This window comes from Protopterus annectens, chromosome 9.part0, assembly GCF_019279795.1.
Source record: "Protopterus annectens isolate FY-2018-M chromosome 9.part0, PAN1.0, whole genome shotgun sequence".
Classification (NCBI taxonomy): Eukaryota; Metazoa; Chordata; order Ceratodontiformes; family Protopteridae; genus Protopterus; species Protopterus annectens.
In genome coordinates, this window is record NC_056743.1 from 1,499,044,125 (window position 1) to 1,499,308,072 (window position 263,948).

Here is a 263,948-nt window from a genome sequence, read left to right on the forward strand (position 1 = left end):
TTAGCGCTTTCGTTCAGAAAATACATGAACTTCTTCAGACAAAGAAACCTCAAGAGTCCTCATTCAAAATAAAACTATCAAGTAAGATGAGCTAATTAATTATAAAACCAATTAACATAACTTAAGAAATTTAAAGAGCCAGGGTTATACAAGGTAAAACCAAAACAAAACTGGAAAGCAGAACCAAGCTGGATAAAAACGGCACGGACTGTTTTATTCAAGGTAAGCACTTTCAGCTAAGCAAATGCCCAGCCTTCATCAGACAAAAGTCACTCCACACAACTCTATTTTTATATAAAAAAGTAGTTCATATTCATTAAACGTTAATAAACCAATCACTGTCATGAATCAATTTAAAATGGTTACACCTATAATCATCATATTATAAAACCTTCCTTTCTTAATTTTTTTAGTCAGTGTCAAACAAATGTTTACTCAAGAAGCACCTATTCATACAAAAAAACAAATATAAAGTGTATATAATACAACAAAGTTACAAGCTACATTAAAAAAACACTCAATAGCATAAAAAACAATGCTTAAGGATAGTAAAATAATTAACTATATTATTCAAAGAGAAGCTGTCTCACATTAAAGTTGCTATAAAATGCTATACAAATTGCCAAATAGCATTTACCTAAGAAGAGCTTTAAGTTTAAGCACACACTTTATGGATGCAAAATCATTTAACCCTGGGGGGAGATGAGCACATGTTCTAATTTGCCAGAATAACTCTTGCTCTTCCAGATACAACTGCCAGGGTCCTCCTCTTATATAATTTCTAACCTGGTACAACACACAAAATGCAAAACAATGATCAGGGAAATCTAGAATGTGCCTAGCAAGTGCATTTGTGAGGTCCTTCCTACCATAGAGGTGTTCATAAATTATTTTCTTTATTTTTCTCTCTGTTTTGCCTATATAGAAGGAAGGACATTTCTCACATAAAGCTACATATATTACTCCCTGTGTATCACAGTTGTAATTACCCTTGATAAAATAATTTTTCCTGTTAATGTACACTTTCTTATCATTGTGAATAAATGTACATTGTGGGCACATACCACATTTTCACATACCCTTTATTTTATCTTTTGGTTTATCTACGACCATTTCAACAAGGTTTTTGAGGTTAATACCCCTTTGATATGTGTATTTTGGAAATGTACCCAAAACCTTAACTAGAGCTCTATCTTCTAGTATGATGCTCCAATTCTTAGCCACTACTTCCCTTATAAATTTAAAGTCCACACTGTAGGTGAACAAAAAGTTAATTCTAGGGTGAACAAAGGAATCTGAGTTTATTGACAATATTTCTGGAATGACTGACTTTCTAGAATTTACGTATTCCATAGGAGTTGATGAAATGAACTTTTTGGATGTTAAAATCTGTAAGGACAAAACTAATAATAAATTTAAGTCTTTAATTTACAGAAAGCCAACCCATTCAAATAGTTATCTCCATTTTTCTAGTTGTCACCCCTTCCATCAAAAAAGGAGTGTAGTGAAGGGGTAATTTGTCAGGGCTGCCAGAATGATCTCAGATGATACTGATTTCATTGAGGAATGTGACAATATCAGTAGAATGTTTCTGAGTAGAAGGTATCCTGACAGTCTTATTGTGGGGACATTGCAGGAAGTTCAGGGCAAAAGGACCACTGGGCATTTTATGCCTTTGTTGGGTGGAGGTTTGATGGGTAGAGCTAATAATGACATCATGAATACGGATTTATGAACACCTGTATGTCATAGGTAGGAAGGACCTCACAAATGCACTTGCTAGGCACATTCTAGATTTCCCTGATCATTGTTTTGCATTTTGTGTGTTGTACCAGGTTAGAAATGATATAAGAGGAGGACCCTGGCAGTTGTATCTGGAAGAGCAAGAGTTATTCTGGCAAATTAGAACATGTGCTCATCTCCCCCCAGGGTTAAATGATTTTGCATCCATAAAGTGTGTGCTTAAACTTAAAGCTCTTCTTCGGTAAATGCTATTTGGCAATTTGTATAGCATTTTATAGCAACTTTAATGTGAGAAAGCTTCTCTTTGAATAATATAGTTAATTATTTTACTATCCTTAAGCATTCAGTTTTTTATGCTATTGAGTGTTTTTAATGTAGCTTGTAACTTTGTTGTATTATATACACTTTATATTTGTTTTTTTGTATGAATAGGTGCTTCTTGAGTAAACATTTGTCTGACACTGACTAAAAAGATTAAGAAAGGAAGGTTTTATAATATGATGATTATAGGTGTAACCATTTTAAATTGATTCATGACAGTGATTGGTTTATTAACATTTAATGAATGTGAACTACTTTTTTATATAATAGAGCTGTGTGGAGTGACTTTTGTCTGATGAAGGCTGGGCATTTACTTAGCTGAAAGCGCTTACCTTGAATAAAACAGTCCGTGCCGTTTTTATCCAGCTTGGTTCTGCTTTCCAGTTTTGTTTTGGTTTTGTTTTAAACAGTTTGATTGTATATTATACAAGGTAAAATGTATATGTGAATAAATATAAATGCTTTTTTTAAAAATCAGCAACAGTTTTAAAACCACAACACATCAGTCTTATTACTTAATTTTCTTATGTGCATAAGTTAATCTAAATACTGACAATCTCACCAAGGATTGTGAAGAAGAATCTGTAAGGCAAATAAGCATATTTTCAGTGAGCAGACAGTTAATTGGGCTACCTTTTCCTCTGCTTGGTACTGGACACATGTTATGTGTCACATGGTGTTCTATACTAGACTAAATCTGAAATACATTTATGATGCTGAAATCACAAAGGCTGTTTTCGACATTGCTAGATAATCGCCAAATGCTTGTAATCAAAAACATACACAATATGACATAGTGTTGAAAGCACAGATAAATGCAGTTATGTCATGACATCTTAGTAGACTACTATGAAATCATGGCTATGTACAGTGAACATGATTTGTGCCCCGCAGTAATTGATGGGATGTAACAATCAATATTATCACAGAAAGAGAATCCTGTTCTTATCTTGGATGCATACATCTATTTTTGTAAAAAGGGATATACAAGGACAAAAGGTAGAAAACTAAATGAGGAATGTAAGGTAAAGGCAGTAAGTAAGTCTGGGGTTGAAGGAGAAATACTATTAAAGAGTACAACTCATAATCACCTCCCAGATGCAGCCATGGTAGAACATTGCATACATTCAGCCAATTTGAAGCTGCCATTAGCAGAGACATGCCTTGTCTTCTTGTTGATGATGTTATGGCCTCCACATCTCATGAAGCAGATGTGCATATGCCATCATGTAGGGTGATGATACAATCCGTCAACAGGGTCAGGAAAAGTGCTGTGTCAGGTGTCTATGCCGAGATTACTGCTTTCATGGGTATTCAGGCTGAAGATGACTGATTAAGAGTGGGTGTGTTTAAGAAGAAGACCACTGTGGGTAGTACTTGTAGATCTATAGCAGCACGTTTTACCACCAGTGATAATTTGTATGATCTTGGTTGGGCTACCATTTGTCTGATGTGTGGCACCTTTCTAAGCAAGGGTCAAGTGTGTTGGCCGCTATATACTATACATGCATTTGTTAAGTTTTATGATTGTAATAGATGTTTGCCATCAGTGTACTGCCTGAGGATTAGAAATCATTATAGGCTCACATTATGGTATTGCAGACTGTTTATGAGTTACTTCCACACTCTCAGTTTGTCAACATCTGTTAATTGTATAGCATGTGACTTTGAAGTGGCAGCTCTAAAAAGCATTCAGAGGACTATACCAGGTGCGAAGAGTAAAGGAAGTCTCTTCCACTTTGGGGAAAATGTGTGGTGCAAGGTTAAGGATTTATGTTTGACAATGATACATGGTCAGAATGTTTTCTTCCAAATCAATGTGGAGAAACTTGTTCTTGCATTCCTGCCCAAGGAAAGTGTACTGTTTGCTTTCCATGATTTGACATTGTTTTCTTCTTGAAGCAGATAAATTATCGCATTATTTTAGAGAGTGCTACCTGACAGGGAAGCCTGGGAAATTAACCAAAAGGTTTGCAGTCACAGTTTGCTTTCCTCCTGTTTTTCCCATAACATCCTGAGATGTCAGCAAATTCAATGTTCTCTGCTTTCCATGAACTCAAAATAGCATAGAAGCATGGCATTGCTATGTCCACTGCCTTTTGGGGAGATAGGCTGTGGACTTGAGGGATGTAGTGACAGTGAGTGTATCTGAGCAAAATAAAATGTAGGAAATGTATCTTAGACTAAATGTAGGTACACATTTGTCACCACAAAGACCTCAATTAAAATGCAGGCATAGTCAGTTTAGTAAGGTGATTGCAAATAAGCATGCATTCAGTGTTGCCAAATTCCTGAAGGCGATTGCTCTCCTGCTTAAGATGCAGTCAGAATGAATGACTTATGGTCTACCATGCAGAAACATTCACAATGTCAGAGGGTTGTATGGGTTTAACATTCTTTAATGTCAGGCACTTCTTTCCTCTGTTATTGTTAATCAATATTGTCCCTATTGGGAATTGAGTATGTTGCATTGTTATATTCCAATATTTAACTTTGCATATTGTTTCTTAAGATTTTGCACTCTTATGATTTTAGTTTCACCTTAGTTGTACATTCAGCAATATATCCTCATCATACATGCTTGGGAACAATGTTCTTTGTGATTGGGTTTGCAATCACACTGCTGTTTTGTTTTTTAAAGGACAGGAGCATTTCTAACTTCACTTCTGAGCAGCCAAACTTGACTTTTGACATTTTGTGCACCAGTGTTGTGACTGATTGTTATTTATAAGCATTTGATATTTGTTTTCCAATGTCCTGTGAGTCAAGATTAAGGTGTTTTGACATTATGAATGCATGCTACATCTCCTGAGGTATACACCATGATTGACCAGAACTGGGTGTCCTTCTGGGGTTCCACACTGCTCCGGGTAGTGATTCAGTGGTATAGCTGGTAGAACAGAAACAATCAAGTGATCACAGGCTTGACCATTTCAGAACAGAATTCCTGCTGCAAATTCAGATCATGAGGTGGTGCAAATAAGGCAATGCAAACATGGCAGCTGTTTCTTTCCCATCAGATGTGGGCAGTATGTTATTATGCAGAGTATAAATGGAAACTTTATCTACTCTCTTCTTGAGTCATATGTTTACACTGAAGTTATCAGAAATTGGTATGGCCTATGAGCATGATGTGTAAGGGTCAATTGTGACCAAGGCGCTAGGTGTAATTAAATATGTTTCCTGCTACTCATTATTTTTATCATGGTGTCTCTTCAGTTGACTCTAAATACCTGCATGCATAGCTGCAGATAAGAACAAGCATGAATTTGTTCCATATTCTGTTCATCACCCTATGAAGGAGGAGTTCCTTATACACCGAGCAGCAACACTGGGTTAGGCACATAATACAGAGTTGATATGATTGCATTACTACATTGAAGAAGATTCCATGTTGTATCAGATTGCATCATGGCATATTAATAAGTAAATACAAAACTACAAAGGATGCTATAATGACTAGAAAGAATTAAATGTCTTATGTTGTTTACAATGATACAGAAAATAGACAACAACCCAGTCATAACACCTTCTAATGGGCTAACGTAGCCATCACAAATTGCTGCAGATATCAAACAATACTAACCGAGACTGGACTGAGTAAAGTCTTATGAGCAGAAGCCATATGATAGAAACTAGTTAAAGATTATCCATAATAGTAAGAGACCCACATTTCTAAGCATAAAGCTAAGTCTAGTGTTTTTGCAGATTACTTCTATCTGCTGCAGTATGACATTGGAGATTGGTTAACATGGGAATTTTTACTTAGGTTGGGGAAAGGGAGGAAGCTAGATTAAAACTGAGGGGAAGTAGAATGTCTGTTAGCTTCTTAGTCTTTGAGAGTGGGTGCGCCCCATTCTCAAGAGCTGTAACCCTTTTCTCTTTTCATTTTTTTCCTTCTTCCTATATATTAAGGAGAATGAGATATATTTGGAGACCCCAGTTTTCATGCAAGGAAGAAGATGAGCATTTCTGATTTGTGATACATTCATTAAAAGAGAAAAATAAAGATTATTGCAATGTAAAACTATAAAGTCCCATATTTACAGCTCAAATATTTATTCCTGTTAAATTTCTTGCATTTTAATAGTTTGCTGTTTCAGATGTAAGAACCTAGAGTGAACCATTGAAGAACAAAGACCAGTGGAAGGCATAGTACATGCAGTCATATATTGGTACAGAAGTTATGACATATGCATTGAGTGTGATAACAAATATCCACACCCAAATAAAGGGCAATCAGCACAGAAGTTGCCCCTAGGCCCAGATTATGACTATTTAGCTAATGCCTTGAGATTGTTTGTCTGGCCGAGGATCTCACCCTGAAATTCAACCCTTCTATTGTTTTACAGAACTGATAGTTTTCTGCTAGTTAATAAAGCTAAACTGATCTCATTGCATGTTTTTTACTTACTTGTGTCATAAAAGGGTGAAGGTTCTTAAAAGTGAATTCAGACAAATTTTTCAAGTGCAGATTTACAATAGTTTTAATCATCATCATCTTCTTTCGGCTGCTCCCGTTAGGGGTCATAATTCTGCTAATAGAAGCCATACAGAATAATAGATGCAGTGTAATTGTATATTGCATGCAAACAAGGAAAATCAACCCAGGCTGGGTATGTGTGCTTATATAATGTTTTGTAATATGTACATGTGTGTGTGTGTGTGAGCATGTGCACATGTGCATATGTGTGTTACTTACTGTGTGTGTGTGTGTGTGTGTGTGTGTGTGTGTGTGTGTGTGTGTGTGTGTGTGTGTGTGTGTGTGTGTGTGTGTGTGTGTGCACGCACACATATGTATATGTGTATGTGTGTTGGTGGGGGGCTTTACTATGCATTATGCAAGCTGATCTCTATTGAGACCTTTTACATGCTACAATAGCACTCTACCAGTGAGAGTTTGCTACCTATGAGGTCACAGAGGACAGATGGTGATTCAAGAGATCAAGACACCAGTAACCTATAGCATGACCAATTACCTTCATTTTTTTAATTTGCATCTAAATGAGAAGTTCATTGTAAAGGCAATGTTATCATTTGAAAGGAGATTTTGGCATCTGTTGTGACACAGGTGGATCAGTCATTCTAACATACTGCCTTACATTGCAGACATGGAACAAATATCAAAGATCTCCAGTAACAGATTCAAAGAAGTAGTAGTGGGACAGTAAAGGTGCACTCCTGGTCAACTTCCATAGTAGGCTGTAGCTGGGAAGTTATAGAAGAATGCAAAGCAGAACTTCTACAGAATTACAATGATATCTGACTCTTTGAACTTGACATATTTGGAGGTGTTGAGATCATTAAGTGTATCTACAAAACAGTTGTTCAACAGTCATAGAAATGTGATGTACGCAGAAGTAGGTCTTTCATTTTACCATGTTTCACAGGAAAGTTTCATCTCTGTATTGTATACCAGCTACTAAGTGCTGGATGCAGACATAACTTGAACTATCTATGTTTACATTTCTGTACATTTGAAAATGTGCAGTTCACTTAACTATAGTACACAAGTAAAATTCCTAAAACATTGTTATGCAATGAAATATAGTCACATCTATATTTCTTAAAGTGATCTTTACAAGTAGTTTTACTGTTCAATGTTGATTTATTTGATATTTGTTTACTGAGAAAGTCAGACTGGGCCAGAGAGTGCCCATTTTCAGTGGAGGCCTGGGGAGAAACGCTCCACAATCACAATCGTTCAAAAATCAAGTACACACATTTTAAATCACAAAGTATCATGTTATAATACAAAACATCAAGTACAGATATTTTAAAAATCACAAAGTATCATGTTACACTACAAAACCAATTCCAAAGACATGCATTTGGATAATTTCTCCTCCGACCTCCGCTGAAAATGGGCCCTGTCCCAGTCGGACTTTCCCTGTAAACAAATGTTAAATAAATAAATAAAATAAAATTCTAAGAGTGAAAAAATGTAATGAGAATAAAACATTGAACGTATGTTTCATAGTAAAGTTCAATGAGAAGCAATATGATTTGGAGAAAATATGTCATTATTTGTTATATAGAGTAGTATGTGATAAATGAGATGAGAGAAAATTAAAATAAGCTATTTTAAAGAGATATAAGAGATTGTATGATTAGAAACAGTGAGGGGAAATTGAGAGATGCCTTAGTGTGAGAGATGGTGTTCATATTATAGTTACAGAAGGAAGAAGAGGATTATAAAAAGAGCATAGCTTAGGTGAGTATGGAAGAGAGAGAGAAAGAGGTAGAGGAAAGGTCTGCAGAGATGAAGTGGATAAGATAAGTTAGTGGGAAAACAAGACAAACGAGTGGACTAGGAGACTGAAGAGAGTTGTGAAGTGTGATTTAGGCTGAAGGGGGTGAGAGAAGTATAGTGAATAAGTGCAGCCAGGATTGGCACATCAACAGATCCAAGATTTTGTAAAATATTATTTTAGGGAACATTTAAAGGTGAGTAAATTAGAAATAGTTCTGGTGGTTAGAGGTAAGGAGTTCCATTTTTTGGTACTGAGTATAAGTATAGGCTTTGCCCAGGGGATTTATTTAGTTTATGTATGTTGAGAAATTGTTTGTCTTCTGATATAAGAGTTCTTCTAGGGAAGTGCATGTCGATTAAAGGGGTAAGAGCTGGGCAGGCTAATGGTTTGTATACAATTTTATGTATTCTTATAACTTGAATGTAGGAGAGGTGGCGGGGGAGTTCCATCCAGCTTAAGGCTGGCAGAGCTTTACGGTGATGGGAGAAGGAGGATGAATTAGTAGTAAACTTGGCAATTTTGTTGTAGCAGCTTTCAGTTTGTTTTTATGGAAGATTGTAAATTGGTCAGGATTGGTGCTCCATAGAGTAGGGAGGGCAGAAGTTAAGTTTTGTCTAGAGTCATTTTTGTGGGTGTGCTCAGAAAATGTTTGTTTCTATAAAGCATGCCTAGTTTTTGATGGGTTTTCTTGATATTGCTTTAGATGTGGAGGTCAAATTTAAGATGATCTAGTATCACTTCTAATAGTTTGGTATGGTGGACTACTTCACTTTCAGTGCCACTTGCTGAGAAGATTTTGAAAGATGCTCTGTTAGGAGTGTGAGATTTTGGGGTAAAGAGGAGGAGTTTGTTTTTTGGGGGAGTTAAGTAGGAGTTGTGCTCTTGTAAGCCAGGTTTCAATTGAGATGACAGCTTATTGAGTATTTCTTGGAGGTGAATTAAAGTATTTGAATAGCAGATGATGGTAGAGCCATCTGCATATTGAATCAAGGTGCCTTCACAAACAGAAAAATGTAGGTTATTGATAAAAATATTAAACAGTAGAGGGCTATGGATGGATCCTTGTGGGACTCCTGTGGAAGTGCAAAGATATGTAGAGATGGATCCTTGCCATTTTACAGCTTTTTGCCTGTTGGCAAGGTAGGTACAGAACCAGTGAATAGATAGAGATGATAGACACAGGGTGGATAGATGATAGAGGAGTTTACTGTGAGACACCATGTCAAAGACTTTTGATAGATCTAGAAGTACTGCAGATACAAGTTTATTAGAGTTGCAGTGGAGGTGCTGTAGTCTGGCCGAAATCCATGTTGGGTATTGGTGATTAGCTTATTTTGTAAAAGATAGTGGATACGTTATTGATGTATCGTTCAAGGATTTTAGAAAGTGGAGACAGGAAAGTTATGGGAAGGAAATTTGTAATGTCAGTGGAATTACATCCTTTATGTAAGGGGATACTATGGGCAATTTTCCACAAGTTAGGGACATAGGATTCTGTTATTGATCTAGTAATAAGAATGCTGATTGGGTAGGCTATTGCATCTGCAGCTAGATTTGGGTATTCCAGGCGAAAGTTGTCAGTTGAGGAGGAACATGGTTTTAGTTTATGTAAAAGATTTTTTATGAGAGTTATAGAAACTGGTTGAAAGATAAAGTGGGTGGAGTTGTCTGCATATGTATTGGGAGGCTGCAGATAGATGAAGTATATGAAGGAAATGTGGTAGGGTCGAAGGTAGGGGAAATTGGCTGTATGGAAGGGGGTGTGTTAGGTGAGTATGAGGTTAAGTTGGATATGCAATCTATGAAGTATGTATTGAAATAGGTAGCTGTTTGAAGAGGGGGAATGTCTAGGTATGGGCTGGGATCTTTTCTTGCACCTGTGCTGATGAGAGATGATATGGAGGACCAGCATTTTTTTATGATTGTCTTTATGGCTGTCTTGTAGGTGAGTATAATAAGACTTTTTATCTTTATTAACTTGTTTCTTGACTTGGTTTTGTTGCTGTCTGAATAGTTGCCAATTTCTGCCATTTTTATTCATTTGCCAATTAATCCATGCTTTGTTTCTATCTTTCCTAAGTAGCTGTCATTGGTTAGTGCATGGGATATGGCTGCTTTAAATTCTTTTTGTACTCTATGGGTCTAAGGTGTTAAGAATATTTACAAATGCTGCACTGGAGTATTCAACTGCATCATTTAAGGGGAGTCATCTTAGAATGGACCATTTAACTGTTTTTGGAGCTTTCAATGAAAGACTCCTTGGAGAAATTGGAGAGATTATGGGCAGTTTGTCGTTTATGTTCCTTTGTTAGTTGTGTAATTCTCCTGTGGGTATAAGCTGGCAGGTGATCACTTAGTGTATCAGGGAGGATACCTGAGGAGGTAAAATTAGATGGGTCAGTAACCAGGATCCAGTCAAGGATAAAATGTGGAAAGTTATTTTTGCTATATCTTGTTGGTGTATTAATAAGCTGAGTAAATCCAAAGCGGTTCATGCGGTTGACTGCTGAATTTGTGGATAAGGACTGCCAGTCAATGTTTATATCACCCAGGAGGATAATTTCATTTGTGATTGTATCTGCTATCCAGGATATGTTTTCAAGTATTGGAATGTACTGTCCTGGGGGGATATATATATATATATATATATATATATATATATATATATATATATATATATATATATATATATATATATATATATATATAGCACAGCAATGCATATGCTCTTGACTATTAAGTTTTGAAATGAGTTTAAAATTTCCCCTTTTCCAAAATTTGACATTGCGCTTGTATAGGGAGTTACTGTGACCGTATTAGGGAAGAATATATCTATTCCACCTGCTTTTTTATTTGTTCTATCAAGCTTTATAATATCATAACCAGGGATTAGTATTTCAGCATTTTTTATTTTAAGCTTTAGCCTTGTCATAGAATCACAGGATCATAGGAGGATACTAGGCTATCGAACTGGAGGTAATTTCAAACCCAGTCATTTCATCCCAATGTAATACCATAGATACTCTAGTCAGTACCCAGGATTGTATTTATTGACTCCCCATGTCCAGGAGGGTTATGGATACTATCCCTGGTAAGAATTTATGGTTCCCCTTCCACTCATCCAGGTTCCTTTTGAACAGTGTCATAGAGGTGCTCTGCTTCATATGAATTGGCAGCCTATTCCAAAGATGAAGCCGTCAGTGGGAGACATATCTTTCCCTCCAGCACATCTTATTCAGGTTGCAGGCCATATTTAGCTCCATGTAATTGGTAGCTCTAGTCCAGTTTGATTAACAGATGTGCAGTAAATTCATTAGGTTTGGGTTGGAGATTGCTCTGTAAGCCAGGCATAAGTCTTCCCTAAGAAGTCTATACCATACTGAGTATAGTGGCAAGTACTTTAGTCGGTCTGTTGAAGGCACATGCTGGATTCCCTTGATCTTTTTAGTTAGAAACCTCTGAGGTCTCTTCAATTGCTGCAGGTGCTTTGTACAGTACATGCTGAAAGGGGAGTTATACTCAATTATGGACCTGATTACAGATGAGTATAGAGGGGTTATAACCTCCTTTGCTCTAGAAGTGATGCCTTTGATAATCAAGTGTGCTATGTAGAAAGCCTTCCTTACTACAGTGGATATATGGTGGTGAAAGTTAAGGTCACAGTCTACTTGTGATCCCAGATCTCTTATCACTTCTTCTTAGGTTCATAGGTTCATAGGTTGGTACTAGGCTATCAGCCCTAGGGCCTATACAAACCTAGCCATAACACTTTCTTGGTTATTTCTTCCCACAGTATTTACTTCCCTGGACCCCTGTCTAGCAGGGTGACTGACATGATCCCCGGGATGAATTTCCTATCTCCCATCCAGACATCAAGGTTCCTTTTAAAAAGGCCCAAAGAGGCACTCTGCTTGACATGTATGGGCAATCTACTCCAGAGTCTGGGGAGTCTCTGGGTCAGGAACCTATCCCTCCAGCATGTTTTGTTCATTGTGATGACAAGGTTTAGATCCCTGGAGCATGCATCTCTGAAGGATTGGGATTTCTTTATGTGTAGCATGTCCAACAGCTTTGGGTTTGACATGGCCTTGTATGTTAAGCAGAGATCACCTCTGAGGAAACAATATGTGACAGAGTATAGGTGGAATTTTTTTAGACGGTCAGCACAGGGCATCTGCTTTAGGCCTGTGATTCTTTTAGTGAGGTATTTCTGTGACCTTTGTTGTTACAGATGTCTTGAGAGGTACATACCAAACAGGGCATTGTATTCTATAATGGGTCTAATGAGGGATGAGTACAATGGGACAATGACCTCCTTTTTTCTGGATGAAAGCCCTTAGTTATGAGGTGTGCCACATAGAAGAATTTCCTGACTGTTGTGGCGATGTGGTTATCAAAGGTGAGACCACTGTCTACCCGTGTCCCTTAGTCTCTTATCACACTTTTGGTGTTTAGTGTACTTCCACCTATGTGGTAATTCATGGGTACATGTTTTTTTTCCAAAGGGAATAACTATAAATTTATTGGCATTGAGCTTGAGCCCATGGCTCTGAAGGTACATAAGGTATCATTGTTAATTTGATAGTGTGAAGGGACATTGCTTTTACCAATGGGATTTGCAACACTGCCAGCCCAGCTATCTGGAATTTTGTAAATAATTCTGTCATTTGTGAATATTAATATGATTCATATGCTTGTCTTACAAATGTAAGACAGCTTTATGTTAGGTGTATATTAAACTACTGGTGAAGAAGTATGTGTTGAACAGGGTTTGTACAGTACTGAACTTCAAGGATGTGTCCACAGTGTAATCTACTGGAAATGAACAGAAATGTATATAAACTGTATACCTGTGCAAATGTATGTTTTAATAGTAGAAGCTGAAACACACAGAGTTAACTTACAAAACTTCAAGAAAATATGTTGAAATTGTTTTACAATTGTGTTATAGCTCCGTTTCTGTGAAACAGACACAATGTCTAGAGCTAGAGGTTTTTCCATTGCCCAAAAAGAAAAGTAATTACTAGGTTTCAAATGTAAAAAGTGTTTTATTGTTTTACAACTTCCAAGTTCTGCAAACTTCTGAGAGATATGTACTTCTCACACAGAGATGTACAAATTCTGTTAGCATCTGTTAGCCTCGGAACTGAAGGCAGGTGAAAAATAGTGATGGCATCCAAGTTGACCAGCAGTAATGTATGATATTAATTTAAGGACTCTTTCAGAGAGAGACTGGGGGCATTTTGTATATGGCTTTGGATCTCTCAACATCCAGTCATCATCATCATCATCATCTGCACTTTCCTTGCTAATAGTAAGCAACTCGATTACAGTAATTTCTTTCAAGTATAGATAAGAATATAGTAGAGATTAGTTTAGATGTTTTCTGTATTTATTTGCGACTGTCCTGCAATGTTTTTTAAAATATTTCCTGTGATTCTGAACTCTGCAGTTACTGTGTTGATTGAGTATTGTCTTATTATTTTATTATTTATTAGTAAATATATTGAAACCTAACTTTCTGGCTATTTGTGAGACATATTTAAGCTCTTAGAGTACTTCCATATGAATTTGGTGACACTGCACAGACCACTCCTAAATAGCCTTGCTCTTGGTCACACTTACCATTTGGATAATAGTAACATTACACAGTAGGATTGGTCACCCTTTGGGAAAGGCCTTAAAGTAGCTGATAAGAGATTCTGGTGGCAGTGATAACTACCTTATGCTCTGGACAGAAGGGGGGCATAGCTAGTAAACCTGTGCCAGACTTTCTCAGGTGCGTGTTTGTGTATAAATCAAATCTCAAAGTATGTGTGCATGTCAGCTACTTGGTCAGGGACACAAAGCACTGATTGGACAGAGAGAGTGTTGGGAGGCCTTGGTTTGGAACACTGGCTAAGGATTCAACTCTATAGGTGTGCCAGTTGGGAGTCTTATTGGGGATCTGGAGAAAGAGGGAGAAACCAGCCCCAAACTGGCTAAGATCTCTGTGTGCTCAAAAGGAAAATTGTACTTTACTGTGTGTATACTTGTCAACCTCCCATTGTATACGTTCCTCACTGTTGCCAGTGGTGAGGATTGACGATCCTTGATTACTGGGCTAGTGCAGGGATATTACATATTAATTGTTTAGCAGTGGTGGGATATCCATATCACATATTAATTGGCTGACAGTGGTGAGTTAGCCACATCACATATTAATTGGCTTGTAGTTGTGTGGATACTGAATTCCTGTAGCCTGTGTACAGTGGTCACTGAAGGTGTTTGTACTCTTAGTCAGCCATGCAGTGAACATTCAGAGTTCATATCACAATTGTTTTATTTTTATGTTAGCTTAGTTAGTCAGGGAGAACAGGCAAGCATGTCAGCAGAAGGGTATGGCAAGCTGACAAGGAGCCAGTTGACTGAGATGTGCCGGGCTAAAGGACTGGTGCATACCAGCTTGACTAAAGCAGACATGATTGCAGCTTTAGTCACAGCTGCATCACAGAATAGCAACCAGGAGAATAATCAGACTGGTTGTGGATATGTACAATTCTCAGTAAATGGACAGCTCAACCTTTCCACAGAGAACTTATAAATCTGTCTGGAGTTAAAGAGACTTAAGCTGGAGGGCAAGTGTTTGGAAATAGTGGCAGCAGAGAGACTGAGATGTCGAGAGACTGAGGAAAATGAGAAACTGCAACATCTGTAGGCTGAGGAAAATGAGAAACTGCCATGCCTGGAAGCTGAGGAGAAGGAAAGGCAGAGTCAACATGAAAAGGAGATGCTGACTCTTTGCCAGAGTCATGGAGGTAATGAGGAAGGGAGCAACTGAATCCCAGAAGCAACAAAGGTCAGTAAATTCCTTCCATAATTTACAGAGGGTGATAATTGTGATGGTTTCATTAATATGTTTGAAAGAGTATGTAAACAGTATAATGTTGAACAAGGGCTCTATGTACAGTTCCTGTCCCTCTTATTCCATGATGAAGCTATAACTGTAATTTCTAAACTGTCTGATACTGATTGTATAAATTGTAATGTTGTAAAAAAACTGTTTGTTGGAATGTTTTAAGTTAACACCTGAAGCTTACAGGACAAAGTTTTGTGAGCGTAGATGCAAGGCAGATGAAAGTGTGTGTGTATATGTTGCTGAACTAAGCACTTATTTTCATAGTGGGTGAGTGGATGTCAGATCACCACTTTTGAAGGGCTGGCAGACATTTGGTGAGGGAGCCCTTTAGCACTTTGCCTGAGGACATGAGAATCTGGTTTGCTGATAGATGATGCACTACTGCAGATGAGTTGGGGAAGAAGGGAGACCTATACATAGCAAGCAGGGCATCCCTGCACAGGAAAGGTACATTCAGTGCTGCTCATGGCTCTAAGGCAACCCATGGTAGGCAGCCCAGACTGCCCCAACAGTCCAACAGTAGCAGGGGAAGCCACTGATCCAGGCACACATCCAGGACCAAGGATTAAATGTTTTAAATGCAACCAGTGGGGTCATGTAGCATATAGATGTCCACAGAGGCAAAGTGGGGAACAAAAGGTGGAAAGCCAGTAAGTGTGAATGACAAAATACCAGCAGTAGGTTGTCTCAAGACAACAAGGATACCAAACGACTACAAGAGATCATATCCTATCTTAATGAATGGGAAAGAGGCCATGGCTAAGAGAGACACAGCCTCTGACCTAACCATTGTGAAGCAAGCAATGATACAGAGGAGCACTACTTGCTTGGACAGTCTACTCCAGTCAGAGTTTTAGGAGGGACCCCATTCCAAATACCTTTGGCTAGGGTTCACCTTGACTGGGAAGGTGGAAAAGGAAGCAAGCAAGTAGGTGTTTTTGAGGATATCCTTGCAGATGTCCTGATAGGGAATGATTTTGATAATGCAGTACTATGAGTGCATGCAGTTACATGAATCAGACTTAGAGACAAGCATGTGGGTCTGGTAGCCTAGGGGAGACCCAGACAGATCACACAATTGCAGCCAGGACTAGTGAGGTGGTTACTTCAGGGAGAGAGCTACCCTGTAGCAGTGAGACTGAAGGTGAGCCACAGCTGCTTGTGCTTACTGATGTTCCTTGGACAGAGTGACTGCAAGGGCAGAGGTGAGTAGTAGTAGTACCCAGGCTGACAGTGAGGCACAGCTGTCTCATGGATACCAGACTTCCTGTGGAAGGGAAACTGTGAAGGGTTACAAAGAGAGAGCTGAGACAGGCTCAGCTCTCAGACCCTACATTAAAAGGCCTGAGGAAGGTAGCTAGTGAGGCACCTGATCCCCAAGGAAAACAGCTAAAAGGTCACCCTGCACCAAATTCCCTCTGACAGTAACCAACTGTAAATCCAAAGAAATGTAGCAAGCAAGAGACACCAAGCTAAAACTATAAAAAAAGTTTATTAAAACAATAAAATGCCAATAAAAGTGCACTGTTGAGTGCTTTCAACCTAACAAGCCCTTCATCAGATGAAGGGCTTTTTAGCTTGAAAGCACTCAACAGTGCACTTTTATTGTGTTAATAAACTTTTTTATAGCTTCAGCTTGGTGTCTCCTGCTTGCTGCATTTCTTTGGATCCCCAAGGAAAGAGGGAATCTGTATACTGGGACAAAGGGTTACTGTATAGAGAGTGGACCCCTGAGAGAAGGCTGGAGAATGAGGGAATACAGCAGTTGGTAGTGCCTAGAACCTAATGCCTGGCAGCCATAGTCCATGATATTCCCTTTACAGGTCATATGGGTATAAAACATACAAAGAGACATACTATGCAGAACGTCTATTGGCCTGGGATTTCCAGAGATGTAACAGGGTACTGCAGAACCTGTGAGCAATGCCAAAAGGTAGGCAAGGCATGAGACAAGCTCCTTTGATGCCTTTGCCTGTGATTGAGGAGTCATTTCAGAGGGTAGCTATGTATATTGTGGGGCCTCTGAGTACCACAAGTTTCATAGGGAAAAATATATCTTAGTGCTAGTAGAATACGCTAACAGATATCCTGAGGCAGTGGCTCTGTCCTCCATTGAGGCAGAAAATGTGGCAAATGCTTTATTACCACAGAGCCAAAATGAAGCCAGCAACCAAGATGGATCCAATAAAAAATATTTAATGTTGAATAAACATCAAAAAAGCTCAGACCGGGTTCGGCTGGCAAAAAAGAACAGCCTTCTTCAGTGACAAAAAACACAGAGTCAATTAATTCAACTTAAATAGTGTTTAAACATATCCCATTGGTTCAATTAAAAATGTTCATTTAATCCAGGTGAAAAAAGAGCACCTAGTTTAATAATCCATTTCTTTTCCTTTGTATCTAACATTGAGTGCCATCCTGTTTTATTAAATTTGATACCCTTAACCAAATCAATCACCATAAAAGAAAAATTAGCAGTGTGATGTTTTAAAGTGTGTTTGTACAATGCATTATTTATTTTCTTATTTTTAATATTGCTCATATGTTCAGATATCCGTAGTCTTAAAGGACGAGATGTTTGACCAACATAGAAAGAGCCACAAATACATGTTGCCAAATAAATGAGCCATTCACTGCTACAATTTGCAAAAAATGAAATATAGACCTTGCAGCAATTCCTGCTAGTAAATTCCTTAGATTTGACAATTTTGCCACAATTACTACAATGACCACAGGGAAAACACCCCACCAAAGGTTCCCCAGTAATAGTTGTTTGTGAAAATTGTGCAATACTAGCATGATGTGTACGTTTATAATGATTAAAACATGAGGCTAAATTCTTACCCTTGCGAAATGAGAATAAACATCTGTCCGGTAATACATCTGATAATTCCGGTAAACTTAACAAAATGTTCCAATTTCTCTGTGCACTATTCATGAGTACATCTGAGTTCCTAGCATATGTTGTTAAAAACCTGATTGGCTGTGTGGTCCTCTGATCCCTAAGTTTATAAGTTAACAGTTCCTGCCTGGATAAAGTATTGGCCCAATTGCTGGCCCGCAAAACATGTCCCATAGAATATCCCCTAACGTGAAATCTGTTGATTAAATCACATCTATCTTCTTGGAAAGTATCCTCCTGAGAACATGTACGCCTCAAACGTATAAACTGTGATTTCGGTATGTTTTTGGCAATATGTGGAAGATGAAAGCAATTGGGCCAATACTTTATCCAGGCAGGAACTGTTAACTTATAAACTTAGGGATCAGAGGACCACACAGCCAATCAGGTTTTTAACAACATATGCTAGGAATTCAGATGTACTCATGAATAGTGTACAGAGAAATTGGAACATTTTGTTAAGTTTACCGGAATTATCAGATGTATTACCGGACAAATGTTTATTCTCATTTCGCAAGGGTAAGAATTTAGCCTCATGTTTTAATCATTATAAACATACACATCATGCTAGTATTGCACAATTTTCACAAACAACTATTACTGGGGAACCTTTGTTGGGGTGTTTTCCCTGTGGTCATTGTAGTAATTGTGGCAAAATTGTCAAATCTAAGGAATTTACTAGCAGGAATTGCTCCAAGGTCTATGATATTTCATTTTTTGCAAATTGTAGCAGTGAATGGCTCATTTATTTGGCAACATGTATTTGTGGCTGCTTCTATGTTGGTCAAACATCTCGTCCTTTAAGACTACAGATATCTGAACATATGAGCAATATTAAAAATAAGAAAATAAATAATGCATTGTACAAACACACTTTAAAACATCACACTGCTAATTTTTCTTTTATGGTGATTGATTTGGTTATGGGTATCAAATTTAATAAAACAGGATGGCACTCAATGTTAGATACAAAGGAAAAGAAATGGATTATTAAACTAGGTGCTCTTTTTTCACCTGGATTAAATGAACATTTTTAATTGAACCAATGGGGTATGTTTAAATAGTATTTAAGTTGAATTAATTGACTCTGTGTTTTTTGTCACTGAAGAAGGCTGTGCTTTTTTGCCAGCCGAAGCCGGTCTGAGCTTTTTTGATGTTTATTCAACATTAAATATTTTTTATTGGATCCATCTTGGTTGCTGGCTTCATTTTGGCTGTGTGGATGCTTTTGCTTCAGTTGCCGTGCAACTTTTCTTCATGCAGGAGGATTTTTTGACTGGTACAAATGCTTTATTAGACACTTTCAGCAGGGTAGGTTTCCCAAAAGAAATAGTGACCGACAGAGGTGCCAATTTCATGTCAGACCTGCTGGCTTGTCTGGAAGTACTGTGGGGTGAAGCACTTAAAGACCATCCCCTACCATCCCCAGACTAGTGGTCTTATTGAGAGGTTAAATTCTACACTCAAGTCCATGCTATGGGCATTTGTAGACCAGTTTAAGACGGAGTGGGACAAATATTTGCCCCATCTGTTGTTTGGTTAAAGAGAGGTGCCCCAGGAATCCACATGTTTTTCACCCTTTGAATTGCTGTATGGGCATAGGGTGAGGGGACCTCTAGATTTGATTCAAGATGAGGGAGAGGGGGAGTGTGAATCCCTCAAGGAGTCTGTCGTGGCATATGTCATAAACCTCAGGATAAAGCTCAGGGAACTCATAGGCTTGACCCAGGAGAACCTGGCAGAAGCTCAACAGCAGGAAAAGGTCTGGTATAACAGGAATGCTCGAGCTAGAGAGCATTCTGTAGGGCTGTGAGATACAACAAGCTGCAGGCAGCTTGGGAGGGAACCTACAAGGTGGTAAGGAAGGTCAGTGGTGTTAAGTACATGGGAGAACTGCTAGGCAGAAGGCAGACCACAAATTCTACCATAATAACATGACAAAAGGTTACCGTGGTAGGGAGCTCTTCTGCTGAGTATTTGAAGTGGAATGCAGAAAGAGTCTGAGGGGGATCTGGTAAGTAATCTCCTTAATGATGCTCGGACTGACACCTCAGTGGCAGGGGTAACAATGTCCCAGCAGCTATCCACTACCCAGGTTTGAGAAATCTGAGTAGTGTTACAGGAGTCTGGGAACATTTTCACTGGGAAACCAGGGTGCACTAACCTGGTGCAGCACTGTGTGGATACAGGACCCCGAAGGCCTATTATGCAGGCCACTTATAGGGTACCTGAGAGTGTCAAACAGACTCTGAGGGAGGAGGTACTGGAAATGTTGGAACTAGGGGTAATTCAGGAGTCCAACAGTCCCTGGGCCTCCCAGTGGTGCTGGTACCAAAGAAGGATGGCAGCACTGGGCTCTGTGTAGAATACAGGAAATTAAATAGTCACACAGAGTCAGATGCTTACCCCAATGCCTAGGACAGATGAAGCCCTAGAGCAGCTGGGTGAGGCTAAGTATCTTACCACTATTGATCTTACCAAGGATTACTGGCAGGTGCCCTTTTGGCTTGTATGAATTCACGAAGATGCCCTTTGGGATGAAAAATGCACTGGCGACTTTTCAGGGGCTGGTAGGTCATATCCTAGCAGGAGCAGGAGGGTTTGCCCTTGCTGACCTAGATGATATTCCATCTACAGCCATTCCTGGCAAGAGCACTTTCAGCATGTCAAAGAGGTGCTGGCCAAACTGCAGAGGGCAGGGTTGACAATTAAGCCCAGCAAATGTCAGGTCGGTATGGCAGAAGCCTTCCACCTGGGACATAGAGTGGGGAGTGCTAAGATCAGGCCACAATCTGCCAGAGTGGAAGCCCAGGCATGGCCTGCACCAGATACCAAAAAGCAGGTGAGGGAATTCTTAAGGACAGCAGGGTACTACAGAACATTTGTGCCCAATTATTGTACCAGAGCTGCTCCTTTCACAAACCTAACAAGGAGAAACAAGCCAGATAAGGTAGTGTGGATCACCGCATGACAGCAGACATTTCTGAAGCTTAAAGGTGCTTTGGGAGGACCCTCTGTGTTAGCCAGTTCAGATTACAGCAAATAATTTGTTGTGCAGGTGGATGCTTCAAACCATGGGGTGGGGGCTGTACCTAGCTAAGTTGATTATCTGAGACCCCTTTGGTGTTAATTTCAGAATCAATAATTCTGTCATGATATTTATCCAAAGCTTCAACAAATGACATAGTAGCATGCTGTTGTATATTGGACCATTGGTTATTGAGCTCCTCATCTGGATGCCCCACATGTGGTTGAATTCGAATTCTGAGACCCCTTGGTGTAATTCCTTTTGCAATATAAGCTTTGAAAAGTTTGGAATGCCAAACACTAGATCTTAACAATTTTAAATGCTTATAAAGATTATCAAAGGCCAAACTACATGATGGCTCAGATCCCAATGGGTCATTAGAAGAGTTGCTAATAGAACCTGCACAAAGACCAAATGCACTCAAATCTGCCCTATCAGCAGAAAGCCCTGAAACCAAATTGAAAAGGTCCATTTTGTCCGTTAATAGAGATGACAATAATGGCTTCACATAAAATAGCCACGTCAATATGAAGGGAACAATAATAGCTCTGAAGGATAGGCCAATATCACCTGTCTTGTATTGCTACGTTCCCAGAAACAAATATAGCCAAATACCAATGGTCAAAAACAATATATGCTAATGACATGTAAAATAAGAAATAACAAGTATATAATAACACTGCAAAAAGACTTGGGCAATATTGCAAAAAATATATTTGTATATATATATATATATATATATATATATATATATATATATTTTGGTTGCAAATGATTTCACCAAAAATAATAGTGAAAATTCAATTAGATCATACTCAGAAAATCAGGGGGCCAACCCTGACCACTCACTACAAATTGCAAAGCTTTAATCTTCACAAATATTGAAACCAAACATGTTAATAAAATTTAAAAGATGATATATACTACCATCCACTGATTGGAATATTATCATAAATAAATAAAATATAACCCATATGTTGGTAAATAGAAACATACACCAAAAATATGTTATATTAAGAAACACTTATCCCACCCAAATGTAAAATACAAGGGGGCGCTGTGCAAAATACTAAATTCAGGTATAAACCTGTTCTAAATAGACTGATACTATAGAAAAGGACAACAATTGTGAGAAACATTTAACATCCCCAATTAACATGCATTGATCAAGCTGACAGTAATAGTTCTCAAAATAATTTGAAAGATGAAACAATCAAATGATTGAAATACATAGCCTAAGCAAAGGCAGCCAAAACCAATACCTGTGTATTATGAATAAAAAAGGCGACAAGGCCTCTATATTGGATATATGACCCAAAAAGGAAACTGTCTGGCATATAAAAAATGTGCAACAATCAAATTCTTGCTATAATACTAAAAAAGAGAGGTTGCAGGACATTCAGTATGTATTTAAGAAAAAGAATGTTACTAAACTCAAAAGTCACTCAATACTGAAAAACCGAAGCCTGCAACTCGAAATGGTCTGATAAGCTAAAAAGAATCACAATGAGGCTAGACCAATCCAGTATACATAGGGTTAAAAAAATAACAATACTGAAAATCATGTTATACTTATTGTTCGATAGTTTCCTCACAAGTGTCCACAAAAGTCCACAATAGTCCCTGATGTTTCGAAACTTCACATAAAGCGTTGATGTAGTCCATAAGCGTTTCTATACATAAGTTCTTGGTCCAAAAGAGAACGACAATTCAGCAAGGCAACAGTTCTAATCGCAAACTGCACTCCGTAATATAATGTGGATTAAACTCCAAAACAGAAAGAATAGTCCCAAAAAATAATCATCCAAAATGGTTATGTGAAATGAATATGTAGAAAAAAACACACACACAGTACCTGGTCCAATAAATGATAAAAACTGGTATTTAAATAAATTGACCCACAGGCCTCGTAACAATGTCACAAGATGATAGAAAGATCTTATGAACAACCACCACGACTCCAACGAATAATCAAGTTGTCCATAAATCACATAACTGTAGACATTGATAGCCAAGCACCAGGCCCATATATAATGTATTGTAAGCCCCAATTAGTAAAGTTGCTAATAACAAATGAAACGCCCAAAAAACAGAAACAAGCTTTAAACAAAAAGCTTCAAAAACATCTAAACCCCTGCCATCTTCAAAGCTTCATATGAAAAAATGAAGAAAAGTTGATAACCTTAACCAAATCAATCACCATAAAAGAAAAATTAGCAGTGTGATGTTTTAAAGTGTGTTTGTACAATGCATTATTTATTTACATCACACTGCTAATTTTTCTTTTATGGGGATTGATTTGGTTAAGGGTATCAAATTTAATAAAACAGGATGGCACTCAATGTTAGATACAAAGGAAAAGAAATGGATTATTAAACTAGGTGCTCTTTTTTCACCTGGATTAAATGAACATTTTTAATTGAACCAATGGTATATGTTTAAACACTATTTAAGTTGAATTAATTGACTCTGTGTTTTTTGTCACTGAAGAAGGCTGTGCTTTTTTGCCAGCCGAAACCGGTCTGAGCTTTTTTGATGTTTATTCAACATTAAATATTTTTTATTGGATCCATCTTGGTTGCTGGCTTCATTTTGGCTGTGTGGATGCTTTTGCTTCAGTTGCCGTGCAACTTTTCTTCATGCAGGAGGATTTTTTGATTGGTACACTTCGTTCTACTTCCTGCTGGGTGCCATGGATCCGATGCTGGCTGTTTGATTTATCTGCAGCCGTTTCTTTTTTTCTTTTTTCATCTCTATTTGGTTCATTTTTTGCTTTCAAGTGCCATCTGGATTATATTTGTATCCTTACTACAACGTAAGACTCGTTGGGATGTGTGATTTGTTTTGTACAAGTATTTACAAGGTTTTGTTCCTGTCGACATATTTTCAGGCTAATTTGGCATCTCTTCTTAAATAACTCACTGGACTACTAACCCGATGTATATATAATCATTTATATTGGGTTATAGTTTATAGTGTAATTTTCATATGAAGCTTTGAAGATGGCAAGGGTTTAGATGTTTTTGAAGCTTTTCGTTTAAAGCTTGATTCTGTTTTTTGGGGGTTTCATTTGTTATTAGCAACTTTACTAATTGGGGCTTACAATACATTATATATGGGCCTGGCGCTTGGCAATCAATGTCTACAGTTATGTGATTTATGGACAACTTGATTATTCGTTGGAGTCGTGGTGGTTGTTCATAAGATCTTTCTATCATCTTGTGACATTGTTACGAGGCCTGTGGGTCAGTTTATTTAAATACCAGTTTTTATCATTTATTGGACCAGGTACTGTGTGTGTGTTTTTTTCTACATATTCATTTCACATAACCATTTTGGATGATTATTTTTTGGGACTATTCTTTCTGTTTTGGAGTTTCTTCCACATTATATTACGGAGTGCAGTTTGCGATTAGAACTGTTGCCTTGCTGAATTGCCGTTCTCTTTTGGACCAAGAACTTATGTATAGAAACGCTTATGGACTACATCAACGCTTTATGTGAAGTTTCGAAACATCAGGGACTATTGTGGACTATTGTGGACACTTGTGAGGAAACTATTGAACAATAAGTATAACATGATTTTCAGTATTGTTATTTTTTTGTATCCTATGTATACTGGATTGGTCTAGCCTCATTGTGATTCGTTTTGGCTTATCAGGCCATTTCGAGTTACAGGCTTCGGTTTTTCAGTATTGAGTGACTTTTGAGTTTAGTAACATTCTTTTTCTTAAATGCATACTGAATGTCCTGCAACCTCTCTTTTTTAGTATTATAGCAAGATTTTGATTGTTGCACTTTTTTTATATGCCAGACAGTTTCCTTTTTGGGTCATATATCCAATATAGAGGCCTTGTCACCTTTTTTATTCATAATACACAGGTATTGGTTTTGGCTGCCTTTGCTTAGGCTATGTATTTCAATCATTTGATTGTTTCATCTTTCAAATTATTTTGAGAACTATTACTGTCAGCTTGATCAATGCATGTCAATTGGGGATGTTAAATGTTTCTCACAATTGTTGTCCTTTTCTATAGTATCAGTCTATTTAGAACAGGTTTATACCTGAATTTAGTATTTTGCACAGCCTTTGTATTTTACATTTGGGTGGGATAGGTGTTTCTTAATATAACATAATTTTTGGTGTATGTTTCTATTTACCAACATATGGGTTATATTTTATTTATTTATGATAATATTCCAATCAGTGGATGGTAGTATATATCATCTTTTAAATGTTATTAACATGTTTGGTTTCAATATTTGTGAAGATTAAAGCTTTGCAATTTGTAGTGAGTGGTCAGGGTTGGCCCCCTGATTTTCTGAGTATGATCTAATTGAATTTTCACTATTATTTTTGGTGAAATCATTTGCAACCAAAATATATATATATATATATATATATATATATACACAAATATATTTTTTGCAATATTGCCCAAGTCTTTTTGCAGTGTTATTATATACTTGTTTTTTCTTATTTTACATGTCATTAGCATATATTGTTTTTGACCATTGGTATTTGGCTATATTTGTTTCTGGGAACCTAGCAATACAAGACAGGTGATATTGGCCTGTCCTTCAGAGCTATTATTGTTCCCTTTATATTGACGTGGCTATTTTATGTGAAGCCATTATTGTCATCTCTATTAACGGACAAAATGGACCTTTTCAATTTGGTTTCAGGGCTTTCTGCTGATAGGGCAGATTTGAGTGCATTTGGTCTTTGTGCAGGTTCTATTAGCAACTCTTCTAATGACCCATTGGGATCTGAGCCATCATGTAGTTTGGCCTTTGATAATCTTTATAAGCATTTAAAATTGTTAAGATCTAGTGTTTGGCATTCCAAACTTTTCAAAGCTTATATTGCAAAAGGAATTACACCAAGGGGTCTCAGAAGTCGAATTCAACCACATGTGGGGCATGCAGATGAGGAGCTCAATAACCAATGGTCCAATATACAACAGCATGCTACTATGTCATTTGTTGAAGCTTTGGATAAATATCATGACAGAATTATTGATTCTGAAATTAACACTGTAACAGACTTGTGCAATGATGTACAAAAATTTGAGGGTGAAACATTCTTTAAGAAATATCTTAATAAGGTGGCCAATGATCTCACCAACCTTGAAGAACAGTTAAAATCTAGAAAAATTTAAAAATTTAAGTGGGATCTAAATGATTATCAGGGAGCTAACCCTTTCAGTTTCCCTTCCAAACATGTTTGGTTTAACCCTCATCCAGTTAAAACACCAAGAAGAAAGAGACCTAGAACCATATTACGTAAGAAATCTATAACAAATGGATTATCTACTGATGATCCTTCATCATATACAGATAGTGATATACAGCCGGCATCGGATTCACCAAACCCCAAAAGAGCCCAAGGCTTTGTCCCTTTAGGGGGAAATACAAACGTGGAGGTACAAAACACAAAAAGAATCGAGAATATTCAGAGTCTGTTAGAAATGGTAATACAGAAATAAGCAATGTGAATTCAAATGTTCTAAATCTGTCTGATTGTGTTTTGTCTTCATCACAAGTGGCTATTTTGAATAAAGGCTTAACTTTTATCCCTGGGTTTGTCATTTCTGAGGACCAATTGGTCCAGGATGTCTTGTCATTTTGTAGAATTCTTAATTTGAAATTACAGTTTGGAGATGTTGATGCATCTTATGATCATAATAAATTTATTTATCATAAATCTAAATATCTTCCGCCGATGCACCCCATTGTACATTTGTTTCAGAATATGATTCTCAAAGATTTACATTTTGACAGTTCTGACATTCGTTTTAAACCCAATAATTTGTCATCTAGTGAAAAAACAGGCTATTGATGAATTGCAACAAAACAAGGATTTGGTTATTATTTCAGCAGATAAAGGTGTGGCAGTCATGGTTATGAACTGGTCGGATTATGACAAGAAGACCAGGAGACAACTTTCTGACAAACGGTACTATGCTGAAATGTGTTTACGCATAGGTTTAAGAAACAGATTGATGAGTTTCTTATTAGTGCTAGAGATACTGGCCTCATAACCACTTCTACATTACAACAACTTACTATTCAGGATCCTATTAATCAATACATTTATTTTCTTCCCAAGATTCATAAAGATCCTGTTCATCCCCCAGGTAGGCCCATTATTTCTGGTCGAGGTTATCTTACAGAACCATTATCCTTGTTTTTGACTAGACATCTTAAGCCTTTGTTGTCATTTGTCCGTTCTCGCTTGCAAGACACGACTGAATTTTTACACATTATATCTGATGCACAATTGGAACCTGGTTGGCTGATGTGTACACTTGATGTTAGTTCCCTGTATACGAATATTCCGCATCAGGTTGGGCTTAAAGCGTTAACTCACTGGCTTAATATTGCCCATCTATATGAACAAGATTTCAATTCCTTTCTTGTTGGTCTCACAGAGCATGTCCTTACCAATAATGTTTTTTTCTATCAGGACATTTGTTTTTGGCAAATCAAAGGAATAGCTATGGGAGCATCATTTGCTCCTATTTATGCCGACCTGTTTATGGCTTATATAGAAGAACATATTATCTATAATAGTAGCCATAATATTTACCTTCCAGAAATTGATATCTGGAGGCGGTATTTGGATGATTGCTGGATGGTGTGGAGGGCTGATGTTGATTATTTAACTGAATTTGTCTCATATTTAAATGATAATATATGGGGCTTACAGTTTACTGTCAATTATCATGTTGACACAATAACTTTTCTGGATGTGTTAATAACAAGACAACCAGATGATACTCTCAGTACATAGGTTTTCAGGCAATATCCTGAATACAACACAGTCCTTCACGCATCCAGCTTTCATCCTCCACATATTGCCAAAAACATACCGAAATCACAGTTTATACGTTTGAGGCGTATATGTTCTCGGGAGGATACTTTCCAAGAAGATAGATATGATTTAATCAACAGATTTCGCGTTAGGGGATATTCTATGGGACATGTTTTGCGGGCCAGCAATTGGGCCAATACTTTATCCAGGCAGGAACTGTTAACTTATAAACTTAGGGATCAGAGGACCACACAGCCAATCAGGTTTTTAACAACATATGCTAGGAATTCAGATGTACTCATGAATAGTGTACAGAGAAATTGGAACATTTTGTTAAGTTTACCGGAATTATCAGATGTATTACCGGACAAATGTTTATTCTCATTTCGCAAGGGTAAGAATTTAGCCTCATGTTTTAATCATTATAAACATACACATCATGCTAGTATTGCACAATTTTCACAAACAACTATTACTGGGGAACCTTTGGTGGGGTGTTTTCCCTGTGGTCATTGTAGTAATTGTGGCAAAATTGTCAAATCTAAGGAATTTACTAGCAGGAATTGCTCCAAGGTCTATGATATTTCATTTTTTGCAAATTGTAGCAGTGAATGGCTCATTTATTTGGCAACATATATTTGTGGCTGCTTCTATGTTGGTCAAACATCTCGTCCTTTAAGACTACAGATATCTGAACATATGAGCAATATTAAAAATAAGAAAATAAATAAGGCATTGTACAAACACACTTTAAAACATCACACTGCTAATTTTTCTTTTATGGTGATTGATTTGGTTAAGGGTATCAAATTTAATAAAACAGGATGGCACTCAATGTTAGATACAAAGGAAAAGAAATGGATTATTAAACTAGGTGCTCTTTTTTCACCTGGATTAAATGAACATTTTTAATTGAACCAATGGGGTATGTTTAAATAGTATTTAAGTTGAATTAATTGACTCTGTGTTTTTTGTCACTGAAGAAGGCTGTGCTTTTTTGCCAGCCGAAGCCGGTCTGAGCTTTTTTGATGTTTATTCAACATTAAATATTTTTTATTGGATCCATCTTGGTTGCTGGCTTCATTTTGGCTGTGTGGATGCTTTTGCTTCAGTTGCCGTGCAACTTTTCTTCATGCAGGAGGATTTTTTGACTGGTACAAATGCTTTATTAGACACTTTCAGCAGGGTAGGTTTCCCAAAAGAAATAGTGACCGACAGAGGTGCCAATTTCATGTCAGACCTGCTGGCTTGTCTGCGGAAGTACTGTGGGGTGAAGCACTTAAAGACCATCCCCTACCATCCCCAGACTAGTGGTCTTATTGAGAGGTTAAATTCTACACTCAAGTCCATGCTATGGGCATTTGTAGACCAGTTTAAGACGGAGTGGGACAAATATTTGCCCCATCTGTTGTTTGGTTATAGAGAGGTGCCCCAGGAATCCACATGTTTTTCACCCTTTGAATTGCTGTATGGGCATAGGGTGAGGGGACCTCTAGATTTGATTCAAGATGAGGGAGAGGGGGAGTGTGAATCCCTCAAGGAGTCTGTCGTGGCATATGTCATAAACCTCAGGATAAAGCTCAGGGAACTCATAGGCTTGACCCAGGAGAACCTGGCAGAAGCTCAACAGCAGGAAAAGGTCTGGTATAACAGGAATGCTCGAGCTAGAGAGCATTCTGTAGGGCTGTGAGATACAACAAGCTGCAGGCAGCTTGGGAGGGAACCTACAAGGTGGTAAGGAAGGTCAGTGATGTTAAGTACATGGGAGAACTGCTAGGCAGAAGGCAGACCACAAATTCTACCATAATAACATGACAAAAGGTTACCATGGTAGGGAGCTCTTCTGCTGAGTATTTGAAGTGGAATGCAGAAAGAGTCTGAGGGGGATCTGGTAAGTAATCTCCTTAATGATGCTCGGACTGACACCTCAGTGGCAGGGGTAGCAATGTCCCAGCAGCTATCCACTACCCAGGTTTGAGAAATCTGAGTAGTGTTACAGGAGTCTGGGAACATTTTCACTGGGAAACCAGGGTGCACTAACCTGGTGCAGCACTGTGTGGATACAGGACCCCGAAGGCCTATTATGCAGGCCACTTATAGGGTACCTGAGAGTGTCAAACAGACTCTGAGGGAGGAGGTACTGGAAATGTTGGAACTAGGGGTAATTCAGGAGTCCAACAGTCCCTGGGCCTCCCCAGTGGTGCTGGTACCAAAGAAGGATGGCAGCACTGGGCTCTGTGTAGAATACAGGAAATTAAATAGTCACACAGAGTCAGATGCTTACCCCAATGCCTAGGACAGATGAAGCCCTAGAGCAGCTGGGTGAGGCTAAGTATCTTACCACTATTGATCTTACCAAGGATTACTGGCAGGTGCCCTTTTGGCTTGTATGAATTCACGAAGATGCCCTTTGGGATGAAAAATGCACTGGCGACTTTTCAGGGGCTGGTAGGTCATATCCTAGCAGGAGCAGGAGGGTTTGCCCTTGCTGACCTAGATGATATTCCATCTACAGCCATTCCTGGCAAGAGCACTTTCAGCATGTCAAAGAGGTGCTGGCCAAACTGCAGAGGGCAGGGTTGACAATTAAGCCCAGCAAATGTCAGGTCGGTATGGCAGAAGCCTTCCACCTGGGACATAGAGTGGGAGTGCTAAGATCAGGCCACAATCTGCCAGAGTGGAAGCCCAGGCATGGCCTGCACCAGATACCAAAAAGCAGGTGAGGGAATTCTTAAGGACAGCAGGGTACTACAGAACATTTGTGCCCAATTATTGTACCAGAGCTGCTCCTTTCACAAACCTAACAAGGAGAAACAAGCCAGATAAGGTAGTGTGGATCACCGCATGACAGCAGGCATTTCTGAAGCTTAAAGGTGCTTTGGGAGGACCCTCTGTGTTAGCCAGTTCAGATTACAGCAAATAATTTGTTGTGCAGGTGGATGCTTCAAACCATGGGGTGGGGGCTGTACCTAGCCAGGTTTCCTCAGAGGGAGAAGAGCATCCAGTGTTATATCTCAGTCATAGGCTTCAACCCAGGGAGGAATGCTATGCAGCTGTAGAAAAGGAATGCCTAGCCATAGTGTGGGCACTGCAGAAACTTCATCCTTATCTGTATGGAAGAAAATTAACTGTAGTTACAGACCACAATCCCTTAACATGGCTACATTGAGCCAGTCAGCAAAATGCCAAGTTACTAAGGTGGAGCCTAGGGTTGCAAGCATGTGATATGACAGTGCAGCACAGCAGTTGGGTTAGCAATGCCAATGCAGATGGGCTCTCAAGTCAGGGAATGGGATAAGGTATTCCCAGATAGGTGCACTCTCGCAAGCAAAGTTTCTCAAGGGTCACTTGAAAAACTAGTTTGAGTTTTTTTTTTTTTTGGGGGGGGGCATTGTGAGACTGCCAGCCCAGCTATCTGGAACTTTGTAAATAATTCTATGTCATTTGTGAATATTAATATGATACATATGTTTGCCTTGCAAATGTAAGATAACTATATGTTATGTGTATATTAAACTGCTGGTGCAGAAGGGTGTGTTGAACACGGTTTGTGCAGTACTGGGCTTCAAGGATGTGTCCACAGTGTACACTACTGGAAAAGAACAGAAATGTATTTAAACTATATACCTATGCAAATGTATGTTTTAATAGTAGAAGTTAGAACACACAAAGTTAACTTACAAAACTTCAAGAAAATAAGTTGAAATTGTTTTAAGATTGTGTTATCTCTCAGTTTCAGTGAAACAGACACAATGTTTAGAGCTAGAGGTTTTTCTGTTGTCTGAAAAGAAAAGTAATTACTAGGTTTCAAATGTAAAAGTGTTTTATTGTTTTACGACTTCCAAGTTCTGCAAATGCCTGAGAGATATGTACGTCTCACACATAGATGTTAAAATTCTGTTAGTATCTGTTAGCCAGGGAACTGAAAGCAAGTGACAAAGAGTGATGTTATCCAAGCTGACCCAGCAGTAATGTCTGATATTAATATAAGAACTTTCTCAGAGAGGGACTGGGGGGCATTTTGTATTTGTCTTTGGATCTGACAGCATCCACTCATCATCATCAGCAGCTGTACTTGCCTTGCTAATAATAGGTAACTAGATTACAGTGATTTCATTTAGATACAGATAGGCATATAGCAAACATTAGTTTATATGTTTTCTGTATTTATTTGAGACTGTCCTGCAATGTTGTTTTAAAATATTTTCTGTGATTCTGAACTCTGCAGTTACTGTTTTGATTTCATATTGTCTTGTTCTTTTATTATTTATTATTAAATATATTAAACCTATTTTTATGGCTGATATTTGTGAGACGTATTTAAGCTCTCAGAGTACTTGCATATATATTTGGTGACACTGCACAGGCCACTCCTAAATAGCCTTGTTCTTGATCACACTTACCATTTGGATAATAGTAACATTACAAAGTAGGATTGGTCACCCTTTGAGAAGGGTCTTAAAGTAACTGATAAGGGGTTCTGGTGGCAGTGATAACTACCTTATGGTCTGGGTAGAAGGGGGCATAGCTAGTAAACCTGTGCCAGCCTTTCACAGGTGTGTTTGTGTATCAATCAAATCTCAAAGTGTGTGTGTTTGTGTGTGTGTGTGTGTGTGTGTGTGTGTGTGTGTGTGTGTGTGTGTGTGTGTGTGTGTGTGTGTGTGTGTGTGTGTGTGTGTGTGTGTGTGTGTGTGTGTGTGTGTGTGCGTGTGTGTGTGAGCTACTTGGGCAGGGACCTGAAGCACTGGTTGGACAGAGAGAGTGTTAGGAGGTCTTGGCTTGGAACCTTGGCTAAGGACTCAACTATATAGCTGTGCCAGTGGGGAGTCTTATTGGGGATCTGGAGATGAGGGAGAGACAAGCCCCAAACTGACTGTGATCTCTGTGTGCTCTTAAGGGAATTGTACTTTACTGTGTGCGTGTACTTGTCATCCTCCCATTGTGTATGTCCCTCACTGTTGCCAGTGGTGAGGATTGAGGATCCTTGATTACTGGGCCAGTGCAGGGGCATCACAGGAATGATGATGCATTTCTTTCTATTCAGTTTGAAATCATTACTAAGACACCAGTCATTGGTCTGCATAGGATCCTGCTGAAGTATACCAACATAATTTGGGAATTCAATAATTGCACCCAGTTTGTAGTTGTCCCCAAACTTAGTCAGCCACAGCCCCATAGTTTCAGCCTGAAATTCTGAGAAGTATATACCAAACAGCAGGGGCCCAGCACTGACTATTGTGGCACCCTGCTGGTGACAAGTCCGCTGGTAGATGTGAAGTCACCCACTTTGATAACAACAAAGGGGTTTACATTCAGTTTGCTAAGTTTATCAGTAATGCCCAAGTGTGGGATTGTGTCAAAGGCCTTTGCCAAGTTGAGGTATGCTGTGTGCACAGATTTGCCCTCATCAATGGCCCTGGTCCATTTTCAAAGAAATCCAGTAGGTTTAACAAGCAGGATCTGCCCTTGATGAAGTTGAATTGGGTGGGATCCAGGGTTTGGAGGTTGCCTATGTCTTTATGAGGTCTATGATGATACATTTCATGGCTTTACAGGTGAGGCTGGTCAGACTTATGGGTCTATAATTCCCTGGCTCTGTTGCTAAGCCACCTTTCTGGAGGGGAATAACTTCTGCTGTTTTCCATTCTACAGGAACAAAGTCAGTAGTCAGGCTGTGATTGAATTGTGTACTTAATGGTGATGGTAGTTCAAGTTTTAGTTTGTTTAGAAGACAGCCTGGAATGCCATCTGGTCCCAGAGAGGCTGTGTTTTTTTGCCTTAGACAAGGCTTTAATGACCTACTCTTTGGATATATAGGGTAGGGGGAAGTTGGGGATAAGGTTTGTGATAAGTTTGGAGGGGATAAGGAAATTAATTTTTTGCCAAATCTGTCTGCTAGCAGGTTTACTATCTCTGCAGGATCAGTGTGTGTAATACCATTAGTCAGTAGTTTGTCACATGCTTGGGTCCTACCTTTTAAGCTATGTACATAGCTGTAAAAGGCCTTATGATTATCCTAAGTTATTCTCAAAGTTACCCTTAGATGATTTTATATGTTGTCTTATTTGCCTGTTGAGGCTGAGGAGGATACTTTTCCATTGTAGCCACCTCGCCTTAGTTTTCTTAGACAGCAACTTTTTGTGTTTGTTGTTATATTTGTTGATACTGGATGTCCACCAGGGCAGCTTTTTTTTTACTTGGGGCTCAGGCTTTGATTCTCTCTGGAAAAGCTGAGTATATACACGTACAAGTGATTGTACATGGCTTTAGTGTAAGCTTTGGTGTATTTACCACTTCCAGCTGGGTGTGGGGCTTGGAATAAATTTATAACGTCCCTTAGGAGGGTATAGTTTGCTTTGGTGAAGGTTTTAAGTCTCACATAACCCTTTGTGAGTTCTGGTGTTAGTGCCAGTTCAAAGGTGACTGATTTGTGGTCAGATTTAACTAGTGAGGGCTCGACAGTTGTAGTGATTCATCTGTTTGTCATGTTAGTGAGGACCAGATCTGGTATGTTTCTTCCACTTGTTGGGGATTGAAAAATTTGTTCCAGAGCATTTGACTTAACAAAGTGAAGGAACTTTTGTACTAGTGAGTTAGGGCTAGAGTAAGTTTCCCATTTGATGGTGCGATAATTGAAATCCCCCATGACCTCAGTGTTTAGCAATATTTGGATTGACTCCAGTTTGGTCAAGTAGGCCTCATGCATATCATGATCCATGGAGGGGGATCTATAACTAGCTCTGACTTGAATGGGGGTCTTGCCCACAGAATGTGAACATGGAGTAACTCTATGGAGTTGTCCAGTCTAACTATTTGGGAGGTGAGTTTATCTGCAATATAGATAGAAACACTGCTTCCTTTGTTTCTCACACATTCATTTTGTGGTCTGAAGGTGTGGAAAACATTGTAGCCTTGCAAGGTCAGGGTAAGCTCTGAGGCCTTGAACCATGTTTCTGTAACTGCACAGACCAGTAATTGTGCTTCCAGGGTGTGCAGTTTGTGGTCAAACCTCCTAGTGTTTAGCAGCATAACTACTATATTGTTATGGTTGGCAATTTTCACATCAGCAATTTTGTTTTTGAGACCTTGCCTAAAAAGGCACTATAGGGGAGGCAAGACCCTTTGCCAGCAGCCAAAAGCCTAGTGATACCAATTGCAAACCATCTCTGGAAAAGCAGTGAGGTTTGTTGACCATGTAATCCCAGGCTGACAGTGACTGTATCCCCCTTTGAATGACACCAAAAACTAAGCCAATTATTGACATTGATCATTTTTTATACTATGGCATCATTCTAGGTGAGGGTAATATGCTGCTCAAAGCTAGGGACATACCTGCTTGAGACATATACTCAGAGAGCTCAATCGTGTCTCGCTTCATATAGTCCAGTGAGGTACATCTCAGGTCATTTACTCCATCATGAGCTATGACAAAGTCATAATGATACTTGTTGCCAGGAGACTTGAGTGCATACATGATCTGATGAATCCTGGCACCAGACAGGCAGCTGACTGTGACTTTTCCTTTATCTAACCTGGTGAGTGGGACAATCATGTGTCTCACTATGGAGTCTCCAGTGACAAGAAAATGTGTTTTTTGAGTGTTAAGCCTTAAGGCCTTGGTAGGTGAGACACTGGTGTTTGTATGTGTCTTAGGTGCTGTGGGAATTGTGTTTGTTGTAGCAGTCTTTTGTCTTGGAGGTGTCCTGTGTTTTGGTAAGCTTTTTAAGAAAACCTCCACATATGTTGATTTATGTGTTAGATGCATACTATGTGTATGAGTAGTGGTATTATGTGCATGAGTAGTGGTGGGTGAGTTGACAACCTCTTCAATGTTGTGGCTAGGATGTCTGGGTTGTATTGGGTCATCCAGGTATGAAAATCTGTGATTTTTTTGCATATGTCTCTAATGTTTAGAGTGACTATTTTTAAACTTTTAGCATGTATTACTTGGTTTGGTGTTAGATTAGGACCTAGGTTGTGTTGGATGTCACCACATTGATGTATGGTGGAAAAATATGGTTTGTTTATTATGGAATTTTTAGCAGAGATGGGTATAAGTATTACCTTGACATTGTGACTGGCATTTTTCTAGTATTTTGGAGTTATAACAGTGGAATGGTGTTAAGGGAAATAAGCTTGAAGAGATTTTTGAGTACTTGTGGAAATATGTTAATAGGTGAGGGTGAAGTAATGGCTGAGGTGTGCTTATTTATTATTACTACTGGTGGGAAGTTAGAAATTAGAGCAGGCAGATGAATAAAGTGATACAGAAGAAAACAGCATGGTTAGTGTTGAAAAAGTTTACAGTATGAGCAGTGATAATAGTGTGGAGTACAGGTAGGATTTGATGGGGATGGGCCAGTGTTAGATTTGAGAAGAAATTTAGAAAAGAAGTGGGTAGAGATGGTATAATGAGAACAGATTGTGATTGGATAGTGCAGTTAGGTACAGGATAGGAGGATGAGTAGAGGAGGTGGAGTAAGTGAATTATAAGTGCAGATGTAGCATGGGTGGGTGGGAATTTGGGGTAGGGTAGAGGAGCAGAGGGAAGCGAGGGCTAAACAGAGTGGGTTGGCCTTCAGTGGAGTAAGTGCCAGGAAAACATTCTATTAAACTGCAGTAAGACAAGATAAGTCCTGATACTTTTAAAGACAGTATGACACATTGCTAGATTGCTGATAACATACACTTAAGTTAATTGCAACAGACAGTATTGCAGTGGCTTTGGCATAAAATGAGGCTAGTGTAGTTGGAGAACAACCGAGATGGGAGGGGGACAATCAGGTACTTCAATGGACTGCAGTTAATCCTCCAATTGATGGTTTACCACCAAATACAATTAGTGAGGTAGAATGTTTATGGATACAAAGGCAAGATCTTTGAACTCTAAATACCTGATGTGAGTCACAACATTTAATTTTATTGTTAATGGTTTTTATTGCCTTTCCAGGAAAATTGTACACTGCTATTATGTGCTAATTTAGCTTCACCTTCAGCAGCATAAGGCCTGTGAGTGGGGGTGGGGGAGTCCCTCCAGCAGATTCAATGCTACAGTACAGAACACACTGATGCAGAAGTGAGGAAAAACAATTAAGTTTAATTTGATTCTTGGAAACTGCCTTACATAGATTTCAACAATGGTATTGCTTCTTTTGTACTTAGGCAACTGAAAGTGGAATTCAGCTGCAGAAGTTCCTTTGGTAGTGTGTGATAATGTTAACTTTTGCAGCAGCGGTTGTCAGACAAATTATGTGCTCAGTACACTGAGGGAGAGAGAGAGATTAAAAAAAGAGGATTGTTTGATGGTTGAACGTGTCAGATAATGTACTATTTGATGACTTTTTAATTGGTATTTTTAATTTCACTGAACAAGAGAATCCAATGGAAAGAAATATTTTAATTAAAAGCACACAAAAGATACAATTCAAAAGTTTTTGGTTTTTGGTTAAGCAACACTCTGTAATGACAAGTGAAATATCAGAAGAAAAGTTTTTTTTTGCTTTTGTTTTTTTTTTTTTATTACATGTCTTTGACAGTGTGAGCTTGTAATTTACAATAGAGACCACACAAGTGAAAACCATTATATTACAACTGAAGTCTGATGTCTTAAAAACATGCACATTGCTACTGGCTACAATTAACATGAAAACAAAATTGCTATGCAATATATTTGAATAATGACTCACAGATGCAAGATATTGTTCATCAGATAATATTGAGCTATCCATATGTTACTTTTCCTGGCAAACATATAATGTAAATGCTACTACATGGATACTTTAACATGTGATTACATGTGGGATTGTCATAATGCATCTAACAGGTCTACTGCAAATGCTTGCATGATACTACCTCACAAATCACTTGCTCTCTGCCAGTCACTCTAAATGGCAAGTGCCCTAACTCCCGCAAGCCCAGTCCTAGTTAATTGCCTAGCTTTCCCACCACTTGGCCCTACTGAACTGCATAGCTCAACCAGACTGCTAACTTTAGCTCTAAAATTGTGAACCAATCACTAACTAGAACAGTAGAACTCTCCTCCTCCTCCTGCTTAAGACTAAAGTCCTCAGTTACTCCCTGTACATAAAACTTCTCTTCCACTTCATAAACATAAAGCCCCTTTTCATTTCCCAAACCTAAAATATCTGAACTCTCCATAACCTTAAACTCTTATCCTACTCCCTAACCTCAAACCTTCTCCAAACCTAAATCCCATTGTCAATTGCTGCTTGAAACCTTAAACTATTCTCCTTCTCGTGTAGTTCGTGAAGTGGCAACCTGTGTGACGTACATGATATCTGAATCCCTGGGTGCAAGATTGTGGTCTTTGAGTGTGTTTGGGAATCAAGCACTTTTAGTAGATGAAATTGTAACATATCCTTGATGACTATTTGATTTAAAACTGTTCTCACTGAAATTGTGTGTGCCACTTGCAATATTTTTTAAAATGATGGACCAGTTACTATCAGTGTTAGTCATAACTGAATGACTTTGAAGTCAGACTTGTATAATCACATTGCTCACTGCTGAGATGTATGGGTTTAGCATAATTGTTAATTATTTGCCTCATAGATAAAAGGTAAATGGTTTGATTGTGACCTTGTGTTTTTGGCTGGGCTTAAAATGGCCCTTCAGGGCAGTTCTCTTAGTATTCACCAACAAGACTATAAATATTTACAGATATATATATATATCTGTATACACACACACACACACACACACATATATATATATATATATATATATATATATATATATATATATATATATATATATACTTATTTCTAATACTCAAATGACTATATCATTGAATTTCATTTTGCTAGACAACAAAATACCCAAATGGCAAATTTTGCCCAAACTTCAATGAAACATACACTGGAGTAAATAAAACCCACCTAGGTGGGGGGGGGGGTTATGTCCTACACAACCCCCCTAACTATATATACCAACTCTGGGATTGAACCACAGGGTAGAAAAGGGCATGTTGGGCAAGTGTTTACTTGCTCTGGGAAAAAAATTGCCATTCAGGTATTTCATTTTCATGATTTTTGTCTTGCAAAAATGAAATTCGATGATATAGCCATTCGATTATTAGAAGGGAATCCATATATATATATATATATATATATATATATATATATATATATATATATATATATATATATATGTCTTCTGTGAAACCCTTGCTTTCATTTTGGAGTTGGGGGTTTGGCATAATGATGAAGGTATTTGCTTGATAGACAGGAAGTACAGCATTTTATTTACACTAAGAGAAATTGTCTAGGCTTAAAATGGTCCACAAAGGCAGCTAGCCAAATACTTACCTGTGAACCTATAAATAGCTGGACCTGTAAGTCAATGCAAACAGAGTGTTAATACTAAGAGCTATGACTTACTTTGCCACAATTTCTATAATTATTGAACCAATATAAACAAGTTAAGTTAAATTGGCAGTAAACAATTGCACAGTATATGCAAGTTAACTTTGATCTGATTGATTCCTTTTTTTAACACAGTATGAACAGGTGTCATTATATTGAAAATAATTGACACATACTGTTTGAAAATGTTCAAAACTTTATAGAAAGTCTATATTTAATTACTCTTTGTTGCGTTATGTCTGACACCGCACATATGATTGAAATGGTTTACATTGTAAAGGTCATTGCTGTTTTGGTTGATGATGACAACTGCTTGTTTAGATCTCCAAAATTATAACATGTCGAGTGCTACAATATTGATATTGAAAATGTCAAGTACTGATGTAGTAGGTAATTCAGAAATAGATGTTTGTGGCTGCTGGTAATTTTATTTTTAGAAATGTATGCAGAAAGATAACATGCAAATGCATGCTACAGTACAACTGTAAGAAGTTAGTTAATATGGTGTTATCAGGTAGCAGTAGAGATTTTCCAGTGTTTTGCTGTATTACATTGTTTCACTGAAATAATGTCAGTAATAATTTATGCCACGGGTGACATATGAAGCTGAAATTAAATGCAGGATACTTTGCAACAGGAATAGTCTGAGTGTATTCTTTTAATACACTCCTTAAGTTGTAATACTCAGAATGTTGATGGTGTATTTGGATGAGACTGTCAATATAGTGTTTGCTATATGTACCTAAATCTCTTGCTGTTTATGAGGGGACTTTACAGTGTGCCCCTTGATTGTTCCACAAGTAAATTAAGCAGTACAGGGTCTTAGTGAGAGATTTGTTTTCTAAAGTGTTTTTTTTCCTCTTCATAACTGACCACAGGCTTGTTCCTGTGATCGTCTTGTTCACCGGGTTTACTGGTCAGTCCAAAACTCCCCTGTTTGGGGACAGTGAAGACGTCAAGGTTCGCTATATAGCTTCATATTGCTGCCAAGAAGTGTTTTCATCTATCCATTTTTCTCTCCCCCTTTTCTGTTGCATATGCCTGTACTTCCTGAGGGCAGTTGTGCAATGGGAGGAAGCAGACATATTGTCCTCCTTCTGTGGCAACTCAGCAAAGGTTCCCTGTGAATCATGCCTTAGGGCAATGCCTCCCTTGCACATTCCATGCCATTAATATGCATCAAGTGCAGGAAGCATTGTCCCTCTCAGTATAGGCACACCCACCCTTCCCCAGTGAATGCCACAGATGTCTGAGACACTAATCAGGTTGCCTGGGACATAGTTAGTGTTTTATCCCTGTATGACATGGCACTAGCTAGTGAGAGTTACTAAATGCAATGCATTCCTTAACACTCACCATGCATAGAAAAAGTGTCAGTTATTTGCATATACAGTCTCATACAGGTACATTGCAGAGGTTCATAACTGTCAATGACTGCTTCTTCTTTTTTCAGCTGCTCCCATTAGGGGTCGCCACAGCAGATCAACTGTTTCCATTTCTTCCTGTCCTCTGCATCTTACTCTGTCACACCAACAACCTGCATGTCCTCTCTCACCACATCCATAAACCTTATCTTAGGCCTTCCTCTTTTCCTGTTACCTGGCAGCTTCATCCTTAGCATCTTTTTCCCAATGTACTCTGCATCCCTCCTCATCACATGTCCAAACCAATGTAATTTTGCCTCTCTGGCTTTGTCTCCAAACCTTCCAACCTGGGCTGACCCTCAAATATACTTATTCCTAATCCTGTCCATCCTTGTCACACCCAGTGCAAATCTTAACATCTTTAACTCTGCCACATCAAGCTCTGACTCCTGCCTTTTTGTCAATGCCACTGTCTCCAACCCATATAACATAGCTGGTCTCACTACCCTCTTGTAGTCCTTCCCTTTCACTCTTACTGGTACTCGTCTGTCACAAATCACTCCTGACACTCTTCTCCACCCACTCCATCCTGCCTGTACTCTCTTCTTCACCTCTCTTCCACACTCACCATAACTCTGAACTATTGATCCCAAGTACTTAAACTCATCCACCTTCGCCACCTCTTCTCCTTGCATCTTCACCATTCCTCTATCCTTCCTCTCATTCACACACATATATTCTTAGTCCTGCTGACCTTCATTCCTCTTCTCTCTAGAGCATATCTCTACCTCTCCAGGGTCTCCTCCACCTTTTCCCTACTCTCACTACAGATCATAATGTCATCTGCAAACATCATAGTCCACGGGGACTCCTGTCTGATCTCGTCTGTCAACCTGTCTATCACCATTGCAAATAAGAAAGGGCTCAGAGCTGATCCCTGATGTAATCCCACCTCCACCTTAAACGCATCTGTCACTCCCACCGCAGACCTCACCGCTATCACACTACCCTCGTACATATCCTGTACCACTCTTACATACTTCTCTGACACTCCAGACTTCCTCATACAATACCACAACTCCTCTCTAGGCACCCTGTCATATGCTTTCTCTAAATCCACAAAGACACATTGAAACTCCTTCTGACCTTCTCTATACTTCTCCATCAACACTCTCAGAGCAAACATCACATCTGTAGTGCTCTTTCCTGGCATGAAACCATACTGCTGATCACTAATCATCACCTCCCTTCTTAACCTAGCTTCCACTACTCTTTCCCATAACTTCATGCTGTGACTGTTCAGTTTAATCCCTCTGTAGTTACTACAGCTCTGCACATCACCCTTATTCTTAAAAATCGGTACCAAAACACTTTTTCTCCATTCCTCAGGCATCCTCTCACTTTCCAAGATTTCATTAAACAATCTAGTTAAAAACTCCACTGCCATTTCACCAAAACACCTCCATGCTTCAACAGGTATGTCATCTGGACCAACAGCCTTTCCATTCTTCATCCTCTTCATAGCTATCCTTACTTCCTCCTTGCTAATCCACTGCACTTCATGATTCACTATCCGCACATCATCCATCCTTCTCTCCCTGTAATTCTGTTCATTCATCAGCCCCTCAAAGTACTCTTTCCATCTGCTCAACACACTCTCCTCACTTGTGAGTATGTTTTCCTCATTATCCTTTATCACCCTTACCTGCTGCACATCTTTACTAGCTCGGTCCCTCTGTCTAGTCAATTGGTACAGGTCCTTTACTCCCTCCTTAATGTCCATCCTTTTATACAACTCTTCATACGCCTTATCCTTAGCCTTTGCCACCTCTCTCTTTGCCATGCACCTCATCTCCTTATACTCTTGTCTACTTTCTTCATCTCTTTGACAATCCCACTTCTTCTTCGCCAACCTCTTTCTCTGTATACTCTCCTGTACTTCTTCATTCCACCACCAGGTCTCCTTGTCCTCCTTCCTCTTTCCAGATGACACACCAAGCACCTTTCTAGCCATCTCTCTTACTAGCTCCGCTGTAGTTACCCAGCTATTCGGTAACTCTTCACTGCCACCCAGTGCCTGTCTTAACTCTTCCCTGAACATCACCTCACAATTACCCTTTTTCAATTTTCACCATTTGATCCTTGGTGTTGCCCTCACACTCATCCTCCTCTTCTTGTGCTGCGGGCTTCCCATTTATCTCTGCTTCTTCTGTTGTACTCAGTTCCAAGAAGAATTGAGTTTCTCACAAGCTATAGTTCATGCAAACTTTCTATATAGTGGGTACAGGAATTTGTGTTAAATGCACGTATTACACGTGTGGGCATTAGTCAGCAGTGGCCAAACTTTATTTTAGATTAGTGGCTTGCCACTCCACAGTGTATGTTTTTGAAATCAGTAAGACAGTAGTTTTTCAGATATTGGCTTAAAAAATTCTCAGCAGGGCATACCAACAACAGCATCATGAGTAACTGATCAGATTAATGCAACTGTTCATTCTCAAAAAGGCAAAACAAACTTTGCCTGTGGAATGATATCTGTGTCACACTGAAAGAAGATAGATGAATGAATGTGTTGATGTAGTATTAGGAAGTAAGCAGAATGTTGCAAAATCATATGTGTGAAAAGGTCAATTTCTGATGGGGAAATACTGAACAGGTCATCTGGTCATCACCATCATCCCAATGTTGCTACAAAGGAGGTATTGGATGTTCACTGCACAATAAAAAAAAAACAACACAACTAAAACCAAAGAGAACTCAGGCAAAACCGTTACTGACATCCTTGTCAGTACATCTTTGGATGCTATGCCATCAAAACAGCACATTAGGTGAACTAAAAACACAGTATGTGACAGCTGCCTTAATGACATTACTGCATTAGGACCTGCCATGCTCATGATTAAAAATGTGAACTTTATTATAAAGCACTTGGATGGCAGAAGGTCAGATATACATGCTGCTCTGTTAACAACAAAGGATAGCATGTACGCTCTACATGCAACACCATATGATTTGGTATAAATGACAGATTTATATTCTGCATACTCCTATAGGTAGTGCTGATACAAGTAAAACCATTCCAGTTTTGCAAGCTGTGCTGTCCTCAAAAACAGAACTTGCATATGATATACAGTGTTTATATAGCCAGGTTATGGAACTCCAATCCTCAAATTTTTAGACATGAACTAGATCTACATATCCTTTTTTCATAAATTAAAGACTTATGTAATGTCCAGCAGGACTTGTCCATGCACTTAATAACTATAATTTTCCTTAATATTTAATATCCTTTCATATGTATACCAACAAGCAGTCACTCACAAATGATGCTTCTCCAACATACCCTTGCTTTACTATATGTTGTTCATATTTCCCCTGATTCTAACAAACATTATACCTCTTACTTATCTTCCCCTAACCTCTGCCTTCTCTGTCACTTTTGCCCTTCCTCTCTCGCCTCTTATTATATCTATATATATATATATATATATATATATATATATATATATATATATATATATATACATTATACTGTAACTCAATTTTTATTTAACAAGCATGCTAATTTTTAAAGTATATACCATTGATATTTGTACCTAGTATCTTTAATGCTTTACCAGTACTTTATAATAATATCACTGCATTATAAGTTATAAACTGTACTGTATTTTTGTTGAGCTTTTATCCCCAGACTTTCGCTGAAATAGGTTTCAGCCTGATCAGACAATCCCTGGGTAGACATATATGAAATAACTGAATCTCTTTCATTAATTCTGACACCCCATATGATTCTGTCTGAATATGAGTGGTGGTATGAACAGCAATAAAAATAACTTACCTGGCTCTTTGGTGAAATTATGCCATACAGTTTGGCAGCTAGATCTGAAAGTGGGATTAGCAATTTTTTTTTTTTTTTTTGGTAAAAGCAATTCTTTTGCATTACTAGTAAAACAAATAACCTGCCTTAGCCTTAGATAACATTCAATGACATTTGCAGTAATGTATTAAGAGGTGGAAGTATTCTACGATTTCTTTGCCAACAACTACTTCTGTGGTATACCTTGAAGGTATGGCACTAGAAATGCAGATTCATCATAACTGCCAATCCTATCTCCATTTGACTTCTGGAATCATTCTGACATCTGTCATTTGAGGTAACTCTGAAATCAGAATGTTGTAGAGGGGATGGCATTGCTGTCTGTGGTCAATTTTGGCCTGCAGGTTTCTGGCAGTGGCAAATGTATTGAGAACAATTACGACTGATCAATGACATCTTGATTTTGTGTGTGTGTATATATATATATATATATATATATATATATATATATATATATATATAAATGCTACAGGCTATTGGTTAGAATAATTCCATTACCTAAATGTGGAAGGCTCATTAAGAAGGAGCACAGAATTTCAGACTTACATTAGAGATGATCCAGATTCACTGCTAGAGGTGTTGTGCAAGCAGTTATCCAGCACTGTTCTTATTATTGAAACTCATGTTTTACAAACTGCTGCCTGAAGACTGATATTTTACTTCAATATACTATGTATCACTTCATGTTGATAATTTTTATTTTTTATTGTGTTTATTTATTTTATTTTGTATCTTTTTTTGCATGCATTACAAGCATGTTTAATGGCAATTTTCACAATAAGCCACTTTCATTCCACTGATCATTCTTATCTCTTGATTCAACCTCAGCATCTTCACATTATTTTTCTACTCTTCAGCATAATGTTGTTTTTTTTTCAACATCTGGGATCACATTTGAATGGTTTTCACTTATGACCTTTTGACATTTAAAGTTTCAGCATGCAAAAGTTTAAGTAAGGTCATTACCCTATTTACTTAATCATAATAATAATAATAATAGTAATAATAATAATAATAATAACAACAACAATAATAATGTAAACAGACTGAAACGTGCAGTGAAGTGTGTGCACTTTCACTATGAGCAAATATTGCCTGCACTAACATCATTGAAATATGTAATATAACACTTAGAAATATAAACATAATCAATAACACCTCCCTCGATGTACATCATTGAAGTTAATCATGAATTTCTGTGCTACTTCACTGTTTCCCATGGCATGTAAGCTGTTTACCCAGTATTACACAGAATAGACTCAGTAAATGTACAGAAGGAGAAATCACAGTGCTTCATGCAGTGAAGGTTAGGAAGTTTGTTGATCAGTGCAGAGTATTGACAGTATCAATTTTCCTGCTTTGTTAACAGCATGGCACAATTAGCACCATGATACCTATAAAAAGAGAGGATAACAATGATTCTCTATGGTTATCCACAAAAATCTTAGCATTAAATTTGTGACAGCTATTTGTAAAACATATTACATATGTAAACATCATACTTTTGGCAAAGGCTCTTGCCGCCCCCGTAGTGCCTTTTTTATGAAAAGTCCTGAGGTCAATAAAACCAACACAAAAATTTCAACAAAATACAAATTAAACGTCATGCTGCTAAATGCTAAGACTCTAGACATGAAACTGCACTCATTGCAAGCATTCTTAACCCTGGAAAATGCTGACATCTGTGCAGTCACAGAAATCTTCCAGGAGTCTAAAAAGCTTGTAGGCTGTATGGAGTCAACACAACATATGAGATTTGCCCAAGCAGGAAATTGAGAGCTCAAGGTGGGATATCTATATTCTTAAGAAGAAAGAAATTGCTTGAACAAAGAATGAGAAAACAATGGTGGTCATAGTGAAGTAGAAATTAATGCAGCATGAAACTTAATAAGAGAGAAAGGAACCTTACTTTGTCCAGTAACTCAGTAAGGATATTGAACTCAAGAAATTAGGCTCAGGCCTTAAATTCATCAAATTCATAACTAAACTAAAATCTCTTTCCATTTATCTCAATCTACACTTTCCGTGGTGCTTAGGCCTTCTATTTCCAAAATAACATTCAAAACTTGCTGTAGTTGAGACCCTCTTCTGTTCAAAACAGAATAAACCAGGCTATTGTTTGGCATGAGTGTGACTGTTTGACATTGAGTAAATGTGACCTGAAACCTCAGAAGAGGGAGCAGGAATGCAAGGCAAAGGCCATGGAGCCGTACCAGACCAGACTTAATGGGTATGGGTATAAAATCTGCCTGAGGGCCATCTGTCTGACCTAAAACTCTACCTTTGGGAGACCTCCATCTGACCTTTGGGAGACACAGAGGGAGGAGAGCATACACAAAGAAAGAGCATCACTTGAAGATTGCTCCAATTGAAAGAGAGCATCCAGGATCCTTTTTGTTGAAAACCTTGTGCAAAACTTTGGAAGCTGTGAAGCTGGCGAGTAGTTTAACAGATCTATGGGGTCTGAGAATCCCCACTCACTGTCAATTTCAGTAATACATGACCATCCACATCTGTGGCACATCTGCTAAACAATTCTGGCGCTCGTTCTGCTGCAAGCTGCAAAACCTTAGCTGAAAACCTTGGGCTCGACTGAGAGCCTGTAAACTGAGATTGCCTTCCATGCAAATCATTGCTTGCCTGCATAGATGATACAGTTGTGTTCCCCTGTTTGAACATGTACCACATGACCTTTGTGTTGTCTGTTAGAATCAAAGAAGTAAACTTGAAATGTACACTGAAGCTACTAATGCAAATTGATGTAGATGTGATAGTTCCATGTTGATATGTGGCATGTCGTCTTGTATCAGGCCACCATCCATATCCACTTTCCCCTGCTTTGTCTTCGAGGCATCTGTCGTTAGCTCTCGTCGCGCTCTGGCGAGTCACAGAGAGTGGTCAGCTCAGGTTCCCCTGGAGAATACCACTTTTGAATGCAAGGAATTAACTTGTATTATCTGAATGAGTGTGTCCATATCATCAGTATCCTGGCAGTGCTGTGTCCATACATTTTGTAGCTTCATTGTTATGCAGTTTGGCATTGAAAGCACCAGAGCACAAGACATGATGAACAGGCTTGAAGAGGAGGACTGTCCTTGCAGTCAGCCTGGACTGATGAGACAACTGATGGAAGTAAAGAGAACTTAAGATACCCCATACTTGTTGGTATAAACTCCTAAATTCCTTGAAAAGTGCCAACCTTCCTCCCAAAGGTGCCTGTTTCAAAGCTGTGGAGAGCACTCAAGCCTTACCTGGTTACTCATCCTGTCATACATTCAGACCCCAAACTGTAGGCAGTTTCAATATACATTAAAGACATACACACCAACCGGCTGGTCAAACAGTATGACACACAGAAGACACTCCAGGTGTAGCTAACCATTGACAAGACCCATACACAAATCATAGCAAGCTACTGGCCCCCAAATCCACCTATTTGTATCTCCTCGAATCTATCAAGATTCAACCCTTTACCCTGAACCTGGGTGACTTTAACTTCCAAAACATAGATTGGAAGAACTATTAATGAAAAAACACAAATGCCCAGAGATTCCTCGATTTTGTCAATGGAAATGCATTTTAACAGCTAGTTGATACCCCACAAGAGGTGATAATATCTTGGACTTGATATTAACTAACATGAGTAACAACTACAGCATCCCTATACTATCATCCTCCCTGCTAAGATCTGACCATAAAGCAGTCACTTTCAATGACATCATCTCCCCCAACCTGTCTCTAGCTAGGATCAGACATAAAATCTTCTCCAAAGCTGATTACAGTCTCCTGAGGGATGGTATAAACAGCTTCACAGCCTCCTCCCCCTCTGTAGGAACTGACACCGATATCCAGAACTACACCAAAGCACTATACGAGCATTTATATAGATGCATGGATTCAGGAATACCCAATGGGACTAAATCATCCTCCGCAAGGAAGAGTAAACCTGTCTGGTGCACATCTGCAATAAATACGCTCTATAACAAAAGGTAACAATTGCTGTCTAAGACAAAGAAAGAGCAGGTGCCCAATTGGAAGCAATGTCTCCTTAGCCTGAACAAGCAAATAAGAGCACTAGTGAAATCCTCCAAAGCAAACTTCAAGTCCAAATTGGCCACATCTACTAGGGAAAATCATAGAAAAGCTATACTTGCTTTGTGCAATATATCCTGTCTGTATTCACTGCAGGATTGTACAGCTTTTATCAGTCAGAGGCTGCATGTTAATGCTGATAATGTATGCAATTTAATCAATTTACTTTTTATCTGTATACCTTGCATGCTTTGCACTTCACATTCTGTAACCTTTGCACTAATTCTGCCTTATTTAATTTTATTTTTCAGTTGCATGGGTTTCTTTAATGCGTGACCGCCACCCCCACCCCCTCACTTGGGATTAACTACAATACACATTTTCCACATCATCCACTGAAGCTGACTATCTTAACTAAATAAAACTCCAGGAAGCAAGAACCTGACACCCTACAGCTTTTCTGTTGTAACAGGTGAATTGCAACTTAGTTTTTGTTAGGTTTTAAGGCTTAAAAGGTATATGCACATCAGTGAAGGGCTCCAGCCAAATGACACTAGATTGGGCCAATACCTTGAATCAGCCTTACACACACACACACACACACACACACACACACACACACACACACACACACACACACACACACACACACACACACACATACACGCAGTCCCAAGCCTTTACTGTTCACTGTTTACATTAGTAAATTTTGCTTTTACTTTCAGCATAGTCTCTAGACTAATCACAACTCTCTCTAAAACTGCCAAACAGCCCTGTTTATGTGCCTGCAGTGTAAATTAAAGTATTCCAGAGCTATTTCAGTTAAGCTTTTGTTAGATACTGATATTTTAAGCTCAGCACTCACCTTTAAACTGATAATTTTTTCAGGTCTTCTCCCTGTGGGGCTGAACCTGCTCCGTAAGCTACGCTCACTCCACTCCTCTCCCTGCCCCCATCCCCTCCCTCCCCCCATAACATCAACCTTATACCTAGCCTGACCCCTCCCATACTTCTCTTCTACTTATCCCATAACCCCCTTAATTATTCCCCTATCATACCTCCTCATTATTGTACTCTACCTCCCCACCCATTTCTAAATAAGCCCATATAGTACTCCATCCTCTAAACTACTTCTATCCTGCTCATATTCTTTGTTATCACACTGCACTCAACCACCATGTCCATCACAACTATTACTTTGATCTTGCTTCTCTCACTTACACTTTCTCTCCTAACAATAATCACAACTTTCCAGACACCCAACATACCTCTTGCACCTACCTGTATGACCAGCACACATAACCCACAATTATCAAGTTACTCAGACATCCACCCTAGCTTTTTCACAGCTAATACCTCTGTACTATACAAAGTGAAAATTCTACCTCTCCAAACACACTCCCTTTATCATACCACAAGCAGCAACTACACAATTTTAAAGAAAAAACTGAGAAATATAACCTACACAATTTGCCAAAGCACTGTTTCCCAGTGTGGTGATTTACAGACCAAATCAGGCCCAGCCCCCCTCAGCTCCAGCAAACTTAGCAAATCTCTTATGCTATCAACCATAAATCTCCAAAGCCTTAGGAACAAGATACCTGAACTCCATACCTGGATTTCTAAGTACAACCCAGATATTATAGCAGCTACTGAAACCTGGTTGAAATCATATATAAAAGACACTGAATTTCTACCCCAAGATACTCATGCCTGAGAGTCGATCGACCCAACAAGAGAGGAGAAGGAGTAGCAATACTTTTCCCTAGCAATTACACATTAATCCCTTACTCAAAACCAACCCCCAACTTCTCCCAAACTGAAGTACTAATCTCTATATTAAAACTTAACAACCATAAAAACATTTACATAATTGCTCTTTATATTCCCCGAGGAAACAACATACCAATATTAGAAAACATACTTGCCTGGACTTCCCAAAATATAGATAATGAAACCATCATTCTAGGTGATGTAAATATCAATTGGTTAGATATAGGCCACAACAACTCCCCAAAAAACATAAATCTTTACAACTTCTCCCAACTAATTAAAGACATCACTAGACCTCACAAAAATTACAACTGGGACTCCACAATAGACTGGATGTTAGTATCCCACCTTTTCAATCTCATCAGTGTAGGCATACTACCTAATACCATTAGTGACGGCCACCCAGCATATATCATACGCAAAACTACACCAACCACAGGCCAACACTAATACAAATCTACCAGAAATTTTATTAAGTTCCAATCATCTATATTTAATGAAACCTTAGCTAAAGTAAACTGGAACCCCCTCAAATACCTACCACTTAATGAGGCTGTTTAATTCTTTAACTCAACATTTCTACACATCCTATATAGGCAAGCACCCACCTGCCAAAAACGAATAAAACATAACCATGCATGCTGGCTTTCAAAATCCACCAAAGAAGTAATGTCTACAAGGGATAAAATCTGGAAATCATGGCAGAAAAACAAAGACTCCCTCAACTCTGCTACATTACAAGTAATTCCGTAACCAGACAAAACGTCTAATAACCACTGATAAAAAAGACCACTACTTCCACCTACAAAGCCAATATAAAAATAATCCCCAAAAATTCTGGTCCTCCATCAGCCAACTATTACACCCAGGCTCTCAAAGCAATCCATCCCCTGACCCACAAAAAACTCCCACTGAACTTGCTACCCTCTTCAATTCCTACTTCATTGACACCATAGCTAACCTAACCGCCACCTTTACTACAGCTAACACCACCACCATCAAGACAGCTGATGATCACATCATCCCAGAAAACAACTCTACCCTTAACCCTAACCTAAAATCCTCCCCCATACCCACCAGTACAATAAAAAACTTTTACTTAAGCTAAAACCCTGTACTCAGGCCCCTGACAATCTACCCCCACACTTCCTGCAGCTAGCAGCAAACTCTATAGCTTATCCCATTAGCATACTCATTAACAGATCAATTAAAGAATCCCTTGTCCCAGACATCTGGAAAAAAACATTCATTCTCCCCTTACACAAAGGTGGCACCAACACAGACACCACAAACTTTCGACCCATAGCAATTATCTAACCCCTCTCCAAAATACTGGAAAAATGCATCCATGCCCAACTCCTCAACCACCTGCATGAAAATAAAATTTTATCACCCACTCAGCATGGTTTCAGACCAGGACACAGCTACCACCCTCCTATCCTTCCTTGATACAGTTAACCGGGCATGGGATTCTGGTAAAATAATTGCTTCACTTTTCCTTGACCTCTCCAAAGCTTTTGATACCATTTCCCACACTATCCTACTCTCTAAACTATACACCCTCCACATTTCTCCCCCTACTCTACAATGGTTCAACAGCTATCTCTCCAATAGGCAGCAATCCACCAAATGGCAACAGTCTTACACTCCCTTCCTCAATACTTCCACAGGGGTACCCCACGGCTCCATACTTGGTCCTCTCTTATTTAGCATCTTTATTAACAACTTTCACACCACTCTCCTACAATGCTCAGTAATCCAGTATGCTGATGACTCTACAATAATGTGCACTGCAAATTCCAGCTCTGAACTCCAGCAAATTACCCAGAATGCCCTCACATCTACTGAATCTTGGATGCTTAACAATCATCTTGCCATAAATCCAAATAAAAAACTAAACTAGTAATTTTTACTCCTAGGAAAACCACTCCATTTGATAAAAAAACTCTTCACTATACAAGCCCAAGACAATACCATTATAGAAGTTGTCCCACACACTAAATTACTAGGCATCATTATTTATGAAAACCTTAACTTTGACCTACACATAAAGAATAACATCAAAAAAACACACCAAAAGCTTGGTATGCTCTACAGGCACCAACACTTTCTTAGCCTCTCTACTAGACAAACCCTTTCAACTACCTTTTTATTACCCTCTCTCCTTTACGGTGCCCCTCTCCTCACTAATATCTGAATTTCTACAAAATCCAAACTTGCTATGTGTTACAACATAATAGCAAAATTTGCCACCAAGGCCAAATTCTCATCCCACCACTGTAAGTCATTGAAACAATTAGGGTGGCTGGAACTCCCCCACCATCTCTCATTCACCCAACTAACTACTGTGCGCAAAATAATCTACAGACCCACAGACTGTCCTGCTCTCTCAACTCTACTTGCCAAATACCATTCAAGCAGGCATCTAAGATCTGAAAATCATCTACTTCTAAAAGTAGATAAGCCCACCTTACCTGCTGGTCAACTACTCTATTCCTTCACCATCGCCAAACTATGGAACTCACTTCCACCTTCTATAAGAAACACAGGCAGCACCACCACCTTCAAACAAATACTGAAAAATCATCTCAACTCTTCCTGGCTATGTTCCTGCTCTATAACCTAACCTCTTCATTCTCCTTATATGATTACTAAACTCCTATGTCTTTTGCTACTAATGACTGATACTTTCTCCATATTTATTTTTATCTTCACTTGTTGATACTGGTACAATAATACTGATTAATATATCTCTGTTTATACCACTCTGATTGAATTCATTGAATTCTGCTTTAATGTATATTTTCTGTATATATTACTGTAATCAAACAAACTAGATTCCTGCATTTATGTATATATTCTGTATATGTTACTATATTTACTATCTGTAACACTGTTTCTGCTGCTGTACTAATTAATGTTTATATTTTTTTCCGTATCTCATTGGAGCTTTTCTCCCCAGGCCTCCACTGAAAATGGGCTCTTTAAGGCCCTGAGGACTTTCCTGGTAAACAAATGCAATAAATAAATAAATAAGGCCTTCTTCACATAGGTCTACAACCTCAAAGGAAGCACCCAGATCTGTTCAGGGCTGGTGGTCAAGGACACCACATATACAAATGCCGTAGACATAGCAAACTTACTGTCTGACAGATTCAGTGAAAACATCACCCCTCTGTCTCCCCATCAGTAAATCAGGACATCCTCAGTACCTTCCCGCTTCCCTTTATATCTAGGGAACAAGTCATCACTGCTCTCTCAAAGGCAAAAAATACAGCCTCCATGGGACCCGATAACATACCAGGCTGCATCCTACGTGAACTCAGGTAGGAACTTGCAGCACCATTAGGTGCTGTATTCAACAAAAGCCTGAGTACCGGCTTCATTCCAGCTGAGTGGAGGACAGCCACCGTCATCCCTTTACACAAAGTTGGAGCATCCACTGATCTGGGAAATTATAAAACCGTCAGCCTAACTATCCTCATCTGCAAGGCCATGGAACGGATTATAATGGGACTCATTCACAAGGACATTGGCAACCTCCATACACTTGATCCTACACAGTTTGGCTTTGTCAAGGGGAGGTCATGTCTGCTAAATTTGGTCGACTTCTTTGAGACAGACACCAAAGCCATTAACGAGAGGAAGATGGTGCATACTGCCTACCTTGTCCTGGCCAAAACCTTTGACACTATTCCCCACTCGAGCATAACAGATAAACTCTCTCAACTAGGCATCAATCTATATGTTACCAGATGAGTAGCAAGCTGGCTTACTGATAGAAATCACCTAGTCAAAACAGGGGAAGCCACCTCAAGCAGTAGACCCGTAACAAGAAGCGTACCCCAGACTTCAGTCTCGGGGCTTCTGTTATTTGGGATATACTTTTCTGATGTGCAGGCCAAAATCAGTGGGCTATGGCTGACCAGGTTTGCAGATGACTGCAAGCAGGGTGTTGTCATCAGTTTCCCTAGTGATATAGATTGTTGTCAGAAACATGGCCTCAAGCTGAATATCAAATGCCATCATCATCCCCTTTGGAGTTTGTGACATCCCCATAAATTATCAACAATTATCATAATAACAACATCCTAAGCACGCAATAAGTCGTAAGGGATTTGGGCACCCAGGTTGATAGCAACCTGACTTTTGACCACCATGTTGTTTCTGTTGTACGGAAAACCTTCTACATGGCCCACCTCATAAGTAAGGGTATCTCATCCAGGGACAAGGAGGTCATAACATCCCTGTATTCTTCACTTATAAGGCCCAATATTGAGTACAATGCCCCTTTCGGCATGTACCTTGCAAAGCACATCCAGCACCTATAGAGACCACAGTGGTTCCTCACCAGGAGAATCCATGGCCTCAAACATCTACCATACACAGATAGGCTAAAAGCCCTATCCCTCTACTCAGTTTCATACAGACTTTTCAGAGGTGACCTCTGGCATACAAGGAAATCACAGACCCCACCTTGATGGGACTGCTGCTATCCACAAGTCAAGCTCCACTCAAGTAACTTGCATGCATGGCCTCAACCTGGTCTGTGACATCAACATGACTTGTTGGTGGGACAGATTTGTGTCCCAGAGACTCCCCCATCTATGGAATAGACTCCCTCTCTACATCAAGAATAGTACCTATTTACCCCTTTTTAAGTGCAACCTGGAAAACTGGATGGGAAACAGAAAATATACACCTGGGGATTCCACCAGTGTCCCTACTGGACAGGGGCATCAGGTGCTGACTTGTCTAAACATGGGCTAAACTCTTAGGTAGGCTTATATGGTCCTTAGGGCCAATAGCTTAGTAATCTCCTATGATCCTATGTGGGAACCACAGAGTCAGGTGACCAGATGTGATGTCATTCTGTAGCCAGCACCAAAATCGTATTTAAATACTAGTGATAGATGTGAGGTGTGCACTTTGTTTATGGACCTGACAAGATATTCATTCACGTTCATCCTGCCTTCCTTTAGTAAGTAACTAAGGAACAGTAATTCTTCAATGAGTTAGAAAAATATAGTGAGATTAGCTAAATGTAGTTTTTTCTGTATCTGTCTGAGTCTTTCCATCTGTGTTGTTTTCTATATTTCCTGTGATTGAAACTGTGGTGTTTATTGTAAATAGATATTCAATATTTTCATGTTTTTTTTATTATTGTTTATTAAATATATCTGAACCTTTCATCATGGCTGGTCTTTCAGTAAATATTTCACCTTTGAGAGTAATTGCATTTATTTAGTGACACTGTGGCTCCATGTGCCTGAAAGTCTTGCTGTTTGGTTAAACACTACCAAATGCATAAGTATTACTTTTAGCACCATGGTACAAGCCTTAAAGTATCTGGCTTTGAGTGTTGTGGTGTCAATAAATCTACATTATAGTCTGGGTAGACGTGTCATAGCAGGTAAGCTGTGGCAACCTTTCCCAGGTGTGTGTGTGTGTGTGTGTGTGTGTGTGTGTGTGTGTGTGTGTGTGTGTGTGTGTGTGTGTGTGTGTGTGTGTGTGTGTGTGCATGTAAAAATCCAAATCACAAAAGAGAGTGTGAGTGACTGCTAGTTTGAACAGGGACACTGGGAACACTGATTTCACAGAGAGTGGTGGAAGACTTGGCCTGGAACACATAGATAGGGACTCAGTTCTATTGTGGCCACTGGGGAGTCTTATTTGGGACCAGGAGAGAAAGCCCAGCACCAGGACTGGAGTGTGCATTACCTGTGTGCTCTTAAGGGAAATTGTACTTGGTGCAGGAGCTGCATCTGAAAATACTGTGTGTGTCTCTTTTTCTCGCAGTAAACATTTCCCACCAGTGTCAGTGGTGAGGATTGAGGCTTCTTGATCACTGGCCCAGAGGAGGGATATCACATATTGGTGAGCAGTGGTGGGGTATTAATTGAATCTATGTAGCCTGTAAGCAGTTGCCACTATAGGTGTGTGTACTCTCAGCAGCCACAAGTTAAACATATAGAGTTTCATTTTTTACAAGAGTTTTGCTTTTTTTTGTTTAATTTAGTCAGGGAAAGCAGACAAAGATGTCAGCAGAGGATTATGACAAGCTGACTGTGAACCATTTGGATAAGGTGTGCAAATCCTGACTAAAGAAGAAATTATTTCAGTCTTAGTCAAAGCTGCAACATAGACCAGTAACCAAGAAGACAACCAGTCTGGTGATGGGGATGTGCAGCCCTCAGAAACAGGACAGTTCTTTTCTCAGAGGACTTAATAACCTGTTTGGAGTTGGAGAGACATGAACTGAAGGCAAAACATATGGAATTAGAATCGGCAGAGAGCGTGCACCATTTAGAGGCCAAAGAAAATGAGAAGCAGCATCAACATGAGGGGGCCATACTGACTCTTGAAAAGGAACATGGAGGTAATGGGGAAGGGAATAACCAAATCCAGGAGGCAACAAAGGTCAGTACATTTCTTCCACAGTATACAGAAGGTGATAATTTTGATAGTTTTATTCACATATTTGAAAGAGAATATAAAGAGTATGATGTTGACCAAGGGATTTTGGTACGGTTCCTGACCCCCTTACTCCATAGTAAAGCTGTGACTGCTGTTTCTAAATTGTTTGATACTTATGTCTGTTTGTCTTTTTGGCTCTTCCCGGTTAGGGGTCGCCACAGCAGAACTCCGGTCCGCTAATGATTTGCAGTAGATTTTTATGGTGCCGAGTTGCAAGCTCGACGCCCAACCTTCAGCAAAGGCACACCCATTCACGCATGTCTTTTGGAGGCCACTCGACTGTGGGGAGGACATGCAGACTCCACACAGAAGGCACTCCAGCTGAGCATCAAACAGGATAATCTCTTGCTGTGAGGCAACAATGCTACTGCTATACCACTGCAAGATTAAACAATGTTTATTGGAATATTTTAGTTAGCTGAAGCTAACAGAAAAAAAATTGGGTGAGCATAGACGTAGGGCAGATGAAAGTTTGTGATGGTATCGCTGAGCTAAGCACTTATTTTTATAGGTAGGAGTGTGGGTGTCAGGTCACCACTTTTGAAAGGTTGATAGGCTTTTTGGTGAGAGAACAAGCCTTTCAAATTTTGCCTGACAACATGAGAATCTGGTTGGCAGACCACACTGCAGTTGAGCTAAGGAGAAAAGGGGATCTTTACTTGGCAAGCAGGGCATTACTGCACAGGAAGGGTATAACCAGTGGTGCACATGGACATAATGGAACCCATGGTGGGCAGCCTAAAGTGCCCCAACAGAGTCCACCAGTAACAGAAGAAGCCATTAGTTCAGGTACATAGCCAGGATCAAGAGTTAAATATTTTAAATGTAACTAGTGAGGCCATGTAGCATATTGATTTATATGGAGACAAGGGGGGGGGGCAAAAGGTGGGGGAGTCAGCAAGTGGGAATAACAGTATGCCAGTAGTAAGTTGTCTGGAGACAACAGGGGACTAAACTATTACCAGAGGTTATATCCTATCTAAGTGGATGGAAACAGGCCACTCCTAAGACAAACACAGCCTCTGACATAACCATTGTGAATCATGCAGTGGTTAAAGAGGAAAAGTACTTGCTTGGGGAGTCCACTCCAGTTAGAGCTTTAGGAGGGACCCCATTCCAAAAGCCTTTGGCCAGGGTTCACTTTGGATGGGAGGGTGGAAAAGGAAGTGAACAAGTAGGTGTCTTTGAGGATATCCTGCAGATGTTCTGATAGGGAATGATTTTGATAGTGCAGTACCTTGTGTGCATGCAGTTACACCAAGTCAGGCTTGGAGACAGGCTTGTAGGTAGGTAGCCTTGGGGAGACTCAGACAGACACCACATCTGAAGCCAGGGCTGGTGAGGTGGCTATTTCAGGGAGGAAGCTACCCTGTAGAAGTGAGCCTGAAAATGAGGCACAGTTGCTGGTAGGTACTGATGTTCCTATGGCCAGAGTGACTGCAAGCACAGAGGTGAGTGATAGTACCCAGGCTGACAGCGAAGTACCACTGTCAGAGGATACCTGAATTCCAGTGGAAGGGGAGCTAGGAAGCATCAAAAAAGTAGAGCTGAGACAGGCTGAGCTCCCAGACACTACCCTAAGAGGTTTGAGGGAGGTAGCTAGGGATGCACATGATTCCCAAGGAAATGGGTAATTGGTATACTGGAACAAATGGTTACTGTATAGAGAGTGGACCCCTGAAAGAGGGCTAGAGTGTGAAGTAATACAGCCACTAGTAGTGCCAAGAGCCTACCATCTGGCACTTCTATCCATAGTTTATGACATTCTTTTTGCAGGTCATATGGGCATAAAGCATACCAGAGACGTATTATGCAGAACCTTTACTGGCCTGAAATTGCAAGGGATGTAACAGGGTACTGCAGGAACTGTTAGCAATGCCAAAAAGTAGGCAAAGCAGGAGATAAGGTCAAAGCTCCCTTGATACATTTGCCTACGATTGACAAGCTGTTTCAGAGGGTAGCTATGGATATTATAGGGCCTCTGACTACCCCAAGCTCCAAAAGGAAGAAGTATATCCTGGTTGTAGTAGATTATGCTACTAGATACCCCGAGACAGTTGCTGTGTCCTCCACTGAGGCAGAGAAGGTGGAAAATTATTTGTTAGAGATTTTCAGCAGGGTAGGTTTCCCAAGAAAAATACTGACTGACTGAGATGCCAGTTTTAGGTCTGACCTGCTGTTTTTTCTGTGGAAGCACTGGAAGATGAAGCACTTAAAGACCACCCCCTACTATTCCCAGACTAATGGTCTTGTGGAGAGGTTAAACTTTACGCTAAAGTTCATGCTACAGGCATTTGCAGACCAGTTTAAGAGAGAGTTGGACAAATATTTGCCCCATCTGCTGTTTGCTTACAGTGAGATATCCCAGGAATCCACAGGTTTTTCACTCTTTCAATTGCTGTATGGGCATAGGGTGAGAGGACCTCTAGATTTGATTTGCAATGAGTGGGAGGGTGAGTGTGAATCCCACAAGGAGTCTGTTAGGGTGTATGTCCTAAACCTCTTGACAAGGCTCAGGGAGCTCCTGGGCTTGGCCCAGCAGAACTTGGCAGGAGCTCAACAGCAGAAAAAGATTGGTATGACAGGAATGCTTGAGCTAGAGAGTATGCTGTGGGGCAGCAGGTTATGGTTTCTATTCCTGTCAGACACAATAAGCTGCAGGCAGCTTAGGGGGTACCCTTCAAAGTGGTAGGAAGGTTAGTGACATTAACTACGTGGTATAACTGCTAGGCAAGAGGCAGGGGCACAAATTGTACCATGTTAACATGATGAAACCTTACCATGATAGGGAGACCCTGGTGCTAAGCATTTGCAGTAGGAGGCAGATGGAGTCTGAGGGGTATCTATGGCTACAAGGAGCCAGCCAGCCAAATCCCAGTTACTATGGTGGAGCTTAGGGTTACAGGCATATGATATGACAGTGCAGTACTGTAGTGAGGTCAGCAATGCCAAGGCAGATGGAATCTCAAGATAGGGTATGGGGTAAGGTGTTCCTAGATAGGCTCATTCTTCTCAAGCAATGTTTCTGAAGAGTCACTTGAAAAAGCTAGCTTGAGTCTTCAAAGGGGGGAGAGGTGTGATGATAGGAAAAACTGCCAGCCATTCCAGGAGAACTGGACACTGAATATATAATCTATGCCAGCACACCTAGCTGGAATTTTGTAAAGAATTATATGACATTTATGTATCAAACTGATTTGTACAGATGCTTGTGTTTAAAAATGTATTTGAAAAGTTGCTTGTGTTAAAATGTATCAACATTGCTTCCTGCTGGAAAGCAAATAAATGTACATGGATTATTGTAATTGAATTAAATGTACGTTTCAACAGAGGATACTGGCAGAGCAAGGTTAATCAAAATCCAGCTGCAGACAAAATTTAAAATATATCTGAAATTAAATTGCCTCATGGGTTAAACCATAAAGATATTTATCCCAAAGTTTTGAATGAAGCCAGAGATGCAATGTCTGTGCTAGAGAATAGTTGGTAGCTCCTGTAAGAAAAGGAAAGGTGTTTTATGGTTTTATGACTTCCAGGAGATCTGAGCAAAGTTCCATCTTTGTGTATGGTAACATGTAGGTGCTGAAATTCTGTCAAATTCTAGTGTTGGTGAGTGTGGGAAACAGAGTCAGATGACCAGATGTGATGTTATTGCACAATCAGCTCTGAAATAATATTTAAATATTAGTAAGAAATTGCTCTCAGCATTCTGCATTCTGTCTTGGATCTGACAAAAAGGACCACTCACTCAAATTATCTTGCCTTACTTTATTCAGTAAGTAACTTAACTAGGGAACAGTAATTCTTCTAGAGTAGTCAGGAAAATATAGTGAGATTAGAAATACTGTTTTTCTATAACTGTGAAACTTTCCATCAGCTTTATTTTTAATATTCACTGTGATTGAAACTCTGGTGTTTACTGTAAATTGATATTTAATATTTTCTTGATCTTTTATTATTTATTATTAAATTTATGTAAACTTTTCATTGTCGCTGGTCCTTTTTAGAAAATATTTAGGTTGTGAGAGTATTTGCATATATTTATTTAGTGGTAACACTGCCCACTTCTGAAAGCCTGGCTGCTTGGTTAACATTACCATTTGTATTAATATTAATTTCATTCAGTATAATTGAGCACCCTTGCAATAACCTTAGGCAGCTGGCTTTTTATTTTTATTTATTTATTTTTTATTTTTATTTTACATTTGTTAACCGGGAGAGTCCGACTGGATACATGTCCATTTTCAGCGGAGGCCCGAGGAGAAAAGCTCCAGGTACATAACAGACATATGAACATTGTTAATGCAAAAAAGGAAGATAGTTGAGTTCTAAATACAATATAAATATACATCACATCTTGGGAAAAAAATAACAGCAGCATATAAAAAAAAACATAGGTCAGTTACAAAGGCGAGGCGCCTTGTTAAAAAGCGGTTAAGGATAGTGAGGTAAGAGAAGGGTAAATAATAGTGGTTAATCAGGTTTGGAACAGGGACATTGCCAGAGAGTATTGAGATGGGGTTTAAGCTTTTTTTTGAATTGTAGGAGTGAAGGTTCTGAGGTGAGCATGGTCGGTAGGGAGTTCCACATTTTGCCTACAAAGTTTGAGAATAGAGAATTCCCAGCAGAATTATTGGCTTTGGTAGTTTGAGCTAAGATCTTATTGGAGGAGCGTAAAGATTGCAGGTTAATATAGGGGTGAATGATGTTTTTCAGAGCTGGTGTTTTCTCTGGGTGATACAGTATCTGGTGAGCCATTTTGAGTTGGTTGAAATGGAGTTGGCTGGAAAACTCTAACCACCCTAGTTGCTTCAAGTTAGTGCAGTGGTGCATTCTAAAGGTGGAATTTGTGGCAAATCTAGCTATGTGATTGTAAAAAGAAGCAAATTTGTTAAAGGTTGTCTTGTTTAGGTTTGTAAAGAGGGGGGAGGCATAGAAAAGAGTTGATAGTAGGTGTGTGCTGGCAATTGTAATTTTAGCGTGAGGAGTGAGAAAGTGTTTTACTTTATAGAGAGAGCCAAGCTTTTTATTGACGGTTTTGATGGTTAGATTGAAATGGGTGTCAAATTTAAGAGAGTTATCAATGGTAACACCTAATAGCTTTGTGTGAGCTTCTGGTGATATAGTGATTCCATTGGAGGATGTAATAGAGAAGGTGGGGGGAAGAGTCTTGAAAGTGGGTGAGAAAGTAAGTAGTTTTGTTTTGTTGGGGTTGAGAACTAGTTGATGACTTGAGAACCATTTTTCTATTAGGTTGAAGGTGTCTTGGGTTGAAGCAGTGAGGTCTGCCAGGTTGGAGGCAGTGCTGATGATAGTCGAATCATCTGCATATTGAATGCATGTGGCATGGGGGGTGATTGTGGGCAAGTCATTAACAAAGATGGTGAAGAGAAGAGGGCCAAGAATAGATCCTTGGGGAACTCCAAGTGTAACAGGTAGGCATGTGGATAATTTGTCCTGCCATAGAACAGCCTGTTGCCTATTGGACAGGTAGGATTGGAACCATTTCAGCGTGGAATTGCTGAGTGATAGTTTTTAATGTATGGAGGAGTTGAATGTGGTTCACCATATCAAAGGCCTTGGAGAGGTCTAAGAAAAGAGCAGATGATAGTTTATTATTGTTTCTGAAGTTATTGATGGTATTAGAAAAGGATAGTAGGGCTGATGTGGTACTGTGATTTGGCCTGAAGCCATGTTGGGAGTTGGCTAGAATTTTATTTTTGGTGAAGTGTTCCATCAGTTGTTTGTGGACACACTTTTCCATAATTTTGGCCAGGGGTGAGAGTATAGCTATAGGTCTGTAGTTGGTTAGCTCTAGTGAGCTACCACCTTTATTGAGAGGAATAATATGGGACATTTTCCATATGGAGGGGATGAAGGCTTCTGACAAGGTACGGTTTATGATTATGGAGATGGGATAGGAAATGGCCTCAGCTGCTTTTTGCAGAAACTCAGCTGTGAGAAGGTCAGCTGCTAGCTTAGTGGGTTTTAGTTTTTTAAGAAGAGATGTTATAGAGGATATGGGTACTGGATTGAAGGTAAATAGATGATCTGATGTAGTTGTAGTATTCTGTTGGCATGGGTAGTGGAGTGGGCTGGTTGTTTGTTTGAATTGTGTGGCCAGGGATTGTATTGTTTCTGTGAAGAAACTATTGAATGTGTTAGCAATGTTTACAGGGCACTGTTGTTTGCAAGTTGTTGGAGTGGGGGTGGTTGCCTGGCCTGGGTGCAGGAGCTTGTTTAAGCCTGCCCAGAAAGTTTGTGGATTATTAAGGTGTTTGTGTTGGAGGTGGAGGAAGAAGTTTTTTTTATCATTTAAGATAATTCTTTTAGTTTCATTTCTAAGTTGCCGGAAGGTTTGGTGGAAGTGTGGGTCTTCAGAGGTAAGCCATGTGACCCACATCTTGTTTCTAGATAGGATTTTGGATTTTGTTTCCTTAGAGAGCCATGGTGCAGTTTTGGTTTTAGTTCTAATGGACCGTATTGGAGCATGGGAATCTAGAATCTTGAGGAAGGTGGTGTTGAAGTAGATAACTGCCTCTTCAAGAGGAAGAGACTTGAGTATTGTCCAGTTGTGGGCTTTAAGTTCAGTTTGAAAAATGGAGGCGTTGAATTTATTATTGTTCCTGATTTTTTTTTATGGTTGTAAGAAGGGGGTGATTTTCTTGAATTTGATAACATAGGTGAGTAAGTGATCACTCATGTCCTCTGGGTGAGTACCTGCTGAGTACTGGTCAGGATCTTTATTAGTAAGGATCCAGTCCAGGATGCTGTCTTTGTTTTGGGGTTTACCTAGTCTGGTAGGAGTGGATATGAGCTGAGAAAAGCCATGTAGATTTATGCTGCTAGATGGGGAGCTAGATGAGAAGGAATTCCAATCGATGTTGAAGTCACCTAACACTATGGATTCCTGGGGGTGAGTTTGAGTTAACCAGTGGAGAAAGTCCTCTAAGGTTTTGTTATTATTGTTGACTGGGGGGATGTAAATACATGCTATATTTATGCTTTTATGTTTGTTTGGTTGAAGTTTTACAAGTAGAATTTCGGCATTGTTTGTTAGGAGGGTTGTGGAGAGGCAAGGGAGATTTGTAATGTATTTTTGTAGAGTATGGCTACACCGCCACCTTTACGAGTTATTCGGTCTGCTCTTAGTATATCATACCCTGGTGGGATTATCTGTGTGTCTTTCATACTTGGTTTAAGCCAGGTTTCTGTGAGACATAGTAGGTCTGGGGAACAAGTAGCTAAAAGGGCATGTAGGTTGTGAATCTTATTGTTTACACTTCTGATGTTTAGATGACAGGTCAGAAGAGAGTTAAAGGGTCTAGAGTTTAGATTGAGAAGTGGAGGGAGGATAGGGTGGAATTAGAATTGAGTGAAGGGAAGGGCCAGGGTTGGGGTGGATATCACCATCTGTGGCTAGTCTGTGATTCAGAGTGGTAATGAATTTGAGGGCTTTGAGTAGAAGTTTGTAGTAGTGTTTATCATTTGGCCTAATATTGGTAGGTTTGATAATTACATAGCGTTCGAGTTCTAACAAGGAGGGTGAGTAGGGAGTTGAGTCATGGCCTCTGTTGTTAATTATGGGGGAGGGGTTGGTTTGGTAGCCTGGGTGGTGGAAGCCTATGTAAGACCAGGTTTCATATAGGGTAGCTAGGTAAGGGACAAGTAGGAGGGGTAAAAGAGTTAGTATGATAAGCTTCCTGGGTGGTGTCATATTCCGTTTGATCTTAGAGGGCAGTAGTGAGGTACAGGAAGTTAGTGGACAGTAGGGGGAGTGGTTTGAGGTTATAAAAGTATGAGTACTGGGGGTGGGTGGGAATAGGGGGCAGGGCGGGAGGAGAGAGCACGAAAGCGAGTACATGAGCCTTGATTTACACTAAGCCACTAGAGCCCAGGTTTCAAGATGTAACTCCTGAATAATTAACTTGCAGGTGAGTAATCTCGTCTAAACAAACATCAGGTTCAATTCCTATGCTTATTTATTATTTTTATTTATTTAACGTTTGTTTACCGGAAAAGTCCGACTTGGAACGCGCCAATATTCAGCGGATGCCCAGGAAAAAATGCTCCAGAAGCATGTCTTTGTGATATGGGAGGAAACTGGAGTACCTGGAGGAAACCCATATAAACGCAGAGAGGACATGCAGGCTCCAAACAGAAGGCACCCCAGCTGAGAACTGAACTAGAGAATCTTTTGCTGTGAAGCAACAACGCAACTGCTGCCCCACTGTGTCTTCCATTTGTAGTGCTTGGTGGCAGTGATAACTACTTTATGGTCTGGGCAGAAGGAGGCATAGCTAGTAAACCTGTGCCAGCCTTTCCCAAGTGTGTGTGTGTGTGTGTGTGTGTGTGTGTGTGTGTGTGTGTGTGTGTGTGTGTGTGTGTGTGTGTGTGTGTGTGTGTGTGTGTGTGTGTCTGTGTGTCAGCTACTTGAAGCAGGGACATGAAGCACTGGTTTTAAAGAGAGAGTGGTGGAGGACCTGGCTTGGGAACTTGACTGAGGACTTAACTCTACATCTGTACAAATGAGGAGTCTTACTGGGGACCTGGAGGGAGACTGATAGAGACAGCTAGACCCCAGGCTGAGTGTGTGCCACGTGTGCTCTTAAGGGAAACTGTGCTTGATGCAGAGAGGTCTGCATCTGGAAATACTGAGTGCATCTATTTCTATTCCAAGTGAACATCCCTCTTCAGTGTCAGTAGTGAGGATTCAGGCTACTTGGCTACTGACTCACCATGGGGACATCAAATATTGGTGGCAGTGGTGGGCATCACCGTATATGTCAGCCGTAGTCTCCATCCTAAGGAGGAATGTTATGCAGCCATAGAAAAAGCAATTCTAGCCATAGTATGGGAACTGAAAAACTTCAGTCCTATCTGTATGGAAGGAAATTCACTGTGGCTACAGCCCACAATCCAGTAACATGGCTACATTGAGCCAGCCAGCAAAATACCAAGTTATTAAGGTGCAGTCTGGGATTGCCGTCATATGACATGAAAGTGCAGCAACATAGCGAGGTCAATAATACCAATGCAAATGGTATCTTAAGACAGGGCATGAGTTAATGTGTTCCCAGACTGGCTTATTCTTCTCAAGCAACTTTCCAACAGGGTCACTTGAAAAACTAGCTTGAATCTTCAAAGGGGGTAGAGATGTGATGATGTGAGGTAGTGCCAGCTGTGCCAGGGGGAGTAGGGCAGTGCATGTGTAACATCTGCCAGCATAGCTGGCTGGAGTTTTGTAAAGAATTATATGTCATTTGAATATCAAACTTATTTGCACAGATGCTTGTGTTAAAATGTATTTGTAAAGTTGCTTGTGCTTAAAATGTATCAACAGTGGGTCCTGTTGTACAGAAAAGAAAGAGACACGTATATCATACTGTATTGTTGTTACTGATAAAATGTATATATTTTAACAAAGGATACTGGAAGGGAAGGGGTTACGCTCAGCCCAGCTAACCTTAATAGAAATAGCCTGAAATTACATGACTTGGTTTAGTCCATAAAGATTTTATCTCATGTCTCTGAATGCAGCCAGAGAGACAATATCTGTGAAAAGTCTGGTCTGGAACTCTGCTCTATTGTGAGACATAGAGCCGGATCCTGGCTTAGTTTCTAGTGAGGGGGTAGTGTGTGAACTACAAAGACAGGTGACCAGATGTGATGTCATTCTGTATATGCACTGAAACTGTACTTGAATAACAGCGAGAGATGTGAAATTTGCACTCTGTTTTCTGACCTGACAAGATACTCATCCACAGGATCCGGCACTGATGTGTCACAATACAGACATTCAACTTTAGCCAAAGTTTATTACACATCTGGAAACTGTAAAACAATTCCAACACTTCCACCCTTCCTGCAGAAACTAACAAGCCATTTTTAGCACCCTAGGGAAGCAATTAGTTAAACACTAAGGACAATAGAGCAGAGTCCCAGACCAGACTTTATACAGATATTGTGTCTCTGGCTGCAGTCAGAGCCATGAGAAACCACTGTGAAAAACTTTTCAAAAGCAAACTTCACGTTACTTAAGGCAGAGGTGGAACATTTCAAATCCCCCATGCTAAAGGATAACACTGCTTAAGCTGCAAAATCCTTTACTAATGGACTCTATGGGCACCTACAGGACTGCAAAGGGAGTACCCCCACGTTTGTTTATGTATCACAGCACTGTACTGTTGTCTGTAATAACTTCATAGGCTCACGCATTCTTATTAAGCCTACGGCCAAAAGAGACCATTAATCATGATATACTGGTGGGAAACCAGAGATTGTGGAAACAACAGATGATTTAAGACTTTCAATGCATTTATTACTGCCATTATGTCCTTCATATTTATGTGCTTTTGTCTGTCCTGCTTATTCCACTGACCTTACACTTTCACCCCCTTAAATATAGACCCCCCCACTCAAAGTCTTAAACTTCTACTGTAACATGCTGAAGAAAAGTATGCAGGGAGAAGAGGAGACCTGGATTGAGAAAGAACTGGACCATCCACCAGAATACTCTCTTCTTACAACCCCCAGAATTGTAATTTGAAAAGATAAGGGGTGTTAATGCTGAGCCCAGACTGACCTTAGGTATCACTGAATGTTCCTCATATGTAGTCTAGTCAAGAGAATAATTAAAATCATAGAAGCCTGAAAAATACTTTGTTGAGAAATTCCTTAGCAAATAAAGATATTGATTGGAAAGGCTTAGGAAGATCTTTTGGTACATTTCTAGTCTGGTATAAAAAAGGATTCTTCCAAGGCAGAATCTGTCAGATATCCCACAAAAATGATTCTATATTAAGGGATGAGAGAAGAATTTTGTAGATTCACTTGAAACCTCAGACTGAGATGCAGTATCAGCACACTTGTCAAATACTCTTGACAACTGGAAAAAGTCTGCAAATGTAACACAATTGGGTAAGGCCTATCTAACACCAAATTGGACAGGTTATTTTGAGCACCAAAAGGGAATTGGCTAGGCTTAAAATGCCCCACAAGGGCAACTAGCCTAGCACCTATAAGTCTAAGAATCCAAATAAGGAAAAATGAGAATGCACTGAAGTCTGCATTAAGAAATTACTGGAGCCTAATACTTTACAAACATCATTGTAACAGTAGATAGTCCAAAGGCTAAGATAGAGAACTACTAGTGTGAGTGTTATACAAGGAATCATAAGAAACATCTAAAATGTTTGCCAATGGGAATGTGATGGTATGTATCCTTTTAGTCTATCTTTACCATGAAAGTTAATAAAGATATAACAAAGTTTGAAGGGATAACATTCGGAACTTTGGGACCTTTACAAAAAGAATGAGAAAAAGAGGTGTAACACATGACTTCAAGTTCCACCCTTCTTTGACACCAGAAAAGTCCTTGAATAAAACCATTTGCCCATTTGGCAGACAAGCAAATAAGCTCTGTTTCTATAACACCCTGAAAAGAAGAGAAATATTTAAAATCTGTTCTGGAGTGTTTGTTTCTGATTCTTAAGATAAGAAGTTGAGAGGGCAGAGGGGAGGCGCACTATATGGTTATCGCAGCAATAAGTTGAGACACGTTTCTTGGCCATTATTTATGAATATGTTCATTCAGTTGATCTCAAGCAATATCTGAGGTCTACAGTCATACAAACATCTATAATTGATGGGTGCATGTGTGTGCCCTTGCCCACACACATGTACAATTGTGCATGTAGAGGATATAATTCTCAACTGTCCCTAATTTTTCCTCTCATGTCTGTGGCCTGTCCCTCATACAATCTGTGGCTTTCTGATAAAGTAATGTGGATTGCAGTCACTAAATAATGACAAATGTGAGGTTTCATTCTTCATACCCCTCATAAAATGCTTGCTAATGCAAAACCTGCTACACTGGCAATTGTCTAACTATGCAAGATGAATATTTAAAAACTATTGCTAATTTTGTGTGCTTGTCTCTGAATCTTGAGCTAAGAGGTTGTGAGAGTATGGGGGTGCAGTGGGTTGCACTGTATGTTTCTCACAGCAGTGAGCTGAAATACACTTTTAGTTCATTATTTAGGTAATTGTTCATTCATTCAATCACAAGCAAACATCTGATGTGTGTACAGTCATAGAAGAGGCTGTAACTGATGCTCATATCTGTGTGTGCGCACATGTGTGTGTGTGTCTGTCTGTCTGTGTGTAGTTATTGTGTAAAGGAAGGAATTTATTGTGAATATCGAAGTTTGTTATTCAACCGTGAATGAATTGGATAACATGAAGTCTCAGTTTAATGATATTATTGCAATTATGAATACATTTTTATAATTTAGTTTGTTCTTTAGGCACTGTGTTTGGGCTGCAATATTTTGACTGGAACATACTACAGACGAGTAAGGCTATGAGCTATTGATGATCTGCTTGCTGTAGTACATTGATTCCCTCAGCCTACGTTTGTCTTTCATGTGAATCTAAGTTACTTCACCAGGCAGTACTCCTGAGCTAATCCTAAAATGCACACTTGTGTCCAGTGGGCTTTCCTAGGTTGTTATCAAGTGCATCACACATTTTTCGTTTGAATTCATACACCCTTCACATATCTGCTAATTTATGTTTCACTATTTGCTACTTGCTTTTGAATCCCAGCATGTCTGTTGTAGTTTAATGGGTTTTTACCAGATGCATTTTTACTAATTTTGAATTTCAAGGGAAGAGAAGTTTACTGTTTCTCATACTATGTCTGATTTCAATGTGAGAATATTATATTTTGTTTGTTTAGAAAATTGCTATTTTTTTGTGTAAAAGTTGAAATAAAGGTTTTAAATGAAATCCATATCTGTGATAATTATAAAAGTAAAGAAAAATAATAAGTACACTAACAGGTTTGGACAATTTTTCATGGTAATTGATGAGACAGACAAGTAATGGGCTACTGGTATGGCTGTCAGGAGCCTGATTCATTACTATGCACAGGTGATCATTTGACCATGATCCAGTTCTATTGACTCTGTAGGCATAATGCTACAACAATACAGCATTATCAGCCATTCAGGAAGGTCAGGCCTGTACTGAGTGATGTTAGAAGGAATAGCTATTCTTCATGACAGGGAAGATATAAGAAGGTCAAAAAAGAGAGGTGTTCTCTGAGCATGCAAGCCCCCCCCCCAACAAAATAAAAAGGGATATTGTATGCAGTAATACTTCTGATGTTTGTTTGACTTGTGGGTTTTTAAACAAAAGCCGCTGCAGCGTCTGTATTGTCTTTGTTTTACTTTATTAATTGCAGTAAATAATGAATTAATAGGCATGACTTGTATCATTTTAACATAATCTAAACATGTATTCAAGTAATATATTTTGTAGTACCTTCATTACAGCGTCAAGCACATGCGAATGGGTTGATATTTGATAGATTACATAGTCTGCATTATTCGGAGTCATGTTCAGAGTTGTATGATTTTCAGTATCCTTTATGCAATCATTGTTGCATATAACTACAATACTTGTCTTGGCTACAAGATCAGATTGTAAAGGGTTCCAGCATTTAGATAAAAAAACTATTACTCTGTCTGGCAGTTAGTGCATAAGACTAAAGCTCTGACTTGTAAATGAGCTTTTCCCTGTGCAGAGCTGCAGGTTTAAATCTTTCCCCTTCATTTACTTATTCTGTGACCTCAAGCAATTTAGACAGTGCTTTGGAGCCATTGGGAGTTTGGGCTAAGATTCTTAGAGATCTCCTGGACTGCGTGTCTTGTAACTAACTATGAAGCTGTGGTTGCTTTTTACATCCATACCCTATTGCATAGCAAATCTAGTTATAGTTATGGCAATATCATCAGCACACCAATTTTCTAATGCAACATAGGCCATTTTTCTTCAGTGGCAGCAGGCACTCCATTTGTAGGTGAAAAGTTGTTTGTCAACAGTGAAATCTGCATTAGTTCTCTTTAATGTGGAGTTATTCAGATGACTTTTTATCTGCAGAGATTGCGCATATTGACTTAGCATATGTTATCAGGTGGTAACATTTATTATGTTCTCATAATAAATGCTCTTCTATTTAAACTGTGTTACACATAGCTGGGTCTTATGGTGTGATGTAAGTGTTTTTTGTACAATTTCATGTAGTTCATCTAATGCTACCAATAAAATGATTGTATTTTATTTCTTCATAACAATAAGGGGTGTGCACAAAGTGGGCTATCTGTGGATGAAAGTACTCTATGCCCTTATCATAATTTTTAGCAGTCTTTAATCTGGCGTTGAGGAAATAGTGTAATGGATGTGTGTGAACTGAGTCAGAATAATTTACTATAGCTACTGTGTATTTGTTTAAAACAAAATTTGAAATATGTTATTTTGGTCATTATTATTGTTATTAATTTTTTGGCAGACATCTGAAAAGGATGCAGTCAGCGATGTAATTGTATTTATTTATTGCTGTTTGATTATGACTGATACAGAGATATATTTTGAGATAAGATATAAAGCCCTGTGTTCAACCATTAGGGCTATGCAGGGATGTGTTATAAAGTTGGATTGATACATAATGCAGAGGATTAAAGCTCTGAGTTATTGGCAAGCTGTTTCCCGCACTTCAGAGTATAATTCTCTCAGTCTCCATTTGCCTAGTTTGTGACTCTGAAAAAGTCACTTAACCAAATGGTGCTCCTTTGCTGAATCTGAAAAAATGTCTATGGAGATCAGAGTTGCACCCCAGTTAAATAACATAAATAAATACAAAATGCACTACTTTCCCTGTCATGGCACACCATATAAAACAGGCTCCAAGTCCTCACGAATAAGGTATGAATGCTTACAGTGTGACCTCCTCACTCAGAACATCATTGTGTTACCCTTGCTAAAGCTACAGTCTAACCGATTACACAAAGTATTAATATCAGTTCTTGCTCCATTCTCTACACTGCTCTTTATGTGGAACACTGTTCTATCACAGATCTGTTTGTCAGGCACTAAACTTCATCTATCAATCTATGCTCTTGTGTTTCCAGTCCTTTCTTCTTTAAAACCCTCTAACTATACTAAGATCTCTAGGCTATCATCAATCCCTAACTGTCCAGCTCTCCTTTCTTATCCTGTAAATAATGTAAATAAATCCTGTCTACATTTAGAACTATATACTGCTTTTTATCATTTCTATGTAAATTAATTTGCATATTGCTATTTATGTCAATATAACCTGTTTATCATTGTATAACACTCCTACAGAAATCAAATTGAATTAACCTCTGTCTTGCTGCCTGCATTACCCATTGCATGATTCTGAAACCCCATTTCTACTCTTAATCTGTAAAACTTTTGTAGTTGAGCCCTACCCATGATTATATGGAGATCATCTACATTTTTAAGAGCATAAGTACAATATCAGGCACACAGAGATCATAAGAGAACTAGCTATGTACACCTTTACATAGACACACTTAAAAGTTTTTGCCATGGTTTACAAGCACTTAGGAATGAAGGTCAGCAGGACTAAGAGAGAATATATGTGTGTGAATGAGAGGGAGGATAGAGGAATGGTGAGGATGCAGGGAGTAGATTTGGTAAAGGTGGATGAGTTTAAGTACTTGGGATCAACAGTTCAGAGTAATGGTGAGTGTGGAAGAGAGGTGAAGAAGAGAGTACAGGCAGGATGGAGTGGGTGGAGAAGAGTGTCAGGAGTGATTTTTGACAGATGAGTACCAGTAAGAGTGAAAGGGAAGGTCTACAAGAGGGTAGTGAGACCAGCTATGTTATATGGGTTGGAGACAGTGGCATTGACAAAAAGGCAGGAGTTAGAGCTGGATGTGGCAGATTTAAAGATGTTAAGATTTGCTCTGGGTGTGATGAGGGTGGACAGGATCAGGAATAAATATATTAGAGGATCAGTCCAGGTTGGAAGTTTGGAGACAAAGCCAGAGAGGCAAGATTACGTTGGTTTGGACATGTGCTGAGGAGGGATGCTGAGTATATTGGGAAAAGATGCTAAGGATGAAGCTACCAGGTAACAGGAAAAGAGGAAGGCCTAAGATAAAGTTTATGAATGTGGTGAGAGAGGACATGCAGGTGGTTGGTGTGACAGAGCAGGATGCAGAGGACAGGAAGAAATGGAAACAGATGATCCACTGTGGCAACCCCTAATGGGAAAAGCTGAAAGAAGATGATGATGATGAGTAAAGCCCACATCCCAAATCAAGCAGGGCCATACACGATAACCCTGGTGCAAATTTATGTCTGCCCATCCAGTCATCAAGACTAGCCTTAAAGCAGACAAAAGTAGTACTTTGCTTGACCTTTAGTGGTAACGTATTCCATTGGCTGGAAATGCATTGAGTTAAGAACCTATACCTGAGGTGAGTCATTTATTTGCAGGTATAAATGTAAGTCCTTAGTATAGGTGTTTGTAGAGGCACTGGTTTTGCAAAGAGACAGGAGATCCTACATGACAGGGTATTTCATGCCTCAAAAGTGAGACACAGTTCACCTCATAGTAGCCAGGGTAGGCTACTAAGTATAAGGATAGTCATGCTAATCTCTCAAGATAGTTAAAGGATGTAAGGCTTTTACATTTTTTTTTTTGTTAAAATGACCAATATGCCTTGATTTGCACAAACCAAAGGAGACATGACAAGGGAAGAGTACAGTGGTAAGATTACATATTTGAATATTGAAGAGTTTCCCATGGAAATTAATTGAAGCATATAGAAGTATTTCCTGAGTATTGTACAAACATGATGATAGAATGAGAGAGAGGATAGTTATTCACATAAGTACTTAGGTCACTTAATGACCATATCTAGTTCAAGAAAAGTACTGCTTAGAATATCTGAGAATGGAATAGCTTTTTGCCAAATGCTACTATGTTACAATTTTTTGTATTTAGCTTGAGACTGTTTTCAGTAACCTGGTATGTGCATATTCCTTCCTTTTTTGGAACAGTTTAATATCAGTGGATGAGCAGATAAGAGTGCCCAGCTTACTATCACCAGCAAACTTGGTCAATCACAGTTTGGGTATCTCAACTTGGATGCCTGCAAAATAAATGCCAAACAGGAGAGAACCTGGAACTGATGGATGTGGTACCCTGCTAGTTACAATTTTATTTTCAGTCAGGGTACCAACAACTCTCACTAGTTGGGATCTGTTTACAATCCAGTGGACAATGCAGGGGGTTACACTGAATTTGTCTAACTTTCTGTAATACCAGCATCAGGGTTAGTATCAAAAGCCTTGACCAGGTCAAGATAAGCAGCATACACAGAAGAACCATTGTCCACAGCTTGTGTAACATTTTCAAAGAGGTTTACTAGTTTCAGGGGGCAGGACTTGCCCTTCACAAAACCAAAATGAGCAGGGTCTAGATCAGTTAAGTTGCCTTATGTCTGCATAAATAAGTTCTGCTATAGTCATTCCATGGCTTTACATATAAAGCTGGTGAGGTTAATGAGACTAGAATTACATGAGTCTGTAGAGGGACCAACCTCATGTAGAGGTGTCACAGTAGATGTTTTCCAGGTGTCAGGGGCAAGCTCTATATTTGATAGGCTGAAGGTGAACAGTTTAAGAAGAGGCCTAGATAGTGTACACTCGGTACTGATGAGTTTAAAACTTGTTTTACTGCTCATTGCCAGACAAATGTTGGTTGCAGTAGTATGTAGTGAGGATCTTTTGCATTTTGACTCGATCAGACTGCATATTAACCACAGCTATTGAATATGTAATTAGGTTATCTTGACAATCTATGCTCTAAACTATGCAATGTCTTGTGCATATTTCTGTCTCTCATAGTTACTTTTCTTTCAACCATTGGAATTATTTCCTTTCTTTATTGTGCAACAAAGTTGTAACTGAAAAGGGTTGTTGGCCTATTCTACCTACTTTAAATGGAAGAAACAACAATTTAGCTTTATCATTGAAATCAAAACATCATCTTGTTTATCTGGCACCCTGTGTAGTTCCCTTAATTAGCCCCCCCAACTTCCCAGAGGCGAAGACCAAAAATAAAGCTCTTCTTCATAAAACTAACAGCTTGCTACTGCACAGATAGCACTTTAGTGCATGTACTGAGATCACAAATGCAATATCGGCATTGATTTATTCAGATTTCAATGCCAGTACTGCAATCCCATATTTTTGGCACCTGTTGATCACATCTCTCTGACAGACCACGCCCAAGGTTACCACCCTTTTTACCAGTAGTTGCTGATAACTTCAAAGTGGAGTAGGGGTTACAGGAAGAAACTCAATGAGTGGGGGTAACTGAGCTGGAGTAGAGCTAATATCATGAAAGATCAGTGACCATTACCTGTTGTCAAACAACAGATAGGTCAGTCACTTTCATCCACAGACTGCCTCAGTGTCCATCTCATTGACTATATACACCTCACCCTTTAGGTGTTTATCCTTTTCAACACATCCTCACCAGCCAAGATTACACTGGAATAAGTGTGTAGGAAGTAAGTGAATTAAGCTAGAAGTCTAGGACCACTATGTTCCCAGACGTTATAGAGTTCTAGGTGCTCAGAGGTACATCTTAAGAGCACCTTTTCAGGGAAAGAGATTCAGCATTATTTCATTTTTTTTTCTTTTAAGATAAAACAAGTTGTGTCAAAAGCTTAATGTTCAAAGTTGAAAAACTAGTAGTTCCCAATAAACTGAGATGGCAAATGCTTGCAAGGGCATATAAATTATATCTGGAAATAGTGCCTCCCTACCTCTCCTAAAAAGCTAGTTATCTTTGGAACACTGCTCTGGTGTTAGATTGGGTTTAAAGTAAAACAAAAACGGCCTCAGGCACACATTATATAGCTGATGGTCTGGGCTCTGAAGAAGTCAATATCTGTACTGAAGAAAGTGCTTAACTGTGGATTAAAAAATCAACTTAGTTCTTTGCTATCTGAGTGTAGGATTTTTTTTTTTTTTTACTTTGCTGGTTGATTGTTTCCAGTACTGGCATATGGGTAGTAGTTTTTATTGATTTAGAGGAAAGTATAGCACTGGAATAAAACCTACTCACAGGCAGGGAGTACATGCAGACTTCACACAGAAGAAATCACAGCCAAAAACAAAACAAGAGAACCAAGTACAGTGTGCCAATGATCAGCTGCCATTACTCACATCCTCCTCAGACTTCCACAGCCTAACCAACAGCCCCCACACATAGCAATTAAAACCACATTTATTGATTATAGGATCATAGGATCATAGGAAGTTGCTAGGCTATTGATCCTGAGGCCCTTATAAGTCTAGCCAAGAGTTTAGCCCATGTTTAACTAAGTCAGTATCCGATGCCCCAATCCAGCAGGGACACAGGTGGAATCCTAGGGGTGTAGTTTCGGTTTCCCATCCAGTTATCCAGGTTGCGCTTAAAAAGGTATAATGAGGTACTCTGCTTGATGTGGAGAGGGAGTCTATTCCACAGATGGAGGAGTCTCTGGGACACAAATCTGTCCCACCAACAAGTCCTACTGATGTCACAGACCAGGTCACACATGCAGGTTACTCGAGTGGAGTTTGACTTGCAGATATGCAGCAGTCCCATTAAGGCAGGGTCTGAGATCAACTTGTATGCTAGACAGAGGCCACCTCTGAGGAGTCTGCATGAAACCAAATAGAGGAATAGGGGTTTTAGCCCCTTTGTGTATGGTATCTATTTGAGAGCCTTGATTCTCCTGGTGAGGGACCTCTGTGGTCTGTCCAGCTGCTGCATGCGCTTTGTGAGGTACATGCCAAAAGGGGCACTGTACTCAATAATGGGCCTTATAAGGGAAGAATGCAGGGATATTATGACCTCCTTGTCCCTGAATGAGAGATCCTTACTTATAAGGTGGGCCATGTAGAAAACTTTCTGTACAACAGAACCAACATGGTGGTCAAAAGTCAGGTTGCTATCAACCTGGATGCTCAAATCCCTCACAACTGATTGTGTGCTTAGGATATTGTTATTAATGTGATAATTTGAGGGGACGACACTCTCCCCAAAGGGGATGATGATGCATTTTTTGGTATTCAGCTTGAGGCCATGTTTCTGGCACCAGTCATTTGTTTGGGTGAGACCTTCTTGGAGGATGTCCACATCATTAGGGGAATTGTTAACAGTGCCCTGCTTGCAATCATCTGCAAACTTGGTCAGCCATAGACCATTGGTTTTGGCCTGCACCTCAGAAAAGTATATCCCAAATACCAGAGGCCCCAAGACCAATCCCTGGAGTATGCTACTCATTATGGATTTACTACTTGAGGCGGCTTCCCCTATTTTCTCTAGGTGGGTTCTTTCAGTCAGCCAGTTTGCTACCCATCTGGTAACATATGGATTGATGACTAGTTGAGAGAGTTTATCTATTATGCCTGAGTGGGGAATAGTGTCGAAGGCTTTGGCCAGGTCAAGATAGGCAGTGTGCAGCATCTTCCCCTCATCCATGGCTTTGGTGACTGTCTCAAAGAAGTAGACCAAATTTAACAGACATGACCACCCCTTGACAAAGCCAAACTGTGTGGGATCAAGTGTTTGGAGGTTGCCAATGTGTTTGCTAATGATGTTCATGATAATCCATGACCAAAACAAAACAACAAGCACAAATAGAGGAATCCAAGCCTTTATTAGGACAAAAAGCAAACCGGTTTCGGCCCAAAAGGCCTTTATCAATGCAGAAATACAAATCCACACAATGGAACGCCCCTTTTATGTATAGTGCTCAAATGTTCCCCCAATGAGAACATTGAATTAATTAGGTGATTCCAATATAAAGAAAATACATACACCAAAATGTTCACTCAACAGAACTGCATCAAAATCATACATAAAACATAAATAAATATAAATATTCAGAGAATGTAAAATGCCAACCAGAAAAATGCATAAAAAAAGGAAAAAAAACATTATTATGAGATGTCAAGCCCTGTAAAATACAAATATACCTTACAAAGACCTATATTCAAACAAAATATGTTGAATAGTATTATTATTAATGTATATAGCATTAAAGGTGTTCATCAATTTCAGTTTTGAAATGTTAAGTTGGATCAATGGGCATATTCATATAGAATCTGGCATTACTGAGTTGTCTATTGGCCTTAGTTTCATAGTCTGACCAGTTCATAACCACTATAGAACCCCCTTTGTCTGCTTGTACAATGACCAAATCTTTCCTATTTTTAAGTTTCCATAGTGCCTCTCTTTCTGATTGATTTAAATTGTTATAAAGCAAACCCTCACTGGTATATCCACCAAAATGTAACTCCTTGAGTATACACTTCTGGAATATCTCGACATGTTTGTTCATGGGTGGCATAAAGCTGGAAGCATGGAATTTGAAACCCACCTCTTTGGGGTCTGTGTGGTTTTCTGAATCTCTGAAAAATACCTTTAAATTAAGAGCCTGCAAAAAGACACCAAATCATGCATGAAATCACTTTCTGAGACTAAGAAACTGGGTATGAAGTTCAATCCTTTATTTAGTAAATCATATTCAATGGCTGATAAAGCAACAGAAGAAATATTTATGACATTGTTGGAAGTTGTTTCGGCTCCAGAAGTTGCAATATAGTCTCTATAGTTAAACTAGGATTGAGCATACAAATGGTCGTAGCTAACAACTTTCTTTAATAAAGACAGTCAGGCCCAAAAAGATACATAAATCCAATATTTGGTATGAAATTAGCGTGGGACCCTTCTGCTATGAAAATAAAACTGTTGCCAGCTTTACAAAATGTACAAATCCAGTGCCTGGTAAAAGATCATGTCAGGACCCTCTTTCCATAGAAAAACAACATAATTCCAACCTTGCAAAGATATACACAACCCTGAAATGCTTCCAATACACACTATAGACCCTTTTACCAGGTCCTGTCTGGTGTTTGTAACAACTTTCAAATTTATTGTTTGACCTCGGGATCATTATATTTCTGCTATTGGTATTTGAGATTCGGGACCTCTATTTTATGGTGACAACAAACATTTTTCATATTGGAGGTGCCTTTTGGTCCATGAACGCCTTTGTCAAGTTGGTAACAGCTTTATTTCTACAGTGGAAGTGTCCCGCGCTTGTTCTATACCAGGTATTGGTTTTATGTTGCTAGCTACGACAGTTTCAATGGATAACATTGGGCGGCATTTTCTACAACTGGCGTATTGGAAGTGTTTTAGGGTTGTGTATATCTTTGCAAGGTTGTGATTATGTTGTTTTTCTATGGAAAGAGGGTCCTGACATGATCTTTTACCAGGCACTGGATTTGTAAATTTTGTAAAGTTGGCAACAGTTTCATTTTCATAGTAGAAGGGTCTCGTGCTCATTTCATAACAAGTATTGTATTTATGTATCCTTTTGGGCCTGACTGTCTTTATTAAATAAAGTTGTTAGTTACGACCATTTGTACAGACAATATTGGGCACCATTTGTTACAACTGATATACCAGAAGCATTTCATGGTGGTATACACCTTTGCAAGGGAACACACTTTATTTCTATGAAGAGAGGGTCATGTTATGGCTCTTTACCATGTACTGAATCTGCTTCCATATACAATTTTTTTCGGGTCTGAATGACTTTGTGAAGAGGGTTGTCAGCAATAATTGTTTTGACGAATAATACTGGTTTTTGGATACTGCATTATTCATTTGGGCACCCGATTTTACAACTAGTTTGGACTGGTGTTTCATACAAAATGTAGTATTTAGTTGGACATTTGTAGTTTGGGACATTTGTGGACTCCAAGTTGGGGTCTTTCAAACATTGATAATATTTTTTTCTCTTTTTGGATAAAGTACTTGAAATGAGTTTGGCAAAATAATGTGGACTTGCTGCTATGTAGATTGGGGGATTATAATGTGCTAATATTTTTCACTTTTGTGTTGTCTGTTTAAAAGTTCTGGTTTTGGGGTTGGTACTGTCAACTGACTTAATAAAGAGTGCAACAAGTGTTAAACATTTGGGCCTTAACATCCAGTCATGATTTTTGTTTCAGCCATTTATTAATCTAGTTTTATTCTTACTGGGTTAGTTATTGTTTTTAGTTATTGAGGTAGTAATGGCTAGTTGCTTGGTATTATACATAGGCATAGAAACCAAACTATAAGTATTTGTGACCCTGGTTTTAGGTCGGTGTTAAATAATATACTTAGACACAGGCTTTTCACCTTATAAATATGGATCTTTTAAGCATTTTACAAGGTTTATTGGTAGATAAAGAGGATATTGGGATTTTTGAATCTTGTGGGACCAATTTACCAACAAGTTCACAATCAGCCCAAGATGATGGTTGCCATTCTCTCTTTGATAACATCGTTAAAAGTATGAAGGCCCTTAGATCAAGTGTTTGGCATGCTAGGCTATTCAAAGCTTACATCCAGAAAGGTATCACTCTAAGGGGTTTAAGAATTCGGTTGAAGCCTTTAGTGGGGCAGCCTGATGAGGAATTACTTTCAACCTCATCCAGCATTCAGCAAAATTCCTCCATGGAATTTGTTTTATGAATGCAGGATTGAAACTCTTATTACAGAAGTTTCTAAAATGTGTCATGATGCCAAACAATTTGAACATAATTCTCAATATAAGGAATGTTTAAAGAAGTTAAGTGGAGATTCGCTACATTTCAAAAATGAGAAAAAGCTAGGAAGGTTTGTAAATACAATAGAGATCAGCATGACTATAATCAGGGTCACCCTTTTGAACAATCAAAAAATGTTAACTTTTCTAGAACTAATGACCAGACTCCAAGACTCAAGAGAAAAAGGAAATCTATCCTTAAAAAGACCGTGAATGATGGTTCGGGAGATGATATATCTTCCCATACTGATATGGAAATTGAGGTTTCTCAGACATCACCAGTGCATAAGCACTGTTTTTCTCAAGATGGTCTTTTGGGAAATGACAAAATCCCTTTAGGGGGCATATAAAACAGGGGGGGGGGTAGAAAACACAACTGCAGAGCTCAATCCCAGTTTAACAATAGAGACTATGTTGCAACTTCTGGAGCTGAAACAATTTCCAACAATGTCATAAATATTTCTTCTGTTGTTTTCTCAGCCATTGAATATGATTTACTAAATAAAGGATTGAACTTCATATCCAGTTTCTTAGTCTCAGAAAGTGATTTCATACATGATTTGTCTTTTTGCAGGCTCTTAATTTAAAGATATTTTTCAGAGATTCAGAAAACCACACAGAACCCAAAGAGGTGGGTTTCAAATTCCATGCTTCCATCTTTATGCCACCCATGAACAAAGATGTCAAGATATTCCAGAAGTGTATACTCAAAGAGTTACATTTTAGTGGATATACCAGTGAGGGTTTGCTTTATAACAATTTAAATCAATCAGAAAGGGAGGCACTATGGAAACTTAAAAATAGGAAAGAGTTGGTCATTGTACAAGCAGACAAAGGGGGTTCTATAGTGGTTATGAACTGGTCTGACTATGAAATTCAGGCCAATAGACAACTCAATGATGCCAGCTTCTATATGAATATGCTCATTGATCCAACTTCACATTTCAAAATTGAAATTGATAACTTTCTTGACATGGCTATGAGTGAGGGCATTATTGATGAACAAACCTGTTTTCATCTTAAGGTTAGTGAACCTTCTTTGCAGTTTGTTTATTTGCTTCCCAAGGTACATAAAAACCTTCATAACCCTCCAGGGGGGCCAATTGTGTCAGGTAGGGGTTCCTTAATGGAACCCATCTCTGTCTACCTAACTCAATATTTGAAACATTTGTTGAAGGCAGTTAGGGCTAGGATTAAAGATACGACAGAGTTTCTAAATACCATTGCTGATTCTCAAGTGGAAGATGAATGGCTATTATGTACCTTAGATGTAACATCACTTTATACTGGCATCCCTCACTGGGTGGGTTTAATGGCATTGGAATTCTGGCTCATTGAACTGGATTTATATAGCCCTGGGTTCAATACTTTTCTTCTCTGCCTGGTAGAGCATGTATTAACTAAGAATGTTTTTTTTGTTTAATGGAAAATGCTATCTACAGTTGCAAAGTACTGCCATGGGGGCGGCTTTCACTCCAATCTATGCAGATCTTTTCATGGGCTATCTGGAACATCATATTATCTATGATAGGAGCCACAACATCTTTATTGATGAAATGGACATCTGGTGTAGGTAGCTGGATGACTGCTGGATGATCTGGAAATCTGTTGCAGTCTCTTTAGAAGAGTTTGTTTGTTATCTTAATGATAACAAATGCGGCATCCAATTTACTTTTAACTTCAGTAAGAGGTTGATTCCATTTTTGGATGTTTTGGTTAATAAATAACATGATGGTACTTTAACCAGTACAGTTTATAGGAAGCCCTTTCATTCTAACTCGCTACTGCATGCATCCAGCTGTCATCTAGGTCATATTATTAAGAATATTACAAAATCCCAATACATGAGGATTAAATAGATATGCTCAGGGGAGACAGAACTTGCATATTTTAATAATGATTTAACCATAGTTTTGTAGAATGGGGCTGTTCTGTTAAACATTTGACACACACTAGTTCTACTGTTGGTAAGGATGCCTATGGAGGAATTACTTACCTACCAGGGTTTTAAATCCCACCAAGGATCTAAAATCATATTTACTACCACATTTGGTAGGAATACCAAGCATCTCACTGAGTTAATACAGAAACACTGGGATATTTTACTCTCTGATGAGTATCTAGCTAGAATATTGGACAACAGATGTGCCTTTTCCTATCGAAGAGGGGTAACCTTAGGTGGACACCTAAGCTCCTACAAAAGACATTCATCTTCCCAGGTTGTTTTCCTTGTGAACATTGTGCCTTTTGTAGATATGTACTTAAAACCAAAGAGTTCTCTACTAAAAATACCACACGTGTTTTGAAATCCGGACCCTTATGAATTGCATTAGCAGTTGGGTGATCTATTTGGCTGAGTGCCATTGTACTGCATTTTATACAGGTCAAACATCTAGGTCTTTTAAATTACGTATTTCAGAATACTTGAGTAATATCAGAAACAAGGTTATTACTAATGCCTTGTATAAACATACTTTGGTTCATAAAACGGCCAATTTTCATTTCACCATTATTGACAAGGTTGTAGGTTCCAGGTTTTCTAAAAATAAATGGCATGAACTCTTAAATAAAAAGGAAAGGTCATGGATTATTTGTTTGCAGGGTTTGTTCCCACCAGGACTGAATGAGCACCTTTGCTATATACATTAATTAATAACAATATTCAACATATTTTGTTTGAATATAGGTCTTTGCAAGGTATAATTGTATTTTACAGGGCTTGACATCTTATAAGAATGTTTTTTTTCCTTTTTTTTACTCATTTTTCAGGTTGGCATTTTACATTCTCTGAATATTTATATTTATTTATGTTTTGTGTATGATTTTGATGCAGTTCTGTTGACTGAACATTTTGGTGTATCTGTTTTCTTTATATTGGAATCACTTAATCGGTTCAATGTTCTCATGGGGGAACATTTGAGCACTATACATAAAAGGGGTGTTCAGTTGTGTGGATTTGTCTTTCCTGCATTGAGGTCTGCTTTTTGTCCTAATAAAGGCTTGGGTTCCTCTATTTGTGCTGGCTGTTTTGTTTTGGTCATGGATTATTTTGGCCTCTGCACTTGCCATCCGTGCGTGGTTCTCTTAGGACTGATCATGATAATCCATTCCATAGCCTTGCAGATCAGGCTAGTTAGGCTGATGGGCCCATAATTTCCTGAACTGGTAGATGCTAAAACTTTGTGCAAAGGGATGACAGTGGCTGTCCTCCGCTCAGCTGGGATGAAGCCAGTACTCAGGCTTTGGCTGAATAGGGTGTCTAATAGTGCTACAAGTTCCTGCCTGTGTTCATGTAGGATGTAGCCTGGGATGTTATTGAGTCCCATAGAGGCTGTATTTTTTTGCCTTTGAGAGAGCAGTGATGACATGTTCCTAGAGATAAGGGGAGGGGGGCAGGTACTGAGAATATCTTGATTTACTGATGGGACAGTGGGGTAAAGTTTTTGCTGAATCTGTCAGCCACAAGTTGGCTATATCTACGGCATTTGTGTATGTGGTGTCCTTAACCACCACTTCTGAGCAGATCTGGGTGCTACATTTCAGACTGCAGACATATGTGAAGAAGGCCTTATGATTGTCTCTAGTAGATGTGGCCAATTTAGACAAAGTTTGCTTTGGAGAATTTCACTATTGCTCTTATTTGCTTGTTCAGGCTAAGGAGAGATTGCTTCTAATTGGGCACCTGATCCTTCTTGGTCCTGGATAGCAAATTTTTCCTTTTGTTATAGAGTTTATTAATTGCAAATGTCCACCAGATAGGTTTACTCTTCCTTGCTGAGTATGATTTCATCCTGTCAGGTATTCCTGATTCTATGAATATATATAAATGCTCTTGTAGTACTTTGGTGTATATTTGGACATTGGTGCCAGTTCTTACAGAGGAGGAGGGGGCTGTGAAGCTGTTTATACCATCCCTCAGGAGGTTGTAATCAGCTTTGGAGAAATGTTTTTGTTTGACACTAGCTAGAGAGGGGGGGTCATGAAGATGGTAACTTCTAAAGTGATGTACATCTTAGATATCAGATTGTAACAGAATAAAAATAAAAGTTACCCACAATACTTTAACATGGATATGAATATCAGTTATAGCCACTTGTATGACTGTGACTATAACCTCAGATATTTGGTTGCAATCAGACAAATAAATACATAAAACAACTTCTGCAGAGGAATCTTTCTTCACAGCTCACTGCAGTCAGAAAACAGTGTGTAACCCACTGCAACCCCCCCCCCCCAACTTACCTCTCAACCTTTTAGCTCAGGAATTCAGGAGAAAGCTAAAAGGTAATGAGGGAAAAAGACCAAAATCAGGAAAATATTGCCCTTAACATAGAAAGTCACTAGAATGATAAGCTTTGCCATCAGCATGCTTTTTTTGTTCTGAAGGCTAAGTCTGAAGCCTACGCCTGTCATTATCTTCTGACAGCAATCCTTAGTGACTTGCCAAGAAAAATATAAACATTACTAAGAACAGGCTAAAATATGAAATAAAAAAAATCACAGACATTCTGCAAAATCAGGAGCAAGTGTGAGCATCATACTTTTCAACTGTCTAGATTTCCACAGAATGTTCATATTTTTGTCTCATATTTTTGGTCTGTTATTCATAAAATTTGTGGTTTTCTGGATTTTTGTGGCAAATTAGTGAGGGTTTGATTCAGTATATAATGACAGGCATTTGAGTTTCAGACTTTGTATCCTTCAAAAAAATGCATGGTAACACAATATCTTTTATTTTAACAACTTTGTGAGTTTATAAGAGCAATATTTAAAATGTGCCCCTGTTTTGGGGGCTTTGTCTAGATTTTTTCTGCCAAGAGGTTGAGAGCTTTAAAGAGCATATGTATCCCTACCATTTGCATATATACATATATTACACACACACACACACACACACACACACACACACACACACACACACACACACACACACACACACACACACACACACACACACACACACACACAGACACACAGCCATAATTTACAACCACTTAAATGACTGTGGAGGCATATGATAGAACTTTGACTATGAACAAATAAATGAATAAAGATGCAAATAATGGACACACAGGAATATGTCTTGAAAGCTCATTGTTGTCAGAATGCAGTATAAAACCTACTGAACCCCCCCCACCTACACACACACATATACACTTCTTAACCTTTTAGCTCAAGTATCATCAAGAATCAAGGAGAGAACTAAAATAATCTGGGATAAAGGACTAAAATCAGGGACAGATTGTTTGTTTGTGTTTTTCGGGTTTTCCCGGTTATGGGTCGCCACAGCGGAACTCCGGTCCGCTAATGATTGGCAGTAGATTTTTACGTATTACTGTTCTTAAATAACTTTGTACTGTGGTGGTGGTGCTGCGGTAGCGTTGTCGCCTCACAGTTAGACGTTGCCCATTCGATTCTCAGTTAGAGCGTCTTCTGTGTGGCAACATGCGTGAATGGGCGTTCCTTCATTGAAGGTTGTGCGTTAGGCCTGGCAAGCCAGCATGTAAAAATCTACTGCCAATCATTAGCAGACCGGAGTTCCACTGTGGCGACCCCTAACCGGGAAAAAAGCTGAAAGACACAACAACAACAACTGTTCTTAAATAACTTTGAAATTTGCTAGAACAACAAGCTTTGGATTTTTCCTAAAGCTATTAAGTCTGAAATTCATGTGTCTGTCACTATTTACTGACAGCAATCATCACAGATTTACCAAGACAAAAACATAAATATTATAAAGAATAGACTCAAATATGAGGCAAATATCACATACTTTCTTCAAAATCAGGGACTGCTGAGAGCATTTATGTTCCCATATTAAACAAATATATACAGGAACGCAGACAAATGCATACACACATGCACAATTACAGCCACTTATATAATTCTGACAGTGCACCACAGAACTCTTGACTGTGATCCCCACACATATGTCTCAACCTCTTAGCTCATAAATCATGAAGAAAGCTAAAACTAATGAGGAACAAAGGACCAAAATCAGAGAGAGATATTGCTCTTACATACTTAGAAAGTTGCTAGAATAAAGGACTTTGCATCAGCAAGTTTTTTCTGAAGGCTGTTAAACATAAAACTCAAATGTATGTCATAATTTAGTGATTGCAGTCCTCATTCACTTGCCATAAAAGTACACACACACACACACACACACACACACACACACACACACACACACACACACACACACACATACAAACACTTAAAATAAAAATCTTTATTTAGGCTGTTATTGTTGTAATAATAACCCTGCTGCCATGTTCCTGCTTCTTTTGATATGCTCTTTTTTCCTTTTTCAGTCAGACTGTCCAGGTAACCTAAGGTAGACTGATCCAATGGAAACAACTCCTTACTGCAGGCATGGGCAAACGGTAACAAATGTGTGTGTGTGTGTGTGTGTGTGTGTGTGTGTGTGTGTGTGTGTGTGTGTGTGTGTGTGTGTGTGTGTGTGTGTGTGTGTGTGTGTGTGTGATCACTAGGCCTCCATTGAATATTTGTACTTTTTGACCCCAAATTGCCTTACTGCTTCACAAATCAGACAAGTGACCTGCTATCCCATTCTCATTTCTGACTTCTGGAGAAGACAGAAAGAACCTTGCAATGCCAAGCTGACAATAAATAGACCAGCAAGCAGTGTAAGCCACATTTGTTTTTATTTTTTTATTTTTTTATTTTTTTCTCATTGACATTCTAATAATGTTTTAAAAATGAATAAATTATTTTGTGTTTTTATTCTTTTTTACTGGGAGGCTGCAGTCCAGCAGCCAGGGACACGAGTTGTTCCTGCCCTACCTCCCAACCTAGCTGCATCTCTGATTATAGTGTACACTTCAGCCCTGCTGCCACAGTTCCAGGAGTCTAACTTTTGCTTCTTAAAGTAAAAGTGACACAACAGACAAAAGCAAACATTCTTCCTGGATGCATTATTGTTGCATCACTAAAAACACATACTCATATATTTCATTCACATGTACATGCACACTTACTAACTCATATTCTGTAATTATGAAAGATGTATCACTAACGTCACCTAGAGCACACACACACACACACACACACACACACACACACACACACACACACACACACACACACGCACAGAGGCACACATGGACACAGATAAAGGCACAAACACATGCACACACACACAAATGCACACACAAACATAGGCTCACATAGACACAGATATAGATACAAACACATGCAGAGACACACACACACACAAACATAGGCTCACATAGACACAGATATAGATACAAACACATGCAGAGACACACACACACACACACACACACACACACACACACACACACACACACACACACACACACACACACAAACAGAGACACATATAGACACAGGTATAGACACAAACACACACACATACACACTAAACACAATTGCACACAAATGTGCACACAGACACAGATAAAAACACCGGCACACGCATACACATGCATTCACTCATGTACATGCACATACTGCATGCAGTACACAAATGCGCAGACATACATACAAACATATTCAGACACACAAAGCCTTTATGTACTGCTCACAAATAATTGAAAACATGTATATACTTATTAACACAACATATGAAGAAGATAATTGCCTATATGTGAGAAGTAACCCTAGTGAGAGGAGAAGCGATTTGAAAATGATAGTCATTAGGGACTGAAGAAAAGGGAAAGTGGTATGAAAAGCAAAGGCTCTGGTCAAGCAACAAAACAAAACAAATTATCTATGCAGATGTGTTCTGCATCAACCAACAAGTAAACTGTGGAGAGGCCAACATCAAAAAAGGAAGGAAGGAATGGAGGCAGTGGGCAGAGTAGCAAGAATGTTTGAGAAGAGAAGATTTACAAGTAGAAGTAAGGAATGGGAAAAGACTGAATTAGACTGGAGTAAAGAACAGGCATTGTGATGAGGTGCAACAACTTACATAAACAAAACATCCCCAAAATGGCGACAGTGTTCAGAGAATGAAGAGCAGTGATCCATCCATGGTAGTGGGGTTAACTAGTACAGCTGGAAGATAAGACAGTAAGAAGGCTATTTGGTAAAACACACATGGAATTGTAAGTAGGCATGTTTCTCTTAGTGCTTACTTTTCTTTTTTAAACATATAATTGTGATGCCACAAGTTTAATGTTCACATATCACAAAGCAGCAGAAAGAAAATGTTTACATTTATTCATGCCAGTATCCCCTGATGATGATCTTGGCACTGTTAAGAAATGTTTTAGGTCTGAAAGTCAAATTTCAGTCTGTGGAATATTATTAGTGAAATAATAATAAGTTCTTTTCTTTACTTTTTTTTTCCTGAGACTGTTCAGTCTTTGGTTACATCGTGAAAGGGCAGCATTCCAATGCTTCATATTTCACTGAAGAGGGCCTCCATTGTCCTGAGGACTTCATGAGTACAACACTTGCCAGTAGCAGTTAGCTGTAATGCCATTAAACACTTGACACTCTGAACCAAATTTACATTAATCCTGGCTGTGTTAATGTTGATGATGACGCATAATTTAGGACTACTGATGTCTCTTCACATCTGCTCACCTGCAAAATGGAATTTCTCTGCTTGTTATGTCTCTCACCAGGACAACACTAGAAGATAGTAGTTACAAATAAAAAAGATGAAAATGTTGCTGCTTTTCAACTTGATTTTTATAAAGTAAGCATTAGACATTGCTAGATATGTGTTGCTCCTGTTTGCATTTTAAACTGAAGTTCATTGTATAAGCTTTCACAACATTTTCTGAAACTTCAAGCATACTATATTCCTTTGTGATTTGGGAGTTTCTTCCCTTCTGGAAGCCATTTTGTTCAACTGTCTTTGCAGTTTTCATTGCTCTTATGGCATTTGGTATCACTAAACACCATTGACGTGTCCCTGACTTCTACACATTATTGTATATATCATAATCACAGGTTGCTGCCCTATCAACAGCTCATGCTGCAGTTTAAACCTGTTCAAATTATCTTTAGGTCCATCTGGTCAAACTGCTCAGACTAGAATATCAGCTGGTAATTGATACCACCTACCACACCCACTCAGATGCCAGTGTTAGAAGTTGTTAAGGAACTGCCACTCCACTGTTATCAGTCTCTGCTAACTCTGTCTGTACTTTCAGTTTGCTGTGCCACATAAGGGCTTTGCTTCATGCTTCACTGAGAGACTTTCACACACACTCCTTATTCATTATTAACTTTTCACACAATCTGTATGAAACTGACAGGAGTGCAGAAACAGTCTACAGGAAAGGCAAGCTGTTGATTTTAGCACTCATCTAGGGACACAATCATACAAAAATCATATTGCAGAACTGATGTGTGTGTGTGTGTGTGTGTGTGTGTGTGTGTGTGTGTGTGTGTGTGTGTGTGTGTGTGTGTGTGTGTGTGTGTGTGTGTGCGTGTGTGTGTGAGAGAGAGAGAGAGAGAGAGGGACTGATGAAAATATGACAAACAAAATGATTCTCGTTTGAGTTGTAAACATATCTGATAACCCTGCGGAAAAATGCATTCCAAAAAGGTGTGGTTCTAATAATAAAAACATTTCAATAAAGCTGTAAGGCAATATCACTAAACAACTATAACTGAATATAAGGGTAACTTGTAATCAAGTCCTTAATGCCAAAACTGAAACATGATGTATGTTGGCTGAAAGGTTAATTCATTGTGTCACAAAGCCACATTCTGCAACAGTTGCTGCAGATAAAACTTCAGTTTTCTAAAACCTAGAATTGGATATTTTTCAGTAGATAAGCATAGAATTCAAACAGTTGGATGTCCCTAGCAGAGTAAGCTGCAGTTAAAGAACACAGGCTGAGAATCATGTACTGCTTTATACCTGGTGTTATCTTATTGCCCTAGGATTGCACCAGCCATTAAAAGACAGAATGACAAATCATGGTTCATGAAAGATCCTGCAACACACTTCACAGGTACTCACCAGCTTTGCACTGGAGTGCAAAGTACCTTTATTGAGATATACAACTGATGGTGTGCTGCCCTTGAACATATTTCTGTTTGTGCACTGTTCATCTCTGTCTAGTTGTCAAGCTATGTAAGTCTTTTTTCAGACAAAGGCCTCCATATTCCTTGCAACATTTTGATAATCTTGTTGGCCAACTGTATCACAGCCGTATCCTCCCTTCATCTGTAGAGCTGCAAGAGCCAAACACAGTACTTAGAAACAACTTTATCAAGTCTCTGTAACACAAGAGGATAACCTCAACATCACTGGACAGTACCCCCAGGTATTCACCCCAATAACCTACAGGAAGGCACCACTGTTCTTTCATACTGCATTGCATGATTCATACTACAAGTGACTATGGCTCCACACTCCTCTACTTCTCCTCCATCACTGAAACACATGGATTTTCGATGACCCCCTTCACCAAAGTACAAAATCTTGCAGTTGTTTGACTAAATACTAGCTGTCACCTATATGCCTGCCTTCCAAGCTACAACAGGTTTTGCTAGAAATTGACAACTTCATCCCTGATCACTTCACCACGGCAGTGGGGAAATGGATGAAACTGCTGTCCTTTTTTAGTGTAACAGATCATAAAAATATTTTAATAAGTATAATAAGTGCAGCAAGTTCTGTGGCAGAATCAGTTTCTCTGCCTGTCACATACTATGTGACATGATTGTCTACGTCTTTCCCTTGATCCAGAATTGATAAAGAGAGCATTTCAGAATTAATGATTCCGTGTATTCCTTAAGTAAAAGTCATCCTTCCTTCCTTCCCTACATGTAGGACAGGTTGTCCCAGCATTTAGCCACTGATTATTTCATATAGTTCCTCAACCATTTACTACACAACATCCTTGTTCATAGCACCAGCCCATCACTCACTTACTGCGTTATCTACCATCTTTCACTGCTATGGCTACCATAATGCCCCCTCCTCATAATTCTGTGTGAAATCCATATTTTATTAATGTCTGCAAACTCACAATTTCTTGTCAGGTACCTTAGTGTTATGTACTACACTTGTATTGAATTTTCAGCTCTCCTGAATGTGTATATTTTATTTTCAACATTTTTCCTAGACTCAAAATGATTGTTCAGCTTACCTATTATGTCCTGAAACCTCTTATCTTCTCCTGATATTGTCTTAGAATTTCATAAATCTATTATCATGCCATGTGCTGAAGTAAAGCTTTTAGTCTATTTTTTTCTTGAAGTTACTAGGGCTTTCACTCTGAGCTTATATGCTTCCACTACAAGGCATAGGGTACCTTCAAACACTGGCCCTGTCCCAGTTTGTTTCCTTCAAGTGCAGGTCATGGATACTAAACTTGGTGGACTTCTTTGAGAAGGTCATTAGAGCCATGAATGAGGACAAAATGGTACATTCTACCTACATTGACCTGGAAAAGGCATTTGACACAATACCTCACTCCGGTATTATAGACAAAGTCAAAATTTAGGCATAAAATCCAATGTCACCCAATGGACAGCTACCCAAAAATTCCTTTGTCACCTGATGGTCATCAGAATGGCTCATATATAGGATATATGAAGTTAGGGTGGGGGAGCCCACCTCCACCATGAGGCCCATTACTACTGATGTCCCACAGGGTTTGGTACTAGGACCTCTCCTGTTTGGAATATACTTCTCTTAAATCAAGGCAAATGTAGAGGGCCTTTGGCTGAAAAAAAATACTAATGATTGCAAGCTGAATGCAATCATTGAAAACCACAAAGATGTAGATATCTTCCAAGAGATTCTGATGCAGACAAATAACTGGTGCCAGACCTACGGCCTAAATCTCAAAGAAAAAAATGCATAATTGTACCCTTTGGGACTATGACCACCCCTGCAAATTACAACATTGATAACACTCCCCTAAGAGTAGACCCATTGGCAAGGGACTTGGGAACTTAGATTGACAGTAACCTGAACTTTGATCACCAGCTGGCCATGGTAGTAAGAAAATCCTTCTGTGTGGCACAACTTCTAACTAAGGGCATGGCATCCAGATCTAGGAAATCATTGTCCCATTATTCTCAGCCCATATTAGACCAAAAATGAGGGTTGACTATAGTGGGATTATAATTAGCCCTCATTAGGCCAATAATTGATTAAGATGCACTGTTTGGTATATACCTGGCCAGGCATTTGCAACTGCTGGAGCAGCCACTGAGGATGCTCACTAAAAGAATAAATGGTGTAAACAATATATCCTATGTATACCAACTCAAAGCCCTCTCCTGAACTTGGTTTCCAACAGATTACTGAGGGGTGATCTGTGCCTAATCTACAAGGCATTCTCCAATCCATCCCTGACCAATCTGCGATACATTTGCAAAACAAACAGCACTAGAATTACCTGATCTAATGATGTAAACCTCATCTGTGACAAAACATGTTGGAGGGATCGATATGTGTCTCAGAGATTATTCCTTCTCTAGAACAGACTTCCCATTCAACATAAATCTAGCTCTTCCCTAAGCCTATCCAAATGCAATTTAGACCAATGGATGCGAAATTCCAAATTCACTGTGGCTTGTCACTTGCGGCCCTTATGGACAGGAGCAGTTTGTAGATGTCCTAGGGCACAGCCACATACCAAAGCTGTTCTAGCCCATGGAAAGTTTAATAAAAGCTTGTAGGAAAAAAGATTTTCCAATCTAATTGTTAGTCTCTCTACTTCATCTGTTTAGGAGTGTTTACCAATCAGAGGTCCAACCAGAAAAGCCCAAATCATACATTCAGTACAATGGGTCACTATCCTTTGCATTTTAAATTAATTCTCTTTAAAATGACATCATATTATACCACTATGTATACAAGTGTGTGGCAGTTGGCACAAAGGGTTAAGGCTGTGAGCTTTAGTTCTTGTGGTATGGGGTTTGATTCTCTCACCCTTCATTTGCCTGCTAGGTAACTGTGAATAAGTCATATAACTAGGCAGTGCTCCTTGGCAGCCCCTAAAAAGGGACTCTGCATCTGGTGGGCCTACTCGGTTAACAAAAGGGTGTTACTGTTTTAATATCTTTTTAGGGGGTTTAATAGGGCTTTATTTTTTTCCTTATTAGTATCCTATGCAGAATGGAGTTGAAGACACTGCTGATGTCATGGTATATGACATAATTCAACATTCTTGTCTAGCTCTGCCACCCTCTAGACACAGACTGGATTAGACTGTCAGGAACTTTTACCATTAAACCTGATCTGCTTGGCATGCTGGAGCTGTCCCTCTGATAAGAATGCCATCACCTTCTCTCTGTGAGCCTGTTTCACCACTGTCTCCTCAGCCAATAAAAGGCTGATAGGCATTTAAATTCTGGGGAACCCTGATCCCCATTGTATATGGACTACACTATGACCTCTTCCACTCCTTCATTATTTCACCATTTGCCTGCAATCTGTTATAAAACTGCTGCAGTATGGGTACCAGGGTCTATATTAGATCAGCAAATGCTTAAACAAGCGAACGCTGATTGATCGACCTTATTTTAGCGAAAATTAGAAATATCGAAGCAACAGAAATTCAATTTTTTTTCCTAGGGAAAGAATTTAGTTGTCTGTTTCTGTTGCTTTGGTATTTTCACTGCTGTGGTGGAAAGTTACGGATCGGATTCAGGTAAGTGTGCGATTGTGTGGATGTGAGTGTTAGGGTGGGTTAGGTGAGATAGGGTTAGGGCTCAGGTTAGATATGTGTGCAATTGTATGGACATGAGGGTTAGGGCAAATTTAGGTGAGTTAGTGTTAGGGAGCAGGTGAGGTGAGTGTGCAATAGTGACAGACCTTAGGGTTAGGGTTTGGGTTAAGGTAAGTGGATAGTTAGTGATGTGTGCATAGTTTGGTGTAGGGTTAGGTGTCAGATTTTAGATGTATGTGTGTGGATTTCTGTTTGTTTGGTGTGCTTGTGTTGTGTGTATGTGTTTTGGATCAGTGATTTGTTTCCCTAGGAAAAAAATCGCTGATCTGACAGTTCGAGATTGTAAGCTTTCGCTTATATAAGGTTGATCAAACAGCGTTCGCTTTTTTAAGTGTTCGTTGATCTAATATAGACCTTGGGTACCAGCACTCCGCTCATGTATGTCAGGATTTTCATTGGAAGATTGTCCAGTCCTTTATTTTGTCATCATTTCCTTTCTCCAACTCTTCTGCAATCCTGTGTCTTTGTTCTCTTCTTTCCATTAACTTCTTTGTACAACAGTTCATTCCTCAGTGTGTCAATCTGCATATTTTTTCTTAGTAAAGAATGTTCAGTTTAATTTTTGTGCCTGTTTCTCTACCTACTTTAATTGTCCCTTCCATCATCAGCTTGGCTCTTTCCCCAGTTTCCCCTTTGTTATTGCTTGTATGCATATCTGAAAAAAAGGAAAACTCTTACTGCCCCTTCCTGAAGAGTATCTGAAAGTACTCTTCTCCTATCCCAGCTGCCCTTATCACAACTGTGGCTTCCCTCCTAGCCTGATGGTACTCTTGTATTTCATCATCCCTATTTATTTATTTGTTTGTTTATTTTCATTTGTTGACTGTGGAAGACTGATTGGGTGTAGAACCTTTATCAGCAGATACCTAGGGAGAAAAGCTCCTTTGCTATAATATAATACAATAAACGATAAAAAAATAACAAGGTAAATTGAACACTAATGTCATGTCATCTTTGACAGTACAGTATGAGAACATTATAAACAGTAGTATATTGAACTGGCAGACATTACAGGAAAGCTTATTTTCTGTGGGGCTTCTGTTTACATCTTCTGTTTGTTTGCACGTTCTTGATGAACCAAACTTGCTTCCTTCTCTGCTTTTGTTTATTTCTTTTCATTATTGTCATCTGCACTGCCTCTTTAATCCCTTCTTTAAATGCACTTTACAGGTCATTCACCCCTTGTACTTTTCCTATCCATAGTCACCTTGTCTTCTACTGTAGTCTTCTGTAATCAATATCCTTGTAGTCCTACACCTACTATCTTTTTGTGTTTCCTCCCACTGCCTTTCTATAGACCATGAACGATACAGGCATGTGCTCACTCTGTACTAGAGAGTATTAACATCTACTACATTTGTGTTATCTGTCCAGCAAAGGAGGTAAATTGGATTTGTTTTAGCAAGCAGGTTCCTGTATGACCTGGGTGAATCGTGTTTTGGAAAAGAGTTTCCCTCAGGTCCATTTTCCTTCCCACCCTTTACCCCACTACATATATATGTGTGTATGTGCCTCAGGAAGTTTGATTTTTCTGTGCTGACCACATCATCTTTACTCTCCAGAGTTTTACTTTGCCATTCAATATGCTGTACATTATGCAAAGTAAACTGGCATTGACTTAATAAAAGGCTTTTTTGCAAGGTGTTGATCTTTTTCCGGTTTGCATCTTATATTATTAAACCACTAAGCATTATATAAATTAGGGGCATCACCCTGTTGTTGACCAAAAATCACAAAACTGAAGATGCATTTAGTTATACCATAGCAGATTAACTATAGTATGAACTGAAATCCTAGTTTCATATTTTGACAATCTAGTTTTCCATTTTTCTCTACTTACATTGAATCTTCCTACTCAGCATGTCATCTAAAACAATCATGCTGCACCTGATCTGCCAAGAATAGGCTATGATTGCCACATAAACATACTCACCTGAAAAATATACAGTCTGAACTCATCTTGTTAGAAGAGTTATTTATGTCTCGAGCCACATGTTTTAAAGTTCAGCCAAATATCAATTAAATAATCACAGGTACTTTTTAAACTAATTTAAACAACAGCCTACATGTGAAACAATAATTTTGTTATTTTTATGAAACCTGGATACTTAGTACATGCCGCGTTTAAACATTATTTCTGAATGCTGTCTGTGGCTTTCTATCACAATGCACTTGTAAAAGCTTTATTAAGTACTTAAAGCTTCAGGCATCATGTAGCTTTATACATATTAAGCCAACTCTGCAGGAAAAAATCTACTGTGACTTTGTCAACTTCCTTCTACTGCTGCAGCTGTAAATCTCAGTAATGCTGCATCATAACAGCAAGGTAGCTCTTTATGATGGTAATCTTTACATAAAGTAATGAGTAAGTCATCTTGTAACTAATTACAGATCATGTACATTCAACAGTGTCCAGAAACACAATGATTCCCATTTCAGATGGAAATAAGATAAATGAAATGGGAGTCACTAAATTAATAAAAGCATTTTTAATAGGGAGAAAAGCCTTCCATCATAAGAGAATATATATATATATATATATATATATATATATATATATATATATATATGTATATATATATATATCTATATATATATATATATATATATATATATATATATATATATATATATCTTGCAGCCATAACCTTCATTGAACTTTGATCTGATCCACATCTGTTTAGCCAACAGAATTTGGTTGCGTGAGAAGATGAACAATAGGTGCAGAAAACTGGATAATTCTTGTCAGGATTGGAGAATGTGTCCTTCCCCTGATATTGTGCAATCTTGGAGTTGGTATATATTATTAGCAGGGAGGGTGTTAGGGGCATAACACCCCACATGGGGGTGCAGGGGGGGTTGTCCCCTGCAAAAAAAAAAAACACATTTTGTTTGTACTTTTTGTTTCATTTTGCATGTGCAGAGGTAATTGTTTGGTGCGTGCTCAGTAAAATTTCAATTTTTTTTGTCAACATTGTGGACTTTTGACATTTGTGTCATTTATTCTTTTGCAATAGACACCTACATACATACATGTATATATGTGTGAGTGTGTGTGCGTGTGTATATATATATATATATATATATATATATATATATATATATATATATATATATATAGCTATATAGATATATGGGTCCCCTTCACATGGTCGACTTTTCAGAAAGTCAACTTTCATAAGGCCGAGACCATATGATCTACTTTCGAAAAGCCGACCATGGGGAACCGCTATCTCCGTACAGTTCGGAATGGGAAAATTTTCTTCTTCCACACTGTAGCGCAATCTTGGAGTTGGTATATTTAGGTTATGGGGGGTGTGGGGGGTGGAGCCCCCCCGGGGGTGCAGGGGGGGGTTTGACCCCCTGGTAAAACTTGAAAGGTAAGTGTTTGTTGTGTGTTTTCTGTTTATGTTACATGGTCGGCTTTTTAAAAGTTGATCATATGGTCTCAGCCATATGAAAGTCGACTTTCTAAAGAAAAGTCAACCATGTAAAGTATACCCAGATATATATATATATATATATATATATATATATATATATATACTTTATTATTAAAATATTGAAACTCAAAATAAAAATGGTACTTAACAGCAAACTAATTAGCCAAAAGCACTAACGGTCCTAATGTCAAAAATCAACTGTTAATGATGAAAATTTTATGGCACTTACCAGCAATGTCACTGTTGCCGTAACTCCCTAACAACTACATCTAACATCCCATTTATGCAGGGGGGCAAGCCCCCCTGCACCCCCCAACTACATATTCCAACTCCGACATCGCACTACTGTGAGGAAAGGGATGTATTTCCCTAACCGCACTGTACCGCGATCCCTGTACATCCCTTTGAGCATTCATATTTGTGAATGCACAGTACATTCGCAAATATAATGTTCGATTATTTAGCTCGCACACATATGAACTATCTGAACATCTGTAGTTCGAATAATTCATAGGTGTACAATGCTACTTTGAAATTTTAATAGTAAACCTATATATGAGTGTATGCATGTGTTTACAGATACGAGTGCCTTATGTAATACTGGATTCTCTACAGAGCGTTGAACAGCACATCAGTTTTTTTTTTATATTGCATGAAACAAAAACAAAAGACATCATTTCTTCAGGGGGGAAGTCCCCTTGAACCACCCAAGTGAGGTGTGCATCCCCCAGACCCCCTGCTAATTATATATACCAATTCCAAGGTAGCACTACACTGGGGAAAGGGCAAATTCACCCTAACCCCACTGTCCCATGACTTCACACACAGACCAGTCTAGCAACCAGAAAAACACAGCAAACAGCATTCACTCTTCTGAGTGTTCCCCCTTAGCTATTGCATCCATATGCATATATCTATCTCTCTTTCTCTGTATGTATATGTGTGTGTATATATATATATATATATATATATATATATATATATATATATATATATATATATATATATATATGTAGGTCTACTTCACATAATCGAACACCCAAATATTAGACTTTCATATGTCCGAGACCATATGATCGAACATTTGAATGTTTGAAAATGTGAAAAAAAAATAAACAAACAAAAAAAAAACTAAACAGTGCTAGAAGGGGGTCAAGCCCCCAGCACCCCCAACTTGGGGAGCAGCGTCCCCCAACCCCCCGCTATTTAAATATACCAACTCCGAGATCGCACTATATTGCAGTAAAGGGAAATCTTCCTGTTCTGTACTCTATGGAGATCCCCATTCAGACCATTCAAACTTTTAAAAATTCGATCATATGGTCTCGGACATATGAAAGTTGAGTTTTTAAAAGTTTCACTTTCTGAAGGGGGCCCATATGTATATATATATATATATATATATATATATATATATATATATATATATATATATATATATGTGTGTGTGTGTGTGTGTGTGTGTGTGTGTGTGTGTGTGTGTGTGTGTGTATGTGTGTGTGTAAAATGTAAAAATATATATATAATATAAATATGTATAACAATATATATATATATATATATATATATATATATATATATATATATATATATAAATGGGTCTCGTACAGATGCTCGACTGCATCTTTCACCGAATCCCAAATTGGTGAGCATTCTTGCACAAAAGTGCTGTTCACCGAAGCTGCACTTTCGTGTAAGTATGCTTGTTGTTCCGGTTGTACTACAATGTGGTAAGGGAAAATTCCATTTTCCCCACTGTGGTGCGACCTTGGAGTGAGAATATTAAAGTAGGGGTGTGTGGGGGGTTGTCGGGCGTGCAGGGGGGCTTGCTCCCCCCCTGCATTCAAGTAGATTTTCTGTTTTTTTTTTTTTTTTAACATACTTTAATGAAAGGGCTTTTTCAATGAAAATGCTTTCATTAAAGTGTGTTCGGTGGTAATGGATTTGGGCTTTTGCTCTTTCGATCAAAATCCTAGATCCATATATATATATATATATATATATATATATATATATATATATACATATATATATATATATATATATATATATATATATATACATATATATATATATATATATATATATATATATATATATATATATATATATATATATATATATATATATATATATATATATATATAAATATATATATATATATATAGATATCATGTACTCACAAATACACACACACACACACACACAAACGCACAAACATACACACACACACACACACACACACACACACACACACACATACAGCAGATTTTTCCAATAAACAAAAAGCAAAATGATTGACACTCAACTTTCTTTTGCAAACATGCCTTCTCCAGTACATATTTACAGTACAATAGTAATCACCCGCTCCAACAGAAGAAAAGCTGAAAAGCTTAATTAATGGTCAGTTTATACACTTAGTGTGATTAGTGTCAGAGGATGGCACCTTGAAGCATGAAATGGAAAAACTAGTGTCTATGTTTATAGATCGAGATTACCCCATAGACTTAGTCACTGATACCAAGGAACAAGTTCTTAAATATAGAGATATTAAGGCAATAACCCAGTGCTTGGTGTGGGCAGTGCTGGATTTACCCATGGTTGGCATGGTTTGATCACAGGGGTGAAGCCAGAGTGACCAAACAAAGCCAACCATAGGTAAATCCAGCATTACCCACACCCAGTCATGGGTTATTGCTGTTATACAATTACATTATTTAAGAAATAATTTCCTCACTTTTCTTAATGTCTTTGTATAATTGTGCAGTGATTTTCTTGTGTGTTGTTTCTGTCGTTTGATGATGCAGTGGGCATGCTTATGTGACTTATGTTCCCATGCTTACACAGTAAATCAGTGCTTTAGAAAGTAAGCAATGGAGAAAGGAAGATCTTTGATGCTATTTTTTTTAAACTGTAACCTCCAGACAGTTTGGATGTATGAGAGAGATGGGGAAAGTACAAGGAGAATCAGGTATGTTGCTTAAGTTTTGCAGAATGTACCCAATTTTCCTTGTATTTTCTCTGCTCTCATATGTACCTCTCAACCTTTTATTTCTAGAAATGTGGACAAAGTATAAGTAAAGGAGGGGACTAATTGTTAATGTTGCTCTTATATATTTAGAAATTTGTGAGAATGTGCATTGTCTGAAGGAAAGAAAGTCTGAAATTGAAATAAGTGCCATTATTTAGTTACTTCATTCTTCAGTGGAAAGAAGTCACTAAATAATGACACGCTTTTCAGTTTCAGACTTTCTTTCCTTCAGACTACTGCCTATCTACCATATACCAATAAAAAAACTCTGTCCGTTCAATGGTACTTTAGTGACTGGACCTCTTTCTATTGGTATATGCTCAGTTTATAACAGGCACACTGGTTGGGCTGTCCAATCAGCCTGCTCATTTTTTTATTACATTTTTACTGAATTTTAAATATAAACAAAAACTATAACATTTAATTTAAACATTTGATTTAAAAAGGAACTGGTTGATGTAATAAAGAGAAAAAAGACATAAAAAACAAGTTGTAACCCATTATCCGTAAGGGTTGGGAGGATGGCCTAATGGTTAAGGTGTTTCCCTTACAAACACAAGGTGCAGGGTTTGAGTCTCACAAGGGATAATTGGCTAGGTTTAAAATGGTTCACAAAGGCAATTAGCTTAGTACTAACCTATGAAAACATTTACAAGGGTGTCTACTAAATAAAAATATTCTAAGAAATTTCACAGTTATTAATTGTCCTAAAAATGTCAATCATTGTTTATTTAATAGTTCTTTTAAACTTTTCCAAGCATTGTATGAAGAAGTGATTCTTGTAGATCTTGACTTAATGGTGATAAGTTCTATTTGACAAACGTCAGTTGCACCATTCGAAAATTAATTGAAGGAGAGTATAGATTAATTCTTCCAGTTTCTTGTTATTACTTTCATAGGTTCATAGGTAGGTACTAGGCTATTAGCCCTTGGGCCTATATAAGCCTAGCCAAAAAGGTACCCTGGCTTTTGCCACCCAAGAAAATTATTTTCCTGTGCCCCTGTTGAGCAGAGCCACAGAAGTGATCCCTGGGGTGAATTTCCTATTTCCCATCCAATCATTAAGATTTTTCTTGAAGAGTGCTAATGAGGAACTCTGTTTGACATAGATAGGTAGTCTGTTCCAGAGTTTGGGAAGTCTCTGGGACAGGAACTTATCCCCCCAGCATGTTCTGTTTATTGTGGTGACAATGTTTAGGTCTCTAGAGCGTGTAGCTTGAAGGGATTGGGATTTCTTTAAGTGGAGCATGTCCAACAGTTCTAGGTTTGACATAGCTTTGTATGTTAGGCAGAGATCGCCTCTGAGTAGGCAATATGTGACGGATTAAAGCTGGAGTTTTTTCAGACAGTCTGCTTAGGGCATCTGTTTGAGGCCAGTAATCCTCTTTGTCAGGTATTTCTGTGGCCTTTCCAGTTGCTCTAGATGTCTTGTGAGGTACATACCAAAAGTGCCGTTGTACTCTATAATGGGTCTAATGAGTGATGAGTAGAGGGGAACAATGACCTCTTTTTTTCTGTATGAAAAACCTTTTGTGATGAGGTCAGACACTTAGAAGGATTTCCTGACCACTGTGGTGCTGTGATTACCAAAGGAAAGACTACTGTCCACCTGTATCCCAAGGTCTCTTATCACACATTCGGCATTAAGTAGACTTCCACTTATGTGGTAGTTCATAGGTACAGAGTTTTTACCAAAGGGAATGACAATACACTTTTTGGCCTTGAACTTCAGGCCATGGCTTTGACACCAGGCATCTGTCTCAGTGAGGCCCTTTTGTAGTATGTCCACATTAGGAGTTTCGATTATGGCTCCTAGTTTGCAGTTAGCTGCTGTGTGAACCACCTTACCTTCATCTATGGCTTTGGTGACTGCTTCAAAGAAGTCAATTATGTTTAGGAGACATGATCTACATTTTACAAACCCGAACTGGGTAGGGTCCAGAGTTTGGAGAGTACCAATGTCTTTGTTTATGAGTTCCATGATGATACGTTCCATGGCCTTGCAGACCAGGCTCATCAGGCTAATGGGGTGGTAGTTCCTGAGGTTCGTCATGGCTCTCCCTTTGTGGAGTGGGATAACCATCGTGGTGCACCATTCAGTGGGCACAAAGCCTGAGGTGAGGCTATGATTGAACATGGTACTTAGGTAGGGTGCCAGTTCATTCTGTAGTTCATGTAGAGCGCAGCCTAGGATATTGTCAGTTCCCATGGATGCTGTGTTCTTGGCTTTGGAGAGTGTGTTTTTTACCTGTGCAGCCGTGATTACAGGAACTTTGCATTCTTCCAGTATAGAGATGAGCCCTCTAGGGGGTGAGAGGGGAGTAAAGTTAGCACTGAACCTATATGCCAGGATGTTGGCAATATCACTTGGTTCTGTATATTTAGTGCCATTGTGCTGTAACTTAGAGCAGATCTGAGTGTTGACATTGAGATTTTTGACATAGCTATAGAATGCTTTGTGGCTGTCTTTAGAATCAGTGGCAATTTTGTTTTCGTAACTAGCTTTGGAGGATTTTATGAGGGATCTCAGCTTCTTACTGAGGTTGACCAGGGAGTTCCTCCAGTCATGGGATTTTACTCTGTTTTGCAACAGTTCCTTTCTTCTGTTGTAGAGTTTGTTAATGGCAGAGGACCACCAGATTGGCTTCCTTTTTTTGGAGGATAGCATCTTGGTACTATTAGGGATAGCATCATCCATTCACTCGTGTAAGTGTTTATAAAGTGCATTTGTGTAGGATTCAGCAGTCGTACCTCTATTGTCCATCTGCATGGGTGTCATGAAGTTTGCCACTTCTGTCTTAAGAAGTGTGAAGTTGGCTTTAGAGAAGTTTTTTACGGTGGTTTCCCTAATTGGGGGTGGGGGCTGGATGTGGATGTCTAGGGTAATTAGCTTGTGGTCGGATCTGACCAACGAGGAATTGACCTCTGGTGTGGAACACCGGTTGCTCATGTTGGTAATGACCAGGTCTGGGATATTGCTGCCCCTGGTGGGGGTGTGAATAAGTTGATCCAAGGCGTTGGAATTTATGAATTCCAGAAAACATTGAGCAAAAGTGTTGGTACAAGAGTAGTTTTTCCAGTTAATGGTGGGGTAGTTGAAATCACCCATTATTAGGGTGTTGAGGTGTACCCTAATACTTTCCAATGTATCAAGAAATGAGGAGTGGGAATCCTGGGGCATGGTGGGAGGGGGTCCGTAGTAAGCTACAATTTGGATTGTGGTCTTGCCCAGAGTTAGTTTCACTTGGATAATCTTGGATGCATTATGCTGTGCAACTAGCCTGGTGGTGTGGATATCCTTAATGAATATGGACACGCCTCCACCTTTAGTGCTTTGTTCCGGGTTAGGTGGCCGAAAGGTGCGGTATGAATTATAGCCTGGTAATGCAGGGAGGCTCTCTGTAGCTTTAAACCAGGTCTCTGTCCCTGCACAGATGTCGATGTTCTCCATTTTAAGAAGTGCCTTGAGTGAGTGCATTTTGAGATTTAGACTTCTAGCATTGAGTAGCATTACCCTCAGATTTTGCTTGCTTGTACCTGTTACGATGGTGAATTTGTCATTTGAACCTTGCCTAAAAAAGGTACTATAGGGGTGGCAAGAGCCTTAGCCAGTATCCGGAATCCCAAGGGTGACAGGTGCAGGCCATCTCTGGCAAAGCATCGTGGTCTGTCGATCATGTCGTCCCAGGCAGACAAATACTGGATCCCGTTAGAATGACACCAGAAGCGTAGCCAATTCTTGAAGTCAATCATTTTGTCCTTGTACTGTGGTATCATTCTGGGTGATGGCATGATGCTACTCAGGGCTAGGGTCATATCTGCCTGGGCTACAAGATTGGAGAGCTCCTCCATGTCTCTTTTCATGTAGTCCTGGGAGGTATGTCTCAGGTCATTCACACCAACAATGACAGTGTCATATTTGTACTTGTTGTGGAGTGACCTGAGTGCATGCATTATGTGGTGGATCCTGGCACCTGGCAGGCAGCTGACAGTAACTTTCTCCTTGTTTAGCCTGGTGACTGGAAGATCAGTGTACCTGACTATAGAGTCACCTATGACTAGAGTGTTGGGTACGTTGTTATGCCTTATTGGGCTGTGGTTGAGTGGTACACTGTGTTTGTGGGCTATGTGTCATTTGGGTTGTGTTGGGGGGTGGAGTTTGCTTGCGTTTCTGCTTTGGAGGTCCCTGATGCTTGGGCAGGTTTTTATTGAGAGCCTCCGTGAATGTAGGTGTGTGTTTTGTATTTCTATGTGTGTGTTTTGGTGGTGTAGGTTTTGAGGGACTATGTGATGAGTGTGGTGTGGTGCAAGTGTTTACCTTCTCCTCTTGACTGTCTAGTCCAGTCTTGGGTGAAGAGAGCTTTGCTTCCAGTTTGGCTATATAAGTGCATCTCTCACAAGTTGTAGTGTTGGGTGGTAGGAGGAGAGGGTTGTTTGTGTACATGAGGCAATTGCTGCATTGCCCCAAGATGCCCAGATTCATCAGGTAGACAGGAGAAATCACCAGGAGCTGACCCTTAGACATGCCTGGATAGGTGCTTATTTATTAAGTACTAAAAATTGCTTTCCTCTAGACAAGTGAGGAAAGTTGAGTGATGTAGTAATTTGCAGCTTATTTAGTGCTTACAGTGAGTTCTGAACAAATGCTGAGTTCAAAGAAACAGATTTGAGTGCTGAAACTAGAAAACTGGCTAATTCTAAGAAACAAAATTAAGCTAGAAGGCTTCCCTCCAACACAGAAAGGCTTGGGGGCTCAGAAGCCTACAAACAGTCTAGACCACTTACAGGAAAGGCAGGAAACAAGCTTAACATTTTTTTTCTTTCCCAGATGCTCTCGTTGTACACAGTAGGAGTGCCTGAAATCAGAATATGATCTCACTGCACTCAGTTGAGTGAGCAAATGAGATGGGCCCAGAAGGAGTATCCAAACACAAATTTACAAGAGGGGCGGGCAGTTTCAAAGCCACCAGGATTAATACCAAAACAAAACCAGGGAGCGTGGGTGGGGAACTAACTGAAAAAATAGAGTCAAAACCACAGGACTGGATCTTTCAGTCTTGGAACACACTCAGGAATAAGTGTATTAAAAAGAACCAATAATTTAGTTAAAGTAAATTTGTCAGAAATTAAAGTCTGTAGGAAGGCATTGATATGACTTAATTATAACATTCAAAAAACATATGCTCTTAGCTTTAATGTCTAACTTACATTCCCAACAAACCAACTCGTTTTTGGATATTAATTCTATTCTATGTGGAGTAAAAAAAGATCTATGTAAAGTTTTTAACGAGAATAATTTCCATTTAAGTGCACATGTGGTTTATTTATATGATGATAAAATTATTTTTTTATGCTCATCATTAGGAGGTTTGTTTTTTATAAGTTTAAAGTAATTCCAAAAGCTCATTTTATAGTATTCTAATTCTTTTCTGATCACTTTATACATTTTAGACAAAATATCTTTTCTAGAAATTTTCTGTTGTTTCATAATAGATAAAAGTTCAATTAAATTAGAAATAGAATTTCTCACTGATGGTTGTGCAACTTCAATTTTGTGTTCAACAAATTGTCTACAATTTTGTACATGCAACCATATGTTATCTTCCATATCAAATGTATTGATTATGTATTGAGTAGAATACAAGTTTTCTTTATTCATTAATCAAGACCAATATATCAGCTTACTTAGCTTAAAAGTAGTCATTACAGCTAGAGTTAGAGTTGGAATATTATTTTGAGTATAAGCAATTGGAAAAATGAAGAAAAAAACAAGCTTTATACATTGGATTTCTAGATACAATATCTCAAAGTATTCAATATAATACTAATGTAATTAGAATTAATTGTTTGATTAGGATTATTTATAAAGTATGCTTTTAATGGCCAGAACAATGAATTGCTTGGAGTTAAATAATAATTATAGTTTTTAGAGGAATTAGATTGTATCAAAAAGTTTCCTTTGAAGTACTTCCATTTAGCAGTATAGTAACTATTAAAGAACTATTGTTTTGATAACAGATGATTGAGAATATAGTTCTAGAACTGGTAATGCAATACCACTGAAGGATCAATCACTAATATGATGATTCATAACAATTCTTGTTAGGATACAACATAAACTTTAGTATTAAAGAATTAAACTTTTTTAATAAAGGTTTTTGGAGGGGGTAAATATAATGATTGCACAATATATAGATAGTGTGGTCATTTTTGAATGTTAATGGCCAGTCATTGCATAATAAGCATTGATCCCTGTTGGGTAATGGATTATCAAGAGAGAGAGATCTTCAGAAAATTCATCAAATAGTAGTAATTTTAATAAGGCAGTGGTTGAAAATACAGCCCTGGCATTCTAATGTTAGACAACTAACAGTACAGAATTGGAAATATTTCCTGTTATGATGGCATACTCCATAGGATAGGTGGCAAACTTATTTTGATTTATAAAAGGAGCACAGACATAAAATAAATACTGGTGGTACTGCAACAATCTACCAATACTTATTTCATGAACCTACAAATGTGGTACGTGTTCGCAAAGCTCATTTATACTTGTTTGACCCATATTAAAATCCAGGGGATTAGAATATAATTTTAAATTCATGCAGAAATTTAATTGTAGCAGTATTAGTACATCTAGCCTACTGTGATCCCTGTCAGTGTTTCTATGTGGGTAAAATGGAGCCTACCCTGTGCAAATGTATCTGTGAGCATTGTTATGACATAAAAAAACTAACAAGAACAATGCACTGTATAAATATACCATAGAATGTAAGGAATACAAGAGGTTCCTGTCTGTAATATTAGAACGAATTACTTTTGAACCTGGGGGACAATGGAAGTTTAAATTAGAATACAAGGAGCTTATATGGCAAATTAGGCTTAATGCTGGGTATTATCTGGGAATAATTTATAACATTTCCATTAGCAACACAGTAAAATTGTTCACTGCATGGTTGCAGTTGCACTTTCATGCACACACACACACACACACACACACACACACACACACACACACACACATATATATATATATATATATATATATATATATATATATATATATATATATATATATATATATATATATATATTACAAACTTGAAATATATGTTTCTAACAGTTTTATAGAGGTGTTAAAATATTTTAATATATTGATAAATTGTATTGGATATATTTGGTCATGTGATATAATTTTGGATTTATATATTTGTGTTACTGGAATTTTGTGGAAGTTCTGATGATACCCTATGAACAAAGGCACTTTACCTATTAAAGAGTTGTGCAGAATTTCAGCTATGTTACTGACTGTAAAAGCTTTCAGCTTGCTGTATTCAATTCCTACGGACAACATTGTTTCTGTGTCATGACTTTTGGTTCTGAGTTTTGGCACACAGAGTTGGCTTTCTGCTCTCTTAGTTCCAAAATATATTATTTTCCTTGACTTTTGCATTCTATATAAAGTATTTTATTGCTCCAGACTGAATAAACATCAGCATCTCCCAGTAATGATGGCTTCTTAGACTAATGTTCTGACATCCCTAATATACAGTTTGTAACATCTGTACCACAGTTGTATTCTGTATGTCTCCATTATCACTAAAATGTATATTTTCACTACACACTGTATGTTTTATCATTCAGTCCTATATAAGATCCTTCATTTTCAACTGGATTATATTAATTCTTTTTATCATCACCTAAATCACACAAGTATCTTTGCCCAATGTACTTGATGGCTTAAATCATGCTTGCAAAGCAACAATGTCAAACAGTAGCCTATACACTTTATTTTTGTGTGCACAGCTGAAATAAACTATCCCCAGTAGTTTCAGGCTGTGCCCAAAATAATACAGTGACATGCATGCAGACTTAATCAGTTTGCAGGTAAAAGATGGAAGATTACATATGGATTCAGTTGCCATTCTACATTCTGTACCAATGCCAATTTTTAGTCATACCTGTTTTGACATTTATCCATTGTTTTTTTGTATAAGGATCGGTACTCCTGTCATTCACACTTTTAATATCATGCATAAAGTCACTCTCACCATAGCTGAATGAATTACCATTATATGCAGACTAGATTGTATTCACTGAATGCTCTACAATTGTATCCACAAAGCATTTTCCACTGTGAAAACTTGGCTTCACAAAAATCACCTTTCTTAAAATGCCAAAAAAAAAAACTAAACTTATGATCTTTACTCCCAAGAGAAATATACCTACCAGTAAAGCTGACTTCAGTATATTCTCTCTTATCTCTACTAAAATTGAGCTTGTAACACATAATAAATTGTTAGGGGTAATAATCGATGAAAACCTTAAATTCGATCTGCACATCCAAAATAACATAAGTGAGACTCCAAAAAACTTGGATTACTCTACAGACATAAGTTCCTCTACCTACCTACTAAACAAGTATTAGCAGTATCTTACCTGGTACCCTCTCTAACCTACGGTGCACCTTTACTAATCAACCTGCAATCCTCCTGAGAACAAAATTAGAAACTTGCTATAACAAGATTGCAAAATTTGTTAGAAACAGTTGCCATACTACTCATCACTGTATTGCCCTAAAAAAATTATAATGGCTTGAATTCCCCCACTACCTATTACTCCTTCAGCTCACAACTATACATAAATTAATTCATAAAACACAAGTCTGACCTGCCCTTACCTCCCTACTAACACTTTACAACCCCATTAGGTATCTATGGTCTGAACACCAACATCTTCTCCAAATTCATAAACTCAAATTACCTTCAGGTGAGTTATTATACTCTTGGAATATTGCCAGACTATGGAATAATGTACCTATTTTTATCCACATACAACAAAGCCCTTCAAACTTCAAAACTGCACTGTACAATCATCTCCTCTCCAACTGAACATGTGATGTTCGACTGCTTCCTCTACTATTCCTTAATTCTACCTACCAAACATAATTCTGTCTAGTTCCTACTCCAACTATTATTTTTTGATAATTCTTATGAACTTTTAACTACTTAATCCTTCCTCTTGCTTTCTCTTAACTCCCTAACCACTTTCCCCCTCTTTACTCCCTTCTTCCATTTTCCTTCTAACGTATTCTGTCTCTCCTATCTTTTCTTTTTTTTTTCTACTGTTCATCCTACTTACTTTTCCACCACATCTTCTTCTTCCTTTTTTTCTTTCCACCTTCTCTTTCCCCTATTTATATAACCATTCCTCTTATGTCTTTCTCTCTACACATTTTATTGTTTATTCTATGAAAGCTATAACATCAACAATAAACTGATGAAAATGACAAAGATTGTAGACCGGACTGTCAGCAGTTAAATAAATGCATACAAATCAATGCACCAAGATGTAAAAAAACTCATGTGAGCCAAAAATGGTTTGCACTTTTGTTTAATCCAATATGAAACTTCTTTAGACAACACATAGGGCAGGATTCACGAAGCCTCCATGTAAGAGTTATAACTCATACACGGAGGCTGCAGTTAAATGGAGTGATGTCAGCATGCTCTGCATATTCATGAGAGCATGCTGAATCACACCTAAGGCTAATACGGTCTGTGTAAGACAGTAGGGGTTGTGACCGTAGGCTGAGCCCTGTAAGCGGACACACCCCCAGAAGAGTAAAAGTGCCCAAAGTAGACACCCACGACAGAGTCCATGGAAATGTGAATAAACACAACACAACACATGCCCCCACAGACTACAAACATAAAATGTACAAATGAACATCTCATAATTTTTTTTTTAAATTGTAAAGATGTTTAACCGTGAGTGCGCTCGTTTGCGCGGGTGTGCCCGTAGCGCAGCTACAGTTAGCAGTCAGTGGGAAAGCATATAAGAACTAAATATGCAAAGTAAGCCAAGAAGCAATAGCGTAGCGGTAGAGATGTTGGCTGAAGAGCAAGCATTCATGGTTCGAGCCCCCACAACACCAATTTTTATTTTAGCAAAATAAGCACGAAACAAGTCCCTGACAAATATGTACACATAAAATCACATTTTATGTAAAATGTAATGAAATAGCCCATTTATATTGAAGAAATGTGAGGTAACAAAACAATAAAAAATGCCAGATGTGCCCATAGCTGAGCTACAGTTTAACAGGGTGAGTGCATCTGCCCGTAGGTGAGCAGTGGTTTAACTGGTGCAAAATGAGTGCCCATAGCTGAGCAGTGGTTTAACACCCTAAATCTATGTGCCCCTAACTGAGCTGAGTGTAATATGCATGCTGATAGCCAAATGAGGCTTAAACCAGCATACCCCATTTGCGCAGAGCTGCGCACCGCGCAAACAAGCTAACCAACGGGCAACGTTGAGCAAGCCGTATCAAATCAAAACAGCCTTTACACAGACACACCCCTCAGCTTGTCTAGACAGTCATAAAAAATAAAAAGTAGTGGACATGTTCGAACCCAGGATACTATACACCATAGTCAAGGTACTGAACCATTAAGCCATGACAGCAGTACCTATAAATGCAATAATAGCAAATATATAGGAATGAATACAAACTGGAGCATGACAATGCAGGTTTAGTGAAGTTGATACAATTCCAAAATGGCCAATCACAGATATGTGCGGAAAAAACGGACTATATAAGCCCCATATGTGGGAATACACAGCATAAACGATTGTAGAACTGACTTGCAGCCAGAATGACAAGAGTAGGTGAGGGTAGTTGCTTTCGAGCACAGAGGTGGGGCATTGAGGAGTCCAGGTACATGGTCTGGCTCCTAGTCCACAATCATGAGGCCCAACTCATGCAGGGCCAGGTCCTGTGGGGAGCATATAGGGCTGAGGTGTGGGACCAGTTGGCTCATGATCTCACCAGTGCCACAGGAATTCCAAGGACTGGTGAGCAGGTCTGTCACCACCATGCGGACCTGAAGAGACGCAAGCAGGACCAATTGAACTTTTGGATCCAGGAGGCCCGGCAAATGCCCAACGCCCCACTACTGAGTAAGTTACATTTAATTATGTATGTAAGAAATTAAAATAGCTGATATTATGGAGATGTGTATTCCAATATTACTTCATTTATATTACAGCTGCAGGTGTCCATTCTGCAGACCGCAGAGCCTATGGCAATAGGCTGGTGTGGTTGCACCACCAGGCAGGTCAGTAATCCACTACCAGTAACTGTAAAGAAATATAAAAGTATGACAGTCAGCAAAAGAGTGCAGTGTAGTCACTAAGTAATAAAATGTGCAAGTAACAGTGTGAAAGTGTTTGCAAGTATTGCTTGATTACAAAAGTGTGTTGCAGCCTGTAAGCCAAACAGAAAAATGAAAATGTCTGACATAAATTCTGAAATAAAAATGCCCCACCTGTAAGACAATAGTACACAACCTGCAGCAGGCTGAAAAGTATAGCTGCAGAAGATGATGAAATCACATGTATGAAATATATCCCTGTTGAAATACTGAAACATGACAGAAGTGAGACTGCTGGAAAGGATTGTAATAACTACAGGTAAACATGTCAATAAAGCATAGAAGTAAGTACCATCCTGAATAGTAAAATGAAAACAAGTGAGAGAGTGTGAGACAGTGTCATGAATCCAGCAATACAGTAGTAATAACCCCTGAATAAAGTATACTGCAGTCAGTACAGAATTAAATGCATGTGAGAATCAAAACCAAACAGCGAAATCTGTTCAAAGTGTTGCTGCATCTGGAATGTGTATCCCAAAATCTGGATATGTTGCTCTCAGTCTGCAATATGCAGATAGTATGATTGTCTGATATACCAAACATCCACACTTGTCTATAGCTATATAAAGCAAATGTAGCAGGATGATGTAGCTGAACAAAGCTAGATATGAATGTGTATGAAGAACAATAAAATGTATATTGATGTTGCAGTAACAGTCCTATCACCGAGTTGAAGTAGTTATCAAATTGGAAACTCTAATTACAACAGTAGTGTGTATATATGTGCAGCTAATAGAAATGTACAGCATATGTATTGGTATTCAAAGGTGTTAATATTATTTGATTCACCCCACCCTATAACCACATATAACCCAATCCAGCAATACAGTAGTAATAACCCCTAAATAAAGTATACTGCAGTCAAGAAAGAATGAAATGCATGTGAGAATCAAAACCAAACAGCGAAATCTGTTCAAAGTGTTGCTGTATCTGGAATGTGTATCCCAAAATCTGGATATGTTGGTCTCAGTCTGCAATATGCAGATAGTATGATTGTCTGATATACCAAACATCCACACCTGTCTATAGCTATATAAAGCAAATGTAGCAGGATGATGTAGCTGAACAAAGCTAGATATGAATGTGTATGAAGAACAATAAAATGTATATTGATGTTGCAGTAACAGTCCTATCACCAAGTTGAAATAGTTATCATATAGGAAACTGTAGTTAGAACAGTAGTGTGTATATATGTGCAGCTATTAGAAATGTACAGCGTATGTATTGGTATTCGAAGGTGTTAATATTATTTTCTTCACCCCACCCTACAACCACATATAACCAATTCCACGTGAAAATGGTATGTGCAATCACAATTAACACCCCTGGACATTTGTCCTGTTGGGTCATATATATTTGCATGTCCATTGATGCATCTGCCCTGTTCATACATCCAAACCTGATGGCCTGTTGCCATCAATCAACCCTGCATGTTGTTGGACTGTGTATTGCTGTTCAAATTATGCATGTGTTATTTGCTCGCTGTTCAATGGTGTGAATATCCAGGTGTTTGGTTAATGGGAATACTAATGCATGCTGTTACAACTAATTGTGAATGGTAATATATGTCACTAACCCAAACTGTCATGACATAATGCAAAACATAGGATGACAGGGAAGGCGGGTTCCAGCGGACCCACCTCTCCCACCTCAGCTGGCGAGTGCACCTGGCACTAGTGCCCAGTCTGGACCCTCCTCCGGTGGCCCTGTGCCACCTGTGGGTGGAAGTGCTGCAGGGGATGGGGCTCGCCCCCCCCCTCTGCAAGTGTGGCCAGAGGAGAACCACCACTCACCCTCCATAGCATCCGGACTGTGGTGCGTAGGGAGATTCAGGACTCTGTTCTCGAGCCCCTATGCCAGCTTGAGGCACAGGTGGCACAACTTACAGGCATACCTGTTGCCCGGCCTACACAGCCCCCAGCACATTCCATCCTGGGCAGTGAAGGAACAGTGGCAACTGCCTATGGGTGGGGATATCAGTTCCACTGTTGCCATCTGTGGGCTCATGGGCTCTGGATATCCAAACCTCCGTCCCCGTCAATTGTGTAACCCCCCCACATGTGTCATACACCACCCCTGTATGCATCTTGGTTTTTGGAACCCCCCAACCCAAGGAGAAGACAAAAACCCAAAAAAAAAAAAAAAAACCCCTTTTACCCACAAAATTAAAGCCCCATACATAGCACGGAACAAAGCGTGGGGGAAACTAACAAACAATTGGGCGTAAAATTTAATTATTTTTGTCCGGGAACCCTCCAAAGGGGTAAGGGTTTTCTGTAACCCAAATTCCATTGAAGTTGTTGCTGTTAAAAAGGGGAGGGGCCTTATACATTCCTGAAAACCCCAAGTTTTTTCCCTACCGGGCCCCCCTTTTGTCCCCTTTTCACCTTTTCCTTTTATTTTTTTCTTTAAAGGGTACCCGGGTTGGGGGATAACCCCTTTTAAAAGGCAAATGGTGGGAAAAATGTTGCGGGTACCGAATCACTGCATAGCTCCCAAAACCCTGAAATTTCCAAGCTTAAAAGGCCTTAGCATTTGATTGGGGGCCCCGGGTTCATTTAAAAAGGTTCCCCTTAGTGGGTTGGGAAACTTTTGCTGTATGCCTTCCAAAACCATACCTTATAAAAGCCAAAAAAAATTTAAAACATTTAATATGGGTTGAATGTTTTGGAGTGGGGCCCCCAAACTTTCCAAAAATTCCCGGGGTAAAAATACTGGGTTTCCTTTGTAAAAGGGCCCCCTCATTGGACTTGTGGGGTAAAAAGGGGGGTTAAATTTACATTAAAAAGTATTTAACTTAAAATAAATAATTCTAAAATGTTGCCAAAAACCCTTTTTGGGAAAAGGAAGAGGGGGGTGTAATTAAAAACAACCCTAATCTGAGGAGGTCCAAAATTTAAACCCCAAAACTGAAGAAGGCCGTGGTTTCCCCCAAAATTAAAGGGGGGCCATTTCCCTCCCAATGGGCCGGGGCCTTGTTAATGAAAACCGAATAGTCCCAAAAGGGGCTGAAACAAATCCCTTTTAAATTGGTGAACCCGGGCCTTGGGTCCTCAAAACCCTCCTGCAAAATTGAATAAAATTCTTGCCCTGTCTGGGGAAAAAAAAACGGAAAACAGGAGCCCCAACCCCTTTGTGAATTCGGGGTTTTAGAAGTGGTGAAAGAAAAAGCAAACGTGGAAGCCGGGGAAAAAAATTTGCAAAGGGGTAGCGGGGGTTTGTGGCTTACTGGCCCCCAAAGTTTTGGCTGCATGGTTTTCCTTTTTTTCATTTCCCCAAAAGGGGGAATAACTTTTAATTTACTTTCAATAAAATTTTGGGCCTACCTGGGCGGTTTTGGTGGTGGGGGATATTTTTAAAAACCCGGGCCGGGTTAAAACGGTGCCCACACAAAAAAACTGGGGGAAAATGGCGGTCCCATACAGTACCCCTTGGGGAATAACCCCAAAAGGGGTTTGCATTGGGACCCGGGTCAGTGGGTCCCTCCATGGGGCCATGTTTTTGTTGTGTGGAATTTGGCAGGAAAAATTTTGCAAGGTGTTGGTTTTTGGGGCATAAAAATAATCGGGGGCCATACCTGTGTTTCCCTGACCCCCAGGGCAAATATGGGAGGTTACATACACTTGAAAATATTTAATGGGGGGAAAATTTTCCCCTAAACCTGTCTGCAAAAATTTCCTTTTGTTTTTTTGGGAAGGGAAGTAGGGAAATTCCCACCTATCTGGGGCAGGAAATGAAAAAACCCCAAAAAGGCCTTTGGTGGGTTATCCATTGTTTTCCCCCACCCCCCAAAATGGGGGGCCAGGAGAGGGTGCCCCGTGGCCAAGACCTTTTCCTTAAAAATTAAATTTTGGGCCGCCTAATAGGCTTTTGAAAAAGATGGGGGTCCCCCGGCGGGTGAATTTAATCAGAAGTTTTAAATTCCAGAAATCGTGGTTTCCCCGGAACATTTAAAAAGGGGAGGTGGGGTGGCCCCCCCCCTCCCGGGTTGGGGGGGGTCCCTCCTAAAAGTGTTGTCTAACCCCAAACACAAAGAGTCCCCTGTCGGGTGGGGTGGTTTTAAACCGGGCGAGAACTTGGACATCCAAAATAGGGCCCCAATGTCCCTTTGGGGATGCCCAATGAGTTTTGCTTTGTGTAAGGTGTGTCCGGGGGGATGTATTGTTTGTAATGTAATTTTTGCATTTTGGGCTGGCAATATCGGAAAACTGTGTTTTTGAAAAAGGCAACTTGGGGTATATATTATCAATGAGTATAAAGGGAAGTTGGGGCCCAAAACTGACTTTAATCTCTTTTTCCCTGGGCCCCCTTTTCCAGGGTTACGAAACCCCACCATCCAGCGGTGGGGTTTTTTTAACCCCAAACCTTAATAGTCCTGTTTTCCCCCCAAGTAAATAGGGAACTCATGGGGCCCTTGTGGGGGAAAATATATTGGCAGTGGCATTGGCAGGTCCTTGCCAGTTTTTAATGGTGCCTTTGGTCCGTTCCACGGGCCAGGTTCCCAAGGGGGGGTAAAACCCCCCCAAGTGGAGGGGTCCCATTTTGGGGCTGGAAAACCAAAACGGTCATGTGGAGGTGTCCCCCGGGCAGGCCGCTGGGCATGGGAATTCCCATTGTCCACTTGATTTTCTGCATTTTTTTGCATGTGAATGTGCCCCGTGGATTTTCTGAAATGATGTTTTGTGCATGTCCTGGGGAAATTGTTGATGGGGAAAAATGGTCCACGTTTTCATTCCATTTCCCCCCTGTTTCCATTTTTGCAGGCCCCCTTTTCCGGGGGTTTTCAGGGCAGGCCAATGGGGTGATGTTTTTAAAAAATTTGCATAAGTGCATCACTGGTAACAATGTGTGGAGCAACTGTAAACTGTGTTTCCTGTCTTCCTCCCACAGGTTCTGGTGCTGCTCTGGTGTCCTGCAGCAGGGAACCTGAATCTGGTGCCACAGGTACTGGTAATGATGATATTTGTGTAATGGTACAGGAAGGTGTGTCAGGGTCTGCCATTGGTCAGCCAATTGACAGTACACAGCTGTCAACCCCATCATTGTGCACAATCATCCTGCCAGTACATCCTTTGTCACCATTGTCCCTAGGTGATGGACAGGATACAGTGGGCATTGACCAGGGTAATGTGGTACCTGTGGCACATGCGTCCCCACACAGCAGCCATGGGCAGGGTCCTGCGATGGTACCACACAGACAGTTGCCCATGGGTTCTCGTGGGAGCATCCGTGGGCATACTGCCTCTGGCAGATGTGCCCAAAGAGGTCTGTCAACCTCAGCTATGTTTCGGGCTGTCATGCAGGCACAGTCGCGTATGGAAAAGTACACCAGACAGGGTCTGAGGGAACTGAGAGCATGTCGCACAGCCATGACTGACAGTATGAGTGACATTGTGGATGCTATCCGTAATTTCACCGATGTCATAGACAGATATTGTGGGGACATATTACAGCAGTTCCACAACCAAATGTCCATGAGCCAGGGCAATGGTGGGCGTTTGCGGTGTCGACATGGCCGTATGCCAGCAACAGCAGAAGCTGGCAGTTGGCGTGGACGACAACAGGCCCACGCACGCCCCCATAGTGCCAGCAGCAGCCCCAGCAATGCTAGATTAAATGCTGTCATTGGAATGCCCCAGGAAACCACATACGCAAAAAAAATGGCTCTGGACGGCCCCAACGGGGACCTGTGTCCAGTCAACACACTCCCGCTTCTGATGACAGTATCCAGTCTGGCTTAGTACTGGATACTGTCCGTAGCACCCCTGCCAGGCACAGGTACCGTGTCCGTGCCCACAGACACTGATCTGTATGACCTGCCAGGTGCAGTCTGTGGCTGTCCACAAACCCCTGTATATGGCAGCCATGAGGTGGAACTGTGTGCTTGCATACACACATTCGAAATACCTGGGTGACCACATACACTTACACACTGCACCAACACTGCCCCACCCTGTAGTGCTGCCCCTCACCAACACACATACACACACATGTCAATTGGTGGTATCAGTGGCTGACTCAGGCATACCTAATTCACACCCTGTGCATATGATGACACTGTGCCACCTCCTGCAATCTCCAACATCATTGCGGGAACAGGTAAACACATTGCTGATGCACAGGGTGACTACATAGAGGTGTATTAGTAGTATCATGTTGGTAACAGTACAGTGTGCTGATATGACTGTGTGTATATCCCAGCATGCCTGATGCAGTAACCATATGAATGTCCTGAATTGTCATCTGCACCCATAGTATGTACCAAAGTGTAACAGCTGCACATAATTGCATGCCGGTGGTAAGGATGTCAACAGATAGCATACATGGGTAGCACAGGGAAGCTAATGCAAGTAGTGATATGCAATGGTGGACATGTACAGTAATGGTATCAAGTTGCCCTAACGACTATGCAATGTGGATGTTTAAGCGATGTTGATATGTGTGCAGTACTAATGTAATCCAAATCACAATTAACTATGACATAATATCAGTTCTACCATGGGCATCTGCGCTGTGTATTCCTGGGTACATGTTGATAGTGCCTACATATTTGCATTGTTACTTACTGTTATTGTTACCCCTTCTTTGTTGTACAATGCACTACTTCCAGCCCTGCTTACTGTAGCTTTGTTTTCATGCATGTTCGCTTGGGGTTCCCTGGAACACTGCTTACACCTGCAATGCAGAGTTACAGTGCTTCTGTAGATTCCTAGTGACATCTGCATAGCGTACGATACGTATGTCAAGTTTACACATGACAGAACGTCACTGTCTATCCTGTACGCATGTACGTTGCCTGTGACATATTGCACATGTCTTAACTGGCATTTACCCACATGTGCAGTCATATATGCCAGTGCTATGAAACAGTAGCAGTACACCCACACATACACACCTTCAGTATGTTGTTCCCCATTGGCCCTATGTGTTGGTACTCATCATGGCAATCACACTACTAGGGTAGCATGTGCAAAGGTAACCTGTGAATCACCTCTATGGTCCAGTTATGGTTTATGTGAGTCATGTGGCAACGTCACAGCTGCCACATGTATGCAGTTAGCCATCACCCTTGGCCAGGAATGTACAACACATGTGTGGGATGCCACCACACAGCCAATCTGGGGACTGAGCTCTCTGAACCCAGTAATGCCATACCCTGTCAGGTGGCATGTCATATATACTACATCCTGGACAACCTTCAGCCCCAATCCCTGCTGCTACTATTGATAAAACCCCTGAAGATGCCTCTGATAGTTTCAACCAATTCTTTACTGAGACAATTCAAGCCCTAGCTAGCCAACTACCTCCTAGCTCCCCTGGTCCTGAAAGTAGCACCCCTAGAAACCTACTTGCGTTCAGCTTCCAACCAGTCGCCACTTCACTTATCCATACCTAGATCGAAAAATTAAAACCCACTACACTTTCTGCTTATCAACTCCCTGCCGAGTACCTACAAAAATCAGCTGATGCTATTGCTTACCCCATCTCAAAACTAATCAATCGAACCATAGTAGAAGCTATAATTCCCACCATCTGGAAAATATCCTATGTAATCCCACTTCACAAAGGAGGCAGCTCTACTGAATTCTCCAATTATAGGCCAATAGCTATACTCTCTCCACTTGCAAAGATTATGGAAAAATGTATTCATAGACAATTCATGCACCAGCTAATCCAAAATCGCCTTATGGCAGACAGTCAGCATGGCTTCTGTTCTCATCACAGCACTACTTCAGCCCTCCTAGCCTTTACTAACACCATAAACCATAATCGCAACAATAATTATATATCCTCAGCCCTCTTTTTGGATCTTTCCAAGGCATACGATATGGTTGATCACCAACTTGTAATCCACACCCTGCAAACATTCTGTCTAGATACTGGAGCCCTCCAATGGTTTCAATCCTACCTGAATGGTCAACAGCAGGCTGGCCTCTGGCAGAACAAACTCTCTAACCTTCTACCTAACACCCTCAGAGTACCACAAGGCTCTATACTAGGGCCCTTGCTGTTCTCCATCTTCATTAACGACCTTTATACTGTCATCCCAAAAGTCAGCTGTATCCAATATGCTGATGACTCTACTCTGATTTGCTCTGCCACATCTCCAGTATAGTTATGGTCAGCTACCCAGACCACCTTTAATACAATAGAAAACTGGCTTTCTGAACATCGTCTGATCCTAAATCCCAAAAAAACTAAAATGCTGTTATTTTCACCCACATGTAGTCTACCGCTTTCACCTTTACCATAAAATCAAATGATGGCACAATAATCTCCCCTGACCCATCTACTAAACTATTAGGTGTCATCATAGACAATAATCTCAAATGTGACCTACATGTTAACCAAACTATCAAAACCATCAATAAAAAACTAGGGTCACTTTACAGAATAAAAGCCTTCCTAACACCTCCAGCTAAAATTGCCATAGCTCGCTCACACCTTCTTTCAGCCCTTCTGTATGCATCCCCTCTACTCTCGAATTTGAACAAGACTGTCCTTAACAAACTCTCAATTTGCTACAACCACATTGCCAGGTTTGCCACTGGGATGCCTTTTAGGACACATCATTGCATCAATCTAAATCAGCTTCATTGGCTTGAACTACCTAGCCTAATCCAGTATAACCAACTGATTATGGCCTATAAAATCCTCTATAATACGGACAATACTCCTGCACTTAAAAGTATTATCACCCCCTATAACAATCCTAGACCGCTTTGATCCTCTAACAAACTACTAAGTCAGACTAGCAAAATTAATAACACAGCCGGTGATTCCCTCTTTGCAAACTCTGTAAGTAGATCCTGGAACTCACTTCCAGCTGATATTACCTTACTTTCCACCTTAGGTCATTTAAAACTAGACTCAAACAACATTTGTCACTTAACTGGCTATGTCAATGTATCAAGCCTAGCTAACTCGAATGTGTACAAATCTGTTAACCAGTTTACTGTGTAATTTAATTTAATCCTGACTTGTGCTCTGGACTAACTTTAACCTGTGGAACTTGTTTAACTTACTTACTTATGTAATCTCTGTAAATAATTTGTTTATAATATGTAATGTTGGTATTATGTAATGCTGTATCTGCTTACCCTTGGAGCTTTTCTCCCCGGGCCTCCGCTGAAAATGGACATGCATCCAGTCAGACTATCCCGGTCAACAAATGTAAAATAAATAAATAAATAAATATTACAGTGACTACAATACAAGTCAGACATTGACACACACTGACAGCATGCTGAACACACTGGGGCATACGTGGGGACTCAGAATAGCATCCTGCCTGAGCATCACACACCTCCACAGCTGGCACACAGGCATATGTTCCATCGGAACAGAGCACATGCCACACATGGCACACACATCCTGTGTGCCACACACTCACAGCCTGTAGGGCTACACAACACACCTGCTACAGACGTGTCAGGTACCTGTCTTAGGTGCTGCACTGGGGTCCCGCTCAACAGGCTGTATCTGGTGAAGGTCACAGTGATATGCCTCAGGGGCACTATGGTCCACCACAGAACACATGCATACAGATCAGTCAGAGGCATGGACACATATGACTCACTCATTGACCATGCCACTATGGCTGACCTGAGACATACCTCCCTGGACTACATGATAGGGAACATAGAATGGATCTCTCAGCATGTGACACAGGCCAGTATGAGCCTGATCTTGGTTGCCAACATACCCTCACCAGGTATGCTACCACTAAATGTAGGAAGGGTGTTGTATGTCTACATTCTGCTCAGTCTCCAACGTCATTCATAGGGTATCCGCTGGCTGTCAATGTGTGCTTACATGCTAGGGAAGCCACAATGATGTGCAAGGGTCATCTTGCACGTGGCACCCATGGCCCGTATATTGGCAAAGCTCCTTGATACACACATACTGCCTTATGCTGCAGGACACGGTTTACATAGCCACCTCCGCGGGTATCACACAGGTTAGGACACTAACAGTGCTGCTACACAACAACAGCAGTGTACACTGCAAGATGCATGCACTGGACACTGTCCTCAGCACGGTGAACTGCAATGTCTGTGCAGTACCAGAGTCCTGAATCATGGCTCACAGGTGTTACCCATCACTGACAGGTTATGCCCCATACCATGCCTGTCATCCCCTACACATGTAACACACATGGACAGGGGGGTGGTATCCCAAGGCACCACAGATACACACACCTCCAGGTTGTTGGCACAGCACAAAGCATTAGGGCCTAATCATGTGCAGCTAACAGTATGTCGCACTGCCATCTGGTTCATAGCCTGGCACACACAACCCTCCCATACACAGGAAGACCACCTATCCTCCATAACAACACTGGCAATACGACAGTCTCAAAAACTGTCTTTATATGGCTGGACCGCATCCAGCCAAACATTGTGCGTGAGCATTACTGTAGCTACAACACACTAGTTGAAGGGTTCACAGCATGTGGACACTGAATTGCAGTGGAATGACATGTTACCACTCCCACAACAGGTGAGAACATGCAGCACCTGTACATCAACTACATGTAGACTATATGGCTCAGACCAGATGTGTATCCCCTGCTGTAGGTATTTTACCATATACACCCACACTGTATAGACACATACCGCGTGCGGCCCCTGCACAGTAAGACACAGTCATATTGGTATACATTGCAAATACCATTTATCCACTCGAGGCATGTGTCAGACATGGTAACTACTGCAGGTCACAGGTATTTATGTGTATGTGTCACACACACATACATCATGTGTGCGATGCCATTGCTGGTTTAGGCAATGGCATGCATTGTTATGTACAAAGACCCACACAAGGTCATAATGTGTGACACAACCACACGTGGCAGTTGTGGGTTACCAAAACATACCTATCTGTACTCTGACAATGGTAATAGACACAGTAGCAGAGCGCACTATTGGCATTACTGGCCAACTAGCCCTGTTTGGCTGTGCTGATAGTGTGGTGACATCCCGTGTGTTTACTGGGGGAATATGCAGCATCTGGTGTATTGTAGTATTTGCTAAAAGGATCTGTTCTCTCACACTTGCATTTACACACACCCTACTACCCCCACACACACACTTGCCATTTGCAGGATTTATACCCCTACCTAACTAAGTCACAACACGTGAGAGAGACACATTAGCGAAGCGCACTATTCGGATTACTAGATAGTTCCTCTTCTCTGGCTGTACTTATAGGGTGCTGACATCATCAGTATTTTGAAAGGGTAACGTGCATCAGGTAGTGTGATCTCCTGATTGCCAAAACTAACATATTTTTCATACGGAAAAGCACACACACAAACTCCCCACATCCAAACACACACACACTTGCATGTTTCAAACCCCTCCCTAAATATGTTATGGCACTTGAGAGTGATGCTGTAGCAGGTTGCACTATTCTGAGTACTGGCAGAGGTCTCTTCTCTAGCTGTATGTATAGGGTGCTGTCATCATCACTGTTTGGAAAGGGTAATGTGCATCATGTAGTGTGATCTCCTGATTTCAAAAAAGCACATGTTATTGCACACACACACAGACTCCCCACATCCAAACACACACACATGCCATTTACAGGTTTCAAACTCCTACCTAACTATATTATGACACTCAGGAAAGATGCATTAGCAGAGTGTGCTATTCAAATTACTGGGAGGTCTCCCTTCTCCTGCTGTACTTATAGGGTGCTGACATCATCAGTGTTTAGAAAGGGGAATGTGCATCCTGTTGTGTGTTCTCCTAGTTGCCAAAGGGATATTTCCTTCATACAGACTTGCACACACACTAGCCCCCTCCACACACACTGAACATTTGCAGGATTCAAACCCCTACCTAACTATGTTATGACACACGAGACGGACCCATTAGCAGAGTGCGCTATTCGCATTACTGGTAGGTTTCCCTTCTCCTGCTGTACTTATAGGGTGCTGACATCATCTGTGTTTAGAAAGGGGAATGTGCATCCTGTAGTGTGTTCTCCCAGTTGCCAAAAGGGACATTTCCCTCACACAAAATTGCACACACACTAACCCCCCTCATCCAAACACACACACTTGCCATTTGCAGGATTCAAACCACTAACTAACTATGTTATGACACTCGAGATGGATGCATTAGCTGAGCGCGCTATTCGCACTGCTGGGAGGCTTCCCTTTTCCTGCTGTACTTATAGGGTGCTGACATCATCTGTGTTTAGAAAGGGGAATGTGCATCCTGTAGTGTGTTCTCCCGGTTGCCAAAATGGACATTTCCCTTACACAATATTGCACACACACTAACCCCCCTCATCCAAACACACACACTTGCCATTTGCAGGATTCAAACCACTACCTAGCTATGTTATGACACTCAAAACGGACGCATTAGCAGAGCGCGCTATTCACATTGCTAGGAGGCTTCCTTTCTCCTGCTGTACTTATAGGGTGCTGACATCATCTGTGTTTAGAAAGGGGAATGTGCATCCTGTAGTGTGTTTTCCCAGTTGCCAAAAGGAACATGTCCCTCTCAAAGCCTTTCACACACACAAACCCCACTCACCCACCCACACACACTGAGCATTTGCAGGATTCAAACCCCTACCGAACTATATTATGACACATGAGGGAGACGCATTAGCAGAGCGCACTATCCGGATTACTGGGCATCTGTTCTGCACCTGCAGTATTTATAGGGTGCTGACATCTTTATTTCTACAGAGGTATGTACATGTAGTACTACCTGTCAGGTGGGGGATAGCATATATATGGATTTGCAGCCACCTACGTCAGGGTCAGATATGCACATCGCACTGGCAGGTTATGTTCTATACCATGCTTTGTGACCACAGGACCTGTAACACACAACACAACCAGTCCAGAACACCACACCCACATCCAGGACACACACTTAGCTTCCCTGGGAACAGTGCAGGGATATGCAGGTGTTCACATACATCATTCCAGTTGTTAACATCAGGTACAGGCATATTGTGTGTGAGAACTACTCAGGCCTCTACCACTTTACCCTACAGCCACTACAATTTGTGGGTCCATGTGCTATGGCAGAACCACACACCACAGCCACATGGGGGAATACATATTGCACCTGTACATCTGCAACGTGGGGTACTCACTGTTCCACACCAGAGGTAGACCACCATTGTTGATATGTGACCAAACCCACCTTTCCCTGGACATCCATATCCCATCTCCATCCCCAGGCAAGGTTGTCACTGCACACAAACTGTATTTAGCACAAGCAGACTCTACACTTGTGAAGAGTGGGGTGGACGACTTCAGAGGACCCATGCTGGGGGACTATACTGGCCACTCAGCATAATCCTTGACAATTGCATTCTATGAGCATGTGTACGGTTTGCATTGATCATGCTATCCCACATATACCCATGACTGCTCCACAACAAGACACCTGTCAGCTGTACACCAGCCATATATGCGCCGTACAACAAACAGAGTGAGCTAATACAGTGCAGAGCTGTAGCCCACAGAGGGGGGACATCTGTGAAAAGTTCCAGCATGGCACTTCATTCACACATAATCATTACAACACAGTGTTGACAGTGGAATCGTCCAGAGAATGTAGATAGGGCTCCCCTCAGTCTGTTATTGATGGACACCTACTGTCAGAGATCCTCAGCAACCCTCTCCCAGCACACACCGACAACATGGCTGTGGCTTAGCACATTCAATCCCTGGGACCTACACGGTGCCCCTGCTTGACAGAGGCACAACTCACTAGCCTCACATGTTGCCTTCTGTGACCTACTTTACAGTGGCACAGTAGCCTACTGTCCTGGGGATGCAGATGCCAAGCACACTCTGGCTGAGCTGTCATTCCCTAGGGCAACAGGCCTAGTATTGACCTCTACGACCTCAAAAAAGTCGTGAGGATTTACTTCAGTATAATAAATCTACAGAAGGGCTTCGGCCAGCCAAACAACCAATTAGGTTAATCACTACATATGGTAATAATACCAAATGGTTCAGGCAAATTGTTGAGAAACATTGGGGAACCTTACAGTCCAACTCTTTTCTTAGGGATATTCTTCCTGAAACTTGTTCATTTTCTTATCGAAGAGGACGGAATATACAGTCCAATTTTGCACATTACAAACGTCACCTTCCTGGTATACAACACCAAACTACATTATTTGGAGACACATTGGTTGGCTGTTATCCATGTGGACACTGCAGTTTATGTCAACACATTCGGAAAACAAAAGAATTCACCAGTAAAAATACACCAAAAATTTTTAACATCAAAATCTTTGGCAACTGCAGTTCAGACTGGGTGACATATTTGGCACAATGTTCTTGCTCTGCTTTCTACGTAGGCCAGACTTCTAGGCCAATGAGGATCAGAATTAGTGAACACTTAAGCACCATTCGAAATAGGCGTATAACCAATGCATTATATAAACACACTAGACAACATACTACAGCTTCATTTCAGTTCATCATTATAGACAGAATACAACCACACAGGAATTTTAAAATGGGTTGGCATAATAGATTAAATAATATGGAACAAAGATGGATTACTACACTTGGGGCCCTTTTTAAACCCGGACTTAATGAATATCATGTACATGAAGGATAAATGTTATATAAGCGATATTTACAGCGTAGTAACATTGATCTAAAAGACTTTTCTTTTTCCACATAAGTTATTTCAGGACATCATCATTAAATATACACGTTATCAAGACGATATTTTAATGATAGTAAAATGTGGGAGGGATAAAGTAATTGAGTTAATAAGTGAAATGAATTCATTTACTTCTTTTCTTGAATTTACACATGAAATTGGTGAGACATCTATCAATTTCCTAGATATTAATATCAGTAAGGACATAATAAAAAATGTCTTTAACACTAAAATATACCGTAAACCAACATACAGTAATTCTTTCCTACATTTTACAAGCTGCCACCCCTATTTTCAAAAGAAGGGGTTGTAAAGGTCAACTTGTTCGAGCTTCCCGTATGTGTTCTACGGAGGCTTTTAAGAAAGAATATACGATCCTTTGGGAAATGTTTGAAAATAGAGTTACCCCATAAACTTTTGAATATAATATTTGTGGAAATAAAATAAAAGGAAAGAGGGAATATTTGGGCCATTATATAACGGGATACCCACTGATATAAATTATCAAAATTACGATACCAACACCAGCAATGCTGAGCCTGAAAACATGAATCAAGGCTCTAATAACAACAGTAACAACATGGACTATAGTGTTGGATTCATAACACAGTTTAATTCGTATTCCCCGCAAGTAAGAAACATCTTACAAAGTAATTGGGAATTATTAATGCAAGATAGAAAATTACATTCCTTAGTTGGTCCTAGGTTAAAAGTGGTTTATAAAAGAGCCCCTTCTATGAAAAACCTGTTTGAGCACCCCATTAGACCATATAAAATGAACAAAGGGATGTTCAAATGTGGGCAATGTAAATACTGCAAACATATACAAACAGGGTCCAATTTTATGATAAGGGGCTCTAAATACTATATTAATGGTAAATTTAACTGTGAGACTCAAGGTGTTGTTTACCTTGCTAGATGCAAAGAATGTTCTGTCTACTATTTGTAAACCGAAGGCTGCTAAAGAACAGAATATATGAGCATTTATATGCTATTTCTAGAAGAAATTCATCTAACGCTCTAGCTAAGCATGTAATGGAGAATGATTCTCACAGTTTTTTGTTTAATGTGGTAGAAAAGTGGACAAAATCCAAGAGGGGGGCCATGGTACTTGAAGCTGCAAGAATGTGAGCTTTTATGGCAGTTGAAAACTAATGCCTATAACTATCCAGGCATTAATGATGCATGTTCTATTAAATGTTTACTCAACATTAAAGCTTTGGAGAGATAGTGAAAAACATACATAAATTCTTTGGAAGATATTTTTTATATTATTGTATGAAAATTTATATGTATTTAATAACTATATACTACATCCATTGCATTTTCTGTTAGTAGTATAAGGGTTTGCTTTGGTGTTCATTTTAAATTTGAATTTGGTTTTGGATAGTATTTTTTTAAATATAATATAGAATATATAAAATAAATACAAATCAATTTATTTTAAATTTATATTTAGATATTCAACATTTCTAAAATTAATTACATTCCATAATAATATAGGGAAATTAAGTTTTGAAAGTGTTTGGTTGTGATGAATTTGTATATGAATGTTTTTATATAAACACTATTGATGAATGTTACTTTTAAAAGTCAAATTCTGTGTGGTTGCTGCAGTGTTGATTTAATTGGACAAATTAACTTAATTATCCAATTAATTGTGGGTTTGGTTTAAGCATTTGTATCATATAAAAATGTAAGGTGCTTTATTTTACTTTGTCTGAAGAAGTGTGGGCAGTGTCCTACATGAAAGCGCTAACCAAGTAAAAGTTTTGGATTTACCGACTGGCGTTATTTGTTTAGCCTCTGTTTTATTTCTTTTTCTTTCATTGATCTAAATGTGATATGGTATCTCAGATATACCATTATTTCCTTCATTTATTTATAATTTTCAACATCCTATCATTATTCATCACATTTCAATAATTATCTCTAGCATTTTATCATTATTCATATTGGACATTTAACCTGTCATTCAGCAGATGTATCCAAAAATCTTAAAAAATATGCTGAATATCTCACAGGTTTTCATTAAATAAAATACAATTCACACTAATCCCATCAGGTTTAATATTGCTGTTATAAATGGATTTCACCATATAAATGAATATAAATTATAGGTTGATTATAATATTAATATGTAAGCTATACTTTGTTGTATGTAACAGGTTTATTTTGGTGAATTTATTTGTAAAATATGGGTTCACTGTGTTTAGCTAAATTGTCAGCAATACTGAAGGAATATGGAATATACCACTTTAAGAAGGCAGTATAAATTGTTAGCTGAATGCATCATGGGCTGAAATTAAATTATTTGGATAAGACACATTGAGAAAGGCATTGTTGGCTTGAAACCGTATGTGCATTTCATATTAGGTTGTTTTTACAATCTAATTAAATATATTTTAAACTGCTGTCTTCGAGTGCTGGTCCCTTCATTTTGGTTCACTAGTATTGACCTCTACACCCATATGTTCAATTGTCGGATGCACAATATTTGTTGTGCTGTTCTACTGTTTGCAGGTCTTTATTGCCATAGCAATCCCTGTTCCTATGACCAACTTGTGTATCTGTGGAAGATGTTTGCATATGACGGTGATCCACTATATCACTTATGTCTCTGTAGTCATTTACTTTGTGCACTGGGCAGATTGCTGTGTTGTGGTTGGTTCCTGGACTGACACATACAAATACCTGATATGAGTGGCCAACTGCTAAACAGAGATATGGCCTAAGTGTATGAGCATGCCCAGTTCAGCCTTTCCATGGCATGTTGTCTGACATATGCCTCATTTATCAAAGTGTGCGAGCATGCCCAGTGTGAGCTTTCCATATGTTGCACTCTGAAGTCCACCACATATTTGGGTGTGTGTGAACTTCAACAATATCTCATGTTTATGGTTGTGTGTTGGGTGTCATGTTGTGTACTAACTGGCCAACTGCTTCGTGTCTGCCACAACAGGGATTATACTGTGCCTGCAGGGATTGCATGGGATACTTTGCAAACAGTTCTCAACATACTTTCATAATGACCTAACACTCTAGTACCGTATAGTGTACTGGTTCAGTACTTTCACTGTGGTGGTCAGTATCCTGGGCTTTAGTCCTATGACTGCTTGACATCTTCATAGTGAGCACAACAGACTGTGTAGGGGCCAGTTGTGCACATATGACCATGTTGCATTATGTTCAGATATGGACTACCTACACCAGGCTCGTCCAACATTGCTAGTGTATTCCACAACATGGGTGGACATTGGCAAATACTAGCGATGTTCCCTAGGCCATTTCTGATGCTAGTCACAGGGTGTGTTTGTCCTTCGACACACATTGTAACTGGAGTTTGCCATGACATATGTCATGGTTAGTATACTGTGCCTCCGTCTACCTCTGACATAACAGTGATACCCAGGGTTAGCCTACCATCTCCCATCCACTCATCAGGATTCCTCTTGAGGGGTGTCGATATGTGACTCTCTGGCTGACCTGTACCAGGAGTTTACTGAAGAGTGGGGGTGCCTTCTGTGCTATGGATCATTCTGTACAGCTTGTCCTATGTATGTCAGTGCTGGGGTTCAGGTCTCTCATGTGCATAGCTCACTGCCATTCAGATTGTACAAGGTGCAGCATGTTCATTGATTCCAGGTTGGACATGGCTTCATACATCAGGCACAGCTTGCCTGTAGCTGGGCAGTATGGCGGTGTGTGGGGCTGCAGTTTGTTTACTCAGGCAACACATGGCATCTGTTCATGCTCTTTGCTACTCCTGGTGGGGTACTGTTGTGGACTTTACAGTTGATGAAGGGGCTATTATAGTCAATTGTGATGCTGATGGAGGATGACTGCAGAGCCACAGTGAGCTCCCTTTATCTACATCTGCCAACCTTCATGTTTGGGTGGGTATATAGTATCTGTTTTTGCGAACACTACAGCCACATGTTTGTCCAGTGCAGGATATCTATCACCTTTTGTACTCAGGTCTCACATTACATGTTAGGTACGTCATGGGTTAACACCTGTGTGGTAATTTGTGGGCACTTACTGTATATCCACAGTGGTTGTCTATACACAGTTCTGGAATTAGCTTGCTGACATGGCTATGGCTCCAGTTGTCTATTTTTAGGTGGCCCTTTTGTGGGTTGCTTGTGTCAGCTGGGGGTCAGATATGGTGGGCTGTTTGTACTCCTCTGCATACATGTTCTGTCACAGTCCTTCCATGTTGACCTATACCTATGGGACATATATACAGAAAGGGGGGGGGTGGCCAAGACCAGGCCTTGTGGGATGCCACTCATATGTGCTTTGTTGTCTGACATGGATGCGGCATGTCTGGCCATGTCAGTTCTGTCCTTGGTCTGGTTTGCAACCCCTCTACTGACATAGGGGTATATATTTAAGCTGGTGAACATATCCATACTGAACTCGTACGGTATTGTCTAGAAGCATGTGCACGGTCCAGCTACGCTGTGTGGAGCACATTGCCCTCATCAATGACCTTAATGACTGCTTCAAATGGGTCAAACATGTTTAGGGGCAGGATCTGCAGTTACAACAGCCACACTGTGTAGGGTCCAGTATCAGTAGGTCCACAATAGCCTTCTGTCTGCGGTACATACTGATCCTTTCCATAGCTGTGCAGAACAAGCTTGTCAAGATCCTGGGGTGGTAGTTTGCAGTATCCATTCAGGCAACACCTTTGTTGTGATGGACCACTGTTGTTGTACACTGCTCTTTGGGTACATATCCTGTGGTAAGGCTGACATTGGGCAGTAGTGTGATTTGGCATTCCATTATTCTTGGAGTCCATGTTGGCCTCAGCTCAGGACACCATCACATACCTTTGCTGCTGTGTGTTCTGCTTTGCAAATGATGGCTGTTACCTCAGCATCTGCAATGTCAGGGGACCATCAGTCTGCTGGGATAGGTATTTTGCACTCTGGGGGGGGGGGGTGTTTGCACTGCACCTGACAGGCTGTATGTTAGCAATATGTGTGTGTGTGTTTGGTATGTTGTTTGTAATATCTGTGTGATTCGGAGCATATCTTTCGATGCCCAACATGGTTCCTACCATCAGTTGGGTAAGCCTTGTGATTATCCTTAGTGTCCTGTACATTTTGTATCTTCATAGGTTCATGGGATCATACTAGGCTATACACCCTAGACCACTAGTAAGCCTAGCCAGAGTGTGTGTGTCTTTCACCACCCCTTGCTATGTTCTATTATGGCCATTTATGAATTTCTTCACTGTGCCTCTGTCTGGTCGTGACACAGTGAGGACCCCCAGTATACATGTATGATCATCCACCCACTTGGCAATATTCCTGTTGAGGGGTGTCAGTGAAGGGCTCTGCCTAACATGGATTGGGATCTTGTTTCTGGGTGTGGGGAGCCTCTGGGTTATGTATCTGTCCCTCCAGCACATCTTATTTCATTATGTGTTGAGGCTGACATCTGTCACCCTGTCAGCTCCAATGGCTCTGATTTCCTGTGGTGGAGCATGTCCATTACTCCTGTGTTGGACATGGCCTTGTACAACAGACATACAATGCCTCTGTTCACAAGAAGGTGAAAGGCAGAGGTACCAGATCGTAAATAAAAGAAAACTGGAAAAAGTGCTTGGTATGTGTTTGTGAACTGTTGCTTTTTTCGATAGTGTTTGTGGATACAATGCCTCTGTGTAGTCTGTGACTGCATTCAGCTGGGGTGTCTACAGCCAGGCAACATATGACAAATATTTCACACCCTTTATCCTGTTGGTGGGGTAACTATGAGGTCTTCCGAACCGCTGCAGGTGTCACGTCCGGTACATCCCATATGAGTCATTGTACTAGATTATGGGTCTGATAAGGGAACAGTACAGCAGCACAGTGACCTCTGTTGATGTAGATGTGAATCCTTTCATGATACCGTGTCCAATATCGACAATCTTCCTAGCCACATTGGCATTGTGAGTGTCACATGACAGATTACTGTTGACTTGTGTCCCTAGGTCCCTGATTACTCCTTGCATACATAATGGTTTGCCACCTATGTGGTAATTTGTGTGTACCTTGTCTGGTATTTGGTGGGACATTCATACTGTCCAGTGTCTTCAGGATGTCTGGGTGGAGTTCTTGTGTGTGAGAGTGTGGTCTGTCACATGCTAGAGACTGTACAGCAGTTTGGACTACACTTAGATGCACATGGGTGGTCTCCACTGCTTTGTGCATTGTCAGTTACCTGGCCATATGGGTGTCTGTGCTGTATATGGATACTCCCCCTCCTTTGATGTTTTGGTGCAGGTGTTGGGGCCATAACACATGATATGTGGTATAACCTAGTAGTGCTGGTGTGCTATCAATGGGCTTGCAGCAGGCTTCTGTCACTGCACAGACATCGATGTTCTCCATAATGGGAAGTGCCTCAGGGGCATGCATATTGCAGTTTACACATCTGGCATTGGTCAGCATTACCCTTATGTTTCCTACCACTTATGTTTTCTGGGGTGGTGGGTAGTCTTTTTGGCCTTGCCTACATACGGCTCTATGGAGGCGGCAAAGGCCTTATCCAGTATCCAGACACACAGGGGTAACAGGTGCAAGCCATCCCTGGAACAGCAGCATGGCTTGTCATGCTTGATATCTCAAGCAGACAGACATTAGACCCTCTTGGACTGACAGCTGTAACTGTGCCACCTGTTAAACATGAGCATTCTGTGTTTATACTGTGGCATCATTCTTGGTGAGGGTTGGATGCTGCACACAGCCAGTGTCATACCGGCCTGGGGTACATACTCAGAGGGATCATCCATGTCTCTTTTCATGTTGACCAGGGAGGTACATCTCAGGTCATTCACACCAGCATGGACATTGAGTGCATCATATTTCTGCTTGCTTTGGGGTGACCTGCGTACTTGTGTTATGTGGCATTTTGTGGCAGCCTACAGGCAGCTTACTCTACCCTTTCCCTTGTTCAGTCTGGTGAGTGGGACAGCAGTGTGTCTGCCTATACAGACACCTATTACAACTGTATCAGGCATGTTGTTTTTCCTTCTGGCCTGTGACTGTTTCATTGCATGTGCTATGTTTGAAGGTTGTGGTTGCTTGTGATCTGCTTTGGAGGCTTCTGTTGGTGTGGTGTGTTTGTAATTAAGGCCTCCGGGAATATTTGTCTGTGTTTATGTGTTTGGTTTACAGTTGTGGTAGGTCTATGTGGGACTGGGTTTGTGGTGTATGTGGTTACCTTCTCCTCCTGACTAGTTTTGACAGTACTGAGTTGGTGGAGCTCAACCTCTGGTTTGGATACATGGTTGCATCTATCACATATATTTGTATTTATTGGGGGGTGTTGTGGTTGTCTGTGTACTTGGGACTGGTGTCACATTGCCTCTGGATTCACAGATTCTACTTGTTGTGGCTGGACTTAGTGGATTGTATGTGTGGACATATGTTATTGCCATACTACTGGTCAGTGATTACTTCCCTTTTTATGTTTGCTCTATCATGTGGTAGCTTCCTCATTCTCTTGCATGGTTTGGTAATGGCTGGTGTCCAGCATGCCAGATGCCTGCGTGTATGGCATTGTGTGTTGTTGTTATTTGTGATTGTATACTCCAAGCATTCCGGGCTGTGTTCATGGAATGCCTGTATAACATGTTCTGTGGTGTGTCCCATATTCTGCACTTGCACAGGGCCTTTTGTGGATTCAACATCAGTTTGGAGGGCTGCAACCTATGCTATACTCATGTTTTTCACTGTGGTATTCTGGCCAGGGACTGGGGTTAGGATGTGTATATCCAGTGTGACTACTCTATGGTTTGGTCTTACCAGTGAGGGGTACACTTCTCATCTTGCCATCCAGTACACATGTTGCTGATTATCACATCCAGTATGCTTACCCCTCTTGTGGGAGTGGTACATTGTTCCTGGGCATTTTGGTTTATGGATTCTGGGAACTTTTCTCCTACTGTGTTGGTGCTAGTATAATGCTCCCGGGGTATGTCTGGGTATTTTCAGTCAAGCAATATAATGTGGTTTGGGGGCTTGATATATTCATGTATTCCAACATAGGCCAGGTGCAGTTCCTGGTATTAGGACAGCAGTCTGCAGCAGGCTATATACTGGGAGGCGGTTTTAGCCATTGGTATTTGACCATGGCTAATCCATGCTGCTTCTTGTTGTGGTACCAACATGGGGGTGTGGTTATCCTTGACATTTATTGCTATTCTCCCTCCTTTTGTAGCTTGTTCCATGTTTTGCGGCTGTACAGCACAGTATGAGGTGTGACCTGGTAGTGTTAGGGTGCTGATGTGATCCTTGACCCAGTTCTCTATTACAGGACTGGTATCTACATTCTCCATACTGTGTGCATTTACACTGCACACATCTTGCTGTTTAGACTTCTGGCATTGGGTAGCATTACATCTAGGTTCCTATCCCTTGTGGAACCTATGAAGGTGGGTTTGTGTTTTGAGACTTACCTATTCAGAGCATGCTGTGGGTACTGACAGCCTTTGCCAGTATCCATGGGGCATGGCATGATAGGTACATGCCACCCCTAGCAGGTGGTGCATCATGTCATGCTCCGTATGTCTTCCCAGCCTGAGACACATTGGCTCCCCTTTGACTAACTGCATTACTTCAGCCAGTTATTGCACTTGATCATCCCATCGTCATTTTGTGGCTTCATGCTTGGTGAGGGTGGATGTTAGTCAGGGTGCTCAGGTGTGCATATAGTACATGGTGTTACATTACTTAACACATGGCATTCATGCCTCAGGTGGTGCTGCAGGGCTGCCTCTGTCAGATGCGCATATTACACTTCCCTGTACATGTTTCTGAGCAAGTCATGTCATTTTAGGCATCCATGTTATTATTTGAGAGAGTCAGAGGGGGTATCATTCCCAGGATTCCTACTGAGCCAGTGTATGTGCTATGCGTTGCCTCTTTGCCAAGGCCAGGGCATACTGGGCATGCCTACTTCTGCCTACTGGGGCAGGCTCAGGTTGTTCCTCCTCCGAGTCATGCTCTGCCTGTGATGGCCTTGGCAATGGTGGAGGGCTGTTTGGCCCAGCCCTATGCTGGTCCTGCTGCAGCTGTTTTCGCAAGATCATATTATGTAGCATAGCACATACCATGACAATTTGGGTACATGTAGTTGGTGTGTACTGCAAGGCTCCACCAGATGTGTCCAGACACCGGAACCGTGACTTGAGCAACCCAAACACATGCTCGATTACATTACGTGTTTGTGCGTGTGACTCATTATGGCATTCCTGTTCAGGTGTGTGTGTGCATTTCTGATGGGTGTCATCAGCCACAGCTCCAGTGCATAACCTGCAACCCCCACTAGATGTCCGTGTGGGATGTCCCCATTGGCAAATGTCTGGTACAGCTGTGTCAAGTGCCAGATGTGGGAATCATGGTAACTCCCAGGGCAGCCAGCACACACATTTATTATTATGCCCTGGGCATCACACACAACATGGCAGCCGATGGAGGGGAAGCCCTTGCGGTTAATGTAGGCCCTACCCCGCTCACCGGCTGGTGCTTTGATGCATATGTGCGTGCAGTCTATTGCACCACTACCTCAGTGTATTCCGCTATTTGCTGGAAGAGGCGCATATTGCTGGCCAATACCTCAAGGGCATTGGGGAAATTTACATGATCACCGACATGTGCTGACATGGGATCCAGGAACTGGTGCAGTACCCTGGAGGCTGATGCCTGTGATATCCCCATCATATCGCCAGTTGGTCTCTGGAAGGTACCTGTTGCTAGTATTCTTAGGCCAACACATACCTTGGTTTCCACTGGGATGGGTTCCCCTCTGTTGGTTCTGTGTGAGGCATGGCCTGTACAGCTCAACAATTTGCTGCAGGAGCTCTCTGTCCACTCTATAGTACTCTACTATCTCCAGCTCTTGTAACCCGTGGTAGGTGACCCTGGGCCTCTACACTCTTCTCCGTCTCCTCATTGTGGGTTGTCTGGCACCATCTGCATTGTCACCACCCTCAGCAAGTCACCTATGTCTCATTATGACAGCTATGGCAGCCCCTAACATTTATGCTTTGAGTGAAGCTTTTTCAGTTTTCACTTCTATTAGCTTACTCCTGTCTTGCAGTGTCTCTTAAGAGAAACATCCTGCACTACTGTTTGCAGTGTTTTAAGTGCTGGGATGGGCTACTATTCTGCCTGTGTAATTGCCTGCTTCTAATTGTTTTCACCTGCTAGCTTCAGCAGTTATCCCTGCTAGCTTCCTATTAATTCTGTTGCTTCCTTTTTCCTTTCTGTTTCCTCAGGGGGGAGCAATGTGCATACCAGCAGAAACACGCTCACCGTGGCTTACACTCGTGCACATGTGCTTACACGGTTCAGAATCTACTTATTCGGGTTAAAACACACGCACACCCGCGCAAACACTGTTACACATCTGCCAACAGCCTCCAACATACTCAGCCTGCCCTACACACGCGCACACCAGCGCAAACAGTGTTAAACATCTCACAACACGCTCCCACATGCTCAGTCTGCCTTACATGCGTGCACATTGCCCTACTCGAGCTTCATGGCGTGCACACGTGCGCATGCACACCCAGCAAGAAACTTTGGTGTAAGCAACAGTGTACACCTTCCATTTCTTGACTTTCCCTGACTTATCAAGTGGCACACCTCTTTCCATGATCTGTGTCTGTCATCTGTCATGTTACACTGACCTCCAATGAACTGCATTTCTTTCTACCATTCCCCCCTGTGATGTCACCTATCTCCTACTCTATTCCTCCCCCTTATTTATCTCTTACACTACTCAGACTGTGCTCATTTGCTATGTGACTGTGAGATTCAGTATCCTAACTCTCATTTAGATGAGATTGCCTACTAATGCTTAGTTACATGTCTTAGACTCAGCTTCCCCCCTTAGCAACCACTACACGGTGGCCATGTTGTTTTTGGTCTGCTGCTCCCTGCATTGTCATCCATGTATTGCATGAAACCCACATTTGCGGGCTTATAACCTTCTTTTTTATGGTTTTATACAGCTCAGCCCGTTTGCGCGGGGCTGCGCTGGGTTAAAAAAAATTATATTTTTAATATTTTTGCATCGGGTTTCCTTGCCAATGGCCACATATTTGGCCATTGGCATGCTGCCTGTGACATATGCACCCTTTTTTTGGAGCTGACATAGCTCTGTTGTGGAATTTGCAGAAACGTACTCAGTTGTCAACTGAGTACATTTCTGCAGCTAAAACGTCTCTTACACGGACTGGTTTCTGCTTCGTGGATCACTAATATATCTCATTTGCATACCTTTCAGCTGCAAATGAAGTATTTAGCATGTCCACACCCAGTCCGTGTAAGAGACATTTTAGCTGGTCTCTTACACGGAGTTTAGGGCTGTTCCTGGATCGCGAGGCTTGCATGGAGTGTTGCACATCTCTTACACTCCGTGCAAGCCTTCGTGAATCCTGCCCATTGTTTATTCTATGTAACACCTGACTTTACAAGCATTCCTTGGTACTCAACTGTATAACCTTGAACTATTTTATTTTCCCTAGTATTGTACCATGTTATTATTCCCTGTACTATGGATATGTTTACTTTTGCTGTCAGTATAGTGTTTTATCAGATTTATCTATTTTCCATAACTAATTTTTATATAGGGGGAATTTAACACAGTCTTTTTTACCTTGTAGGCATTGTGGCACACTGCTTACATGAAAGTAAGCATGTTTGAGATCCAGTAAGCAGTGCTAAGTGGCGCGCATAAACCTGAAATACAGGCATGCAAATCACCTCATAAAGTGATGAGTCTCATGCAAATGAGGCAAGTAGAGCAATCCAGCAAGCAGATAAGCAAGCCTACAGACCCTGAGTCAGTGTCCATGGTGTACAAGTAAAAATTCCATGTATAGGATGTTAGACAGACAACAGGGGCTGTAAAAATGCAGGTAGATGGACAGAAATGGCTTAGCACATACAGATATGACCAAAGCTATCCACTGTATGTCCAAAAATATAAGGGAAATAATGTAAAATAATGTTATTTTTTTCATGATCTGGGTATGTTTGCATAGTGCGCTTCAGTGCCCAAACATGCTTATATGAAAAAAAATGAAAAAAAGAGTGGAAAAACCACAATTAATAGTATGTGACAGAAATGTATTATAGGACCCTGTGTGGAGTATCTGCAGTGCTGGAATGGTGCTTTTGCTAACAAGGGAGAAGCTGGAATCATGTAGTTTGCAGGTTGTGTGCACTGATCCCTATGCAAATGAGATGGGCTTACTGAATAGCACAAATGGGTATCTATGTCCGCATATCCCTTCCGTGTAGGCAAAGAACCATGTTGGTGTTCACAGAAGAGGTAGCTGACATCAAGATGGAGTGTGTCTGGGGAGCTGTAAGCTCATTGGAACTCAGCTGTGTCCGTTTGCATGGCATGCCGCTGTGCTCAGCAGATGGGGTGTGTACAATGACTGCTAAGCTTTATTTTCCTTTGGTGCTCATGTTTGAATGTGTTTGCACAGTGGTGGCTTTCAGGAGGGGGGTGTACAGTGACTGCTAAGCTTTGTTTACCTTCACAACACTTGTTTACGTGTGTTTACGTGGCACGCCACTGTGCTTAGTGTATCTAAATGTCAGTGATATTTTAATTAAAGATGACCTCTGTTTCACTTAAACTAGGGGCATTAAATCTTCTTAATGATGTACTTGGCAGGTGGAATGCATCATAGGTAGCCAGTCACACAGTCAGCACCTAAAGTAGAGCGCTATAAAGTATGCATACACCCTGCATTCTGATTTCTCACCCATACTCTGCACCATTAGAGTACACACTTGGGTATTTTAAGTGAAAGAATGCTAGGGACTACTGCAGGTCTGCTACATCTGTATGTGCAAGATGCCAAAGTCAATGCTGCTGCTGGTGCTGCTGACAATAGGTGTAGGCAGAGAAGGAGATGAGTGTTCAGGCCAGGGCAACATGAGCTACATGAGCTGGAGATTGTAGAGCACTACAGGGTGGACAGGGACATACTACAAGAACTCACTGAATTCTGCCACCCTCATCTCAAACGCAGAGCCAACAGAGGGGAACCCATCTCAGTGGAAACAAAGGTATGTGTAGCCCTTAGAATAATAGCCGCAGGTACCTTCCAAAGACCAAGTGGGGACATGATGGGGGTCTCACAGGCATCAGCAGCCAGGGTACTCCACCAGATCCTGGATGCCATGTTAACACATGCCAGTGAGCACATTTATTTTCCCCTCACCCCTGAGGTAAGGGCCAGCAATATACAGCACTTCTACCATGTAGCTCACTACCCTGAGGTACTGGGTGCCACAGACTCCACTTATGTACGCATCAAGGCACCACCTGGTGAGGAGGGTAAAATCTATGTCAACCACAAGGGGTGCCACTCCATCAACTGCCAGGTCATGTGCACTGCCCAGGGAATTATGAATGTATGTGCTGGCAGCCCTGGCAGTTATCACAACTCCCATATCTGGCATGCATCACAGCTGTACTAGATGTTTGCTATGAGGGACATCTCACACAGCCATTTACTGGGGGATGCTGGTTATGCACTGGAACCGTGGATGATGACACCCATCAGAAATGCACACCCACCCACCAAAGAATGCCATAATAAGGCACATGCACAAACTAAGAACATCATAGAGTGTGTGTTTGAGCTGCTTAAGTCACAGTTCTGATGCCTAGATATATGTGGTGGAGCCCTGCAGTACTCTCCAGCCACATGTGCACATATGTTCACAGTATGTGCCATGCTACTGAGTATGATCCTGTGAAAACAGCTGCAGCAGGATCAGCAAAGGGAAGGGATACACAGCCCCCCACCAGTGCCAGGTCTATATTATATTCTTGAAAGCTGACAATGTTGAATCGGACATTGTCGACACGAGAATATTGAACGCTCAGAATCTCGAGCGTGTAAACGGAAATCTCCGTAAGGGGAGATTTCCATTTACTGCAATGTAGTGCATTCTCGGAGTTGGTATATTTAAGTAGCAGGGGGTGGTGGGTGCAGGGGGGCTTGCCCCCCTGCTTAAACCCATTAGGGTACTTTTTTCTTTTCTTTTTTTTTTTGTCTTTTTATAAGGTCGATGTTTGAAGACATCGACCATATGTTGTCGACCATATGTTGTTAGATGTTTTCATATGTCGATCTTATAATATAGACCCCCAGTGCCTAGGTCACCACAGCCACACTCACAGGAGGACTCAGAGGAGCACCCCCCAGATGATTTCCCAGTAGGCAGATGTAGGCATGCCCAGTACACCCTGGCATTGGCTAAGAGACAATGCATAGCACATTCATTGACAACCTGGGGCCCTAGGGTCTGACAGCTTACTCCTACTCACGTACATATATTAAAATAGTTGATGCAAGCAACCCACACGACTTGCACCTATCCATGTATTGGTAGTGTACTGCTTGCATCACACAGAGTCAGCCCTGAGCTACAGGTCTCTCAACTGCTGCATTCACAAGGCAAGTCTCTTAGCTACACACCAATAGTAAAGATGACTATAATAAAGCATTTTTAATTTCTCCAAGTCTTTTGGGTTTGTAATACCATGACAGGAATGGACCCTATTCCTAAGTCAAAGTATGATTAAAATTAAAGAAATTAGTATTGCTTCAATCTTTGATGTCAGCCAAAAGGGCTCTTCGCAGCAGCAGCAATTTGCCCAGTAATGACTCCTGCAATTCATATGGGGTTATATGTCTTGGTAAAATATCTAAATACGATTGCAGATTTATTTTTAGAAGACTTGTTGCTCCTACTACTACTACTAGAACTGTCTAGGTATCCTTCTTCCACATTGCTCTTGTTTCTGCCTGCAGATCCTGATATTTTATGACTTTGTGTCTCTCTCTGTATGCAAGACACTGTAGTCACTGGGTGTGGTGATTTCAATGAGCAATGCTACTTTTGTCTTCTTTTCATGGACCACTATATCCACTTTTCTAGCATCTATCTTTTGAACTGTTGGTAATGGGTGATCCCATGTGATGTAAACATCAGTTTCTATGATGCTTTGTGGCTCATGTTTCCAGTGTCTTTCCGCCACTTCAAAACCATAATGTTTGCACAATCCCCAGTGCAACAGTCTTGCCACATTATTATGTCTTTCAGTATACAGTCCTTTTGCCATTAGTATGTCACAACCAGCAATGAGATGTGCAACTGTTTCCAATTCAGTTTTACAAAACATGCATTTGTCTGTTTCTTCCACATGTTCAATGGACTTGGTAAACCAGCGTGTAAGTAGCCCACTATCCTGGGCCGCCAATATTAACCTTTCATCTCTTGGTCTGAATTCGCCTTTCCTTAACCATTCCTGTGTTTGTTCCTGATCAACACAAGGTTCTTCCAGAAGTTTTCTATACTTGCAACTATTTTTTATGCATTTTCTACAATTCTTGCCTTCTCATCTGGCCCATCACCTTATATTTTTTCTTTTGTTTGTTGGCACATTCAGTTGCTACCTGATTTTTATCTACTGCTGGTTTGATTTCCATTCCTGCTTGATGCTGATATGCTTCTGTTAGATTGATCAGAGAAGTCATCTTACATTTATTCCCCTCATGTTTCAAAACTTTCACTATGTTTGGGTCTTGTGAGGTCATCAGATATGTGTGGAGTCCCATGATTGCAGATCTATACATTTAATCAATTTCAAGGAGGCCCAGCCCTCCTTCGGAATGGGGAATATATAATCTTGGTATACACTGATTTTTATAAATAATTTGGTGAGCATGAAGCATCCTTCTTGTTTTCCTATCTAATCTATTCAACACCTTTTGAGGCCAGTCAGTCACTCCAAAACTGTAAGTTAGGACAAGAAGAGTAAACTGGATTATAGCTTGGATTTTGTTAATAGATGTCATTGCTGACTTCAGGATTTATTCAAGTCTTCTAAAGTATTCCTTATTAAGTTTTATTTGCATTTGTTCATGTTTTATTGTTGATCCTTCATCAATTCCCAAATATTTATATACTCTCTTTGCTCAAGTTCTTTTATATCACATTCTTGTCCCAAACTGATGTCTTCCTGGTGCTGCAGTTTTCCTGCTTTAAAGGTTGCTTATATGTTTTGTTTAAACTACCTGTTTTAATTGAATGGCATTGTGGGTTAATGCCATGTGCTGCAGGTGTGATGGGCTTGGGTTCGAAACATGGCAGAGGTGTTTATTTTGTACATATGACTTACAATGTTAAAAATGGATATACTCATTATAGCTCTATTTAGCTGAGCTAAGCGAAGCTACACAATGTGGTGTTGCGTGCAGCTCCACTCTAAAAAAATATAAAGAAATGAAAAAAGGGGGAGATAGGAAAGTGGTGAAATGGGGGCAAGCAGGGGGAAAAACATATTGAAAGGCAGGGAGGGATGTGCAGGAAGGGTGTAGGAAAGAGCCATAGCTATCCATTTCTTATAAAGCAACAACTGTGCACTTTTAAAGATTTGTACATGAATTTGGATTCTCAAACCCCAGAGAGAGAGGTGAAGACAACATAAATGCATTGTCAAGCCAGTTGGACCAAATTACGTGCGTCCAGTGGACACGTGTGCAAAATGGAGAGCAATGTATGGGACAATATTTTTTTGGGGGGACAGGTGTCCATTTTTATTTTTAAGGTGAGAGTGGAATGTTGGGGAAGGGACGTAGGTACATGTGGAGGAGGTAAGTTGAGTAGATGAAGATGCATTTGCAAACAGACAAGACAGACAAGTGCAGGCAGGGGCAGTGTGTGACACATGGGGGGTGAACTCCTTTGTCCCATGTGCCTCCAGACAGCAGCAGCAGTGTGACTCATGTCCCCACCCATGGGACCATCAGCACTGCACCTTCACTGCCCCAAGGGTGGCTGTGTTGGAGGCTGGGCACCAGGGCAATGCTGCCATACCAGGTCGGCCAGCATGCCCTCAATCCAGCGCAGGCATTGGTCATAGCCACAGTGGACTACCCTGTACACCATGACCAATAACTCATCATGGGTGACCACTCTCCCTCTGCCACAGCTCCTAGTGGGGGACTGGCCCCGTCCCTTGGGGCAGTACTACCTGATGCCACAGGTAGTGCAGGGGCAGCAGTGGGACCACTCCTGGTCTGGGTCCCAGATGTGCTGGCACTGGTGCCACAGCCAGTTGAGGTAAGGTAGGGGGATCAGCTGGAACCGGCCTACCTTGACGTGCTGTAGGACATGAGGTAAAGCAATATGTTATGGTTAGTAACAACCAAACCATTATTAATATTAACAGAATGGAACATCATAATTATTAATTCAAATACATATTAATGTATATTATGTGCAACACAACATAATGTAACATAACAGTCAGCATGGTAACAGCATGCCAGTGTGAAGTAAACCATATGGTTAACAAAACAGTTACTTTAACAAAATATGTTAATATTGAATCATAATAAAACATAACAGTGATCAGCCACATTTTACAAAACATAGTTAAACAAATTATGTTAATATTAAATCATAATAAAACATAACAATAATCAACCACATTTTCCAAAATATAGTTTAACAAAATATGTTAATATTAAACCATAATAATACATTACAATAATGAGAAAATTAAGATAAGGGGTGGGGAGAGAGAAACAAACATTCCATTAATGAGATTGCAGATGATATCCCTGACAATACTGTTCATACATACTTCTACAGGTGTGTACTGACAGTTGTGATCACATTGACTACAATTATCCTATAGCTGTTGTAGCACTTACATACCTCATCAGCTGAAAGCATGAGACAATAAGGGGCAAGCACTAACAAATGCAGGTACAGAACTACTCAGAACATTTTCACATGATCTGGACTTATATACCTACCAGGGTGTTCTGTAAATGGATTTGGTAATACATTGCATTCCTGATAATAATTTATCTGGTAAACATGTGACAGACAGATCAATCAGTTCTAATCACATTACAAGAAATCGTGACACTTGAGAGGCTTGCTTGTGCACAGTAATTAAACTAGACAGATATCATGGCTTAGTTGGCAGGCATGGGAGTAGAACCCACTAACTGTGACTGCAGAGGACATCTGCAAATACTTTAACAATTGACTGTAGTATCATAGTATGGACAAGCAAGAGATACAGCCATACTGGGATTACACAGTTTTATTTCTGAATCAATAATGCTGATGCACACATTCTTGCTATTGAGTGTAACATTCTCTGAGATCTAAACACAATATCTGTACATAATATGGGTTAATTCACTCATCACATTTTTGTGTTCTTGGGGAGAGAGAAATTGTGAGCATTACGTGACTGATACTGAAAATGTAGTGCTATATAACACTGGATTCGAACCCAGCACTGTGTGTGGCAAAATGTACAGTGTACAAAGAATTTAACAGACTGGGGTACTAAGGCACTGCTGACTGCAGGGTGACTGATACTTGCCTTGAGACCACCTGGAAACATACTATGAATTGTGCAATACAAGTTACAGGACATTCCTCTAGCATTCTAGTACTGTTACAGTGTTTTACTAGACTGCAGTGCCAATAGAACACACATGCATGGTGTACAATCGTACTGTATATATTACTACAGTTTTATTTCACTTTCAACAATATAGGTGCACACATATTACTGTTATTGGTTTACAATATCCATGAATTCCACACACATAATAAATGGCCGTGGAGTGGGCTTCCTCACCCATATTCCTTTATTACCTGATGTCTGTGAAAGGCAGAGCATTATGTGACCAGTATTGGCCTATAGAAAGACTTGAACAGTGCTATGAATTATACAATACTGTTTGCAGCCATTAGATTTGAATTCTACAGCTATTAAAGTGCTAGACTTGACTGCTGCAACCTTACCTTACAGACTCAATGCATACAGCTTTGCTCCAATGGTTATGACAAGACAATTCAGATGTACACAATTTTCTTTGCTGTTATTGGTATTGTTTCTTGTTTTTATTGAACTACAGTTGTTATTGTTCATTTATTGCACTACAGCTCTATTTCCAACTTTATTGTACTGCAAACTTTATTGTATATACTTTATTGCAGTTAATGTTTTACTCTTTCTTGCTTATTGCACTACAGCTGGCATAATACGTCCATACTCACTACTCTCACAGAGCAACCTGGCCAGGCGCCCAGCATGAAACTCAACATTGTGAGCCCTCTCAGCTGCAGCTGTTTGGAGAGAAGCATACTATTATGCATACCAGTTTTGCAGACATTCAGATTACATATTGGTAAAAAAGAGGAAAAAGTACTGATATACTTATGGGGCATTCCCTGCCCTCACTTCTTGGACCCAGGTGTCAAAGGTTCCCCTCTTTCATCTTTTCAGGTCATCAAAATGGGGATGATGATGCTCACCTGTATGGGGGATACCAGTAACACTGGTGAGTTCCCTGGTCAAACAGTCCCAGACCTCTGCCTTACACTCTGAGCCCTGAAATCCACTCTGCATCAGCCAGGGTTCATGTTTTTTTAAAAAGGAGCCTGATCATGTCCCTGGACTCCTGAATGCCCCACCACTGTGCCCGAAAGTGCATACCTTCTCCATCACCACCAGCCATATAGACAGATGATAGACTCCAATGGGTTCTGCAAAATTCCTGCCTAGTGCACTTTATATAGGCTGTTTTCCTGCCCTTACTTGTCATTGAGCAACATTCAAAAACATGCCATGTCACTTAGCAGCATGAAAACCAGCTAAGCAGAGCTGAGGAGTGTGTAAACATGCACAATCATGGTTTTAGTGAAGCTAAGCACCGTGCAAACATTGGCAGCTGTTACCATGTTTATGCAATGCTTAGCATGAATGAGCAATGCTTGGCAGAGCCCAGCAGAGTCGTATTTTAAAATTTTGTCCATAACGTGTGCAACAAAAATGCAGACAACTTCTGACTTCCATGTATTCAAAGCCTGGACCCAGTACACATACAGCCATAATTCTACCCATTAAGCTATGTGGCTATTTAGAAACCTACTATGCTTTCACATATACCAGTGAGCTAACTGTTAGCAGTGCTGAGCACCATGCCACACCATGCAAACATGCATGAACACACCAATATATAGATAATTACATCTGGTTTCTAGTTTTAGATGTCTGGCACTGGCAGGTGTCTGCCATGTATGTATGAGCTCCACTCAGCTTAGCTGCAGTCTGCACCTCGCCAAAAATCCCCCACATAAAATGTTAATATGCTTATTAATTACATCCAGTTTCAATTTTTAGATGTCTGGCAGGTGTCTGCCATGTTTGTATGAGCTCCACTAGGCTCTGCTGCACTCCACTCCACACTGCGAAAATGCCAAAAAAAAAAAAAAAAGACAACACTGATTTGATATCTGTGCTCTTTGGCTCTCCCTCAGCAGTGCACCATCATTAATATGCATGGCACACTGCCAAGGGGAAACCGTGGCCATGTACACAGATACATGCCGTGTAGGCTCTACACTGTGCCTGCACAGATTTTATTAAATCCTTGGGATATTTTTTTGATCATATCTTTTATGTAATATTCTTGATCTTTTTGAAATAGTATTAAACTTTTTTGAAACTTTATGTAAGTCTTATTGTTACCTTGGAGCTTTTCTTCCCTGGCCACCACTGAAAATGGGCTTATCCAGCAAAAAACATTTTTTTTTTTTTATTAATTACATATATGATATGCCCTTATCCTCTAACTTTGTTGGTTATTACAATAATGTATTAATATGTATCTATTTAATCCTGTATGTAATTTACTCTAAATGTGGAGCTTTTCTCCCTGGGCCTCCGCTGAAAATGGACATATATCCAGTCGGATTCTCCCGGTCAACAAATGTAAAATAAAATAAAATAAATAAATAAATTTTGGCCCAGTAGACTTTCCAGTAAACAAATGCCAATACATAAATAAATAAATAATAAATATTTCTTGTTTGCATTGATCACTTGTTTCAGGAATGTTAACATCCAGCTGCTGTATTTTTTCCCTTTCAGACATACTTTGGCAAAATTATCATTACATCATGAAGTCTATAGATTTGATTCTTTGCTTTGCCTCATGCTTTTTTCATGTTTAAAGCCACAGTGTTTACAGAGGTTGTAGCTTTCTTGTTTATCAGACATCATATTGCTTTTATTCCAATTTTTATTATTATTAATGTTTATTATTTGTATTGTTTGTAGACCTTGTTTCTACATCATTTTCAGGCAAATTCCCAGTAATACATACTGCAAGCTCCTCTGTAACCCAACTATATTGTACATTGACAGTTCACTCATATTAAACATTTATAGTATAGTGCTAAATCAACTACTCCCAATAGCTGTTGTTGAACAGACCATTTCCAATTTCACAAAATATTTTATATTTTTTACCAATGAGTCAACAAAATCATAAATTTCACAGTCCTGTACTCTGTTCTAAATATATTGATATAAGCCTCAATAGTGTATTGAGCTCATTAATTTCTGTTAAAAAGCAAATGCCTCATGTATATAAAAATTTTCACTTACAGTATGTCTGGAACATTTGTTGCACACATAAATTTTAAAACTCATAACTCAATCTCAATTAAATAATCCTCGAATCATAGTGTGCACTTTACATCTTCACCTATAACCTCTGTTCTTTACCTTGGAACTTCTTCTTACCCCTCATCTGTCATATCCCACCTTGACTCATCAATAGATAACCTAGAAACTATAATCTAAATGCATGATCAGACCAGTTCTTATTCTACTTTCAACCTAACGTGTACCTAATATGTAGCATATGTTTTGTGTTCACTTAAGTAATTTCTTCTCTTCACATAGTACCATATATACCTGGCAAAGTATTTCTGAGTTAAATAACTTCTTTAATCTATTGTATATATAGGTTCATAGCTAAGTACCAGGCAATCAGTCAACAGGCCATTACAATCTAGTCAAAAAACACTGTCAAATGTTTCCTTGAACCTCAAAGAGGGCAAGACAGGATAGCCTGGGAAGTATTTGAGGCTCAACATCCTCTCATCTAGGTTTACCTAAAAGGCAACAAAGGTGAAACTCTGCTTGTCATGTACTGGAATTTTGTTCTATAGGGATATAAGTTGAGATATGACTGAACCATGCCAATTTATCTTATTACTCTGCCAGTAAAGGTTTAGGGTCCTTTTAAGTAAGTATTTTAGGAACCATTTGCTCTGTGAAGGAATAGGAGGTCAAAGAGTATTGGATCTTTCAGAAGGATAGACACAGATCTCCATGGAGGATTCTACAACAGACTTAACAGGAAGTGGGGGCTGCCAGTCTGTCCTGATAACTTAAGATTTTTAAGGCCACTGGTCTTTTAAGTTGTGAATCTGTAAGGTTTCTCAAGTTGAATGATATATTTAGACAACTGCATGTCAAAAGGGACTTTATATTCAATAATACATCTGATGAGGTATAAGTAAAGGGGAATTAAGACTTAACTGGATATAGAAATCCATTTGGATATTAGATGAACCAGGCAAAAGGCTTTTGAAATTAAATAAGCCAAACAGAAAGCTTTACAAACTACTGCAAAGACATATTTGTCAAACAATAATGAAATATCATCACAAATGCCTAGATCCCTTATGACAGTGTGTGATTGGAGGGGTGGGTGATCTAAATGTTTTGTTTACCTAAATGAACTGCACTACATTTTTTTACATGTAATTTAAGAACATGTAATTTAATTTAAGAAGTGGAATTTATTTAGTACATCAAGTAACTGAAAAAGGTTTGTTTTTGAGAAGTCCAAAAACAGGAGTATTTAGGATGGAAGCACCACCAGTTTTAAAGGAAAAAATCACTAACTTATGGTCTGATTTAACAAGGCAGGATGATATACATGGCTGGTGTCTAGCTGCCCAGCCTGAGTTACCTGGGATAGCTCTGTTGAGTGAAAGCAGGACGTAAAAGCAACCAACCTGCAAAACATGAACTGAGAATTACTACCCTTAATGTAGGTTCAGTGATAGGATGCACCTTGGAAGTGGATGACATGATGATATGGAGGAGGCTGGACATCCTATGTATCCAAGAGATGAGATGGAAGGGCAGTGCAGCAAAGCCACTTGGCTTGGGATCCAGTATCTACTACTCAGCTGGAGGGCTGGCTAAAAATGGTGTAGGAATTGTGGTGAGAGAGAGGCTTCGGAAGCAGTAAGGAATATCATCTGAATTAATGACAGACTCATGGCAGTCAGACCCCAGTGTAATGACAGGGAAATATTCATAACCTCAGTCTATGCCCCACAGCAGGGTTGTGATAGTGAGGAAAAGAGTGCATTCAGACAGCAGTAGCAGGACCTACTAGATAAAGCAGGACAACATGAAATGGTGTTGATAATGGGTGACATGAATGCACATATTGGGACCAACAGAACAGGATATGAGGACTGCCTGGGTCCACATGGGTGGGGCAACAGGAATAAAGAAGGAGAAGCCGTTCTAGACTTCTGTCCGGCAAATGGCTTGATAGTAGCTAACACATGGTTCAGAAAGACAGTCATAAGATCACATGCAAGAGTAGTCAACATGCAACTAACGTTGACTTCCTCCTAATAAAGAATAGGCACTGGGGTAGAATCCATGATTGCAAAGTCATCCCCAGTGAAACAGTCAGCCCACAGCATAAACCACTAGTTGCCAAAATCAGCTGCAAGCAGTGGTCAGCGAAGGCTCTAAGGTCAACAGAGACGAGGCTGAAGACCTGGAAGTTGACTGGAGAGAAAGTACAACAGTTCAAGGAATTACTCAGGGCTCTAGCACCCCAAGAAGAATAGGAAATAGGTAGAGTTGAAAAAGAGTGGCAGCGCCTAAAAACAGCATGTGTTAGGACTACACAAAAGATATGTGGCGGGCCAGGTATGGAAATAAGGTACATAAGGAAAGCTGGTGGTGGAATGCAGAATTCCAGGAAGCCATCAAAAGAAAGGAGTGCAGGAAGAAGTGGGAGATTGAAAAGACTGACCAGGCTAGGAAGGACTACTGGTTGGCTAACAAAGAAGCTAAGAAAGAAGTTGCAATAGCAAAGAATAGGGCATCAGAGGCATTGCACCAACTTCTGGACAGTGACTCAGTAAGGAGCACAAAGAAACTATATCAGGTTGCAAGGCAAAGACAGAAAGATAAAGAAGATAGTCAGGCACCCTTCATAAGGGATGCCAGCAACAACCTGCTTACCAGTCCAGAGGACATCAAAGGTTGATGGAAGGAGTATTTCCAGCAGCTTCTGAATGAAGAAAACCTCACAGAAGCTGTACTGCCCCAGAAGCAGCCTACAATGAGAGAAGAAGAAGAGCCCACCCTAGATGACGTAAGAACAGCACCAAGGAAGATGAAGTCAGGGAAAGCAGCAGGCTCAGATGAGGTCACAGCAGATATGCTAAAGATGCTGGGTGAGATAGGGGAGAAATGGCTCCTGAGGGTACTAATAGCAGTGTGGAGAGAAAGGCGTATCCCAGATGACTGGACAATAAGCTTTCTCGTGCCAATGTGTACAAGAACAAAGGGGACATCCACAACTGTGGGCAGTACAGAAGCATCAAACCCCTATCACATTGCATGAAAGTTCTGGAGAGGGTGATTGATAAATGGATACAGAGAGTAGTAGAGTGTAAGATGGGATATGAGCAGTTTGGATTCAGATCAGGGTGCAGCACAACTGACCCAATGTTTGCACTGAGACAGATACTTGAGAAGAAGCTACAGATGAGGAGATGGTCCAACTGGGCATTCCTAGACTTGGAGAAAGCATATGGCAAGGTCCCAAGAAAGCTGATCTGGGCAGTACGGCAGTGAGTTGAAGTCCCAGAAACATTGGTAGAATTAGTGCAGGCTATGTATAAGAACACAATGACTCAAGTACAAACAGTGTTCTGCCTCACAGAGGGGTTCCCAGTGGGAGTAGGTGTACATCAGGGTTCAGCTCTGAGGCCACTGCTGTTCATACTTGTGATGGACTACATTAGCAAACAGGTTGGAGGGGACGGATGAACAAAGCTGCTGTATGCAGACAATGTGGCAGTACAGGCAGACTCTGAGATAGAACTTCAGCAAAGGACAGGAGAATGAAATGCAAATCTGAAGGCACATGGGATGGAACTAAGCACAGATAAGATGGTGGTAATGGTAGCAAATTGGGGAAATCAGAAGAAGCTGAGAATAGAGATAGAAGGGAAGATAGTAGAATGGGTAAACAGCTTCAAGTATCTGGGAGGTGTGGTTGAGGAAAAGGGTAGTCTGAATGAAGAGGTCAAAGCTAGGATCATAGGGGCTGCAACCAACTGGCATAGAGTACCAGGTGTAGTCTATGACAGAAGAATGCCAAAGAAGCTGAAAAGTAAGGTTTACAAGAAAGTGGTGGGACCAGTACTACTGCATGGTACAGAAACCTGGGCAGTAAAGGCAGAACAGTTGAAGAAGCTAGAGGTGATGGAAATGAAGTGCCTGAGAAAGGTGGTAGAATGCACACTGTGGGACAGATGAAGAAATGAGAACATAAGAGCAGAAGCCAAAGTAGCTCCAATTGCAGAAGAGATCAAAGAGAACAGATTACTGTGGTTTGGGCACATGTGTAGAAAAGCAGAAGACAATCTGGTGAGGAAGATTTGGGACAGACAGGAATATGGTAAGAGGAAGTGAGGACATCCAGCAAAGAGGTGGATGGATTGTGTGAAAGAAGATCTGCGACAGTCAGGCATGAGTGTTGAAGAAGGCAGGAGTGTGGCACTCAATCGACAGAGTTGGCGAGAGTTAACATGATACCTCAACCCCATGTAGAAAAATGGGAAAAAGGGGGGCTGATGATGATGATGATATACATGGAGATGCACAAGAAGAAGTCATATTTCTGAGGGATAAATCAAGGATATTGTAATTATTCTTTATCTGCATACACATCCCACGACCAAGGTGAGAAGATAATACTCAAGGACACTTACTTTGTACACATCTGATATTTAACTGGGAACTCTAATAATAGACACAAAGCTCACACCACTGGCATTCAATGACAGAAACTTTATGACAACCCAGGCAATCAGAGTTGAAATAGTTGTTCAAGTTCCTGCTGGAGCTTGCACAGAGGACAGGAAGGACTGATGCAGTTTTGCTTGCTCTCCTGTATTTGGGGGAGGAGGGAATCATGTCCAGGAACTCATTCTCATTCTATAACCACGAGTAGAGACCAGAGGTACAATGGGAGTACCAGCTTCTTAGGGTGCAGAGCAATCTGTAGGGGTACATTATTTGCAGAAGAGTAAATAAACTGTCACTGAATACCCACTGTAAACCAAGCCCTGGGCTGGTTATAAGGATGCACAGAGTGATTATAGACTGACTGACAAACCCTTTCATCCTGGATGACTAGCAGTTACACTCTCTACTGTTTAGCTGTCATCTCTTGAAGGAATGAATAGCTTGAATGGAGCAGCAGATGGAAGAGTGCTTGATGGATAAAGGCATGGAGGAAAAAATAACCAAAAAGCAATGCACATGGTAATGTACTTTAATGGAAGTGTCTTGTAGAGTGTAGCCATATAATGAGCACAATGCAACCTATGAAGGAATTATAGATTTGAGGCAGGTCCTGCAATACAGACCTCCATTTATTCCTTCCATACATTTCTCTATATTTATTACAAATGTTTGATTAATTATGTGTTTTCTACTTTTTTTTTCTGAACATCCTACATATGCTACAATTTTTCTTTCCAGTCAGTCAGGGTATTGTTTTACCCCAGTAAATATATATATATATATATATATATATATATATATATATATATATATATATATATATATATATATACTTCATATGGTCGACATTTCAGAATGTCGAAGACCATATGGCCCAGACCATATGACCACATTCAAAATGTCGACCATTAAAAAAACAAAAAACCCACAACAAAATGTTACCTTCACATTGCACCCCACACCCCCTGGAACTTAAATATACCAACTCCGAGAAATCTTTCCATTCCGCACTGTAAGGAGATGCCAGTTCCGCATGGTCGACATTTCGAATGTCGATCATATGGTCTCAGCCATATGGTCTTCCTCATTCTGAAATGTCGACCATGTGAAGGGAACCCATATATATATATATATATATATATATATATATATATATATATATATATATATATATACATATATATAATATTTATATATATTTTTTAATACTGTAAGTTTGTCGTTCTCTTCTTTAAAACAAAATATCTTGTATACCTTGATGACTTTCTTGTCTGTAACATGACGAAATGTGGCATGTTGTACCCTGACAATAAAATACATCTCAAAATACTGAATCCAGGACTTCCAATTTTTCTGCAGCTTCAGAAATACTGCTGGTTGTAGAGCCAAAAAGAGAAGAAACAAAGTGAAAAACTATTGGTAATTCAGTGGTGCACAAAGTAAGTTTATCTTATGAGATCAGAAATGGCAGTATAGCAAAAATTAACAATTATTTCAGTTTTCTGTTCAACATGTAAAAAAAATCTAAAGAAATGTCAAACTCAGTGCAAAAGATGGTTTACTTTTTCAAATCTTTCAAATCTTTATAAGCCATACCTTTGGCCTGCAAGGGATATATAACCAGTACATGCATAACATCAGTGTCTTGAATAAGTTCACTTCTGACAGTGTGACAGATTCTCCAAGAAACATGACGTCATAACAACAGTTTAGGATAGCACATGGATGTACACCACTGAATGAGCTGATATGGCTCCCTACTGAAATGCTGGCACTCGTAATGCGGAATACTGACAACCCCCCAAAAAAAGAAAAAAAAACACGAAAAGAGCAAATCTTAGAGATCACTGTTCTCCTTTAAGGTTCCTTTTTGCAGGGGCAAGCCCCCCCCCCCCCGACCCCAGAACTTATACATACCAACTCTGAAATCACCATATCATGGAGAATAGGGAATATTCGAAGAAATGGCCACTTCAGACTTATTATATGTAAGTCAATTTTTCAGCCATTCTGTCTCAATGTTTCAGGACTCATTTTAAGCAGGTCCTGAAATTTCAGATGGTTACCAATCAGCACACATAGTTCTCAACCTTCCATCTCCAAAATGTGGAACACTGCCACTCATAATGTGGAACAAACAGGCAAAATGTAAAACACTTATTAAAGACTTACTAACAACTTCAACAAGGAAGCTGGGAGGATGGCTAAAATGTAATATTTTTACTTATGGAATTTTAATTAAATAATATGATTCATTTCTGTTTACAATTGATAACAGTTAAAATATTGCTATGTGTGACAGACCCTTTCAATGTGGAACTTTGAGGAATATGAACTTTTTAAGACCCCAAATGAGGAACGCTCCTTGAAATGAGGTACACTTCAGAGGTATGTCAGCACACTTTCAGTTCACCTGTTTATGCCAAATGCAGACTCCAGCCTGAGCACATAACTCACATTCTAAGGTAACTGATTACTTACAGAAACAGGACCCGCATGCATGTATGTAACAATATATGCACTATAGTGCAGGATTATATACAGACTAATTAATGAGCAAGTGAGAGTCAGCCATGTTCAAATCAGTTAAAAATGGCACTCATGAACTAGCAATTGTCAATGTCAAATGATTAACAAACTTAGTCAAGTGAATTCAGAGCTGCTGTTTATATATTTTTAAAACAAGTTGCAAGACACTTATGGTAGCTAGTCAGTGGGATTACAGGAAGGAATCCACAGTAAATATATAGGGAAGAGCCATGAAAAGAAACAAACGAGGTAACAAAAAGGGTGACAGGTGTCACATGTAGCTGGGAGGTCACATGACAAAAAAAGGCGGCCAAGCTCAGAAAGGAAATGCTCTGCACTTTATGCCTATTATCTAGTATATACTGGCACCAACATAAGAAATAGTACAAAGGAAGATGATTATGCTGTATCAATCTATGGAGGGGGGGGTGCCACTTACAATAAAAGTAAACAATTCATTAATTGTCAGGAGGTTTTCTGTTCATATTCTATATAATAATGCTTTAATAATGACACAGTTTGACATATTATGAAGAGTTAAGGGTTTTCTGATATTTGTTGGTTACAAAACCTTAGTTTAGATTCTGCTATGGATTGCAAGTATGCTTTCACAATTTCTAGAAGGACTTGACTTTTCAACTGTATTTTGCACAGATTCCTTTTGATTACTTTACACAGACAATCTAGATTTCTCCTGCTAAAAGTCACAAACCAAGTACCATCTAACAAGAACAGGACTGTTTTTAACACCTTTATTAAAGAATTACTTAGGAAAAAAACAAACATGCATTAATATAAAACAAACCATATTAACATGTTTCCACTTACATACATTTTCATCACATATGTTCTTTTTTATAACTATCATCAGTCGAACATTACATGAACTGCTAAAATCCTGCTTTCCATTAAACCTCACTCCTCCTGCTGAACATTATTCTGTATATATTGTTCCCACAATTTGCATGTATTTCTGCATAATTTGCTCCCTCCCTTTTGTAAAGTGTCCACTTCCAGTTATTTTATCTCTGTTACAATATTCAGTACTTTACATACTGTTGGTTTAGACTTTGATTTCCATTTTCTAGTAGTTGCTTTTTTGACAGCCACCAGAATTAAACTTAACAAGGCCTTACTCTGTCTAGGCAGTTTAGATCCATGTCCCAACTCAAAATAATCATGTTCTTAATTACTCGCATTTGCTCATCCAATATTTCGTACAGAGTACTCTGTAGGGATGTTTTTTAATCTGCCAACTCATTACACTTCCAAAACCTATGTTCCCACTTATCACTTTCATCCTCATCACACCTCCAAATTACCCATCAACCTGAGGAAAAATTATTTTGAGTTTGCTTGGGATATACAAGTACCTATGCAAACACTTCCAAGCAAAAACCCTACAGCTTCTAGACTTGGCTGTGTACTTGGGAGCCATACATATGTCCTCCTCCAAGTGTGCCCTTGTGAATTGCTTTTCCAGTCCCTCTTCCTAATCTTTTCTTACCTCCTCTAATTGATTCTCATAGTTATTGTGCAATATTTTATATGTACTATTTATTAACCATTTTTAAACAGTAGCTTTTATTTTACATTCAACTAAACACTCTACCAGCACAGGTCTTTTACACAGGACTCCTATAAACATTTTCCTTTGCCTATACTCTGATATCAGTCCCTGGTAGGGAAGGCAATCTTTAGCCTGCTGTCCAAATGTCTTCTTTGCCTCATCCCATTCTATTACTTTTCCTCTCTAATTATTTGCTCCCAATACCTTGGTTCCTTTGCCAGTTTTCTCCAGTAAATTCCAGGCCCTCTTGCCTATTCTTTCTAACCCTACTTGCAATCATCCTATTGGCAATATCTCCTTTCTTCCTTCTCCTGTTGGCTTAGTTCTTAGAATACTTTCTTCCACTTTATGAATATAATATTTTGTATGGCTGTTGTTATTCTACTTAATGATCTACATCCAAAATCCCATGCTCTCCTTATTTCTTGAACTCCCGCCCCACTTCATCATCATCCTGTTCCACTTTGAATTATAACTTTCTGCTTGTGTTATGTATAAAAGCCTTATCTATATAGCTCTAAAATACCCATTCAAATCAAGTAAGCCTAAACCACCTTGTTCTATTGAAAGAATCAACTTATTCCACTTAACCCTTGACCTCTTACCCTTCCTGATAAATTATGTTAACTGTTTATTTATTATTGCCCACAACCTCTCCTCTGGTTGATAAAAATATGCCTGACCTGTATATAAAACTAAAGGGATTTAACACATTTTCACTGCTTGTATCTTACTATCCATATCAATAAACAAGATCTTCCATTCTCTCAGTTTTTTTCATTATCTTTTGTTTAGTCTCTTCCCACATATCCTTAGCTGCCATAACATAAACCTTTTGAATCCATACTCCTAAATAATACATCTTATAAATCTTCATGAATATGAGTATTTAGGAGCCAGTTCATGTTTGGGTACATAATGTATGGCTATAGCTTTTGTTTTATCTTCATTAATTTTATATCCCCAAAAGACTTGAAACTGTCTCAAAATGTTCCTCAACACTCAATTATCCTTTGGTGAATTTATCATGCACAAAATAATGTCATTTGCAAATAAAGCCAACTTTTATTGATTACCATATCAATTATCTCCTTGAATTTCTGAGTCCCTTATTTATTTTTTTTTTTTGCCAGTGGCGATACATATAAAGCAAATAACAAATGTGAAAGAGGACAACCCTGCTTGGTTCCTCTGTTTAGACAGAAAATATCAGAGAGAAACACTCCCACTTTAATTCTTGCCCCTGATCCTTCAGATATTTTTCCAATTAACCTTATTATTTGTATCAGGCAATGCAAATACCTCCATTGCCCTACTCATAAAATCCCAGCTTGCTTTGTCAAATGCTTTCTCAGCACCAAGACCCACCAACACCAGCAGTATTTTCTTACATTCTGCTTCCCTCTGGATCATTATTGTTCTATTAATGTTATCAAATGTTTGCATCCCCTCCACAAAACCACATTCATCCATATCTATCAAATTTGGCAACACATTTGCCAGTCTTTTAGCTAGTGTAGATATAAACACTCTGTACTCATGGTTTAAAATTGAAATAGGTCTATATGAACCTGGGGATGATAAGTCTTTACCATCTTTAGGTGAAGTGACCACAGTTTTCTTTCAAGATGTTGCTTCCCCACTTTTTAAAATACTACTAAACAAAACATTCCAGATCTTTATTACTTTCTTCCCTCCTAACTTCCAAACTTCCACAGGTATACCATTTGTACAAGAACACCATTGTTGAGCATAAATATCTTAGTTCCTACATGAATGAGAAACACATTTCTATAGAATGGAAATTGCATCATACTTGGGCATCTTCACTGCACACCTCAGTTTAAAAGAAAGACTATCAGTTATGTATCTTTCGTGTTCAAACCTGAGTTGAGTTGTCTACTCTGGGTGTATGTGAAGAATGCTCTTATCACAAAGATAGTCCCTAAGACAAGCTTCCTCCAAGTCTTGCAATAAAACAAACAAAAAAAAAAGCCCCAGGCCTGTAGTCAGTTCTCTGCTCTTAACTAGCATAACATACAGTAAGTGATATGTTTCTTTCATTTTCTGCGGAAATAGTGGACTAACAGGGCACTTTTTCATATTATAAATGTTAAGGCAGACTTGGAATTAATACTGTTAATTATTTATTTATTTTATATAGATTTTTGTGACGCAGGCTGAGGAAAACTGTGTGAGGCATTGTTTTTCTCAAGAAAATGAAACTAAAGTAATCAAACCCAGAACTACAAGACATATCACATTTAGCAACTCACAGCCTTAATAATTTGCACTGTGTTGTGCAGCACTTAAGCACGGTGGCATATGTGGTTTAAAAATAAATAACAAAGTGGTCAAGTCGTGGCACCACCATGCCTTACATTCAATGATAATAACGTTTGTTAATATTTAAGCTGAGCCATACCTTGGTCATTTACTGTGCAGGGTGAGCATGAATGGCAGTCATTCTTTATTTTGCTTTTTTTTCAATGAATTTATTTAGTGTTTTGTACTTACATAGGCTGAATAACATGCATCATGTCAAATGAGTGACACATTACCCCACTGGTAACATGCATCATTACCCCACTGGTGTGCAGAAGGGTCTTTACTTGCCAAAATACAGCTTTGCAAAAGCATACAGAAGTGAAATTGGAAGAACAGTGCCTCTCTAATGGGCATGTGTAGCCTAGCAGGCAGTGCCACATTTTAAATCAAGCAAGATATTCTAAAATGGTTATAGCTGAGGATGTCTGAAATCATTTATTTTTAAGTGTGACTGTTGTTGTGTGTTTGACTGTCTGTCTTTCTGTCTGTCTGTCTATGAGCATATTTTATAGTTGTCAATAGGCAGGCAACCCATTGGGTCTGTCCAGGTTTTGCAGCTATTCAGATACAAGATACTCCAACTCCCTGCACCTTTCTCACCTTTGCCTCATTCACTCCCATGCCCTTTAAATTACTTTTTTAACCCATACTCAGTAATATTGTCTGGGTGCTCATATTTCTATGAAGTAGCATTTCCATATCTCCATCCTGAACTTGTTTCATTCTGTTATTCGAGTTCCCTTTTCCATCCTCTTTCTTCCATCCACTTAGCCTTAACCATCTAATATATCTTTATTGTGTCTCATGTCTGTCTATTCATCCCTTCATTCTTAACTTGCTCATCCTTCCCAAAAAGTAAGCCTAGCTTTCCATTTTATAATCTTAGTTGTCCTTTGTTGCTGTCCCTTTTTTTTCCTCTTGTATGGTCTACATAATTGGATGCAGTAGTATGCTTAGTTTAGCAAAGAGGTGTTAGGCTATTAGCCTCTAGTGAGTTTCATCCTGTACTGTTCGGTTAGATTCCCTTATATTCACTTTCACATTGCTTCATCAGGGAGTATACTTGAGTCTCTCCAGAAATGAGACAGTGTGCCTAACAGCATTTGTGGTTAAAGATAAAATGACATATAAGATGTGATGTCAGCTATGCCTTGTTGTCTGTTTCCTTTGATTTGATTCCTTTGCTATTGCAACCTACGAATCCATTCACCCCTGCTGATATTCTGCATGGTCGTTCATTAGGATGACTGTAATTCCCACATCCATTTCCTTAAAGTGCATTATTGTCCCCACATGGCATGTGTGTATGCCTGCTCACAATGTACATTATTTGCCATTTTACCTTAAATTTCACTCCAGTCTCTTGGTTCATTTTGCCAGTCTAAACTGATGTCTCCTTAAGACAGACTCCCTTGTATGTGCCTGACTTGTTACGACAGCCACAATTAGGCTGTTTTTTTCTTTCAACCCTTAATGTCATGTCTCCATACAAAATGTTGAAGAATATTGGTCCACAATGGGCATCAAGCAGTGTGGCTGAGTATTTTCTGAAGAGGAAAACTTACATTCCTGCAGATGCTAAATTGAAGAAGAAATGTATATAATATCCTATTACTGTAGTGATAAACCACAGCTCCACAAATGAAGATAACATGGTCTGGAAATAGATAATTCTAGAATGACTGAAATGTTTGCCTTTGGACTAGCATACTTTCTCCAGTCTGACCTTTTGAAAAGTGTTTTGTTACTCATTTCCTCACACACATGCACACATACATGTATGCAAACATAAGTGTGCCCACACACACAGACACACACACACACACACACACACACACACACACACACACACACTTTGTCTCATTTTAGAAGTTTTAAGGTGCTATTGTTCTTGCAATATACATAATATTTCCTCCAATAGTTAAAGTACAAATAACGCCACATTTATTTTCTTGGTAGGCTTTTAAAACAGTGTAGGAACTGCAGAGAAACAGTTTTTATTCGAGATGTCTTCATAAAAAGTTATTATTCTAGTCAATATTAGTATTGTGACAATAGCTATCTTCTGGTTGTATCTGATGTAAATTATTATATTACTTTCCTTCATTCTCCTGCACAGTTATATCATCAGTAGTTTGTGTGTAAACAACTGACAACTGATTATTTCCTCTAAGATAACTGTGATGTAACATGAGTTTACACATCTGATATATGAGCAAAGCATTATTGCTAAAGGGTACATGTTACTGACCAGGAGAAGAAACCTTTCAGTGCATCACATCCAGAATTCCAAGTTGCTTCTGGTTCAACAAGAAGTGGATCAGTGACCAAGAAACATATTTCAGAATGTTTCTAAATATTGTCAGTAAGAAGTTATGTACTCACCATAACGTTCCATCTGAGTAGGTAGCTTCATTTGTCAGCAACCTGTGGGTCTTGGATCCGATATCAGATCCGAGCCGGCAACTTGTTTCAAGCTAATGGATCCGAGCTTCTAGCTCCTCCCCTCACCCATAATCCCCTGCTAACCCTCCATGACCTCAGATCAAGTTTGTCCCTCAATATATACCCAAAAATGGGTATCCTACTAAAAATAGATCCGAAGAAGGCCAGGGGGAAGGAGAGAGGGATGGTTGCAGACAAATGAAGCTACCTACTCAGATGGAACGTTATGGGTGAGTACATAACTTCTTAATCTGAAGTAGGGAGTTCATTTGTCATCAACCTGTGGGACAGAGTCCCCAGCTACCTGAACCTTGGGTGGCCATCATGGAAGGATATTGCGAAGCACCGCAGAGCCAAAGGATGCTCTCCCTCTAGAACTCACGTTCAGTTTGTAGTGGTTAAAGGTATGAGATGAAGCCCAAGTGGCTGCCGAACAAATATCATCCAATGGAACTCTAGACTTGAAGGCCGCAGAGGTAGAGATGGAACACGTGGAATGTGCACAAACTCCTTCCGGTGCGGGTCTCCCAGAGGCTTGATATGCCAATAGGATACATTGAGAAATCCAGCATGATAGATACTTTTGAAATTGCTTTCCCCAAATTAAATTTGGCAAAGGAAACGAACAGCTGGTCGGATTGTCTATGACCAGCTGTTCTATGAGTATAAAAGCAAAGCTGCCTATGAACATCTAATGAGTGCAGCTTGTACTCTCCCTTATTCTGATATTTAGGGAAGAAAACCTGTAAATTTATGGATTGATTTATGTTGGTTTCTGATGCTATCTTGGGGAGAAAAGAGGGATTGATCCTGAGATACACTATGTCTGGGTGAAAGATCAAATAAGGAGGCTTCACAGAAAGAGCTTGAAGCTCCGAAACTCTTTTTGCTGAAGTGATGGCTACAAGGAATGCTGTTTTCCAAGACAAGAATTTGAGATCTACTGAAGCAGCGGGTTCAAAAGGTGGAGCAGTCAGGGCTTGAAGAACTAGTGAAAGATCCCATGGTGGTACGGCTTCTTTTATAGGGGGTCTGAGTAAGAAGGTGCCCTTGAGAAAGGTTTTACACAACTTGGCTGACATCAACGACCCTGTATCATGTCCCACATGGTAATGTGATATGGCTGCCAATTGCACTTTGACAGTTGAACAACTAGCGCCTTCCTGAAAGAGTTCAGTTAGGAAGTCTAATATGGATGGAAGAGGAGCCGTAAAGGGATCTAGATCATGATGCTCCGCCCAGATGGAGAAACATTTCCATTTACTGCGGTACACTTTCCTGGTGGAGGGCTTATGCACTGCCACAAGGATGGCGTTGACTGGTGAAGAGATACCGGAAGTCCTAACTAGGAGTGGAACTGGAGCAACCAAGCTGTCAGTTTCAGATTGTCCAAGTTTGGGGTCGGTAAGTTAGACGGATGGGAGATGAGATCCGGACTGGGATCCAGAATCCAAGGAGGATTCACAAGGTGAGACCACAGTTAAGGGAACCAAATTTGCCGAGGCCAGAATGGGCCAATGAGGATCATCCTGCTCCCCAACTGCGAGGCTTTCTGTAAGAGTTGCAGCATCAGGGGTAGAGGAGGGTAGGCATAAAGTAGACTGGGTGGCCAAGCATGCACCAGAGCGTCTCTTGGAGTTTCCCCTGAAGGGGGGATTAGAGCGAAGAAATTGCCGCATTTGGTGTTTGAGGGAGACGCAAAAAGATTGCAGCAGGCTTGCCCCCATATAGCGAATATCTGCTTCGCTACTAGTGGATTGAGAGACCACTCATATGGGGTAAGAAGGGTGCTTCTGAGTTTGTCTGCTAGGATGTTGGTCCGTCCCGGAATGTGCGTTGCAATCAGAAAGCGGTTGGTGGCGATTGCCCATTCCCACACTCTCATGGCTTCGCGGCATAGAGGGTAAGATCTGGTTCCCCCCTGTTTGTTGATGTACCAGACAACTGACATGTTGTCTGACTGAATTGCAATCGTTCCTATGGGGAGTAGATCCTGAAGTGCTTGCAACGCGAACAGCACCACTCTCATCTCCAGAACAGTGATATGCAGGGAGGTCTCTGTGTCGTTCCACGTGCCTTGGACAATCCTGCCTGAATAATGCCCCCCCACCCGAGGCGGGAGGCGTCTGTGGTCACAGTGGCGAGAGGGGGAGAGGTGCAGAAGGGACGGCCCGCATGGAGGTCCGAGGCTCGGAGCCACTATAATAGAGCCCTCATGCAAGCCTTGCTGATAGCAATGGGGTGGTGAAGAGGAAGGGATAGAAAATACCATTGCACTAGAAGTGTCCATTGCAGTACCCGCATGTTCAGATGGGTGCATGGAAGGAGTGTAATCGCTGCCACCATGGAGCCTAGTGCCTTCAGGACTAATTCTGCTGGTGAAGTCTCTGATTGGAGGATAGCTCGCACATGGAGTTGTAAATTCCTGATTCTCTCGGAAGTTAGAAAGGCTCGTAGCTCTCTGGTGTCTATTCTGGCTCCTATGAATTCTATGATTTGTAACGGGGCCAGAAGGGATTTGTCGGCATTGATGGTGATGCCTAACTGTGGGGCTAGGCGGAGAAAGAAGTCTCTGGCTGAGCAAAGTAGATGGCTTGTTGGGGCGGTCAGGAGCCAGTCGTCCAGGTACGGAAAGACCTGTATTCCCTGGAGTCTCAGGTGGGCCGCAATCACTGCTAATACCTTGGTGAACACCCTGGGGGCTGTGGTGAGGCCAAAGGGAAGGACCCTGAACTGATAGTGACTGGCTCCCAGCTGGAAGCAGAGGAACCTCCTGGATCATCTGTCCATTAGAATGTGGTAGTACGCATCCTTGAGGTCTATAGAGCACATCCAATTGTTCTCCCTTAGAAGGGGGAGAATAGATTGAAGAGTGACCATTCGGAATTTTTCCTTGGTTACTGACAGGTTCAAGTGGGAAAGGTCTAGAATCGGTCTCAAGTCCCCCGTCTTTTTTGGCACTAAAAAGAACCTGGAGTAGAACTCTAATCCGAGCTGGTCTTGGGGGATGGGCTGGATGGCTCTTTCTTAGCAGCTGCTGAATTTCTGCGGCTGCGGCCTCCCTCTGATCAGGTGGTACATCGGGGAGGTTTTGAATTTGGGGACATGGAGTAATGGTATTTTGTACCCTCTGGATATAATGCGAAGCACCCAGCGGTCTGTCGTGATGGACTCCCATGCTGCTAGGTGCTCCAAGAAGTGCCCCCCCCGACTGCCTCCAGAGTGGAGCAGTCAGGCAACACTTCAGGGCTGCTGCGTGGGCCGTTCAGAGAAAGGTTCTCTGGACCCAAAGTTTCTTGGAGCCCCTCTGCCCCTGGGGCAGCGTCCTCCCTGTCCTCCTCTGCCACGGAAGGACTGGTTGTCCGGAGTGGGTTGGGAATGTTGTGATTTCCGGAACCACATCTTGTTCTGACCCTTTTGGTTCTTCGAAAAGGACCACTGGGGAGCAGAGAAGCAGGCTCCGATGGCAGACAACGTCTTCCCGTCTTTCTCACTCTGGACAAGTGTCTCGCAAACTGTTTTGCCAAAAAGGGCAGAACCATCGAAAGGGGCGTTCGCAAAAGATGCTTTAAATGGCTCCACAAAGTCACAATGATGGAGCCAGGCCTGACGTCTCATGACTAGGCCTGCTCCGCTAGCCCTAGTGGCTCCCTCTGTGGCGTGGGGCAATAGCCGCATAGAGGTGTTTGAAATTGATCTCAGAGTGGCCATTTGGGTGGAGTACAATTGCTTGTCATCCGCCAACATGGACTCAGGAGGGGAGGCAGCGTATTCTTTGATAAGATCCCGCTGCATCCTGATGACATGTGCCATATAGTTCAGAGACCTTACCGAGAAGGTCACTGAACTAAAAACTCACTTCCCTAAGCGGTCTATCGAGCGGGAATCCTTGCTTGGTGGATGGACTGAGGGGCTCTCCTGAGCCAATTCCCTCTTCGTGGCTGCCGCCATCAACATGGCATCTATGGGGGGGCCCTTACTCCAGTGTGATCGGTCTGAGGGGGGGCCAAGTATTCTGTCCGGGCATTTTGGTATTGGCTCCACGGTGTCCAGATCCTTCCACGCCCTGGTGGTAATGAGGTCCACCAGGGGGTCGGCCGGAGGGGACACCCAAGAGGTAGATGGGCCTGCTTCAAATGCCTCCAGAAACACGGACTCATCGGAGGAAGACTTGGGGGCAGACCACCCACCTCTGATCCTCAGCATCTCCATGATGTCTCCAAAGGAGACATCCTCAGGGGGTGATCTTGGGGTGCCTTCCCCTTCCTCCAAGTCCGTGTCCTCGGTTAAGGACTCAGGGGAGTCCACGTGCCTCCTTTTGCACTTATGCTTGTGGGGGACTTCTTCGGGGCGGGCTGTCCGAGGAGGCCTCGCCAGCAACATCTTGTTCCAATGGAACCATCTGGGACATTGAAGCAGGCTGTCCCTTTGGCCGGGTGATGGAAGCCTGGCCCAGCAGAGAGGGAGTGCAGGGAGGAGCTGAGACAAGGACCGGGGGTCCGGATGCTCTCAACAGAGCCCTCTCCACAACATCGAAAGCCGAGGGGGAACCACTCTCTCTTGGATCCGAAAGTCGGCTCCCACTCGGATCCGATGAAGGGATCGGAACCAGTGCAGAGACCATCGGATCCGAAGGACCAGTGCGCTCCGACCTGGACGGAGCCAAAGGCACACTGAATCCCTCAGATCTGAAGCTCAGGCCACGGCTCCGAGAGGTCAGATCCAACAGGCTTGAGGGCAGGGTCAGATCCGAAGTACCAAGTACTGTCGGCGCCGACCCCCCCGGCTCCAACGCTGCTCGGCTCCGAACACTCCGAACCCAGATAGCGGGTCAGAGAAGGAGCAATAGGATGGAAAAAAGGTGTCGAGCTCCCCCCCGAAGGGGGGGGGGCAAGAGTACTCCTATCTGCAGCTGGGCCTGGATGAACCTTCGCATCATCCGGTCCAAGTCTGCATCGGACGTACTAAACGTAGATCTCGAAGAGGTCACCGAGGCAGGCCTGGAATGCCGCCTCGATGACCTCAAAGGAGATCGGGTCTCCTCCTCCTCGGGCCCTGGGGAGAAACAAGGGGATCAGAGCCGAGGAGGAGGAGACCTAGAAGCAGTGGAGGGAGAAGCCCGCTTAGCTGGCGGGGCCGAAACGGAGGTCTCGGCCCACTGCTTGTGGTGCTTCTCCCTCCGTTTCTCCCTCCTGGCCTCCCTGTCCTCCGAATCTTTAGTGGGAGTTTTAGTCCTGGACTGAGGAGGGGGGGCAGGAATGGCAGCAACCACAGGCTGTGGTGGAGCCACGGGAGCAGCGGAGGCTGGAGCTGTGTCTGGGGGTAAAAGTCCCGCCAAGACCAGCTTTGACCTCTGCTCTTTCAGTGCCCTGGGGTTGAACACTGCACAAATAGTACAGCCTGAGGTAAGGTGTTCAACCCCAAAGCACCGAACGCACCGAGTGTGGCCATCAGCCGGGGAGAGCTTATGGCCACACTCGGTACATTTAGAAAAAATGGCTTTTGGGGCCTCAGCCATACTTAAAGAAAAGGTAAGTAACACACACACACACACACACACACACACATGCCCCAAAAACACAACACCAACACACACACTAACGACCAGTGAAGGGAGGGAAAACTACTTAAAATAAATGATTTTACTCTAAAGGGAACCTAACACTTACACACTTACAAATTTTAGTGAAAAAATTTGAAAGTTGACAGAAAATAGAGAGTTAACTGTTACTCTAAAGGGAACCTAACACTTACACACTTACAAATTTTAGTGAAAAAATTTGAAAGTTGACAGAAAATAGAGAGTTAACTGCCCAGTACTAGACGAGCTCACAGGAATCCAGCTATCCACAAGCAAGGCAAACTAGATCTGGGGTCATGGAGAGTTAGCAGGGGATTATGGGTGAGGGGAGGAGCTAGGAGCTCGGATCCATTAGCTTGAAACAAATTGTCGGCTCGGATCCGATATCGGATCCAAGACCCACAGGTTGCTGACAAATGAACTCCCTACTTCAGATCACATATTATTGCTTATCTGATCAAAAAATAACAGTATTTGCTCTAAAAATTGTGTGTGTGTGTGTGTGTGTGTGTGTGTGTGTGTGTGTGTGTGTGTGTGTGTGTGTGTGTGTGTGTGTGTTGAAGAAGCACTTTTAAATGACCAAATAACTTTAGCATAGTTTCAGTGATCTGTTGCATTGCATTACTGTGGAATCACTCTTGAGTTGATGACAACTGATTTTATAAGCCTGATGAAAAAAAGTCAGTTACTACATATTATGCAAAAATACAGTCCTAGATAATCATCTGCATACTTATATATTCACATACCAAGGCTCTGTTTTTAACAATTCGAACAGTAGCTTTGCAATATTCATAGCGTGTGCATCAGACATCCTTGTTTGTTTTCATCTCAAAGTTCAGCCAGTAGTAACACAGTACTATAAGTATGACTATATACTATACAATCATGTCTTGCTGTTGATTGGACAAAACTAGGTGCATGCTCAAATGGTGCTGTACACTTATTGTACTAGTCACAGATATATTTTTAAATTAGACTGAGATAAAATGTAACTTTATTTCTGTGTTGGGATCCAGCTTGATCTAGTCAACAACAATTAGTGAGGGAGCTCAATGATGCAATGATTTATATGGAGTATAGACAGGTTTTTAAGGATTTTTCTATCAATGCAATAAGTCAAGTCTTACTGTACATTGTGGCAATGCAATTCATGAAACATCTAAGGACCATCCCAGGAGTATGTCTCTGGAAGGAGCAAAAGAGTTAAATCTTACTGTTAAAATGACCATTCTGCTATGCAATGGACACTACATTATGGATTACTTTATTATTCTCGCTTTTTTTAATTTCTCCAAGTCTTTTGGGTTCCTAATACCATGATGGGAATGGACCCCCATTCCTAAGTCAAAGTATGATTAAATGAAATTAGTATTGTTTTAGCCTTTGAAGTTAGCCAGAAGTGCTCTTCGCAGCACCCGCAATGTGCCCAGTAATGACTCTTGCTGCACTTCATACAGATTTACATGTATCGGTAACATATCTAAATACAATTGTAGATTTATTTTTATAAGACATGTTGCTCCTACTACTGGAACTGTCTGGGTATTCTTCTTCCACATTGCCCTTGTTTCTGTCTGCAAATCCTGGTATTTTATGACTCTGTCTCTCTGTATGTAAGGCACTGTAGTCACTATTTGTAGCAATTTCAATGATCAATGCTACTTTTCTCTTCTTTTAATGGACTACTATTTCTGGTTTTCTTACATCTGTTGTTTGAACTGTTGGTAATGGGTGATCCCATGTGATATAAACTTCATCACTTTCTATGATGCTTTGTGGCTCACGTTTCCAATGTTTCTCAGCTACTTCAGTACCATAATGTCTGCACAATCTCCATTGAAACAGTTTTGCCACTTTATTATGCCTTTCAGTATAGAGACCTTCGGCCATTAATATATCATAACCAGCAACAAGATGTGTGACTGTTTCCAATTCTGCTTTACAAAACCTGCATTTGTCTGTCACAAAAAGCGCTTTGTACAAACGTACCTTAAGGTGTCCTAATTTAAAAAAATTTCTGTTATTGAGCAGGGGCAAATGGATTTAAGAGCTGGCAATTTAAAAACATATTTGGAACAGAAAGAAGACTCATGTCAAATAAAGTTAAGGTCAGAGAGAAGCCCTGGACTCAATGATGTAATAAATATTAAGTGATTTTTATGAAACAGGAGAGTGTATGTTAACAAAGTTTAAACAGGTAATTATTTTAATGTTTGAAAGAATTGATGGTGAAAAAGAATAATTGAATGCAACTTGGCTGTAGTATGTAAATGGAGTACATTTTATTGTGAACTTGTATTCTAATGAAGTCTTTTTGATGAAAGAAGCTAATAAACAGAGTAGATGCTAGTACTGTGTGAATTTCCTTGCTGACAAGTTATATGAGGTTTTATTGTTGGTGTTGGATTTTCCTCAGATTGTGGTTGCTACATTCGTTTGAAACAAAAAAGCTCTTTGAGTTTTTGCCCAATAACTATACACCACCTGGATCTGATAGCCCTGTTCTATGGTTTATAAGATAATTTGAAGAATTGGTATCCCTTCACTTATTTAACTTTTCCCTTAAACAGTACAAATTACCAAATCAATGAAAAAAACAATAGTCACACCCATTCCAAAATGCACTAAATGTTCTCACACCTCTGACTTCAACAATATTCCTATTTTCACATCTATCTAAATTATCATAAAATACAATGTCCACACTTACAGAATTTATATGCACATAAAGCACACTGTCAACAGCACCAGCAAGGTTTTAAACAAAAATAGACAGAAGAAACCAACGGTTAGACCACAGCTGAAGAAATATAAATAATAGTCCAAGGCAAAAAATATAATCCGTTTACAGCTTCCAACAAATGCTCTTTATTGAATCAAGAGTAAGAGCTTTCACGATCTAAATCAACTGATGGATATTTAAAATATAGTTCAGCCAATAAGAACACATATTATACCATGACATAAACCAATTAAAATTCTATAGTATACTGCATTTATAAATGTAACAGTTCTATAATAATTAAAATACCCATAATTCAAATTCATAACTCATAATTCAAATTTACACATAGAAACACATCTTATATAATTATCTATATTTTTAATGTTTAAGTGGTCTAGATTTTAAAAAAGGTTTCAACGAAACAGCATTATTCAACCCAGGGGGCCTATCTGCTTGAAGTAATAAAATCCACCTTTGTTCTACTTCTTCTACTTTATTTTTTTATATCACCTACTCTTTTACTTTTATTTATTATTTTTAAAACCAGAAAATTAATTTAATTTAAAATTTAAAATTAATTAAATTCTATGTTGCACAACTTAGAAACAAAGGTATGCCATCTAGGTCCAAGGAAGTCATTGTTCCACTGTATTCGGCATTAATCAGACCTATCATTGAGTACAATGCCCTCTTTGGTATGTACCTATCAAGGCATATCCAACAAATGGAATGTCCACAGAGGTTCCTCACTAAAAGAATATATGGCAAAAGTAACATGTCCTATGCAGACTGCCTCAAGGCCCTATCCCTGTATTCTGTTTTCTACAGGTTGTTGAGGGGATATATATGCCTGGCATACAGGCCATTATCAGACCCCACTCTGATGGATCTGCTGCATATCCACAAAACAAACAGCACCAGAATTACCCATTCTAAAGACTTAAACCTTGCCTGTGACATAAATAGGACCTGCTGGAAAGAGAGGTATGTATCCCAGAGAATACCCCATCTGTTGAACAGGCTCCACATCCAAGCAAAGCACAGTGCCTCCCTAACTCAATTCAGGTGTAACTTGGACAATTGGATGGGGAACAGGAAATTCATCCCTGTCTTGGCATCTATGTCTCTAATGGACAGAGGCAACCTGTAAATGTTTCATCCCCCAGGCACCTGCTTGTAAATGTTTCATCTCCCAAGCCTCTGCTTACACTTATCAAGGGTACCAGAATTTGTCAGAGATTTGGTATGCAAGGTTAGGCTTAAAAAGGCCTTTGTGTTCATTAGCCTAGTAAACATCTATAAATCTACAGATATAAAAACCTGCCTCCATCAGTTTTGCTATTATAAAATAATAAACATATCGAACAGGTTCATAGCTTCAAATACATAGGTATCACACTGGAAGAAATCCCCCCTATGTCCTTGCACATCAGCAACATTAAATCCAAAATTAATTCCATTCTTTTTTGGCTGCTGCAAAACCTAGTATATTTTCACTCCTGAAGGCCAAGCTACTATTGATAAAAATATCATCCAGCACTAGTCTATATATGGCCTGCCACTACTTGTATACAACTTTAAGGAAAGAAGAGACCTGCACTGCTCTGTATATGGCCTGCCACTACTCATATACAACTTTAAGAAAAGAAGTCCTGTACTACTCTGTATATGGCTGTCACTACTCATATACAACTTTAAGGAAAGAAAAGACCTGCAAACCCTTGTTAATAGAATTTATCACTTCATCCTGCTAACACCTCAGACCAGACACCCACGTGTTATCTTCCACCATGCCAACTGGTTACCCACAGAAGAGATTATAGATGTCCATTTTTTCAACCTTATTCATAAGACACTTAGTTACAGGACTTATTCCTTCAGTCACAGACTAGTTCAGTGGAACACACAATATTAACTTAATTCTATAGCTAACAGTGACTTGTTTTATTCATTATGTATGCCTTCTATTAACTTATTCATGATAACCACTCACTTTCTGTTCTTGAACCTATATTCTAGGACTCACTGCTAACAACTGTCCTACTTCCAGTAAAATTTAGAGGCAAATTAACTGACTAGACCACTTTTAAAAAAGTCAGTCTACCACTGCTTTAAAAAGACCAGCTGACACTTGTATCATGCCTCACATAACTTTCTCTTTGTATGTCACCACCACTAGTAGTACACGCGCTGCACCCATCATGCACAATTCAAAGCAGACATGTCAAACCACATATGCTGAGGCACTTAATTGTAACCTTCCTAAACCACACAGACCTCCTAGCAAATACCTTCAGCAGCCCCAAATGCACTCCTTCAAAATAATACCCACATCAACACATAGAGCTACATCTCATGGAGCCTACACCTCTAAGCCCATAAGGCAAGCCACCACACAATCTAACATTCTAGTCATTAGAGACTCCATTGTGTGGCATACTGATGTCCTTCTCACCAAGCTGAGTAAGGAGAAGGTCACAGTCAGTTGCTTATCAAGGGCTAAGATCTGCCACATTACACAGGCACTCAGGTCATTGGACCACAATTACCAATATGAATCAGTCATAGTCCATGTGGGAGTAAATGACTTGAGACGTACCTCCCTAGACTATATGAAGAGAGACATCATGGAGCTCTTGGAATATGTGTCTCAGGCTGGTATGAGCCTAGCATTGAACAGCATGTTACCTTCTCCAAGGATGATGCCACAATATGAACAAAAGATGATTGACTTTAATAATTGCCTTAGTTTCTGGTGTCATTCTAAGGGGGTGTAATATTTGTCAGCATGGAAAGAGATGGTCAACAGACCATGCTGCTTTGTCAGGGATGGTCTGCACCTCTCCCCTCTAGGCTGTCAAATATTAGCTAAAACATTGCCTTCTCCATAGTGTCTTTTTTTAGGCAATGCCAAACTGAAGGTACTTCCAATATAGCAAATCAAAACCAATTAAATCTAAAGGTGTTCCTTCTCAATGCTAGGAGTCTTAACAAAAAAACTCCACTCCCTAGAAGCTCTCTTTACCCTAGAGAATGCTGACGTCTGTACAGTCACTGAGACATGGTTTAAAACCACGGAGAGCACACCAACAGTGCTAGGTTATAATGCCTTCCACACATTTAGGCCAACTACTTTATAGGCAGGGACTAAAGGTGGAGGTGTCTCTATTTACAGCAAAGATAAATATACTTCAAAGCTGGCTAAACAGGACAATGCACTTGAGCTGCTCCATGTCAAATCACTATAGGCAAAATCCAATACCACTTCCTTGTAAGCTATAGGTCCCCGTCTATGACCCAAGAAACCCATACCATGTATTTAAACTTATTAGAAACACTAACCATCCAACCCAATACCATATTCAGAGGTGACTTTAATTACCCCACTGTTAACTGGGAATCCTATATGACACCAAATGTACATGCACAGGGATTCACGGATTGTGCAAACACAAACTCCTTGGACCAAATAGTGAATAATACACCAACCAGGGGTGCAACCATAATGGATCTGGTCCTCATTAATATGGGAGAGTGCTGCACACCCCTACTGTAATGCCTTCCCTGGTAAGGTCAGAACACAAAATGATCTCCTTTGAAGTAAAAATAAAACCTAGACCCCCAGCTAAACCTGGAATATTCAGGAACTATTCTAAGGCTAACCTACTGCTATTAAGTGAGAACCTGGAAAAATGTCAAGCCCCCATAACCCTGAGAACACTGCTCCCTATGCAGAACTGTTCACAAAAACCCTGTACAAGCATATTAATAGCTGCAAAGAGGCAGCTGTACCCATCATGGAAAAGATCAGTAATGATATAGTAAACCGACAGACACTGGACCCAACCCAGACTGGTTTCGTCAAGGGCAGATCATGCCTACTCAACCTGGTGGACTTCTTTGAGAAGGTCACCTAAGCAATGGATGAGGACAAAATTGTTCACACTGTCTACCTTGACCTGGCCAAGGCATTTGACACAATATCTCATTTGGGCATTGTTGACAAACTCAAGAGGTTAGGTATAAACCCACATGTAACCCGGTGGATAGCCAACTGGCTCACAGACAGGACCCAGGAAGTTAGAAATGGGCAATCTACCTCTACAAAGAGGCCAGTCACAAGTGGATTCCCTTAGGGATCAGTCCTTGGACTGCTCCTTTTTGGCATTTACTTCTCAGATGTCAAGGCCAATGTCAATAGCTCTGGCTGACTAAATGTGCAGATGTTTGCAAATTAGGAGTTGTCATTGAATCTCACACTGACACAAATGTTCTCCAGGAAGGGCTTACACATACAAACAACTGGTGTCAGAGCCGTGGACTAAAACTAAATGCCAAGAAATGCATAATAGTATCCTTTGGGAAGTCATTCATCCCTGGTAACTATCACATTGAAGCACACCCCTTAGAGATGACCCTGTATTCAGGGACTTAGGGAAACACATAGATAGTCATCTAGCCATTGACCATCATGTGTCTACAGTGGTGAGGAAATCATTCTATATTGCACAACTTATAAACAAAGGCATGGCATCTAAGTCCAAAGAAGTCATTGTTACACTCTATTTGGCATTCATTAGACCTATCCTTGAGTACAATGCCCCCTTTGGTATGTACCTAACCAGACATATCCAACAACCAACAACAATCAACAAAGGTTCCTCACTAAAGAAATACAGGGCATAAGTAAAATCTCCTGTGCAGACTGCCTCAAGGACCTGTCCCTATATTCTGTCTCCTACAGGCTTGAGGGAAGATCTATGTCTAGCATACAGAGCATTGTCAGACCCCACTTTAATGGACCTCATGAATACCTACAAAACAAACAGCACCAGAATTACACATTCTAAAGACTTAAACCTTGCCTGCGATATAAATAGGTCCTGCTGGAGGAATAGGTATGTATCCCAGAGACTACCTCATCTATGGAACATGCTCCCCATCCATGTGAAGCAGAGCTCCTCCCTAAACAAGTTTAAGTGTAACTTGGACAATTGGATTGGGAACAGGAAATTCATCCCTGGCTTGGCACCTATGTCTGTAATGGACACCAGTAACCTGTAAATGGTTCACCTCCCAGGCCTATGCTTATACTTATCAAAGGTATCAAAACTTGTCAGAGATTTGGGATGCATGGCTAGGCAAAAAAAGGCCCTTGTGGTCATTAGCCTAGTAAACACCTATGAAGCTGTGAACCTATGAACTCGACAAATCATGAATCTAAGAGCCACACTAACTTCTGCCTATAACTTTTATCTATTCTCATTCCTCCTTTGCAAATGAAGGGATGTTAAAGCCTTCCCTCACTCTCCTGAATAGTGTTCCACCTTGTAGAAAAAAACACTTCTAAAAGGTACAACTGTTTCTTTACAACTTACAACATGGAAGGACTGTGGCTGACCAAGTTCGCAGATGACTGCAAACTAGGCACCATAATCGACTCTCCAGCCAACACAAGCATCCTACAAAAGGGCCTCATAGAAACAGACAACTGGTGCCAGAGCCATGGCCTCAAGATAAACGCCAAAAAGTGTATAGTCATCCCCTTTGGCAAAAACAAAGTACCCACAAATTACCACTTAGGTGGTAATCCATTAAGTACGGAAGAAGTAATTAGGGACCTGGGGACCCAAGTTGATAGCAATCTCTCATTTGAAAACCACATGGCCAAAGTGGTTAGAAAAACATTTTATATAGCCCACCTAATCATGAAGGGATTCACATCTAGATCAGGGGAGGTCATCATGCCTCTTTACTCATCCCTCATCAGGCCCATAATTGAGTACAATGCCCCTTTTGGGATGTACCTTACCAGACACCTGCAGCAACTGGAAAGACCCCCAAAAGTACCTCACCAAGAGGATCAAAAGGCTCAAACAGATGCCATATGCTGCCCGGTTAAAGAAACTCCAGCTCTACTCAGTGGCATACCACCAGCTCAGAGGCAATCTGTGCCTGGCGATAAAGCCATATCCAACCCGGAATTAATGGACATGCTGCACCTCAGAAAATCCAAATCCCATTGAGCTACGCGCTCGAGAGACTTGAACCTCAGCACTGAAATAAATAGGACATGCTGGAGGGACAGATTCATAACACAGAGGCTCCCTTCACTCTGGAATAAAATCCCAGTCCAGGTTAGGCAGAGTCCCTCATTAACTCTCTTCAAGAGGAATCTTGGTGAGTGGATGGGAGATCATAGGTTTACCCGGTATCACTTCTGTGTCACTGTTAGACAGAGGCACAGTATACTAACCTCAAAAAAGGGCATAGCAAAATTAATTTAAAATGGGTGGCGAAAGCCAAACACACTCTGGCTAGGCTTATAAATGCCCTAGGGCAGATAGCCTAGTATGAACCTATGAACCTATGAACAAGATTCCTTGTTCCAACAATGTTTAAACACACACACACACACACACACACACACACACACACACACACACACACACACACACACACACACGCACACACACAGACAAACACATACTTCTATATCAAGTCTTTGTTTTATTGTTGCATTTCTTGGGCTGTGGCTGAAATGGGGGCATGCTTGATGAGTCCAATGTATATCATGCCTATCACAATTAAAAAAAAACAGAAATGTATGAGCATAAGGCAACTGGATTAGTGCCTATTTTGTCTGTAAATGAGTCAATGGATCCAAATGGCTGAAACCCCTTTCACTGAAATACCATTTAATGGTATTCCAACAAATAAACATCCTACAGTCAAAACCACCCAAGGGAGATATTTCAAAAGGAAGATTTTACCAGGGGGCAAGCAAACCTGAAACCCATTGTGGAGTGGCTTCATCCACATCCCCATACATAAGTATACCAACTCTATGGTTGTACAAACTGCCACATAAAGGGAATCACTGCTAGCAAACAAACTGAAACCCCACCAGCAGTGACTATGTGTAGGTAACATCATTCTGAATTCCCACCAGCAGTGCCTATGTACAGGTAACCTCATTCACGAGGTAAAGCATCTTCATGTACTTCTACATTCTTTTCTTATGTGTAGGTATGAAATGAACCTTCATGAAAATAGTAATTCACTGAAATGGACTTTCAGCATTTTGGATTCATTGATTTGTCAGATGTCATGGACTGGGAACCTGTATATATTATATTATATTATATACATATATATATATATATATATATATATATATATATATATATATATATATATATATATATATATATATATATATATATATATATATATATATGCATATCTACACTAACACTTTTTGTAGCATTTATGTGTGATTAGGTTTTGTATGATTTTGTTTTGTCTTGTTAGATCACCGCGACTTGTAATGTAAGAGCTAGTTGTGCACTCAAGTGTTGTTTTCACTTAGTGTTTGCAGCTATGCAGTTTGTACATATAAGTTACATTATGTGCACTTCAAGCCCACCCCACATGACAGTTACAGAAGATTTTACCACATGCAGAAAATATCGTTTTCTTTTTATATGCTTTCTGAGGTATGCTTCTTGAAGGTAAAACATCCTCTCTCTCTCTCTCTCTGTCTCTCTGTCTATATGTATAGTTTACTATCGTTTTAGTAATCACTACAATGTCAAATCACTAAATAACATGACCAGAGGGTCACAAGATGAGAATGCCAAGGACTTCCTGTACAAACAATGTCAAACATCAAATCTCTTGACCTGCATGGACAGAGGAACAAGTGTTAGGTTGGCTGCAAAAGTGGGAACACGTCCAGGTGTTCGAACAAGTAGTCCTTGTCATTCTTTTCTTGCAACCTTCTGGTTGAGATTCAACATGTAGTAATCATTAAAATGATGGTAAACATATATACACACATAAATGTGTGTGTGTGTGTGTGTGTGTGTGTGTGTGTGTGTGTGTGTGTGTGTGTGTGTGTGTGTGTGTGCGCGTGTGTGTGTGTGTGTTGTGTATGATGTATAAAATATGTATAAAAATATAAATACACACACATGCATGTAAACTGTGTGGGGTACAGTGAGTCAAGTGCAAGTATAGGCCTATGGAAAAAGTAGCCCCTTTCCTGCAGGGCAGAAAGCTTCGGCATTAATTCACAAGTACCTGTGCAGTGTATACCAAAGGGGAGCCCACACATCTTAGTAACTCCACAACATCAGGCTAAAGTGTGAGTCAACAGTGCTTTCATAGAAGGACATATTTCAATAGCTATGCCAGATTGCCAGAGAAGTGCGGCTGCTCATTGACCAGATATGGTATGAAACACATTCTGTAAGATACATAAGCAACCTAGTCATGAATTACTTCAGTAAGCAGTGAGGAGATGCTACATCTCAGAGAAGTTCAGCGCAGTGATATTAGTGCAATTTAACAGCATGTTGGCTGAGAGCAATTAACAGGGGGTACCCCCCCCCCGGGTAAAGAACATCTTTCGTTTTCTATATGGCATGGAAGGTGGGGATAAATCATACCCTGAGCAGCTAGCAGTATATTTAGTGTATAAATAACACATGCTGGGAGAATGCCAAGGCTGAAAAGAGCATGTCCTGGTCAGTTAATTGAACATTTAGTTGTGGTCAGCATCGTAGTTGGAAAGTGGGGGGGGTCTGACACTGAGCAACAACCAAGGCAGCAGATGCTTTATTATCTTCTCCAGTGGTGTAGTGAGACAGAGTATCTGAATATAATGACTGATCTACCAGCTTCTCATAAGGCACTCCAGAGTCGTAAGATAAACTTTCTACTTATTTATAACCAGTCTATCTTTTCTGTCTCTGCTCTCTGTCTCTGTATCTCTCTTTGCATTTTTCTATATGTGTGTGTGTGTGTGTGTCTTTTTCTGTCTCTCATTTTCTGTTTAAATCCTGTCTTGGACACCTCCACAGTACAGGATGCAAGCAATATTAACAGGCAATAAAAATGACAAATCTTATAAGTTTGACTACTAAGGAAGAATATCAGTGATAAGGAATACCAGATAGAAATATATGGAGAGAGAGACGCAGAAGCCTATGTGGAAGAAATAGACAATAATTTAACATTTGAAAATGTTATATACGTATGAGTGCAAATTCATTCAACAATGCAAATAACCACCAAATCATAATTTTATTGAGAAAAACCACATTGATGTGAAAATCTATCAAACACCATAACTGTGAAATCCATCCAGTTGCAGAAATGCAAAATAAATACATCAATATATAATCTTTGTTTGACAATAAAGAACCCCTTGTCTATTCCACACATTACATAAAAACACAACTACATGCTATGAGCTCAAGTTGCATTATTCTCATTCTATCTCAAATGAAGATTCAACACCTTGACTAGTTCTCAGCTGCTTCAATAGGCTAAATCATGTTGTAGAGTGTCTGGGTTCAAGTCCTAGGTAAAGCATGCCCTTTGGCAGTGTTGTGCTGCTAATCTTTGAGTCTGTGCTTTTAAAAGCTTCTAAGTGATATAGTAGATTTGTCTGAGTTCTGGCTGATGAAGCTTGCTAATAGCCCTCTTGCCTTTCCCTTCTATCTGATTCATCACGGAAAAGTAAAGACAAAGCATTTGTACCATGGAGCATTATGAATTCCATACTTGCAATATATGGCCAAATGTTCACACTCATTATTTTTTTTCTTCTGAGATGCCGAACACTGGTGTTACTTATGTAGTTTTGTCTCTGCATTCATAGTCACTACAAAAGATTTGTGTCATCAAGATTTTCAATGCTGAAATTAAAATATGAAAGTAGTCTTTGTGCGATGGTACAACTTCCACCATTATTACCGTGGCACAGCTGAGATTATATTTCTCGTACACTGCTGGTAATGAATCTGGCAATGCATGGCATAAGACAGTTCATTTAGGGCGCTTACTAAAAGACAGTTCATTAAAGCTATTTAGTTAAATTTAATTTTGTAGGCTGCCACAATAAATATGTGGCCAACTAAATGAATGCTTTTCTGTAATACATGCCAGGTCAGTGGCTTTAAGACTGGATCTTACATCTAGATAGTGAATGGCATTGCAATTTAAGGTAATGGTTTAAGGTTAGATGTATATATAGAACATACCTCTCAACCTCACAGAGCAAAAAAGCTGGATAAAGCCATAAATAATGGGAGGACAAAGGCCCAAAAATAAGTGCAATGTTTAAATATTGCTCTTACAAACTTAGATAAGTTGATAGAATAACAGGTTTTGCATTAGCATGAATTTTCTTAAGGGTATGGCGTCTCAAACGCGAATGTCTGGCATTATTTTCTGACTTTAGTCTAATGATTTGACAGTGATTTGCCAGAAAAAAACACAATTTTATGAAAAAAGGACCAAAATGTGAGGGAAAAATCTGGGCATTCTGAAAATCTGTACAGTTGAGAGGTAGGATTAGGGCTGGGGTGTACATGGTGTTATGTCTAGCATAGAAATATGTTGTAGATATTGTATTATATTCTGCATGAATCTGTTTCCCTCAAACTGGTATTTGATGTTGGTACTTTTTTCCGCTGTGTAACATAGTACTTTTACTGATATAACTGCAACTTTTAATCAATTGTCATTGACTCTAATTTGCATATTGTATCCTTTTTCCATTTTTCTTTGTTTTATAAATGCTATGCCTGTGGGATTTTATTTGCTATTAAATCATAAAGTATGCCTTCATGTCTTTCTTCACTGCTATGTGCCCTGTCTGATTCTGCAGCTTTTCATTCCCTTAAGAAATAACACTTTTTTCTAAACCACTTGACAAATTAATTGTTTCTTTAAATTGAAGCATGTCAGTGTCAGTTATGCTTAGCCTATGGTGTGACATCTAAACAGCTATGGATTATAATACATCTAAATTTTACAGTGCTAACAAAGTTGGAACAGGGGTTGTACAAGATACATTTTATGAAAACATGACAGTGTTGTTACCCAAACCAGGAGGTAAAGTGACTGCATATTTGACTCAGTTCATATCAACATTTTTACCATATTTTTTAAGATGAGGAAATGGAAAGTTATGATTTTTTGCAACTCTAAAGTCTGAAAGGTGGAGAATTGATATGAACTTATACAGATTTAATCAGAATGGCAGAAAGGTTCAGTAGAACAGAATGTGTCTGCGGATCATAACAAACTGCTGGTTTTGAAGAGGTGCAGTTGTAAAAGATATGAAGAAATGTATTTTTTATGAGAAGGAAAGGGAACACTGGAAATGCCTATTTACATAGGTTGCAGGATGTCATAGCACTCAGCGCTTCTAAGGCATCAAATAAAGTGAAGAAGAACTGGGTAGAGTAAGAACAAACATTTAAATTAAATTCAAATATCTGTAATCATTGTAGAAGTAAAAAAGAAAATATGCACACTGACAGGTTTGAACAGTGTTGTATGGTAAATGGGGGGAAGAGAGGCAATGGCTGCTGGCTGGAAATGGGAGGGGGGGCACTCAGGGTTAGGGATGTGGAGGGTCCTGATCCATTACCCTGCCTAGGGCCCCATTTGACCATGATCTGGCTCTGTATAACACTAACACAGAGCATGTTGAAATGCATAATCCAGTAGAGCAGATGTTCAGCTAACATAGAGGTCATTTCCATTGTATGGAGAAGTCAGGAGGATATTGCAAGAAGTCCAGAAATTAGCAGAAATTTTTTTGCTGTGGATGTCTTTCTCTATAACATGACCCTGCACAGACAGTTGGACCAGCAGAATAACATCCTAGTAGGACCTTTCATACTAGGTGTACCAGGAGTAGAAAGCATTGTGATGAGTCAGGTGTTGGGCACAATGCACCAGTACTAGAACTGAGGCAAAGCCAAGTGTAATACATTACAGCACTGGCAAAGAGGAACTGTCTGGTCCATAATTATAGGAATTAAAACAGAACAAAATGATGCATGCGTTATCTTGTCCAGGCTATGCAGACTAATACACAGAATGGTCATGCTGTGCATTAAACATCAGCATACCCAGACATGTTAGGGAGTAGGAAGACCCTAGACCTCGTTATTTGTACAGGTAATGGCAATACAGTGACAGGTGACAGGAACATTATGAAATGGGGTAGAGCCATGGGAGGTGAACACAGTAACTACATAGTCTGACAGGCTCTGGGAAGTCAGAAATCACATCTTCCAGTGGTGGTGGTGGTGGTGGTCAAGCTGTCATCATGTGACTGTTGGTACTGTCCTTTATGCTTACTTGCATGTTTGGGGTTCAGTAGGGTCTGTGGCAAAGAAAGGGTAGCACAATGGCATCCATTCTAAAGCAGTGCACCATGTTCTGATCCTGAAGAGCATAATTGTCCACAAAGTGGTCATTGAAAGTGAGTTGGAGGTGGCAAGTTGTGTGTCCACAGACAACTGAACATATCAATGCAGCCTAATGTGCTGTCCCAGTTAGTGAGCAGGAGGAGCAGTGTTACCATGACATGGTGTGTATAGCAAGCTGTGTGTGTACACAGATGACAGTGATATGCCTCACCAGCAATCTGTATATATGACTTGAGACAGTTTTTGTCTGACATCCCTGAATCTGCATCCTCCTGTGGGAGTGGAAGGCATGGTCTCTGGAGGTAGCCTGGAGAGTGGTTGCAGTACATCTCCTGGAGGTACCTGTGTTGGTATCATATGTCATGGCTGACCCTTGCCTGTTGCCTGTCCCTATACTCCTAATCACTGTGTACGTCTGGTATGTTATCCAAGAATCCACTGAGTACACTTACCTTCTCCACAATGCTGTGGGCAGAACCTGATTATGCTTGACAGTCTGACCAGTTGGTTAATGTCAGCACAGTAGCTACATCAGGGATGATTCTGCAGTCATGGAGGTGCCACACCCCAACAAGTCTATCCTCACCAAAGAGGTGATGCACATTTCAGATGCTGTGTGCAATGGGATACAGATGGAGCCCTTGCAAGGCACCCCATGTAAAAGATGTCCATTATGCCCTGTGAGAATGTGTAGTTAGCCTGTTCCTCTACAAGGGCCTCTGTGATGATGTATGTGGTAGTATTGCAGAGAGTGTCATTGTGTCACTAAACCATGACAATTGTGCATTGCTGTCCTTGTCAGTCACAGACACCCTGCTGATATCAGCCTTGCATTTTCCTGTTGTGTTGGACCCTCTACAAGTAGAAACTGTGAAAGCAGGAACACACATGTCAACACTTCCCTCACACATCTATCCCTATAAAACACTTTCCCATACACTGTGCCACACAATAAAATGCAGCTATCACATAGTTTGACCGACATATATATCTTGTTGTACATTTTGCTGCGGTTGTAGACTAGACACACCTGGAAAGACAGGTAAGCAGGTTGGCTTTTGTCAATCTTTCCTTTTGAAATACCATGAGGTCTTCTATCCTGCACTGAAATAGACATTAGTGACTTTGTGTGTCTCCAGCTAACAAATAGGGGGCTGGTGCCAGCTCAGTTCCATCACTAGAAACTATTCCCCAAGAATGGGACCAAAAACTCCATAGTCTAAATGATGTAGTTTAGTGTTGGTGATCACCTCCTGTGGCAGACCGATTTGTCACAAGGCCCCATGCTTTTTCCATTGCACAAAGTATCATATTGATAATCCCTCACTATACCTGTTGCAGAGACCTATTATAGCTTTCCATAGCATTCACATCCTGTACTATTCCCTGAAAAATGTGATCCTTGCCCTGATTCTTCGATTCTGTGGCACCTTTTCCTAGGATATGCATGACATGTGTAGATGACCGGTATTACTAGTACTTCATTTTCCTGGTTACTAAACCTTTAAAGGCAATACCAGTATGTGTACATCTGCATGCTTTGGGATGACCATACTTATGGCCATGCCCCCCTCCATGCACATTTTCATCAGCCAGAATTAGTATGATCCCTGGTATACTAGCATTTTGTTTTGTACCTATGGCTGTAGTCTCACCCACACTTTTAGGTGCCTGTTTATTAGCTCATGCTCACCCCAACTGCATATTGTAGCCATGCCTCAAACATCCCTAAAAGCCTGAACTCACTGAGGCATGTCCTTTACATAGTTTCCATTGCCACAATTGCCCACCTTCTACAAAGCCACAAACAGACAGTATGGTGCCATGCCAGTGTCATGGGTTCCTGATTATGTGTAAATGTCTCAATGTGATTTAACACCTACCTTATGGTCTGTTGTCCTTCATGAGGTACTTTGCCAAACAGAATTTTTTCCTTAACTCTCTAAATCTTTCTGTAACTCTAAAGAGCTATACTTCTACAGCAGCCCTACTGCAATTCCTGTCTTCCACTCATCATCATCAAACCCCCTTTTCTCCATTTTCCACATGGGGTTGGGGTGTCATGTCAACTGTCACCATTGCACTCAATTCAATGCCACTCTCCTGCCTACTTCAACACTCATGCCTGATTCTTCTCCTTCTCCTTCTCCTACTTCTTCTTCTGGCTGCTCCTGTTAGGGGTCGCCACAGCAGACCAACTGTTTCCATTTCTTCCTGTCCTCTGCATCTTGCTCTTTCACACCAACCACCTGCATGTCCTCTCTCACCACATCCATAAACCTTATCTTAGGCCTTTCTCTTTTCCTTTTACCTGGCAGCTTCATCCTTAACATCTTTTTCCCAATATACTCTGCATCCCTCCTCAGAACATGACCAAACCAACGTAATCTTGCCTCTCTGGCTTGGTCTCCAAACCTTCCAACCTGGGCTGACCCTCTAATATACTTATTCCTAATCCTGTCCATCCTCATCACACCCAGTGAAATCTTAACATCTTCATCTCTGCCACGTCAAGCTCCGACTCCTGCCTTTTTGTCAATGCCACTGTCTCCAACCCGTATAACATAGCTGGTCTCACCACCCTCTTGTAGACCTTCCCTTTCACTCTTACTGGTACTCGTCTGTCACAAATCACTCCTGACACTCTTCTCCACCCACTCCATCCTGCCTGTACTCTCTTCTTCACCTCTCTTCCACAGTCACCATTACTCTGAACTGTTGATCCCAAGTATTTAAACTCATCCACCTTCGCCACCTCTACTCCCTGCATCCTCACCAGTCCTCTATCCTTCCTCTCATTCACACACATATATTCTGTCATAGCCCTGCTAACCTTCATTCCTCTTCTCTCTAGAGCATATCACCACCTCTCCAGGGTCTCCTCCACCTGTTCCCTACTCTCACTACAGATCACAATGTTATCTGCAAACATCATAGTCCATGGGGACTCCTGTCTGATCTCGTCTGTCAACCTGTCCATCACCATTGCAAACAAGAAAGGGCTCAGAGCTGATGCTTGATGTAATCCCACCTCCACCTTAAAAGCATCCATCACTCTCACCGCAGACCTCACCACTGTCACACTACCCTCGTACATATCCTGTACCACTCTTACATACTTCTCTGACACTCCTGACTTCCTCATACAATATCACAACTAATCTCTAGGCACCCTGCCATATGCTTTCTCTAAATCCACAAAGACACAATGCAACTCCTTCTGACCTTCTCTGCACTTCTCCATCAACACTCTCAGAGCAAACATCGCATCTGTAGTACTCTTTCCTGGCATGAAACCATACTGCTGATCACTAATCATCACCTCCCTTCTTAACCTAGCTTCCACTACTATTTCCCATAACTTCATGCTGTGACTGATCAGTTTAATCCCTCTGTAGTTACTACAGCTCTGCACATCACCCTTATTCTTAAAAATCAGTACCAAAACACTTTTTCTCCATTCCTCAGGCATCCTCTCACTTTCCAAGATTTCATTAAACAATCTAGTTAAAAAGTCCACTGCCATTTCAACTAAACACCTCCATGCTTCCACAGGTATGTCATCTGGACCAATAGCCTTTCCGTTCTTCATCTTCTTCATAGTTATTCTTACTTCCTCCTTGCTAATCCACTGCACGTCATGATTCACTATCCACACATCATCCAACCTTCTCTCCCTCTCATTCTCTTTATTCATCAACCCTTCAAAGTACTCTTTCCATCTGCTCAACACACTCTCCTTGCTTGTGTTTATGTTTCCCTCATTATCCTTTATCACCTGTACCTGCTGCACATCTTTCCTAGCTCGGTCTCTCAGTCTTGCCAATCAGTACAGGTTCTTTTCTCCCTCCTTAGTGTCCAAACTTTTATACAACTTTCCATACACCTTATCCTTAGCCTTCACCACCTTTCTCTTTGCTATGCACCTCATCTCCTTATACTCTTGTCTACTTTCTTCATCTCTTTGACAATCCCACTTCTTCTTCACCAACCTCTTTCTCTGTATATTCTCCTGTACTTCTTCTTTCCACCACCAGGTCTCCTTGTCCTCCTTCATCTTTCCAAATGTCACACCAAGCACCTTTCTAGCCATCTCTCTTACTAGCTCTGCTGTAGTTACCCAGCTATTCTGTAACTCTTCACTGCCACCCAGTGCCTGTCTTAACTCTTCCCTGAACATCACCTCACAATTACCCTTTTTCAATTTCCACCATTTGATCCTTGGTGCTGCCCTCACACTCATCCTCCTTTTCCTGATCACCAATGTCATCCTACAAACCACCATCCTATGCTGCCTAACTACACTTTCCCCTGCCACCACTTTACAGTCTCCAGTCTCCTTCAGACTGGCCCTTCTACATAAGATATAATCCACCTGATTGCATCTTCCTCCACTCTTGTATGTCACTGTATGGTACTCCCTCTTGTTAAAATACGTATTCAACACAGCCATGTCCATCCTTTTCGGAAAATCCACTACCATCTGACTTTCTGCATTCCTTTGCTTAACACCATACCTACCCATCACTTCCTCGTCCCCTCTGTTCCCTTCACCAACATGCCCATTTAAATCTGCTCCAGTCATCAGTGGGTACAGTCATCACCACTTCATCCAACTCACTCCAAAATTTTTTCTTTCTCATCCATCGCACACCCAACTTGTGGAGCATATGCACTAACAACATTCATCATTACACCATCAATTTCTAGCTTCATAAACATCACTCTATCTGACACTCTTTTCACCTTCAAAACACTCTCCGCATACTGTTCCTTCAGGATAATGCCTACGCCATTTCTCCTTCCATCCACACCATGATAAAACAATTTGAAACTGTCTCCAATACACCTAGCCTTGCTCCCCTTCCATCTGGTCTCTTGCACACACAATATACCAACCTTCCTTTGGTCCATCATATCAGCTAGCTCTTTCCCTATACAAGTCATACTGCCAACATTCAAAGTTCCGACCCTCACTATCACAGTCCTAGCCTTTACCTGCCTTTGGGCATGCCTTCCCCCTCTTCTCCTCCTTCAGCCAACAGTAGCCCAATTTCTGCCAGCACCCTGTTGGCCAACAGTACTGGTGGCGGTCATTGTTAACCTGGGCCTCGACCGATCCGGTATGTATTTCTGTACTGTTGTCTGCATGTATGATCTGTTCTCTTTGATGTTTGCTGCAATTGGAGCTACTTTGGCTTCTGCTCTTATGTCCTCATTTCTTCATTTGTCCCAAAGTATGCATCCTACCACCTTTCTCAGATGCTTCATCTACATCACCTCTAGCTGCCTCAACTGCTCTGCCTTTACTACCTAGATATTTGTCCCGTATAGTAGTACTGGTCATACCACTGTTTTGTGCACCTTACTTTTCAGCTTCCTTAGCAATTTTCTGTCATATACTACACCTGAGACTCTATGCCAGATGACTGTAGCCCCTTTGATTCTATCTTTCAATTCCTCTTTCAGACTTCCCTTCTCCTCAACCATTCCTCAAAGATACCTGAAGCTGTTAACCTGTTCCATTACTTTGCCTTCTATTTAAATTCTCAGCTTCTTCTTTCTCTCATTTGCTTCCAATACAACTGCATTATCTGTACTCAGTATCATCCCATATGCCTTCAGTTTTGCATTACATTCCCCTATTCTTTGCTGACATTCTTGCACAGAGTCTGCCTGTAGTCCCACATTGCCTGTATACAGCAACTTTGTTGATCTGCCCCTCCGACCTGTTTACTAATGTAGTCCATTACCAGTATGAACAGCAGTGGACTCTTTCTTTCGATGACTCCCTGAACTTCTACATTCCACCACCAGCTTTCCTTACGTAGCATATTTCCATACCTGGCTCGGCCACGTATCTAATCTTTAGTCCTCATACATGCTGTTCTGGGGCACTGCCATTTTCCTTCACCTCCCATTAGTTCCTCTTCTTCTTCAGGTGCTAGAGCACTGAGTAATTCCTTGAATTCTTGCTCTTTCTTTTTTCCAGTCAACTTCCAGCTCTTCCACCTGGGCTCTGGGGACCTTAGAGCCTTCTCTGTCCAGTGCATGTAGCTGACTGTGGCAACCAGTGGTTTATACTGTGGCCAGTGGCCTGTTTCAATGAGAGGACTTTGCAGTCATTGATTCTACCCTTTCCTTAGTAGGAGGAAGTCTACCTGAGTTACATGTTGCCAATCTAGTATGTGATCTTGTGACTGTCTCTCTTGCTGAATAATATGTTGGCCACTATCAAGCCATTTGCCAGACAAAAGTCTAGAATTGCTTCTCCTTCTTTATTCATGATGCCTCACCCATATGTACCAAGGCAGTCCTTGTATCCTGTTCTGTCAGTTCCAATATGTGCATTTACGTCATCCATTATCAACACCAATTCATGATGTCATGCCTTATGTAGTAGGTACTGCAACAGTTCAGTGTACTCTTTTCTACACTATCACAACCCTACTGTGGGGCATAGTCTGAGATTATAAACAGTGCCCTATCCTTACAATGGAGTCTGATTACCATGAGTCTGTCACTAATTCTGATAACATCCCTCACTGTCTTCTGAAATCTCTCCCTCACTACAATTTCCACACAATTTCTAGTTTGTCCTCCTCCTGTGTAGTAGACTTTGGACCACAGGCCAAGTAGCTTTGATGGACTACCCTTCCATCTTGTCTCCTGGATACATAGTATGTCCAGCATCCTCATTGTCATCATGTCAACCACTTCTAAGCTGCACACTAAATAATATATATGTGTGCGTGTGTGCCTATGACAGACGCTCAAAGTATAAACTCTTCAAATGTATGTCATATACACAGAACTTTTCAAATCACAAAAATTCAAATAAAAACAAAATCTATTTCTTTTCAAGGGGGCTTGTCCCCCCCATACCCCCTACACTCTCTGCTAATTATATATACCAGCTCTGAGATCGCAATACAGTGGGGAAAGGATAAGTTCCCCAATCTCCACTGTACTTGTATTTCATACTGAAAAAAAAAATCTGTTATGTGATCAGTTAATTTTCTATCAGCTGAACCAGTTTTTGTTTTCACTACTAAATGCTGATTTCTTGATAAGTTGTAGAAATTTCATATATGTATATATAATATATATATGTGTGTATATATATATATATATATATATATATATATATATATATATATATATATATATATATATATATATATATATATATATATATCCAAAGACCAAAGCCCAACAGAACAGCGAAACAGTGAACACAATACTCCAATCCCAAAATGTTCGATGGATACTTGTAAAAATTAACACACTGTAGCATACACAAAATAGTGAGCAGTTCGCTTCTAAAAACTTATTTAATAGAACGTAAGCGCTTTCACGACATAAAAATCGCTTCCTCAGACGTTAACAAATTCAAAACTGTGTGTTACATGCATTTATAAGAAACATCACATCCTGCTTAACGCCAATAGTACGTCATTTCCTGAAGAATAAAATAAAATAAACTAACTAATTCATAGGCGTTGATTCATATATAAAGTACCATGTACAGTGCATACTCCATTCAATGTTGCTTCTCAGATAATTTAGACTAAACTCGTCAATATTCAAAACATATATTTATAAAAACATCACATCCTACCCAACGCCATTTCCTGTAATGTAAAATGAACCAACTGATTCATGAACATATATAAAGTGCTTTATACAGTGCATACCCCATATAATGTTACTTTCCAATTAGATCGGACTGTCATCCTTGCATTTTCACTATATTAAGTGAGTTCGTCAGTATAAATCAACAACCTGTTGCATGCATCTTAAGACATTTCAAAACATTTAAAAACATTCATGAAAGTGTTCAATAATAATAGATCTGAACAACAAAATTGACTCATATAAATAGACACACTCTTTAGGTATTATAATTATAAGATTGCCGCTATACAGAACTTATGATGAAAGAATTTTCAGAATGTCTTACGGGCAAAAGCTGCATGGGTTATGTTACGTTGCATCTCTACCTCTCTAATACTATGAGGCGTGAGACAAACGCAACCAATATCTAAACAGAATTTTCAGTGTGCCTTACAAGCAAGGTAGGGAGCCATTTGCGCTAGACATACCATGCATTGTACATCCAAAAGGTTGTAATATTCTGCGTTCCTTCCTCCCTAACACTGTAAAGAGTCGCTTATCTACAGATGGAATCAGACAAATGCAACCTTAACGGTTGACGTAGTATATCAAGCTTATGTGACATTATTCTAAAAGTATTGGTCCAACCTGCCAATGGGCTTATAAGTGAACTGTACTTAGTAATACTGTCCTTAGACACATCGTATATATTTTATATAAATTGTAATGATTAGAACATATTATACTACGGCATTTCCTATCTCACAATGCAAGAAGTTAACTGTCCATGAATAGACAAGTGCCAGGAACACTTATCCCGACCTACTTGCCAAATGGCAAGTGATCAATCTACAAGCAAGTAGGGCACATATGAAGCTGATCATTGATTATTTTAAGCCGGTGGAGGATGACCTGGTTATTAACATCAACCGACAGGAGAAACGCCTTGCTGATATCATAGGTGCAGACTTAGCTAGTGTGTTTGTGCAAGAACTAATGGAAAAGGTTTCCAGGTTTGGCAATGTGTTGCTTACCCAGAAGAGGAGAAAATTATGCAGAGATAAACAGGATTTTCAATTGAATCATGTATTTTTATGGCCCAGGGCCAACAACAGTGATTCATCTAGTAATGTTACATCTGGACGAAGGGCTGATGTGCCACGAGACACAATGACTAATGTATTGACACACGCCAACAACAATAGGACTAGCACCATTCCGGATGAAGTAGGAACAGAGGGATGTGTGGCTATGGAACCTATTAATACAATAGTGGGAGAAACTGCATCCCATGAGACTGGCCTAGCAGCTCCTGGAGGGGTTGCCACTGTAATCAACACCCCACAGTCTGTGACGTCAGTCTATTTTACCCCTGCCCAAGCTCCAGTTGTAGGTCCAATGAACAATGTCAACCATGGTGCTGCCACGGTACGAAGGAAGATACATCTGGAGAAACTACAAACCATGGATAAACGGGATTTTCCAGAGGTTCCCCTACCAATACGGGTAGGGAGGAAAAGATCAATCGACCATGAGACGGAGAGAGACCCGAAGAGGAGGGACAATCAAATGGAGACACTCAGTCTACCCCGGAAGAGATGGGCAAACAATCGCTAGTCTGGAATATCTCCAAGCACTATCTAACTACCGATGAACTATCGGTGTTGGAGAAGGGGTTAACGTTTATTCCGAGTACAAGGTTGGATATTAGTGACATTCTAATAGCCATAAGGCTATTTATTAGAAATGTAGGTCTTAAACTATTATTTAATTCTGAGAGTTCCACCTATGAGCAATGTTTCAAACGGAAGAGTCTTTATAATCCACCAATACCTTCTAGCCTTGATACCTTTATCAAAGGAGTTGAAAACCAGTTATATCAAGGTCTTGACTATGTTCCGTATCGAAAAGATGGAAACTTGTCCGGATCAGAAAAGGATGCACTAGCCAATCTGAGAAGGAATGATACAATCGCAATTAGACCTGCGGACAAAGGAGGCCGTATTGTACTGATGGACAGATCATTTTATGTAAACAGCATGTTGGAGATGCTAAGTTCACCGTCCTATGAGAGAATCAATTTGGACTTTGTACAAAGGTGCTCCTTGAATGTGTCCAATACCCTGGATGAATGTGTAAAACTTGGAGTATTGACCAGGGAACTTTATGATTATTTTCGGGTAGATTCACCATTGCTACCCAGTATCAATGGCTTGCCTAAGGTACACAAGAACTTGTACAAACCACCGATGAGACCTATTGTGGCAGGAGCTGGGTGGCTGACTGAGCCAATTTCTGTTTATTTGGACCACAGGCTCAAAGTGGTGCTGTCTAAGTTTCCATACATCCTGAAGGACACAGGTCAGTTCTTGGGAGATTTATATAACTGCATTGAAGCTATTGACGATAAATCTGACTTAGTAATGACTACTATGGATGTGGTCTCACTTTTCACGTGTATACCGAACCTTGAAGGCATACAGATGGTCAGGAATTTGCTGGCAGAACACTTGAGCATGACTGAATCAGATTTGATCTGTTTATTGCTAGAGCTAGTGCTTGAGAATAACCTGTTTACGTTCAATGACGGCATATATAGACAGGTTACTGGCGCTGCAATGGGTACCAGCTGCGCGAACTCATATGCCAATTTGGTGATGGCAGCCTGGGAAAGGGATGTATTATTGCCCAACAGTAACATCATCTTCTATAGGAGGTTTGTTGACGATTTGTTTATCGTTTGGCGAGGCGATATACAATCATTGGTTACATTCCATGAAAACCTCAACAGTTTACCAGGTTTTTGAGATTCACAATGGAATACTCTAGAGTGTCTATAGATTATCTGGACACAACAATCACGAAGGCTGGTGATCTGTTTTCTACCAAAGTGTATAGGAAACCATGCTATGTACCATCATACTTATCCAATGATAGCATGCATGACCCTAGGGTCTTCCCAAACATAGTTAAGGGCCAAGCACTTAGGCTATCACGCCTCTGCTCGAGTGATGTCGTTTTTGGGCAAGAGTTGGACAGCTTGAGGGACAACTTCATTGATAGAGGCTATGACCTGGAGGTTGTCAACAAACAATGCTCACGAGCTTGTAACTTAAGACAGAGTCGGGGCAAACCCTATTTCGGGGGTGGACAGTCTATCAGAAATGATAGATCCGATCCTAAAAAGCGAGTACCTTTTGTTATGCCATTAGGAACGAACACAGATTTTGTACAAAAGGCTACCAATGACAATTGGAGCTCTTTGATGGCAGACCCTGAAATTAGGAGCATCGTGGGTAATTGCCCGCAATATGTCTTTAAGAATTGCAATAATTTGAAACAGCTGTTATGTTTTCCGAAGTTGTCCGATTCTAGACAGGCTATGGCTCAAACATGGCAGTTAGGCACGAAAAGATGTGGCTCTTGTGCACAATGTGCCCACATAGACACTTCTAGATTCTTCAGATGTCCCAATGATGGGAAATTGTGGGAATTGCGTCACATAGCTGATTGTAATACTAGGAATGTAATATATGTAGCGTACTGCCAGATCTGCTTCTCCTTCTACGTAGGAAAGACAAATAGATCATTAAGGGAAAGAATACGTGACCATTATTATGCCTTTGCTAGGAATGAGAAATACAGTGCCATCTCGAAACATATGCTCACATTAGGAGAACAACATAAATTCTTGTTCCAAGTTTTACAGGTGATATACCCGAGAATGAGGGGTGGGGATGTCACTAATCTAACTGAAGAAATAGAGTTGAAATGGATCTTTAGACTAGGTGCGCACAGGTGCCTAGGTCTAAATGAATCCATATCTATAAAACCAGTCTTAAAGGCTAGACCTATATATTAATTGCTCACTAAAAACCAACATATTTACATTCCTCGTGTTAGGATGCATAAGTTTGCTTTTGATTCTTTATTGTTAGTTAGTAACATGTATTTTTATATAGATTTCTTGTGTGCATAGATTCTATATGATTCACACTGGACACTCTGCGTTCTTATGTTCACACGATGGGCCATGAGCAATATTGTATTAGTAATTCACAAACCCACTGGCACTTGTCTATTCATGGACAGTTAACTTCTTGCATTGTGAGATAGGAAATGCCGTAGTATAATATGTTCTAATCATTACAATTTATATAAAATATATACGATGTGTCTAAGGACAGTATTACTAAGTACAGTTCACTTATAAGCCCATTGGCAGGTTGGACCAATACTTTTAGAATAATGTCACATAAGCTTGATATACTACGTCAACCGTTAAGGTTGCGTTTGTCTGATTCCATCTGTAGATAAGCGACTCTTTACAGTGTTAGGGAGGAAGGAACGCAGAATATTACAACCTTTTGGATGTACAATGCATGGTATGTCTAGTGCAAATGGCTCCCTACCTTGCTTCTAAGGCACACTGAAAATTCTTTTTTTAGATATTGGTTGCGTTTGTCTCATGCCTCATAGTATTAGAGAGGTAGAGATGCAACATAACATAACCCGTGCAGCTTTTGCCCGTAAGACATTCTGAAAATTCTTTCATCATAAGTTGTGTATAGCGGCAATCTTATAATTATATTACCTAAAGAGTGTGTCTATTTATATGAGTCGATTTTGTTGTTCAGATCTATTATTATTGAACGCTTTCATGAATGTTTTTAAATGTTTTGAAATGTCTTCAGATGCATGCAACAGGTTGTTGATTTATACTGACGAACTCACTTAATATAGTGAAAATGCAAGGATGACAGTCCGATCTAAATGGAAAGTAACATTATATGGGGTATGCACTGTATAAAGCACTTTATATATGTTCATGAATCAGTTGGTTCATTTTACATTACAGGAAATGGCGTTGGGTGGGATGTGATGTTTTTATAAATATATGTTTTGAATATTGACGAGTTTAGTCTAAATTATCTGAGAAGCAACATTGAATGGAGTATGCACTGTACATGGTACTTTATATATGAATCAACGCCTATGAATTAGTTAGTTTATTTTATTTTATTCTTCAGGAAATTACGTACTATTGGCATTAAGCAGGATGTGATGTTTCTTATAAATGCATGTAACACACAGTTTTGAATTTGTTAACGTCTGAGGAAGCGATTTTTATGTCGTGAAAGGGCTTACGTTCTATTAAATAAGTTTTTAGAAGCGAACTGCTCACTATTTTGTGTATGCTACAGTGTGTTAATTTTTACAAGTATCCATCGAACATTTTGGGATTGGAGTATTTTATATATATATATATATATATATATATATATATATATATATATATAGAGAGAGAGAGAGAGAGAGAGAGATGGAGATATATATGCTCGAGTGAGCAAACGACCAAAACCCAAACGGCCGGGCATACTTACGCGAAAGTGCTTTTCACTGAAGAAGCACTTTCACATAAGTATGCCTGTTGCCAAGGCTGTACTATGGTGCGGGTAAGGGAAATTTCCCTTTTCCCCACCGTAGTGTGGTCTCGGAGGGAGAATATTAAAGAAGGGGGGGTGCAGGGGGTGAAGTCCCCCTGCTAAAATGTAAATATAGTGTTTTATTTATTTATTTTTTTTGTAATACGCTTTAATGAAAGCGCTTTTTCAATAAAAGCACTTTCGTTAAAGTGTGTTTGGTTATTATGGATTCGGACATTTGCTCACTAGAGCAAACGTACTAGATATATATATATATATATATATATATATATATATATATATAGATATATATAGATATTGATATATATAGTTATATATATAGTTTTAGATATATATATATATATATATATATATATATATATATATATATATATATATATAGTCATATATGGTTTTCAGTAGAACAGATTTGCGGATGTAAAAAAGAATGCACAAACGAGTGAATGCTCATTTGTGTGAATTACTTGCAGTTGAATTACAGTTTTGTAATCTATGGGTAAGTAGAAGAGTGCAGGAATATTAATGTTTGACTGAAAAGGTAGTAGTTGTGAAGATGTGCAAGTTCACATCATATTAGTTAATGTGGATGTGCAAGAGATCATGGATTAAGGTTAGAATAAGGGTTAGGTAAAGGAAAATATTTAGTATTATGGATGTTTGATACTGTGTGTATTCTGTCTATGTTTTGTCTTGCTATTGAACAAGATTTTAGTAACATAATGTGTGTGAGGTTGGGGTTAGGGGCAGGAGTAGGGTTAGCGTTAGCATGCTTGAATATGGTAATGCATCAGAGATGAACATGCCAGGACCTAACCTATCCGAGTGTGTTTGATCCCTTTATGTCATTCTCTATTCATGTTTATTGCTCTACCCTCCCCATCATTACATGTCCACCCTCAGTGTGCTCGTGTCCATGCACTGTCATCACAAACCTTTCCATGTCTAGTGCCTCTGTTTGAGTCAGTTTTGCATTTGGATGTCTGCCACTTCTACCTCTATTCCATTTACAGCATTCTCTCACTACATTCCCCTCCTACCCTCATTTTCCTTATATGTAAAAATATTCTTTCCCCTAAAACAATTACCTTTTCCCCTCCAGGCATGCCTTGTGTTTTTCCTTGTGTGTGTTCCCTTTGCTTGTTGTTCTTCCCTTTCTTACATTCCTATCGACATTTACAGAATCTAAACTATCCATCAGGAATTGTGCCTGAGATAGAGACTGGGAATGTTGAAGCAAGGGGATCCCAACTTGTCTCGCTGAAGCCTTACTCTTTGTAGTCAATGTCATATCAAGTTTGGAGACAGCCTACAGAGTGTACTTTTGGTTTGTCCTGAGCTATATCATATTTAACAAAATTCATTTTAATTGATTTATTTACCCTTTGTTGATCAGGTTAGTCCTACAAGGCTAGTAGACTGTTTTCAAGGGAAAACCAAGGTGATATTTACACTGTTGCAGGAAATTTAGCCAAGGCATGGAAACTTCCCTTTCTCTTTTCAGTAGGTTCTGTGTGATCTTTTACGTCCACCTACAATACCACCAACTTAAGCAGATGGGACCTCAGTTTAACATCTCATCCAAAGTGTGACACACTCAGGAGTGAGGAACCCTCTTATACTGCACTGTCTGCAATCAGTCTAGCAGATATAGGAGTAAAACCCATAGCCTTCTGCACCAAAAGAAAGTAGGCAATCTGTTGTGCCACTGACACTGTTTAGTGGGCATTAGTATTCAAAAAATGATTGCACACCCCATTCAGTGTGCCCATTATAAACTGAGAACATACCAATACAAAAAAGTCCAGTACACTGAGCGGCTGGACTTTTTATTTCTATTTCTATTCATATATGCTAAATAAGCTTTGCTAGCATATTTTACAAGGTACAACAAAGAGATAAGAAAAAACACAAATATTCTGCAAAACTCTGAATAATTCAGAAGGTGTACTTATCAGCAATTTGATAACCTGTAAACTGTGTGCAGATTTGCAGAATTCCCCTAATTTCCTCATAGTTCTGCACTGTCCCTCATAAACATTTTTAAATGACTGAGGATTACCCTCAGTTAAGAACTCCATACAGAACAGTTTTATTCTTCCACATTTGTTTTGTAAAGCAACCACAATGTAACCAGCAAAATTTTTAAAAAAGAGACTAAGCTACAGCTTTTCCAACTTTTTCATTCTGCTCCTTGTATTATACTGATGTACTGTGCAAGTGTGTTGATGTACATGCCATGCAGAGAAGGCAGAAAAGTACAAACGTCTCATTATACAATTGTATAAGTAATTTCTTTCTTAAATAATGTCACTGTATAATAGTAATAATCCATGACTGGGTGTGGCTATCGCAAAATTTGCCCATGGTTGGCCCTCCAAATTAAACCACACCAGCTGTGGTTAAATCCCTCACCTAATCATGGATTATTGCTAAAATAGCTTGAATTGGGTCCTTTAGTTCTCTGTGAGTGAGTCTAATGTCCTGACGACAGACAATAGGATTTGATTTAAAGCTGATCAAAATGCTCCCTATAAGCTGTTTGATTACTGCTTCCAACTCCCCACAGGACTGATGTCTACGTTCTAATGCAATCTGCATTAATAGGTATCCCAAAGCCCACAGGTGCTTATTCTTATGATTTGTGAGTCTCCATGAACTCAGTGATGACCACTGTCAAATGCTTCTTAAAAATCAGGCCTTCTTGTGGAAAACAGGAAATCTCCAAAGTTTTGGAAGATCTGAAGATGAAGTAAGAAGAACAATATGATCCGAGAATGGACATGCAGTAAGATGAAAGCCAAACTTAGGTCTCAAGAGCTCCTTTCTCCATAAAATTCTATCAGTATAGCTATATGTTTTATGTCTGGAAGGACAGCCAATAATAAGTCTATGTCCCTAGTTACCCCTAGCAGCACAGCACAAACATAGACTATGGTTCTTCACTGCTCAGGCAATGAGAAATGTAGGAGTCAGTGTGTTCTCATTATAGCCTCATCTTGGATAGGGAGGAAATTAGAATCAGCTAGATAAATACAGTCTGTGGTCTTTCAAGGATTCATCCCCAAAGCAGGGTTCTTCTTTATTGTGTTTTCACAGAATGTCTTGACCTGAATTGCAGCTTTCAGTCTCTTAGGATTAAGTAAGATAGAGGAAATGACTGCTGATCATTCCAGCTAGTACCCCACTCCTTCCACAATGTTCTTACTCTTAAATCAAGCCATTGCCATATCAGAAAATTCAAACATTTTACTGCATTTCAATAGCATGAGCTTAAAAATACAGTAAATGAATTAATGGCTACCCAATTTTCCTTTCCTTTTGGTGAGTTTGGGTACTGATGAGAAAAATCATAATAAATCATAATTCCTTGACCAATATATTGAATGTTTATAGGAGGTCTTCAGTGTCATTTGAACAAGTTCCTTTTCATTACAGGAAAGGAAGCAAACTACAGTTATCAGGATTTTGGAATCAGGATCTGGCTAAAGTGTTAATGAATGATATGTCTTCTCTATATTCAAGCACAAGCTAGACTCAATTAAAAGTGTGGAGAGGGGAATTCTTTAAAGAAGGTCATCCTGCCCCTTACAACTTGACTGGAAACCAAAACACGCTATTGCAGTATGTTTGATTCTCTTGGTGATCAAACTTTTCATTCATTTACAGGATGAACTGTAACAGAAAATGAATCTGGTGTCCTGTTTCTTATAGTCATAAGCCTAAATCATATTACTGAGAGAATGTATCTGACTCTTTTTTTCTCATGAAGGCCAATACATACACAAATACGATATAAAAACCAATGCAGTGTATGAGCATCACTCCACAATCCATTAAAACAAAGCCAGGTTTATAAGTGCACTATTATATTATATAACGTAAGTAGATGCCCTTGAGTTGAAATTGACTCAAAGTGTCTCGATGGGTAGGCCCCATATGGTTCTCATGGCATATTATGGAATTCGCTGCACAAAAGCCAGGTATGGATAAAATAAAATCCATCAGCATCCCAGGCCATCTTAAATCACACTGCACACTTTATTCTTGGCACATGTAAAAATACAAGCAATATATATTAAATGAGATAAGCACTTTCTTCCCAAAATTTAGAACTTCATCAGATCAACCAAGGAAAATCAACTACTTCATTTTATATTAAAAAACATTCAGCATCATCCCTAATAGGAAAAACACACCCCCAACATTAACCAGTCATAACATTCTTCCATTAAATTAACTAAATATAAAATGACTGGACTAGACAGTCAGGAGGAGAAGGTAAACACTTGCACCACATTCATCACATAGTCCCTCAAAACCTACTCCACCAAAACACACACACATAGCAACACAAAACACACACCTACATTCGCGAAGGCTCTCAATAAAAATCTGTTCAAGCAACAGAGACCTCCAAAGCAGATATGCATGCAACCTCCACCCCCCAACACAACCCAAATAACACATAGCCCACAAACTCAGTGTGCCACTCAACCACAGCCCATAAGGCATAACAACGTACCCAACACTCTAGCTATAGGTGACTAGATAGTCAGGCATACTGATGTTCCACTCACCAGGCTAAACAAGGAGAAAGTTACTGTCAGCTGCCTGTCAGGTGCCAGGATCCACCACATAATGCACACACTCAGGTCATTCCACAACAAGTACAAATATGACTCTGTCATTGTCCATGTTGGTGTGAATGACCTGAGACATACCTCCCTGGACTACATGAAAAGAGACATGGAGGAGTTCTCCGATATTGTAGCCCAGGCAGGTATGACCCTAGCCCTGAGTAGCATCCTGCCATCACCCAGAATGATACCACAGTACAAGGAAAAATGATTGACTTCAACAATTGGCTAAGCTTCTGGTGTCATTCTAAGGGGATCCAGTATCTGTCTGCCTGGGATGACATGATCAACAGACCACGATGCTTTGCCAGAAATGGCCTGCACCTGTCGCTCTTGAGATTCCTGATACTGGCTAAGGTTCTTGCTACCCCTATAGTGCCTTTTTTAGGCAAGGTTCAATGACAAATTCACCTCCATAACAGGTACAAGCAAGCAAAATCTGAGGGTAATGCTACTCAATGCTAAAAGTCTAAACCTCAAAATGCATTCACTCGAGGCACTCCTTAAAATGGAGAACATCGACATCTGTGCAGTGACAGAGACCTGGTTCAAGGCTCCAGAGAGCACCCCTGCATTACCAGGCTATAATTCATACCACACATTATGGCCACCTAACCTGGACAAAAACACTAAAGGTGGAGGCATGTCCATATTCATTAAGGATATCCACACCTCCAGGCTAGTTGCTCAGCATAATGCATCCAAGATTATCCAAGTGCAACTAACTCTGGGCAAGACCGCAATCCAAATTGTAACTTGCTACAGATCCCCCACCATGCCCCAGGATTTCCACTCCTCATTTCTTGATACACTGGAAAATATTAGGGTACAACCTAACACCCAAATAATGGGCAATTTCAACTACTCCACCATTAACTGGGAAAAGTACTCATGTACCAACTCTTTTGCTCAACATTTTCTGGAATTCATAAATTCCAATACCTTGGATCAACTTATCCACACCCCCACCAGGGGTAGCAATATCCTAGACCTGGTCATTACCAACATGGGCAACCGGTGTTCCACTGACGTCAATTCCTCATTGGTCAGATCCGACCACAGGCTAATCAGCCTAGACATCCACATACCTCCCCCACCCCCCATTAGAGAACCCACCGTAAAAAATTCCTTCAAAGCCAACTTCACGTTTCTTAAGACAGAAGTGGAAAACTTCATGACACCCATGTAGATGGACAATAGAGGTAAGACTGCTGAATGCTACACAAATGCACTTTATAAGCACTTACACGACTGTATGGATTGTCCTATCCCTAACAGAACCAAGATGCTATCCTCCAAAAAAAGGCAGCCAATCTGGTGTTCTCCTGCCATAAACAAACTCTACAACAAAAGAAAGAAACTGCTTCAAAAAAGAGTAAAATCCCATGACTGGAAGAACTCCATAGTCAGCCTCAGTAGGAAGCTGAGATCCCTCATAAAATCCTCCAAAGCTAGTTATGAAAACAAAATCACCACTGATTCTAAAGACAAGCACAAAGCATTCTATAGCTATGTCACAAATCTCAATGGCAACACTCAGATCTGCTCTGAGTTACAGCACAATAGCACTAAATATACAGAACCAACTGATATTGCCAACATCCTGGCAGATAGGTTCAGTGCTAACTTTACCTCCCACCACCCACTAAAGGGCCCATCTCTATACTGGAAGAATGCAAAGTTCCTGTAATCACGGCTGCACAGGTAAAAAACACACTCTCCAAAGCCAAGAACACAGCATCCATGGGACCTGACAACATCCCAGGCTGCGTTCTACAGGGACTACAGAATGAACTGTCACCCCACCTAAGCACCAAGTTCAGTCATAGCATCACCTCAGGCTTTCTGCCTACTGAATGGTGCACAGCAATGGTTATCCCACTCCACAAAGGGGGAGCTACCACGGACCCTGGGAACTAACGCCCCATTAGCCTAAAGAGCCTGGTCTGCAGGGTCATGGAACGTATCATCACAGAACTTATAAACAAAGACATTGGTAATCTCCAAACTCTGGATCCCACCCAGTTTGGGTTTGTAAAAGGCAAATCATGTCTCTTAAACCTGATTGACTTCTTTGAAGCAGTCACCAAAGCCGTAGATGAGGGTAAGGTGGTTCACACAGCCTATCTAGATCTCGCCAAGGCTTTTGACACCATCCCCCACTCTGGAATTATACATAAACTCACTATGTCACAAGATGGGTTGTCAACTGGCTCACTAAAATAACCCACACTGTGAAAGTAGCAGACTCCAAATCCAACTTCAGACCAGTGACAAGTGGAGTACCACAGGGTTCAGTCCTGGGTCCTCTCCTGTTTGGTAAATACTTTTCTGAAGTACAGGCTAACACAGAAGGTCTTTGGCTAAGGTAGTTCGCAGATGACTGCAAACTAGGAGCCATAACTAAAACTCCTAACGATGTGGATATCCTACAAAAGGGCCTCACTGAGACAGATGCCTGATGTCAAAGCCATGGCCTCAATGCCAAAAAGTGCATTGTCATCCTCTTTGGTAAAAACCCTGTACCTATGAGCTACCACATAGGTGGTAGTCTACTTAACACTGAAAGTGTGATAAGAGACCTTGGGACACAGGTGGACAGTAATCTCTCCTCTGATAATCACATTGCCACTGTAGTCAGGAAATCCTTCTATGTGGCACATCTCATCACAAAAGGTTTCTCATCCAGGAAAAAAGAGGTCATTGTTCCCCTCTACTAGTCACTCATTAGACCCATTATAGACTACAACACCCCTTTTGGTATGTACCTCACAAGACATCTACAACAACTGAAAAGGCCACAGAAGTACCTCACAAAGAGGATTACCAACCTCAAACAGATGCCCTATGCAGACCGTCTCAAAAAACTCCAGCTTTACTTCGTCACATATCGCCTACTCAGAAGTGATCTATGCCTAACATACAAACCTATGTCAAACCCAGAGCTGTTGGATATGCTCCACTTAAAGAAATCCCAATCCCTCTGAGCTACATGCTCTAGAGACCTAAACCTTGTCACCAGAATAAACAGAACATGCTGGAGGGATAGATTCCTGTCCCAGAGACTTCCCATACTCTGGAACAGACTACCTATCTATATAAAACAAAGATCCTCATTAGCACTCTTTAAGAAAAATCTTTATGATTGGATGGGAAATAGGAAATTCACCCCGGGGATCACCTCTGTGGCTCTGCTTGACAGGGGCACAGAAAAATTATTTTCTTGGGTGGCGGAAGCCAGGGTACCTTTTTGGCTAGGCTTGTATAGGCCCTAGGGCCAATAGCCTAGTACCTACCTATGAACCTATGAACCTATAAATATAATTATAAACACAAATATAAATGTAAGCATACAAATAAATATAAGATACAGAAATACACATAAATATATATTTTTTATCTTGACAAAGCTCTAAGTTTCAAAATGCAGGCAATTGATATTTGTTCATTTAAAGTGTGCCAATGTGCTGCATCAAGATGCATTTGCCACCATAACTCATGTTTCTCTAAAACTAAAGTCCATGACTCACCTCTCTCAGTTAATGTTACACTTTCTAAAATATTACATTTAAAATTGTGTCCTTGATGATCCATACAGTGTTTAGCTAGGGCATTAGTAATCTTTTTTTATTTTAATATCTCTAAAATGCTCAGATATTCTATTTTGAAGTTTCCTCTCAGTTTTCCCAGCGTAGAAACATTGGCAGTTAGAGCATATAGCACAAAATCCACTCTTTCTGTATTGCAAGAGAATTTTCCTTTGAATTTCACTCTCAAATCTCTAACTTTTACTTAACGAGTTTCTAATACAAACCCACAGTATGAACAACACCCACATTTTTTCATGGACCCTGATATATATGCTCTAGGACACGTCTCAAACATACTTTTCACATTTGTTCCTTTCTATATACAGTGTAAGGTCTGTCAACTACATAACTCCTAATCCTTATCATTATTTAAGATTTCAGAGATTTAAAATAAAATTTCCCTAATCTATAAACTGTTTTTACATAACGAAGTAATGAAGGCACTTTTAACCCTCATGTCTCCATTAGATTTTCTCATACCCACATTATTTATTTATTTATTTATTTATTTATTTGCAGTTTGTTTACCAGGATAGTCCATTTGGCCACAAATGGCTCGTTTTCAATGGAGCCCTGGGAAGAAAACTCCAGAAGGTTGATTACATAATACAAAGTAGGAACAAATTTAAAGTACACATTAAAAACACATTTGTCACACATTGAACACATAATTATGCATAAATGCAGTAAATAAGAAAAAATAAGTGGGAAGAAAATATGTATTTACAGAGTTTCATCAAAGATTGTCACTTAGAGCAAACATCTGGATTAACAGTGGGTAGTATTTGTTGTATAGAGTAACAAAAAATGCCAGTTTAACTCGCTCTAGTGTTTCTAGTGTTATAGAAGTAAGATAGGCATTAATGGGTTTACAGGAGGGTTGGAAGATTAGGAAGAAAGTGTAGTAGAAATTAGGTAGGGTGGGAGCATGAGCATATCCATTTTGAGGTTAAGTATGAGTGAAGTGAGGTTTTGAACAAGGAGAGACTGTTTGTAGTGCAGATGGAGGCTGGAAGAGAGTTCCAGAGGCATGCTAGCGAGAAGGACCTCAGTTGATTTCCATCTGGACTTGAGGGTTTGTGCAGTTTGATTAAGTTGTGAGAATTTGATCTTAAGAGTCTGTCAGGTTTATGCATTTCAAAGGTATTTGCTAGGGAGAGACAGAGAGATGGGTTGTGGATCAGTTTATGAGCTTAGATAAGTTGGGTGTGACTGAGGAAGTTGGGTAGCTCAAGCCAGCCTAATTGATGAAGGGAAAGGCAATGGTGAGATGAGGCTCTGTGACCTGTGGCAAATTTGGTTATTTTATTGTAGCAAGATGAGAGTTTTGCTTTAAGGGAGGATTGCAGGTTGGTAAGGATAGTTGCACCATATACTAGAGATGGGATCAGGTAAGTATTAGCTAGTGTGACTCTAGTAGAGGGAGAGATGAAGTGACTATGCCAGTAGAGCATACCTAGATTTTTGTGGGTTTTGTTGATATTGGCTTGAAGATGCTTGTCAAATTTCAGTTGGTCATCTATGATTATTCCTAATAATTTGGCACTGGAGACTATTTCTAGAGAAGTGTTGCTTTTGCTGGTAATTGTAAATGATTGTTTATCTAGGAGAGAGTTTTTAGAAGGGTAGAATAGCATAAGTTTGTTTTTTGTAGCATTCAGGGCCAGATGGTTATCAAGCATCCACTGTTCAGTAGAAGGGAAAGCTGCTTTTGTAAGGTAGTTAAGAGTGGTAATAGAGGGAGAAGAACAGATTATAGTAGAATCATCGGCATATTGAATGAGGGTGGACTTTGGGATGGCATGGTGAAAATCATTTATGAATATATTAAATAATAGGGGATCTAGAATAGAGCCCTGGGGGATGCCCGTGGATGTATTGAGGAAGGGAGAGGGAACCTTGATCCATTTGACTGCTTTCTGCCTGTGGGTGAGATAGCTTGAGAACCACTGGGTAGTGGAAGGGGACAAGTTTAGTTTAGTGAGTTTAGTAAGGAGCAGGTTGTAGGAAATGGTGTCAAATGCCTTGGAGAGGTCTAAGAGGAGAGTGGATACGAAGTGGCCAGAATCACGGTCTTTATTTACTGATTCAAGGAAGGAGAGGAGGGCAGTAGAGGTACTATGGCCAGGACAAAAACCATGTTGTGTTGGTGTTAGAAGCTGGTTATTAATGAGATAGGGTAAGAGTTGCTGGTGGACACACTTTTCGAGTAGTTTAGATATAGGGGACAGGATCGTGATAGGGTGAAAGTAAGTTATGTCATAGTTATTGCCACCTTTATGGAGAGGGATAATGAAAGCTTTCTTCCATAGTTGGGGGACTTAGCCTTCTAAGATAGAACAGTTAATTAGTATGCTGATGGGGAGGGCTATTGTTTCAGAAGCTACTTTTAAGAACTAGGAGGGGATTTTGTCAGGGGCATTTGAGCCAGGTTTTAATTTTAGGAGAATTTTTTTTTATAGTTGATATGGAGATAGGATTGATGGAGAAAGGTGGAGGTAGGGGGTATGGGGTGTTTAGGGAGGAAGGAATAGTTGTGGGTTGAGGGTGAGTGCCTAAGTTGTTGGTAAAGGTTGATGTTAGTTTGCTAATGGAGTCTATGAAAAATGAGTTAAATTTGGTTGCTAAGTCAGTGTCAGATGCATCTAGGTCAGGACTAGGGTTTTCAGCTTTACCTGGGTTGAGGAGAGCTGAGATTCCCTTTCAGAAATATTTGTGATTGGTAGTATAGTTGTTTTGGAGGGTAGTGAAGTATGCCTTATGGTCAGAAGCAATACATTTTTTTATCTTGTTTCATAGTCTTTTATATTCAGTAAGGGTGGTGTTAGTTTATTTTTTTGGTATAGTGCCCAGGTTTTGTCACAGAGTCGCATGGTAGCTAGTGTGTTTTTAGTTAGCCAAGGTACTGGGTTACTTTTAATATGCTTAGTTATTTGTGGGGCTAAGGAGTTAAGTAGGTTTATGAAAGTATTGTTAAAGTAGGATAGAGCAATGTCTAGGATGAGGGTTTTAGTGGGTTCCAATTGGTGTTTTTTAGTATGTTAGTGAAAATTTCTGGATTGAAGTTTTTTAAGGAGCGAGAGGTAGTTAAGGTGTGGGTATGTTGCACAGAGGAGGGGAGATGGTGGGCAAAAGTGGGGAAATGGTCAACTAGGGGATCTGGGAGAATGCCACTGTCAGAGATATTTTGAGGATGGGATACTAGAATCCAGTCTATGATACTTCCAGTAGTGGAATTTTTTTGAGGGTCTAGTGATAGAATTCATTGTGTGAACGTATATAAATTAATGTTAAGTGAATTAGTAGGGGATTGGATTGTGGCCCAGTCTATGTTAAGATCATCCAGTATAATGGATTCTTGGGTGATGTTAGTGAAGAAAAAAAAAGTTGACACCAATGGAAACAATAAATCCAAACACAGGACCATTAATGAGTTTGTAGTTGGAAACTACATTTACGGTCCTGTGTTTGGATTTATTGTTTCCATTGGTGTCAACTTTTTTATTTTGTTTTGAGTTCGTTTTATTCTTTATCTGGCTTTGATGTTAATGAAGACCCAGGAGAGAATGTCTTCTAGGACTGAGATATTGTCACCGGGGGGGGGGTAGGGATATAGAGGGTGAGGGCAAATACATGTTTATGTTTGCTTTGGTGGAGTAGGGTTGGTATAGCTTCTGCTTTATTGAAATTAGGGAAGGGTTTGGTATAGGGGTAAAGAGGAGGTAAGCAGAGAATAGGAGTGCAGCACCACCCCCTTGTTTTTGGTTTGTCATTTCTCAGTATGCGGTAGTTGGGGGGGTAGCAGTTCTAAGTCTTTTATGTGAGGCTTGAGCTAGGTTTCTGAGATGGAAAGAATGTCTGGCTGATTGTGAAGTAGCCAGGCATGAAGGTTTGGTATTTTATTACAGAGGCTTTGAGTATTAAGGGCAGAGAATGGGAGGGATTTCCTAGTTGCAGGAGGGGGATGTGGTTGGGAGGATAAGTCAGGAGAGGAAGAGGTACTAGGATTTGGGTGTATGTCACCAGAGAGAAGGATTGAGATATGATGTTGGGAGAGATTTTCTTAGTTGGGTATAGTAAATGAAAAAGATGAGTTTAGAGGGTATTTGAGTAGAGTGGTTTAGTGTCCTATTTGTAGTTAGGACTTTAAAGGGGAAGAGCATAGTGGAGTTGAAGTGGAAAAGACAAGGACATATGTGGATAGAGTTGTTTGTAACATTTGTGATGGATGATATAGTGGTATGGAATTGGGGTGAGTGGTTGATATATTTTGATTGAGTCAGATAGTTTAGTAAAAGTAAGGTTGTTAGCAGTAGTATTTGTGTTAGTATGGTTTGAGTTTTTAGGGGCATTGTTTTGGTTTATATGAAGGTACAGTTAAGTTAAGCTGATGGTAATTTATTGGTTATTTGGTGAAAGGTTTTCGGTTTGTAAGATAAGTAGTTTGTGGTGTTGAATGTTTGTGGGGTGGACTGTTTCTGAGAGACGTTAAAAAGGGGGGACTAGGTAGTGGTGTAGTGGCTAAATTAGATTGGCTGAATGGTGTTACCTAATTGGGATTGGCTGTTGGATATGGTGGGTGTGATGAGGTAGTTATAAGTGTAGAGCTGCTGGGGGTGGATGAGATTTGGAGGTAGGGTAGGGGAGCAGAGTGAGCCCATTGGGAGAACGGAGAGGGTAGATCAAGGAAAGAAAAAAGCAGAACAGTGAGAAAAACAATCAGTGTAGTGGAAGGTGGGTATGGAAGAAGGTAAGCAGTGGATAGAGGGATGCTTAGGATAAAGTTATAAGGGAAAGGATATGAGAGAAATTCAGGGGTAATTAGGAACTGGTAACAAGGGGGTTGTAATGGAGTGAGCAGAGAATCTAGCTTTTATGAATATAGTGAGCGAAGAAGAGAGAGAGAGAGAGAGAGAGAGGAGAGAGGTTATGGATGGATAAAGACTGCCATCTTGTGGACAATCCTATAATTTACAGTGGTTTCCACCACCTTAACCATAACATTACTATTGTCACTCACTATAACCCCCACATCAGTACCACTTAAAATCAGGGGCAAAATAACCCCTTTCTTATTTATTAATTACTTCCAGGATTATTTCATTAATTAAGCCTATGGGGTAACCTCTCTTAGTAAACATATTCTTTAATAATTCACATTCTTCCAAAAATGACCCAAAGTTAATCACCATCTGAGCTGTCCGTACAAATTGCCCCTTTATAACCACATGCCTTTTTTGAAGGGGTGAGCACTTAAAAAATGTAATAAACTATTAGACAGTATGTCTCCTTTCAAACAATTTTAGACATATCTCTTTTTCTCTGTCCTTCTTCAACCACACATCCAAATAGGAGATTTCCACTTCATTAATTGTATGTGTGAAGGAGTGAAGGACAAGAAATTAGTTGTATATTAATGTAGTGCAAAACAACATCAATTTCCTGTGTTGGCCCCTCACATAAAATAAAAATATCATCCAAAAACGGGTATAAAGTTGGCAGTATTCAAAAAAAGATGAGTCACATAAATATTTCTCTTCCCATTGTAACATTCCATTGAGAGAAATTGCGAAATTGATATGCACAATTTAAGAATATCTAATATTGTGAATAATTTACAGATTAATGAAATGAATAGGTTAAGATCTTTGATGAAGGAGAAGGGATTTAGATTTATAAAAACCAGTAAGGGATATGGGCTTGTAATTATGTGCAACCGTGATTATTCGAACAAGATGAAAGAAATTTCATATAGTTCTACCTATAAGAGGGCATCTTTGAATGAAGTAAAGGGAGTATATAGGCAGATTAGTGGGGTTTTGCTGGATTTATTTATTGAGGGTAGTATATCTATTGAGAAATACAGTTTTTTGAATGTACCATTCCCAATTACCCCAATAATATTTGGGCTGCCTAGGTTAAGGATGGCTAGACTAAGGTTTTAGTAAAGTTTTCAATATAGTTTTTTTCAATAATGTTTGTACAATTAGCATTTATTATTATTATTTTTTGTTTTTATTAACAACAATTTTTTATCACTGCTGGGTTATATTTATTTTCAGTAGTACATAAATTTTAGATTCACGTAGGGGCTTTTTAAGTTTTTAATGCCTCATTAATTGGTATACTAATGCATCAATTAAGACATCATGTGATTATACTAGAATGTATTTAAACATTTGGGTTACATTGTGTTTTTATCTTGATAAAGCCTGGTATTAACCAGGCGAAAGCGCTTGACTCATTTTTGTCATCTTTTGTTGTTTTTCTATGGCTAATAAACACTTTTTATTTTATTTTATTTTATTTTTTGTTGGCTTGGTTCTCCTTGTCTGTGGAGTTACTTTGAATTTCTTGGTTTCTGCTCGTTTGTTTGAATATTTTATTTGGGCTGCCTAAGTTACATAAGAATTTGGAGCAGACCCCCCCCCCCCCCCCCGTGTGACCTATTATAGATGCAAGGGGTTCTATTACCCACCCTTTGGCTAAGTTTTTAGACATTAAATTGAAAAATTATGGTATGAAGGAACCTTGTGTTTGTAAGGATTTGTGCGATTTTTTTAAAAGAACGAATGCCATAGGTTATAGTGAGTCATGTATTTTTATCAGGGTTAATATTAAAGATTTAAATACTGTGATATCCCATGATCTAGGCATTGAATGGGTTTGTGAATATTTACACAAGAAAGGGTATCACAGGGACATATCAATGTGTTTGGCCAACTTTTTGAGATGGTTTTGAAGAATAATTTAATTCTCTTTGAGAAAGATTTTTTCTTATAAAAAGAAGGTGTTGCTATGGGGTCAGCATGTGGGCGTTTGTATGCAAATAATGTGATGTCCGTCTGTGTTCTACATAAACTACAGAGTGAACTGGCACCTCACCTGTGTGTCCTGTTCAATCACAGCCTCACCTCAGGCTTTGTCCTTACTGAATGGTGCACTGCTACAGTCATCCCTCTCCACAAAGGAGGAGTGACTACAGACCCTGGGAACTATCCCCCCATTAGCCTGACAAGTCTGATATGCAGAGCTATGGAATGCATCATCATGGACCTAATAAACAAGGATATAGAGAATCTCCAAACTCTGAATCCCACACAGTTTGGTTTTGTGAAGGGTAGATCATGCCTGCTCAACTTGGTCAATTTCTTTGAGTCAGTCACCAGAGTTGTGGATGAAGGCAAGGTGATTCATACAGCCTACCTTAATCTGGCCAATGCCTTTGATAACATCCCCCATATCACTAGGTGGGCTGTAAACTGGCTCACAGGTAGAACCCACAGTGTGAAAGTAGCTGACTCCAAGTCAGACTGCTGACCATTCACAAGTGGAGTCCCACAGGGTTCAGTCCTGGGTCCTCTCCTGTTTGGTATCTACTTCTCTGAAGTCCAGGCCAACATGAAGGGAATCTGGCTGACAAAGTTTGCAGATGATTGCAAGTTGGGAGCTATTATTAACTCCCTGAGTGATGTTGACATCCTACAGAAAGGCCTCACTGAGACCAACGACTGGTGTCAGAACCATGGCCTTAAGCGCAATGCCAAAAAATGTGTTGTCATCCTGTTTGGGAAAAACCCAGATCTCAGGAATTACCACATTGATGATAGCCCATTGAACACAAAAGGCGAAATAAGATTTCTGGGAACTCAGGTTGACAGCAACCTCTCTTTTTACCACCACATTGCCACTGTGGTAAAAAGGTCCTTCTATGTGGCACATCTCAATACTAAGGGTTTTGCATCCAGGAAGAAAGAGTCATTGTCTCCCTCTACATTTCTCTCATTAGACCGATCATCGAGTACAATGCCCCATTTGGCATGTACCTCACTGAACACCTGCAACAACTGGGGAGGCCGCAAAAGTACCTCACAAAGAGGATTCTAGGCCTTAAACATTTGTCCTATATGGACAGACTAAAAAAACTCCAACTATTCTCTGTCTCATATCGCCTACTTAGAGGTGATCTCTGCTTGACTTATTAAGCCATGTCTGGCCCTGCTCTGTTACAAATACTACATCTAAATAAATCCCAATCCCTCCACACCACATGCTCCAGAGACCTCAACCTCATTACCACAGTCAACAGAACATGCTGGAGGGACAGGCTCATAACCCAGAGACTGCCCATGCTATGGAACAGACTTCTCATACATGTCCAGCAGAGTACCTCGCTGACCCTCTTCAAGAGAAATCTTGCTGAGTGGATGGGAAATAAAAAAATTCACCTCAGGGATCACTCCAGTGGCCTTACTCAACAGAGGCACTGGGATCTAAGGTTGGGTAGCATGATGCCAGGGTAATTCTATGGGCTATGCTTGTAAAGGCCACAGGGCCATTAATTAGCCTAATACACACCTATGAACCTATGTCACAGTGGGAAGAGAAATATTTATTTGACTCAACTTTTTTTGAATATCGCCAACTTTATACCCAGTTTTTGGAGGATATTTTTATTTTATTAAAAGGGCCAAAAGAGGAAATTGATGTTTATTTGCACCATATTAATAATACAGCATCTTTCATGTCATTCACACATACAATTAATGAAGTGGAAATCTTCTATTTGAGTGTGTGGTTAAGGAAGGACAGAGAAAATAAGAGATATGTCTCTAATTTTTGTTTTGAAAGGAGACATACTGTAATAGTTTATTACATTTGTAAGTGCTCACTCCTTCAAACAAAAGCATGCGGTTATAAAGGGACAATTTGTATAGGCAGCTCAGATGGTGAGTAACTGTGTCATTTTTGGAAGAATGTGAATTATTAAAGAATATATTCATAAAGGGAGGTTATGCTTAGGTTTAATTAATGAAGTAAAGCTGAAAGAAATTAATAAATGAGAAGGGTTATTTTTCCCCTATTTTAAGTGGAACTGATGTGGGGGTTATAGTCTGTAACAATAGTAATGTTATGGTTGAGGTAGTGAAAACCACTGTAAATGATGTGGGTAAGACAAAATCTAATGGAGATGAAGTTTAATAGTGCCTTCATTACTTCCTTCTGTAAAAACAGTTTGCAGATTAGGGATATTTTATTTAAAAACTGCTAAATTTTAAATAAGGATACTAGGGGGGTATATAGCTGACAGACCTTACATTGTATATAGAAAAGGAAAACATTTCAAAAGTATGTTTGAGACGTGTCCTAGGGCATTTACCTGTATATTAGGGTCCATGAAGAAATGTGTGTGTTGTTCATACTGTGGGTTTGTATTAGAAACTTATGAAGTAAACACTAGAGATTTGAGAGTGACATTAAAAGGAAAATTCTCTTGCAATACTGAGAGAGTAGTATATTATGCTCTGTGCTCTAATTGCCCATGTTTCTGCATTAGGGAAACTTCAAAATAGAATATATGAGCATATTAAAGATATTAAAACAAAAACGATTACTAATGCCCTAGCATTGAATGGATCATCAAGGACACAATTTTAAATGTATTATTTTTGAAAGTGTAGCATTAACTGAGGGAGGTGGGTCATGGACTTTAGTTTTAGAGAAACATGAGTTATGGTGGCAAATGCATCTTGATGCAGCACATTGGCACACTTTAAATGAACAAATATCAATTGCCTACATTTTGAAACTTAGAGCTTTGTCTATAAAAAAATATATTGATGTGCATTTTTATATTTTATATTTATTTGTATGCCTATATTTATAATTATATTTATACATTTAACATTTTATATTTGGTTAATTTAATGGAAGAAGTTTATGATTGGTTAAGACTCTGTGTGTTTTTTTCTGATTAGGGATGACACTAAGTGTTTTTTAATATAAAAGGAAGTAATTGATTTTCCTTGGTTGATCTGATGAAGTTGTAAATTTTAGGATGAAAGCACTTATCTCATTTAATAAATATATATTTCTTGTATTTTTACATGTGCCAAGAATAACATGTGCAGTGTGATTTAATATGGTCTGGGACACTGATTCATTTTATTTTATCTGTACCTGGCTTTTGTGCAGCAAATTGCCTGTTTTTTGTGGTGTTTTGAGTTTGTAGATTTCATTTTACTTCGTTGATATTATGGAAATAGATTGCCAGTCCTTTCTTCCATGAGAAATGGCTGCTGCTCAGTTGTGCCCCTACAAGGCTTCAAACCTAGGTTCACCAGATGATAATCCTCCACTTTAACCTCAAAGCTATCACGATGGAGTACTATACATATATGTATATATATATATATATATATATATATATATATATATATATATATATATATATACTGGGCAGTCTGATATGTCTTTGATACACCCACCTGCTTTGGCATTATTGTTAATATATTGTAAATATTTGAGGGCTAAATATATACTGTGGTTTTAAATGAGACTTAATAATTTAACTGCACTGAAGAAACCAAGTTAATTCATTGTTTTATTAAAACTGCAGTAGATGAGTTCTATAAAGTTTTTTTTTTTTTGTTAAAAACAGAAGAGTGGAATCACATGGCTAAAGAATAAGTTAAAAATTTAAACACTGATTAGGGATTTGTTAGTGACAGCACACAACTATGGTTCTAGGACTGTTGGGGTCAGCAAAGGAAAACTTAAGATTATAAAGATACAAGTAACATTTTAACAGCTATTGTATAGTACTAAGTTAAAGAAAAAAAATCATACAGACTATTAAAAATTAATGAATAAAAAAGCTACTGAGCCAGACAGTGTTGTTGAAATATATTAATATGGCCATAGATTTTTGATTATGCTTTAGTAAAGCTTTATCAGGGGATCTTGCAAGCACTGCTGCATATTTTTAATGAGACTATACTGTTAGCGCCAAAAAGGGCTAATACATTTAATTTAAGAAACAGGATCCTTTGAAAATTATGAATTCTTTTGTACAGTGTTGACTTCCTTAATATTATTGCAATTAGCAGAATATGGGAATTGATTGTATATAGTTGCAAGTATAGAACTGTAAAGGGATTTCTTTTTTTTCTACTTTAACTCCATTAAAGACTATTTTCACTGAGCTGTGATGAGAGTGTTTAAGAATTTCATTGCTTCTTAACCTCATAGTGAGGCCTAATATAAAGTTAGTTCAGAATTGTTTACTGTTGCCTTTTGGAATAACTGAGAGTATTATTAATAGAACTTAAAAGGATTTAACAGTTTCTTGCACTTTATACCCCTTAATAGGAATAAATGCAGCTGCATTCAGAATACAAAATTACATTTCCCTGACTTGACCCTAATCTGTACTGCCAAAATTCTCTCTCAACTCCAAGACCTTGTATAAAAAAAGTCTTCTTATCAATTGAAACATGGCTAAACAATTCAGAACTACTTCTAAACCCTAAAATGTACCACTTTTTGCTCCAAAGCACATCTCTACTAAAACATTAATCACTACTGCCACTACCCACAACACCATGATATAACAAGTAAACCATACCAAATTACTGGGTGTCATTACTTGATGACCAGTTAAAAGATGAACACCATTTATCACACATGGTTAAAAAACTAATCAAAAACTAGGTACATTATACTGACATGGCCAAAAGACATAGCCTGCATTTCTTATTGTCATCTCTCCTCTATGCTACCCAAATCTTCATTTACTTTGACGTTTCACAACTATTCAACTTGCGTAATGTTTTAATAAAATTGTCAGTGTTGTTGTAAGCTATAGCAAATAGTAGACATGCTGCCAACCACTCAGAGAATTAAACTGGTTAGAAGTACTGCATCACCTATATCAGCTAACTACAATACACAAACCACTGTTTAAGACAGAATGTTATCCTCTAGAGAAAAACCAGTAATCACTGTAACTAAATCATTTAATACTATAGATAGTTCTCTCTTCCCAGATGATTGCAAACTAGGTACAGTCATTCAATCCCCCATGAACAATTATACTGCAGGAAGGCCTGACACCAGTAGCATAGTTATGTCTGGTCAAGAGGGGCAACTGCCCTGGGTGCAAAGTGTTGGGGGACATGGTCAGAAGATCCCGATATCTAATACAATACAGCTTTTAAAAGTTGGCACTACATTTTCTGTCAAACCTGAGTGCTGTAGTTCTCTGTTGGAGCTAAACTGGCAACTGTTTGTTACATTTGTAGCAAGTAGTTTGCTGCAATTTATAAGATTTTTTAAACTAAAATTTGAGTACTGTATCATTCCATTCAGGCAGGGTTTAAACTGTAGCAACTGCTTGCTACATCTGTAACAAACAGTTTAGCCATGTCTGCAAATTACTTCACCCCAAACAGTAGACCCAGTGGTCAGGGATTTTGGAATCCATGTAGACAGTGACTCGGCCTTTGACCATCATGAGTATAATTAGGAAACTATTCTATGTTGCATAACTTAGAAGCAATGGTAGGACTTCTAGAGCCAAAGATGTCATTGGTCCACTGCACTAAGCCCTCATTAGACCAAGCACTGAGTATAATGGCCCTTTCATATGCAATGACTGGAGATGACACAGAGGTTCTTCAAAAAAGGAATAATGGTGCACAAAACAAGTCCTACGTGGTCCACCTGAAAGCCTTATCCTTATTCTCTGTCTTGTACAGACTGCTGAAAGGTGACCTGTGCCTGGCTTACAAAGCATTCTCTGATCCAGCCTTAATGGACCTGCTACATATATGCAAAACAAATGGCATCAGAAACATCCAATCCTGGCACTTAAAACTCATCTGCAACATAAATAAGGCACACTAGAGAGACAGGTATGTGCTTCAGAGACTCCTCCTCCTCCTCTAGAACAAGCTTCCCATCCAAGTGAAATAGAGTTCACTCCAACCTTATCACCTTGTGCACCTTGGATCAGTGGCTGGAGAAGCATAAATTTACCCCTGGTTTTGGCATGTATGTCTTTATTAGAGAGAGAAAGCTTGTAGATGCTGCTCAAACTATATATAACCCCAGACAAAACTAAGAGACCAAAACCTGTTCAGTACTTCTGGAAAGCATAGCTAGGCTTAAAAAGGTCCTTTAGCATCATTGCCCTAGTATTCTGCTATGATCCCATCCATCATCTTATGATGCCATTGATGTGATGTAACATTGTAACCACCTGACCCTGAAACATGCCCCTGATGCCAGGTATAGGATGGACATCATAGCCTGTTGTCTTCACAACATCCCACAAGCCCTGAAATATGGTGCAACTACCAGCAAGGAGGTCCTCCACCAACTGCAACTACTTTAGAATGAAATGAATCACTCAGCAGACTCCCACACATACAGCCTCCAACATCTTGCCATTCTGCTGCATGTAAGGATGTTCTGCTGCTCTGCAAAACTAGTGCCAAAGGCAGGAAAGACACTTGTCTTGAGAAGTATGTCTAAGAATGATGTCATAATTTCAAAGTAAAATAACTGATATGAACAATTGGTTAACTTATCATTGTCATTCCAGGGGAATCTAATATGTGTGCTATGGAAGGTTGTGATTGACAGGCCAGCCTGTTTCACCAGGAATGGACTGAATCTCCCTCATCAAGGCTTCTGCATACTGGTAAAGACTTTTTCTGCTCCATAACACTTTTTTAGGTGAGGTCCATCTCCTGAGCATTTCGGCCCAGCAAATTCCAATTCAGCTAACATGATGGTGGCACAACTCAAAGCTAAGGGTCTGTACAAAACTTTGTGCAGTCCTGACACTTGATCCCATGTATATATGTGTACAACTGAAACTTGACCCTTTTTACTGGCAGTATTCCTTCCATAAAAGGATGCTGCACCTATCACTCATGCAGAGTGTCAATGAATGACATGGGAGAATCAGTATTTATCTCCTTCTCTCATTACCTCACACCAAATCCCATATGACACCAATTTGGAACAACTGCACATCTTAATTACACTGAGAAAAGCCAATTACCACATTATTGTTGGCTATAGATCCCCATCTAAGCTTCCTGTTGACCATGACAACTACTTCACTAAGCTGAATTCTATACCTCTTAGTATCAATACACTAATCCTAGGTGACTTTAACTACCCATCCATTACTACTACATCCAGCACTACAACAAATAATAAATATTCCCAGCAGTTCCTTAATTTTATCATTACTAACTCCCTAGATTAAACAGACCAACTTCCTGTCAGAGGTGACAACAAACTTGATTTCTTCTTTACAATGTTACTTTGGCCTGCACCCCTGCTAATGTCATTCCTTTCTTGATCATATCTGACTACCAAGTTGTCATCTTCTTCCTCAAATCAAGGACAATAACTCAACCATATTCAGAGTTTATTCCAAAGCCAGCCTAATATCCCTATCTAAGGATTTGAAGAAATTCAAAAGCACAACCCCTGCTGATCCAACCACTAAGACTACTGCATATAACTTTGACTTCTACTTAATCCCAATTTGCATGCATACACTTCTATGGTGGACTATTCGGAGCTAAAAGGACAGATATAATGAGCAGGAAAAGGAGTGTAGTATTGCTGGGACTGAATGTATCCTCAGGCTTCAGTGAGTACCGTTACATGGCTGACCTTGTTTTTTTTTTAAATATCCCCAAGATGACATGGTATACAGGTTGGACTTTATATATCATGAAGAAATGTAGGTAAAAGGAAATAAAATAAAAATAAAACTGAATGCATAACTCCTAGAACAGCAAAGTGCCCACTTCTGGCAGATACACTGGTGCTAAGACTGGAAAAAAGCAGTGTAAAATCTTCAGAATATGGAAACATTCCTACCACAGGGCTAGGCCACTCTGTGGGTGTCCACCTGTGGTAGAAACATGAAGCAATCCACAAAAAACAAACAAAATATGAAAGGTCAAGCAAGAGGTACAGAGGATATAATGTGAATCACAGAGAAGAAAAGACAAAAAAATGGCATTGTATTTATTATGCAAAACTCCAGAATATCCACAAAAAAGGATAGCCAGTAAGTACAAGAAAGATGACAGAGAAAAGAAAATGACTGAAAATGTAAAAAGCTACAGATACAAATGTAAGGTCTCTGTCATGTTATGGGGTAGTGCCATCTGTGCCAGGGAGAGTAAGGCAGTATGTGTGTACATATGCCAGCATAGCTAGCTGGAGTTTTGTAAAGAATTTTATGTTATTTCATTATCACACTGATTTGTACAGATATTTGAGTTAAAAACATATATTTTTAAAGCTACTTGTGTTAAAAATGCATCAACAGCAGGTCCTGCTGAAAGAGTGTATGCATGTATATTAGGTTGTACTTTTGTAACTGATCAAATGTGCATGTTTATCAGATAACCCTGGAAGGCTGGAAAGTTTGAAATTGTGTTATAGCATTCACATGCTGCCACAAATCTTAACAAATCTGTGTGTGTGTATTGTACCAGTGTCAGGTGAGCAGAGGTGATGTCATCCTCTAACCAGCATCTGATTTCTTTGGAACTCTCGAAGCAAAACTTTGGAACCTAACAGGTAATATTTCTGACAGTATATATATTTCACATATCCACACAGACAGAGACATCATCTGGCTTTTGCTGTGGTAAGACACTCAGCACACATGAGCTTGCCTTACTTTTAGTAAATAGTCAGAGAACAGTAATTCTTTAGTTAGTCAGGGACATTTAGTGAGAATAGTTTAGTATTGCTTTCTACATCTATGAGAAACTATCCAACTGTATTATTTTTTATATCAATTTGGTTGAAACTCTGTTGTTTATTGTATTCAGCATTCTCTTGTTTTCTGTTTTATTATTTATCATTAAATATTTTAATACCTTTCATTCTGGCTGGTCATTTAAAGAATACTTTTAAGATCTTATGAGTAATTATGCTTGTTTTAGTGACATTGTGGCCACTAATGAAAGCATTACTGCTTTGGTCACACTCTACCATTTGTATTAGTATTAGTTTTACACAGTATAATTGGGTACCCTATGTAAGAGCCTTAAGGTAGCTGACTGGTGGCAGTGTGATTATCTCAGAGTCTGAATAGAAAGGGACACAGCTAGTAAATCTGTGCCAGATTTTCCCAGGTGTATATGTGTGTGTGTGTGTGATACTCAAATATCCAAGTGTGTATGTTAGCTACTGGGAACAGTGACACGGAGCTCCAAAGTGGTCAGTGTGGACTTTTGTGTGGGCCTGGAGAAAGTAATAGAGTCCAGCCCCAGGGAATTTGGAGGGAAGTTGTGCTTGGTACAGGGAGCTGCATCTGAAAATACTGTATGAATTCAGCTTTGCTATTAGTAACCATTCCTCACCGGAGACAGTGATGAAGATTGAGTCTTCTTGATTGCTAGCCCAGAGTAGGGACGCATCACAGTCTCTAACAGAACAAATCAGATGAAAACACTGTTTAGATAAAAAAAATTTAGAGTCTCTTGAAAAATATGTGATTGAAGAAATGCTACAAGAAAAAGAACATTAATAAGGAGCTACTGAAATGCATAAAAGAAGATGCATGAACTCGAGAAAGAAAAAGAGATCTGAATACACTGCAATTTTTATACAAAAAATAAATCTGTACTATCTGATATAACCACTGTAACTCTAAAGATATCTGATGATATATACAGACAAAGACCTCAAAATCTGGTCAATTTCATAAAGAAAAGAATGGTGGGAGGTTGGCATAATGGTTAAGATGTTTAACTTACAGACACAAGGTGCAGGGTTTGATTCTCACATGGGGTAACTGGCTAGGCTTAAAATGGCCCACAAGGGCAGTTAGCCTAGAACTAACCTATGAACAAAACTAGTGGAATGTATTGAGACTTGAAATATTTAGTGAGTTAGAAAAGCAATAGATAGAACATGCAGTGATAGACCAACTGAGAAGTGAATTATTTAGTGTAAAGACTTTGGTACAGGCAGTATCATAGTATGAATAGCCAATGAATCTCCAGAAGTAGTGCAACAGACAAAAGAAAACCCTTATGTATAGGATATATCACAGAATAAAGTTTTGGAACCTTCTGCAGCAGACTCGTTTAAAACTCTTGTTAGGGTCACATAACAAAGGGAAGAGCTGGAAACAATGAGCAAACAGGACATTATCAGTCTAGAAGAGAGTTATCTAAGGGAAGACCTGCTTGATTTAATAGAAATTGACTACATATTAAGACAGATGAAAGAAAGACACTATGGAAAGAAAATTAAACTGGTAAAACAGATGAGCAGACTAACTAAAAGAATCTAAGAGAGATTTATGTGATGTAACAGAAATAAATAGAATAAACTCCTGTGCAGCTAAACTAATAAGAGATGAATTACTATCATAACATTGAAGAGTAACAGTGCAAATGCAGGAAACAAGCAGAATGCCACCACAGAAGTATCAAACAAACAAATAAACAAACAAAAACAAACAAAGCAACTAAGGCAAGGGTTCTCACTTTTGGAAGAATATTATAAAAACAGATCAAATTATCAAAAAGTTTAAGAAAGACAGATTTTAGTAGAAGCATCACACATCTAAACAGACCAGGATTTATCTTACACCAGTTGAATAATGAAGTACAATTATCAGTAAAAGCAAAAAACTTAGAAAATATACAGAAAAATGCAAAGGGAAAGAGAAAAACAAGCAATTTGTTGATGACTGAAAATTGTTTATAAAGAACTGGGAAAGAAAACAACATCAAAAATAGCATCACAGAAAAAATCAATATGATTTGAAGTATTTATGAAGGTCCTGTTGAACATAATAAATATGCAAAATGGATAGAAGAGTTTAAAAAAAGTAGAGAGAAGTGCTAATATAGAAAGAAAACAGCAAGAAAAAAAATGGGCCCACTACATGTGCTTACATGTTAGTAGCTCATGGTGCACCTTCTTAATGCCACCTCAAAAAAGCAAGTCATTGAACCACTTCTAGCCTCATCTCCTGTGTCTACATAGTCTCCCAACACCTAATTCTATGCACTACATAGCCCTATTAGAATCTAAACCCTAATCCTAAAACTCCCACCCAGTTCCCACCCTGAATTCTCATTGCCTTAACCTAAATCTCCCCTCCCCCTCCCCACCCCTAAAGTTCATAATCTCTCCCTAAACCTAAAACTTGAAACACCCTCTTGAAACCTAAATTCACCAACCACACCCTAATCCTAAAATTCTCTTCCTTCTCCTTAAATTTAAAACTCCAACCCTCCAACCTAAAGTCTCTGATTTCTCCCTAACCCTAAAACTCCTTTCCTGCACTCTAAATGTAAAACTACAACTCTCTTCCCTAAACCTAAATTCCCTATTTGCTCCATAAATCTAAAACTTTATTCTTACTCTCTAACCTTATAATGCCCTTCACACTCCTAAACTCTAAAATCTCCCTCCTGCCCCTTAATCCTAACCCTGCTCCCACTGCCTCCCCATCGCTGCTTGCCTGAACTCATATTTAAGTTTAAATGCAAGCAGCGCTCTTTCACTACAGCTACTTGCCCAAACTCATATTTGGGTTTGAGGACAAGCAGTCACCTTGCCAAGGTACGAGGTACTTGAGTCCCTGGCTTTAAGACAGAAGTTTTCAAGTGTTTGGGATTTGAATTCCTAAAATGAATCCATGAAAAAATACAGGCAAAAATGAAAAAACACCCTGGCAAACTAGATTACTGATATTGACATGTCGGTTTTTATAAGCTGGGCCTTTTTCAGAAAATGGTGCAACTATCTATTTATATTGTACTAACAAGCTTATAAAAAGAGCAAAACATCATACCTACACCTAGTGGGGTTTGACTTTATTGGCTTAGTAAAGACTAAGTAAAACGTCAGTAGGCATTTAAAAACAATGTAGCTGGGACACTTGAACATTCTTAAGGGCTCATTAGCATATTTCCCATGTACCTTGGATGATTAAGTGATAATAGATAATACAAAGGACAAGCAATGGAATAAATTAACATTTAGAGAAACAGAGACAAAATTGAGAAAGGCTTCAAATTGGAAAACCCATGTCCAGATGCAGTAACCGACCTCTGGCTAAATGTATTTGCACAATGTTTTAGCCCTGAAAAGAAATTATTTACATGCACATCCTGAGCAAATGCCAACTTGGCCAACAGCAGGAAAAAAAAAATGGGTCTATATTATAACATTGAAGTTTTACAACCTTGAATGTTATAATATCGAACACAGTAGAGCGAAACACCAGAAAACCGAACAGCCAGAATGGCGAATTTTTTCCAAGGGAAAAAATTCACTGTTCTGACAAACATACACACAACACAAGCACACCAAAATAAATAATACACACACACACACACACACACACACACACACACACACACACACACACACACACACACACACTTCACAAAACCCTACACTAAACCATACATGCACCACTTTCTATCCACTTACCTTAACCCAACCCTAACCCTAAGGTCCGTCACTATCGCACACTCACCTTACCCGCTCCCTAACCCTAACTCACCTACCCCACCCTAACCCTCACGTCCACACAATCGCAGACTTACCTGACCTGCGCCCTAACCCTAACTCACCTAACCCGAGCCCAATCGCACACTCACCTTCATTTGCACACCTACCTTAACCCAGTCTGTAACCTACGCTCCACAGTCAAGGAAATAGCGAAGCTGCAGAAACGGCCCACCGAATACTTTCCCTAGGAAAGTATTCGGTGTTCTGCAGCTTTGCCATTTCCAGCGTTCACTCTACTGGGTTTGATATTATAACATTCGAAGTTGTAAGACTTCGATGTTATAATATAGACCCAAAAAAATACTCCTCCATAAGTGTGAACCTGCAAACCATCCCGAGACCTATAAACCAATAATCCCCTCCCAAAAATACATTAATTGTATACTGGAATATATGAGTTTATAGTCACTTAGAAAAAAACCTCAGTCATGACAAGACAACAAAAAGAAACAAGCAAAATATCATTTACTGTTAATCAAAGCCCCATAACTGAAAACTTTATAAAGGGACAGAATCTACATATGTGATAGATAGATTACAAAAACAGTATCCTACATTCATGGATTATTGAATACTTACATATTATATAAGAAACACACCACAACAAGCACTGACTATGAAACAGTGGCAAACCACTTTACAACTGAGTCATGACAAAGGACAAATTAGTATTCCAGGGAATATTAAGAACAGGAAAAGAAGAAAAGGAAAGAAAACTATAAAACCCACAATTATTGTGGCAAATATACAGAACTCCTGGAAAAACACATGTTGATCAAGATCTGATGTATGAATGGTTAAGAAGAGAAGAATTTCTACCAAAAGGTGAAATGCTAATAATTGCAGCTCAAGATAGCTGTCTATGTTCATACTAGTTGAAAAGGCATATAGACAAAGCGGGAGATACAGACAAATGCATTTTCTGTAATACAGAACTAGAAACAGTTGCACATCCTTGTACAGGTTGTTATATAAAACAAACAGAAACAATTATAAACTCCAAAAACAAATGACGAGCGTGGCAAACAACGTAAAAAACAATTCCTTTTATTGCATGAAGCACTTTTTGTCCGATCCAGTACACGAACTTCTTCAGATCCAATAACAAAAGTGCTTGTTAGTTTTTAAATAGGTAAAGAAATGCATCAGCTGACGCTTCAAAATTTAAAGCGCCAAACCTTATTTAAAATACTTCATACTAGGAAACTTTTTATATAATAAAATACTTCTATTATTAATAAATTTAACAAATGTTGTTCCCATTAAAACCAAACACCATTCAAAACTTGGAAAAAGACTAATATTAGGCTAGTTAAAAATATGTTACTATTGACAGCTTATACAAATCACAACATTCTAAACAGCAGCAGCAGATGTCAGACTATTTTACACTCAGCACCATCTAGTAGTAAATCACCTTATCTACCTCCAATTCCTAAAAACACAAGATACTAATACAACATATTAGATCATGCAAATTATTAAACAGTCTATCTACAAAGACTTCTCAACTTTAATATAGGAATAATGGAGCACATATCATTCAGACCCGGATATTATAAATATATAAATAATTGTATTTCCAAAATGGTGGTTTACCTAGCTAAATGTCAGTATTGCCCATGTTTTTATGTGGGCAAGGCAACTCGTAAATTAAAAGAAAGAATATATGAGCATGTTTATAGCATAGGTAAACTTAAACAAGAAAATGCATTGGCTAAGCATATCCTAGAATATCCCAGCCATGCATTTAAATTTTGGATTTTGGATCAGTTGGTTCCAAATATGAGAGGAGGACCAATAGAAGTAGAATTGGAGAGGTTAGAATTATTATGGCAGATCCGGTTATATGCATATAATTTTCCGGGTCTGAATGATATGTGCTCCATTATTCCCATATTAAAGTTGAGAATGCTTTGTAGATAGACTGTTTAATAATTTGCACGATCTAATATGTTGTATTAGTATCTTGTGTTTTTAGGAATTGGAGGTAAATAAGGTGATTTACTACTAGACGGTGCTGAGTGTAAAATAGTCTGACATCTGCTGCTGCTGTTTAGAATGTTTTGATTTGTATAAGCTGTCAATAGTAACATATTTTTAACTAGCCTAATATTAGTCTTTTTCCAAGTTTGGAATGGTGTTTGGTTTTAATGGGAATAACATTTGTTAAATTTATTAATAATAGAACTATTTTATTATATAAAAAGTTTCCTAATATGAAGTATTTTAAATAAGGTTTGGCACTTTAAATTTTGAAGCGTCAGCTGATGCATTTCTTTGCCTATTTAAAAAGTAACGAGCACTTTTGTTATTGGATCTGAAGAAGTTCATGTACTGGATCGGACGAAAAGCGCTTCATTCAATAAAAGGAATTGTTTTTTACAGGTTGTTATATACTTATGACTCAGGATCATACCTCTCAACTGAAGTGCAGAGGTGCTAGAGAGATTTACTGCTTAAAATTTCTTTTGGGTTTCCTGGCTTTGTGGTTCTTGGACTTCTTCATCTTTTAGTGTTGTGCAGTCATAGCTCTCAACTATCCAGATTTTTGCAGAATGTCCAGACTGCTGCCTCATATTTTTGGTTTGCTTGTCTAAAACTAATGTTTTTCTGGCAAATCGTGGAGGACTGAACTCTGAAAATTTTGCAGAAATTTGAGTTTTAGACTTTATAGCCTTTATAAAATTCATGCTAATGCAAAACACATCATTGTATCAACTTTCTAAAAGCAATATTTAAGAATTATCCCTATTTTTGGATCTTTGTTCCCCATTATTTATGGATTTGTCCAGATTTCTTCCTCCAAGAGTTTAAAAGGTATGCTCAGGGTCAGTATTCTGAAAGACATAACAGTGTGTCAAGACTGTTGCATTGTGGATTGTGTAATCACATCAACATACAGGTAGCTGAGAAGCACTGGAAATGTGAACCACAAAGAATTAATGAAAATTAAGTTCTGATCATTTGGGATTATCCAGTACCAGCAGTTAAGAAAGTAAAAGCAAGAAAAACAATGATAGCAGTCAATGAAAAAAAGGAAAAAATTATTATTAATTACTGAAATAGCTACAGCCAGGATATGCAAGCAGAAACCGGAGCAATATGGGATAAAGCACACAGATAGTTACAGTTATAGTAGTAGGAGCAGGGCTACTAAAATGAAAGTTTCAGAGATACTTGGATATCCTACATTGCAATATATGTAACTCCGTATGAAATTCAGAAGGAGGCAGTTCTGGGTACATTGCAAGTGCTGAGAAAAGCATTCTTGACTATCATCAAAAACTGAAAGCAATATTAGTTTTGTGATCTCTAATTAAACCCTGAGTCAGGAATGGGATCCATTCATGTCACGGTATTAGAAACCCAAAACATTTAGTGAAACTAAGGAAAAGTGGAAATTCAAAAGCAAAACTCTATGGTAAAATGTCCAAATAAACAAACTGAACTACTCACTTCATGTAAAAGATTTCTCACCTCCCGCCATAAGAATAGATCACTAATAAAAATAAGGCAGGATATGAACTGAAAGTAGTCACTTATTCCAAAAATAACCATAAGACATTTTTAACAACATTTCAAGTATTAAGAGAAAGAAACACCCAACACTACACTGAGCTCTAGTCAAACAGTGCTATCTATTCTGTATATTCTGATCCTGAAGGGCATTTTATATTGCTCATCTCATAAGTAAGGGCATTGCCTCCAGAAAAAAAGAGGTTATAACCCCCCTGTGCTCTTCCCTCATCAGGCCAGCAATAAGAGTACAATGCTCCCTTTGGTATGTTCCTTTCCAAACACCTGCCGCAACTGGAGAGACCACATAGGTTCCTTACAAAGAAAATTCAGGGTCTTGAAGATCTGTCTTAAGCAGACAGACTAAAATCATTGCCACTTTACTCTGTGTCTTACAGACTGCTCAGAGATGACTTGTGCCTTGCATATAAAGTAATCTCTGATCCAGCTTTAATGGAAATACTGCACATTCACAAGTCAAATGGCACATGGGTCACTCACTCTGAGGACCTTAACCTGATATGTGACATCAACAGAACTTGCTGGAGAGACAGATTTGTCTCACAGAGGCTGCCCCACCTTTGGAACAAACTTCATATTCATGTTAAACAAAGCCCCTCATTGGCCCTCTTTAAGTGCACTTTGGATGATTGCATGGGTAACCAGAAATTCCCCCTGGTGGGTTATATCTGTGTCCCTGTTGGACAGGGGCAATAGGTGCTGATTTTATTGTTTGCTTGAACCAGACACTGTTGGGAACACAGGTTGAACTTGACTAGGCTTGTAAGGGCCCTGGGGTTGTTAGCCTAGTAACCCCCTATGATTCAATGAAGCTATAGCCAGTGTTCTAGATAACAAATTCTAATCCAGATTTACCTCTCCCACTTCAATGAGCCACTAAACTCCCATGCTGTTAAATCATTATGGACCAGATAATAGAAATTCTATCCAAAACCCAAAATAGCAGCTCTATGGGCCCAAACAATACACCAAGCTGTCTCCTAGTTAGTACAAAGTACAACATTGTTGCAGCATGCCCAACCCTTTTCAGACTTAGACTCCCCACAAGTTGTGAATTTGACCTCTAGGGAATGGTTGCCATGGAGCCACTCCACAAAGATGGCTTCACCAAAGACCTTGGCAATGATCATCTTATTACCCTCAGAGTATCACCTGCAAAATCATGAAACATGTCTTTGTCAGTTTTATAAACAATGAATGTAGTAACATACAAACCCTCGTCACTAATCATTCTGGCTTCAGTAAAGGCATATTCTCTCTCCTTAATCTAGTTATTGCTTTTGAAAATTTAACAGATGACATGGACAAAGGTCATTCTATCCATACAACTTATCAGAAGATTGCTAAAGTCTTTGACACAATTCTCATGCTGGCATTATGGACAGACTCACATGTTTAAACATACACACCTGTGTTATCCATTGGGTTACAAAGTCCAATCAAGTACACACAATAAGGAGTGGTGGTACCTTCTCAGCCAAGACATGTCACTAGTGATGTTCTTCAGGGTTAGGTCTGGGCACCCCTCCTCTTCATCATCTTCTTCTTGGATGTGAAAGCTTAGTGGCAAAGATCTATGGCTAATTAAGTTTACCAATGATTGTAAATTTAGTGCTGTAATTGACTGATATGCCGATGCTCTTATCCTCCAATAAAGGCTTGTCAGAATCAACAGTTGGTGTACCTACCATGGCTTTAAGCTTAATGCCAAAAAATACAGTCCAATTGCCTTTGAGAAAAAAAGTCTAACTGACTCATTACCACATAAATAGGACCCTCCTTATTAATGACACAGTGATTGGAGATCTAGGTAACTTTGACATCAATGAACAAGGCTTCAATAGTCATGTATCTGTAACAGATAGTAAATCTCTCTACCTTGCCCAATAAATTAGGCTCTTTTCTTCAAGTGCAAGGATGTAATACTGCAATTCTTTTCTTCCCTCATAAGGCCAATCACAGAATACAATACACCATTTGGAATGTGCCACTCTAAACACATTTACTACTAAAAAGACTGCACCTTTTTCTAATTAAAAAATCAAAGGACTAAGTAATATTAGCTACCAAGAATGAGAAAATAAAATACCTCTTATCGTTTTTGTTTTGTATCTCATTTTCACCTACCTGACTGTGAAAGATCTTGTCTTAGTAGACCTCATCCACCTCAAAACTACTGGTAATACTGAAAACACCTGTCCCAAAGACCTCAATCTCCCTTGCAATATAAATGAGACTCTGTGGAGGCAGGAAGGACTCACATACAAAGAACCCATTACCTAGGGAACAAGCTCCCCTTGTATGCCAAACTTGTAGCACACTGGCCTCCTTCCTGTTTTACCCAGACATTTATATGGACATCTGCCATTTATTCCTGAGATAAGCAATATGAACCTCATTGGACAGGGTGGCAAATCTACCCATTAAGCTCTCTTAGGTTCATGGCTAGACCCTACATAGTCACCCAGACCATCTGCCAAGTAAAAACATATGAATCTATGAATGAAAGAGTGAGTGATGCAGTTATGCTTAACAAAAAAGAGTGTGACACCATTACCTGCTGGGGAAAACACTACTAGACATACATGTACGGCATATGAACAGTACAACAATGGAACATATCTGTGCACCACAGGTGCCCTATAAGTGCAGGCAGCATTAACTGCATTCTTATATAAGCAGAGCCACACAACTACATGGTGGTACTGTGTGTCATGGATTGCAGATACAAGTGGACATGTGAGTGATACCTGTATATGTGTATGTATATATATATATATATATATATATATATATATATATTGTTGTGGATCTACTTCAGTAGATTGACTAACCTGAACATCAAAGCCCAGATACCTGAGAAGATAGCACTGAACAGACCAGGATACTGAATATACAAAACATTGGAAAGTCACACCGGGAAAATGGGAGGGTTGTCCAAAACCTCCACAAAGACAAACCGCACTAAATTCAACCCATCCAAATGGGAGGCTTCACACCCACAGACCCCCAATGTGGGCCCCCCACACCCCCCCTTACTTAAATAAATCAACTCTGAGATCACACTACAGTATGGAAAAGGGCAAAGGTCACCATGTTGGCCAAGAAATTCTTTTCCCGTATTAAACTTTAGATGTTTTGCCATTCAGTATCCTGGTCTGTTCTGTACTTTCGCCTCAGGTATCTGGGCTTCGGTGGTTAGGTAAGTCGATCTACTGAAGTAGATCCATATATATATATATATATATATATATATATATATATATATATATATATATATATATATATATATATATATATATATATATATATATATATATATATATATATAGAGAGAGAGAGAGAGAGAGAGAGAGAGGACAGAAGTGTGTGTCTGTGCAGTCACACAGGTATGGGAGCCACATAGAACATGAAACACAAGTATAAATCATATAGAAACTACTAAGTGTGGTCAGCATAAGCTTGTGGCAGGTGGTGGTTCCACAGGCACTAGTGGAGCCATTTGTTTTTTTTACAAAGAAAATAGGTGACCACAATACCTGTAGTACACAGAATAAGTACATACTGTGACCATTACCATATAAAGTAGCACTGCCAGCCAACATCTGCGCATGTGCACAGCTAGTGACAATATCCACATCTGTAGTAACTTTGCAGTAACACTTGTACAGCTTAAAAATTAAGAAATTGGACTTACCTGGGTAATTCTGGGCTGCCGCTCTTGATTACTGAAGCCTCTGCAGTGGCACATCACTGCTCTCATTTTCCTGGCTATAAGAACATACATGAATCAGCTGCAGAATGGCAGCAGTGTATCTCCATCTGTCTATATATACATATAGGTAATAACACTAGAAGTGCAGCAATCAAAATTTGTCAGCTTGGGTTACTTTATTTAGAAGGTGAACATAAAAAGTCCACTTCTAAGTTAGCATTATCAGTGTCATATAAAAAGTATTGGAGAATGTTCATAGCGTTATACAACACTGGCCCAAATAACATGATTAAATCTGCAATTAGAATATTAACAATGTCTATGTAAATACATTTTCTGATAAACAAAATGGTATTATTGGATGCACTGTAAGGTGCACAGAAAACATAAGAGGAAATACATAACCAAATTCTAGAGGTAAACAAGTTAACCAGCATAATTTAATGCCAAGCAGAAGATCAGCCTATGTATAAATATTAAAAAAAGCATATTCTAGTCATTTATTCAGTGTACTTCTATGGGGAAAAATCACCATCAAGTTTCCCAATCAAAGCTACATTGCTTGATAGCCTGCAACATGATATTAACCATTATTAAAATGCAGTTTACACTGAAAACCTTGAAACTGCATCAGTCGATCAGCATGTGGTCGACTTACAGTTTTCAAGTTGGCCTAATGTCATACCAAAATGCATTGACTATACTACAGCGAATGGGTAATGCAATTCGAGCATTTGGGTTTGACATTGTGCAGGGTTATCGAGGTTCAGTGAGGAACAGGGAATTAGCCCATTTCCTCACTGTGGTGCGATCTGGGAGTTGGTATATTTATTGTGCAGGGGGTGTGGGGGGTGCAGCAAAATAGTAGAATTAACATAAAATTGACTGGAGAATTTAATGGTATGTTAATGTGCACAGCAGGAGGTGAATAACATTGAATACAGCGAACTACATTTATTGATGTGTTCATTTTCGCTTTGGCTTAATTTTTGGCATTCTGGATTCAGCATTTCAGGTTGACATTCTAAATGGTGAACTGAAGCAGATTTGAAATGCCAAAAGTAAATTGAAATGCATATTGTTCATATCCACATTTTGGTACATTCTATTACAAAAGGAGATTAAAGTCCTGGGTTATAAAATGCTGCCATATATAAATAATTCAAAGAATATTGTTTCACCATATAATTGCCTGGAAGCATTTTATCATAATTTAATATTGTTAGATGCTAGCACCTAAAGGAATCAATGTAAAAATGTATCCTGATTCCCAAAAGAAACATAAATATTTGTATTATATCACTGAATAATTTTGAATGTATATATTTCTCCTTCTTTTCTAAATAACTATTCTGTTCATTTTTATGGAGTGTTTGATTTATATAAATGTAAAAACTGCCATGGCATGTTTTGAATATGTTTAGATAATTAGTTGCTGACCCTTTTTTTTGTTAAATCAGTATGTTTAAAGAATTCCTTTTATTTCCAGGATCTAGAAGTTAGACCAACATAAAATGAGCTGCAAGAACAAATCATCATATAAATTATTCGTTCAGTACTATAGATTATTAGATATTTGATTTCAGTAGTCTTTGCTGTATTAACTGATGTGATATATTTGATTTTACAGATTAACCTGTAATGGGCATAAGGAAAACTACCCCTTAACTCATTGTATTAGAATATCATTTCTAGCGCTTGGTGTGTGGATAGAACCCGTATGTTTTCAGTGCTACATGATGCAAAACAAGAGAGCACAATCCATTAAGCTACTAATCCTAGTAAAATTGTAGCTCCCGATGGAGAAACTGAACACCTGTCTCCCACATGAGGGATAGGGATACTTGCAAATTTATGAAGGAGGGTTAAAAATGATAACTTCATACAGCAGGGATAAGTTAAAGGGGCAGGTTGTGATAAAGAAATATTCTTCAGAGGGGAGACAGACAATTGGGAACATATAATATGTGGTAGGTGTTCAAGCAGCTGTACTTATATATTTTTTCTGTAATACTGTTCACTCATGTCTTACTTTTTGGATATAAATTGAAATCCAGCACTAGCCCTGGGAATGAGTGGGCTGTATTAAAAACAAAGGCAATAGATGCTGCTGCATTCTCTACTCCACTTAGCAAAGAAATCAAATGCAACTATCAACAGAAAGCAAGACAAACTTCACCTTCCACAAAAGTAGATATAGTAAATAAAAACAAAGTGCTGTCACAAAATGTTTAAAAATACTTCAAATTTACTGCCAGAAGGTCTGGAGTTCTCATGCAAAGAGTAAGGAGTATGCAAACTATTCAGTCATACTAAAGGAAAAAAGTGGCAAAAACTGTTTTCAATGTAGTGTTCTATGCATCACCATGTATAGTCCAGTGCAGGTGTAATATATTAGAAGGCTTGTCCCAGCCATAGACGATGGTAGAGAGAAGAACCATAAATCAAAGACTTCAGGCATACAATGCAGTTATATAAAAATGTATGCATTTTTTTAAATAATGATATTGTGTAATATCAATAATCTTTTTGTATGTGGATAATACAGGATTTACTCACAGCTGGCTGTGTTTGATTTCTTGGGTTCGCCTTCATGATAAACCATGCTAGAAATGAAGAAATCTTGTAATATTCACACCTAGTCTTTGATTGACTGTTTTATCATATAATAGTGATATTTAATGAGATAATCCTGACAAGATGCATCATTTGTAAATCTGCATATGTTTGCTTATAAATAGGTTTGCCTGCAAAGAAGCTTAGCAATATAGCTTAAATGAACATGATAAAAAATAACTCATATTCTGCAGAATAGAACATGAGTCTCATAACAGCTACTTTACTTATTGTGTGGCAGAGCAAAGATATTAGATGATTGCAACATGGCTAAGAATGTGATACCTGGCAAATTTTGCATGAGGTCCCATACTGGCAAACTACATTTGCAAATCCCTTTAAAAGATGCATATAATCTGGCACAAATTCATAGTATACCTGCTGTATCTGTGCTCCTTTAAATAGGTGCTCACAATGTACTGTATAAGAATTCTGGCACTTTATGTTTCCATGGAGATAAGGTGGGGTTTGTTTGATGGTAGCTTTGATAACCTTTATAGCTGATAAACCAGTCAGGGTTTTGGCTTTCCTCATCCTATCACAGTTAATGTATCGTCACAATCCACAATTGCAGTACTGTCAGATTACCTTTTTAGTGTTGAAGTTTCAAACAATCCTGTTTAAAAAAAAAAGTCAGATAAGGAGCAGATGAAAGCCACACCTAACAGAAATAAACAGTTTGAGTCACTGTTTTGTATTTTAAGATGAAACTCATCTTAAGAGATCACTTTTACATTAATAAAATTTTAACATTGTGCAGGGTAATGGTTTTTTTGTTCTAGATACTGTTCATTGAGTTAACCTGCAAAAAATCATGGATCATTTATGAAGCGGCACAGATATAATGCCAGTCTAGATCAATTTCATACCCATAGGCCATCTAGCTATCACTGACATAATTGCATGTATCCAGTTACCCCAGTAAACCAGCTATACTGTGTATTGTGTGACAGCCCAGGACCCAAACCAGTTGTACACCAGTTATAAAGGCAGCACAGATTTAGTATATATAATGTGAATTAGCTTTTATTATAAAATTCTTGCTGATATGTGGAAATGGTTTAGGCAACACTCAAACATGACATTTGCAAGACATACTTGTTTTATATGCATTGCATGTAACATTTGAAAACAATGCATATTTATTTATTTACTTATTTATTGTATGTGTTTATCTATCCATCCATTAATTATTTATTGATTATTTATTTAGCTATAAACTATCTGTTGAATTTTATTCTGCATGGCTTAATAATTTTTAACTCCATGGCGTATAACTTTCTACTTGTGATTGTTACAGAAATATTGGTTCCAAAGAAACATGTAGAAAAATGGGAAAAAGCAATTTTTTTGAAAGAAAAAAACAACTCCCCAAGGCAGAATATTTTATGACAGGCCTTTGCATTGATTTTGTGGCATAAAACAAGTTACAGTCATTGCAGAGATCAGGCATTTCTTTCTTAAAGAACAAAGACTAGAGTTCCATAGTTTGGCAACAAAGGAAAAGAACTCAGACTTGACAGCAGTATTGTTCGATTTAGATGCTGAGATGAGAAATCTGCAAGTAGAACAAAGAGATCTGGCTAGGTAGTAATGCCGGAGGATTTTACTTAGGCTGGGACAATATTGGGATTTATACATGAGGCTATTAGTGCTGGACAGTTAAGAGAGGGAGAGGGAGTGTTTTAGTTCAGGCCATTAAAGTTTAAGTGAAATGCAGCAGAGGGATTTGCAAGGCAGATTGTCTGTAAATTTAGCTAATTTGACTAAGGATCTTTAGTTGGGTGACTTGGAGATTAACAAGTATTGTAGCTACATATAGGAGGCTAGAGAGGAGATAGGCTGTAGAAACTTGCTTTCTAGCAGATTTGCTCAAAGTTTGATTCTGTAAAAGGCATCACGTTTTGGTGCATTTTTTGCAGTTTAATTTTATGTGATGGTCATAGCTTTATGTCAGCTACTAGTTTGATATTTGTGTTGTTGGAAGAGGTTATGATAAAGTTTTGTTTTCTCTTCAGCTAGACTATTGGAAATAAACAAGATTAATTTGAACAGTAGTTGCCCTCAAAACTCCACCTTCCCTTGTCACATCCAAGGCCCTAGTACTACTTGTGTGTGTGTGGGGGGGGGGGCAATTACTAGGCAAGTCCTTGTGTGTACACCAACTGCAAGAATCTCCCGAAGGGAAAAAAAAAAAAAAAAAACACACACACACACCTACTTTTGTAAAAGCCAGAAGGAATGTGCAATTAAGGACCATATGCATACAACATTTGTAGATGATAGCAGAACTTTTACTATTTTTACTGGTTGAATAAACGCTTGATACGTGGTTGGATCCGGTCCTCATGAACCTACCTTCTCAGTGTCTCCTCCAAACTACTAAAGGCTGAACACTCATATGCATTTATTCAGTAATTAAATGATGTGAACTAGACCCCCATATATCCTTAGTAATATGTGCTAACCATAACTGTCTTTATCCTTAAACGATCCTTACACATTATCTTATGAAAACCCCTTCACATCACAGTCCCAGTACTCTAGGCAGACACACAATGCTAACTGTATTCTCCTTACGTAGCTCTCACTGTGACCCTAACCCTGACTCACAAATCTATCTTCAACAAATACATACCACACAACAAATGTTACCCCCTTGCCTAACCCGCAGACATGAGGACAGAAGCACTATCCTAACCCCAATATTGAAAATTGTCATATATACAAATAAACACAAACACCCTGGAATGTAGAATGCTGTAATCACAGGAAAACACGATGTTGCCAACACACGGACACTTTATTCACAAGGAAAGAAACAGTATGTTAAAGCGCTTTTCATCTACCTGAATAGGTAGACTTCCTCAGAACATCACAAATTAAACTGCTTTAGAAAGCTTTAAATATTGAGCCATGTCATCAAGCAATAACAGCTGATAGCAATCAAAATCAATTCATGCTCAAATAACCTAAAGTTTTAAAGGTTTAAAACAACAGTACACTTTTATATAAAAACCATACATATGGTGGACCTAAATGTTAAACCCTATAGCAAAATACCCTCCCTCATAATTATAAAAAGAACAATGAAACTTCACAACAAGTAAAAACACAAGTATAAAAAAACTTAGAAAAAATACATAATATAAACTCATATCACTCTGTAAAATATGCAAATAAATTATGACCAAAAATGTCACCTTTTTAAACTTTTCAGTTTTAGTAAGCAGCTAATTGAACACTGGTCATTAAGTCCTGGGAATGAATACGAATTCAATCTAATCTGCCATTTCAACTCTTTTTCCTCTAATAACAAATGTAAAGGGGCTCCCTGTTGTTTGTCTACTACTTGGTCAATAATCAAAAATTTAAACTGATGATCCTTCCACATAGAAGTGTGTTTTGCCAATGCATTTTCTTGTTTGTCCTTTTTAATTGCATAAAGATGCTCATAAATACGATCCCGAGTCTACGTTCGGTTTTACCAATGTAGAAACCGGGACATTGCTGGCACTGCACCAAGTACACTACCATACGTGAGTTACAGTTAGTTCTATATCTTAGTCCGTAAAGTCTTCCATTAATTTTGAACTTGTTAGTTTCAAGAATACTATTACATCTATTACAACTTTGGCATTTAAACATGCCTGGTGTTTTTGCTGGTGTAATAGGGGAAAATTCAAGTAAATTCTTTAAATTCTTACCACGTCTAAATGTAATACCAGGAAAATCACCCACCTTATTATATAGTAAGGGGTTAGTTTTAAAAATGTCCCAATTCTTTTTTACCAAGTCAGCCAACATGTAACTATTAATATTGTAGGTCAAAATCAATCTAGGACAATTATCTTTGTCCTTTTGGTTGTCATAATTTAATGACAAATTAATTGGCTTCAAGGGAGGAATAACTAACGTACCATCATCTATACTTACTACCCTACTATGTACTTGCAAAATAGGTCTATACTCTCCTCTTTGTCTTTTGAGAGTGACTTCTTTAATAAGAGATTCAACCATAGTGAGCGGGTATCCCCTATGAGTAAACATAGATTTAAGGTTGTTACATTCAGATTCAAAATCATTGTCCAAACTAACAATACGGGCCGCTCTTACAAGTTGTCCCTTAACAACTGATCTTTTCTGAAAGTTCGGGTGACAACTGGAAAAATGTAGGAGAGAGTTTGAATATGTAGATTTTCTGTGAATGGTTGCTGTATAAGCTTTTAAATCGTTGTTCTTCTCTAACAAGATATCCAAATAAGCCACTGCGTTTTCATTAAATGAAGATAAAAATTTTAAAAAGGATGTTGAAGTATTAAACATCTCAACAATTTTAAGGCTTAAATTTACGTCACCTCTTAGCAAGATGAAAATATCATCTAGGTATCTGGTGTAAAAACAGATTTTATCATTCAAAGCACTGTTATTAAACACATAATCTCTCTCCCATTGTGCCATCACGATGTTAGCTATACTGGCACCACAGGGAGAACCCATCGCCACCCCCACTTTCTGCAAGAAGAAATTATCCCCCAACATAAAATAATTATGTAGGATAATTTCAAGTAGTTCTATAACCAGTGACGTTTCCCCTATGGAAGCATTCTTCCTTTTAAGAAAGATAGCCACACTTTCAGTCGCAATGTCGTGTGGAATACAAGTATATAAATCTTTGACGTCAACTGTCAAAAAATTACAGTTGACGTCATATTCAAGAGTGTCAATTTTGGCCAAAAAAGACCATGAGTCTTTACAAATGTGCTCTTCTCCTTTTAAATATTTCTTCAAAATTGAATCGACTATTTTAGCACATGTGTACATTGGTGACCCACGACTATCCACTAGGGGACGCATAGGGGGGGTGGTTGATGTTTTTATGAATTTTGGGTATTCCAAATAACCTAGGAAATCTAGGGTGCAAAATTAACATATAATTGTAATGATCCTCCTGAAGCCTTCCTTCGATATACATATCCTCAATGCTATTTCTAATTGAAGAATATGCCCTATTAACTTCAGATCTAGAACTTTCCTCATAGGACTCATTGTTTACTAGATCAGTCATCCTATCAAAGTAGTCATTCTGATCAAAAATTACAGCACCTCCCCCTTTTATTGGGCTTACATATACGTAAATTATAAAGTCTAGTAAACTCTAAAAGATCATTCTCCTTGTTGCTGTCATGTGAATTGTTAACATTAGAACTAAATTTTGCATTATGTCTCAAGTCTAATTCACACATGGTTTCAAAAAGTTGAATCAATGGGTGCAAGGGTGGGTTAAATACACTGGGAACTCAGAAAGGGTCTAATATACCGTTGTTTTCTTCATACCCTCCGAGCATCAAATTAAAATTTAACTTACGGGTAAAAAGCTTAATGTCCAAAGTGGTGTTAACCAAGTCCAGTTTGTTTTTAGGGACATACGTATATCCTTTAGACAAAAGTTCAATCAAGTCATGAGGTATAGTCACTGATGAAAAATTATACACTGTAAAGTCACCAGTATTGTTCACCAAAATCACAGGGCCAAAAAGACCCACTGAATCATGGTGAACATCAATCACATCAACCAAATCTTCAGTATAGGTAGTAATTTCAGATGGTAATAGAACATTGGGCTCGACATACCCAATGTATGCTTCCTCTTCCTCAGAAATATTATTAAGTTCGTCAGTCACTAATAGACAAATATCCCTTTTGTTATATGTAGGAACCAATGAATCCAAGTCATAGTCACAGGAGCGTAAACCTCCCTGGGTTATTTGGATTTCTGTCCTCTCATCCTGTTGTAATAAGTGTAGTTCCTCTGTTTGGGAATCGGTCCCTTACCTGGACCCTCGTGAAAAACCTGATGGAATTGTGGGGGTTGAGCAGTTTGCCCGTTTACATTTGTACCTTTATTGCCATTTTGTAACCGTTCACTTCTCCTCACTGTAGGTTCTTCTTCATTTACACGATCGGGTGTGGCTACTGTTGGATGGTTATGTAGCCTCAAGTTCGAGTTAGTGTAATTTGGGACACTACCATTGTTACTGTTAATAACTTGGTTCCCACTAATTTGAGGAGTATGTTGCCAAACTTGGGATACAGATGGAAGTGGGTAAACAGTCCCACTTTCATATGCAGCACAATCGCGCTCCAACTTTTTAACCTTATTCTGTTTTAATTTACCCAAATATTGGTTCACACTGATGAAACTGCGATCATATTCAAATTTAAACCTCTCAAAATCACTATCCAACTTAATAATAGAATCTAAAGCCATGATGTCATTACTTAGGTCATTCACCCATAATGTGTAGTGTTTCACCATTAATTTCAACAAGTCGGCTCCATTGCGTTCAAATAATGCTAGAAGATCATTATGAAATTCAGAGTTGGGGACCAGCCCAGTGGGAAACTGGTGGTATCTAAGTCCTTTGGGAATGACCTTACATGCCAAACATTCATTGAAATAACTAATCTCCAGTTGTAATTTTTTCATCTTTATAAGCAATTTATCAAGTTTCTGTAAATTGGATATAATATCTGGAGATGCATTGGTAACATTAATATTACCTAAGTTAATTGTATCTTTATTAAAGGAATTACCTGACTGGCGTGTAAAAGAAAAATCTTCCGCTAACCAACGTTTTATGTCAGCAAGCCCATTATTAGTCACATTCGTTGAATTTACACCAAGTCTCTCACTCGTTGCTACATTCGCAGCAGCTCCTATATTCCCCACGTCTGTCGTTCCCACATGGGTTGTAGGCGCTAACACAGTGGAAAAACTCCTTCCGTTTTCCCCTAAACCAGGCAAGTTGTTAGCGGACGCATTCAGTCCCTCATTCAGTACAGTTACAGGGTAATCACGATTGCATGACCCACTCGAGTTGTTCTCACTTAATACATTCCCAGAACCAGGGTCCAAAACCAATACAGGATCACGAACCAAAATTGAAGTTTCAATGTTTTTAATAGACGAAGCTACAGGTGCAGGTACAGCAAGCAGGAGTTTCATTTCCTGCTGCTGAGAATCAATACGGTCCAAACGTGCACAAAGCGAATCCATTCGCTGGAACAGAGAGTCGAAAAGTGAATCATGTCCTGCAGCGTTGGTCAATTTAGCTGGTGCTATGTCGTCAGCACTATCACAGCCTCTTAATAACAACAGGGTAGATTCCCGCGAAAAACTGCCTTCACGGTCCAGGGTTAAGGACGCCATCAACTTCAAATATACAAACGAAAAATACTTGGAATAAACACAAACACCCTGGAATGTAGAATGCTGTAATTACAGGAAAACACGATGTTGCCAACACACGGACACTTTATTCACAAGGAAAGAAACAGTATGTTAAAGCGCTTTTCGTCTACCTGAATAGGTAGACTTCCTCAGAACATCACAAATTAAACTGCTTTAGAAAGCTTTAAATATTGAGCCATGTCATCAAGCAATAACAGCTGATAGCAATCAAAATCAATTCATGCTCAAATAACCTAAAGTTTTAAAGGTTTAAAACAACAGTACACTTTTATATAAAAAACATACATATGGTGGACCTAAATGTTAAACCCTATAGCAAAATACCCTCCCTCCCTCATAATTATAAAAAGAACAATGAAACTTCACAACAAGTAAAAACACAAGTATAAAAAAACTTAGAAAAAATACATAATATAAACTCATATCACTCTGTAAAATATGCAAATAAATTATGACCAAAAATGTCACCTTTTTAAACTTTTCAGTTTTAGTAAGCAGCTAATTGAACACTGGTCATTAAGTCCTGGGAATGAATACGAATTCAATCTAATCTGCCATTTCAACTCTTTTTCCTCTAATAACAAATGTAAAGGGGCTCCCTGTTGTTTGTCTACTACTTGGTCAATAATCAAAAATTTAAACTGATGATCCTTCCACATAGAAGTGTGTTTTGCCAATGCATTTTCTTGTTTGTCCTTTTTAATTGCATAAAGATGCTCATAAATACGATCCCGGAGTCTACGTTCGGTTTTACCAATGTAGAAACCGGGACATTGCTGGCACTGCGCCAAGTACACTACCATACGTGAGTTACAGTTAGTTCTATATCTTAGTCCGTAAAGTCTTCCATTAATTTTGAACTTGTTAGTTTCAAGAATACTATTACATCTATTACAACTTTGGCATTTAAACATGCCTGGTGTTTTTGCTGGTGTAATAGGGGAAAATTCAAGTAAATTCTTTAAATTCTTACCACGTCTAAATGTAATACCAGGAAAATCACCCACCTTATTATATAGTAAGGGGTTAGTTTTAAAAATGTCCCAATTCTTTTTTACCAAGTCAGCCAACATGTAACTATTAATATTGTAGGTCAAAATCAATCTAGGACAATTATCTTTGTCCTTTTGGTTGTCATAATTTAATGACAAATTAATTGGCTTCAAGGGAGGAATAACTAACGTACGATCATCTATACTTACTACCCTACTATGTACTTGTAAAATAGGTCTATACTCTCCTCTTTGTCTTTTGAGAGTGACTTCTTTAATAAGAGATTCAACCATAGTGAGCGGGTATCCCCTATGAGTAAACATAGATTTAAGGTTGTTACATTCAGATTCAAAATCATTGTCCAAACTAACAATACGGTCCGCTCTTACAAGTTGTCCCTTAACAACTGATCTTTTCTGAAAGTTCGGGTGACAACTGGAAAAATGTAGGAGAGAGTTTGAATATGTAGATTTTCTGGGAATGGTTGCTGTATAAGCTTTTAAATCGTTGTTCTTCTCTAACAAGATATCCAAATAAGCCACTGCGTTTTCATTAAATGAAGATGTAAATTTTAAAAAGGATGTTGAAGTATTAAACATCTCAACAATTTTAAGGCTTAAATTTACGTCACCTCTTAGCAAGATGAAAATATCATCTAGGTATCTGGTGTAAAAACAGATTTTATCATTCAAAGCACTGTTATTAAACACATAATCTCTCTCCCATTGTGCCATCACGATGTTAGCTATACTGGCACCACAGGGAGAACCCATCGCCACCCCCACTTTCTGCAAGAAGAAATTATCCCCCAACATAAAATAATTATGTAGGATAATTTCAAGTAGTTCTATAACCAGTGACGTTTCCCCTATGGAAGCATTCTTCCTTTTAAGAAAGATAGCCACACTTTCAGTCGCAATGTCGTGTGGAATACAAGTATATAAATCTTTGACGTCAACTGTCAAAAAATTACAGTTGACGTCATATTCAAGAGTGTCAATTTTGGCCAAAAAAGACCATGAGTCTTTACAAATGTGCTCTTCTCCTTTTAAATATTTCTTCAAAATTGAATCGACTATTTTAGCACATGTGTACATCGGTGACCCACGACTATCCACTAGGGGACGCATAGGGGGGGGTGGTTGATGTTTTTATGTATTTTGGGTATTCCAAATAACCTAGGAAATCTAGGGTGCAAAATTAACATATAATTGTAATGATCTTCCTGAAGCCTTCCTTCGATATACATATCCTCAATGCTATTTCTAATTGAAGAATATGCCCTATTAACTTCAGATCTAGAACTTTCCTCATAGGACTCATTGTTTACTAGACCTGTCATCCTATCAAAGTAGTCATTCTGATCAAAAATTACAGCACCTCCCCCTTTTATCGGGCTTACATATACGTAAATTATAAAGTCTAGTAAACTCTAAAAGATCATTCTCCTTGTTGCTGTCATGTGAATTGTTAACATTAGAACTAAATTTTGCATTATGTCTCAAGTCTAATTCACACATGGTTTCAAAAAGTTGAATCAATGGGTGCAAGGGTGGGTTAAATACACTAGGAACTCGGAAAGGGTCTAATATACCGTTGTTTCCTTCGTACCCCCCAAGCATCAAATTAAAATTCAACTTATGGGTGAAAAGCTTAATGTCCAAAGTGGTGTTAACCAAGTCCAGTTTGTTTTTAGGGACATAAGTATATCCTTTAGACAAAAGTTCAATCAAGTCATGAGGTATAGTCACTGATGAAAAATTATACACTGTAAAGTCACCAGTATTGTTCACCAAAATCACAGGGCCAAAAAGACCCACTGAATCATGGTGAACATCAATCACATCAACCAAATCTTCAGTATAGGTAGTAATTTCAGATGGTAATAGAACATTGGGCTCGACATACCCAATGTATGCTTCCTCTTCCTCAGAAATATTATTAAGTTCGTCAGTCACTAATAGACAATTATCCCTTTCGTTATATGTAGGAACCAATGAATCCAAGTCATAGTCACAGGAGCGTAAACCTCCCTGGATTATTTGGATTTCTGTCCTCGCATCCTGTTGTAATAAGTGTAGTTCCTCTGTTTGGGAATCGGTCCCTTACCTGGACCCTCGTGAAAAACCTGATGGAATTGTGGGGGTTGAGCGGTTTGCCCATTTACATTTGTACCTTTATTGCCATTTTGTAACCGTTCACTTCTCCTCACTGTAGGTTCTTCTTCATTTACACGATCAGGTGTGGCTACTGTTGGATGGTTATGTAGCCTCAAGTTCGAGTTAGTGTAATTCGGGACACTACCATTGTTACTGTTAATAACTTGGTTCCCACTAATTTGAAGAGTATGTTGCCAAACTTGGGATACAGATGGAAGTGGGTAAGCAGTCCCACTTTCATATGCAGCACAATCGCGCTCCAACTTTTTAACCTTATTCTGTTTTAATTTACCCAAATATTGGTTCACACTGATGAAACTGCGATCATATTCAAATTTAAACCTCTCAAAATCACTATCCAACTTAATAATAGAATCCAAAGCCATGATGTCATTACTTAGGTCATTCACCCATAATGTGTAGTGTTTCACCATTAATTTCAACAAGTCGGCTCCATTGCGTTCAAATAATGCTAGAAGATCATTATGAAATTCAGAGTTGGGGACCAGCCCAGTGGGAAACTGGTGGTATCTAAGTCCTTTGGGAATGACCTTACATGCCAAACATTCATTGAAATAACTAATCTCCAGTTGTAATTTTTCATCTTTATAAGCAATTTATCAAGTTTCTGTAAATTGGATATAATATCTGGAGATGCATTGGTAACATTAATATTACCTAAGTTAATTGTATCTTTATTAAAGGAATTACCTGACTGGCGTGTAAAAGAAAAATCTTCCGCTAACCAACGTTTTATGTCAGCAAGCCCATTATTAGTCACATTCGTTGAATTTACACCAAGTCTCTCACTCGTTGCTACATTCGCAGCAGCTCCTATATTCCCCACGTCTGTCGTTCCCACATGGGTTGTAGGCGCTAACACAGTGGAAAAACTCCTTCCGTTTTCCCCTAAACCAGGCAAGTTGTTAGCGGACGCATTCAGTCCCTCATTCAGTACAGTTACAGGGTAATCACGATTGCATGACCCACTCGAGTTGTTCTCACTTAATACATTCCCAGAACCAGGGTCCAAAACCAATACAGGATCACGAACCAAAATGGAAGTTTCAATGTTTTTAATAGACAAAGCTACAGGTGCAGGTACAGCAAGCAGGAGTTTCATTTCCTGCTGCTGAGAATCAATACGGTCCAAACGTGCACAAAGCGAATCCATTCGCTGGAACAGAGAGTCGAAAAGTGAATCATGTCCTGCAGCGTTGGTCAATTTAGCTGGTGCTATGTCGTCAGCACTATCACAGCCTCTTAATAACAACGGGGTAGATTCCGGCGAAAAACTGCCTTCACGGTCCAGGGTTAAGGATGCCATCAACTTCAAATATACAAACGAAAAATACTTGGAATAAACACAAACACCCTGGAATGTAGAATGCTGTAATCACAGGAAAACACGATGTTGCCAACACACGGACACTTTATTCACAAGGAAAGAAACAGTATGTTAAAGCGCTTTTCGTCTACCTGAATAGGTAGACTTCCTCAGAACATCACAAATTAAACTGCTTTAGAAAGCTTTAAATATTGAGCCATGTCATCAAGCAATAACAGCTGATAGCAATCAAAATCAATTCATGCTCAAATAACCTAAAGTTTTAAAGGTTTAAAACAACAGTACACTTTTATATAAAAACCATACATATGGTGGACCTAAATGTTAAACCCTATAGCAAAATACCCTCCCTCATAATTATAAAAAGAACAATGAAACTTCACAACAAGTAAAAACACAAGTATAAAAAAACTTAGAAAAAATACATAATATAAACTCATATCACTCTGTAAAATATGCAAATAAATTATGACCAAAAATGTCAAAATGTTATTGAAGTCTGACACCCAGACACCTGTCATTATTAGGTGACTTAAATCTTCAATGATTTGCTGGAAAACCACCATTTTATGAAACGGCCAAACATATGAGACAAAATCTGGACCTTCTGCGAAAATCTGTACAACTGATAGGTATGTAGCCTCTCAACCTTTCAAGTTGTTAACGCTATTTAGGGAAAATTACTGATAACTACATAAGTGAATCAAATCACGAAAAAAATGCATTTAAACTGGTCTGATTTCTCTTATAGCATTTATCCTTTTTATTTATAACTAAATGTTCTTGAATTATTCCTTTGCTTTCAACTGACTGGGACTGGTTATGGAACACTTTCTGAGACTGGACCTGCCAAGTTATTATTTTTATACAATAAAAATGACCATATAATACACTGACTGAGTAACTCAATATTTTTCAACATAAAAATGTGCATTAACTAATTCTAACATGTTTTCATAAATCTTTTCTTATACGACCAACTACTTTTACAGTTTCCTTTACAAATAAAGTGCTTCAGAGTAACTTTTATTAAAAGCTGACTACTGTTTATATTTTTATCACAGATGTTCACAGGAGACTTTTTTTGAGTGGGTGGGACTATAATCACAAACTCAGCCTTAAGCCAATATTTGGTATATTAGCATTGATTACAAAGGCCTACTTATAAAATACTAATTAGTTGTCAGTATCTGCGTACAATAAACTTGAATGTTAATTTTCCATTCTGTAAAACAGCCCTGAACTGATAAATTAAAACAAGTTATGAAGCACCTGACCTGCCTGAGTAGTGACTGACTGCCAAGTGTGCCTGTGAATATAAAGTCAAAGTCCGACATAATGTCGAAGTACAACAAGGATGTACCTAGCTACCTCACTGGTTTAACCTGAGGTGTAGGATACTGAGGGCTACACAGTGTGCCACACAAAACATTAGGACTCGTTATAGAAAGTAAAAAGGAACAAATCTCCCACCATCGCCTCATGCTCAGCTGAAGAAAACTCGTGGCTTCATTGTCATAAGAAGCGCAACACTAATTACTCTTACCTAACAAATAAGCCTGGACTTCTAGTGTACGTATGTCCCTCTCCCCGCTGATATTGCGTAGCACATATAACTATAGCAGCTATTTACTTTTGGCGACATCATGCTGACAAGTTACATGCACTCACAGTCGTGCTCCTCTTCAATGACTCCCATAGCCCGTGAAATTAGTCTCCCGTCCCCTTACTCTCCTTTAATTATTTATTTATTTTATTTATTTATTTATTTATTTTTAATATACCAATGGGCACTAAAATTAATCTCCAGCTTCGGAACAGGACAAACAGCTCCTTTACTTGTGTTCACAGCAAACATTGATTCGGCATATACTGTAATCTTAATTTCATCAGTTTAATAAATACAGTTTGGTAATACTGTATTATTATCCTTTTCAAACGAAGTATATGGGAGTACACAAAGTGCTACATTAAATGTACAGCCATGCTGAGTTTTAGACTGTGCCTTTTTTTTATTTTTTTTATATTTAGTCACTGCACCCAGAACAACCAACATTTGCAAGAAGCTGGCCAGATATCTCACCATTACTCCCCCTCATTGCGCATGCGAGAGTAACAAACATCACTCGGAATGCTCCCTAGCCCACCAAAGCCCTCACAACCTCAGAATACCACACCACCATAATACAAGGCTCAGCAATCCAGCCTTTAGACCTTTGTGGTAATATCCAATCTATACCAATAAATAGAGAGTTTCAGGTCATTGTAAACACAAACAGTATGTGTCAGATTAAACCATTCCAGCAATTCTGGGATCATTGGGCCTGGACAGTTCATTACAGAAGCCAAATTTCCATTCCGCAAGCATAAGTCTGCTGTGATGGCTTGTCAGTCACTGGCTCTGTTTTCCTACTAATCACTATGCCAAAAGGACAGAGGAGTAATCTGGAACCACACCATGCATCCAGTTTAAATCATCATGTTTCACTTTACTATATATACCTAAAACTGGTTGTAATTACCTAACAGGGAAACAATCCAGGACAACATGAAAGCCGACCAGTACCCAAGCCACCTATAACCCAACCGGAAAGCTAACCAGCACCTAACAGAGGGAACAGCAGCCAACGGAAGAACATGAATGAAGCTAAACACCTAACCACTGTCCTGCAAAAAAAGAAAAAAATCAAATTAAGTTTAATTTACCCATACCAACCACTTACCTTAATTTACCCTTACCAAACCTGCCTCCTACAGTCAAACCTTAAGCAATAACCCAAGGCCTACCTGCTCTCCAGGAATACCTACAGGTCGTCTCGGATGTCACTTGCCTTAGCAAGTTCACACCAAAAAAATATGACTCCTACTCCAGAAACACTTCCCTAAAACCCTTTAAGCCCCTCCCTACCCTTACCTCATTTCCTCCCAATCATCCCTCATTCCTATTTAACCGTATCCTCCCCTTATCCTCCTAATTCCTACTACTCTATCTAGTCCTACTTGAAGATGTCCATGGACAAATCGGTCTGTTACAAACATTTATATTATATAGCAATTATTAATTTATTTATTTATTTATTTTTTTACTAAAAGTAGAGGAAGTGGTTGAAGAACTGGATAAGTTTTATTAGTGTGAGATTGCACAATATCGGGATGGGGAATGTGTATTTTCTAAGATATAAGATTTTAGAGTTGATATATATATATATATATATATATATATATATATATATATATATATATATATATATATATAAAATGGTGGTGAGAACATGGTGTACCACACATGGGGTGCAGTGTGCATGTAATGGGTGTTCTTTTCTTCATTTCTTTGCAATTAGATAAGGAGCAAGTGGAAACAGTCACACATATTATTTTAATAGGCTCCAGTATATCTGCAGACAATGATTGCAGCCATGAAATTAAAAAAATACATTTGGTTCCTGGAAGGAAATCTATGGAAATCCAGAAATGATTTTAGATATTAAAGATATCAGATTATCAATAAAGGCCCATATGAAAATAAGTGTCGCTCCCTATAACAGCATATGGCTGTGACAGCTAGCCTATAAGTAAGTCTGGGCACTAAAATAATTGTTTTTGAACTGCAGTTTTCAAGAAAACATTTAGGAATTTTATGGATTACAAGAAGACTAAAACAATTACTACTTAAGGAAATAAACCAGCTTCTTCACTGGAAGGTATGATAGTAAAACTAAAGCACAGATAGTTTGTTTATACAACATGAGGCAGGATTCGATAGACAAAACATTGATGCTGGGAAAGAATGAAGGCAAAACAGGAATAGATTCATAGACTCTTACTAAGCTAACTGCCCTTGCAAGCTTAAGCTTAGCCAATTATCCTTTGTGAGACTCAAACCCTGCACCTTGTTTGTAAGGCAAAGGCCTTAACCATTAGGCCACCCTCCCAACTGGAATGGGACAACAGAAGCTATGATGGATACATTATTTTAGTAATGAATATGAATGTATAAGAACATAAAGAAACAGTTGCTGACTGACAGGTCTGGATTGATAACATCTTTGAGGTCACAAAAACTCAGATGTGACTTAATGACTTAACAATAGTAACAACATATATATTTGTTGAATAGAAGATATTTGAGCCATAATGTACCAAACCCATGTAAGTGAACCAACAAATTCAGAAATGTGCTTAAACACGTGTCTTACAGTGGGGCAAGTCCAACTTTCCCTGTCAGTTGTAGGCAATTAATCTGGACTTGGCAAAATAGGATTGATGAATCAGATTTCGATTAAATGACCCTCAACCATATTTTTATATGGACTTTTACTGACATTGATTCCTTTCTTTTGGTTGCTTTCTCCATCTTATATCTTCATGTGATTGTGGAGATGGTGTGGGAGACAAATGTGGTGCTGGTAAGGGGGGGGGGGGTAAATGATTACATTTATGTGTCTCATGCTGTTGTGCTTGGCAAGCTGGTTCCTCATAGATTTATAACTTGATAAGTTATAGGGTATGCAGTTACAAATGTTGGCCTAAATTATCTTTGTTATTTGAAAAATATAAACACTACTCTGTAATAATAAGTATTTTCGCCTTAGAATAAGTGGGCGATAAGGTAAGACGTTTAAATACATAATTATTATCATTTTTACTTGAGGGAAATTATACAGCTTGCATATATTGCAGATAATTAGCTTACTTTAGATTTAAGAAATATTTACATATTTTATGTTATCCTATTACAACTGAGTTAATAGTAATTAATACCACTTTGACTGCTGTTTAGGCTTCAAGATGTTGCTTATACATGTTGCCTATTTCATTTATGTTATCTAATTGAAAACCTTAATTAATTAAGACAATAATGACATAGTATACTGCAGTATATTTTGGTATGGGAGTTACTGTAACTATGGTACACACTTTTATGAAAGCTTAAGTAAGAAAAAATACTGTTTTTTAGTGAAGTACTTACTTTAAGAGAATATTAGCAACTGCAAAGAGTACAGGTAATGACAGCAGTGAATTCACAAAAAGTGGTAGGTTATTTAGTTAAGGAATTGTCTAAAATGATGTTTGTTCAAATGTTTTTATGACTCTGTTTAACAGTCTGTAATGACCATTGACAAAAGCTTCTGCACTTTGCAGCTTGATTTAATTTTAATACCAGTCCCTGTCTTAAATGATGACATACATTGCATTGTATTTCTATGCTGTATCTATTTGAGACTGAAAAACAGCTCTCAAGTTTTTCATGCTAACACCATGCAAGAAAATAAGTAACTGGTCTATAGGCATAACTGTAACATGTGCTTTTATGAAGCTAAGGACATCATACATATATCATATTTAAATAAAAACATTTATTTACATATAAATAGAACAGTTGTTATATTATCACTACATCTGACAAAAAGTCATCTGCCACTGTGCTTCTAAGAACACTGATGAACTGAAAATGCTTTGCAATTATCACCCTATCACCCTACAACAAAAGTTCCAGCTGTACATGTAGGACCATTTGGGATCAGACTGTTAGGCAAACATTTTGAAATGTGTAGGTTTCTTATGACCTGCATATTTAATCTGCTTTCTGCTTACCTGCACCAATAAACTTATCATGTCTCACCAACAGAGCTTGCAAGAAATGCAATCTTTTTTCATAAACATTTCATTAAAGATTTTGACATATATATAACATTTATAAAGAAAGGAAGATTTTGTATTGTTAGTACAAAATGTTAACCAAACAGATAATGGAATGTTTGGGGGAAGATCTACTTCTGCATAGGTATAGCGAATAAACTTGGATGAAAAATCCAACCAAATGAGCTTGGCATTATGATTTATCTATGCTGTTATTGTTTCTACGTTAGAGATAATTAACCATTATTACTCAACTTTCTTTTTCTTGTCTTGTTTTGCATGTTGACCTTAACACAACCATGCTACGTCACCTTTTTACAAACTTCTCAGCATGAATGGAACAAATTACTACTCAAGCTGTTAAAATAAAACAAAAGTAGTTTGGACTAAAACTTTTTAGTACACTGTATTTACAGGTCTTTGTGCTTTATCTTTTCATAGGTTCATAGGTAGGTACTAGGCTATTGGCCCTAAGGCCTATATAAGCCTAGCCGCACAGTATCCTGGCTTTCGCCACCCAAGAAAATTATTTTCCTGTGCCCCTGTCAAGCAGAGCCACAGAAGTGATCCCCGGGGTGAATTTCCTATTTCCCATCCAATCATCAAGATTTTTCTTGAAGAGTGCTAATGAGGAGCTTTGTTCGATACAGATAGGTAGTTTGTTCTAGAGTATGGGAAGTCTCTGGGACAGGAATCTATCCCTCCAGCATGTTCTGTTTATTATGGTGACAAGGTTTAGGTCCCTAGAGCGTGTAACTCAGAGGGACTGGGATTTCTTTAAGTGGAGCATGTCCAACAGCTCTGGGTTTGACATAGCTTTGTATGTTAGGCAGAGATTGCCTTTGAGTAGGCGATATGTGACAGAGTAAAGCTGGAGTTTTTTCAGACGGTCTGTGTAGGGCATCTGTTTGAGGCCAGTAATCCTCTTTGTGAGGTATTTCTGCTGCCTTTCCAGTTGTTGTAGATGTCTTGTGAGGTACATACCAAAAGGGCGTTCTACTCTATAATGGGTCTAATGAGTGATGAGTAGAGGGGAACAATGACTTCTTTTTTCCTGGATGAGAAACCTTTTGTGATGAGGTGTGCCACGTAGAAGGATTTCCTGACTACTGTGACGATGTGATTATCAAAGGAGAGACTACTGTCCACCTGTGTCCCAAGGTCACTAATTACACTTTCAGTGGTAGTTCATGGGTACAGAGTTTTTACCAAAAGGGATGACAATGCACTTTTTGGCATTGAGCTTGAGGCCATGGCTCTGACACCAGGCATCTGTCTCACTGAGGCCCTTTTGTAGGATGTCCACATCATTAGGAGTTTTGATTATGGCTCCTAGTTTGCAGTCATCTACGAACTTTGTTAACCAAAGACCTTCTGTGTTAGCCTGTATTTCAGAGAAGTAGATACCAAACAGGAGAGGACTCAGGACTGAACCCTGTGGTACTCCACTTGTCACTAGTCTGAAGTTGGATTTAGAGTCTGCTACTTTCACAGTGTGGATTCTATCTGTGAGCCGGTTGGCAACCCATCTTGTGACATAGGGATTTATACTTAGTTTAGTGAGTTTATCTATAATTCCAGAGTGGGGAATGGTGTTGAAAGCCTTAGTGAGATCTAGATAGGCTGTGTGAACCATCTTACCCTCTTCTATGGCTTTGGTGACCACTTCAAAGAAGTCTATCAGGTTTAGGAGACATGATCTGCCTTTTACAAACCCGAACTGGGTAGGGTCCAGAGTTTGGTGATTACCAATATCATTGTTTATAAGTTCCATCATGATACGTTCCATAGCCTTGCAGACCAGGCTTGTCAGGCTAATGGGACAGTAGTTCCCTGGGTCCATGGTGGCTCCCCCTTTGTGGAGTGGGATAACCGTTGTTGTGCGCCATTCAGTTGGCACAAAGGCTGAGGTGAGGCTATGATTGAACATGATACTTAGGTGGGGTGCCAGTTCGTTCTGTAGTTCATGTAGAAAGCAGCCTGGGATGTTGTCAGGTCACATGGATGCTGTGTTCTTGGCTTTGGAGAGTGTGTTTTTTACCTGTGCAGTCACAATTACAGGAATTTTGTATTCTTCCAGTAAAGAGATGGGCCCTTTAGGGGGTGAGAGAGGGGTAAAGTTAGCACTGAACCTATCTGCCAGGATGTTGGCAATATTAGTTGGTTCTGTATATTTAGTGCCATTGTGCTGTAACTCAGAGCAGATCTGAGTTTTGCCATTGAGATTCTTGACATAGCTATAGAATGCTTTGTGGCTGTCTTTAGAATCAGTGGTGATTTTGTTTTCGTAACTAGCTTTGAAGGATTTTATGAGGGATCTCAGCTTCTTACTGAGGCTGATCAAGGAGTTCCTCCAGTCATGGGATTTTACTCTTTTTTGCAACAGTTTCTTTTTTCTGTTGTAGAGTTTGTTTATGGCAGGGGACCACCAGATTGGCTTCCTTTTTTTGGAGGATAGCATCTTGGTTCTGTTCTGTTGTCCGCATGTATCATTTGGCAAAATTTTACGCCGGATGCCCTTTCTGATGTAACCCTCCCCATTTATCCGGGCTTGGGACCGGCACAAATGAAATGCACTGGCTTGTGCATCCCCAGTGGCTGGTGGTGGAATGAAGATGTACAGGAGAGTATACAGAGAAAGAGGTTGGCGAAGAAGTGGAATTATCAGAGAGATGAAGAAAGTAGACAACAGTATAAGGAGATGAGGTGCATGGCAAAGAGAGATGTGGCTAAGGCTAAGGATAAGGCATATGAAGAGTTGTATGAAAGGTTGGACACTAAGGAGCAAGAAAAGGACCTGTACCGATTGGCTAGACAGAGGGACCGAGCTAGTAAGGATGTGCAGCAAGTAAGGGTGATAAAGGATAATGAGGGAAATGTACTCACAAGCGAGGAGAGTGTGTTGAGCAGATGGAAAGAGTACTTTGAGGGGCTGATGAATGAAGAGAATGAGAGGGAGAGAAGGTTGGATGATGTGGGGATAGTGAATCATTAAGTACAATGGATTAGCAAGGAGGAAGTAAGGATAGCTATGAAGAGGATGAAGAATGGAAAAGCTGTTGGACCAGATGACATACCTGTGGAAGCATGGAGGTGTTTAGGTGAAATGGCAGTGGAGTTTTTAACTAGATTGTTTAATGAAATCTTGGAAAGTGAGAGGATGCCTGAGGAATGTAGAAAAAGTGTTTTGGTACTGATTTTTAAGAATAAGGGTGATGTGCAGAGCTGTATTAACTACAGAGGGATTAAATTGATCAGTCACAGCATGAAGTTATGGGAAAGAGTAGTGGAAGCTAGGTTAAGAAGGGAGGTAATGATTAGTGATCAGCAGTATGGATTCATGCCAGGAAAGAGCACTACAGATGCAATGTTTGCTCTGAGAGTGTTGATGGAGAAGTGCAGAGAAGGTCAGAAGGAGTTGCGTTGTGTCTTTGTGGACTTAGAGAAAGCATATGACATGTTGCCTAGAAAGGAGTTGTGGTATTGTATGAGGAAGTCAGGATTGTCAGAGAAGTATGTAAGAGTGATACAGGATATGTACGAGGGTAGTATGACAGCGGTGAGTTCTGTGGTGGGAGAGATGGATGCGTTTAAGGTGGAGGTGGGATTACATCAAGGATCAGCTCTGAGTCCTTTATTATTTGCAATGGTGATGGACAGGTTGACAGACGAGATCAGACAGGAGTCCCCTTGGACTATGATGTTTGCAGATGACATTGTGATCTGTAGTGAGAGTAGGGAACAGGTGGAGGAGACCCTGGAGAGGTGGAGATATGCTCTAGAGAGAAGAGGAATGAAGGTCAGCAGGACTAAGACAGAATATATGTGTGTGAATGAGAGGGAGGATAGATGAATGGTAAGGATGCAGGGAGTAGAGTTGGCGAAGGTGGATGAATTTAAGTACTTGGGATCAACAGTTCAGAGTAATGGTGAGTGTGGAAGAGAGGTGAAGAAGACAGTACAGGCAGGATGGAGTGGGTAGAGAACAGTGTCAGGAGTGATTTGTGACATATGAGTACCAGTAAGAGTGAAAGGGAAGATCTACAAGAGGGTAGTGAGACCAGCTATGTTATACGGGTTGGAGACAGTGGCATTGACAAAAAGGGAGGAGTCAAAGCTTGATGTGGCAGAGTTGAAGATGTTAAGATTTGCATTGGGTGTGACGAGGGTGGACAGGATTAGGAATAAGTATATTAGAGGGTCAGCCCAGGTTGGAAGGCTTGGAGACAAAGCCAGAGAGGCAAGATTATGTTGGTTTGGACATGTGCTGAGGAGGGATGCAAAGTATATTGGGAAAAAGATGCTAAGGATGAAGCTGCCAGGTAACAGGAAAAGAAGAAGGCCTAACATAAGGTTTATGGATGTGGTGAGAGAGGACATGCAGGTGGTTGGTTTGACAGAGCACGATGCAGAGGACAGGACGAAATGGAAAAAGTTGATCCGCTGTGGTGACCCCTGATGGGAGCAGCCGAAAGAAGAAGAAGAAGCATTTGGTTCTGTGGGGGATTGCACGATCCCTGCACTAGTGTAAGTGCTTATAAAGTGCATTTGTATTTTATATATATTTTTTATATAATTAATATCCTTTTTAATGAAAATATGATATGTATGTATTTGCTTCACTTACACTTAACCTCTTGTTAAAGAAAAGCATCACATTATGTCATACAAGTTAAAAAGGCTAAATGCTTTCTAACCCTTGTTAAGGACCCAGGTGTATACCTCACATTGATAAGACTATCTTTTTGTACAATGTTTACATAATTTCTATTTTCATGTACAATATTAAATATGAAATCACATCACAAAAGTCATCATTGTAATGTTTTAAGAAATAATAAAAAAATAATTTTCATTGCTTATTTCCCATCTATGATGATTAACATGGAACCTTTTTTTTTTCATCTTACACTTCTGGACGTTATAGTTCTGGGTTATGAACCTGTCCCTCCAGCATGTTCTGCTGATTGTAGTAATGCGGTTGAGGTCCCTGGAACATGTGGTGCAAAGGAATTGGGATTTCTTTAGGTGTAACATTTCTAACAGGGCTGGGTCAGACATGGCTTTGTAAGTTTACACTCTTATCTGATCTCAAAGAGCATTTTGCCCTTTCTGAAAATTTTACTATCTAGCCTATCTTTTTTGATGAGTGCATTTCTTCTTTCCTTCATTACTATGAAGTTTTTATTTCCCACAGCCTCATCTGTCATATTAGGGGGCTGCAGATAGAAGGGATTATGTCTTATGCTCATAATAACATGCTGCCTGTTATGTCTCCCACAGATTAGAGGGTTGTGTTCCTATACCCTCTTAGCTTGGCATGTGTCTGTAGTTTCTGTGTCACTATTTTGACTCTTGAAATCTTTACATCTTTGTAAGAGCTTTTATTGAATCTTTCACCATCCCATTAGTCTGGGGTCACATAAGAATCATTGCCTGTAGTGGATCCCCATGTTGATGCAGAAGTGGCCGGACACTGCACTGTAAAGTAAGGGAATATTGTGAGACTTGTCAGTTTCTGGTACATGAATGACATATTACTTAAGGCTGGTATTACATAGTTTACTGAGATCAAAAGTATAGTTTCTACTATGGGATGCCTCACATATTCATAGCTGATGACTGTCCCACAAAAAAGTACACTTCTGTTTGTCTGTCTGTAGGTCTTTTGGTAATTCTGTTATTCCAAAGGAATATTTAGGAATCATGAAACATTCGTTCATTTGTTTCTCCTAGCTTTCAAAACTGCTTTTTTTCCATAACCATACATATCAATATGTGTGGTTCATTGGGTATTTCTACTGACTTCTATGAAGTCTTTTGGATTATCAGCCCATATCGCTTTCTCCAGTAATTGTTACTGTGTGAAATGGTGTTTTCATCCTTATAATTTTTATATTTTCTTCTCAGCTCTGTGTCAGGATCAGGGTAAGTTTTTTATTTCCTGTGTGTGTGTGTGTGTGTGTGTGTGTGTGTGTGTGTGTGTGTGTGTGTGTGTGTGTGTGTGTGTGTGTGTGTGTGTGTGTGTGTGTGTGTGTGTGCGTGTGCGTGTGTGTGTGTGTGTGTGTGTGTGTGTGTGTGTGTGTGTGTGTATGTCTGTGTTTGTACCATTTGCCAATGAAATCAAATTCTTCTAATGTCTTCCTGTTTTATCTTTTATTCATTGTAGGTTCATACCTATGGGTTACATAATTTGCCTTTGATTTATCTTATCTTTATTCTTTTTCATTGTTGCCCATAGGATTTCTCAAAACCCCATTTGTTACATTTCCCTACTTTTATAATGAACTTTACACTGGCATGCCATTGGTCTTTGTGAATATCTCTGTATTCTGACTGGTGGCTTTGCTTTTCATTTCTTAAAAACTAATTCTAGTGGCTTTGCAAATTTTTGCTAAAGAAATGTGTGGCACTTTAGCTCAGAAAGGTAAGGCTACAAACTGTTAATGGGCTTCATTTTGATTCTTTCTGTTTCTACATGCAAACTGCAAGACTGAACAAATAACTTAAATAGACAGTGCTCCTGAAAAGGGATACTTATGTCCAGTTGGCATATATGGTTAATGAATCAACAAAATAAAAATAAAATGCTTTATAAATAGGTTCATAGGTTCATAGGTGTGTACTAGGCCAATGGCCCTGGAGCCTTTACAAGACTAACCCCTAGAAGTGCCCTGGCATCGTGCCACGCAACGTTAGTTCCCAGTGCCTCTATCAAGTAGAGCCACTGGAGTGATCCCCGGGGTGAACTTTCTATTTCCAATCCACTCATCAAGATTTCTTTTGAATAGGGCCAGTGAGGTGCTCTGCTTGACATGTATGGGAAGTCTATTCCAGAGCATGGGCAGTCTCTGGGTTATGAACCTGTCCCTCCAGCATGTTCTGCTGATTGTAGTAATGAGGTTGAGGTTCCTGGAGCATGTGGTGCAAATGAATTGGGATTTCTTTAGGTGTAACATTTCTAACAGAGCTGGGTTAGACATGGCTTTGTAAGTCAAGCAGAGATGGCCTCTTAACAGGCGATATGAGACAGAGCAAAGCTGAAGTTTTTTTGAGTCTGTCCATGTAGGGCATGTGTTTAAAGCCTAGGATCCTCTTTGTGAGATACTTTTGTGTCCTTTCCAGCTGTTGCAGGTGTTTAATGAGGTACATGCCAAATGGGGCCTTATACTTGATGATTGGTCTAATGAGGGAATAGTAGAGAGAGATGATGACCTCTTTCTTCCTGGATGCAAAACCCTTGATAATGAGATGTGTCACATAGAAGGGCTTTCTGACCACAGTGGCAATGTGGTGGTCGAAGGAGAGGTTGCTGTCAACCAGTGTCCCCAGATCTCTTATAACGCCTTCAGTGTTCAGTGGGCTACAATCAGTGTGGTAATTAGTGGGAAATGATTTTTTCCCAAAGGAAATGATGACACATTTTTTGGCATTAAGCTTAAGGCCATGGTTTCAACACCAGTCATTGGTCTCAGTGAGGCCTTTCTGTAGGATGTCTACATCACTTGGGGAGTTAATAATGACTCCCAGCTTGCAGTCATCTGCAAACTTGGTCAGCCAGAGTCCCTCCTTGTTGGCATGGACTTCTGAGAATTAGATGCCAAACAGGAGAGGACCGAAGACTGATCCCTGTGGGACTCCACTCATGATTGGTCAGCAGTCTGACTTGCAGTCTACTACTTTGACACAGTGGGTTCTATCTGTGAGCCAATTAGCAACCCACCTAGTGATATAGGGGTTGATGCCTAGTTTGGCGAGTCTATTAATAATTCTTGATTGGGGAATGGTATCAAAGGCCTTGGCCAGATCAAGGTAGGCTGTATAAACTGCCTTGCCCTCATCCACAGCTCTGGTGACGACTCAAAGAAGTTGAGCAAGTTGAGCAGTAATGATCTACCATTCACAAAACCAAACTGTGTGGGATCTAGCATTTGGAGATTCCCTATATCCTTGTTTATTAGGTCCATGATGATGCACTTTATAGCCTTATATATCAGACTTGTCAGGATAATGGGGCGATAATTCCCAGGGTCTGTAGTTGCTCCCCCTTTATGGAGAGGGTTGACTGCAGCAGTGCACCATTTTACAGGGACAAAGCCTGAGGTGAGGCTGTGATTGGACAGGGCACACAGGTGTGGTGCCAGTTCACTTTGTAGTTCATGCAAAACACAGCCAGGGATATTGTCGGGTCCCATGGAAACTGTATTCTTGGCCTTGGACAATGCAGCTTTACAATGTAATTTAAATGTACAAGTTGCATGTTGTTCTTCCTGAAATGCAGAGCACTTACCTTTGTAGAATGCTCAACAGTTATTGCTGAAAGCAGCAGAGAAAACAGGAACTATGATGAGAAACATTGCTTTGTGGCTTTGTTGACTGAGTCATCTTTTTTAAATAAAGGTAATCATGACCTTGAGATTTCCAAACCAGATGCCATCTCCCATCCCAACAAAACCAACCCAACCAAAGACCGCTGACACAATAATGACAGTTACAGAAAAGCAGCTCTTTTTGATATTGTAGCATTCGGTAATCATTGTAAAAACTGTCTTTGGGCTACTGAGCAGAAGTGAGCAGTTAATGACAGATGACATTCTTAATGTCATATCATACGTTAAAAAGTTTAACTGAGAAAGAATCACAAAATATTAATACAGATATCTTAAATGTTTCCAAAAGACTTGAAGTTCAAAACAAAGCTTTCATGGTTTATATCACTAACCTTCAGAATAAGCTACAGCATTATAGGTTCCAGACTAGGATTGTGTTAAACATTTAAATACCATTGCTTATAGTCGCAACTCTTAAATATACTGAGTACCAGAAAACAAACAACCAGCCTGCATTCCATAAAAGTCACATTTTGAGAACACTGTGGAAGGCTATACTGTATACTAACCTGGCAGCTAGCACTCTGCTGAACTGAAAGGACTCCAGTCTGGCGCTGACTTTGGTGGTCTGGATCCTCCTAGGGTAGCAAATGTTAATATGAAAATGCAAATTGTTTAAACATCAGGGAATCAAAAAGGTATGTCTTGTTAAATCTTAATATACTATCAAGACAGACAATTTTTCAATGTTGGCATTTTACCAGCTGGCAAACCTAAAATTGATCATCTGCACTTACTGTGACCAAACATAAGGAATTGTTTTCAAACTCCCACTCATTATGATGCCTACATTTGCTCCACGCACGTATAAATATGTGTCTCTTTTCGTGGAAACTCAGCAGCAGTATTACATAGACTAGCTTCCGTGGTAGTAGAATACAGACAGACAGAAAAGACAACAATGAGTGAGAAAATGAGAAAAAGAATATTCGGCCCATGTCAGTCAAACGAAAGGAGTCCAAATAACCTGAATAGCAAAATAATAAAGTAAATTAGGAAAGACATAACAGCATAATTGTGAGTGGTGGTCGTGTTATACATTTATGAGTATTGGTGCTCTTTGAAATTCCAAGGTATCTTCAAAATCAACAACAATATTAACATCTTTGCTCTCCCTGCAACAGGATCACAGTTTTATCAGTTCCAAAAAGTCTTCTAGCAGTTCGTGGAATATCTACTACCTCACATTATGTTGTGCTTTTTCTGTACATTGATGGTTGACTAGAAGTACTTAGTGCCTCTAAAAGGTCCATGGTATTTGATTGATATTCATGTCACTGGCTCACTTAATACCGAACATGAGTAAATAAAAATATATAATACGAAGAAGTCCTTTACCAAATATCTGAAAAAATGAACACTCTATGAAGACAAATAACAAAGAACTTTTAACCTAACATTAAAATAGCGCAATTTTGGTAGAGTCAGGGGAAGAACCCCTGCACCCCATGTGATGATCTGTGCCCTTCATACCACTTTTAATTTTAAATTCTTAATTTGTCAAACAAAAACAAAACCACAGATATGAAATTGCACTATTTAGGAGATATGGATATACTTAATTTCCACAGAGACCTCTTATTTGCCTTTTGTCAAAGCTGTGTGACCTTGGAGTAATATATAAAACTGAGAGACGAGACTGCAGCCCTCAACATGAGGGTATAAGGGAGTTTGATCTCTGAAAATTCATATTATTTGTGTATCTCAATACCTTACAATAATGAAAAAACGGAGGATGCAGAACAAACCAGTAAGCAGAAACAAAGCACCCTGAACCACTGCTAGGTAGGCAAACAAATTTATTAAGCCGAACAGTTCACTCGAAAAAATAACGCTGAATCAAATCACCATACGTTTTCGTCCACAACTTCATCAGATTACACTAATACATTCAGTTAACTGCTTTTATATACTCATCCAAATTTTAAAAAACAGCCAGTAAAAACAATCAGTGAAAACAATCATTGTACATAGAAATGCATTGAGTTACTGCCCTCTACTGACAAGGAGGATTATTACACATTAAAGTCACAATTTTGCTGATCTCATTTTTAATACAGGGGCAAGTGAGATCATGTCATTTAAACCAGGGAATTTACTGGCCTCCAACACCACTTGCCAGTATAATTCCCTGTATTCAACTAAAGTCTCCCACATACCGCCCCTGGGGTCCTTTGGCACAACCTCTAATATAAAAAACTGAAATTCAGCCTCAGGACAAGTTTTTGTGTGTTTGTACAGAGAATTTGTTTCACATTTTATACGAATATCATAGGTGTGCTCATAAATTCTCTGCTTAACCTTTCTTTCACTCTTGCCAATGTAAAAAGCATTACATTTTTTACATAACCCAACATAAATAATCCCTTTTGTGTTACAATTTGCAAAAGTTTTTAAAGTTAAAATTTTGTTATTTCTGGCAGGTAAAGTAATGGTATCCCCAGTAATCAAATAAGAACAATAATTACAAGCACCACATTTAAATACACCAGCTTTCTGTTTGTACCTGCTAACCTTGAATTCCCTTTACTACCTCTTTCAAAAATATCCTTCAGGGTGTTCCCTTTCCTATAAATATGTTTTATTTCACCCTGGAAAATGTGATTTAAGTCAGAAACTTTAGAAAAGTTAATCCACTCTTTGTCAAAAATTCTTTTGATCACACCAGCTTGTCCATCATATGTGGTAATGATACCTGATCTGTAATTCATTATTTAACCCATCTACTTTCTTGTTTGTGACTTGTTGAGTTGCAACATCTTCAATTTTACCCAATACAGGGCAAACCTTCCCTTCCTCCCATCACTGACTTCTTTGGAAACTCTATCAATGAGCTCTTCCGGGTAGCCTCTATTCAGGAACATGTTTCTCAGGTTTTTACATTCGTTACCATAACATGCATCATCAGAAGTCATTCTACACAAGCACAAATTGCCCTTTTATAACACTCCTTTTCTGGTGTGGGGGTGCGAACTTGAGTAGTGCAGATAAGAATTAGAAAAGGTCTCTTTTCTATAAATTCTAGACTCAAAGCCGCACTCAGTTTTAGATATGTTAACATCAAGGTATTTCAATTCATCAGTAGTGAATTTGTGAGTGAATTTTAAAAATTCTGTGGTACCATTTAGGTATTCCACAAAGCTACCAAATTCATCTTGAGTGCCTGCCCATAAGAAACACAAGTCGTCCAGAAATCTACCATACAACTTCCATAAACTACTATATTCTGAATTCAGTACAAACTTATTCTCCCAGAAGGACATTATAGTGTTAGCATAAGTGGGAGCACAGTGTGCCCCCATCGCCACACCTTTAGTTTGTCGAAAATACTCGCCCTGAAAGAATATAAAATTATTCTTTAGGACAATCTCCATTAATAACAATACAGTTCTGAACTCATTGTGCCCTAGTAGTTTGGATTCAAGTAGCATTTCTTGAACCATTCAAGGCCTACATCATGGGGTATACTTGTAAATAAGTCAATCACATCCAAGGTACCAAAACCTTTTGTTTCATTTGCAAGTGATTCATTTAGTTTTCCTAAGAAATGCCACGAATCTTTTAAAATAACATTGTTGTCACAAACAAGCTTTTTTATCTTCTGGTCAATGTACTTGGCCAAAGGTGCAGTGACCGAACCTTCGACTGACACTATCACTCTCAAAGGTGGGTCACTTTCATCTTTATGCACCTTTGGTATCCCAAATATGGAGGGTATTCTCGGTTTGTCTACATGCAAATATTTAAAAGTACTCATGTCAATAACTCCATCCATTAATAAGTCATTTAAAATAACATAAATTCGCTTGTAGGCAATATTAATTTCATTCAAGGATATTCTGGTGTATTTGGTGTTATCATTTAATATGTCAAACATTTTGCTCTCATAGTTAATGGCATCCATAAGCACAACCCCCCCGCCCTTATCGGGCTTCATAATTCTTATATTCTTGTTCTCACTTAATGATTTCAAAGTTTTCAACTCTGGGTCTGTTAAATTAGACTGCACTTTGTGACAACTCAGAATTTTCCTAAGCTCGTGTTCCAAGCTCAATTCAAAGTTTCTTAGCTGAGGGTGTGTTGGGGATTAAAGGTGCTCTTACGTCAATTCTACATTGTTCATGTTGACACCATTTCCTTTAAAATATAATTCTAAGTTTTTCTTCCTGATAAATAATTTAATATCAATTAAAAGTTTAAAAATATTTGTTTTCTCTCTAGGTATAAAACCAAAACCTTTTGTCAATAGTTCAAAATGACTACTGTTAATTGCTACATCTGTGTAATTAAAAATATTAAAATCTTTATAACTGTATTTGAAACCACAGTTTGTAATTATTCCCAGACTGGTCGTCTCCTTTCCTGAGCTCCCCAGTTTCTGGTTTTGTAGTTTTTTGAATTGTAAGTAACAGGTTCCTGTGCATAAGTCTCTCAGACCGCCTTAAAGGTGGAAATGCAGCATCATAATCATTCTCTAAAGGCAATTCATTGTCAGAAATGTCATTGTTAGGTTCTCTGAAGTGATTAATGTCATAATTTCTAACATTCCTCACCCAATTCTTAGGCTTGGGTATTGTTTCTTTGTTTTGTATTCATTTAAATCTCTCTCAATCTTGTTTAATTTTCTGTTTTAACCTCCAAACATTTACTTTCTAAATTATTTAATAGTTTATGATATTTGCTTCTCTCTTAGTCCACTGTAAATAGTAAATCGTGAGTAATGTCCTTGTTTATACATTCTACAGTTTCTTGCAACTTCTTTATTTCTACCTCATTATTTTTAATGATAGCCCTCATTATATCAAAACCACAATTATCAAAAGCCTCTATTAGTTCAAAATAAAACTCTGTACCTTCCACAACCTTGTTAGGGTATTTGCATACCCTAAGCCCTTTGGGCACAATTTTCTGTTCTAAACAATACTTTAAATAAGTGTTATCCATTTCTAACATTTTGCATTTGTATAAAAATAGTCCAGGTCATCAAGCTTTTGAGAAAAAGTTCCTTGTAGTTTATCATTGGTGTTGTTTTTGCTAGCAAAATCATAAACAACATTGAATAAGTCACTGAAATGTCTTTTTGTACCTGTAGAGTTTAAACTACCACCAGGGCCAAAACGAACTCCTTCACACATTTTTCTAACATTGTTAGGCTGCTCAGATTGTCCGTGGTCGGTTTCTTCAAGCAAAATCCGAGGGAAACCATCCAGACTGCTGGATCCTGCTCCATTTCGTCTTTCTACATCTCTGGAATCATTTTCCTCACCAACAGCCCGTCTCTCTCGCGCCTCAACACTCCGATGCACTCCGATGCACTTCCTGGTTTCCTGGTTCCAATACAGACGTCAATACCGAGGCCAAAGATTGATAAATTTGTTTGCCTACCTAGCAGTGGTTCAGGGTGCTTTGTTTCTGCTTACCTTACAATAATGCTATCTGACTAGGACTCTCATTTATTATTTCTCATACGGCATAATTTATTTGCGTTTATTTTCAGCAATTATATACATTCTAGCAAACCGCCATCAATTCCTTGGCAATATCATCAACAAAAGTTGAGAACCATAAAACGTAGTTAAGTAGCAGCATGGTGAATGGGTTTGTGTTCATATAAATACTTTTTTTACTTTACAGGATCCTGTATTACAAGAAGCATTATGTATGCACAGAAAATAAACACTGGTAGTATGCTGACTTCTTATTAAAGATAACTTCTAGATATAATATTCATATGCTGTAGTCACAAAAAATAATTTCCCCCTTTGGTTTGTATTTGTAT

At 39.4% G+C, this 263,948-nt stretch overlaps 1 protein-coding gene across 1 annotated transcript; it reads right to left on the minus strand.

Moving 5' to 3' along the window:
* Nucleotides 1-45,765: 45,765 nt before the first annotated feature.
* LOC122810961 lies at nt 45,766-239,675 on the minus strand. The gene is made up of 3 exons (XM_044082489.1): nt 238,982-239,675; nt 229,751-229,824; nt 45,766-45,982 (listed from the first exon to the last, which is right to left on the minus strand). Exons 1-3 carry the CDS (start codon nt 239,595-239,597, stop codon nt 45,968-45,970), a joined length of 705 nt encoding a protein of 234 aa, XP_043938424.1. The 5' UTR covers nt 239,598-239,675; the 3' UTR covers nt 45,766-45,967.
* Between the last annotated feature and the right edge of the window lie 24,273 nt (nt 239,676-263,948).

Bases quoted from the DNA above. Each gene is read 5' to 3' on its own strand.
- LOC122810961 (XM_044082489.1), bottom strand. From the start codon at position 239,597: ATGGCGTCCTTAACCCTGGACCGTGAAGGCAGTTTTTCGCGGGAATCT. The intron at 229,825-238,981 runs GTAATTCCTTTA...ATGTTCTTATAG, and splicing joins TTCTTTTACACGCCAGTCAG to CCAGGAAAATGAGAGCAGTG.